The sequence below is a fragment of the Anser cygnoides genome, chromosome 1, assembly GCF_040182565.1.
Source record: "Anser cygnoides isolate HZ-2024a breed goose chromosome 1, Taihu_goose_T2T_genome, whole genome shotgun sequence".
Lineage (NCBI taxonomy): Eukaryota > Metazoa > Chordata > Aves > Anseriformes > Anatidae > Anser > Anser cygnoides.
The window spans coordinates 100,737,769-101,026,126 of NC_089873.1; the positions used below are offsets into that span (position 1 = coordinate 100,737,769).

Consider the following 288,358-nt stretch of genomic DNA (forward strand, 5'->3'; position numbering starts at 1 on the left):
TGTCATCATCCCTGATGATGTTTGACAAGGGAGCTTTCTCCCTCTTCTCTCAGTATTCTATTGTCAGGCTGAAAGACAACCTCCACTTCCGTAAGTATCACTGTTGAGCTCTCGCATGCACACTGTCTGTCAAAATCAACAGGTGCCATACAGAATATTGTGTCATACGGTACACCAGAAAATAAAAGGGACACTGATATCCCTAACACAACCACTTTGGTTGCCACTCTTGGTTGGAGTTGGAGCCACTTCCACCTCCCCACCACTTCAGACAGACGATATTTGCTTATCGTAGAAACACGTCTGTCCATTTCAAAGCGTAACAATTATAGAAGAGTATAAAGAAACTTTAAATGCTTTTCAACTTTATTCTTACTGGGAGGGTAGTGGCATCCTGACATGTCACATCATCCAATGAAAACTGGCAGGGACTGTATCAGGCTCCTATCTCACCCAGCATTTATCGTATTAAGTGTTGCAGTAATCTTTGCTTGGCTGTAGTGCTTTCTTCAGCCTGCAGACATGGTATTCCCAATTCCAGGTACTTTTGCTGGGGCAAGACCAGAGTAATCAGCACTAACAGAAAGGGAAAGTAACCAGATGTGAAGCACAGCAACCATATGATGAGCAACATGTCAGGCTGGTACTGCACAGTATTTGTACAAACCAGTCAAAAACAGGTATTGCAAATGGATGTGGAAAATTATAATAGTTACAAATATGATCAGGTGCTTTGGATGGACTTCCCTGAAGAGAGAACATCTGTTCAGGAATAAATGTAACTGCTTCAAAAAAGAAGAAAATAAAATGTACCTAGCGATCCTGAAATCAACTTCTCCATTGGATAAATATATTTGAAATAGTTGTACAGTTCACAGTGGCATAAAGTTCTCTGATTGCTTGAGTGCTTGAAAATATCTCATCAGTAAAAAAATACCAGAGCTGGGGGAGGAAAACCCTCTCTCTGAATTCTGTACATGGGCAAATGTACAGGTTTTGGCAGACATCAGGTCATTGAATCCATGGGAAACCAGCAGCATTGCAGGACTGCAGATCACAAGTCTGGGGATGGAGGATAAGAGGAATAGTAAGGCCCATTTTCCTGCAATGAGAACAGAATAAATAGTTGAATAAAAGCCTTCTCCAACACACCTTGGTACAATGGATGATAATACAGAAGCAGATGTAAATAGGTACTCCTAACTACTTTTTCCATGAACACAGTGACCACCACAATTCAGCCAGAACAGGACTGTACTGGTAATCAGGCAAAAAACAGGCAAAAAAAGGCCCTGTTTTTGCCTTTGTTTTAAACACAAAATACAGGTTAAAATTCAGCTAAAACCGTGATGCAAGGAAACCGCAAATGCTAGGATAGCCAGTCATTCCCTTCAAGACGAAGTTGCCTACGCAGACATGCAGCTTTGTCTGCTACTTTGTAGTTAAGAGTACATCTTCATTTGCTTGATTTGAATGGTGCAAGCCATATGCATTCCACCATTTGTATAGAGACCTGAGAGGAGGATGAACCCACACGATGAATGGCAAGGCATCCTACTACAGTTCCATTTTCTGTTGCCTTTTTTTTCCTTGATACGTGAGAAAGGAAAAGACAAGACAGCTTTTTTTTTCAGTAGGTGTAAAGTATACAGCACATATATGACATGAATTTTATCTTCTGCACAGGCTCTTAGCATGTTATCTTACAGTTCTTGGCTGAAGAAAGCTAGTCTGCCTCCTATGCACATAGGAGGCTGCACTGCTGAGAATGGAGTCTGCTTCTTGTCCCCTCCTTGGACAAATATTGAAAAAAAAAATCTAAGAAAATTGTTAGTCACAGAAGAAAAACTAGACTCTCTAGGAAGTCTCCCCTCTTTCTTCTCCACATTCTTAATACACGGAGGTCAACCCCTTTACAGGTTTTGCAGAGCAGAATGGGAGATACACAGTAACTACACTTGGGAACACAGATACTTGCCGCATGAAATCACTTACCCTGGCATCATACTCAAGGACAAAAGGGGGAAGATCAATCTGTTCTGGGGGTATGGCTGTGAATAACTGCTGAAGGCTTTCCACATAGTGGATTTTGTCCTTTAGCCCTGAGACTGTAAAGGTTGTGAAAAACCATGCCGAGACCTGAAAATAAACCCCAACAAAAACTAATTAAGATGGTGTTGTTTCAAAACCTTCAAGTTGAACATAATATTCCAAATCAGGCTTGAATTACACTTGAAGCATTGATACCATTGCAATAACACAACGAGGTCAGGAAGTACACACCAATGAGTGCTAGCAAGCTTTAGAGCTTTAAAGCTAGCGCATCTGACTCCATGCTAGCTTCTTCTCCTCCCCAGCTGCCAGTTTAAGGTCCCCTCTTTCTACTGTAGAATAGTGACAGCTATTCTGCTACTTTTGTCTTAAAAAACAAAAAAAGTCTACGTAGCAACATGTTTTCACTTCAGGTTTAGCCAGCTCAGAATATGATCTATCTGACTTGATAACTGACAGAAGCAATTTCAACCCCTTGCCTTTAAATTTTCAAAGAAAAGGGCAGTTCTAGGGAAAGAGACTTCCAACAGTTCTGCTGAAAACTCCTCTCTGCTTTGGGTTGGTGGAAAGCAAGTGTGTCCCCTTCTATTTTATCACATTCCTTAAATAACAAAGTCTTATCAACTTATTCTACAAGATTTTACTGGAAGTACATGTACCTCTGTGTTTGAGTGTAAATGGGATAAGTAATTTTTGTTTTGCAAAGGCCAGTAAGACACCATCCATACCTTGGAAAGCTGTTAAATACTGCTGTTTAGATTGATGGTGCAAACTTTTAAAGCTTTTAAACCCACCTTCTCCAAAATTGAGCACTATATTACTTATTTCTTATCTAGGCTGATAGCATGAAGGGAAAGGAAAAAAACTTCCAAGAAGCAGAGGCTGCTGTTCTGCAGGTCACATATGCTCATATTGGGGAGGGGAGGGTCAAGGGCCCATGATAGGTGGCACGCAGGTCACTGAATTTTTCCAAACTTTGGATAAAATTCAGTTGGGTTTCTGCTAATAGAAGCTGAACTTCTGGAAAGTAAAAATCAAGTAAAATACCTTTTGCTGACAGACTATATATTAACATGGTAGCTGGGAGGGAAAGAATTCATTTTTTTTCCAGCTTCAGATATTAATATCGTTACACAAAAGTTACTGAAATGCACACAGAAACCTGGCTGAAAGGATGTTGCTACTGGATGAAGAAATTCTTGAGACATTCCAAGCTGGGAGACCATACAGAAGAGTAACAGTGGTCAGGAAAAGAGCATCAATCTAAACTCCATATAATCAGAGACAAGGATGACTTAGTCATCCTCCAGAGGAGGAGACTGAGTCAGATACAGTGTTGCTCTGAAAGTTCTGGAAAGTAAAGCTCTGGCTGAGCAGGGCAATGAGAAAGAAAGATTGCATGTTTATCTGCCAACACCCAAAATGTTCTTTTCTTTTCTTTTCTTTTCTTTTCTTTTCTTTTCTTTTCTTTTCTTTTCTTTTCTTTTCTACTATATACCTCACCTTTGAACGAAATGTTGGATGGACAAAATACAGTGCCTTCAAATTCCTCTTGTACCTGATTTAAAGAAAGAAAAAAACTCTTAAAAGTGACTTCTAATCAAGCTTACCTAGACAACAGAACTGTCAAAATATAGATCATTTTCTTTAACTGCCTGTGATGCAATTTTACAAAGCTAGATCTCATATAAGGGCAGATACCAGGAGAGTAAATGTAAAGAGAAAAAAATAGCAGAATGATTATCTTTCTGGCAAAGATATAGCCTGCCATCTTTTATGTGGACAGTGAATATTATAGACAACTTAAGACTGCCAGGGTTACCCAAGCCTCTTCCGTCACAACCAGCAACAGACCTCTCACAACATCAGGTTCCAGAAGCTCTACATCTGGACAGTCAGACCATACACCCAGTATGTTTCTCTAACAGCTAACAAAAGGGAGACTGCAGAGGACAACACTTCCTGATTTCGTAGATGGTTTTGAGTAGAGAGTAGTTTTTGGAGAAGAGAAGGCTTTGTGGACACTGTACAGTGGCCCTCCAGTACCTAAAGGGGGCCTACAGGAAAGCTGGGGAAGGACTATCAGGAAGTGCAGTAATAGACAAGGGAATGGCTTTAAACTAAAATTGGACAGATTTAGATTAGGTATTTGGAAGAAATTCTTTCCTATGAGGGTGGTGAGGCACTGGAACAGGTTGCCAAGAGAAGCTGTGGATGTCCCATCCCTGGAAGTGTTCAAAGGCCAGGCTGGATGGAGCTTGGAGCAACCTGATCTAGTGGTAGGTGTCCCTGCCCACGGCAGGGGGAGCGGAACTGGATGAGCTTTAAGGTCCCTTCCAACCCAAACCATTCTATGATTCTATGAGTAGGAAAGATGACAGATTTCACTTCTTTTTGCCTTTGTTACTTACTTAGGTCTTTGTCCTAGCACAATGAATAAATGGGAAACCGGATAAAAGGAATGACAAACATTTGCACAGCACAGAAGGGTTCTTCTCCTATTGACACTCACTTGGCATCAACAACATCATAGAGTTTCTTCAAGAAATTAGAGTCTAGTTGATTGTAATCATTTGTGAGCGTATGGAAATACACTAGGACATATTCCTTCACTGCAATATGATCCATGACGTGGATGAAATACAGAAGAGCCTGAGATGGAAAGAAGTGAAATTTATATATGCAAAGAACTCTTTCACAGTTGCATTATATTTTAATATGCTTTCTTCAATTCATTCAAATATCAGGAATCATGAAGCTGGGTGGCATTCTGTTTGAGCTACAAAAGCAAGGTGAACACTCCAAGTCTTGAACTTGACTGTAATCACTTGGATGTCTTTTTTTGTCTAACTGACTTCACAGAGAAAGTTTTGCTGTTTACATGAAAAACTCATTTAACTTGTTACATTTCACTTTCCACATCTTCCAGTTACAGAAGCAGAGCAAGTCTTACTTTCTGAGAAGAAAACCAACGATTTTCTCTGAAAACAGTCCAGTTCCTCCTCCAGAAAAGCCACCCCAAGACATACAAAGCGTATAGGGGAATAAGTTTTGATCTGTCTATGAAAATATTTTTTATTTAATCTCTTAAGTCTTCTACAGATAACACTTTTAGAATTAACACTAAAGTACTCCTATAATCTGACTTTCACAACCTGAACATTCACATTCAACCTACACAACTCTAATATTGCAAAGTCTTACCTTTTCCATGTCTATCAATGTTACAGGGATATTCCTTCCAACCACTACCATTACTGTGCGACCAAAGTTATCCACACCTACAAGAGAAAGAAAAATATGACTCAGAACTCCTCCCAGTCATGTCAGGTTTCAGAATTGGTCCTTTTTAAACTAGGGAGAACCAGGGAGAACCAACTCAGGATTTTTGCAATGCTTCTGGTTTCCATCTCAAAAATGGAGGAAATATGCTAGAGTTATTTACTATGCCAGTGGCTATTCTGGTCCAGAAAAGAAGGTAGCATCACATCCTAGAAACTTAAGTTTCAAGGACTGTTATGTTACATTGACTGTGTATTCTACATTTACCTAAATTTCAAGAAGTAAGTCTATAACATGCCTTGTCTAAAACAAAATAATCTAATATTTAAGTTTCAGAGTAGAAGGTATCACACAGTCTTGATATTTGCACAAAAATCATTGTAAGTGTCTGGATTTTCAGAAGGCCAAAGTGCTGAACAGACTCTCTCTGCAGAACCATGAGCTACATAAATACAGCTATACTTTTGAAAGCTTGAGCACTTGTCTCTTTCTGTCATGGCGCAAAGCAGCAACAAGCCACTTGGGACTCTGGCAAGTTTTACCTCCAAATGTGGCATTACCTAAAGAGGAAAAAGGAATGAAAAAGGACATATTCCCTGCCTCTGGTTCCCATGCTGCAAGGGTCTAGCAGCCAGTATCTCCCACCAAACTCATCTGGATGTTGATTCTCTCCCTAGTTTCCTTATCTACCAAACTCAAAGTTGCAAGGTGTTCCTCTCGTGGTACTATGTCACTAGTCCTATGAGAGAGATACAGAGGAGATCAACACAAACCCAAGCTGAGGGTAAAGGAAGAAAGCCATTTTCTTCAGGAAAGCTCTATTAACAGTTGCTTTGGTAACTGCTTATTCTCTGCACTGATCACCTGAAAGCAACATTAATTCCTTTGCAACCAAAGGGTGGACGTTATTCAGACTGAACAACAAATTCTCACACAGAGCTTCTTATACATTGGCTAAATCTAACAGTACTGATTTACATCTAAAGTTGCTAGCAAGAAGGCTCTTGCACATCAGAAAGCATAACTGCACCTCCCTGCTACTGTTGCTAAACTAACCACAGAATATTACTTTTTCTTTGTTTAAACTGCCATTCACACTAAGTTCATTCTTCCTCTGAGACTATTGATGGTTGCATTCTACAGACAAATTCAGAATATGCATATATCCTCAGACTGTTAAAGAGGAGCTGTTGGGGAGCTTACCACACAGTCTTTCAAAGTCAGTCAAGAAAGAACATGAAAATACCAGATTTACTACAGAGGTGCTGCCTAGTTCCTGACCAGGTTTCTAACTTGATGATATGATGTATTGTACTCAAATTCCAAAGAAAATATCATATTTTTATTTTGTATTTTTACTTTAAGACAGGGTCATCACCATAGCGAGAGTCATCAGTACCCTGAACTTACCTGTCTGGTACAAGGCTTTGAGGGAAGCAATATCAGAGAGGTCTTCAGCTCTTGCTTGACATAGCCAGCGATTATAACTAGAAAGTGAAAAACATCTGGTCAGATCTAATCCTCTTTGGGTCAGCATTAGACACCTAAATAAGTATACGGGGAAGGAAGGATAAAACTAGCACTTCATGACCGACCTCTCTTTAATGTGGGTTTCTGATCAATAGAGCTACTTTCAAATTGATAAAGAAGTGTTAAAATAAACAAGTGTCAGTGACTTCCCTAGTGATTTTTACTGGGGCACTGAATATGCACCACCTAGTAACTATCGGTGGCGTTGCATTTGGGTTGAAAACATCTCAAAGATTTTTCCATTGAAACACCTCCGTCTCAGCTTTTAAAAAACAGAAGATTTCTTAAAAAAGTCTGTAGGTTGAACCTTACTACTCAGCAACCAGCATCACATATGTATTTTATTTCTTAAATGATGAAGAATTTAGTGCCTCATTGGAGTAAACAAGGCAAATATCACACCTCAAAGAGTCCCTAGCATGGGACTGGCTTCTTGGAAAGTGGTTATACACATTAAGGCTAATGACAAAAAAGAAAGAAAAAAAAAGAGGGAAGAAGCGTCACCATCCATTTTTTTTTAAATCTTTCTATTTTGAGACAAAGAAAAAACTACTTGCTAGTTACCCAGAGCCTGAGGAGCAAGCAGGCAGTACTAAAGCCAGTATGACCCCACCACAGAAAGTGATGATTAAACAGTGACACCTTGTGGCAAAGAGATAAACCAGCTGGTCCGATGCACTGGGCGTGCTAGGATTCATCAATGGCTTCCCTTTTACTGCCCATTTGCTTCAGGCTAGAGAAGCTACCACTGAGATTCAAGGTGACATCAGACCTTACAGATAACAAAGTCATCATGAGTTGGCCCTCTGGACTGCTAGCTAACCCAAAACATTCATACAGGCAAGGAAATTCTCACTTCCTCTGATGCTGTTTTTGCAGTGCTGCCTCTGACAACTGTCCCTGAAGGATGAGGCGTCTCTGTTTGTCAACATCTCCCTCCATGCGGGCAAAAGCATGGGAACCAATGAAAGACAAGTCTGCCTCCAACCCCTCTTCATCTGAAGCATCTGCAGTAGAAACAAAGGTAGCATAAAATGTCCAAGCTGTGTACGAAACAGCAGTGCTGCTGATGAACTGCTAAACATCTCTGTGAGCCAACTCATTCATCATGCTACACACACAAAAACCACAGTGTACCATGATTATAGCATGCAACTGAGAAACACAGACTCTCTTAAAGTGTTGGTTTGTCTGGAAAATAACTGGGCAAGTCCTAGTTATCACCTTGTAACACACAGAAAATGGTTAATTCTCCCAGGTGGATTCCACAATAAGGTCTGGAGAGAGTGACTTGGGGTTTCCAATTGTCCTAGTTGTTGTAAGAGGAAAAGTTAGCATGCAGAGGGACATGTGCTGCAGTTTTATTCAGCTTGAAAACTGTACTGTAGAAAGGGCTCACTTCTTCCTTTTACGTTGACTCTGCTGAAACAGATGCTGTAGAAGAGTGATAACCTGAGTTTGGGTATCTACTACACGGCTGTGCAATGAAGTATAGAGAGCACAGGCTTACTTGCTGGCAACCATAACAGAATGCTTCACTGAACTTTTTACCATCAAGGAATATTGTCAAGGCTTCTGGTACTGCATCTTTGGGCAATTTGGATGATAGGAATTGAGTTTCCCAACTTTAGTATGAAATGCTATAGCAACAATGGAACAAGAGTGTAGGATTCCACTACACACATTTGCTCCTATATATGCAAAACCCCAATATTTCAGAAACTGTTAGCCAGTGGCTAAGCGCCTCACACTGATCAGCCACTCTATACTACTCTAGCCAGAGGTTTAGGCAGGGAAAAGAAAAAAAAAAAAAGAGAGTAGTCTGAACAGCAAGAGTTGGGACATCATATATCACACCATGAACAAGAAAATTGTATGCATCTTTGTTGCGTATTCAGCCTTATCGCTACCAGTCATGCAAAAGCAGAAAACCTTTGCAAACCATTCCAGATTCTCTGTTTTTGATGCTTTAAGGCCTGGCTTGAAGTGCAAACTTTTCACAGGACTGCTTAATGAAGAAGGCAGAATGTACCATCTATGCCCATTTACACGCTGTATTGTTTTGCCATCCACCTCTCACCGTTTCAACCCTGAAAACTTAGGCAACCTCTTTATAATCTGTCTTCTTTCACTGAGCTTTTGACAGCCATTTCCCAAACACTGATTTCTGGATTGATCTAGTTCCTCTACTTTTTAGGGGAGTTCCTCTACTCCCTTTAGGGGAGTTTCTGCTAATTTTCATTAAGCACCTACTAGTTTGATAAATGTACTGGATCAACAGAATCTGACCTGGCTAGAAACAACATTTTAATATGTAACCTATGACAGTCCAGTAACAATAATACCTTTTTCAGTCAAGCGCTGGTATGATTCTGAATGGGAAAAGAAGTTCCTAATCAGCTCAGGAGAAAATTTGCTAAGGGAATGAACTCCCTCACCCTCCCCCCAAAAAATAAAAAGACAGAACAACGGCTTTACCACATCCTCTAACCACTCTCCACGTCGAGACAGAAAGCAGAAGTTACTGCTGTCAAACACACAAAGCTAATGAGGCAACTTGACAATTCTTTTCATTACAGCCTGCCTTCCCACACCACCTCACCCAAGATAACTCTTTGCTCACCATGTATTTTTTTCTGTTTTTTGCTTACTTTCACAAAGAGATCCTTATTCCAAAATTGAGTTAAGAACTCACCATCTGGAACACCTGGCTTCTCAGTAATTCTGATCTGCCGCTCTGGTACTACAGGCTCCCCTTCCGCATTACCAATATCTGCAGGGAGGTAAGGCAAGGATTGTATCTCTTCTTCCAATGATCTTGGAAAATACAGAGGCAGCAACTTCTGGTAAGTGGCCTATAAATAAGAAAAATGCGTGAAGGTCTATCACGCATCCTTGCTCTTCAGATACGTAACACCTACCCTTGTAGCAGGTATCTTCTCTGAGGTTTGGAGGCAAAGTGCTACTTTCCTTGATGGCTTACATTGGGCTGCTATTTGGCAATAAAAGCAGATAGCCTTTATCAAGGTTAACTTTTTTTTTTTTTGGTGCCACACTGGCAAGTAACCCAGAGAAGATTCTGCTTTAAAATGCATGAACTCAGGTGGACTGAAGATACTTCAGCTTTATAATGAAGTTACAATACATGTAGATGACAAACTTCAGCAAAGGTTGCTTAGATTAAAACGGATCACTACACAGATCACCTTGAGTGATCTGACTGGAAAAAGAATAAACAAGAAACAACCAAGAGAAACCCTCCCCACATGTAGGAAAACAGTGAAAATCAACATTGTAATACTTCACCGCTTGTTCCCTCCAACAGATTAGCAGTTTTAGAACCCCTATTAAGTAATTTCCTTTTGTCGTCCAGATGTGAGAGAATCTGAACTGTGTGTGTATTCTGCACAGGAGCAGCTATTATTAAGTCCGATATGTAAGAGATGTTGTCCAAGTTTTGGCTAGGATAAAATAATTTTTCTTCCTAGTAGCTGGTATGGTGCCATGTTTTGGATTTAGGATGAGAACAGTGTTGATAACACACTGATGTTTTAATTGTTGCAGAGCAGTGCTTGCACTGAGTCGAGGACTTTTCAGCTCCTCCTGCTGCCCTGCCAGTGAGGAGGCTGGGGGTGCACAAGGAGCTAGGAGGGGGCAAAACCAGAGCAGCTGACCCCAGCTGACCAAAGGGATATCCCTTAGCACATAGCATTGTGCTCAACAATAAAACTGAGAGGAGTTGGCTGGCGGAGTAGGGCTGCTGCTCAGGGTCTGGCTGGGCATCCACCAGCTAGTGTTGAGCAATTGCATTGTGCATCGCTTGGCTTTGTGTATTTTTATCATCATTTTCTCTTCCTTTTCTGTCCTATTAAGCTGTCTGCATCTCAACCCACGACATTTTACCTTTCTCCCCTCCATCCCCCCCATGCCTCCATGTCACTAGGGGCAGGGGAGGAGTGAGTGAATGGCTGTCTGGTGCTTAGCTGCCTGCTGGGTTAAACCACAACAGTCCTTTACATGGCTTATGTGTACACCTTGAGCACTGTGTTCGATGCCATTGATCAGCAACTATTAAACTGGTACAGTGTTCATAACAATTGTGTTTTAACATGCTCTGGGCAGATCTGTCATTATCTCAACCCTTTGTGCCCCATATTGGGTGCCAAAAGGACTGTTGTGGTTTAACCTGACAGGCAGCTAAGCACCACACAGACGTCTGCTCACTCCCCCTCAGTGGAATGGGGGAGAGAATCAGAAAAAAAAAATAATAAAAGAAGTAAAAACTCACGGGTTGAGATAAAGACAGTGGAGTAGGAAAGAAAGGAAGGAAAAATAATAACAATGATAAAAGAACATGCAAACCAAGTGGTGCACGATGCAGTTTCTCACCATCCATCCACTGACTGATACCCAGCCATGCCTGGAGCAGCAGCGCACACCACCCACCCCCATTTTATCAGGGAGCACAACACCATATAGTATGGGACATCCCTTTGACCAGTTTGAGTCAGCTGTCCTGGCTCTGTCCCCTCCCAGCTTCTTGTGCACCCCAAGCCTCCTTGCTCGCAGGGCAGCATGAGAAGCTGAGAAGTCCTTGACTCAGTGCAAGCACTGCTCTGCAACAACTAGAATATGGGTGCATTATCAGCATTATTCCCAGCCTAAATCCAAAACACAGAACCGTAACAGCTACTAGGAAGAAAATTAACTCTATTCCAGCCTAAAACAGGACTGAAACTGTTAGCACTTATCTGAAAACAAATCATTAAACATCAAGCTTGTTACTTCAGCAAGCAATGTTTAAGGTCTTCATATGTGAATGGAAATCAGGGCAATCTTTTAAAAGAAGAAGACCAAACCTTGTGTAAAGAGCAAGTCTTGCATGAGAAATTCGTGTCTAGCTGGTAGAATGCATCCAGCACAACTGTGTGCTCTAACCTCTAACATTGACTCCTGTTTACGGCTCAGGAACATGGAAGCCAGAAATGGAAAGACTGTAAACAAATCTCTGGTGACTGCTCAAAGTGTACTGGGAAAAAGTACTGGAAAAGATACTGTGCTGATAAGAGACAGAAATAAGCTGTGCAACCAAAAGTCTAAGTGAGACAAGATGATTCGTTAGGGAGAATCCGAGTCCCAGTCTACAGTGCAGGGGTTAATACTGCTGCTGAGATCAAACGCGTCCATGACTTTTGATAGAAGGAACATCAAAGAGATACCTCTTCGAGCTCAGAGACTGCAAACACAACCTTCTCCAGAGTCTCCCCGTGAATCTCCAGGAACCTTCTAACTGTGCCTGCAAGGAAGAAGAGTAAATGTAGTTAGCAAAATAGGAGAAGAAATTTACACACGACTACAAGCATAGAAATCAACCGAGTGCAGAACAGAGAAAGACATCCCTCTCCTTGTACAAAATAGCTCCACAGGCAGTACACAAGCATGGATTAAGTGGTGGTTTAACATAAAATGGGTTCTCAGGCATACTGGAAATTCCATCTCCATTCTCTCCTGCTTCTCTCTTTACAGATGGATAAAAAATGAAGAAGTCTCTCTGTGATTTTAGCTTACTAGGCACACCTCAATTTATGGAATGTGATCTTAGTGCCTTGTGAAAAAAACAAACCAAAGCCCTCCTTTACCAAGTCTCTGCAAGTTGTCAAAAATGGATATTCCTAGAACAAGTTGCGGTTCCCCCAATTATCAGGAAAGCAACTTGATAAGCAAGCCGTAGCAGAAGCTGGCATAAGGCAGGGTTAGCCACACAAAAACTCAACGGTCAGCTATGCAAAAGCAGCATATAGAAATCATAAATGTAAGTCATGAGAGAATTTATTCCCTCTACTAATTTTTGGACTCCACAAAACTGTAGCATAATACAAGAACACTGTCAAGTTCCTGAGCATTTGCAGTTTAGGGAGAAATGCTTTGTAACTAAACTCCCAGTCAGATATGTCCTTATATTGCAGCTCAAGGCCCTCATCTGTAATCTTGACAGGTGTCAGGGTCTTCAAGTGCTTTTCTATCAAGATTGCTAAGAGAGAAAATGTCCAAACAAATACATTGGCCTAGCAACATTTTTATCAAGTAGCATATAGCCCTACACAGACAACAACAAAGCAATAAAGGAAAGAAGTAACAACTGGTCAATAGAAAAAAAATCTCTTTTCAAAAACTTCCTGTACAGAAATTCATGTGTAACTGGGTTGACCCGCAACACTACTTTATAGGACAAACACAGATCTGCAGTTCCACAGCAAGCATTGTTCTGAACCTGTGTGAGCAGGTATTTTCAGAAGTCTTACTCAGGCAGGTGGCAGAGAAACCAGAGAAACAGACAAATTGGTTTCTTCAAGTGCCAGCACTTCTGCTAAGCAAAGGGTGAGATTTCTCCAGTCAGCTTGCACAGCAAGAGGAAAAGCCTATTGTTCCACCTGCAACAACATTCCTATTGTGTAGGAGTATCATACAGGGAGGTCCAGGGAATGGGTGGTGGTGGAAAGCAGACAGGAAGAGCAGGACAATGAGAATGAAAAGTTAAGAGGAAAAGGAAAAAAACAAGGCAAACACATAATATTCTTCTCTGTGCATGTTTCCATTCTTTATGTCTTTTCAACCCAGGAAGTTTTTTGGTTTGTTTCCAGTAACCTTCATTTTTTTCTTTGATATAGTTTCCTCTTGCACCCAAACAAACCCCAAAATTTATCATCTACAATACCATTTTTGCAGTAAGTTCCATTCAACAAGTGATGGAATTATAAGAACCATTTTTTTTTTTCTGAACCTGCATCATACTAGCATTGTTTGATAGTTCCTTTAGTTCTTAGCTTGGAAGGCAGCGAACAGCTGATTGCTATTCACCATTTCCATGCCTCTCATGATTTTACAGACATCTATCACACGCCTTTCAAGTTCAACGTATTGCAGTTTAAAGAAGACTTTAGCCTACTTAGCTGTTCCTTGCCTTTGCCTGTTCTTGTTGACTTTCTCTGAACTTCTAGTTTTTCCTTGGATGTGCAACTTGAGGGGTTGACAATCTACAGGTTTACAGCATAACATTCTTCATTTTTTTCAGTCTTATTTAGCTTGCTCCTTCGAACTCTGTTGAGCTGTTGTTTTCACGGAACCATTATAATCTCAAGGTCGTGCTTCCTAGCATTAGCCCATTATTTTGCATGTGAATGCAGAACCATATAGGGGTGGGGCAGTGGGGCAAGAATATCACTTTACATTTGGATATGCTGACAACACTGAAATAGCAGATGAAATTCACTCTGTTGCTTGAGGTCTATCTACAGTTATTCACAGTTAAGGCCTCATCCTCATTATCCTGAACAGTTTTGTATTATCAACAAACTCTCACCTCACTCTTCAGTATCTTTTCCATATCACTTAAAAATGTATCAAACACTAAGTTCCAAGACAGCATCCAACCCATGGATGCTTACTGATGACCTCTCAGAGAAAGGTCATTTGTTTTTATCCTCCATTTCCTATTCACCCATTCAAAGCCTGCCTCTTTATGGCCTCCTGTAACACATTACAACCCCCTAAAAAAAAGTTTCCCCATATCAATAGCAGTCTGTCAGAGGTAAGCAATCTGTTGAATATTGCCATCCAGTTTACTCCACTTTCCAACATAAACTTACGCAGTGCTATGTGGGTTGCATCCTCCAAGGGGTAGCATCTTTTCAGAGAGTTAATGACACAAAATCCTACAGAGCACATTGCCTGTTCCCTGAAATCCAGAAATAGAGAAGTAAATGAACAGAAACATAACTTGAGGTCAGGTGGGAACAAACTTTTGCCAGTACAGCAGGTAACACCAGTACTTTTCTCCTGCTTCTGTGTAAGCAGTAACCCTCTTTCAGGTTTGTGCAGAATGATGCTTTCCTGGCAAGATGCATGCGTACTATTACTAAGCAGGGAAGGAAAGAACCATTAATGATTCCATGTTGTTTTTTTCTTGTGTTTGTTCTCAGTTTTCTCCTTCTACCTCAGCTACCTTCTTTCTGCAATTTCTCATATCCTGAATGAAGTTCTTACCTCGAGCTCCCTGTAATCCTTCCAAAATACTTTCCTTCCTGTATAGGATTGCCAACATGGGAAAGGAGGGGAAGAAAAGGTGCTCTTTATTGTAAGTATTTTGTTCCTTCACTTGTCCTGCCATTTGTTTTGTCATTGGTCCAGACACTGACTGAAGTGGCTTACTTGATCCTACGTACGATTAGACAGCCACTGGCAAGGAGTGATATATACAGTATATATACAGATATATACAGTAAGAACAGGAGCATGCCACATTATTAGAAAAGTAAAGTAAAGGTGGTGTTAACAGTCAAAGGAGTTTGAACAAGCTCAGAGCTGGTAGACAGTAATTTCACAGGTGTCAAAAATCACTCTAGAGAATAGGAGGACTAAAAACCACTCATAAATCAGCAAGCAGAATTACCAACTTTTCTTTCATTATTAGAGGTTCCAATCCAGACCTGACTTTGCCACTTCTGAGGCAGAAAACAAAAACAGAAACCAAGAACTGGTATATACTAGAAGACTTAGCTATAATCTGGATTGTGAAACAGTTACTACTGCACTACAACACAGAGATCAGACTTGAAAGAATTATCTTCCCTACCCTGTGTAATTGTGAAGTAAGTTTTCTGACACTGTTCTTGTTCAACTATTTTTTGCTGACTACTATTACAACAGCCCTCATGGGAGAACAGAATTCAGGAAAGAACACAGAAAAACAGAAACCATAAAGATGTAAAAAATGTTAGCTAAGAGGAAGTAGAAGACACTACGGATGAAAGAGGAAAAACTACAGACCCATCTGCAGTAACTGTTGATTTAGAAATAATCTTGCACCCTGACTCAGAATTGTGGCTACTGTATGAGAGCTGAGAAGCCAAATATATGAACTGATACAGCAGTCTGATCTGGCTGGGTAGGTCCGTGTGGCTGTATAGAAACACATGAAACTGCTGCTTGACCAAGCTCTTTTAAAGATTTTTGCAGCATGGAGTCTGGCAGAATTATTAACGATGCTTCTCAGAATGTCTGACTGCTGCACAGCTCTAGCTACGCTGTTTCAAGACTTGCTCAGATCTCCCACCACATTTTATTTAAACCTCAACACAGATCGGAAAACATGAGGTATACTGTAAATACAGCAACATTCTTATGTTCTGATCCAAATCCAACTGATGCGAGAAGATATTCACAGCCATTCGGCCTCCTGTAGGAGAACGGATGTGCCATGCAAGCCTTACGTAAGTCGCTGGATGCTTACTTTGCGAGCTGCAGGACATTGCGGTAACAGCTGTACAGAGAACTCTCAGCTGCTGTGCGATACCGGCTCTTGTATTTGGGTCCAACTGTGTGAATGATGAAGCGTGCAGCCAAATTAAATCCTTTGGTGAGTTTAGCCTCCCCTGTCCTGCACCCTGAAAAAAAAATAAACACCAGGATTTGCACAAATGCCATAGGGTCAAAAGTATTCAAGACCTCGACTTCCTATTGAGTCAGTTAATTTCACTTCATCCATAAAGGTCAGTATTTTAGGTATCAAATATTAAGGATAGCACTTTCTCTCTCATAGCAACTGCTTAATACCACCTAGTCATGTTGAAGAGGTGAAGGCTGTGCTAATTCCTCTCAATTTTAAAAACTACACATACGAAGACAAACCATAAATTGTTAGAAATGCTGTCTTAATTGCAGTGCTTACTATGTTACAGGCAGAGCCAAAGGGAGAAATGTATTAACAACATGCAGAACACTGATATACCAATATGATATACAACCACCAATAAAAAGTCCTTCTGAATTTAACAGCTTGGTTTTGGGAAACTGCTTTCTGGATAAAAAGACTGCAAAGCTCCTTAATCAAACTCACAATTGCTGGCAAACTTATATGAAATAAAAAGACTGAGCACATGTTTCACCTACACTCCCAGAGCAAAGTAACATTAATTGTTTTGCATATTTCTTAGTGTCCGTAAGGCATAAGTATAATTTTCAAGGAGATTATACCTTTCTTGACAGACCAGATGTCTAGTCCGAAGGCAATGAAGTTTGAACACCACATTGAATTGTTCCATTCCCAGCACCCTCCAGTTACATACTCTAGGATCATTTACTGCATGCTAGCATAGTCTTTAACTCACTTTGATTAGCACTGTTCTTTGGCTCTCCCCTGCAAGTTACTCCTATTTAATTTCTGCATTTCTTTGCAAGTTTTTTGCATTTTGTCAGAACCCTCTGCGACATCTGTAAGCCTCTCTACTGCCTTCCATTTGTCAATATATTTTGGATTTAAAAAAAAATAATCCAACAACAGCTATTGTGTTTGAAGTCTGTTTTTTCCTCAGGAAAGGTACCTGGAAAAAAAAGTCTGCTAACACTCCCCTTCTTCACCTAAATCATTTCACAAGAAATCAAGTCCACTGCAGTTCTGAACAACTGAAGAAGTACTTTTAGTCTCTCTCTTTCCCAGCCCTCAAGGAGTAGTATTTCTCATCGTCTTCCTTCTGCTTGTACAGCTGCAGAGAGCCACTTAAGCTTTCTAATCTAGCTGAAAACTAATCTTTTCACCAGATCAGCTTTCAACCTGATCTTACAGGTTGCTATTGCCCATGAAAAGAAATGCTATGTGAACAAGTGGCTGGGACCACCCTTCTGGCAGCAGCACTGCTGCAGCTTGGTTCAAGTTGATTATGAACCTTCACACTGAATAGAAATGTTCACTTTCTCTCCTACTCCACTGAATTTGTTGTGGTGCTCAGACAGGCTGTTACACAGCATGCATGAAAGCATATTTTATGGCAGGAAATATTCCAGGTTGAGAATCTTACTCAAGACTTAAGGCATGCCATTTAAACGGCATCAACATATTGCCTTTAAGCCAACACCTTGTAAACTTTTTGATCCCACAAATCACGTTATTTTCTATAGAAGTCGACCTTGTTTATTCTGAATTAAGCAGAAAGAACACAACGGCATACTAAAACTAAGCATACAGATTGAACTACTGTACATGCTCTAAAATGCCTCAACTCCAAAGAACATATCTAGGTAAGCTAAAGATAGGAAAATGAGAAGCGAATGCCAAAACATTTAATATATCAGATATCCAGCTATTATTTTCTCCTATGAAGACCGGCTGAGAGAGCTGGGCTTGTTCACCCTGGAGAAGAGAAGGCTCCCTGGAGACTTTATGGCAGCCTTCCAGTACCTAAAGCGGGCCTACAGGAATGCTGGAGAGGGACTCTTTGTCAGGGGGTGTAGTGATAGGACAACGGGGAATGGCTTTAAACTAAAAGAGGGTAGATTTAGATTAGATATAAGGAAGAAATTCTTTACTGTGCGTGTGGTGAGGCCCCGGAACCAGTTGCCCAGAGAAGCTGTGGATGCCCCATCCCTGGAGGTGTTCAAGGCTAGGCTGGATGGGGCTTTGGGCAACCTGGTCTGGTGGGAGGTGTCCCTGCCCATGGCAGGGGGGTTGGAACTGGATGAGCTTTAAGGTTTCTTCCAAGTCAAACCATCTATGATTCTGTGATCTGAATGGATCAAGGAGGAACAATAAAGTCACACAAACTCAAAAGAGCAAGCAAAGACCTGTAATAAAAATTATCCGAAGTATTTTCTCTTGTGGAAAACAATTAAGAGAGTTTGACTGAGGTATAACTGTGAACTCAGTAGGGAACCTAATAAATTCAGACAATCACATGCATAATCAGTAATTTCTAACTACACGTGCATCACACTTTGTACTTCCCAATGCCTTCTGTGTAAAGATCTCTACAAAATTTGCAAAACTAAATTAAGCAGCAAGTATTATTCCCATTTTAAGACACAGAGTCAGATGGTCTAGTACAGCAACTTGTACAAGGTGAAGGTCTGTGGCAAAACTGGAACTGAAGTTGAGATCTTATTATTTTAATCTGGTGATAAAAAATCCCTCCCTTTACTCCCTGTGGTATTTCTGTGTTAATCAAAACGACACTGTTCCCAGGAACACAGATGTTAGCTGAGCCTTAAAGAAAGCACAATTCTTCTAAAGATCAGCATGTCACATGCTTTAAGATCATGTTTTTTCTTTGAGTCTATGAAACATGGAAATATATGGAGCTGTAGAAGTAACTTGACCGAAAATCACCACTGCACCCGATCTACAGGTTTAGACCCAAGATCATACATTTTTAATTCTCACCAAGGACTTTCTCCTGCATAAAGAAAAATTAAAAATTAAATAGGAAAAAGCACAAAAAGGAGGCTGAGGCGACAAAAAGTGTGATAAACTAGTTTCTTAACAAAGCTTTGTTTCTGCTATTGTGAAACTCATTAATAGTGCACAAAAGCCGAAGCTGTAATCCAGTTTCTTCCCCCACATAACACGCCAGTAGAGCATCAGAGAAGTATTGATTTCTGAAAAGATCCTGTCACAAGACTAAAGGGAAACTATCACAAGGAGTCACGCATCTGCAGAATACATTAAAGACATCAGTGTCACCACAGGGGTGGAGGATGTAAACTGCATATAGCTCAGGATGGTAAAAGAGAATTTAAGAAGCTCAGCCCAACTTTTATAGAGAACTTCCTACAAGCTGACAGATGTTGAATGTTAAGGACTCCTTGAAATGTCCCTTTTCCCACCCCACAATGCACTGAAAGAACCCCTCAGTTTATTTTTAGAAAAGTGAGTATACATACCAGGGTCCTAGTTATTCTATAACATTTGCTGTATTTTAACAGTTGTTTCCATTCTAAGGATGCACACGGACTTTTCCCTCTACTATGCAATGGTTACTCTTCCTTCTCTCTTACTTCCAGCTTACTCACAAAAGGCAAGCTGAATGAGTTGAATGGGATTTTATAAAACTAAACATGCCTGTTCTATTGCAGTTTAAGCCACTGAGAGCCTGCATTGGAAATATAATGCTTCTTCTATCCATTTTGTTACTGCATGATAAAGGAGATAGAGCTGTTACCAGAGAGAGTGACCAGTACTACTCAGGAATCAGTTTGGTCTCAAAATTCAGCTCAGTGCCGTGTGGGAAATCTTAATTTTAACTGCAAGCTGTATCAGACGTTTGTATGACCTTGGTAACTATAAACTCATGGTTCCTGACGCAAAATAAAAAAGACACTTATTTTCATCTAACAGGCATTGAGAATAAAGCTGAATGTTTAGAAGTCTCATTATCAGCAATATGACACGTTAACAAAGAATCTAGCAAACCTCACCAAAAGTGGAGGAAATGTATGTCAATCTAGCCTCCCCTCTTTATTTCACCTTAACGCCAGACATGGGAGGGGAAAAAAAGAAAAAGCTACATCTTGATTTTAGCTCACGCTGTGTACTGTGCAAGGACAGCAGATTTCAGTATGAAAAATGTCTCCAGCTACATACCCTTGAGCTTCTGGAGTTCATCCCTCAGGTCAGGCCCAGCATGCATGAAGACACTTTCAGATACTGGATTCTTATCGGTGAGAGACTCATTACTGGTATTTACTATGGCTGTGCAGTTCAGTAATGCTACATCTCCTTTCCTGAGGAAACAAGAAAAGTTTATTGCAGGTTAAACGTCAGATTAAGCAGGATATTCTCAAATAAACGCTGACAAGCAAGGAAATGATAAATTAAAGCATTAACAATATTCCAGTTCCCACATAGTGTGGTGTACCCTGACATGCTCACCATGCAGAATCATCCTCTGCCTCCAACTGATTAAGAGAGATTGCATGCAACCCCTCATTTCCTTGAAAACTCTCATCCTCAACAGTAACTTAGGGGTGTATGTAGATAACGCAGTGTTTTTGTTTTATGTAGGGTGGTTCAGTTCGCAGAACATGTGAAGCAGCACGGTATAAAGCATTAAAAAAATATGTATTCTCTCATATCTTAGAGATAAGACGACACTCCTTATGACATGCTATTTCCAAAACTTCAAACATGTCAATTTCCCCGCCCTTATCTGCAGGAGTACCATCTAGGGCACCTTAAGGCTGCTGTTCCTCAGACCACCAAAGATCTCAAGTGACATTGTGGCCAGTCAAGTTTTCATTACTTTTGTTCTGGAACTGTGAACCCACAATTTGATCATGTTCAGTCTGCTGCTCAAGGATTAGACATGCAGAAGATAAACACAGCAGAGATACATCAAAGAAGATGGAACAGCAGAACTCTGACCTGCTTTTTGTCACAGCAGCTGTCATTAGGGATTTTGGAATCAAACAGCATAGGAAGGGAAATAACAATCCCCAAGCACAGGGAGAGATTCAAGTGACAGTTCAAATCGCTCACATTTATTTTACCCAAACACAGCTCACAGAAGATGTTTAACCTTTTACTTTTCTTTTTTTCTTTCATCAGGTTCAGAAAATCCATGAACAGTCCTATTTCCCACACGTATGAATCAGCAAAGATGTTCAGGCTGATCCCTTAATTTGCCCCCCAAATAAATCTGTTGATTCTAGGACTCTGTAACAGCATTTCATCATTCTAAATCCTCCTCTCTTCATACTGATTAACAGAGTTACTCACCTAGAGAGTAGGTTTGAATATCTGAGATACAGGAAAGAAAAACTGATGGAGTAAGTTCACCTGAGCACACTGTACTTATCAATAGATTTTGGTAGAAAAACATGGAGACAGGAAGACAGAATGGAAAGAGGAGGGAAGGAAAAAAAAAAAGAGAACAAATCAAGCCACAAGAAACATATAAAAGAAATAAATACTGGTAAAGACAGCAAAGAAAGGAAAAAAAAACCAAACAAGTAGACAGCAAGTATATATTTGTTCTAAATTAAAAAAGTATCAAAGTGCCTGACTAGGTTTTAACATTAAATACGCAGTATGACAGCAGGAGTTACTGCTGTAGTCTGCTGCATCAAGGAATGTCTATGAACTTGTAATTTATAACCTACAATGGAGCAAACCTCAGACTTGCAGATTTCCCATGAACAAAAATATTATTTTTTTCCCAGATCTGTAGTGCTCAATTCAAGAAAAGAGGGTTTGAAGGCTTTACCCTGTAGCAGTGGTTGTTGTTTGAGGCAGTCAGATCCTGCAGGAAATGGACAGGTGATGACAAAGGCATTGGAACCATGTTGAACTTACCATAATATTATTTTTGCATTGATGTCCTTCCTGTATGGAAAAGGTGATCTAACATCAACTTGAGCTTTTTCAACAGGGTTTGTGTGAGAATCCAGCTGCTTAGCCTCATAGACATCAGTCCAGCCTGGTAGACTGTCGATATCCACAAATTTGGAAGGTGCACCCAAGGGATCCATGGAATGGAAAGAACGGCTTCTTTTTTCCTCGTTAACTTGTCACACTCCAGTTCTCAATGGAGTCTTCTAGGTGCTTTAAAGGAAGAAAATCAAACCAGGTCACAGCTGTTTACAGAACATAATTCCCATGGAGCCATCAGACCTTTCACAAGGCTACAATGCAATCACAGGTAACAGAAAAACAGATTTATTTCCAACTCAACCTCTTTCCCTTTCTCTAGTTTTGTTGTCTGTATGACAAAGGATGATGAAAATACAGAATACTGGTAGTAAGACAAGATTTCTCTGATAGTGCAAGAAAAAAACACCTTCTCTAGTAACTTGGTCCAACTGACTTGTAGACTTATTTTGAAAGTGCTGAAAGCAAACTCTCAAGTGCAGAAGGGACCTTAGCCTTTCTGAAAAGCACTATTTCTTTCTATAAAGGAAAAGCAAGTTTGCAGTAGGCTGCGTACAATCTATTCCTTCAGATATTTTGGTCTAGCCCTGGGTCATGCTTAAAAACAAACAACACAAAAGAAAACAAGCGTCTGTTCTCCCCCACCCAACCATCACCACCAGAAAAACACAAACCGAAATCCTTTAACAAGCAAAAGAAAATCCAGCATCACACCTTTAAAAAAAAAAGCCCCCATCCCAGTGGTGCAACTCAGTTGTACAACTGTATCGCAGCCCAATACACTGAACCGCAAGTCCAATGAGTTCTGAGGCACTGCAAATACGGCTCAGTTTTTACAGTCATGCGCTTACAAAACCTTTTCTCCCAAATAGATTTAGGGGAAAAAACAAGCAGAGGTAAATTTGAATGCTTGCCAATGAACTTCAAACACTGAAGCAGACTGAACTCTGCCATCTGACCCTTTTTTCAAAAGGCCAAAATAACACTGGTGTTAGATCGAGATTGGAGCTTCCCAAAACGTGCATTTCACTTGCCAGTACAGACCACCACACAGGCAACTACATCTCCCTTCCTACTGCTGAACCAGACTAGGGAATTAAACTAGCACCAATAGGCTCACATATGTAACTTTGGTTTGCCACATGCACCCTTGTTATTTTAACCTTTTTCACAGGATCATCATCGGTAACGGTTTTGACAAAACAGCATCTACAAATGGTAATTCCAAAACATGACATATATTTACTAGCTAGGAAACAAACCAACCCTGCCAAAAACCCCAACTGATGGTTAACGAAGGCAGATACTACAACAACAGTGGCCACAAGAGCATATAGATAAGATTTTTGGCCTGATGACTGGGGGAAAGGAGATGGACAAGAACAGTACGATTCATTAGCTAATGATTCTGCGATACATCAGAGCCCACTCTTGTGAGGTGCAGACAAAGGTAGGGGCCTAGGCAGGGCGGCAAGAAGAGGCAGCAGGAAAGGAGGTGCGTTATAGCTCCTCCTGGATATTTCCACCCAAATTTTGTAGCCTGGGGACCTCCTGCGACAGAGGCGGTGCTCCCGCACGGGTTACAGGGCTGGCATGCAGAACGACGAGCCGCAAACCCAGCCAAGACGCCCTCACGGGCGGACATCTTACAGAGCGCCGTCCCCCCCCACCGGGTCTGCAGCCCCGCACCCCGGGACGCGGGCACAGCACCCGCTGCGGATCGACCGCCCCGACCGCACACGGGCGGCTCTCCCTCCCTCCCTCCCTCCCTCCCTCCCGTGACACGTTTCAGCACACTTCTGGCCGCAAAATAACAGCCACGACCCCCCACGCCCGAAACCCCTCTCCCCACGCCTCCTCCGGGCGAGCACCGTCGGCGGCGCCCCCACTCACAGGCCCGAGGGTCCCGCTGGGCGCCGCTGCGGCGGCATCACCCCGGAACGGGGCGGGCATTACCACCCCTGCACACTCTTCCGTTTCCTCCAGCTCCACCCCGGCGGCTTCCCGGCCCTCTGTGACGCGCCTCCGGTTCCACCGGCAGCGTGCCGGTGCGGGCCGCCATGGGGCTGAGCCGGCAGTACCTGCGCTACGTGCCCGCCGCCCTCTTCGGGCTGGTGGGCAGCGCCGGGGGCAACGCCGCCATGGTGGCGGTGGGCGGCGAGCGGGGCCGCGGCGTGGCGGTGGCGGCCTGCGAGCACGTCTTCGTGTGGGACGCGAGGAAGGGGGAGAAGGTGAGGTGGGAAAGCCGCTCTGTCCTCCCTCCATCCGAGGAAGGCCGAGCACGGGAGGATGGGTCAGTGCGCCTACAGGCAGCCCCTCAGCCCTCGGGCAAAGCCCCTTGCTCTCTGGTGGTTAAAATGCAGGGGCAGGAATTTGGGTTTCTGTGTCCCGGTTCTTGTTTGATTGGGAGGAATTGCTGCTAGTTGCCGTGTGCCTTGTAAAATGGGGTTAATTATGCTCTATTCAGCATAGAAAGCTGAAAACCGAACTTCTAAAGATGCAGAAGCGCTTAGTTGGAAGTGCAGTAGAAGTACAAAATATATTCTGGGTTCCAGGCCTCGTTCCTATTTGATTGTGAGGAATTACTTCTAGTTCCTGTGTGCTATGTAAAATGGGGTTAATTACACTCTATTTAGCACAGGAACCTGAAAAATTAACTTCTAAAGATGCAGAAATGCTTTGTTGGAAGTTCAGTAGAAGTGCAAAATATATTCTGCTAAGTGTCTGGGTCTGACATAACATTTATCATCACTTTTCGTTTTGGCTCTGACGTATCATTTATCATCACTTTACATGTTTTGTCTCCTAAAAATTGCAGGTTCTTATCCTTAAGGGTCTCAAGCAGGAGGTCAGGTTCCTCTGCCCCTCTCCAGATGGGCTGCACTTGGCTGTTGGCTATGAAGATGGATCGATCCGTATCTTCAACCTCCTGAGCGGGGAAGCGAATGTCACCTTCAATGGACACAAGGCTGCAGTTACAGCCATGCAGTACGACCAGCTCGGCGGCCGGCTGGTATCTGGCTCAAAGGTGAGGCTTGCACATCTTGGGGGCATTCCTTTCACAGTAGGGAAAAAGAGAGACTCTGTGGAGAAGGTTGATCTGAGCTAAAATGTTTGGTATTTTAGGTGGGTTATGTGCCTTGAGGAGTTAGATGAGTCAGGGCTGCAAGACAGTAGCAGGGTTGGGGAGCCCAGGGCTGGAAGAATGCTGAGGGGCAGCAGAGAGGTATTAGCAGATCTGTTGAAGGTGAAGAAGTTTGTGAGGTCAAAAATAACAAAAGGGACTCAAGCCAGAAGAGAGGTGTGTTTATTGGTCTGAATGCACATCAAGGGAAGGATCATCATCTGCATCAATCATCCTTAACATTCAAATTCTGGGTGAGAAAGCATGCTCTTGGGTAGTCTTTTCAGTCATAGAATGGTTTGGGTTGGAAGAAACCTTAAGCTCATTCAGTTCCAACCCCCCTGCAATGGGCAGGGACACCTCTGTATAGACCAGGTTACCCAAAGCCTCATCCACCCTGGCCTTGAACACTTCCAGGGATGAGGCATCCACAGCTTCTCTGGGCAACCTGTTCCAGTGCCTCACCACCCTCACACTAAAGAATTTCTTCCAAATACCTAATCTAAATCTGCCCCTTTTTAAGTTTAAAGCCATTACTTCTTGTCCTAACACTACACTCCCTGATAATAGAGTATCATAGAAGAGGTAGACATTTTGCAGAGACAAATGCTTGTCCCTTGGAGACACACTCTCTGTTCCAGGATACAGATGTCATTGTGTGGGATGTCATCAACGAGAGCGGTCTGTACCGGCTGAAAGGACACAAGGATGCTGTCACTCAAGTCCTTTTCTTGAAGGAGAAGAACTTGCTGGTCACCAGGTGAGCCAAGCTTAGTGTAGTGGTAAATCAGGAGAGAAGTAGCCATGGTTTTACTTGCTATTTATATACCCTGCGTGCTATAGCCATTTGTGTTTTTATTCTGTGCTCTCAGGCCTCACTGTACTTTTACTGCCTAAAGGATTGATCTTTTTCTATATCATAGAATCACAGAATGGATTGGCTTGGAAGGGACCTTAAAGATAATCTAGTTCCAACCCCCCTGTCATGGGCCGGGACACCTTCCAGTAGATCAGGTTGCCCAAAGCCCCATCCATACATATGAGACCTATAGGATGTTGTGATGGAGTAATGAGGTCTCAAACCTGCTAGCGTCTTAAAATACGTGTTTGTCATGTCCACACATTTTATAAATCTGTTGCCTGAATTCCGATGTGGTAAGCAGAAGGGAAATAGCTCTTCTGAATAGTAGCGTTTGTGAAAGGCTTTAACTTATAGGTGAATACAGCAACTTAAAATTACCGTAACAATGAATAGTTATATGTTTATTATGTATGTAACTAGTTTTGCTATTTATCTTGAAGAATTAAGTTGACATACCTTCTATATGTGTAATTCATGCAGCAGTGTGACAGAAAGATTGCTTCCTAGTAGGTAGTAATTAAATCAATTAATTAGGTGATAGATGTTTTGTTGTTTTTTACTTATTAACCCCAGCACGTTGACTGTATCCCTTCAATAATAATCAATTAACAGAAGATACTCAAATATCTATCAACAGTGTTTTTATTTACTAATGTCATCTAATAGGTTAATAGAAAAGTGTACTCAATCAGTTCAGTATGAAATTAGTACAAGTTTCTCATGCTTTTTTTTCTGTTTTAAATAGAAAAGAATATATTTTGTTAGTTTGGTAGATGATGCCTCTTTCCTAATGGAATTTCACATCTTTGCACATCAGTTTTAGAAATGCTTCTTAATTCTCTCAGTAGCTAAATTGAAATAAAGAATCTCAGTTCTTTTATTAACAGAGTAGAGATGTTACCATATTATTCTGGAGATTCAAAGTTTTTCTTCCCTACTTTAGCTCATTTTTTTCAGCAGATAGACCTCTCTCTGCTGTGAAGAAGACTTTTTTTTTCCCCCAAGAAGCTTATTGCAGTCCTTTGTGTGCAGAATTTTTTGTCAGATTTTCATCTGTATAATTTACAAGTACCGTTGGCTCCTGCGTAACAAAAGAGATAGATTAACAATAAATATAACTTGTAATCACTTTTTTTTAAGTAAGCTTAGTAATGGAACAACAAATTTTATATTTTTATTTGTTTGCATCTTATTGAGGAAAATAGTCTCTAACAAAGTTACCAAAAATAAAAAAGTATTATTGTTGTAGGGTGAACAGAAGGAATCTTAATGAATGTTCAAATTAGTAATGCTCTTGGAGCATTAGGTTAGCATAATATAGCCAGAAACATGTGTTTTCAAGAAAGTCTAACCCTACAGGGACTTTGAGGGACTGTGTTCAGCTGTAATTCTCCACTGGGAGGAGCAGCTCCAAATCACTGTTCAAAGTGAAGGTGATTGCTTTCGTTCTAGCCTGGTTAATGCACAGGTTGAGAACGTGGAGGCAAGTTTGAAAAGCACCTTTAGAATTTGATCAGCACTTTGCACTTACTGGTCTCACCCTAAAGAATATTGTTCTTGCCCTAAATAAGCTAAAAAGGGGGCTGTGTGACACTGGGGTTTGCAGCTGAATCTGGAGAAGGAAGTACTTTCATGAATTCCTAGATACCTTTTTGCAGCATCTTTGTGTTGCTGTACTCTTGTCCTTGCATAGCTTGTGAAATTCAGTGTGTTCCTACTCTGAGCAGCTGATCTGTGATATGTTGCAGCACGTTTTAGATTTTATGACATTGTATTAGATTTAGATTGTATTTCTTCAGCTTTCTAAGCTCATGGTATTACATGAGCTCTAGGAATCTTTCCTCACGTCTTGAGGTTTTCTTTTTTGTTATAGTGGCAAAGACACATTGGTGAAATGGTGGGACCTGGACACCCAGCACTGCTTCAAAACTCTGGTTGGACACCGCACTGAGGTAAAGAAAATGAATGTGCAGAGAGCTGTAGAGATGGAGGGGCTTTGGATTATATGTCACATCTCCCCTTGTGCTTTTTCTGTTTTCAGGGGTTGTAAACTAGAACTCTGATGTATTCTTGGTTGTTATTAAGCTTTAGGGATGAGCAAATGAGAGGCTTTCAAACTTTCTAGGAACTGTCATCAATATACAGTGGGTGACAATTCCAATACAGATGTCCCTGGAGGAAATTCCAGTTAGATCCAATTTCTTCTTGATTCCCATTTAAATAAATCAATTAAAGATGCTCTCCTATTGCTACGATAGTCAAAGGAGCCGTAAACCAATTCCTCACGTTGTGCCTTTGGACAGGTTTGGGGGATGGCTTTGATATCAGAAGAGAAACGTCTGATCACTGGGACTGCTGACAGTGAGCTGAGAGTGTGGGATATCAGTTACATCCAAGAAGAGGTAGGATATTCTCTCTGTAACCCCCCCAGTCTTGCCCATCCATCTGCTTGTCTTTGGACTAAAATGGGACTAGAACATATTAAATCCAACTGCTGTTCTGGGAAACAGAGCCAAAGCAGCATCTTTGCTGTCTGAGGGGTCCAGAAGCTGCTCTTGGGATAGACTTTTTGATGTTTTCTGTATTTTGAGCTTGCATGTGAAGCTGCAAGAACATCCAGAACAAACTTTCCGGAATATGCCAGATCTTCCAGCTGACTGGCTTACAGCTGGAGAAGACAATTTTGTGGGATAAGCAGGGGAGGACATGGAGCATTTGGTGCCTACAGGCATGCTGTAGTCCACTGTTTTTGCTGTGTACACTAACTGTTCCTTCAGGGACACGAAGTGCAAGTGAAACAGGAACCAGAACACCTTAGGTTTTGTGGTTTAAGTTACTCCTTATGGATTTTTGTCCATGAACAGGTAAAAGACCCTGATGAGCCAGAATCCAAGAAAAGCAAAGGGTCTTCACCTGTAGCAGAAAAAAACACTGAAGAGGATGAGACCCTAGAGTTAGATGAGGGCCCTGAAGAGGTAAGCTCACTTTTCCATGCTGTCTGTGGGATGGTGTGTATGTAATTCATTTGCATGGTGCCGCTTGCAGAGTCAATGGGAGTTTGAGGGCTGTTCACACATTGCTTTTCTGTATTGAGTTTATACAGCAAGTGTGATATTTAGCCTGCTAGGGAAAATGTGGTAATTCTTGTCTTGCTTCGTAACATCATCCTCAGCAACAGTTGCTGCCCCATTTATCTGCAGAACATCAGCAGAAGTGTTTGTGCCAAAGCATGTACACGTGTTGCTTTGCCCTCTGGGAGAGGGGTGGTTCAGGAAGTGTTTAATGTTTGGCAGAGCTCTTTCATTAAACAACGTTGGAATGATGTAGTTACTAGCTGTTTGGCAGCTGGTGAGTTCAGTACTGATGCTCACTTTTGCAGGTCGGTAGTAGAAGCATAGATCCATGGGGTCAGGGTGGCACCATGTGGTATGAGATTGGATTGTGTAAAGCCATTCCCACTTGTGCTGCTGGTGGAGGCTTCACCCAGTCTGTTTTTCTGGGGAAAGTTTCTGAGGTCTTTCTCTGACTCCAAACTGCTTGTAGCTGTGGTAGGTAACTGACCTTGTTAAAGATTTTTCCCAACTTCCTTTCAGAGGATTTCTCTCCCTTTAATCATTGGTTTTAGAGTCTCCATTCTCTACCTGCTCTGCCTCTTGTGACAGGGGAGCTGAACTCTCCTGCCTTTACAGCATAGAAATTAGCTTTTTTTCTTAAATGGCTATGATTTGCCAAGGGAATTAAGTTATTTTTCCACTGAGGCTGTCAATGGTATGTTTCTTGCATTTTAGATATAAAGAAAGGAGATAGCATCTGTGTAAGCTATATATTGTTTTGTCCCTAGATTATCCTTGCTATTTGTTCTACCAGGACCCTGTAGGTTCATTTTCCCCCTCTTCTCCTGAATTCCCTTTGAAGAAAGTTTCTCAGTTTGCTTGAGAATATCACTTGACCTTCCAGACAAAGGTTCTTCTTTTTTTCCTGTAGCGCCTCCTAAAGTGCAGTAAAGTTGGATCCATCATGCGGGAAGGGAGAGACCGAGTAGTTACTCTTGCCACAGACCGAACAGGCAAGATTTTGGCCTGCCATGTAAGTAATGGGGGGCTCTGCTATTGAGTTGCAGAAGAGGCTCTCAGAGACCTTGGATAATATTTGTAAGTGCCAGCCAAGGCTTTGCATGCCTATGACGGTTTGCTCTGTCTCTAGGGAACTGATGCTGTTCTGGAAGTGTTCTCCATCCTTTCTCAAGAGGAAGTCCAAAAGAAGTTGGAAAAGAAAATGAAGAAGGCAAAGAAAAAAGCCAAGTAAGAATTTACGAGGATGCTATCTGTGTCCAGAAAACTGTTAGCCCCTCAAGCAGCATGACACAGTGGTTGAACTCAAAGCTGCTGGTCATTCTGACTCTGCTAGCTGTGATGTTTTGCGGGCACTGTTCTTGTGAATCCTTGGCATATGTCTAAGCAACGCTTACTTTCTCCCAGAGACTAAGGAATTTCCTTAGAACACAAGAAACATTCCTTCTGAGTACTTTGCCTGCAGAAAGAGCTAATGTGTGGAAGGGACTGGGCAGAAAATGTCCCCCCCCCCCCCCCCCCCCCGAGCTTTCAGTTCTACCTGACATTCATATTTACACTGCTTGCTGTATCAAATAGTCTCTGGTAGGACATACTGGAATGAGTTTCATCTGAGAAGTCAGAGTGACTGATACCTCATCTCTTGTTTTACAGCAGGCAGAGATACAGGTCAGAGCTTTATTAATGGGTACTTCGTGTTAAATGGCTCTCTGGGTAGCCTGGTACTTAATGGATGCCTCACAATAGCCCACAGAGAGAGGTCTGGCTCCAGGGTAGAAACTGAAGCATAGGGCAGATAAAACTGGATTCACTTTGGCAATGAATGAGGACTTCTGGTGAGTGGTAGGAGATGAGCAGAAGCTGATGTTCCCGTCAAACACAATGCTGTTGTCTGTTTCGTATCCACCGTTCTAATGTGCCTTGTTCAAGTGCTTTGGCTCCCTTCCAGAGGAGGTTGCCTTCCTTGAGACAGTTTGTCTCTGTAGTAGCTCGCATACCGGCATGAATTTAACTGTCTAACCCTGTTCTTAAAAAGTGTTAGCACTGCTGGATAACAAGGCAATTGTTTTCGGCAGGCTATGTGGTTTCCTTATTCTCTGACCCTGTCTTAGTCTGTGTTGGCTGTGCTGAGTTATTTGACTCCCCTCCATTATCTGACATTTGTAGACAAAAGTCTGAGGAAGAGGAGCCTGAAGGGAATGTGGAGCTGAGCCTGCAGGAGGAGATTCAGCGGGTCACTAACATCAAAGCTTCCGCTAAAATCAAGTAAGTGGAAATGCTGTTACACAGGCTGAGCTGTGGTTATGCAGCTGCTTGGGAAGAGCTCTGCACAGCTCATTATGGGGGAGGTGGAAGACATTTCCCCCTCAATGTCTGTTCAACTTGGAGCTGAGCAGAAGCCTACCATAATCTGCCAGTCCATTCACACTGTCCCAAGTGGTGCTCTTCTCGCAGTCCTCTGTGGCTTAGCATGCACTTGCTTGTAGCATGCGCTCTATTTTCCCCTTTTCCAGTTGTTCTTGATACTTGATCCCTCCTGCGTTTTGTCTTATGGCCCATGTGTACAGTTCTAATTTTTTGTCTAATCAAACAGGTCGTTTGACATGATTCTCTCTCCAAAAGGAGAGCTGAAGGTTGTGTTGCTGCTCCAGAACAACATCATTGAGTCATACGTGCTGAACCTGTCAGCGCAAGTCCCACAGGCTGTCCGTGCATCCAAGATAAGCATTGGAGGCCACCGCAGTGACGTTAGGACGTTGGCTTTTAGCTCTGACAACATTGCCATTCTCTCAGCATCTGCAGAGTCCGTAAAGATTTGGAACAGGTATGCCGTGTAGTTGTGTCAGTCCCCTCTGCCCTGTGCATGTCAGTCTCTCAGAACTCAGAGATGCTGTGTTTGGGGAGACGGTGATAAGGAAGAGGGTATGATGGAGAAATATAAAATAGTGTGTTCCTTAAGTAAAGAAATAAACAGAACTGTATGGTGATACAGTATCTTGAGCGTGTCTCACTTGGGCCAGATCTTGTGTGATAAGAAGTTTTGGACTCTGCCTTTGTCCACAGGTCAACCTTGCAGTGCATCCGGACAATGGACTGTGAGTACGCGCTTTGCTCATTCTTTGTCCCAGGAGATCGGCAGGTCATCGTTGGCACCAAGGTAAATAGTGTCCCTTCTGCACTCCTGACTGCCCAGGCCCGGGAGTATGTTCCGAAAACGTCATTAAGGCAGCCTTAATGAAAATGCATTGCATTTCCTGACCTGGAACACTCAGTTTTAGGTGCAAAACCCTCAGTGACAGTGCCTGTTCTATTCCCAGAGTCTTTATGTAGCTCCTATGGCTTGAGCTGGACAGCCGGGGAGGGCTTTGGGAAGTCCCAGGTAGAGACCAGGAGTCTGGCCATCTGTGTGTGACAGCCATCTAATGAAGCTGGCTGTTCAGGAGACAGATGACAGGGTGTGCTCCCCTCTGAGGAGCTATGGAAGCCTTGACAGCTGAGCCCACAAATGGAGCAAGAGCTCCTCTACTGTCAGTAGGGCCCTGCCCTGACTCCTCCTATGGATTGTGTAACCTGGGAGTATTTCCTCTGAGCTCTCCTCTACCTTTGGAGCTTTGTTTCTCCATTAATGCGTGGCTGCTTTGTCACTGCTGGAGTCTCACCCATTTTTTTTTTTGTCATTTCTGGGAGACCTCTCTAGCACCTAAGGTCTGTTTGCAGATCTGATTAATGCTCCATAAGCTGTTCCTGGAGTGTTCTGTGAATGTGGAGGGGCTGTTTTGTCCTCTTTGTTGTGTCTTTCTCCCCAGACAGGGAAGCTGCAGCTGTATGACCTGGCTTCTGGGAGTCTGATGGAGACACTTAATGCTCATGACGGGGCAGTGTGGTCCATTGCCCTTTCACCAGACCAGGTATCTCAGCCACTCTTCTAAGCATCGTATGTTGCACGTGTGTTTGTGTAGCTCCTTCCTATCGTGCTGTGTTTGTGCTACTGGTGGGAGCATGGGAACCCCCTAATCACGGGAGGTGGAGGATGCAGCTGGTAGCATCAAAGAACTTGGGCTGTGGATATATGCACAATTTGATGAAATATCTCTCTGCGTTTGCGTGGCACATCACAGTGAGTCTTTGGGCTGGCTGGGGCCATCCTTGTTGTCTCATCTGGCTTCTGTATGACTGAGAACTCACGCTTCCCCACACATTGTGTGTGCAGCAGTATGTGTCTTGTGGGTGTGTTCCGGCTATGGAGAACTTCAGCCACCTGTAACCTGCTGCAGCGGCTGATTATCCTCCTTGTTAAATTTTCTGCTGCTTTGTAATTACAACTTGCTGAGCTTTAACTCCCAGCTGCTGGACTTGCTGGTACCTTTGTTTGCTGTATTAAAGATCCTGTTAACATGGTGTTTCTTTGTGTTGCACTCTTGCTGAGTGACCATATCACCCTCCCCATCCATCTGATGATGCTTAGGCTAGACTTCTCCTATCTGTTCCTGCAGGATGTGTTTTCCAGGCTCTTAATCGTTCTTGTGGTACCTTTTACATTACTACATTTTTTTTTTTTTTTTTTTTTTGCTGGTGGCAGGGGGTTTGGACCAGATGGCCTCCAGAGGGCTCTGCCAACCTCCATGATGCTGTGATTCTGTGAACTGCAGCTTTAGTTTTAAGGAAAAGGATAATTTTCATTACATTAATTTTCCCTAAGCTTGTTTTAATTGATATTAAGTTTACTTTGGTTGAACTGCGATCACCTGTCACTTCTGTTGCCCATGCTCACAATAAATAGGCCTGCCTGTTTACTCTACCTGAATTCTGGTGTTACAATAGTTTCTTCCTGGATCTCCCATTGTATTTCCAAAGTTATTGAGAACGTACATTGACAGTTTAGAGAGTACCTAATTCTGCTCTGTAAAGCCTTAGGTTTGGGGAATCTGAAACCATTGATTTATAAATGTCTGACACAGGTAGCTGCTTTTTGACAGTCTTGTGAGTTTTTGGAGCAGTGTTTCATCAGTCTTGTAATGTGATTAGGGTACACGGCTTTTCCCTAAGCATAACAGATGAGAAATGTTTACTGAACCCACATGCTTTCTGAGCCATGATGCTTAATAGTTATTGCATTTCTCTCTAGAAATGGTCAATGCTACTGAAATTATATTTTTATTTTCCCATTTTACATTCACAGACTCACTGAGTTTGTCCTGGCTATCCCGGCTGAAGAAATCTACTTCTGTCTCTTTATTCCTATACTGTTTTTTCCTCTGTTGTCAGAATTCAGATTCATGTTGGTTTCTGTCAACTTTTCACTTTCTTCTCTTTTTTCTGTGTGCTTTTCTTCATTTTCCGAAGTGGTCAGCTTGTGCTAGAAGGTACAGTGTTGCTTTTAGTGGAATCAAAGCCATAACAAGTAATGACCTGCCTGGATTCATTTACTCTGCAGATTAAAACATATGGGGGAGTTTTTACCCTTGTTCTTCACATAAAAGTGTTCATTCAACCCTTTAGAAGGATGTACTTGTGGTTTGATGGTGAGGTGTTTGTGATCCAGAAACGAGAGCATCAGCTTGCCCACACACAAAACACGTGCACTTCATTACCTACATCTGAGATGACTACTTTCAGTCCCAGAATTTCAGTCCATGTCCAGATTTACATTTGCAGTCTTAGACCTGACTGCCAGAGCTTTTGAAATTGTTGTTGCTGAGCCAATAAGTAATGCGTGTTCCAACCACAGCAAGTGTTCCTCACAGTGTCCTCTTAATCATTAATGCTGTGGGAATGTGAGGCATTTCAAAAACCTCCTTGTAGTTGACAGTTCCTTGTCTGAAGAATTTCTGTGTTACGGTGGAACTGATTTCACATTAACTTTGTTCTTCCCCTGCAGCGTGGTTTTGTGACAGGAGGTGCTGATAAATGCGTCAAGTTCTGGGAGTTTGAGCTTGTGAAGGACGAGAGCAGCGTTCAGAAAAGGTGAGAAAAGAAACTGTTCTAGACTGCATTCAGCTGCAGTATTCATTCTTACTGATGGATGCTTTGGCTTTTGCTTTGCACCACAAGAATTGCCAATGACGTGCATGGAATGCAGGGAGAAGAGTGTCAGAGCTCAGAGCAGTTTTGTGGAGGTCTGAGCCTAGCTGAGGAAGGGAACTTGTTATGTCGTGGTCCCTTGCTTGTGTCTGATTTAGCCGCTAATCACAGGATGGGTCTGCAGCTCGTTAAGTGGTAAATTTAGCAGTGGAGTCTGTCACCCTGCAGTGCTGTGCTCATTTCCAATACTGTCTTCCTCAAGTCCTGATGAGAAACAAGATGCTGCATGTTAGGATTAACTGTTGTAGAGGTTGTATTCATGCTTCTTCCCAGTTTGTTCCTTTGGGATAACAACTGTGTTTTTTCTCTCTTCGTGTTGCCAGGCTGTCCATGAAGGAGGTGCGCATCTTGCAGCTGGACGAAGATGTTCTGTGTGTGCGTTACAGCCCCAACCAGAAACTGCTGGCTGTCTCCTTGCTGGATTGCACTGTGAAGATTTTCTACACTGACACACTCAAGGTGCATGACCATATGGGCTGTGAGGCTGTGCAGGGCAGGGATATGTTGGACGAGTGCCTGTTTATTGCAGGGCACTAGTGAAAATCAAAGAGAGACCATGTGTTCCATGTCAGGTACTTGCCTGCCAACAAAACTGACAGAGCCTTGGCTTGCCCACACTGGGGAGAAAATGTTTGATCTGGAAAGGGTTGTGAAACCTGCAGGTTTAGATTCACTCTAACCCGGCAGGTGTGATGGTGTGCCAGAGCTGCGTGGCACTGTAAGGGTGGAGATGGATCAGTGTTACACGTGGCACTTAAATAGGGCATAGCACAGGCAAATCCTGGAGGAGGAGAATCTTGCTCATACAGTTTGAGGCAGTATGTGGTGGTTTTGTGATTTGTGTATTAGCACATGAATGTTAGGGAAATGACGAAAGGAAGACCAACAGTGACAGCTATGCAAAGTGAAACAGAGAGAAACTCTATACGCAGTGATAGAACCAGTTAGCTCAGTTTGCTTGTCTCCTTACGCCCCATCGCAGTTCTGCAAAAACATCCTGCTGCTACTTGTGCTCAGAGCAAGAGCGAAGGCAGGGTGGTGCTAGAAAGACAGGCGTCCTGAGGCAGAGCAGAGCTAGCCAGGAGCTTGACATTTTCACAAAGCCATTCCCAGCATGTCTAACTAAGACATCTTTCTTCTCCTTCAGTTTTTCCTCTCTCTGTACGGACACAAGCTGCCAGTGTTGTGCATGGACATCTCCTATGTAAGTATCATTAGGGGTGTGCATCTGTTGCAGGTGGGACTGTGGTGATGTTGATGACTGTGAGAACCTCTGCTGGCAGCAGGGCTGCCGGGATAACGCTCTCATCACCTTGCTCCTGACCTAGTCAGCAGTTTCTTGATGGGACACAGCAAGCCCCTCCTGATCTCTGCGCACTCTCTGCTGCAGTTACTAACTTGAGTGGAGTCTGAATTCTTTGTTAGCGGGAGCACAGAGCAGGTGCTGAGTTGGAGCAGCCTCTTCGTGCCTGTTCCTTCTTGGGCTGTGTCTTGCTCTGGGATGGTCTTGAAATGAGGCCCATTGGAAGCCAAAAACGTCAAGAGTTAGCTAAGGTCTTAAATGCCTGCAGAGGTTCAGAAAAGTCTGGGTACTGTCCATGAGCTGTGCCAGTACAACAAGGATGTGCCACCCTAAGGCGAGAGATGGAAGGATCAGGAGGGGATGTTTCAGGAGCCAGTGCCTTGGCACTGCTTAGTCACTGGTTCACTGGTGATTCCTCACAGGGCTGCCAGCCAGCTGCCCACACCTTTTTTCTCTGTATTTCTCTGTAGGATGGGGCTCTAATTGCTACCGGCTCTGCTGATAGGAATGTGAAGATTTGGGGCTTGGATTTTGGGGACTGTCACCGCTCTCTCTTTGCCCATGATGACAGGTCAGTCAAATCCCACAGCATCTCTGGGTTGTGGGCTGCTTTGTCTTCAAGGGGTTGTGATCCAGCATTGACCTTTTTGCCCGGCATATTGGGGAAAAGTCATCAATAGTGTTCCCCAAATGGGTGAATTTGAGCCTTTGGCTACCTTTCCTACAAGGTCCCTTGTATTAGCACCAAGCCCGTGAGCTGGGCTTTCCATGGATAGTCCCAGTCAGTGGGCCACAACAAGCACAAGTGTGGCTAGAGCTGTCTGGTAGCAGCTGGGCTCACAGCGTTCTTGTTGCAAACCTCACTGGCTCCATGGGGTGCTCCTGCCCTCCGGCAGCAGCTGGTGCTGTTTGTCCCAGGCCAGACTCTGCCTTGGAGAACATGGTGGCTACAGTGGGGGCTGGTGTCGGAAGGCATTTCTCCAGAGACAGGTGGTGATGAGGGCTACAGGGGTTTGGAATACTCTGCTGTACACACATGTATTTTGAGATTCCTTTCTCCCCTATTTTTTTCCCTCCCAGTGTGATGTATCTCCAGTTTGTGGCCAAATCTCATCTCTTCTTCACAGCTGGGAAGGACAACAAGATTAAACAGTGGGATGCAGATAAATTTGAGCACATCCAGACGCTGGAGGTAGGAAGTCTGGGAGGCTGTTGAAAGGAAGTGTTATCCCTGTGTGAGCAGCACTTTCCTCAGGAGTGGGAGCTGTGTGGTGTTCATGTCTTGCCTCCTTTCTCTACTCTGTAGGGGCATCACCAGGAGGTATGGTGTTTGGCACTCAGTCCCAATGGAGACTACGTGGTGTCAGCATCCCATGACAAGTCCCTGCGCCTCTGGGAAAGGACAAGGGAGCCACTTGTTTTGGAAGAGGAGAGGGAGATGGTGAGAGTTGCATTTTTTCCTGCCAAAAACAACTTCCAGAACTGTTTTCTCCCCAGCAGGCGGATTCCTCATTTTTCACTGCGGAAGAGTCTGGCTCCACGCTTGGCAGACTTGCTTCTCACTAACCACAGCCTGGTGTTGAGGTGCCAAGGTTGATTTCCATCTTCTGCACGCTTGGACTGTTGCCTTGAGCTGTCTGGAGACAGCACTGCAAATGTTGCTGGTGCTCTCTTGTCTGTACTGCATTGCAGATGCCTGGCTAACTTGCCCTCTGCTTTGCTTCTGTCCTGCTTCCCAGGTTTTCCTCTGTAGTTGTGGTTTTCTCCAGTTTTGCTGGCTTCATCCTTCAAGCTCCTTTTCAAGCATCTCTTATTCTCTTGTGCTGTCTTCCACTCAAATGTGTTTTGGAGGCAGTTGAGCAGGTGGCTGCTGTGGGGTGATGGAGAGTGCTGCTCCTGTTAAATGCCTTCTGCTTTGTTTTCCCCTTTTCCAAGCGCGAGAAGCCCGTTCTGTTTAGTGTCAGGCCCCAGAGCTCAGGGATGCTACAAGAAGCCCCTTCTACTCCTTCTGAACCTGTATTGTGAGGAGTTGTACTCACAGAAGGACTCTGGTGTGAGGGAAGCTCCGGGGGTCTGTAGTCCAACCCCCTGCTCACAGCAGGCTGACACTAAAGCCCTGTTATGTTGCTGAAAGACTTGCCTTGGTTATTCCTGAGCGTCTCCAATGAAGGACATTTTTTCAGGCTGAGCACCTGTTTCAGTGCTGAACCACCCTTGGAGTGGGGGTAGCATTTTTTCACACCTCCCATGGGAAATTACTCTGGGACAAACTGTAACTCTTGTGTTTTGCTATTTCCCTCTGTCTCCCATTCCTAAAGAAGTTCTCAAACCACAGTGGGGAAAGGCTGTAGCAGCATGTGCAGAAGCAAGAGTGGTTGAGAAACCCACAAGAAATGGTTTTATCCCAGCCTGTTTGCAGAGAGCTGAGGTGACCCATAGGCAGCATCGTGATGCCCAGTAGCTGGTGTGCTGGGAAAGCTGATGGTAACAGGAGAAACAGAGTTCCTTTTCCATATGTGAAAAGTGTCTTTTGGGGCAAATTTGAGTAACAAGGTGGGCATGAATACACCAGTAGTGTATTACACACTGATGGAGCCCTATAAACGTGGGAGATGGTGGGCAGGAGACTCTTCTTGCAGGCTAGAACAGTCCTAGAACTTGACTAGGCTTATTTCTTCTGGCATGAAGCATGTGCTTCATGCCACATGCTGTTCAGTCTGGTGCTGAATTGCTGTTGTCTCTGTCTCAGCCTGATGGGCTGTCTGTGGGCTGCCTGTTCCAGCATCCAGAGTGCAGACCCTGATTTCTTTCTGTCTGGGAGACGTCAAAGTTCTCTATGGGAAGGGGACCAGTGACAAGCGGGCATTTTGCACTGACGTTGATCTCCGCTGATGAGTCCTGGTTTCTGCACTGGGCTGTGAGAAGCTGCAGGCTCTGTTGCTCAACCAGCCTGGAAGGGACTTGTCCCCTTGCTTGCCACCTGTTCACCAGTGTTAATGCATTGTGTCCTCATTCACTGCAGCAACGAGAAGCTGAGTATGAAGAAAGTGTGGCGAAGGAAGATCAGCCTGTGGTGAGTTGTGCCATCTGAGTGTGTGTCAGTCTGACTGTACAGAGCTCCTTCGTAAGTCAGTATTTCTGTAAGAGACACAGAAGAGGTGTCAGAGAAGACTGGTGATTTTATTGCTTCAAGGAGGTGTGTGGGAGAAGGTGCTGCTAAAGCTGTGGTGATAGAGTTGACTCTGGTACTTGCTACAGACAATTTCAGGAGTGTGTGTGGAGCTCACCAAACTGCCACACAGTAGCTGTGGATGCAAAATACCTCCACTGTTCACATGCCCAGAAGCTCCTCAGCGAGATTGTGCTGCCTTGTGCCAGCTGCTTCCAGGTCCTGGATGGGTGGGGAAGCCTGATCCCTCTTGCACAGATTCTGGGGTTGTGTTGCTGGTGGTTTTGACACTGGGCGGATCACTTGGCCTCGTTTAGTGGAGCAAGGACCATGTTTACTGGCCTCCCAGAGCTCAGTGTTAACACGATGCCACTGTTCCCGTGCAAGTGCTGTGCACTTGGGAAGTCCTTTAACACCTCAGACAAATGACAAGTTTAGGGAACGGCCCTGATTAGATGCAGGGGGTGCCTGCGTGTATCAGCTTCTCGGCTGCTGCAGGAGGGAACTGCAAACTCTGTGTTTTGTAGGTGGCTGGAGAGACACAAGGAGAGACGGGGCTGGCAGGGAAGAAGACCATTGAAACCATCAAAGCGGTAAGATTGCATGGATCCCCCAGCAATGCCTTGTGCCTTATTGATCTCTCAAAGAACAGGGGTTTCACACAGTCAGAACAGGAGTTTGAAGAGGAGAAATCTGTGCTGTTATGTACATGCAGCAACTCAAGAGGAGTTGATCTGAGAGATACAAAGGTGCAGGTGCTTCTGCCTGCAGGAGCAGTCTGTCTTGCTCTGTGGCCAACAGAGAGGGATGTGACCTTCTTCAAGGCTCTGGAGGGGTCACCCACAAGGAACGACCTCCTCCCAAGATCTCTCTGCAGAACGAGGGGTGAGATTCCTGTAGATACTCAAGCTTCACGTTTCTTTGCCTGTCGTGTGGGACAGACAGGGGTGTTCTTGCCCTTTGGGGGTTGTAGCTAAAAGAAGCACAAGGCAGCTGGAGTAATCTGTAGGTATCAGCATCTCCTCAAAGGGCTGAGGAGTCCTGTGAGCACCTGAGCAAGGTGGAAATTTATTGCAGTGCTTGAGGTGGGGGTGTGGAATTTCACGGCCACAGGTTTGAACAGTCTGGTGCTCTTGTAAATACAGAGAAAATTCTTAGTCTGAATAATAAAAATGGCCCGACCCTAGCTTGTGCCTCAAAGGGGTAGCGCTTGCTGGGTCTCTCTGACATTGAACTATGCAGTTCCAACATCAAGGCGGTAATTGAAGCTGCACCCTGGGCAGCTGGGGGAATGTGGATGGTGTTTGACTCCTTCAGGACACGATTGGTGTGCTCAGAGTAGCAGTGTGGTCTGTAATAGGCGTTACCTTTCTGAGAAAGATGTCCTGTGATGCTCCAAGTCAGCCCCGCTGCATCCCCCTCCGTTTGTCCAGTGGGACATGAGCTTTGCTGTGCCTCATGTGATGTGACTGACAGTGCTGTTCCTGTGCTGCGCAGGCTGAGCGGATCATGGAGGCTATCGAGCTGTACAGAGAAGAGATGGCAAAACTGAAGGAGCACAAGGCCATATGCAAAGCTGCAGGAAAAGAGGTAAAAGACTGAGGAAAGTCCCAGTCCCAGGGTGTGTGGGTGTATCTTCCCAGCTGTCACCTTGGTGGAAAGGCTCAGCGTGCAGATAAAATCAGGGCAGCTGGGAACAGGAGAGATTTGCTGAAGTCTTTCAGAGAACAGGATGGCACTGTGCTCTGGAGCACAGTTAGTGGTGTGTTCTTTCCAAGGATTTTTGTATTTAAAGTCATAGTAGGATGTAGGTTTTGTCTCTGGCAGTCTATACTGCTGCAAATTCATCCCATCACTTAGCCTGTTCCTTGCCTTCATATCAACGCTTCTTGCTAAATAAATGGCTGCCATATAAGTGGGTAAAAGTGAAGTGGCAATAAGCAGTGGAGGAAAATTCATATGTATTTGAGTTAGTCATGCATGTCTGAGAATAGGTTGCCTTGCAGCTACAAATGAGGCCTTCAGTGAGGTTCTGAGGAGGGTGGAAGTGTGGGAATTGCACAAAGACATTTGATAAAAGCTGTGTTGTACTGTGGGTTAGTTTTCTCTGGGAACATGCATTTGTAGACACACACCTGCTTCATTCTAACCCATTCTGTGTCTCCAGGTTCCCTATCCTGTCAATCCCATTCTCCGTGCCTACGGAAACATTACAGTAAGTGGAGTGCCCAGGCCACAGGCTGTGTGCCTTCCTCAATGGCAATGAGGCTGTTTGGTTTTCTGTCTGAGCCAAAGCATCGGGTTGTTGTGGGGAGGGAAGATTTTTTGGTTCAACTTGAAATGAAAATGCAGAACTTCTGCTTCGTGTGCAAAGTGAACAGATTTTTTTTTTTTTTGTACAAGTATAATAAAAGTAAAGCAGCTGGCCATAACCCTGATGGTAGCCTTGACCTTATGTACAGGTTGAGTCAGTCATTTTGGTATTCTCCAAGATATTCTTTCCCTGCTATTTCAAATCTTTCCTGAGCCAGCACATCTTCCTGCTATAGCATATTCTGGTGGAGCTGTGCCATCTGATATAAATACCTGAGCATCCACTGGAATTGGTAATTGAAAACCTGTGCTGCCCTGGCAATGTGGCATCTGTAAGCACTTAACCAGAACCATTCTCCCCCTTACTCTGTAAATACAGGCATGTTTAAGCGTGAGTTAAATAGTTTGAATAGGGGTGAATGAAATCCTGTGGCTTAATAAGTAGCAATTTATTTCATTCAGTTTCATTGTACAGTGAAGGTCCTGGAAGAGTGCCTGAGTGCTAGGTTGCTGGGTAAAAACACAGTGGCAAGTTACAACATGTTATGTGGTGAGCTGACCATGATGAGCATTTACTGTGTCAACCCATGAACAAAAATACCTTATGTGTTGACGGTCTGTTATCCTCTTTCTTGGGAGAGACTTTGATTGTGGAACACTTGTCCCAGCATATCTTCTGTGTTGCTTTGACTTGAGAAGCAGGAGCTAGAAGCACTTGGATGCTTTCTGACCTAAATCAGCTGGGCAGGGCAGCACCTAGCAAGGCAGGGCTGTGTTGTAGCCGCCCAGGTTTATTTTTATGGTATTGGTGCAGCTCTTAGTGATTCTGATTCTTTTTGTAAAGAATCTACGTTGAGAGAATTCCATATGGTAGTTAAATGCGCAGGTAATGCAGGGCTAGAGGTAGTGCCTTTACCTGCTTATGTCATACTTAGCACATGACAGTTTTCATTATATTCTGGAAGTTTCTGACTGTACAAAATACACATGCACAGATGCATGGATTTAATTGATTAATAAAAATCCAGTACTCTGAGTAGATTCATTTTTAGTTTTCATGGTTTATTCTGATACATACTTACAGTATGCATTTTGAAATACCCTCATAAAGACCCTTGTTTTTTCATTCTCCCCTTTCTGAAGTGTGCCATGTCAAGTGAAACTGCCTTTTGTCTTCCTTCTAACCACCTTACCAGAGCCATTCTGTTCCTTCCTCTGTGATTATAGGTGTAGTTAATTATAAGGTTCATAGACTGAACAGAAGTGAATTAAATCCTATGACTTGGTATTTAGGCACTTCTCTTTGGCACTTGGCAGCTCTGCTCTTCGTGTGCCAAACTTAAAGCAGATAAACAGGAGTAGCATGAATCATTAAGTCTTTGGGAGATGAGTTTGCATAAGGTTTTATATGTGTAATTTGTCTGTTCCACCAAGTCTTTATTTAGCTACTTGATAGCTGGTTTTATTTAGCTGGCAGATAATTTAGCTAGTTGAATATAAATTAGTTTTCTTAAAGTATTCTTCACCAGTTTAATGTATCCTGAGAAGGTTGGGTTTATGTTTTGTGGAGGGAGAATTTTCAGACTGGTAGCTGACTGGTGCTGCAGGGGTGTTTTTCTTTGTTATATTCGTGTTGATTTGTCCATCTCACAAGATGTGACTGCATTTTTTTTAACTGGGTGAAATGTACTGTAAGGCACATGTTTGTCTTGGAGTGTTTCTTGCTATGCAGAGCTGGTGTCTTTCCTCTGTTACAGCCTTCCGAATACGTGCTAGAAGTTTTCAAGAAGGTCAAGTCAAGGTGAGTTCTGAGTCTTATTGCTGAACAGGTTTGTGTTCGATTGGGTTTCTGGGTCCAGGGTTGTTTGGTGTCTTGGGATGGACCTTGTGCTAGAGTGGGCAGTGCTTTAAAGCAGGGAGGTTACTGTCTCTGACGGTCTTTTTTGAGCATGCGTGGAACTGGGAAATGGAAATTGTTCTTCCATGGGGAGTGTTGGATGAAGCTTGTGTATGCGGGTTGGGTTGGCTGCCTGGAGATGCACATGTATGTGAAGAGCAGCCTGGGGATGCTGAGGAGGGAAGGCTGTGTGCCTGCTCTATGCCAGAAGGTGTCTACTAGCCCTGGATCTGGTCTGTGCGGATGCACTGTGCTTTGTGGGCAGGCATGGATCAGCAGTGGGGAACACTTAGTACAGCTTTTGTGCCATAACCTTCCCATGTTCCTTGCTCATCTGTAGCAGTGCAGTGGCTGAGACTACTCTTTCCATACCTTTGTTTCCTCCTCAGTGAGCTGGAAGAGTCTCTCCTGGTGCTGCCCTTCTCCTACGTCCCTGACCTGCTCAGACTCTTCAATGAATATATTCGCTTGGGTGCAGAAGTTGAACTCCTGTGCCGTGCTCTCCTCTTCCTGCTCAAGTGAGTCTTGCATCTGCCTAGACAGGCCTGCTGGTCTTAGTTCAGCTGCCATTGCTGTCCAGATCCTGGACCCCAGGAAGCCCTAACAAGGCTTTGGTCATGTTCCTTCACCTGTTCCTTTGGGCTCCTCTTGAACTCACTTTGTGCCAGTTCATGTGAACAGAGAGGTGCTCCTTGCTCCTGTGCTGTAAGCCAGTACAGAAATACACCCTTTCTCTCTGGAGCACCTCTCCTACGAAGAAAGGCTGAGAGAGCTGGGGATGTTCAGCCTGAAGACGAGTAGGCTCCAGGAAGGTCTCACTGTGACCTTTCAGTACTTAAAGAGGTCTTACAAAAAAGATGGAGAGTTCTCTACTCGGGTAGATAATGATAGGACAAGGGGGAATGGTCTTAAACTAAAGAGGATAGATTTAGACTAGACATTAGGAGATCCTTCACTGTAAGGGTAGTGAGGCACTGGAACAGGTTGCCCAGAGAGGTTGTGGATGCCCCATCCCTGGAGGTGTTCAAGGCCAGGTTGGATGGGGCCTTGGCCAACCTGATCTAGTGGGTGGCATCCCTGCCTAGGGCAGGGGGGTTGGAACTAGATGATCTTTAAGGTCCCTTCCAACCTGAGCCATTCTGTGATTCTCCCGGAGCTGTAAAGACTACCTTGCTTGCTGTGAATGCAGCATAAGTGTGTGGGGAAAATTTGGACTTTGTAATGTATTTATGGCTCTGAAGCTTTTGGGAAGCCACCGTGGGAATAAATCCCTCTCTGTGGGAGATGAGGAATTGCTGCAGCTCCCAGCTGCACCAAATGGTGTGTGGGAAACAGACTAATCAGGATGCTGAGTGCTGATGTGCCCATGTTGATGTGGGTTGCTTATCCTGCCTCAGTTGTATGAAAGATTCTACATCAAGGTTGAAATGGCACCCACCAGTCGCTGGCACAGAGTCATTGTCCACATGCACGCACGTCTTCAAGTGGTGCCCCAGAGAGACCTTTCCCTTGAACTATTCATATGTTAAAAAGAAGCTTCAGAAAGCAGTTTCTTCCAGATAAATTTGTCCATGCCTGTTATATAAATCTGGTCTAGGCAGGCATAAATAATAATAATAATAATAAAATCCAATATACAGAAAATATAGAGGTTTGGGAGAGGGCCTAAATGATGTTTTTAAGAACAATGCTGCATCTGTACATCAGAGCTCTCTGCCTGCTTTGTTCCCAGGATACATTTTGGTCAGATAACAACCAACCAGATGCTGGTGACAGTGATAGAAAACCTGAAGAAAACCACCATCTCCAGAGTCAGTGAGGCCCGGGTGAGTGTTGCAGCCTCTCGTTTTCCAGGATCTGGAATAACAGGATTGGCCAATGGCTGGGAGCATGTGGTATCCAGTGGGAAAGCTGGTTGGAGGTCTTGAGCCCATTTGATATTCTTCCTGTGCAAATTGGCTGGATTTTCCTTATGTTCTAACTGATGTGAGAATATCCAGTGATGCGCGTTCTCTCTCCCTCTTCTTTTTCCCCTCCCCTTCACTTACTCTTGGTTTTCTTTGATATGTGTAATTGGGCTTTGGCTCTCTAGTAGAGGTAAATGAACTCTTAACTTCTCTTTGGCTTTTTGTGGCCTACTGATCTCTCAAATACAGACTGCCGGTGTCTTTCCAAAGACAACTTCAGATGACTGTCAACAACTGTCTTTCAGAGGGTAGTGGATTATAGCTCTTATTAACAAAGAAATGTGGGGAACGGAGTGCAGGTCTGGTTGTTCTCCTATTCAGTTGAAGTTTATTTAAATCTGAGGGATTGTCTTGCTTTCATCAGCTCTCAGTAAAGGGTGGCCAGAGTGTCACCCTGTTCCAGGCAGCAGGACCTTCTGCCACCTAACAAGCTTGAGATACGCCAAACAGTGTGGTGCTTGTCTGTCTCTACAGGATGTGCTGGGATTTAACATGGCAGGGCTCCAGCATCTGAAGAGGGAGATTGAGGCCAAGGATGAGGTCATGTTTTTTGCTGATGCTACTGACCGTTTTGAGGAGAAGAAGAGGAAGAGGAAGAAGAAAGAAAAGATGATTCTTGCAGTGGTTTAGCATTTGCTGCCCAAGACCCAGAACACCTGGATGAGGCCATGTAACCTCAGTGCTGGCCTTGGAACTTTCTAGTGGCTGAACATCTCTGATGATGTCGAGTGACTGGGATGAAGTCTGTGCCCTCTGGGGACGATGCCAACACAGAAAGATTCTCTCTGCCTAGTGAGATGAACTCTCTTGTGTTCTGCTGTATACTTATGTGTTTGAACCACTTCTGGGGTGGCTGTGACAGGTGCATGCCTTTCCTCAATCAGAATGCCTGTTAGAATTTGAGTTGATTTCATTCCGGAGAAAAGATCAGCTCACTGGCAGCATGTTAACTGAATGCAGTGAGTCAGCACGTGGACTGACAGTGAGACCATGCCCTATCCCTGGAAGGCAGCTGGCAAGAGTTTGTTCTGTTTTGACACCTGCTGGTGACTTGTGGAAGTGCTTAAAAGCTGTGTGCAAGGCTATGAGACTTCAGCAGTGTGACAACTTGGTCTACAGCCACTCACTTTTTAGTGGAACACGGAGAAAACTCTGCTCTGTTCAAGACATGATTATATATGCTTTATAAAACAACTTTGTTCATGGAGTTTTGTCCTGATATTTTTATAGTAAAGCCTCAACTGCTTCACCATCTTTTATCAATTCTCAAAGGATTTTTTTTTCCACAGAATAAAATCTGTGGGAGCAAATGAAAGCTGCCGTAAAGCATTGTGCTCTTCTACAGAGTTGGCAGATGGAGGATGAGAAGTGTGGGTTATTTGTATCGTTCTTGCTCCCATTTATTAGAAATTGCACAGAACTGTTGCAATGTTGTAGTTGTCCTGTATCAGATAAAATAATTTATATTCACAGCGGGGGGCAGAGTAAAGTGAGCAGGTCTCTGCTGCTGTTGGTCTGTTACTAGTTTTTAGCATATATATATATATATATATTTATTTTTTTTTTACCCAGTAATCATGGATTTTGTTAATGTGGTGGGAGCTGGTTCTGGATATTTCACTGAAAATAATAATACTGTTGGACTTACAGGTCTGACTCAGGTACTCAAAGCAGGGCTTCTTTTTAACTTGAACTTCATCTGAATTTTTAATTGCATCCCAGTTGTTACTGACTCTACTGTCTTTGACTTATGTTCTATTAATAGCAATTGTACATAAGGTAAACGGTTCTGTTAGTTAATCTTTTAGCAGCACTTCAGGTGCTCAGAGAATAACTGCTGTTAGTAAGTAACTCTGTTGGGGGCTGATGGTTCATTTGTTTCTTCAGAATGGGTAATTTAAATTTAGAGCACAACTTCGTACTCCAGTTCCAGGAGAGAGGTCTCAGACTCTTTGGAAATAGCAATCTTCATACAGCTCTGCCAGTTGTTTCTGAGAGCCTCTATAATTTTATATTTATGTAGGTATAGATGAAACATGAGATCAAACAGCTCCATTCAGACATCTCCGTCCTGGCTGTTCTATTCCTTTACGTCTAAAGGAGACCCCCATAAGAGAGAGGGAGAGGAAGCACTGTGCAACAGTAGGATGATGAACTGTATTGGTAATAATATTTGAAGTCTTGTATCCTTGTCAACTGCTGCTGAAAAAGGCTGGTACACCAGGAAAACAAAGGATGAAAAGCGTTACAAATGGAGGGGTGGCTCATGACACTACAGTGCACCTTCACAGTGATGACTGAGGAAAGAGATACCAAAAGGGGGAGGCTGACTCTGTGCTTCAGTGTGATGTGCTCTGTCTTTAACCCTTATGCCAGGGAGATAAATATTTGGGAACCTCAGCAATGAGCTGCTGTTTGATGATCCTCTGGGAGCCCTGGGAGAAAAGTCCTGGTCATGGGTGCACATAGACTTGGGGAGTGATGACAAGCACGTACATTATGGTATAGAAGAGTGATGCACTCTGATCTTGTCATGATGATGACAGGTGACTCCTTTGAGGTAAGTTGGAGGAGGTGGAATTCCTTCACCTTCATCTCTGTTTGTTGTCACTGGGATTCAGGAAGAATCTTGGAAGAAAAGGTGTTTGAGGTGGTGGGAAGTCCCCTCCATAGGTGCTAACATGGGCTTCCACTTGAACTTTCCCTCCATTTCTCTGATTTGTATATCATGACCAGTCTGTACCTGCAACTGGTATACCAGAGTTCTGGTAGATGGGTACCTCAGCTAGCTGTTCCTTTGGTGAAATCTCCTGGATTTACAAACCTGAGCAGGAGATCACTTGCAAATGCGGGGTCAAATTATAATCGGAATATGTATGTCACAGACCCTTGTGGATGGGTGAGTTTGAAACTGATGCTTATGTTTCACACTGGTGAAAGCTATTGTTCAATCCCCAGTTGTGAGATTCTCAGTCACTGCGAAGTGTTGAGAGAACAAGTCATCTGTGTTATCAAGGAAAATTCCCCATCTCTCAATCACATAGTGAAAAAGGATGAAGCACAGGAAAACAATTCATTGGAAATAAATTCATAAAAAGAAAGCAGAACTACACTTGGCTGTGTGAATAGGGTATCTCTTAAAGAGATTAAGACATTTCCTTTAGTCACTACTACTTAAGTAGGAACAAAAGTGGGAAAATGCCACCACTAAGCATTTCAGTCTTTCATGATGGAAAAAATGAGCATTTGAAGATAATCATATCTGACGGTGAACAAGAGGATATAAAGAGAACTCTGTCAAGTGCAACTTTGTACTCAAAATCCCCATCTACTGTCTGAAGATAATTAAAGGTAGGTGAATGGTCTGTGCACAGAAAGCTAAGTTCTGATTGTGAAAGCAAGGAGAAATGTTGGAATTAGAAGACCAGAGCAGATCAGCTGTTCCTGCTACAGCTTCTTTCTCAGAGTCACTGTTGACTTCAGTGAAACCTGCTGCTCAGTACTTAAAAAATTTCAGGTGCTTCAGCATGGGCTGTAGAAACGTAATTGCTTTTAAAAACAAAATAAGCCTATCAGGATGCACTCAGCACTCTTCTGAAGTGCAGATTATGAAGTATTGGGACTGAAATATAAGAATCATTCTGCTGTTCACAATTCAGACAGAAGGCAGTGCAACTTTCAGACTACCCTTCCCATTAATAGGAGACAGAAAACAAAATTTATTTGTGTTATTTTGATTAAATAAATGAAAAAGTCTACATTGGGAATATTTCCATAACATTGGACTAAAATTCGGGTAATTCACTATTGCTGATTTTTTACATCATTCTTCCAGGGCTCTGACCTGTGGTGAAAGAGGAGAGAAAGTTAACATGAGAAGAAATAAAAGAAAAACAAAAAACCCTACTTTTGTACAGTTATTGAAACACAGTAATGATGTCAGACCGCCTTCAGTAGAACTGGTCTATGCTGTTGCTGTTGGAGGGCAATAACATGAAAAAGTGTTCTTGCATAGGCTTAAACTGGATTAAGGGTTTGTTTTTATTGCATAAATTGCACGGAATAAAAATGACCAGGAATTCAGGCTGGCAGTCTACTAGGAAATACTGAAGGCATTCACCGGCAGCTTCCTATGCAGTATTTCATTTTGAGTATATGAAGAGAATCCTTGTGAAATCCTTTAAATATGAGAAATAACTAAGAAAATATAGTAGATTACTAAATTTGAGCAGGTTACGCTGCTTCAGTGATTTTTGCTTTTTGGCCTCTGCTAGGAGGTGTGGCTAGTTTGTGATCAGTTCTAATATTGCAGGGAAGTTTTGAGGTCTCATTGGAGAGAATCATATTGGCTCTGGTGATAATCACCTGGGAAATATGATGGAAATTTAGAAAGTTATGTGCCTCTGCAAAGAAAAACTTAAATACATCTATTCTGGGTGACTGAATAGGACTATTTAACGGAGTACAAGACTTAACCTAGGAGTGTCAGTGTTCTGTGACTCCAACCAATCCATTTTTTGACATGTTGGAGCTGGACATGGTTTTGAGTTCAGGGTTTTTTTTTGGGGGGAAGAATGTTCAAAGAGGCATTTGGTTCAGTTGCTTGGGTATCATGGTGTAGCTAATAATTGATAATTCAGTAGGAATTATCCATCAACTCTCACAAAGACTTTCTTAGAACAGAAAGGAGATCTGGCTATGGCAATGGCAACTAAAAAAACCAGTCCTCACGATTAGCTGGATTAGCCACATGGGAAGAGGATACTGTGATGTTAATTTCTCTCCACCTGGAAATTTTAATGCGAGATGACACTGATCAGAATTTTCAGGGCTTAGACTTGGTAGGAAAAGGTGTATACCTGGTGTACAGAGATGATCCAACAGCTGTATTTTAGTGCAGGACTGTAGTGGGCTGAGTTGGGACAGCGAGGTGTCTCGCTGAAATATGAACTGACTGGGTTGAATATTCTCTTCCATTTCAAAGCAAAGTGAGAGAGGTTTGTCTAAAATGCCTTCACTGATGAACTACAGCTTGTAAGCTGCTAAGATGGAAAACATTAAATTCACTGCTCTTCCTAGATTACAGTTGTCTGTTACTCTGGGAGTAAAATTCCACATTGAAAGGGTAAGAAGATACTTAAACAGGAAAAAAAGCTATGTTTGAAGTACTCTGGGCAGTCTTTGAGCAGATGCAGCAGTCAGAGGTGCATGTCTCTGTGAAGTTTCTTTTGAGAACTGACCGATATGGTCTTTTTTTTCTCTAGAGAGGAAATGAGATACATCTGGGATTTCTTTACTGACTCGTTAGATAATATGACAGACTTACAGATGTTCAAGTTGAAAGAAAAAGTTGATGTCAGTGTTACAGATATGAGACAAATGGGAACTCTAAGCAAAGCAGAGGAGAAACATCCATAGAAATCCTGTTTATGAACTGTCACCACTGGTTGTATTGTAGAGCACCTGAGTTGATGTGGGTTAGATGAAACACCAGCCTAATGTTAAACACGTTGGTTGGCGGTTTGAAGAGAAATTCCCCAATAAGGCTGTGTTGTTGGCAGGGAAGACGTCTACTCTCTGTATACAGAGTCTGATTCTTTAAGGGTACAGAAATGTGCTGTGTGAAATGTGTGCAGGGGGTTGTGTGTGCTGGAGGATGTCATATTATGTCTGTGTAAAGCTGCTGTCCCTTATTAGGCTTGCTGTCAGTGTCAAAGGGTCAGCAGTAAGACGTGGTTTTAGAAAGCGAAGAGTGTTAAAAAGAGGCTGATTTATTAGGGCTTAACTGCAATAAATCTAGCCTCCTGCTGCCAGGAGGCTCAATGAGTTGTTTAATGTGGAGGCAGTTAAGTGAAGGACATGACTAGGGAGGCTCTGCTGTGAGTGCACCTCCACTGAGCAGAACAGCTGCAATAATCTGTAAATCTCTTGCAGTGAGTCTTTTTGTTAACGATGCCATCCAGTGCTTCCCTTTTCTCACGTCATGTGTGGTGTGTGCATGACAGCTTTGCTGTCAGTACCATGAGGTTTGTTGATGATGTGAATAAGAAGCCTGGAGGAGGTACAACTACTGTAATTTAATTTACAGCTGGCATCACTGCATGAAGTACTTACATTAGCTAGGAAGTTTTCGGGGTAGTGTGATCCGGAACCGTGGCTTACGCTTTGTAGAAACTGTCCAGACTGCTGCTGCTATCCCACCCTGGGGGTATCCTTGAGGGCGGCGCTCATAGATGTCAGTGGCTAACACAGGTGGGATATTACGTTAAGGATCTAGCCATTTCTGTACATTTATATAACTGAAAGAATTTGGGTGGAGGCCTGAAGGAATTCTGGAAATAAGACTGTGAAACAAGTTGAATCTGAACTACTGACCTCAGCTCAAAGATTAAAGACCAAGTAAAATAGCAGGGAAGGGTGCTTGTTTTGGAGGTCTGTAAGTGCGTGACTGAGGACTGTGTGAGTGGGAGTGGAGCAGAAACTGTTTTTGCTGCTATGCCATCAATCCTGTCTAGCTCAGTTCCACAATAATGGACACAAAAGACTTCTTCATATCACTACAAAGTAAATTTGCAGAGTTACATTGAAACTTCCAGAGCATATAAAGCCTCAATGCAGTTGCCATTACCTTAGTACTCTGGTCAGCCTCAAAGGATCCTGATTTCTGCCTTTCTTTGGTAAGGGTGTTCCTTACTAAGACTGAGAGTTTCTGTCATGATAATTAAGTGTTTGGGTGCATCTTACCTTACTATTTATTTTAAAGCCTTCAAGAAGACCTCCTCCTCTTAGGAGAGGTCTGGAGCATAAGGGAAAGAGAAATAATAGTTCTTGACTTTGGTACTTTTTTTACTCTACCTCTGCCCTCAATCAAACAACTAAAAAGTCTACTGAACACACACTGGGCTCATTTCAGGCAGCATTCATGCAGTTCTGTGCTCGTGCATTTGCTGACATGGGTATTGTCTCATTTATCTGTTTAGTATGTGAGGCTGTACCATCAGATGCTACCATACATTCAAAACTGTTATAAAAGATTTCTATCAGTGAGGGATGGGAAAGAGTTCTTATACTTTGTTTATTATTTAAAAGCCACATCTTTCTGGTCTTAATATTTTTCCTTTCTCTGCTTTTCAAAACCTTGTTACTTTATCTAAATTACTTTTGGGGCCAGAATCCTAAATTCTTCATTTATTTTGCCTTGGAAAACACCCATCTGGTGTTTCCAAAAAGGACACTACAGCTTGCACTGGAAATGATGCTTAAAGTTCCTGACAGGTGGACAGTCCTCAAGGTTGATTCTAGTTGTGCATGTGGAGGGTGAGAAGTAAGACAACAAAGGATATTTGCTCTCACAGGCAGGAGAACGGTCTCTGTTTCTGTTAATATTTCAATATCATGGGAAACTTCTTCACGACCGTCAGTACCTTCCCCTGCAATTACCATGGCGAATATTTCTATCTCCAGTTCAACCTGCAATCCTGCTGCCACCTAGGAGAGACAGAGGATTGCTCACAGGTAAGGTGCATGTTTCATTCATAGCCCCCTCCAGCAATGCTTACGGTTGGTTCATGTTCTGTGTTTTCTGATGAAATCAAAGACTTCTGTGTCTTTGAATCATCTTCAGTTGTGCCCAGCACAAATGCTTGTGCTTGCCAGTTACTGAGTACCTGTTTCACTAAAAAGGTCTGTACAAAACAGTGGTTCTTCACATTGCAGATTGAAAGGAAATAGTCAGGTGTTCTTTTCACCTCTTTGCAATTTTTTCCCCTTAAATTTTCTTTTATGTTCCAGAGGGAAAAGGGGAATTGAGGGCAGCTGAGAGAGAATGAAAAAGAACATAGATATCAGGGAGAAAGGGGAGATGACAAATGAATGGACGTGTGGAGAGGAAAAGAGAATGGAAATTCTTTTAGCCCTTTTAAGTGTCGGTTTGTGGCTGGGCTTCTGGACTAGAAAATTTAACTTGCATTCTGGCACTGACTCCTTGCACAAGGTTTTGCTTCTTTATTCCATGCCTTTAAAAGCATGGGCAAGGATATTGACGCGTATTTACCTGGGTGCTGTGTGGATACTGGCCCAAGTATCTGAACAAGATTTGTTCACATATAACATGCAGGGGAAGAGAGAGACTAAAGTAAAACAGAAAGTAAGAAAGCTTTTTACTTAATGGGACAACTTCACGTGCTGTGGTGCTTTGCTAGATAAAAGAGTTAAGGTGGAGGATAGTTGCAAGCAAGAGGCGAAATGGCTAAGGCAACAGTTCACTAGATTCAACTCCTGCAGGTAACAGGAGAACAGATAAAAGACCAGGCATAAGGTGGAGCAGCTATAACAAATACCCTAAGCCATGGAAAACCTTGGAGGTAGAGGCAGAGTATCCTGTCTGTATCAAAAAATCCCTCTCTAACCTCAGTGCTTGACCTGCTGCTTTCCACTGAAATTAGCATGTTTATCCCTCTGCATTCTGGGGCAGGATTTGAGACTTGGAGTCTCAGGCCAAAATAGGGCACTTGGTAGGAGGCAACAGAGAGACAGCAGAAGGTAGCATCACTTCAAATATTTTTAAAGTTATTTGAATATATAACTGCATGTATAACTATAATAAAATAACTGCCCTCTCTATTCCCAGACAGCTGGTATAGGAGGATCTCTAGATGGCCTGAGGGCCATGTGAGTCTAGCATAAAACAAAAGATCTTTGTGTAACCTACAGGTCCTGGTGTGTACATCACGCTCAATCCAGTGTGCGGAGGTGGTTGCTTCACCCGAAACCTGTCAGAATAGGAAGAGAATCAGTTTGCTAGAATCTGTTTCAAGCAAGCAGAGTGCACAGCTGGGAAGCAGGCCATCTGCTTTTCCTGTGTTTGTGTAAATGACAGCAGAATTTTTTAGATCATCCTTCCCATCACAATGTACAACTTTGGCTACAGCAATATTCCTGGGCTTTTAGCCAAGGCTCAGGTTTCTACCAAAAAACCAAAGCAGCAGTTTAATGGGCCAAAGTAAGTCTCCAAAGAGCTCACCACTCTGCCTTGTCCTTAAAACAGGATGTGAAACATCTGCAGCCTAAGCCTGCATACACACAGGAAGCTGAACTTACATCTTTTTCACAAACACCTGTGTGTTGCACACCCAGAAGTCCTTACTGATCTTCGTTTGATGTGGTTTGATATGATTATATTGCAAAGCACGATCCTGGTATAAATTTCACGTAAATGAGCCTCTTTAATTTCATGGTATCCATTAAGGCAGTAGTTTCATTTCATTTCTCATTAATCGTTTCATATCTGTGCAGTCCTTTTGCCACGCGCGTGCAACTTCCCTTGCTCCAGATCATTGTGATGGGACATTCCCCCTGTCCCTTTGCTTAATCAATACTATGCAGATAGTTATGTTCTGTTGTGGCTTTGGCTTGTAAAAACAAAACAAACAAAAAAAAGAGACGCTGTTCAGATCTCTAAAGATCTTAGAGCAGATATGACCTCTACTTTTTTTTACTTTACCCTGTGATTTTCATTTCCACCTGAACAATAGTTACTAGTTCTTACAGAAGTAGGTGATAAAAGGAAAGGTAGTAGAAGAGGCATACTCAGTACATGTCTTCTTTTTAGGGAAAGCTCTGACAGAATTATAAACTGGCTGTCAGAATTCCTGGAGTGCTGGCTGTTAAGAGAAACTGGACTTGATCTTTGTCAGGACATTCTAACTAGTTCAGGCAACAGTATAGACAGTTTGGAAGACATGTAAACTATGGACTCTGTCCTGGAAAATGCTTCAGCACGTGGTGGGCATGGGCCAGAACTGCTAACCCATCAGTGTGTACTGCTGTCATGCAGCACCTACTCACTTAGTTCACTTCTCAAAGCAGCTAGTAAAAGACTTAAAGGTTAAGCTGGATTTATCAGAATGAGGGTGGTATTTTCCATGACTGTCTCCATATAGTGTTCTGGCATGAATCTAAAGAATATAACATGCACATCTTGAGCCGCAGGCTGTTGATCTATGACCTACTGATTTATCATTGGCATGCACCATGATGCTGAAATGTGCATGAAAGAAGAAATGTCCCTTTGATACCACATGTAATTTGGTTTATTTTATTTTAGACTCCTCCATTCTGATGGAAGGAGTTGTACAAGAGTCTCTCAGTTGGTCTTGAACAGGTTTCTGAAGTGCTTAGTTGACTGACTTAGTTGACAACAGACCATGATGATTCCAGCTGGCTGTATTTCCTTTGAGTTTCTGTTTTGATGATAGTTTGCTACTCAAAGAGGAAGAACAAATGTCAGAGGTAAATGCTGTATGTTTATATTATTCTGGCACTGTGGTACCATAGTAAAGGGGTACTGTGACTGCTAAGATAACGTCACTGTTACAGTTGTCTTGATTGTCTTTTCAAAGAAGACATCAGACTGCATGTAGAAAGGGAATGTTTGGCAGGTGCTTTCTCATGTTTCCAAAGAAACATACAAGAAGGTACAGCCATCAGGGATGTGACAGTTGCACACTCAAGACTAAGGCTATTTAATTCTTTCCTTTTTACTTTCCTTAATCAGTGCTGATGTTGAATTGAAAGCTATAGCATCAGTGCTAAAAAGACAAATCACGTTTTGAATGACCCAGGCTAACATGACAGTAGGAAGTTTATTTCCGTGCCTTCAGTTAGCCTCCCTCTCCTGTGATCTGTTGGTCTAGTACAAAAAAGGTCCCTACAACAGGAATGGTCCAAGTCTGGTTTACTCCATGATTCAGAGAGAACAGTCTATAACTGTCCATTAGGACAAATGGCTGAGATATGCCTGAATCATAGAATCATCAACATTGGAAAAGACCTCCAAGATCCTCTGGCTCAACCATAAATAGCAGCAGCCTTCATTTAACTGCTGAGTCATAGAATTGTTTGGGTTGGAAATGACTTTGAAGATCACCTGGTTCCAACCCCCATGCCATGGGCAGGGACACCTTCCACTAGGCCAGGTTGCTCCAAGCCCCACCCAACATGGCCTTGAATGCTTCCAGGGATGGAGCATCCACAGCTTCCCTGGGCAACCTGTTCCAGTCCCTCATTACCCTCTGAGTAAAGAATTTCTTCCTTATATCTAATCTAAATCTACCCTCTTTTAGATTAAAGCCATTACCCTTTGTCCCATTATTACACTCCCTGACAAAGAATATAAACGGAATACTTCCAGTTGCAGGGTGTAATTGAGGATAGGTGGGAGTAAGAAAGTGACATTGGCATACTTTGGCAAGAACAGCTATCTCAGAATGGAGGAATTTATAAACGAAATATTCTTGGGTTTTAGCTTTGGGGATTTGGGGCCACCTGAAATGAAAAATCTTACTAAGTCCTGCAATTCATGAAACCAGCCAGTGGGAGTCTACCCATTCAATTGAAGCTATACTGAAGCTACAAATCCTAGGTGGAAGCTCAAAAACTGTAGAACTCAAAGACAATTATTGCAGGCTCTCCCTTAAGCTGAAAAGCAAGGTGTGTAAAACACAGCTAAGACAAGTGCAGGGGAGAGAACTGAGTGGGAGGAACATGTTTGACCCTCTTTTCTGTCACATGTATGGCAGCTGGGAGGACAGGGGTCATAAGCACGCTTGCCTGAATGCTGATCAAGTAAAAACTGGAACAGTGCTTATGCAAGAGTGATTGAATTGAACATATGTGCAGTCACCCCAAAGGGGCATTCTAGCACAGAAGAAAGCAGTCATAAGCATTTTCTTACTGTATTTGTATATTTTCTAAACCGCAGCTGGGTAAATCTGGTAACTTCCTGTACTTTGTCAGGCAGTGCTGACTACACTGCTGGACTGCAGACCTAAAAATGGATTTATCCTCACCATGCTGGAACATAATGCAGTACTATTTTCTCTCACTCACTGATAGGGGTGATACTGAGTGAAGGAAACATGCACAAATAAAGGTTTTATACCATCCTTATCCTCTGAATCTCACTGCTGAATCTGGTTCTCAATGCAGCTCAAGACATGGCTGCCTGAATACAAATCAGACCATTTAGATTGGCAGATAGGCAGCATTCAGCAGCAACTCTAGCAAAGCCAAACATAATACCGGCTACCACAAAAGAGTTTGGTCCCCGAACCTCAGAACTTCAGTAAGAACCAGTATATCATCTGCTGTGGGCTAGGGCTATGCATACAGGACCTGTTGTTCATTACTGATTTGCACCTTCCTAGTAACAATAATATGCAAATAATGCTGAAGTATTTCTAATATTATCTTGTCTCAACCCAGTCAGCCATTATCAAATGATTCTAAATACAAAAATAACATTTGTTATTTCATATTACTCATATGAAAAGGTTGACAATTAACAAGCAGTGCAAATTATGACAGTTAAAAAACAAGTTACTAAGAATTAGAACAAACCTTGAAAAGTTTATGCCAACATTCTTCAGAATCACAGTGGTTGCATAGGTGCAGCCTTCCTTTAGTACTCCAAATGTCACTCTAGGTGGAATGAGATGGAAGCCACAATGATGCCATTTTGTTGTTGCAAGAGAAGATATGTTGACCTTTCCTGCAACAGGATCTTCTATCTTTGTAAACAGAATTAAAATATTAGACAACAGAGAAAGTTGGTGGCCAACATCCTAGGTTCAGAGTTACTACACCTAAATTAACCTATATTTAACCTCTGCCCACTCATTCTGAAGAATTACAAAAAGTCACCCTAACTGAAGAAGCAAAGCTAAGTACTTCTAATATTGTCTGCAAATTTATAGTGGTTTGCGTTTTCAGACATACTAAGAAGCTATTGAGATATCTCAGGGGAACTGAGTGTACTCTTTTGACAACCAGTGCTTTCATGTGGGTGCCTAGGTACAGAACTATGCTTTTGGCATGAGTTAGTCCCTAGTAGTTGAGAGGAAAGCTACTTTTAGAATTGCTAGTAAATTTATGTATAAACTGCAAGCTCTATTGTTTCAGTAGACAGATTCAAAACATTGTCCAGTATTGCTCCATAATGAAGATTTTATGCAAAAGAGATGACTGAGAGAATATTAGTATTAACAAAAAAGACGCTATTTTACCTTTTTGTGTGGTATGGAGTTTGGTTTTCTTCCCTGAAGTGACGATGGTAATCTCACTTTCTCTTTTCTTGGCTGTCCTGCAGTGTTCACCAGCAGACTCTGAACTTTAAGTTGAAATGGCATCTCTTGTGACCGTGCAGCCTTGCTTAGATCTGGAAAGAAAAGATTTCCAAAAGCACAAAAAACTAAGCACCAAATTCTGCCCAATCCCAAAGTTCTTCTTCAGATAAAACTTTAATTTTCTATGAAAGCATTTGATTAGCACAAGGACAGCAGAATTGGCTTCATTGATATTTAAGAGGTCAACAAGTACTTTTAAAAAAATGCTAGCAAGTAATTAAAATTTAATAATAGTCAAAGATATACTATAATTAGTAAAACCCTCATTGGAAACATCACAGTGGAAACATGCAGTGAAGGTATAAACACCTATGGAAGTGATTAAAAACAAAAGAGGAGGTACAAAAACCCCAAGCACTAAAATCAAATTTAAGGACATTACTATTCCAAAGGCAAGCCTAGACTGCACAATGATCACCCAGGTTGGTCAAGCCAAATCTGTATGTCCACGTAGCAACAAATTCTAGTCTAGGTCCCAAAGCAGTACAAGTCTGTATGCATAACTAGCTAGTAATCCCTGTCTCTTAGCAGGATTTATCTTGAATGCAACAATTCATTTGTGCATTACCTGTACAGTTCTGATTCTGGGGCTAAGATGGTCTACCACATCATCTACCAAGCCCCTACCTTGTCATCTTTGAACTGTGCTCCACTGTATAATAAGGACAGACTGAACACAGCAACGGCCAATGGAAATGTTTTAGAGGAGGAATTATAGCTTGCTTGTGTCTGAAGTTCTGCCACCTCCATCATGCCCATATTATTATAGCAGTCTGCTAGGGTAAGGGAGGGAATTTCTCCCATTATTTTTAAAGCGTTCTCCCTTTCTGCCAGTCATGTGTTCAGATGTATTTTCAGAATACTGAACAGAAATAGCTGTATTTAAATTTCTACTGTACATATTTTTGTCAGAAGTTATAAAAAGATAGAAATTAACCTGCTCCAAACAACACTCTGGAAGGCAACCTTACCTGTTGCACTGCTGGAACCTTTACTTTGCTTTGAATGAGTCTTTGGCAGAAGACCTGGAGATGGTGAAGAATCACTTGTGCTGTTGAGACATTCAGATGCTAAAGAGAAAAATAGTGGGATACTGTGACAAGTGTTTTTCACAATCATCAACATTTTAATAAACCCATGAAAAAAATACCAACGTATTTGGCACCTTAATTTAGACAATCTTTGAAAACTGTTTACATGACCATGAGATGCTATGAAAATCCTGCATGTAACGTTTTGCTCCACAAGGCAACAAGGATCATTTAAATATGTGTATCCTATGATTCTTTATTTGTTGTTCTCTGGATAACTGAGAAATAAGTCAGGAAGATCTAATGAACAATCCAGCACAGGCCTTCTGGTAACTGCAAAAGGAGAAAATATGGGAACTAGCAGGGGTCTGACAAAACTCCATGGAGGACTGCTTTCCTAATATGATTCTTTGTTATGTACAACTTTTTATCTCACTACATCATCTTAGTACTTGCTAGAGCTGCCGTTCAAACAGAGTTGAAGTATTTCTCTCAGTGCTGTAAAGCTTATACCTCAGATGATGGTCCACTCTTATGCTGCTTACCCTCAATCACTGCTTTGTCCAGCTTCAAGTGCTTTCCCCCATATTTTCCAAACTATACTTACCTTACATGTTTCCTATTGCACATCCTTTCTGCTCCAGTCCCCAAGCTTCCCCTCTTCCCCTTTCATTTCACAATTTGTACCATCTCTCAGCTTTTTCCTACACTCATACTAGTCTTTGTCCAAGCGTGGCCTCCCCATCATCCACTCATCCACTTCTGATTATTGTTTATTTCACTTAAGATTTTCTTGAGCATCCTGAGCATCCAGTTGATGGATTTCTTTGCATCCATCAACTCCCACATTCATAGCACAATTCTTCAGCTTTGCATCCAAAGCCTATGGTGCTTTCATATTCAGTGATGTCTGTAAATGCTCCTTTAACACATGAAACATAGAAGTCTCATAGACTGCATTGATATCAGTGGATTAAACAGGAACATTCCCAGATATTTAAACATGGTAATCTATACGGTTAAATTGCTAAACATTGGAATGATATTGACTGTGCCATTGAGCAGTCTCCCCAGAAATATTGTTGGGTAAATGAGTTTTGGCTAAGGAAAAGATCACCTTTTTTGAGGAGACTGAATTTACTAGCACAGACACAGCCTTGTCCATACTGGTGTACCTCAGTGTCAGGGAATGCTGCTGTGTGCGTTTCATGTATTAGAATAGATATGGTTATTGTGGTCCAAGCACTTAATGTATCAAAATGCCAGAATACATATGGGTAGATAATTTATTCTTAAATTTAACTGCAGTATGAAATGAGACAACTGAATAATACAATAAAGAAGATATTAAAATGTTACCAGACAGTAGAGCTCAAATTACCTCTCCTAGGGTTTTTGATTGTCTCTAAAAGTAGATTTTCACTTTCTATTTTTGGAACTGGAGGAAGTTCATTTGACAGTGCTTCCACATCAGGAAACTAGAGAAAAGGAAGAAAAGGAGCTTAGGTATTCTAACCAGAAACACTAAAAAACAAAACAAAACAATAACAACAACAAATAGCATCCTTCCCCTCTCCTCCTCCTCCCCCCCCCCCAAAAAAAAAAAAAAAGAGGATGCAATGGAAATAAATAAGGACAACCAAAGTAGTCAAAAGAGAACTTATAAGTATAGCACAAATTTCAAAGTGCATTTTTGAGGATACTTTATACTGAAAGCATTGATCAGGTGAGAATATAACAGGAAAGTTCCCAAGGCCACCTCCAGTTAACATGGGTTGGTTTACTCTTACTTTCCTTTCCAGTTAACAGAGAGAGGTTGTCAAGGGGTGAATGAAAAGACCCAAGGTTCAGCATCTGTTTTGAATCAGACTGTCCCCAGACATTAAATAAGGAATCTACATGGTTTGGCCTCACTACATATATATGCCATCTCCAAGATATGTTTCCTTTGACAAGGGCATATAATTTCCGGTATTAATTCTGCAACAATTGTCCTCTGTAACAGTGTCTTGAGATAATTTGAGGCTGAGATGTAAAACCATAACTGTATTTGTGGGATGATGACTGACACTACCTGGCCTCACATAAACATACCTGGTTTACAGCTTCATTACCTTTTTTGAGAGAAATGCCTTGCCCCATTCTGATTCAAAATATGGAGGAATTATTTTGTTTCTTATTGCCATTAAGGTTTCCTTTTCTTCATCAAGTTCTTTCCTAAGAAATTTTTGCCATTGTTAGTAAGGAAAAGAAAGAAAAAAGCATTATAACTGAGTTCACCCTGTTTTTCAGTATTATGTCCGAAACACTGAGAAATAGAAGAGTTGCAAGTGGCATTTTGTTCTCTGGTTAATCACGTTGAACAATATTCTTGCAGTTTTCTCAGTAGAAACTGAGAAGAGGCTGGCCTGGCATGCAGACACAAACTCCTCTGCAGATACTGATTTATGGAGGGACTGATCAAAATGCATATGGACTGTGGGTTTGCTGCTCCAAAGAGCTCCCCCTCAAAACATGCTCCAGTTCTCTAAACCTTGTGGAACATGTCCGAGACTGCCAATATAGTGCTTTCTGAACCTTCCAACAAATATTTAAACCTGAGGATTGGTGTTTCAGATGCATTGTGATTGCCAAAATTTATAAAACAAAATTAATCCAATTTCCTTATTTTATGACAGAAAAACTTGATGGCTCTGTGGATACTCAGAAAAAGCTGTCCAGACTTCTGAAGGTAAAACTCACCTGAATAAAGACCACTTATGTTTTCAGCTTGAGTTAGTCCAGTTTTACACTATTAGTAGCGTAAAACTGTTTTACACTACTAGTAGAGCGGGACAATCACTTCCTGGGACAACCACAACCCCCAGATCCCTCTCTGTGGGGCTGCTCTCTGTGGTTGACAGCAAGTTGAATATGAGCCAGCAGTGTGCCCTGGCAGCCAGGAGGGCCAACCGTATCCTGGGATGCATCAAGCATGGCATCGCTAGTCGGTCGAGGGAAGGGATTGTCCCACTCTACTCTGCGCTGGTGCGGCCTCACCTCGAGCACTGTGTGCAGTTCTGGGCACCGCAGTACAAGGACATTAAACTGTTGGAGAGTGTCCAGAGGAGGGCGACGAAGATGGTGAAGGGCCTAGAGGGGAAGACATATGAGGAGCGGCTGAGGTCACTGGGCCTGTTCAGCCTGGAGAAGAGGAGGCTGAGGGGGGACCTCATCGCGGTCTACAACTTCCTCGCGAGGGGGAGTGGAGGGGCAGGTGACCTATTCTCTGTAATCACCAGTGATAGGACCCGCGGGAACGGTGTGAAGCTGAGGCAGGGGAAGTTTAGGCTGGACATCAGGAGGGGGTTCTTCACCGAGAGGGTGGTTGCACACTGGAACAGGCTCCCCAGTGAAGTAGTCACTGCACCAAGCCTGTCTGAATTTAAGAAGAGATTGGACTGTGCACTTAGTCACATGGTCTAAACTTTTGGGCAGACCTGTGCAGTGCCAGGAGTTGGACTTGATGATCCTCATGGGTCCCTTCCAACTCGGGATATTCTATGATTCTATACTATTGTTTCAACAACTTGCAGAAATCCTCACCCTTTTAATCTTATTGAGAGTTTTGACGCTGACTTTAGAGCCAGAACTGCACATGATAATCCTCGGTGCTGGCTATGCAGATATGTATATATTTATTCTTTAAATTGTATGCAAAATAGTGGAAAATGTTATATTAAAGTATAAATTTGGAATTATATGTATAAAAGATTTATATCTCATGCAAGTCAGTTAGAAAGTAATTAAGAAGTAATAGGGAAGAACACTGTTTTCAATTGCTATTTAACCTCTTACAAAATCAAGAAAGAAAAACCAAGTGTCTGATCATAATACTAGTTCATCACCATTTCAGGTTATTCGGTATAATCTGAGAAACAGTGAATGGCCTAAATAGCTGTCAAAATATTTTAAGTTCGTTGTGAATGAATGTGTAAAAACATTGCTGTGTTTTTCATGTGGAATAATGGTGAAAACAATAACAATCTTTCCAAATGTAGACTTAAGGTGGCTCTTAAAACAATTAACTTTCTGTCCTACTAATACTATTACCTGTACTCTTGTAGTTTGCTCTGCCATTTGGACACTGGTGTTTGTCCCTTTGCGCTGAATGATCAGGAAGGAAAAAAAGAAGTGAAAATGAGAAAACTAGCATAATGTTTTATAAGCACAAACACATTTATAAGATAACCCTGGAAAGAAATGCTCTTTATGAAGTATGTTATATTAATTTTAACTAGAGACTCATGACTTGAATTTGTATAGTTTGCAGCAAAATTTTTCACACAAATCCTAATTTTTATTGTATTATTCAACCAAGATAACCCACAAAATCCTTTTCCGACAAACTTTCAAGCATTTTTCAGATAAGGAAAGAGAGGCACAGAGGGACAAAATAATCATAGGAAAAGCTATTGTGTTATGTATCTAGAGATCTAGTTCCTGGTTCTTAATGACAGTCAGCTTGGTTCCATCCTTCGTGTTATTTACATGAGTTCTCACTGGTCTGTCCTACCTGAAACTCTGCTCCTGCTCCTGCTCCTCTGTTTGCTTAGCGACTGTCTTCTCTGTGTGATGCTGGCATTGGGAAGCAACTGCACGTTCATACAGCTCAGTTATGTGAGCTGCAGAGTAAAGAATATTATTGAATGTAAGTGTTATCCTAAACATTTGTAACTGTTATGAATAACAAACGTAGAAGGATATATTTTTAATGCATCTTTCTAACATTTGATGAAAAGCTATGGTTTAAAAGCTGTGAAGATAAAATTTGTCCTTATTAATTACATCCCTGTACTTTTAATCAAATTAAAGATTTATTGCTGGGATAATACTGTAGAGCCAGTTGAAGAGAAGCCTGGATTATTCTGTCTTTTATCATCAAGAAGCAATTTTATGAGAAAGGCCAATTACAGATTCTTTATTATTGTGGAATAAGAGGCAAAATTCAGTTCAATGTAGAAAAAAACAGAAGCATATTAAGCTCAAACCTCCACACTGTATTTCCTGAAATATATTTATGTTCTTTCAAGACACAAACCAAATACCTGTGAATAGGAAAAGTTGCTGGCATTCAGTCAGTTTGAGTGGGGACCAACATTCCAGGTCTCTGTCTCCAGGTGAAAAAAATAATTTGGGCTTTCAGGTACCTTTATTACTTTCAGCACTCTAACACTGTACTTAATTTTGGCTGCCTTCACAGTCACAATCAACATTCTCATGGAAGGAACTACCGCTTCAACATGTACAATGCAGAAAAGCCAAACTTTCCATATTTGACTCAGAAAAGTTTGGGGGCTTTAATAAAGAATTTCCCTGTCCACTTACATCTTCTATAAAATGTGCTGCTTACTTCATGCTTTGCACCTAGACTGTGAATTCAAAGAAATTTTCTTGGTTCAAACAAAATTTTTGTGGCAAAACTTAGGATATATGAGTATTTGAGAGATATGATCCTATTTGATCATGACAACATCTGTTAGTGTTTTAGGAATTAAGTAATAGCAAATTTCAAAAAAAAAATTGATCACCTTTTTCACAATAAAATAACATGTATTTTCCTTTTATTTTTTTCTTTCTATTTTTGCCTCTTTTAAAGAGCTTCTCTTTCACTCTGTCTTCCTTGTCAATAATATTATACTACAAGCACATTTTAATTATACTTTCAAAATCAGAAAACTGTAGCAAGCCTTTGCAGCAGTTTCCATTTACATTGCATATTGTGCTTTGGTATTTTTTAACAAACAGAAATACTCTTAGCAAGGCACGAGGGGCAGAAAAATAACATTTTGAAGACTAGCATCACTATGGGATTGAATACTATGGATTTTTCTACTGAAAAGGTCCATGGAGTTTTAAAGGAAAGAAATATTTTTTTTGTATCTATTTAGAACATTAATAAATGCTAACAAGTCTATTATGAAAACTTAGTAGAAATTCACAAAGGAAAACTAATACCAACCATATGAAGTTAAACAAGAGCAAGTGTCAGATTCTGCACTTGAGATGGAGCATCTCTGAATATACATACAGACATGGGGATGAAAGGCTGGAGAGCAGCCCTATGGAAAGGGATGTGGGGGTTCTGGTTGACAGCAAGTTGCATGAGTCAACAGTATGCCCTGGCAGCCAAAAGAGCCAACTGTACGCTGATGTGCATCAAGCACAGCGTTGATAGCCAACTGAGGGAAGGGACTGTCCCGCTGTACGCTGTGCTGGTGTGGCCTCATCTTGAGTACTTAGGGCAGTTTTGGTGCCACAGTATAAGAATGATATAAAGCTATAAGAGAGTGTCCAAAGGAGGTCAACGAACATGGTGAAAGGTCTAGAGGGGAAGATGTATGAGGAGTGGCTGAAATCAGTTGGTTTGTTCAGCCCAGAGCAGAGCAGACTGAGGGGAGACCTCATGGCAGTCTACAGCTTCTGCTCTCTGGTGACAGTACCAGGACCAGAGGGAATGGCATGACACTGCGCCAAGGACTGGATATTAGGAAAGTATCCAATCACTATTAGGAAAAGGTTCTTCACTGACATGATGGTACTAGAACAGGCTCCTTAGGGCAGTGGTCACAGCAGCAAGCCTACTGGAGTTCAAGAAGTGTTTGGTCAACGCTCTCAGTCATGTTTAATTTTTAGGTAGTCCATTGTGGAGTCAGGAATTCAACTTAATAGTCCTTGTGGCCCCCTTCTAACTCTGGATATTCTATGATTCTAGTACATTGGTCCTACTTTTCCCTCAGACAAGGCTAATAGAACCGAGAGATGACTGTTTGAGACATGATTTTCAAATGTAATGAACAGCCAGGACTTACCCAGTTGCTTTGAAAAACCTATCTGAAATATTAATATAAAATTAACCAAGTAGAGCTGTGTCATAGTTCTCATACCTGAGAAAACTGTACACACATGGAAATGTAGATCAAAATGACAAATACACATGCCTAAACACAGGAAGTGTTTTTTTAGAGGTACTGAATCATTGATGCTAACAAGCTCTAACCACCTGTGAATATCATATAATCATAGAATGGTTTGGGTTGGAAGGGACCTTAAAGATCATCTAGTTCCAACCCCTGAGCAAATCATGCTCAAAATGAAAGAGATGGAAGCATGTACGTAGCATACAGATTAATTCACTTTTGTGTTACTTCTTTCAAAATACTACTACTGTACTTTAATATTTACTATGGTATTCAATCATTTTAAAAGATAGATATTCAATTTTTATTACCTCTGGCACTGATATCTTCAGATGACTTCTCCCAGATAGGGAAGGACTGCAATGAAGAACGAATAACTGTGACTAGGCGAGAAACAGATCTCACGATAGCATCCTCTTCAAATGATTTCTAATCCAAACAAGTGTTATTCTGTTACCTGAGAATGTGACTACAGGAATGAAGGTATTTCAGTGTGTTAGAAAACAACAGCTGGGACAAAAGGAAACGAGGTACAATTTCCCTGGTCTAAACAGATACTTTTTTCTTTCTTGATGATGCACTTCACAGGTGGCTTCATATTTTACGTGGTTGCTGTTTATTAAACCAATTAAGCCAGTTCATATTCAAACTCAAATCCTCCTGCAAAGGATTTGAACCAGTTTTAAAACTCATGGACACAAGAAATCAAATAGGAATTGTGTTCAGGAATTTGCAGGTTTCATTAATGAGGACCTCTCTTGAGGCTGGTTGACAGTAAAGTGTTTGAGCTGTGCGAGATACTTTTAGTAAGATATTTCCTTTATTTTCATGCTGGCCCCGAAACAGTTAACTGGAAGCCAGAGTTCTTATGACCAGGCAACCTAGGTTGTAACAGAGCTAGGGAACAGTGGAGACTTGGGAGGAGTGTGGCACTGATTCCTGGGTCACAGAAGGTCCACAGTGGGACCCTACTGGTAAGAGAATAGTTGTCTAATGTGAAATCTGTACCTGGAAATGTGTTCATGGCAGCCAGGACAAACAAAAATGATTAGTCACTAGAAAAGGCCATTGGAACTGAGTAGCATGTTAGATTCAGCACCTGACTATCATCAAAGCACATGAATGTCTGCCTAGAGGACTGAAGCTGACTGAGTTACTGAAAGATTATTTCTCCATATTCTTCCTTTCAGAAAGGTTGTGAGTTCCCGCCTACTTTTTTGCTAGGTGTCTCTTTTCTCTACTCTCTTTTTAAACTTGCATGTCACTTGAAAAGTGCTGAGCAAAAATATATATGGAAGATTGTAATATCAAAAAATAGCCTTTTTGTTTCAGCAAATTAAGGTTACTTGCCTAAAAGGTTCAGGGATGAATTACAGAATTACATGTTTGTTTTAAGCTTGTAAGGAAAAATAGAGTAAAATCCAGAGAGCTAGGAAAAGGACTTTAACAGCATTTAACACTGGAAATATTTCATATTTACTGTTTTTGCACATTAAGACAAGTTTTAAAACTCAGACTCTAAGCCTAAGACAATGTTCGTTTGCTAGAATATACTCACTTTTGAGAGGTGGATATATCATTTAGTAGTGAATATTTACACTAATATGACTAAATCAAGTGCCAGATTTTTAAATTCAGTATGTTTGAATTCACTATATGCTTATTATTTGACTAAATAGAAATAAAAACATTTCCTAAATGAGACTAAAAAAGAAAACACTTTAGTAACTATTAAAAATCTAGCATGTGAATTAACATAACACAAAGTAACAAATTTCAAAGAAAGCTGTAGGAAACAAATGATTTAAAGAACTGAAATAGAGCAAACTGACCACTACATATATGATCATTCTTAACATAAGATATAAACAGCGTCTCTTTCATTCATTCTAATGCCCAACCACTTCTGCTGCGTGAACTTCTCTAGTTTATTTTCACCACACATCTCCCACTAACCTCACCATTTCCTGACTCCTACTCCAAGTCCCTCTTCTCCTTTTTCCCACCTTTCCTATTCCTCTCCCTTTTCTTTTCATAGTCTAATTTGCTGTGCAAATTAACAGAGCATGTGCGCCCAAAATACAGGCAGAGGCAAGTAGTAATGATCCAGATTGTTTTTGGATTACCCCAAAAGCAGGTTTTAACTCTTTGTATGGAGGTCGCAGTGACTGAAAGACAAGTTTCTTAGCTGCAGTGACAACAGCCTGGAAACATTCTCATCCTAATTCTGGGAGACACAAGCACTTCAGTCATTTTTGGCCTATGTGTTTGGGAATGTATCATTCTGAGGAGGCTAAACTCATAAGCTGTTTTTGGCATTGCTTAACAAGAATGGCAGCAGTGACGTTCAGTAGTCCAGATGAATGCTCAGCGTGGCCCTGCTTCACCACTAAACTACAGCAGAGGTGGCATTGTGCTATCCAAACATTTGTTATTCTATTAATAGATTATGATGTGTTTTAAGGATGACACTTGCAACACAATACAATGTATTTGTTGGAAAGAAGTGGTTTAAAATTGTATTTTTTCTCACCGTAACCAGATCAAGGAGATTTGCAGCATTCTCTTTTTCATCTTCTGTTCTTGGTTCTTTTACATTCATCTCTTGCAGCTCACTTTCCTGCTTTAAAATGTTTTCTATGTATTCCTTGTGGAACAATGGAAAAAGAACAAGAAAGAGGCAGATGTATGCTTTGCAGAAGTAGACTTAATGGACACATACATAGAGAAAAACGTTTGTAGAAGGAATGGATGCATGTACTTCTCAGTGTCATAAAGACCCTTTCTGTGTGAATCTGTGTGACTGGTTATCTAGAGGTTTACATGGAGAAATAGTTACAAAAACCTAACAGGTCTAAGAGAGATGTATGTGCTAAGAAGGCAACAGGTAACATCTTGCCAAAGTCTAATCAACGCTCATGACTAGGAATACTGTTGAATCTGCAAGAACTGATAAACTGATAGCACCATGCATCTGCTGAATCTGTAGCAGGCCGCTAGCACACATTAGCATCCACAATAAGCTGTGTGACTTGGAGCATATCCAAGAGGGTGGTGATGAGCTACCTAGAATCTCCTGGTGCACCACTGTGACCCCCTGCTTCTCAGTATGCAGTCAGGCATGGCCTCCCAGCTGCTGTACAAGCCAGGCAAGTATGAGTGAGTGACAAGTGCCTGAGTAAACTATGTGATTGAATAAAAGAATGTATTGAGTAAATATCTATCTGCTATTAATAATAACAATTTGATTATATTATTAAGATCAGCTTAATGAATAAAAGATGATCTAACAAACACCGGTTGTGGTTTTTCTCTCCTTTTCATTTGATCTCTATTAGGGAAAAGGAAATTTACAACATCATAGTTGAAAAAGTATCTCAGAAAGTGTCTGAAACTCTGCTTCTACACACAAGTTTACTTTGTCAAAATCACACTGAGTGCTAAAGAAAAGGACGCTTTTCTTTGTCCACATTTCTTTATGCTATAGAAGATTAGTTGGAGGGAAAAAAGGGTCCTTACAGAGGGTTGCACTAACACACCACCCTGCTAAAAAGCTACATGCAATACTGAGTTTTATGAATGGAGAAGGTTGGCAGAAGTAATCTGGTTCCAGTTCTTTTTCGTTCCTTCATGCCTCTCCAAGTAGATGGAAGAAGGAAGAATACATTTTCTTTAGATATTGATTTGGTTCTGCCAAAGTGAGTATTTGGCTAAAAATTTAAGATACCCGTTTCTGGAGAAATGCATTAATTGGACATTGATACATAAGCAATGAGGATTTCTCCTTTTCAGATTAATGCAGTTATTTACAAATGTCTCTTCAGTGCCAATAACTGCAATTCTTCCTTCCTGACATAACAAAGTATTCTTTCTCTATAAGCCAAAACAGATCTGGTCGATGGAGAGACTTAAGTTGGGATTTTGGTCTGGAACTTTTTTCTCTAGAGTGTTGCCTTCGAAAAATCAGCATGCAAATTAAAGAATCGTTTTAATGTATGTATAGACTGTAAAAGGATAAAATTTAATGCTGCTAGATTGGTATGTTCCAAACCATGCCAGGGCTGAAAAGCTGTCAATGATATTCTATTACCTTGTAATGTGAAAAAAATAGTCTAACAAGCTACAATGTGCTACTACCTTCATGGATTTCACACGCCATTAATTTTGAAATTCAGTCTGCAATACCATCATCAAAATATGTTAAATAATTAAGTTATAGAACGTGTAAATTTGTTACTCCCTAGTTGGTAAATAATAATGTGTTTTTAACTCTAAAATCTGTTTTAAGAGCATTTTCACAGTGCAAATTAAATAAATCGGTGTTTTATACCAAAACAGAGAAGTGAAGTATGGAACTGCTGGCAAGGATCAACAGCAGAATTTTCAGATCCTATCTCAGAATGCTTAAACAGGAGGTGCAACTTTTACCTTTTTATGAACCAGTCACTAAAGAGGGATGTGCAGACACTTTATCAGAAGACTACACAGCTATTTGCTAGACATGAACAGTGATGGAATTCGGACTTGAACCTAGAAATATCCAGTACTGATCCACGAAAACTAACTGGTAAAAAGGACTACTGTTTCTGTGACTTAGTCACTAAGCTAACTAGATTTATGGTGGGTTAGAAATACTTGTACAACATTATAAATATAAGTTTTCAAGGCTTTGTGCAGGAAAATAAACCCTAAGCAAAGTTAAAGTAACAGATAACAATACTGACAGAAAAGACACTATTTGTTAGTATACTATCTATGATGTGTACTGGATTGGACCCCATGTATTTGCATAGAAGAGTAAGCTCCAAAAGGGATGGGAGAGGAGAGTTGAGCTGCTTCAGAAATAGATTCTTCTTAGAGCACCTATGTATGAAATGTTGTTTGTTTTTCAAAAGTATTAGAATTCTTGTCTCAGATATGTATAAATTCACATCACCTTCTTTGTCTGTTCTCTGTTGCTCATTGGAAGAATGAAGCAAATATGATTGTACTACCTTGAGAGAAAGCTGTAGCTTTTCTCTCAGTTCGTCACTGAGTGGCTCATACTGGAACAGCTGACGGATTTGCAGTTTATTAGGACATTTTCGCACAGGTACTGGCAAGCACGGCTGCTTTTTAGATTCGATGTGGAGACCCTTCCAAATATGTGTTCTGACTGGAGGATCTGTGATCTTCCTCTGAACATAGGCAAAAACAAGGAAAAAGAGCAAGAGGCTATTTATATTACTGGCTAAATGCAGGTATCAGTAATGACTATCTCGGCTGAAAAGCACATGTTCTGCTTATAACATCATAGATCTAGACAACCAAGTCTGTAGATTATTAGGCACAATTTATCTATCTTACAAACTCTTCATCTGGAAAAACGAACTCTCCTTAAAACTGCTGTAGCACCTCACTGAGTATAAATGAAACACAAGTTGCCTAGATTTTCCCCGACACAGCCTACCCTCTGCTTTGTTTGCTTAATAAACTGAACTTAATGTCACATTGTTTAGAGTTCCACTTCTCCCTCTGTAACAAACATCTGATATTGCTTAAGCAGCAAAAGACAGTTTTGAAAAAGTTATACCTCATGAGGAGAAAATGTATTCCAAGTCCTTGTCTGGAGATTTGGAGGAACAATACTCTCTGGTTCTTTCTTCATTACCCAGGGAGAGGCTTCAAGCAAAGGGCGGAGGACAGTAATACTTAAAACACCTGGTTCAATGACACATTTTAGTAAGAATCAGTTTGAATCCAAAAATGATGGACAAATGTTTCAGACCTCCAGAAAAAATATACTTTCGTAAGTATAAAGAAACTTATTATCAGGTGTAAAAGTCAATGTGAAAATACGATACACATGGCTATAGATAATATTGGATCACTTGAGGTGATCGTAGAATAGCCGACAGCTTTGGATTACTCAGACCACGTTTAACAACTGACTGCCAACACTAGTTGCTTTTAGTCTTGGGTAACAGCTCAGTTGTATAGTGTGTGCAATATCCCGAACAAAGAAGAACAGACCATTGGTCCAAGTTTACTGAATACTAATCTCAGAAGATGTACATCATATTCAGAATAAACATAATTCTTTACTGTGTTTTATACATCACAGTCTGGTCACTGGATGAATTCCATTAGAGATAAATTATTAACTCTTTTTATTATTTTGATTAATTTTGAAGTTTTTCAAAATATTTTTTCTTACCCAAAGTCTCCCTACCCTAATCTTATCTATCCCATTGTTGGACTTCTGATATTGCCACTGGAGGTACTTTGTTACAATGATGCAAAATTGTAAAGCCTCATTATCAGTGCAAATAGTGTACATGGAAAGGCAGAGTATGAAATCTGGAACAGCATCCTAACAGCTGGACCCAAAGAAAACATCAAACCTGGAACTCTTTCTCTGTCTTTCTCTTAACCTGTGATTGTAATACTTTAATGAGAGTCCTTGGAGGTAATACTGAAATGCCACCATTACGAATGACTGCTGGTTGCAAGCAGGTTTTCTTGGCTGGGATCTTCACTGGTATGCATCTTCTCCATCTTCCTGAGATTTCCACTTTCCCTATCTTTTTTGGCTCTCTCAGTGCCCTTTCTCTTTCCTTTTTCCCATGACAAAATTATTCCAGTCAGTTTATACAGTCGGGAGGAACTGATCACAGTTCCATACAGTGGGGAGGAACTGGAGGAACTGGATGATAGTAATATCATCCCCCATATCTACGGGAACCATATATTTCTGTCTTTTTCAAGATATGTTTACTGTAAGTATCTACCTGTTATGCCACAGTATATTTATAGAAACACAGTATCTCTAACTAACTTCACAATTACAATCAGCCATTTCAGGTTGTAAATTCTTGCACTGCTGTAATGGGGTGCTTGGTGCCAAGTACCAACCCTGTATTGGCTTCTCCTACTTCAGTCATATTTTTTCAGCTTCTTAATAACATATTCTTTCCAACAGCTAGACTAATGGTCAACAACAGAGCATCATTGTCTTCATTGATAAACACAACTATATCATTAAATGAAAACTGTAATATATTCAATATTTTTGATGGAAACACACAGAGAATCTATGTATTTGGTAAATGCTTTTGTGTGCATATCTGAGAGTGGAAAAAGATACACCAGTTGTTCCTTCACTGACCCCTTCAAAATGTCATTCATTTAATCTCTGTTTCCCAGAGTTTTTGCACAAGCTCCTTCCCTTTGCTTCACTGCCAGAAGTTTGGATGCCTGTCTGTGCGGGGAAAAACATTTCAAATTTCCTCTCCAAATAAGAGTTTTGAAACTTCTGATCCCACCTTTGTAATTTTTTCTGTTACTAGTTTGTCAGAAAATAAATTAAGTTTTCCTACCTGGATGTTCTTGTACAGGTTCCTGCAAGACCACAGCAGCTGAATCTCTAGAAGCCTCAGCAAGATACTCTTCTACATCCCTGCTCCGTAGGAGTTCAGTTCCTGAACCGTCCGTTTGGATGACGAAGAACCTGGAGAGTCATCCACACAAGTCCGATTGTATTGAACATAGGAGGCAAAGTATTGGCACTGGGGGAGATTGCAGGGCTGGCCTCTGTGAGGAGAGGCTGGGGCTGCCCCATGCTGGACACAGATGGTTCCAGCTGGCTGCAATGGCCCCAGCTGCTGGGTACAGCTGAGCCCAGAAGCCAAGCTGGATCCTCTTCTGGGAAAGCATGTTTAAGACAGGGTCGAATGCTGTGCAGGTAGTGAGGAGTCAGGAAAAAAGTGTGGGAAACAACCTTGCAAACACTACTGTCAGAGAAGGAGGAGGGAGAGGAGGTGCTCCAGGTACCAGAGCAGAAGTTCCCCTGTAGCCCATGGAGGAGACCATGGTGGAGCAGGTGGATATTACCTTAAGGAACTGCAGCCTGTGGACAGCCCACACTGGAGCAGACTTGTCCTGAAGGACTGCAGCATATGGAGAGGACCCATGCTGTAGCAGGGGAGAAGTGTGAGGAGGAAGAAGAGGCAGAGAGGAACTGTTATGGACTGACCACCACCCTCCATTCCCCATACACCTGGTACCACTCAGGGTGTGTGAGGGAGAGGAAGTAGAGGAGTCATGCTGAGCTGGGGAAAAATAAGGGGTTGGGCTGGAAGGTGTTTTAGTTTGTCTTTGTTTCTCACCATCCAATTCTATTTTAATTGGCAATAAATTATGTTACTCTTCCCTAAGTTGAATCTGTTTTGCCCATGACAGTAATTGTTATGCAATTTGTCTTCATCCCACATGATTTTCCATTTTATTTTCTGCCCCTGTCTTGTCAAGGAGGGGAAACGAGCAAGCAGCTGAGTGGGTGTCTGTCAGCTGGCCAATGTCAACCCACCACACCGATCAAATCCAATGGCTTTCAAACTACATTTGGCAAAAATGTAAAAGCATTTTGATGACAAAACAAGAAAATGGAACTTCAAGAAGTTGACATCAAGTGCGTAGATACACAGTACTGAACAAAGAAAGTACCAGTCTACAAAACCTGAACTGGTGCTGTTTACCTGGGGACATGCTCATCATAAATGATAGGTTTCTTATCTTCTGGGAGTACTGATGCTGAACTTTTGTTCTCCTTGTTGTCAGAGCCAATGCTAAGAACAACCACAGATGTGCTGCCATCAGCCATGACCTATAATTGAAATTATATAAAATTATTTGAGTTTCTTGATTTATTTAAAACAGTAACTTACTGCTGCTGGACTGTAATATGATCTAGCCCAGTGAAAGAGACAAAAAAAAAATCATATTTCAGGTGGAGTGATGTGAAATTCACAGGAAAAAAAAAAAGTGAAGACAGAGAAAAAAGAAAAGCATAGTAACAAGCACTGGGTATGTTGTGAAACTGTAGTACTCAGCCAATGAGGAAACAGGGAAGGAAACAAGCATCAGGTAATAGTGGACATAGGGCTATGATACACTTCTGCTGCATGCCCCTGCTTGCAGGATGCCTACCATTGCAATTGTGAATAAATTAGCTTCACAAGAGACCCTGTCTTAGAAAATCAGTGGGATATTTCTCACATAATGCCAATGTATATCCAAGAGAGTCTAAGTGCCAAACTGTGTAAGTTTGAAACCCCTCTATATCCTCTTTAGTGTACTTTATATCAGATTTATCAAGGCATGTGATTATAAACACACATAATCTATAGGAATGGTAATGATTACAATTGATGTCACAACCTTTAAGTAGAATCTTTAACTGGAAAACAGTATGTGGATCACAGACACTTAAATGAACTCAAAGATAAGTACTAACCTAGCTCAGAAGCATGTCTTAGGTGTGCAAGGATCACAGCACAAACAGTGTGACTTTAAAGACTGAATTTTACAACAATATTCACCTTACCAGGCAGATTAGAGTGTTTCTATGGATCTTCTGAAAAGCGAATAGCCTCTCTCATTTTTAATCCTCATTTGCAGAGCTGATTTTTTTGCTATGAGTCAATAATTAAGGTAGCTTTACAGGTGAGGTAAACTGTAGACCATGTGTTTTATTTTAACCTTTCTAAAATGGGGAAATAACAAAAAAGTGAAACCTGAGAACTGTCATGTTCTCAAGAACATTTCAGAGATCTGATTCAGGAACTGCTCTTTTGGCTAGCTAGGCTACTTTAAGAATTAGTACTAGAAGGCTACAAACTAACTGAAAAATGTTTATGAGATAAAATTACCTAAAATGCAGAAACTCATTTCCTTCCATGTATTTTACCTTGAAAAGATTTCCTTCAGGATCCATCACCTCACAAATAGTGCTGGAAGTGTGTTTCATAACATATCTCCCTGTTTGTTTTACTTCCTTCTTGCTGATGAAATTGTAAACTTCATGGGTATAAACTGCTGTGCAATCTTCATCAATGAAAAGGGAGCCTGTCTTGATGGGTAAAACCTATCACAGTAAAAAAGTGATGAGGTTCAGTCCTCAAAGGTGAAATATTCAGCTTAGATGTAGCATAAAAATAAAGAAGAGGTGCAAATCAAGAGGAGAGCTCTCAGATCTTTACTACTGAAACATACAGTTTTGAGGGAATGGAGGGTGAGGAAGAAGGAAGATGATAAGAGTAAGCTGATGCTAGTCTTTGTAAAATCTTTGACTTTAGAAAATTTAAGATTGTGAAATAAGTTTACTATACAGCTGTGAGTAACTATCTAAACATTGGCAGAGTAAAATAGAGAGACTCATAAGATTCATGAAGGCTACAGAGAAGGGAGTTAAAATAGTCAAGGTGAGAAAAGCTGATGGTGTGGAACTCTGGACACAGATAAATATCACCGTCACGAAATATAGTAACTCCCACCTGATATGTTCCCTGTGGCTTTGCTATAACAGATGTCCCATCTCCAAAGATGGTACAACAAGAACCATCCTCACAATTTGTTGTAACGGTAGCAAACTTGGGATTTTCTACTCGTACATATTTCACTTTCTTTGTGATGGCTTCTGAGAGTTCACCTAAGAATTAATACAGAAAAACTAGACTGGAGTAAATGAACCATAGAACAGTCTCAGGATTCAATTTGCGTTTTCTCTCAAAAGGCTGATCAGTAAAAGACCCTCAAACTTTTGATAACATCCTTTATCATATAATTTTGTTGTGTAAACATTATGCAACCTCAGAATTTTTGAACTCTCTACTGAATATAGGAAGATTCATAGAATCATAGAATGGTAGGGGTTGGAAGGGACATTAAAGATCATCTAATTTCAACTCCCCCCCATCAGCAGGGACATCTTCCACCAGATCAGGTTGCTCTAAGCCCTACCCAACCTGGCCTTAAACACTTCCATGGAGGGGGCATCCACAACTTCTCTGGGCAACCGTTCCAGTCCCTCACCACCCTCACAGTAAAGAATTTCTAACCTATTACCTAATCTAAATCTACCCTCTTTTAATTTAAAAACCATTACTCCTTGTCCCATCACTACACTCCCTGACAAAAAGTCCCACCCAAGCTTTCTTGTTAGGTCCTCTTTTAGGTACTGGAAAGCCACTATAAGGTCTCACTGGAGCCTTCTCTTCTTGAGGCTGAACAACCCCAACTCCCTCAGCCTGTCTTCATAGGAGAGGGGCTCCAGCCCTTTGATCATCCTCGTGGCCCTACTTTGGTCATGTTCTAATAGGTCCATGTCCTCGTTGTGCTTGGTGCCCCAGAGCTGAACACAGTACTCTGGGTAGTCATCACTCCAGCTGCTCATTGACATAGAGGGTAGTAACCAAATCCCTGTCTGTGGCACCAATCCTGGAACCATCTTTTTATTTGCCAGATTTGACTGGCCTTTTCAATCCCCCTTCCCTTTAACCGGCAGAACTGTTGAAAAAAACTACCTCTGCTCCTGAGTCCTTTACTGCTGCTCCCAATGCTCTGTAATCCCTTTTGATGCTCCACAGACTGCTCCTGGCTGCATCAGTGGCGTCCAGTTTAACACCATCACTGGTGTTAAACAGCAGCAGCAGATCATAGTCCTTAGGCTGTACAAGGCTTGGCATTCTCTTGGTGATATCCCTGATATGAGCCCCTGGTAAGCAGCAGACTTTTCTCAAGAGCGGATCAGGTCAGCAGATGGGTGCCTCTGCACCACTCAGAAAAGAGTCTCCTGCTACTATCACTTGTAACCTTTTCCTAGTTAGACTAATTGATATGAAGGGAGCAGACCAAAGCTGTCTTACTCAGCTCCACCCTCCCTGCAATGGGTCTTCTCTTTTCGGTCAGCAGAGGGGTGAAGTGGTTCCGTAAGGGCACCTCAGGCTTTGGGGGAAGTCTCTTTCTCCTGTTGGTCCCTGTTGTTGCCAGCTTCCACTCTGCTGTGTTATTGCCGCCCCTCTCTTCTGTGAGTGCCAGTGAGGGAATTTCAGGCTGTTTGGTCTTCTGCAGACTATGCTAGGATCTAGCTGTCTAACTCCTCCTCAGCTTCCTTGATGCTATGCAGCCTTGTCATTGCCCCCTGCAGCTCGACCACCTGGTGCAGGAGGTCCTCCACCTGGGCACACTTTTTGCAGGCAGGTCTGCCACCTGTCCCTACCCCAAGGAAAGATCTAGGCACTTCCAGCAGTCAGAGGTCTGCACTGCAGCCTCACCCCTCAGTAGCTCTGTCTGGGTAGAGGCATTAGCCACCACTGGGGTAGATGGTGCAGCCACAGTCTTTGCCCACCATTCTGCCTTGAGGATCAGGTAGGGTGAGTGCCCTTGGACTGTGCAGATCTGGGTGCAGGGTTAAGGTGTACTTGTCGCCTCCCTCTTGGCCAGTGGGATGGCCCTTCCTCAAAGGGATGCCCTCCCACCCAAACTGCCATGCCAACTGCCACACCATGCCCTTTTTGCCCACTCTGTTTGCCGTGCTCCCTAGGGGCTGCTTATGTGGCAGGGGGGTGGTGGCTGCCATTACTGCTGGCTGTGCCCACACCTTGTCAGCTGCTCTTGTGTGAGTTGTTGGCCCCTGGTGGGTCTCTGTGCTCCCCTGGGGCTTCCCCGGCTCAGGAAACCCCCCTGTACACCACCATCCCCAGCTCCACTGTGGAACCCACCTCCACCAGAGCTGATCGCCTCAGCAAGTTCATTTATCTAAGGATGGCCAGGAGACTACATTCTAATTTATCAAGTATGTAACTAAACATAATGATCTGGATATTTGTAACATACAAGTTGGATAACTCAAATTCTTAATGCCTATGATACATGCTCTAGGATGCGAAGGAATTCCTATTCAGCAGCACAAGTGATGGAAAGCAAATTGAACTGGTGTGTTAATTTGGCCACCGCTTTCCCATTGAACAGACAGGTCACTGTTTTGATTTTTAAAATTCCACACTGTTAACTGAATAATTATCTTTCCCTGTACAACCAGACTTCCTACTTTGTTTGAACAGTTTGTCGGCTTGAGACCGACACAGTCAATATACACTTCATATTAATTACAGAAGACAGAACTTGTCCAGCAACTGAATGAAGCATACAGAATACCCTGCCAGCCAGAAGAAACATGGATGACCATTAGCCTCATTTGTTTCAGGCAAATGTATCTACATGGGGCATTTTCCAAGGTCATATTCAATGCAATTTTGAATATCTCCAAGGTTGTGGAGTCCATGGTTTCTCTGGGGATTGTAAGGATGCCCTGGCTCTTATATATGTATTCAGTTAAGACTCAAATCAGCTCACATGCTATATCAGGATAGGTGTAGAGAGGGCAATGAAGATAACAAAACTCTCAGGCACTGTGTTCTCATGGTGAGGTGGGTCATACAAATATATAAGTGGAAAGAAGGAAATTTGCTTGTTGCTGCAGTGTAAATTTTGCACTGAATACTGATGGAAAAAAAAAGACCAGGCAGGCAAACCTAGTCTAGACTGCATCATTGGATTTGTTATCTAGGCTACTAACATGAGCCTTCTTAAGTATATTTTGACAATTATCTGGTTCACAAGATAAAGAAGAGATAAGTGTGCCCCTTTTGATTTTACCTGTTTCCTCACTATCCTCAGGCATAAAAAGTTCTTTGCAGTCTTGATAAAAAGTTGTGATCCTAGTACCATCAGCATGGTCTACTACTCTGCTACCATCTAGCTTCTCAACGATTATCACTTCATCATCTCGTACAGTCATAACCTGAAAGAATGAAGGAATATGGATATATATTAGCACTGAGATACCTCTAACAGCAACAACAGTAATACAAGATGATATGTATTGAAACTCTGAACAAGCTGGACTACTACAACTTTATCTAGTTCAGACACTGAGGATTTACATTTTCTTCAAAATCTGCAGCTTTTATATTAGTAACAGTGTAATAACAAAGTCTTTGAAAACTGTATTGAAAGAACAGTAAAATCAAGCAAATCAACAGATGGTTAAGGACCGGTGCCACAGACAGGGATTTGGTTACTACCCTCTATGTCAATGAGCAGCTGGAGTGATGACTACCCAGAGTACTGTGTTCAGCTCTGGGGTCCCCAGCACAAGACGGATGTATTAGAACATGACCAGAGGAGGGCCATGTAGGATGATCAAAGGGCTGGAGCCCCTCTCTTATGAAGACAGGCTGAGGGAGTTGGGGTTGTTCAGCCTCAAGAAGAGAAGGCTCCAGTGAGACCTTATAGTGGCTTTCCAGTACCTAAAAGAGGACCTACAGGAAAGCTGGGGCGGGACTTTTTGTCAGGGAGTGTAGTGATGGGACAAGGAGTAATGGCTTTAAATTAAAAGAGGGTAGATTTAGATTAGGTAATAGGTTAGAAATTCTTTACTGTGAGGGTGGTGAGGGACTGGAACCAGTTGCCCAGAGAAGTTGTGGATGCCCCCTCCGTGGAAGTATTCAAAGCCAGGCTGGATGGGGCCTGGAGCAACCTGGTATAGTGGGAGGGGTCCCCGCGCATGGCAGGGAGTTCGGGACTAGATGATCTTTAATGTTCCTTCCAACCCAAACTGTTCTATGGTTCTCTGATTCCATGATTCTATGAACACATCCTACAACAGATGATGGCATCTCTGTCTCTTAGCTTAGTAGAGAGTGCTATAATAACACAAAAAATAGTAGTACCGTTCCATCAGCTGGGTCAGTTGCCTGATAGATTAAGATTGGCTCCAGATCCATTCGTTTTGCTCCTTCAGTGCCCACTTGAATGCCTAATGGGGTTGTTGTTATCCAGGTTCCTGCCTGATTCTCCTTAGGTTGGTCAGATTCAGCTAGACCCTGAATGGTATTTTCAGACACTTCATCCTTGTTTGGGTGTGATACACCATTTCTGTCACTTCCTTTTACTGCAGAAACAAAAATGTCTGTATTAGATTTTGTATTCTCTAAGGCAAAAGACAAAATCAATCAACTGAAGAATTTCTGTGAATACTGTCTTTGACAGAATTGAAAGAATGATTTACCAGACTAGATGGAAATTACAAGAGCTGTTACTCAAAGCTGTGCTCTTTAATATGTTTATTAATGACACATAAAACCAAACAGCATGCTAATGATATCTGATTATGACATGACTTTGGAATGCACTATCAATGCAGAACAGAATCTTATAGGAAAAAAAGACATCCCAAACTATCCCATGAGCTTGAGGACTAAAGTAATAGGAATTTGATAAAACCTAACAGAAAGAAGTTTATGAAAAAAGGACTAATAAAAATGATTTCTGCTTCAGACAAGTTTGCAGCAGTTGAATAAGATATAATAAGACCTGGATATACCATCCATATAGAATGAGTGTAAGTTATCAGTGTGAAAGTACAGTGACAAAAAAGGCAAATCCAAACATACGGCACATCAGAAGAAAAGAGATGCAGATTACATTGTGAAAGGTAATGGAGAGATCTTATCAAAAATATGATGGAGAATTCTGGCCTCCCATATTCAAGAAAAGGAACTAGACAAAGTGTAGGCAAAAGACAACAGCATGGTCTGGACAGGACTCTGAAAGTTTACAGCATACAAATCCTAGCAAACAAAATGCAAAAAAGATACAAATATTCACTGTAAGTTTGTCAAGACTAAACAGTAGAGAGGAAAGGTGGGGGGAAAAAGTGATTATAAAAAAAGGATAAGTAATAAATTATATACACTGGCCACAGATACTGAGACAAAAAAATAGAAGACGATTTGTCAGAGTAGTTCTCAATCATCCTTCCAGATATCCTAAGGAATATCCTAACAACAGGGGGCTGGACTTGATGAATCAGAAAATCTCTTTTTGAAAGACTTCTCTTTAGCAGCAATTTTTATTCACATGCTTCCAATAAATTATAAGTTAATGTTAAGATAGTTCATAATTATTCTTTGTACTATGTAGCACTGACAGTGATATGGGACCACACTCTGAGGTATGAAGCAAGTTGAGGGAGTTGGCAGAAGCACTCACCAAGCCACCTTCCATCATTTATCAGCAGTCCTGGCTATCAGGGGATGTCCCAGCTGACTGGTGGCTAGCAAATGTGATGTCTATCTACAAGAAAGGCAGGAAGGAGGATCTGGGAATCTACAGATCTGTCAGCCTGGATTCAGTGCCAGGGAAGCTCATGGAGCAGATTATCTTGAGTCCCATCATGAGGCACTTACAGGACAACCAGGTGATCAGGCCCAGTCAGCATGGATTTATGAAAGGCAGGTCCTACTTGACAAACCTGATGTTCTTCTACGACAACGTGACGCACTCAGTGGGTGAGGGAAAGGCTGTAGATGTGGTCTACCTAGACTTCTGTATGGCTTTTGACACCATTTCCCACAGCTTTCTCCTGGAGAAACTGTCTGCTCATGGCTTGGATGGGTGTACGCTTTGTTGGGTTAAAAAGTGGATGGGTAGCTGTGCCCAAAGAGTCATGGTGAACGGCGTTAAATCCAGTTGGAGGCTGGTCACTAGTGGTGTCCCTCAGACCTCAGTAATGCGGCCTGTTCTCTTCAATATCTTTATCAATGATCTGGATGAGGGGATCAAGTGCACCCTCAGTAAGTCTGCAGACAACACCAGGTTAGGTGTGAGTGTTGATCTGCTTGGGGGCAGAAAGGCTCTACAAACGGATCTGGATAGGCTGGACTGATGGGCCGAGGCCAAGCATATGAGGTTCAACAAGGCTAAGGGCTGGGTCCTGCACTTGGGGCACAGCAACCTCTACGAGCACTACACGGTGGAGGAAAAGTGGCTTGAAAGTTCCACAGCAGAACGGGACCTGGGGGTTGACAGCTGATTGAATATGAGCCAGCAGTGTGCTCAGCTGGCCAAGAAGGCCAACAGCAACCTGGCTTGTATCAGAAATAGTGTGACCAGCAGGACTAGGGAAATGATTGTTCCTCTGTACTCGACTCCGGTGAGGCTGCACCTTGAATACTGTGTTCAGTTTTGGGCCCCTCACCACAAGAAGGACATCAAGGTGCTGGAGCATGTCCAAAGAAAGGCAGTGAAGGTGGTGAAGGGTTTAGAGCACAAGTCATACGAAGAGTAGCTGAGGGAGCTGAAGTTGTTTTGACTGGAGAAAAGGAAGCTCAGGGGAGACCTTATCATGCTCTACAATTACCTTAAAGGAGGCTATAGCGAAGTGGGGATTGGTCTCTTCTCCCATGCACCAAGTGATAAGACAAGAAAATCTTAAGTTGTGCAAGGAGAGGTTTAGGTTGGATATTAGGAAAGAATTCTTCACTGAAAGGGTTGCAAAGTATTGGAACAGGCTGCTCAGGGAACTAGTTGAGTCACCATCCCTGTAGGTCTTCAAAAAACATGTAGATGTAGAACTTAGATACATGGTTTAATGGTGGACTTGTCAGTACTAGGTTAAAGGTTGGACTAGATGATCTTAGAGGTCTTTTCCAAATTAAATGATTCTATGATAAGCAAACATTTGTTTCTTTCTCTGCCACACACAGTAACATGAGAATACTGTGACAGACCACAAGTCCATACAACCAATTGATTATGACCAATATTAGGTGCCTTGAAATACATGCAATGAGAAAGAAAAATGTTGCAAGTCCTCTGTGAAAAGAGCATTTCTCAACACCAGGACTAAAAACTGTGTAACACATAAGTAAGGATTTCACACTACCATAGTTGCAAGGATTTCTTTGAAATTACTGTTAAGTCACTCTTCTAGCTAGGTAGTTCTTATATAACCTTTTACTTCTTAGAGTTCTTGCAGTTTAGAAAAAAAAAGAAAACTGGAGTAGGAGAGAAATGATCTGCTGTGAAGATAACAAATTAGCAGTGTACAGCAGCTGAGTACAGATAAAAAATCATTTTTATACTGGCAGAATTTTCAGACTAAAGAAAAATGCCTTTTATTTAGTATTATCAACCCTTCTATCTTTAAATCTGTCTGAAACACTCAAAATGTTACCTTTCTTAGTGCTGGTCTCCGGTAAGGGCTCTGATTCTGGTAACAGTTCTGTGTTATCTGGAATTGCAGGCGGTGGAAGGACAGGGCCAGAATCAGGACTCCTACTCACTGTGCCATTAGCAAACAGAATCTACAAAAAGCAAAGACATATTAGAGGCTAAAATAATTTCAAACACTAATAAAAAATCTCAAAAGTATGTGTCACTAGTATAATAGTCACTAGAATAGGGACTAGAATATTGGGTTACTAGAATAGTGGGTGATAGAACTAAAAAAGTAAGACTGTCAGAATAAATACAAAAAATAAAGAAGCTATCTTAAAAAGAAAGGACCGCTAATTACTGTAGTTCACATATGTAATCAATGGGGATTATATTTAGTAACAAATAGGCATTGTAAAAGCAAAAGCTATTCTTTGTGGTCAAAAGTTGATGTCTTTTTATGAATACCACTCTTTCTAGCAATGGTAATGCATCCGTATCACCATATTGATCTGGTATTCAGTTATTCCACGTCTAGGATTTCTGTTAGTTTTTTTATCCATCAAGGCAGCTAATAAAAAGTAGTCATGGTTATTTATCTTATCATAGCTGGTTTCTGAAATCTACTGTCCATAACGCTTAACTCTTGATATGCATATTCCCTGTGTGGCAGATAAAGCCTAGAATTACCCATATCATCTCTGAATTCATTTACAAATACAGCACAGATATTTGGGGGAGAAGATGGTACAAAGTGGAAAACAAATGGACAACATATAGTCACATCTTCAGAGTTACAGTTACTGTAAGATAATTAACCATTTCTTCTTTTTTGAGTACTTGTCTGTATGCATTCCATTTTTGATGACTCATGGACATTAAGTTAATGTAAAGAAGGTGGCAATTAATCTGCATATGCAGGCGTTGTGTTACAATCATGCTAGGCACGACCTATTTTCTCCTCTCAGGAGACTGTACCTTGAGAATATACAAACAGCAGCCAGCTCCTTTGTATATTTCTGAAATGCGTATGTTTCTCAGAAATCCTGGGTAAATGGTTTAAGATCTAATGTAATGAATGAATCTAATGCATTTGTACTAGGATTTGTGGTCTACTTAGACTGTAACAAACTTGAGGAAATAATAAGGAATAATTTTGATAGTTTCTGAGTACAATCAGACAACTCTTTTCATCTGTTTGCTTACTATACACAGAGTTTTAGACTTTGAAAAGATAATTATTGCTTGTAGATTGATTACAGTATCTGCAAAAGTGGTATCTAACTTATAGCACCTAAAAATTCACTCCAACCTACTATGTGTAAACAAAGGAGGAATATAGAAATACAGGAATATAGGAATATAGAGTCTTTTTGATGAAAATTTAGGATACCTGAAGGTGTCTGCAGGACTGAAGATCAGGTCTTTTTTGGTTCCTGTATGACCATTAAAATGACTGAAAAAACATATGGATGCTTTTGTGTTGCCAAAATACCCAAAGACTAACTAATCCGCACTTTAGATGTTTAATTCCAGGAATGTAGTTCTCAAAACTTTATTCAGCTGTTTCCTAAACCCAAAGTTGTCTAAATGTTCATGTGCCTAAAATTTTCATCATTAAAGCTCCACATGCACCCTAAGTTCTGATTCTGAACAAAGCCAAGAACATTTTAATCTTGACATAGCTGCAAAGCTCAGTTGTTACTTAACTCCTGCATCTGTAAGCTGGATACTTCTCTATGTCAGCTGACAAGCACAAGTTAAACGGTAATCACATACACAGGCTGCTTCCAATTAATTCTACTGAACATACCCAGGTAGATCCATCCATCATGTACTTTACGACAGTTCCTTGTCCAGTAATGACTCTTGACACCTCTTGTTCTACATGACTTGCCACTGATGTATATAGTTGAGAGTTCTTTATCTTTTGGGGATAACTTTGCCTTACAAGAATTTCCAGAGCAGGCTGTTTTGCCTTTTTTCTTTTGGTGTCTTCTTGCCTTACTTCACCTTCTGTAACCTCATGTTCCTTCTCTCCACTTTCCACAACCTCCTCCTCCATTGCTTCATTTGCTTTGGTTAAAGCTTTCTCAATCTCCTCTTCCTTGGCTTCATCTGATTTAGTCTCACCTTTCTCAGGCTCCTCTTCCTTGGCTTCACCTGCTTTGGTCTCACCTTTCTCAGGCTCCTCTTCCTTGGCTTCATCTGCTTTGGTCTCACCTTTCAAATCTGAAAACATATTCACAGTTACTTAATACTGTGCAACACACACTCAAACAGTGCAAAACCCCCAGCACCATGTTGTCTAGAGAAGGTATTCAACTTAAGCTATTAAAAGTAACTCTCCTCAGTTTCCTCTGTAATCCATGGAGTTAGGGACAGTCTCTATCAGAGAACAATTCAAAGCAGTTATCTAATTAGAAACTCCTGTGGAGGTGTCTGTCTTTTCCACATGAAAACAAAATAAATTTGAAGAAGGATTTATTACGGATGATGAACTTTTGGAAGACTGACATTTGGTGAGAGGAATCTCCTAACTTCCCCTAATAGAGAAAAAGTTACTGAGTTTCACCAAATTTAAGACTAAATGGAAAATGAACTTAGACATTTTGTCTACTTGAACAAATAAAGTTTTTAGATTAAATTATGGCAGTGTGTTGACAGTGCTAATGAGTATAATAGGCAGTTGTGTCAAGACACTACATGTATGTGTCCATAACTGTTCCATTCACCTTAACTATTTAGTATTTCAACTTATGCTCCTTGCCAAATTGTATATTTGAAAACCATCTGCATCCTCTTTACTGTACTTTATATCAGATTGATCAGAGCACATTTACTCTAAACTGCCAAAATATTTTGATATGAAGAGGGAAGGGATATCTGAGAAGAAAAATGAGGGAAGATTTTACTATTAATTCAGGCCTGTATGGCAAAAAAATAAAAATAAAAAAATCAAGATATTTCTCAACCATGTGATTATAAACCTGTGCTGTATCCTGGTGGACGATATGACATTTCTAATGCTATTTAATAACAATAACTTTTTTTTTTCTTAATTTATATATATTGGACTTGCTACTTGGCTAGCTTCTAAGAGGTATGGATGACATTTACTGTTGTTTCATCAGTTGCCAGCAAAATGAACAATTCTGCTGTTTTTTATGCAATAGCTCACGTATAGGATATGTTGGAATTACTGATAGCAAGATTTCGCATGTGTGATAAATCCTGGATATACAGGCACTTCTGCAGTTGTTCTGGTCTATTTTCACCCACTCAGTAGCTCTAACACACTCTGGGCTGCATGGATCTATTCTACATAGGCATTAAATGACATCTGTATGTGGCCATTTTAAAAACTGACCAGGTGACAAAAGAAAACTAAAACACACTTGTCTGCTTCAAAACCCAAAACTTATGAAAACTGAGGATTACAACAGTTTATGGTATGCAAAGATGAACCTCATGCTGATTTTCAAAAATGCAGGGAAATCGAATCATTGCAGAAGAATATGTCTAGCACAGAAACTTAGAAGTATCTATATACCTGATCATTCTTTGAAAGGAAATTCAAAGATAAATGCATAAAGGGTTATTACAAACACCTTGTCTGTACAGTCTGGGTGGCATAAAGCAAAGGACTTACTTGAAGTGGTTCCTTTTTCAACATGATCATATCTTTTAGAAAAGCAACTAAACCCGATTATAAAATATCCAGTAGAAGACAGTATATCACAGCATGGGTTAGTTTTGTTAGTCACTCTTAGCATTAAAAAATGAGAGTATCTTAAATCTAGTATAAAAGCACTATTCTTGACTTTCAAGTTCCTAAAATTTGTAATACATTTGTATACTGTGTTTACAAGCTCTGTATTTACAAGCTGTCACCAAAATTCTGATTTCTTTGTACTTCCAGAATGGCACCAGTCACTCATTTGATCTTTATTTTGGTAATCATATAGAGTTCTCCTGACATGAGCTCACAGTAAGATAAACCTTCTGATCCACTAATCATTCTTGTTACTCTATCCTGAATATTCCAAACTATGAAAAACTTGCCTTGTAGGCTTAACAACAATACATAATATTCCAAAGAAACGCAGATATAGGCAATCTTACTGTTATCACTTCAGATTCCTCTGTATATATGTATTCAGTAACTAAATGTGCTCCTTTTCACCTGTATTCCTATACATATGCATATTCAACAGATTATTCAACATGACTCCCACATTATTTTTAGGGTTCCTGCTTTTCTCCCCCCCAGTCTATGTCTAAATCCTTGCACTTTTAGATTTTATATTTGAATTGAAACACATTATTTATGTTGCAATTGCCATTAAATAGACACTATGAAAGAATCAGCCATCTGAGATGTTAATACTTCATATTGCTATATCTACACCCATCAAAGCAGAAATAATTTCCTTCTGTAATTTTAACTTCTTTAAAAACTCCTTATTCTACAGTGGCTGAAAAACTAACCTTCAAAACTTTCACCAAGGAAAGTTAATACTAGTCCATTAGGACAGGAGACATTCAAGCTTCGGAAAGCAAGAGCATCTGAAATGACTTGTGTTTGGGAAGCTGGTTCTTTTATCTCCACCTACGGAGTGAAACATGAATTAGTTTTATTCCATTTTAAAAGACTTAAGAAAAAAAATAGATTATATAGGTATCAGTTTTACCAAAACATTTCAAAAAAGTACTTTCTATCGGTCATTCATAGCACTTTGAGAATGTATGGATTCTGAAGTGGAAATATTACTCTGTTTTTTTGATTATGCTATCTTATTTCATTTCTCTTCATTAACCCTTTAAGAAAAACTCTTCCTAACTTTATTAATTTTGCTGAGTCGTCACGCTACCTTGTGCATGGTATCAGGATGAGATGACAATAAATGGATAACATGAAGTGGAAGACCATAACAGAACAGCATTGAGATTGCATCAGCTACTTTACCTATAATTACTAAAAGAGCACAAAAGATAAGTAGAACAGTACTTCCAGTCTGCTGGAAATATGACAGATGAGAAGAGGACAAGAAGGAACAGTTGACAATCAAAAGGTGTAATTCTCTTTGTACTGCTCTGTAGTGGAAACCGTCCTGATAAATAGAAAAGATGAGGATGACCTAAGGAATGTCTGAAGACAATAGAACATTTGGGAAAAATACAACAGTGGATCCTTTGATGTCATCTCCTCAGAAACGTATGTGACAATAAGCTACACTACGCCAGTCCTAAGATGAAAGCAGTTTTTTGCAGACAGGTAACAGAGAGAACTAGTCCTGGTATTATCCCGTATTCTTGATTTATAGGAAAAGAAATATAGAGGAAAAATAGAAAAAAATGGCAGATGTTTTGCCTGATATTTTTAGAAAAAGGATACTGTATATTTTATAGCTACTTTACATATTACTGGGTAATTAAGGCTATCCTCATTACCCTAAGATCACAGGCACAGGAGTCATAAGGAAGACAACAAAGGAAAGGATAGAAGTAAACCTCAGTTGTCATCTACTTCTCCCTTTCTAATAGTAAAAAAAAAAAATTTAAAAAAAAATCAAGTATAACTATATCAAAATATCAAGTATAACTATACAGTTTGAGAAAACCTACCTATTGTAAAAATTTCCAGGGCTAGACATTTCCTGGTTTCCCTAGGCAATATATTCCAAGTGCTTTACCTTGTTTAACCTTACTGAGACTTTCCTATTGGTTAGCCTGAATCTCTCTTGCAAAAAATAAGTTTACTTCTGATAATTTCTTCTGGTTATATGGGCTAACATAAGACATGATGTTGTCCATTTAGCTCTTTAGAGCAGGCTGTTCTGTCTCTAAGCTCTGGATCAAACAAACCCAAACCAACTCTTTCAACCTTTCCTCACTGGTCAAGTTTTCTAGACCTCTTACTGTTCCTGGTGCTTTCCTTAGAATTCTCCAGCATGGCCCATATTTTTCTTGCAGTGCGTTATCCATAACTGGAAACAGCACTGCAACTGAGGCCTTCCCAGCCCTGAATGGAAGAATAATTTCACTTTAGCAGGCTATTCTCCTGTTTATTCTCTTCAATATGGTGTTTGCCCTTCTCACAGCAAGATGGCATTGTTGACTTATGTATAGCTTGTGATCCTTTTCAACTCTCAGACCTTTTTTTGCGTAACTGTTATTGATGGAATGGTCATCCATTCTGTTGATATATTATTTATACGCAATTGTAGAACCTAGTACATTTTCTTACTGAATTGCATTCTATTTTCTGGACGATGTCCATGTAAATCTGTCAACTTCACCTCAGATCTTGTCCTCTAAAATACCTGCAGACTCACATAGCCAGGTGCTGTATGCACTAGCAAATGAATATTGATTTTTTTTTAATTTTTTTTATTAAAACACAAAAAATTACTGAAGACATTCTAAGTGAAATCATAAATAGCCTCTTGGAAGAAGAGGAGGAACTTAAAGATGTCCTCATGACAGAATTTTAGTGGTATAGGAATTTATGCAGGTTTTCTTTTGTACCATACAATTGCTGTATGTTATGCTGAGTGCTGTTTGGCAAATCCCTGCACCACTTTCAATGCTCATACTCTACAAATACCTAGTTAAACTTGTGAAAATTGGCTCAGTAGCATTTTTTGTGGATATGGACAGAATCCATGTTGAAACAAGAGACATAGTATCAGCTCATTCACTGGGTACCACAGAGCAGCATAGCTATGTCATGTCAAAGAGTCTTCCAAGGATGTTCTCAGTACCTGTCTATTCTTGTCTTTCTTACTATCCTCTCCTCTCATTTACTGTTCACTGGAAGCTATTTCCTGTTTCAAATGTATCTGTATTGCATTTAACCCTTCATTTCCATGTTACCTATTCTACCTCTTTGAACAGCTTAGCCTAGCTCAGTTAACATAATTATGATAAGCTGGCAACTCTTTAAGGATGTTTTTCTTAGAGCATAAGAACTCTCCATCTCCGTGTGTGAGAAAGCGAGCAGGGAGGGAAGAAAACCAGGATGGCTGAACAAGGACCTGCTGGTCAAACTGAGGAGCAAGAAGGAAATGCACAGGCAGTGGAAGCAGGGACGTGTGGCCTGGGAAGAGTACAGGGATGCTGTCTGGACGTGCAGGGATGGGATCAGGAAAGCCAAGGCATGGATGGAACTGAGCTTGGTAAGTGACGCAAAGAATAACAAGAAGGGATTCTATAGGTATGTTGGCCAGAAAGGAAAGGCCAAGGAGAGTGTGCCCCCTCTGATAAACAAGAAGGGAGAACTGGTAACAACAGATGTGGAGAAGGCTGAGGTACTCAACAAGTTCTTTGCCTCAGCCTTCACTGCCAGTCAGGCTGCCCATGTCTCTCGAGTCCCTGACCCTGTAGATGAGGGCTGGGGGAGCAAAGTCCCTCCCACTGTAAACAAAGAGCGAGTTCAAGACCACCTGATGAAACTAAACACGTACAAGTCTGTGGGGCCCGATGGCAGGCATCCCAGGGTCCTGAGGGAACTGGCTGATGGAGTTGCCAAGCCTCTCTCCATCATATTTGAAAAGTCCTGGCAGTCAGGTGAGGTCCCTGGTGACTGGAAAAAGGGAAACATCACTCCTGGTTTTAAAAAGGATAGAAAGGAGGACCCAGGGAACTACAGACCAGTGAGCCTCACCTCTATGCCTGGAAAGATCATGGAACAGATCCTCCTGGAAGCAATGGCAAGGCACATGCAGGACAAGGAGGTGATCCGAGACAGCCAACACGCCTTCACCAAGGGCAAATTGTGCCTGGTCGGTCTGGTGGCCTTCTGAGATGGAGTGACTGCATCAGTTGACAAGGGAAGACCGACCGACGTCATCTACCTGGACTTCTGTAAGGCCTTTGACACAATGACATCCTGATCTCCAAACCAGAAAAGAGATGGATTTGAAGGGTGGACCATTCAATGGATAAGGAATGGGTTTGAAGGCTACACCCAGAGAGTGGTAGTCAATGACTCTATGTCCAGGTGGAGGCCGGTGACAAGTGGTGTACCTCAGGGGTCTGTCTTGTGACCGGTACTGCTGAATATCTTTAACAACATAGAAAATGGGATTGAGTGCACCCTCAGCAAGTTTTCAGATGACACCAAGCTGAGTGGTGCAGTTGATACAACAGAAGGAAGGGATGCCATCCAAAGGGACCTGGACAAGCTTGAGAATTGGGCCCATGTGAACCTAACGAGGTTCAACAAGTCCAAGAGCAAGGTGCTGCACCTGGGTTGGGGCAATCCCAGACATGAGAACAGACTGGGTGGAGAACACATTGAGAGCAGCCCTGCAGAGAAGGATTTGGAGGTTCTGGAGCAGTGCATGCTTGCAGCCCAGAAGGCAAACTGTATCCTGGGTTGCATCAACAGAGGAGTGGCCAGCAGGTTGAGGGAGTTGCTTGTCCCCCTTCTACTCTGCTCTTGGGAGGCTTCACTTGGAGTACTGTGTTCAGCTCTTGGGCGTCAAGCACAACAAAGACATGGACCTATTAGAACATGTCCAGATGAAGGCCATGAGGATGATGAAAGGGCTGGAATCCCTCTCCTATGAAGAGGGGCTGAGGGAGTTGGGAGTTCAGCCTCAAGAAGAGAAGGCTCCAGTGAGACCTTATTGTGACCTTACAGTATCTAAAGGTGGCCTACAGGAAAGCTGGGGCGGGACTTTTTGTCAGGGAGTGTAGTGATGGTTTTAAACTAAAGGAGGGGAGGTTTAGATCTGATGTTAGGAGGAAATTCTTCACTATGAGGGTGGTGAGACACTGGAACAGGTTGCCCAGAGAAGTTACGGATGCCCCATCCCTGAAGGTGTTCAAGACCAGGCTGGATGGGGCATGGAGCAACCTGGTATAGTGGGAGGTGTCCCTGCCCATGGCAGGGGGTTTAGGACTAGATGATCTTTAAGGTCCCTTCCAACCCAAGTCGTTCTATGATATGCTTCTATGATTCAGTTAGCAGTTCTCTCTTTTTTGTTTCAGCCATCCTTGATTAAAGATAGAATCAAATTGGGGGAAAATCAAAATGTAAAATATATACTTTAAATATTTTTGCAGTTAATTGGGAAAGATATTAAGAACCACATTTAGCAAGCACAAGCAAGTTACCTAGAAATGCTACTCTCTTTTGTAACTTGATCACTCAGGTTAGAAGGGATAGCTTTTTATAATAATTAGTATTAAAGAATTATCCCAGAATGTATATTTTAGAGCATCAATGTTAAATGAAACTGTTTATGGACCTCATTGCTTTATGTACCAATAATACCTCTTGTCAGAAAACACTGCTTTCCTAAACTGAAGGTGGTGACTAAACTGGTTCTTAATAGCGTTCACGTTCATTTCTCTCCTTCTCTCTGAGCTTGTTTGGTGTTTTAAAACATGCATTTCTAGGACTAGTTGTTGGAGAAAACAGTGTCAAAAAAGAAAAGAAATTAAATCATCTCAAATAGAAAACTTTTGCATCCTCTTCCAGCATGCTGCTATATCTTCTTTATTTCTGTAAGAACTTTTGATGTAACTGATACTCTGGCAGGTCTGTGAGATCACAGGATCAAACAAACCTCCTGTGGTTGCCTAAAATACTCTGCCATTAATTAGCTAATGACCGGAAATAATCTAGGTTAGTTATATTGCAGAGGGGAATTGTGAACCATTTGTCCCCCACTCACATGTTTTAATGCCCCAAAATTTCTCACAGAACTCTATGGAAGGTGTTCAAGATCAAATGTTATGCTCTTCTGATGCACATGGCCATGTAATTCCTGTATTACTCTGTGATAAGTATTCCATAACAGAAATTCAGAATCTGTTTTTGAAATGCCATCCATCCTTTCCAAAGGCCTGTCCTGGGACAGAAATACCTTCAGCCATAGACAAAAGCAGCTTCCTCAAGTTGCTGGTCCCTGGCTAATGACCAACTGGAAAGACCAAATTGCAAAGAAGGCTTTTGCAAAACTCTCCACTAATTAGGCTAAACGCTGGGTGCTGTGCTTGGGTCATAACAACCCCATGGAGCTGAACACGCTTGCGGAAGAGCAGCTATAAAATTGCCCAGCAAAAAAGAACCTGAGGTTTTGGCTGACAATTGGCTGAAAATGAGACAGCAGTGTGCCCACGTGGCCCAGAAGGCCAATAGTATCCTGGCATATATCAGAAATATTGTGAACAGTGGGACTAGGGAAGTAATTGTTCCTCTGTACTTGGCACTGGTGAGACCACACTTTGAGTACCATGTTCAGTTTTGGAACCCTTACTACAAGAATGGTACTGAGTTGCTGAAATGCATTCAGAGAAAAGCAAAAAAGCTGGTGAAGGGACTAGAAAACAAGATATATGAGGAATGGCCAAGGGAACTAGGGTTGTTTAGTCTAGAGAAAAGGAGGCTCAGGGGAGACCTCATTGTTTTCTAACAACTACATGAAAGGAGGTTGTAGTGAGGCAGGTATCAGTCTCTTTTCTTAGGTGACAAGTAATAGGATGTGAGGAAATAGCCTCAAGTTGCCTGAGGGGAGGGTTAGATTGGGTATCAGTAAGAATTTGTTCACAGAAAGAGTGGTTAGGCATTGGAACAGGCTGCCTGGGGAAGTGGTGGAGTCACTATCCCTAGAGATATTTAAGAGATGTGTGGACATGGTGTTTAGGGACATGGTTTAGTGGTAGACTTGCTAATGTTATGCTGATGGTTGGTCTTGATGATATTAAGGGTCTAAATGATTCTATGATTCCAATTTGGTTGGTTAAAGACTTTCCAATACAGGTTTTGGAAAGCACAGAGAAGTTTTCTTATTTGGTTAAACTAAAAATTAATTTATAGAGCAGTTCTAGTCAGTGAGAATGTAACAGGTTTAACTGTAAAGCCAAAGTCAACAAAACGTGGATTACGGAAGACTCACTGTTCTACGTCATGGAGTCTTAAAGAGTATCTTCATTAACAACTGCCAATATTTATACCCAAGAGCAATTGGAAGAGTAAAACATATCCTTAGAAGCACCATAAATTACTAGGAATTTGTTAAGGCACATCTCAAAGCCCTCTGAGACAAATATATTTGTCTAGTACATAAGCTTATGTATTTAAATTTTTGTTTGTTTCTTTTCTGTGTTAATTGGATAATGCCTATTCTCTCACCTTTCCTTCTTCTTGTTTTATGTGGGTGTCTGGTGGTGGAGAGCTTACTCTGCTATGGCTTGCTTTTGTAGATGGCAGAGGTTTTCCTGGTTTTTGTTTGACTGACTTATCTTTTTTTCCTGAAGCTGATGTAGTAGAAGGAAACACAGTTGGAATATGAACAGAAGGGATGTTCAGAACTGTTGCTAAGACAGGATCTGTTTCATCATCTAAAAAAGGGAAAAGAAATATTTTAATGCAATTAAGTTTCATAAATGTAGTTTACCACATTCTATTTTTGACAATATTTTATACACTAAATTTTATCTTTGAAATAATAAACTCAGTGGAATAAGACAGAGGGACTGAATATATGAAATTATTTGGAAAATTTCTCCACAGTGGACTACTTGTCAATCTAAAAGAAATCTTGAAACTTGTTTCCCATAGCTTGTCATTGGTCTCAAAAATAGAAATTACAGCTTTGTTTTTCTCTTTTACCTCTGGAATACTTATATACGTGGAGACATTTTGAGTCTAGCATCTAGGATAAGGTCGCTGTTATTATGCTTTATCACAGGCTGATGGAGCATGGACTGACTCCAGCAGTTTTGGACTCCATAGCTCTATTTTGCTAAAATGATTCAGAAAGATTCTGTTGCTGAGTCTCTCTCACTTCTTAAAAGTCAGTCATTAGGGCAGCCTGCTAAGCACGCTGGCAGGAAGTACTCATGTTGCCTTCCAAAACACTGACTTGAAAATAATATTAATATAAAATCAGATTTTATGTAACACATTTTTTGTTTCAATGAACAAATATTTCTCCTTAATCTGAAAAACCCAGTCAGCTGTAACCCTAATCCTTTTTTTTTTGACACATTTTTTTTAATCACTTCCTCTTGCTTGAAGGCAACTTAAGTCCCAAGACTACAATTCATGGAATAGCACCTTGTTTTCCATCCAGATAATTCAGGCAATTGAATTCCTGTCTGCTTTGGAAAATTTGTTATCCCAGATGGAGCTATTTATTATCCATATCTTAACCACATCCGTATAGATAAAGGACTGAAAACGCGAGTGAGCAAAACATGATGCTCAGAAAACAGCTTTTTTAAAATTTAAATAAATACAGCAAGCTTGATTTGCTTAGTAGTTTCTGAAAGTATGAAGTTTAATGACAAGTCAGTCATTGCAAGAGTGTCTTCAAGAAAACTTCCAAAAATCCTTTTTTATAAAATCCTTTTGATTAAATTACTTTTTAATTTTGCTTATTCCAATGTTTTTTAATGTGAAAACTAATAAATTAGACAAAGAAAAGTTAACTAACTCATTGACAAATTGCACGCCAAATTGCATTCAGATAAAGGGGGAAGAAATGCTTACAGAAGTGTGCTAATAAAACCATTCCAGTATGAGCTCACTGTATTTTCTGTAATGCAAATGAAGTGTTAATATATCTTCAGCTGAACAAGACTGTATTTATGGTTTCCAGAAATGTTTTGGCTTAGATGCTTTTAGCATTGCAGGTAAGAAAATGCAGAGCCCACATCAAAAATAAAATTCTAAACTACTAGAAAGACTGTCTGTGTGTTCTGGAACAGTTGTCTTATAAATGATTCTGGATTTATGGGAACTGCAAAGGTGACACAAAAATCAACAATCTAAGGCTAGAAGAAACTATCATCAGGTGATAAAGTCATAATTAGAAGCCCTTGGAAAACAAGCCTTCCACCTCGGGTTTTAAGCTAAGCCTTTAACCTCAGTTTTTGTGTTGGTGCCAGCATTAGGGAAATGCACCATTATTTCAATACATTTATGACCTTTAGCTGATAGGAAAATTTAGATCAGCATAAGGATTTTTGCAGTCCTCATTTTCATTAGCTGATACGTGGCTGACACATGCATCTGATACTTTGTTAGGTGGCTCTGTTTTCAGGTGCTGACATTTATGCTGCGTGACTTTTATGGTTCACTGGAAGTCTGAGGAAAGATGAACAAATCTGTTTTATTTGTAATATGCCAGAAATAAGTTCTCAAATAATTATATAAAATTGGAAAGTTTAAAATTCTCCATGGCAGCCATTGTGATGCACATTTATTAGACAGCCCGACTGTTTAATAAAAAAGCAGTAGTATTGATCTACAGGTGGCTAATGAGTAGAAACAGCTGACCAGTAAACTAGGACAGAAGTAATTCTCTACCAAGAAGCAGGATAGTTGACATGAAGGGCTCTGAGGCAACTGACCTTTAAAAACATTAGTGAACATGATCTATCCTTTCAGGTTAGTCTAAATATCCATGTGAACACTGCAAATTAGGTATAAGCAACCTCTTACATTTAAGATGGCACTATCAAGCTCCCATGCCGTGAAGTGGAGCACTATCGGTTTCAGATGACACTTTCCAGAGTGCTGAATTTAGGAATAAAAGCTGTTATAGGCTCTCAACCCCTAAGGAAATTTCACCTACTCTTTTACTATGGTTGCCCTGAAAAATAAGAACTCTTTGTTTGAGGGTAACAAAGACAGAATAGATTGTTGTGACTGAGGGAAAGTGTCTTTAGAAGTCTTGAGAATGATGGGAAATTCCAGAACACTGTCAGAGTAAGGAAGGTTTCTTTCCTGCTGAAAACAAAATCAGATCTCCAGCACTCGGAGTTGTGCTCTCAGGATTTCATCCAGGCACAAAGACAGGTGCAAAGGTTATATAATACCCTGATGTGAAAGTCCCACAAGTGCTCAAGCAGTGCATCACAAAGTGATGAGAAGCTTACTCCTAAGTCAAAAGTTAGATTTTGGTCATGCTAGAGAAAACAATTCAGAACTTAAAAGTTTGTTTAACTTAAACATTATCAAAATTCAACCAAGAAATAAAAAAGATGTGTAAAGCTGACAAACAATCTGGGGATTTTTGTCATCTTAACTTCAAAAAGGAATATGGAAGATATAAAATGAGAAAAACAAGAAGAACAGAGAGAATTACAGAGGTTCCAGAAAATAATTCAGTAACACAACTTAACCAATCCATGGGGAGAAACTACAGATTACGTGGCATACCATTCTACATTAGGGATGGATGGATGGATGGTGTATATGAATAGCCTAAGCCAGAGTTTTTCTGGTTAGAATTTTTCTAAGCACTTATAATACAAATGCCCACAGGGGAATGTAGGCATAAGCAAGTGATTGTAGGAGAACTGCAAACAGTCAAAGCATACCAACCAGTCAGAAGTGCTGCAGTAAAGCTCAACATGGCAAGGATATTCTAATGTAGAACAGGTTGCTTATGGTATATGTGAAAAAAAAAACTGAACATCACCAGCTAACAAGTAGGTGTTTAGACACGTCTCATGCCAAAATACATGAGTTTTCACAGTCAACTACATTGTGGATGCTATCTTTGCTCAAGTTTAAGAAGTCCTTTTTTAGTAATTCATTTGAAAAATGTATTGGAATAATTAAAACTGAGTGTATAGTTGAATGGTTTACCATGGTCCACACAAAGATGCATTCAATTAAATGTTTTCATATTTTAAGAGCTGAAAAAAGCTGGGATTATTTTCTGATCAGAGGAGGGTTTCACTTTTATTCATATGATGGTTTCAGTGGCCTTTCAAATGTAATGGAAACAAAAAGCTCTTGGTAAAAGCAGACGCTATTTTCACTGTGGTTTTTTGAAGCAATTGCTTCCAGTTGGTGAATGTGTTTATTGAAAGGCTGAGAGAAATCCCTCATTATGACTGCACAACTGTAGCCTAGAGTCCAACTCCTAACATAAAATGAAAGTTCCATAATCACCTATGAGTTAACAAAAATATTATTTCTTGGAAAACCAAGAAGACTCCTCAGCAAATCAAATTTTCTTTGGCTCAAATTAACTGGCTGATTTTGCTGGACTACTTAGTAACAATACTTTCAAGTTTCTCATTGCACTGCTCTATTTTCACAGTAAGTAAAAAATGCATGGAGACCTCCCTCCATTTTGAAATTTGAATCATAGAATATTCTTGACAATGTAATCTCATCTCAAGCCTTGCTGAAAATTCCCCACCATGTAGTAACAGCTGCTAAGAAAGACAAAATTGCATGCAACAAATTATTGAATAAGGGGTGTATGGAAAAAAAAAAAAAAAGAAGAAGAAAAATAATTCCCCCTATGGTTCTCAAATATCCTCTTCTATTTGCTTACTTTACCTGCTGTCTTCCCTGTAGGTCCATAATAGCTCAGGGACAGCTGGATTCCATTTTCTAAGGTGGCTGAAAAAGATCCAAACTTGCTCACAGCTTTCTTTTGATTCTTCATTTTTCCTTTAAAAAAAAAAAATAATTAATTTTACAGATAGCAACACATACTAGAACCACCTGACCTGCAAACCAATGACTGGTGTGAACAGTGGCACCTTAAGGTGGATGACTAAGCTGTAAAATAAATAAATACAGGGTGGGAAAAACTTTATAAGGGTGATAGCTGTGGTGCATTGCCTGTCATGCCACTCATACGGTAGTGTATAATAGTCAGTTTTGTATAATGTACCTGTGGCCTTTCATCTACAAATTGCATTCTAATTAGCTATGTCTGTAAGAACATGTTTAACAGCAACAATGAGTGAAAAGTCTTTTTTAATTTAAACAGCAAAAGAGCCAAGTTCTAGAGTCAAGTATCCTGTTTCTCTCCCGTATTGGCTGACAAGAATGTTAAACTGCTCATTTCTATCACACAGGGGACTCCTGTTTACACAGAAATAAAGCCTCCCACTGGTGCCAAATGACTACACGTTGCTTCAGATGTTAACACATTGTGATTGAAAGTACCATCTGACAGACCCCAGAATGATACAGGACCACTTTCAGAAGGGCAGACAAGAAATATCTCATCTGTGGAAGGGATGCAAATTTTCTATTCATCCAACCTACTAGTATTTCAATGGTGGCAGCTGCTGCCAAAGAGAGGAGCAGGAATAGGATGCTTTCTAACACTGAAGAGTAAAAGAACTAACATACCTACCAAAAGTTATACTTTTCCAACACTCTTCAGTTCTGCATGAGCAATCCCAAAGTGCTTTTAACAAATATATGCACATATTGTTACAAAACACTTTCCTTCCTGGAACCACCCTCGGCTGGGTTCAGAAAGGATTTGGATTCAATACTTGTGTCAGTTAGCAACATGGCAACCAGCAACAGATATTGCTGAACTGCAGAAAGGATCTGTTTCCACACCAAATGTCTTGAGGAGGCAATAATGCTACAGCCATATGATCCGCAAAAGGAGATCCAGTTCAAAGGGGAAACTCTTCCCTTTCCAGGGAAATTTATTCTGGGCATAGTATACAAAATTCAGTTTGCATTCTCTTAGGCTTTCCCAGGCCACATTAAGATCAGGAGTCCACTACTAAAGAAGAGAATTCTCTTAAGGAATAGTGAATCTGTTCAGTGATTTCCCTGCCTCAGAAAAAGAGTGGTTTGCACCTGTTGTCCTGCACTGTGCTTAAGGTCTCTTCATGATGCTTAAGTCAGAAAACTGGATTATTATTTAGTCCTGTGTCTTTTAATGACTGGGTCCTCCTCTGATCTCAGATACAAAGAGCTGTCTCCCTACGTAAGTTAACATTCCACACAACACAGTCCACAAGGGTGAGGACAGAGGCTGAAGTGCCCAGTCTTTGCCATCTCCTGACTCAGAGGGTACAAAGACCAAAGACTCTTTCAACTCCAACTTGTTGGAGCTGTTCTTCATCTGCAAGTTTCCAAGATTCCCTGACAGATTATTTCAATTGTAAGTCTGTCTACTGAAAAAAATATTTCTACCTTCTTTGGACTTCTGATCTGGACAGTGAATTGTAAAAGAGATGGTAGTGGCCAGAAAAATGCACATTCAAATTTTTTTTTTTGATGAATGTTACTAATAGCTAAACATTTCACTTCCACCTTATGGTGGAAAAAACCTTACATTCACAGAGATTCTGATATATTTGTAATTTTGAATGATGTCTAATAACATAAATTCCTGCCCACATTCTTCATTTGAAATTATGTATCTATTTGGAGCAACACTGATCTTATTCACCCTCTGTAATTAGGAATCCTCTGTAATCTTATTCACCCTCTGTAATTTTATGTTAGCTGATAAGGTTTGCATCCAACTACTAAATGTGTCAAACTATTAATTCTTTATATCAGTGATGTCAAACCACTAACCTGATGTAATTTTATGTTCATCATCACTTTCTTGCACTTCAATTTCTGTTAAGTTTTTCTTGGGATCTGTGATATGAATGAAGAAATTATGGTTGTCCTTTATCACTTTCAACTTAACCAAAGTTAGACCTGCAAGGCAATGGAATACTATTATTTCTCCCACCAGGCTTCAGAACTGACCTCTGTCCCCAAAAACCTTGCACCTGCAACTACAAGGTACGCAAAAAAGAAAATTGCTCAGAACTGGATTCAATTGCTTACTATTGGGCAAAGATGACAAAATTAAGGTTATCTGAGTTTAGATTGTCTGACTAAAAATTCAGAAGACTTCCTGACAATGAGGTCTGAAAGGCTGCAAAATAACCCTGTTACTTAGAAATGTTGCATTTGACTGGACAAATTATTGGGACACGCATTCTTGGAATATCTTGCACTGGTTGCCATTGAAGAAACAAATATGAACAGATTTTTCACCATTTCTAATTTTTGATACTTTATCAATTGCTAACCTACTATAGCAAAATGTAAACTTTAGTGGTAATAGAGTCTAATATGGAATTATACGGTATGCTCACAATGTCTTTAACAGAATTTCTACTGCTGAGATGCGAAAAAGCATTTACGGATAAAGAAACTATGTCATCAGTTATTAACAGAGTTAAAGCAAAGCATAAAGAGTAGAAGACTCACCTTTTACAAACTCTATCTTCTCTACTTGAATCTGTCCTCCATCAGATGGGAAAAGATAGTGATTGATTCCAGACACTTGAATGAGACTCTCCCCCATGTTGTAGCCAAGAAACTGGAAAAACAAGTTTTAGACTATGGGTAAATGAGAAAGGCAGAAGCTGTGAAAGAGGTAAATGAAGGACAGATCATTACAACAGTATTTTTCTGAACATTTTTTTTTAGACATTTAACTACTGTAATTATTGCTTTAGCAAATATATTGCATGTTATTCTTATATCCAAATAGTACCTCAGCTACTAACTGAAGTAACTTGTTCCACAAGAGTGCAGAATCTGGTCATTCAGTGGCACGGAGCCACCAGTGGAAATGAACAGTAGCAGTCTGGTGGCTTAACATATAATGAGAGGGATAGAAAAATTCTGGACAAGTGCAAAGAGACAAAGTCCAATGCCATGAGATCTGTACATCATGAACAGGACAGGTAAAGATTCAGATTTTCAGCCTCTAGATTTTGGATTTCAGACACTGTAAACCTGATTCTTAGATTGCTCTGCCTTCTAACCAGCCACAAATTGGCAAAACTTAGTTTAGCGTACTCTGGCAAGTTCAGACTAGGAAGTTACATCTCTCTGAGTTTGAAGCTCATACTCAAGCAAGTTTAGACTAAAATATATTGACACAGGAAAGTCACTTCATTTGCAGTGCACAACCATCGTCTACATCTATAAAATGAGATTTCGTGTCACAAAGGAACTCTGTTGTACCTAATTTATATTCCTTAATTTGAAAGAGATGTGGATAGTGAAAGTAGGAGCTGGGTACAGAAGTACTTCCATGAATATGGATCTGCTGTTTTCATAGCTTTAGCCCCAGAAAACTTCAAGGAGAAGTAGGATATTATCCATAACTGTCATTTCCTGGTACTGAAATAATGACTAGCTTTTGGGACACCTAGTCTAGTACCTATGAAGATTTGCTTTGCAAGTCTATAGTTTCATGGTGTGTAGTGAGAAGGAAACCACAGGATGATGGTCTTGGATGCAAGGTTTAATATAAAAAGCAAATATAAATCAGTGCAAACTGCCTAAAAATTGTTTGGATACAATAGTGAAGAGTTCCCCTGGTAAGGAGTATCCCTCTGTTAGTGTAACAGGCAGAACGTCTTGAATTAACTCACTCCAAGAACATGAAATTCGAAACAGGAAATGGAAGAAACAGTGAATTCCTTTCACTTGATTTCCAATGTGGACAGCCAAAACTTCAGTTAGGTCTAGCAATGCCCAAGTAAGTGAATCGTAACAGGTCTCTATGTTCCTTTTTCCTACCCTCTCCCATGAAAGCCACATCTTCAGGCAAAATTTATCCCATGAATATATTATCCATGGTCACAAAACCACGATCAACTTATCTTTGTGTTATTGTTTGTCATATACATTAAAGAACATCCAAGTTAATTTAATAGTCTTGTGTAGGACAGTCTTAAATATCAGAAACTGGTTTTCAAAACTTTTAGGAAATGATCTGCTGTTAAAATGATGGAATTAAACAGGATGTAGTTAGGCTTAATTTGCCCTGAACTCTAGTTTCACAACAGATAATAGCTTTGCTGTAATCTTGACTATATGTAAATAGCTGACACTCTCCTAAAGTGGTGCAACAATATGATTCCTTACCTTATACACTTTCTCAGAATGTGTTTCTGGAATGCTGGGATCCTCCTCAGGTTCAAGGGCTTTTGCTGTCTCATCTTCAAGTTTCTCTTTGGAAGATTTCTTATTGGAACCTTCACTTTCTACACATATTGCTGTCTCCTGTCTTTTATTTTTACCACCCAAATTTTCTTTTTCCACTTTTTTTTCTTCCTTAAGTCGTTCTTCCTCTTGTAATCGATTCTGTTCCTCCTTCCAAGCCTAAATTAAATTTTAGAGTTCAAATTACTGTGGTTCTCTTTCTATTTCACAGTATTTCACACGTGCATGCTGAAAAGAGCATCAGTAAACAATCTCAAAAGAACATTGGTTCTTTTGGTCTTTTACTCACATTTTTCAAACTTGTCTATAGTTTTACAATATTACATACTTTATTTTGCATAAAATGACTCATTCAACTCACAGGATCAGTCATTCTTGACAATAGGAGACATATAGGATTACTATTTGTATCTTACACATTCAGTCATAAGTGAATTATTCATTTTGTTTTTCACTTGTCCACAATGTTTATGACTATATCAGAATGCATCACTGCATTAATTTATTCCCAAAGTGTAACTGTAAGATAAACTGATTTCATTCCTTTACAGAAAGAAGAATGAGGTATCAAGACCAGAAATACCAATCTGTATCAGAAAGACAACATGAGATATCTGATATTTTCCAGTATACTAAAGCACTGAAATCACTGTGGAAGAAATGGTAAGCATTCACAACTACAAGATAGGCATTAGCCTAACCTGAGCTACATCAGCTCAAGTTGAGTATCCAGGATCTGGCTAACACCATTTCACATCTACATTCCGGTGTTAGTACTTAAAGTGCAGAGCACTACACATTGTAAGAAAGATCAGATATACTATGGCTGTGAGAAGTCAAAATAAAATTAAAAAAAATCAGGGGAGTATATTAGTTAAGCTAGATCTGTGTAGTGTAATGGATAGGGCCAAGTCTATATAAGTCTACAAGAACAAAAGCGTATCTTTCTGGCAAATCAGTGTTATGTAATCCATTTCAGAAACATACATATTTTTGTCTCACCTTAAGAGAACCTTCTCTGATAAAAGGACTTTCTTCATTGCTGGATTGAGATTCTGGAATGGTCTCCATTATGCTCTCAGGTCTTGATGTGCTGTCTTTGAGACAAGAAAGGGGATTAAGTGCAGTCATAAATACGTAAAAATTGAATAATTTAAAAAAAGAATGGAAAAATAAATAAAAAGTAGTGTGAGTAAAACATATTAGTAAATAGTATAATACATAAGTATAAAAGTAGAATAAAGCAAATGTTAAATAATTTTAGAGATAAAATAGAAAGGCTATTCAGATTAGAAGAAATTTATCTCACAACTAGTATTAATTGGTATTCATAACTGGGGACCATATATTCCTTTGGTCAGTTTGGGTGAGCTGTCCTGGTTGTAACCTCCAGACTCCTTGTTAGCAGGGTAGTATGAGAAGCGGACAAGCATACTATGCAAGCCCTGCTCAGCAACAACTAAAACATCAGTATGTTATCAACATTATTTTCCTCCTAAATTCAAAGCACAGCACCATACTAGCCACTATGAAAAAAATTAACTCTATCATAGCCAAAGCCAGCACAGATAGCTAGATGGGTACAAGTTATGATTTAAAAGTCAAAACTGTTCTTTTGGTTTCCAAACCATATACAGAAGCATTAAGTAGGTTAAGAAATGACAATCCTATTTTTGGAAATGGTAATTTTTAGTGCTAGAAGGTTTCAAGTATATTCTCAAAGCAGGTGAATAAAGCAAAGACTAACAAATCATTGTTAATTCCATTTAAATACACAAATAGAGAATTTGGACAAGAGCTCTCTTTTGTGAAAATGTGTTTTCAGATTCTGTTGCCTGCTCAAAATTCATTGTATGAATGGCTTACAATTTTCACTATCCAAAATGTTGCTTGTAACTAAAGCTTGCTCTGCAGTCTAGTCAAATCCAGTTTTAGCTTCTAGTTCACAGCTTCTCACTTTCATGCTGCCCTTTTAAAAATGTTTTTTTCTGAACAGTGATGCCAACTTCAACTACTGATCATCTTTACATATGGTCAGTCATCTAAACAGGGATTCATATTTGTTTGTAATCCTTAGAGTAATTCCATTAAATAAACACAGGTATTGTAAATATAAATTTACATTAAGAGCCTCAGTTTGCAGAATGAAGGATGATGCAGAATATTTAAATATATGTATTTAATTCATTTTGAAACGTGTTTATGTCTATACAGATGACAAGGTTAACTTATGAAAAATATATTGGATTCTACTCTGAACAGCTTTGAGTCTCAACACTTAACACGAAGAATGATTTTTCTACAATAAAACAGAAAGATACCCACTTGTGGCTTTCTTAGGGAAGCCAGTTTTTTTGACAGCACATTCAGAAAATTCAGAAGATCCTTCTGCAATGCCTTCTGCCAGTTTAAGAGCCTCTATTTCCCTAGCTAGCTTCTCTTCTTGGTATTTGACTTCTTCTTCTTTCACCCAGTCTTCAACTGAGTTGGCTACCAGCTCAAGATAGTTCCTGAAAAACACAATATTTATCTACGTACCGTAACACAATTTCCACTCATATGATTTCAGGTCAAACAAAATCACTTCGCTTCTCAGTTTCTTATACAAATATTATTCAGTAACTGTTGAGAGAAGGATTGTGTTTGACAGGGTTTCTCTCATTTTTCTTTTTTTCTGTTTAAAAGAAGGTGGTATTTTTGCCCAGATGATATATGCTTAATCTCTTTCACGTTCGGGATTTTGGTTCTCCTTTCTGCAAAGTGATACTAGAAACCTGTTTTCTAAAGAATGCCTGCCATCAAAGAAAATCCAGAAAGTCAGAAAACATATAGACATTCAGTTTAAGAAATGTTGAGACCAATTTTGCTCTTCACTATTCAGTCAATATTGAACAGTCACTTGGATGACTTATTTTCTTGGTAGCTCTTGATTTATATTATCTTTTAGCATACACTTCATTTGTTTGTTCAGCAACAAAGGAGGTGGTATTCTATTTAATTCCTAGCTCTTCTCTATCAGTATGACTGGAAAGGCATTTAGAAATTGTCACCCAAATCCATATTAGTGAATCAATGCACTGTAGCCTGGCATAAATTAAGAATATTGATAATTAACAGCCGAAGTCAGCACTGAATGATAAACTGATCCAGAGTTTGCAGCTGGCATCTGTACTTGCATTATCTCATCTTCCAGTGGTATCTGAAACAACTACTAAAATAGTTCATTGTGGACAACTGCTTTCAAGGTAGGATGAAGTCTGAAAGTCATATATGCAGTTGCCGCTCTACCCCTTATTTGGAGGACTACCATAATTCTTTAATGTAAGATTCTTCATATGTGCAGAAGTAAAAGGGGCTAGTATAGAGTGCATGAGATTCAGCTGTTACATCTTCATAATGTTTCTCATTCATAAATTCAAGACAATTCAACTGTGTTCAAATGCTCTGTATGTATCTGCAGTTTTTGTTTGTGAACATGTAGGCAGCACAAGCAGTTCTTGACCTCATGACAGTTTCAAATTTCTTACTGTAGGATTACACTGTATGTTCAAGAGATTTAATATGTATGCTACCTACACAGGCTGGAGATGTACAAAGTTTATGCACAGCTTAAAGATACCCTAGTCTCTCCTGCCTCCTGCAATGTGTGTGGAGCCTGCTTTGAGGTACCTGCATGGAGGAACTGTTTATCAAGTATTCAGTAGAGACAAGACAACTCTGCTTTTATCCAAAGAAAAGTGAACGAGGTAGAAAAACAAAGATGTTGAAAACAAAAGGCAAAACTAGTCTGGACCTAGAGTTGCCAGTACTGGAATAACTTGAAGATGAATATATGTTATAAATAAAAATGAGATTATTCGTGTGGAAAATATTCTAGGGCAATGAAACAGTCATTCAAAGTCAAAAATACACATTCTATTATTATGTATTCTGATGTCACTACTGCCAATGTCTGACTCAGAATCACTTCTCAGAAAGGATTATTTTTTCCAGTAACTTGTGTAATGTGTTTACTATGAAACAGTAAACAAATGTCATTAAGATTGAATTTGAGAAAAAGAATAGTAGTGATAATGTTGGAATTCAATTGGCTTCCTGATAAAGTGGTCACTTCTATCCAAAATCAAAATGTTTTGTACATATGTATCACTGTAGGCATAAGCACCCATGCCTTTGGACCCTGCTTGTAAGTAGCATCCATTGGATGTCACAGGTAGCCTCCTGCTGCCTACCCTTTGAAGGGCACAATTCCTACACTTTTGGATGTTCTATATGAACTACAGGACTTGATATCCATAGGGAAGAAGGAAAAGTTAACCGGAATATCCAGGACCAAAACCAACTCCAAATCAAGTTGCTGCAACGTAAGAAGTTAAACTTCTGTCTTGCGTGAGAATTTAGCATAACAGGACCCACTTGTAACAAACTGGTAGTCATTTCTCAAGTATGCAGGTAACAGAAGTATATTCTGGAGAGCAGCTATGAAAAAACCCTGCAAAGTGGGAATCTGATCTGTAAGATGTCACAATAAAAAAGTATCAAGTGAACACACACCATAACAAAGAGATAGTCAAGTATCCCTCTGTGGTGAAAGTGTGACTCTTAAACATAACCCAAAATTTAGAATAATAGTAATTTTAATAAAATGTAAATTAATGAATAGTTATTAAACTCATCAGGATCCAATACTTAAGTCTAAGTATAATGTATAATTGTTAATATAATTAGATATATGAATATAAGTATAATATGATAATTAGTATAATTAAACTATAAATATAAATTAAAAATATATTTACAATATAAGCATAAAGGTAAAATACCACTAACACTGAAACTACATTAATAAGTAGGGTTTATGACCGTGTGTGGCAACTCAACAAGATCTGGAAGCTAATGCAGGCAACAGCTTGAAGCACTCCAGGTATTTAAAGGCTCTCTTTCACAGAAGTGTTATGTTGCTTGGAAACATACACTAGCAAATATTTATGATGCTTTGTCTGGAAATCTGAAATGATCTTTAGAAAAAGGTTGAATAAGGTCAGAAAACATGCTCATTATTTTGCAGAGAAAAGGCAGGTATAGATGCCACATAACTGGATGAAATGAGAGCCTATAGCTCCTCATTGATACTAAGTAGCAGATAGAGAGCACTCATGGTGAATATTTCTCCAAAAGAACAGTAAAACCAAACCTTCTGGTTAGCTCTTACGCCAGTTTCTTTAGGAATGCCTTTCTGCTTTGAAACAGAACGCTGTGAGCAAAGCTGGCATGCCCCATGCAGAAGCTATATTTAATGTCTAAGCCTTGTTTTCAGTATATCTGGAAGAATAATAACAAGAAAATATATAGCTAGACAAGCCTCAACAGAATTATAATTCATCTGCCAGAGAGCATGCGTCATTCCTTCTTTGGATGCAAAATCATTTAACTTTTGTTTTGCAGGATTCAAGAGCTCTTCCCATCTTGCAACTAGCCTTGAATTGACTATTTCAATGCCCTTTCAACATGAGCTACCAAATTGTTTTAGGACCCCATAGATGAAGAATTATTTTTTCAAGGATAATTGCTTCCTGAGGAGGTCTTGGTCATCATTATCTGCTTCTACAGATAATACAACAGTAGGTCATTAGGATGAGGTTATTCATGTAAACACCAAGTGACGTTAGATATACTAGGGGATGTGACCTGGTCTCCAGTGTCATTTCAGAAAAGCATGGGTCTCTGATGGTCTCAGATCTGCTCACCCTGTGCAGACATCTCAGACACAGCTGCTAAACTGGCACCAGGTGTTTATGTTCAGGAACTTGAACCAGTGCGTAGGGTATAGGAAAGATATCTAAAGAAGGGTGGGAATAATTGGAAAAGTGAACAGGTCAGGGATCCACCAGTATTATTTTGTACAATGGACTTCATTTGACACTACTGACTGTCTGCGTCTATCTGAATGCAAGACCTGCATTTACTTTAACAGATGATCTTTCACTATCTTTGGGGTACATTGCAACTGTTAAATACATGGGAGAAAAAAAAAAGATTATCCAGACAGACCAGACATTTACTGGATTTAATGGAACAACCACAAAACAGCCATCATTTTCTCCAAGAACCTCCAGTTTCTGCTGGTAAATCTCTCCTGACTCTGGTCTCAGTCAGTGCTAATCACAACAGCCTCTTTTCACAGCAAATAATTTAAGTGCAAATGACTAGAAAGCTGAGACTGACACATGGAGATCCTTGACTGAGAGCAAATATATGACACGCAATACAAAATACATCTTGAGGAAGACATATTTTGCCTATTTAGCATTCAAGCCTATTAAAATATATAGGTACGCACAAAAAATTATTTTAAGATTCCAGTATTCTGATAAATAGGACACCTCACTCAGAAAGTGATGCTTGCTGACAGATTTGTGAAAAAAAATTTGTCCATTGGATAAGTTGCTTGCAACTCTATTTGATAAATCAAATCTAATTAAATCACAGTGCACCACTGTGATGAGGTTAAAGCTAGCTCAGGTATCTCTCCATGACATCATAGCCTTTTTACACATCGGTACATGGACACATGTGGACACATGTTCTACCTGTGATCAATAAGTTGGAATAGCAGCTGGATATACATCATCGTGTATACTGCTGCTTCAGTGAAAAAATGCATTCCAAAATACACAGGTCCACTGGCAAAAGCTCGAATAATAGCACACCAAGCACTTTCATACTTCTTACTGGTGAGCAGATAGTGGCAAACAATTAAGAAGAATCTGATGTTGTTAGAAAAAAATATTCTAATATTGACAAAGGGCCTCTAGCTTTTCTTGAAAAACTTTCCATGACAATGCATGATTTATGTAAACATAGTTGAAAAAAGATAATTAAATTTTTAGACAGTTTTCTTTTTGACATCCTCCACCTCAGCATCATTTTCTTGATGTGCATATCCATAAAATAACTGTGTGTGTACGTATTATCATATTTTTATAGTATGTGATAAGCAGTTACATACACAGTTACTGCATGGTTCTCCTCTGAAAAGCTTTGTCTCATCAAAAATACTTTGATATAGTACTGCTCTCCACCTGCATGACTTGCTTTCTCATAAATATAGTTACATCATGGTATCCTTTCATTTCAAAGCTTTGTTCCAAGCATGGCCATGCAGACAGACTTTAATTGAAAATGACTGTGAATGAGATATGAATAATAAAATTAATTACCTGAATCCAACATTAGAGTGTAATGCAACATCCCAAGTCTCTTGGCATGAACGATACTGATTCATAGGATTGTGAAGAACCATTAGTAAAGAGTTATCTTGGGTATGATAAAAGCAATCAACACATCTATACTCTTGGGTTGCAGTATACAGAACCTGAAAAGCAAAGAAACAAAGGTACGTCCTCCCTATATACAGTAGTATGTGCAGATGGTATGCAGCAGAGCTTTTAGCTGGTACTTCTGAGGTACATTGGAACTTCACTCTTCCTTCAGGATGTACGCAAAGCACTTGGATTCTAGCAATCTGAAGTGTTCGGGTATGTGGAAACTGAACTCCATTACTATCCATATTGAGAATAGGTACTCACTATCCTCCACTTTTGAGACTGACCATGAATGAAAAATATCAGCTAAAGAATAAAATCATTGTTTATATCTATTTAAGATTTAAAACCAAGTGTTTAAATACATAATGAATAAAAGCAGAACTATTGTGTAGCAGGTAGAGAAAAACTAACTTCTGTTAAGTTAGTTTGGTATCCAATTTGCTACTCTATGACCTGTACACCTCTGAGATTTACTGTGTCCTATATTATTCCACTCTCTTCTGGACATTCCCTCACTTTTCAGTGTTCACATTGTCTGCAGGCTGTAACTTATTTTTTAGTTATAGACAGAAGAAAGTTTTTTTACAGAACTATTGAACTGAAGTAAAACTGAAGTAATACTATGACAACAAGTATGATTTAAATATGAAAATCTCATTACCAGCTGGTTGTAAGAATTGTGCTTAGATGTGACATTTAGTATAGGAAATAAAGAAATATTATTACCAAAATATTGTTGTTTTCTGTTGCAGTTATTTTATATCAGTATCTTTTGGCTAGATTCATTAATTATTGACAGTTCAGTTAGTATTAGCTATTTACCTTGCATAAGAAGGAATTCCCCATGTACTGAAATCTGTGACCAGACATGCAGTGATGCTAAAGTGGTGCTGAAATAGCAGCCTTTCCTCAATGCTTGTATAGCATGTGTGAGGATCAAAAACAAATTGAAGCATGTTAAGCTCAAGGCAGCACAGAGCTTACACCTCTCCCAAGAGAATGCCTATCACCTTATGCCATCTATACCTGAACTTATCTTTCATATTTGTTTTTCTGTCTCACCACAATAAGAATTTTGGTCTTTAGCTTGCAAGATTTCTATAAATGAACCTTGTAGCCCTGAGAGGGTAAAGCATGATTATGACAAAATTTTCTATTTGCCCATAAAACATATGCTGAATATGTACTTGTACAGTATGCTGCTACATACAGTGGACTAACAAATCCCATAACTGTCATGGAAGATCACCTCTAAGAGTAAGATCATTTTTTTTTCCATCACGCATTTAGTTAAAAGACTCATACAAAAAAGAACAGCTGCATTGCCGCCAAACCACAAAATAAAAAACAAGTACAAACTTCAGTTTCTTGTTTGAAATTTAAAGCAGCTGAAGAACAACGTGTTTTGGTGAAAATGTATCAGGGATAAAACTGAACCAATTCCACTACTAATTCTTTGTGAAGCATTCTGATGCATGACTGTATCTATAACATTGTCAGTTCACAGATACCTGAAGAAGAACATGGGGTTGAAAATACTCAGCAAAACTCCAGTCTGTCAGACAACGCTTCTGAATCTTTTTTATTTCTTCTAAGTTTGTTTCTAGGCCATTATTTTCCAGACTCACCTCAAAATACAGCAAAACAAAATAATGAATATCAACATTTCAGTGCCAGTTGTATCAAGTTAACTGTAACCTGTTGTCTTAGTAGACAGCATCCCATGTTGCATCACAGTTAATTGCATAATGCTGCACATGTGTAGAGCCGTATGGCAATATTTAATAAAAAACACAACTGCTCCCAAAGGTTTTTGCTTTTGTCTTTTCTTTATGGCAAACATAATTCATCTATTTTTATTATTAGGTTATATGTTTTTGAATGCTGTAAGTAATTATGAATATTTTGACAGGTCCTATGAAGTAATCTTAAAATTGCTATATTTATCCAGGGCTGTATGGCAGGCAGGTGTTTTTAAAGAAGCCAAACTACACAGTCTATTAGTTTGACAGTTTGGCAATTTCTCTCAAACTCTCATCCAAGTATATGAACCCTCGTATTCAATGAAACCAGTGTTGCCAGTAGTAGCTTCACCAAACCCCATCACCTTAGAATTCAAAGAAAGTGATTGCATAGTGCTTAAAAGATATGTCACTATTTCCCAAACATCACAAAATTGACATTCTCATGCAGCATTGCAAAGGAATCCACATCAACATTTCCCAGCATTGAACAATATTTTCTGTTGTCTCATACTATAGAGCACAGTTTAGTCCGCTCAATCACACTTGCCAGATCAGAATAAAAAAGATGCAATTCTTTGTTCAAAACAGGATCAGCCAACCAATTTCTTCCATCCTTATCATCTGTTTCTGCTTGTCCTGAAAATTGAAAGCAGAATTTTAAAATTGCTCCAGAAATTCCAGTCCTCAATGCTAAGATCAGAGTTCTGCAATTTCTTTAGCCTCCTCAATGAAATTGCCATCAAGTTGAAGCTTTCTTTTATGACACTAGTAAGCTAAATACATGATACACCTCTCCCACACTTTGAAATCCATGTACAACAACAAGCACCAAACTATTCAGTGAAAAAAAAAAAAAGAAAAAAGAAGTCTTAAGTTCCACTCAAATTTTCCTCTTGATCTGTCCTGTGATGGCCCTGCATGATCAAAAAGATTACAAATATTCTAAGTGTCCTCAAGACTCAAACGTGAAGAACCATTTTTCTGCTTACTACCTGAGAAATGACAGTTATTCCTTTGCACAGATTACACAAATAAGAGGTAAAATAAATTATTTTTATATTAGAATTTTTGAAAAAATGTGTATTTTAAACTTTACAGAATCATTGGATTTATAGAGTTCTATTTGCTACTGACAGATTACATCTGTCAAGGATCTAACTAGTAATTCTGATGAACTAGTTTGACTGATAAACTACCAGTATTACAATGGGCACCTGATATGAATAGAATCATACGGAGATTTTTACTTCTATATTCTCATTTTGTCTCTTTCTGAAATAATTTCATTTTAATAGAATTCTTTATGCCCTGGGTTAGGGCAGAAGTCACTAATATTTGATCAAAATTCATACATCAAGAAAAATTCTATTCTTAAGAGAAAATACTCCTGAAAGTATTTGTTCATAAATGGTTCATGAACAGCTCAGCTTCCAGACTGTTTCTCTGTACCTTTAGGCTATGATTCTCTGGAAAATTACATCTGTTTACTGACTGCCTTTAGAAGACTAAAGAAATCCAATAGCAATAGTTTTCTCTTCTTGGTATCTGTTTTTGTGCTGCAGAAGTGTTGAAATGTTGACAGCTGTGTTTGTAACTACAATATTTAGTGTTGTGTTTAGCAAAAAAGTAAAATAAACACCAAAAAATGTTCTGAAACTTCAGAAAAGAGGCAGATAAGAGGGATTCATTTTGTCCGCTCCAACATTGTAAGGAAAGGATCCCATCTAAGCTAATTGCTTATATAACCCTTCTCTTTCCCCTGGTCACAAAAAGGGCCTAGATAATTAGCCTTGGCTAGACGCTTACTCTTAGACAGATAAAGTTAGGCCAGATATAACACATCCATTCTGTATATACAGTTTTTGTAGAATTTCTCTTTTGCAGAACTCTCAGCTTCATTCTTTCCTGTATCTTTGCTGCAAAAGCAAGTTTTAACATAAACCTGAACATACACTTCATTTTAAATAAGTTGCAAGCTCCACTGGTTTGGAACTTGGAACCGTCAGTTCTACCATATGTTAGCCTTATTTGCTGGTCTCACTTTCTTTGACACAAAATAAATATGGTTCTTCTTTACTTCTAAATTGGGCCTAAAATTTTGAATATCAAAACTCCATGCTGAATTTACTTGCATGTGAAAGAAGAGGGACACCTGGAAGATAAAAATGCAGTAAAAGATATGTATGCATGTGTAATTACCAAGAATAGCACTTTTTTTTTTTTTACCTCTCAACTTTTTATATCATCTTCTGGAGTCCTCATGTGTAAGGTATATATATTTTCCACTCCTCTTACTTGTTCAGTGGTAATCATCGAATTAACCTTATATACCACTTTTGATTTTACTCTGTGGATGCTACTAAGGTAGTAGAAATTCAGCTGCCATTATAACTCACAAGAACTTGCATTCAGAAAGGTATTTAAGCATGTTTTCAGTTAGTTTATGTCTCTAAAATGTATTTGATGTCACTAGCAACTAAACAGTTTTATAGTACACATTTTTCTACACATACCGTTTTAAAGAGTTGCTTAAATCAACTGTTTAATGTTGTCATACAAAAATAGCTAGTTTTTGTCTTTATGTAGTATTCCTATGTAGATAGTCAATGTGCAGACTATGCAATACTTAAAATTTGGTGATTTGTACAAGGAAGAAAAATCACTGCCTTGTAACAGCAAACGATATGGTAAAATAAATAGCAGATTCAAATTCTTCAGGAGTAACATAAATAGAGAGGTTTTTACCAGAGCCTCTTGGTGATTTCTCATTAAGCTTCGTTTCCATAAGGAAGAGTTGTCTCAGCTGTCTTGCAAACCTGGCTGGATTATCCCAAGGGATATAAGACACTTCAGAATCACCTCCAACCATAGATCCAGAGCTCTCCAGGAGACCAGAGTCACTCAGCCCAGTCAGCCTCAGGCTTTCAAAAGTAAACACTCTGAAGGCTCTTTCTACTTCAGCCCAACTCAGAAGTTCTATAAAAGAATTACAATCATTAACTGAAAACGTTCTTATGGCTCAGCAGAAGATAAATAGAAGACTATGCAAGCATATTGTTCTTGGCAACTCTGCAAAAGCCAAGAACAATTTCCTTAATGGTATTGGATCAAATTATGTCAGCTACTTTTTACATTGCATTCAAAGTTGAATGTTTCCAAATTGCAAAATGATATGCCTAACTATTAATCCATCTTAAATGAAGTGCTTCCTACATCTGAATACGTACTGGCTCATTAACTTTATACAAATTATGTTGATTTTAAAGTACTGAGTAAACTTTACCAAACCAGTTAACAACTAGTTATTTTCAGCTTTAGCTCATGAAAAAGCTTCTATTATCTTTTTTCTTTTTTAAATCTGTAGCTTTTCAAACAAAGAACCAAGTGTTTTTTTCCTCTTCAGACAACATTTTACACAAAATTTGCACAGAAGCATGCAAGGTGCAAAGGCAATAACAAATGCTATTTATGGTTATTTGCATTGGTGTCCATACATTGATAATTATTAGAAGGACTGAACTTTAAGACAGGTAGTTCTGTCCCCAAATCATACACAGTGTATCTTCAGTTTGAAACATTTTCTCTTTGGAGTAGTTAAACATTGAACACCTGAAAATGTTGGCTATCTAGAGCAAAGTTAACAGTTGGGAGAGTTTGGTAATATAGTATGGTCTAGTGAAGACCATCAAGTTTGATATCCACCAGCTGGCAAGCTACAGCAATACAGAATACCTTAATAGCTAAGACACACCTTCTAAAAAAAAAAAAAACACCATACCAACAACTAGAAACAATGCAGCTAGTGTAAACTAATCCAACACATGGGATTTTGGGAATGAATAGCTGGGAAAGTAACTTCAAATACTGTGCCTTGTATGATGACATAACTGTAACAAAACGGATTTGAATGTTTATATTTCTTAGTAGTCATAGAATAAACTTTCAAAACTACCTAAGGGTATTTATGCAGTCTTTGGGATTGTTTCACAGTGTATGTCACAGTGGTATGCACATTACAAGAAAAGGTAACAGCATAAGTGATTATAGTTGAAGTAGTGAAGGTATTCTGCTGGTTTGATAGAGATTATCGCAGAAGCCATTTCATTATTAATTCCAGCAGGTTACAGAGAATACATTTTTAAGACCAGTTATTGTTCAATAAAAATTTTCTAAGATACATGTGCTCTTCCACCACAACAATGTTGGTAAATAAACCACGTCATTGTCTCCCAAAATGCATTGTGTCCTAAGATCAAAATAGCCATTTATACATTTTTTTTTTCTTTCTCAGACATAACTGTTTCTCTCTTATTAAACATGAATAAGTAATAAGATAGTTCTGAGATGCTGCCAGCTCTTAGTTATGCAATATCTAATACACATATTGCCTTGCCCAAGAACCATGAACCAGAAGTCTGAAGTTAGCCTAACTTGAATGGTAGGCCAAGGCATGATCAAGAATACAAAAAATGGGAAATTCTTCAAAGGTTTTAGGTAGCTGACAAAACTCATCACCAAATTCCATTTATTCAACAGAATCATCAACCAGATGAAAAAAGAGGAAATTATATCAATGAAAAAAGAAAATCAGTTCACCACTAGTGAAATAATGCATGAGCTCATGAACACTGGCCAAGCGTTTAGTGTTGTTTACAGTCGAAGGAAGGATGAAATGGATAAGTTCCCTAAGAGGCAATTTATCCATCATTTCATGTTCAATCTTTTCTGGATTTAAGTTGTCTTGGACCTGGAACAAAAACCAAAGTACAAGAGTTAAAGTAAACTTTAACACCAGTGGATTTCTAAAAATTGTTAGAATAAATACATCCTTTTATAGGAAAAGATGTTAACTGTGCTTAAGTCAGTCGGATATATACTTAAATTTTGAGCATGTGCTCACAGTGCGTTATTGAATCATGGTGTCAGATATTTTGGGCAGGAAGATGCAGAAGAAAAGAACTGACAGAAGACATAAAAACAGATGTTAGAAGATATTTGTCTGTGCCAGATAGTCTCAAAAATTCTGGAATACTAGAGTAAATCAACAGAGTTCTGTATCTCTCATCTACACCAAAAACTAAACATTCTTGTTATTAATGCAAACACTGAAATCAATATAATGCTCTGTGTTTGTGATGTGTCCTCTGTCAGCAGCAGTAACCCATTGCTTCTTAAGCAGACTAAAGATGTATTAGTGTGTCTATCTCAGTAGGAAAAATCTAGGCTATGCTGTTCTCCTTTGTAAAAACACCACTCTACCCTTTCTAGTGCATGAGTATTCGCTGTCTGCGGACTTTAGAACTGATCATATATGATAGATATCACTATACCTTCAGCAGGTGTAATCGCTGAGCCAGTGTATCACGGTAATTAAATAAGAGAGGGTACTTGGGGGTTACAGTTTCTTCACTGTACTTAGGAGAAAAGTAGTCATAGAGATTCTGTTAAAAAAGAAAGATGCATTAAAAACCAATAATAAGACTTAATTATCATTTTAGGTAACAAATAAAAGACAACACAAACCTTTTTTTCACTCTCAGAAAGTGGAAGAGAAGGAAGGACAGAGGCTATATGATCTGCAATGCTATGATGTAGCCCATCTGCCCGGCGCTCTGGCAACACCAGACTAGGTGGTGTAAGGTCTTCTTCACTTGCAATAACCTAGTAAACATGGTATATGATAGCTTCACTACAGTATGACTGCTGCATAACATCCTTAAAACTAGCAAACAGATCCTGAGATAAGCTACATATAAGCTAAACACATATCCATACATTTTGTAAGGAAAGAAAAAAATTTTTTTTTTTTACAAGTAACAAAAATGCAATTCTGCATGTTAGTTTCTGCCCCAAACAGATTATAGAAAACAGAATTAAATGTGTTCTTTTATTACTCACTTTTCGAAGGATGAGAAGAAAAATATATCCAACTTGAAATGTTAAGAATTGTAATGATGAACAGAGATTTTGACTGCATTTCAGATGTTGGACCTTATCTTGAGGTTTTTTGCCTGAGTCTATTTTTGAAGTAAATAAACTAATTGAACTGAAATATTATTTTGAAAAGGAAGATTTTCAAATAATACTACAGAGCTTTACTAACTTGTAAATTGTGTCTGAACTCAACAGGAATCAGACCTGTCCAGCGTTAGCAGAGATACACACCAATTCTAGTGTTAAGTTTGCCGTAAGACCTTTGTACTGAGTAAACCAGTAAAAGTTTAGTATCACTGTTGCAAGATGTGAAAAAACTGTTACTGACTTAGCTACAAAATGACAAACTTTTCCTTATTTGATTATTTTGGATCTGTAGTCTTGGAAACACGATTTTGGGATAACACTGTATGTACAGAGTAAGCGTGCACAATATGAAAGGAAAACAAGGAAGCCACTTTTGAGTTATGATTCCTTTACATTTAACCTCCATGGTCAGTGCCTCTATGCATAGTCTCTTAGCTCCGTATGAAAGAGATGGATTTATTAATCTTTGATCAGTTCATTATAACAGGTCTAAGCTGAATTAACCACAGGAATTAAAAAAAATAATATTCGCACCTGTTCCAGCATGCAGTTCAGCATTAAGGGCACAGAAAAGTATTCCTCAGGAATCTGATTCAGCAAGTCGTTGTAATATCTCATATCCATAGAAGCAGCCAAAACCGAAAATTCTTCCTCTGTTGTAAAAAAGAAAAAAAAAAGAATGTATTAGGATGGATTTATTAAAAAATGTCAATTTTTGTTACTGACCAGTTCAACTCCTCAACAATTTTTCTAAAAAAGACTAAAAGTCTAGGACTGTATAGCTCTCATATCCAAGTGTGACTAGGAACAGTTAGGAAAAGTGATTCTCTGAAGAACTTATTTATCACCATTGCAGTTTCCAGAGACTTTCACAATGTTTTCACTAAGAAACTACTCTCACAACATCAAACCAGATTTGGCTTACTGAACAAATAGTTTCAGAGATTTGTGCTGTCAGATGAAGGAACAGTAAGATTAATAGTGAACAGCTACAGGGCAAGTGTTTTAATCCTTTAATCATACCCTGTGACAAAATTACTGTTGGCAGATTTTCTTCTGCTTGCCCTTTTTTCTTTGAAGGTGTAACCTGTGGTGCTGGTTGTATCTAAAAGAACAAAGATAAAGACAAGAAAATCAGAAACAAATGAGGATTGCCGAATGTAAATAGGTGGGAAAAAACAATTTCATTTATCTTTTGCTATTTACCCTCTATCAGATGCTAAGCTTTTAAATGGTTCTTCCTAGGGGAGTCAAATCCTACCTGACTCTGAAAGGAACAAGCAATGTTGTTTTATGAATGCTTTAAATGAACATTCAGTAGCACTGCTATGGATGGAGTAATCCAATTTTTCCCCCAGCACTAGTACACATCCTACAAGCTGCTTTCTTGTGCCCACTTAAGCTTTTGTCCACCATGAACAAAGTAAAGGAACTGATCTGGAATAGAACTAATCATCTTTTTTGGATAGTTCACTGATCTGTAGCAAGACACAGTACCTCTGCAAGCATAGTGATTTTTCTAGGCACATGAAGGTGTCACCAGAAGTTATTTAAGTCATTTTTACACCCATGATACTTTATGCCAGTATCTGTATGATCCTTTAAATTTTCTTTTTTTTTCCTCTTTCTCCAGTGTTTTGCCTTTTTTTTTTTTCTCTTCAATTTTTGAAGTTTTAAATGCTGAAGACAAAAATCCCGATTTCATTCACAAAAAATTACACATGGAGTGATGGTCCAAGCTGAATTTTTTAGTGCAGAATTAAAGGCAGATAATTCTATCCTATAGCTAATTATTTTCTACAGAAAGTGTGGTAAAGCAAAAAGGATCCTTGCCTCAGTTGCAGGTGGTTGTGTTGATTTGCTCTCTGATAATTCAGGCACATTAATAAACTTGGTGTTTTCCAAGTAGTTACAATGCTGTCTTCTCCAATCCAGGCAGTCATACATTAAACAAGCAATACTTTCAAACACTGCAGTGCCAAGTGCAAGCTATAACAGAAAATAAGGTAAAAAGGATGAAGTTTGCGTGCAAAAGTGTCATGTAACTTAAGACACAAGAGTCATTAGTTCTCTAACAAGCAGATACACAGCTGTTTACAAATTTTCCAAGGGTATTTTTGTTTACTAATTCAAAATGTTTTATAGAGTAAGTCTAAGAAAACAAGGCATCCTCATCTCTATTTGCCTAAACGCTGCCATACCACAGTATGGACTGAGTGTTATCCAGCTGCTTCAGTTGTATACAGCTTAACTAATCTTAACAGTAACCATTCAAGGTCTGTTGTCTTGCAATTGAAATGTAGGTTATTTTTTGGATGGGAAGGAAAAGGCAAGGGAACATAAAATACTTCTTTTCTATCATCTGTGTACGTTTCTACTGGTGATCAACCTGCAGCGTATTTGCAATGCCAGCCATTCTCCTGCCCTAGGAAGGATAAAAAAAATAAAAATAATCCAACTAATCAATGTAATCTCATACTACTTCCTCTCTTTCTTTCTATTCCTCTGTTAGAGCAAAGAAGGCCTCAAGAACAGAAGAAAATCCATAGCTGTGCAAACAAAGGAATGTCATCATATCACCCAAACATCCAAAGGGAGAAAACTGTATCTACTGAAATCTGACATAGGAAGAGACAAGTTTACAGAGGTGGTGTACTGTGGTTTTCACCAAGGTTTTGGAGGAAAAAAAAAGTTGACACCAACAACTATTTTAAAATTAAAATGCTTTTATACTGATACCAAACCCTGTTTCAGACCACGTGCCACACTCAGGTTTAAGTGGCTTTAGTGGCCATATTCTTCTTTTGTACAGCCTAAACATGTAATGATGGTGTCTAGTAAAACATCAGATGTCTCAATTTTAAGTTTCCTAAAATGAAGCATGGTGAAGAAACACAACTGTCATTAAGTTCTTAACTCACACTAAAAGCATTAAGTGACCCTTAAGAAGTATCAAGCATTTGCTTTCTCTAGATCTGGCCCTCCTTATAGCGCTTCAAAACAAGCACCCAAATCACTGATCAGATATGGAATACTTGTTGCAGTTTTCATAACGTTTGAAGCTTAGAGGAGGTGTTTGGGAGAGGAGCCATATTTGTGAAAACAGAATTTTCAGAGTTAATATTTGTGCACCTTTGTTCTTCTAATTCAATGCTCTTTTGCAAAACTTTCCATTCATATATTACAAGAAATCATTGGAGCATATGAAAATTTCAATTTTAAAGTCTTGGAGTGTTTTTCATGCACAGTCTTTTAAACAAAACAAGAATGAAGTGTGACCAGCAGGTCAAGGGAGGAGATTCTCCCCCTTTACTGCTCTTGTGAGACCCTACCCAGACGAGTATGTCCAACTCTGGGGTCACCAAAATAAGGACACAGACCTATTGGAGCAAGTCCATAAGAGGGCCACAAGGATGATCAGAGGGCTGGAGCACGTCTCCTATGAAGACAGGCTATGAGAATTGGGGATGTTAAGTCTAGAGAAGAGAAGGCTCCAGGCAGACTTTATAGTGGCCTTCCAGTACTTAAAGAGGGCCTACAGGAATGCTGGAGAGGAACTCTTTATCACCAACTGTAGTGATAGGACAAGGGGTAGTGACTTTAATCTAAGAGAGGTTTGACTTAGATTCGATATTAGGAAGAAATTCTTCACTGTAAGAGTGGTGGGGCACTGGAACAGGTTGCCCAGAGAAGCTGTGCATGCCCCATCGCTGGAAGTGTTCAAGGCCAGGTTGTGTGGGGCTTTGGGCAACCTGGTCTAGTGGAAGGTGTCCCTGCCCATGGCAGCAGGGTTGGGACTGGATGATCTTTAAGGTTCCTTCCAAATCAAGCCATTCTATGATTATATGATTCTAATTTTTACAGAGTTACAAATAATGCAACCTGACACTGCTTAATAGGACAGATACAAAGGTTAGTATAATTACAGTTTTATGAATTTACTTCCTTGCTTTCTCCTCATCTCAGAACAGAATCAGATTCTTGTTGAAAGTTCTGAGTCTAGCCACCAGTGACTCTTGAACGAAGGAAAATATTTTTGAGAGCATTTTCCTTTATAAATATCTAAAATATCTTAAATAGAAATGACCTTCTGTATATAACAATATCATTTTTTGTAACAATGCCTAACAATTTGTCAAAAAAGTTCTCCTTCTGTATCTCTTGATCTTTCCATATGCAGCAAGATAGGACTCAAAGACTCGCCTGGAAGCCCACCAGAACAGATTTACTCTATCCACCTATGATTTCTTGACTTGCATTCTTCCCATCTGCTTCTTTAAAGACTTACAAATGTTCCTACTTCTTTAGAGCTCTGCTGAATTCTGATAAAGAAGAATGTGAAATTACAACTACAATCTGCTGGAACAATTTCAGTGACAGATAATTATTCTTTTATTTCAGTAAAGATACATGCTTGCGGGATATTTAAGGGCTGCAACAGGCCCCTAGAAGAGGTGATTACTGGATTTTTAAGATACACAGGATTAAAGAACTTCTTTCTCAAAATTGGCTTCATATTTTAAGATTAGATCAAGAATATAATGGTGAATAATGTTGTAAGTAGCAAGTCTACACCTTTCCACAATTGAGGCATTTTTAGTGAATGCCTTAAAAACCACTATGGATTTAGCCCAATTCAGTTCTGATCCCTTCAGGATCAAGGGTACTTCCTAGCTCACCAAATTGTTTATATACAGGATTTAATGTACTATAAAAAAGTGTTAGGAGAATGTAGTTTGTCCTTTAACCCTAATAATATAGACCACAAATACAGTAGGATAAATCATGGAATATTGCTTTAGCACGTTCTATTTTTCACTGCCACCACTGTGGATTGGAAGATTCTGGACCCTTTTACCTTGCCATACTTGAGATCCTAGGTTGGAAAAAATTTCTAACAGTTTACTTTGCTTTCTAATGCTCCTGACTCAGCAGGCTATAAAGAGTAACACATCAGAGACATGTTTTGGGTAGGACAACAAGAAGCAGTACAAGGTGTGCTAAAATAACAGCTTATGGTCAAAAAGCCCTCTTGCATTCATTTTCATTTGTTCTTGTGACTTTTCTGATATATATAGTAAGTAGACCTGGTGTCAGGAGGACAAAAACATATTTTTAATTTTATTTAGCACTGACATTTGACTCTCTAATGAAATTTAAATTGAACCTTTGTGAAGCCAATGAATAAATTTAGTATTTCGAACTGTTTTCAACTCTGCTGCTGTGGCCTACAACTTTAAGAAACTCCAGGGTAGGTACTTTTATTCAAAGGATTCCTCGTGAATACATGCTGAATATGCTTGTTGGATATATAGAAAATATTTTTTGTTGAAGATAACAAACATACTAACTATTTTGTTTCTGTTTCATGGAAGAGTAAGCTAAAATTCCTTCCAGTTCTAAATTGGTGCTAAATGTTACAAACCTCAAAGCATGCCACATGTTGTGAAAGCATTAACTACTCACCAGCATTTCTTTGTCAGACCAGTCAGAGGGAAAGGCATTCTCCTTAACCAGGTGATGAAGTCTGGCAACATCAAAGAGACTTGATCCATGCTTTCCACTGTTCAGAACTGGCTCTAGATATTTCCAAAACATTTCCAGATCTTTGACAGCTTCATCTTTCTTTCTTTTCTCTGCTTCAACATCTAAAATTTTAAAGTATTAGATAAATCACAGTACACTATCTCCATTCTACAGAAAGCACAAATTGTATAATAGTCTTCTGTAAGTACTGTTAGAATATTCCCATTCTCATGGTCTCAGAAAAAATCTGACACCAAACTTTGGGTTTAAAAAACTCCACGAAGATAAAGCCTAAGTATGGCTAACATGGCATTTCTTTTAGAAAAACAAACACACAGAAATAAAACAAAAGAAAAACTTCACCAAAATAACAGCAATTAATGTTTGAAACCTAGGAAATATAAAAATATTTGCACTGTTCCAAAGCTGCCAGCACAAATTTAGACCAAACAGTTCATTAAGTATAGGATAAGCAAGCTTTACTATCAACATTTTGTTGAAGTGGAAAGTGGGGTTAAAAGGAGTTTAAGGTATAGCATGACTACGAATAGTGAGTCTAGAAGTTGTATAGCTCTCATTTTTATTGCATGGTGATGATCAATTTTCAAAGGTGCTCCAGGTACAGAGAAAAAACTTTCTCTCTTAATGCCAAACTTACAATCACACTCTGGAATCCAAGATCAACCACACTTATTATAGCCTAATTTTAAGAGATATAAGAACATGAAACCTGCAATGACTTGCTTTCATTTGGACGTGTGGGTGCTCAGCACTTCTAAAACATAAGCATTGAGGCCAAATACCACACTTGTATTTTTCCAGTGGCCCTATGGATTTAAACCAAAACAACCCCGTGAGGCTGTGAACTCTTCAAAAAATGCTGACCTTCTTAAAGAACTCAAAGATATATATTCCTTGTGTAGTAGCCATCAGAAGTGATGGCCAATTAACTTATAAAATGGCCCTATCATAATTTTGAAGGTATGTACCGTAAGTAACTCCAAGCACTGGGTAGAAGATCTGGGAACTCTCTGCCAAAAGATTTTGTAGGTATAAGAAATTTTCAAGAGTTCAAGGAAAACTGAACAAGTCCTTAAAAAATAAACAGAATAAATACATTGAGGTTTACTACAAAGACAAGACACATCAGGATCAGGAAAATCCCTTGACTTGAAAATAAGTGGATGCTAAGTGAGGTGCACATTGAGAAGTTTCTTATGTGCTTTTCCTATTATGCTTCTTTTCTTATTACTTCTATTCCTTTCCTTTACTCTCTTCATATTCTTCTTCTCCTCTTCCTTAGGCATCAGTTCATGACCACTTCTGGAGATAGAATACTGGCCCAGATGGTCCTTTGATTTAAACTGTTCCATGCTCCTAACAGCTCATCTCAGTCACAGGACCATCTTTCTTCTTCCTTCTTTTTTCATCTGCTCATGAAAGATAAACTCTAATTCAGTGGCAATGTTCTCCTAACACACTCAGCTTTGAATGCATATCTTGGCAGTATAATCGTATTTAGACTGCTAGGTCATGGGTCATCCACTTCACGTTGTTGAATGGAAGTTGAGTGGCACTGTACTAACAATATTGCAGCCAAAAATTTCAGTTTTACAACAGAAGAATAATAATATTTTACTAACTCTACCCCATAGTTTAATACTAAAACACATAAGTGTATGATGCTTAGGTTTCCCCTTGCACAGAAACATCGTGGCTCTCTAGGATCAATCATTAGACGCTCTGTCCTTGAATACTGGCTCTCTTCTTCATTCTTGTGCCTATAGTACTAAAGCCTTTTCTTGCTCAAGTATATTTTCATCATGTAAACCCTCACAGAATAAATTAAAAGTTTCCATGAGTAACCCCAGAAGAAGATGCAGGAGTTGGGAGAAACTGTCAATGCAGAAGAAATGTGGCACAACCCCACAGAAGAACTGAATTCTCATTTCTATTACTAAAGAATTTGAAGTGAAGACGGTATTCAGCAGTACACTATATAATTTTGGAACAACAACAGCAATCTGTTATAATCATGTAACAATGAAATAATAGCATCTAGTGTATACTAATACATTGCATAGTGATTTTGAACCATCACTGTGGAAACAGAAGTCCTAGAATCACTAGGATGTGTCAGGTCACACATTTCCAGCAGAAACTGTCAGGCTGAGAGACTGGTCGAAGTTCTGAATATTAACTCTTAGAAAAGAGGAGATAAAAGTAGAGCTACTAGAGTGATTAGAAGAACAAAAACCTAACCATATGAAAGGTACTAGTAGTGCTTGACTTGGTAACATCACAAAATGAAAGCCAATAGGGCATGTAGGCACCTGAGAAGGAAAAGAACATGAAAGCTATGGTGCATAATCCATGGTTTAGGAGTACTAATGCCATGAACAACAGAAACGTTATAACACTATTGGATTTACAGGTTAATGTCTTCCTTCCTAGAAGTATATCTTTGTACATTACTGAAATGATCAGTTGTGATCTATTTCAAAAGCCATTCAACTAGGAAATAGTTTAACCTCTGCTCCAAGGCACAATTAACTATATCACTGGTGACAAATGTTTGCCTAATATAACCTTAAAAGCCTCAATATTCCTACTCAATCTACTTTAGTACTTCACCAACCTCTCCTGTAGAAAGTTTCTTCCTGCTATATTGTATTTTTATTTTTTTGTAATTTATACTCTTTATTTTCTATTCTAGACTTTTATAAACTTGAAAACTTTTATCGTATCCTCCTTTATGCCCTTTATCCTTAAGTTTAAAAAGATAAGGCCGACTATTTATTTTTTTTATTTTCCTCACAGGTCAAGTTTTACAGATCCCTAATAATTTTCTTTGTGATCATTTGGAATTTTCTGATTGACACAAATTTCTTATGAAATTTTAACTCACTGTTGAGTTGTATGATAGAGTTACTTCAGGTATTTTTTAGGACATATTCTCATTTATAATCTGGAGATTTTTTTTTAGTGGCATAATGATACTGATGACATGCTCATTTGCGAAGTCAGCATGATAGCTTGACTCACAATGTGTCTTTTAGTTAGGTGCTTCCTAGCTTGTATTTGTACACACATTATTTTTGCATAAATACACTATACTATAGTTGTCCACATTAAACATAATATGCTTTTTTCCAAATTGTTATTCTCTATTCTGTCAAGAACATTTCGCATTTGAATCACGCCCCCTTTTTCCAATATTGATGATATTACTTTATAATACCAGAAAAAGCACAAATTCTCTTGACTCGACTCCATGCATCCTTCTGTTTTATAAGCCTTTAATAGCTACTCTACAGAAGCTAAGGTTTTCCAAGGAGGTTGCACCTACTATACATACACTTTCCTCTAGACCTATCTTGCTTACTGAGGGCCATGAGAAATAGCATTATTAAAATTCAAATATACAACACTAACTATTCCTCTGCTTAAAAGGTCAGTACTTAATTTTGTGAGGAAATTAAACTTGTCTGATATGATTTGTTCTTGAACAACATATAGAATCATAGAATTATTAAGGTTAGAAAATACCTCCAAGATCATCTGGTCCAACCATCCCCCTACCACCAATATTACCAACCCACTAAACCATGTCCCTAAATACCACATCTAATCTTTCCCTAAACACCCCAAGCGATGGTGACTCCACCACCTCCCTGGGAAACCCATTCCAATGCCTAGCCACTCTTTCTGAGAATAAATTTCTCCTGATTTCCAACCTGAACCTCCCCTGGCTCTACTTGAGGACATTCCCTCTTGTTCTGTTGCTAGTTATCTGTGAGAAGAGGCCAGCCCCCAGCTCTCCACGTCTTTCTTTCAGGTAGTTGCAGAGAGCAATAAGGTCTGCCCTAAGCCTCCTCTTTTCCAGAATAAACAACCCCAGTTCCCTCAGCTGCTCCTCATAAGACTTGTGTTCCAAGCCCTTCCCCAGTTTTGTAGCCCTTCTTGGGACATGCTCCAGGGCCTTGATGTCTTTCTTTGTAGTGAGGGGCCCAAAACTGAACACAGTACACGAGGTGAGGCCTTACTGGAGCTGAGTACAGGGATATACTAGCTGTTACTCATATATTCATTTCTTCTAACTGGTTGTAAATTCTTTGTTCCAGTATTTTCCCAGAAACAGAAATTAAGCAGATTTCAGTGCCCTGGCTATTTGTATTCCTTTCCCTCTTCCTCCCAGATCTTTTTCCACTATCTCACTTGTTCTTCATGAGTCTCAAGTATAAATGAGAATGGCAGGCAGATCTTTAAACTGAATGCAGTTTCAGTTAAACTGAATCAGCTGATCTGAAAACTTCTCTAACTTACCTCAGTACTACTCAGTTATTTTACCTATTTCTTTGCAATATGAAGTTGAATCTTTCTGCTGTCAGCATTAATTGTAGGTAGTTGTAACCATCACCTGTCTGCAATGGTATCTGTAGTGAAAACAGATTAACCCTCCACAACACACACGCCAACAAGAAGTACTTGCATTACTACTTATAACACTACTTAAATGAAGAACTACCAGGTATATTTACTTCTTTTTCACTTTATAAAGTTTCCTTATAAATAAGCAAATAATCATAGTTGTTTCATCATCTTCCCGCTGACTGAGGCTGAGTGGCTTGTAGTTCTCTGGGTCTTCCATCTTACCCTTTTTGAAGATGGAAGCGACATTTGCTTTCCTCCAGTCCTCAAGCACCTCTCCCAGTTGCCATGGTCATTCAAAGGTTGCTTAAGTATTCCCTGACCTGATTCTCTTCTACCAAGGGTGTATGTCCTGTGCTCCAGACCTTCCCTCTATCTCTGGGGTCTGTGATTTCTGAAGGTTATTCATGAACACCATCTGTTTTCCTTTGGCCATGTACCTCAGTAAAGTCTTACTCTGTGTTCTTGGTAACACCCCTCAAAGGTATTGGAAGGGTGCTATTAGGTGCTCTGTAAGCCTTCTCTTCTCCCCACTAAGCTAGCCCAGGTCCTTTAGCCACTCCTTACAGGGTGGCTGTCAGCTAGACTCATTCAAATTTATCAGTATCTTTCTTGTACTGCAGAGCCTAAAACTCTGGTCTCATGAGTGCCAAGTAACAGGGATAACCACTTCCATTGACCTACTGGCTCTGTTAATAGAGCTGAGTATGGTCAGCCATCATTGATGACTCACATTTAGCTTGCCGTCCACCAGAACCCCACATCCTTTTCAACAGAGGTGCTACGCAGTTGTCCTCAGGCTGTATGACTACAGGGTGTTATTCTGTAACACATTCTTTTCTGGCTGGGCACACAGTCACAACCTAGCCAGCTGTGCACTTCCTTTGAAATTACCAAATGTACAATTTTTCTTAGAAACAGACCTTCCTGGCTAATGACACATACAGGTATGCATTTGATAAAATGTTCTGGTGGCTGTTGCACAGAACTGTGGCTGCAACACTGACTGCTTAGTCAGTCCTTCTTTCCACTGGCCAGCTAAGGCAAGCTTTTGCTTTAGCAAACCATTTGGTTTGGTGACCAAACCAATGGCAAAAGCATTTTTGCACTAGGAAAGAAAGCTGCTCACAGATAGTATACATACACACAAGGCACAGAGGAGAAAAGCACAACAGGAACGGTCTACTTGAATATAAACCAGTACTCTTTCTACACAAATTTTGTTCTTACGACCAAATTACCTTCAGGTGAAAGTAAAGATTCTTCTTGAAGTTTAGCTGCTTCCAAATATGTCTGTAATGGATCATAATTCTCAGAAGAAATCCTGATTACACTTGAAACATTAACTCCAAGCTCAGACATCACAGGCAGTAGCTGAGGGTTGTGGAAACCCAAGATTATAAAGTAATAATGGGCACCATCATCTGGTTCATCATCTGTTCAAAGCACAATAAAACAGACCAGAGTAAGGAATTCAACAACTAAACAATTTTTTTTTTCCTTGCGTATACAGTGATACTGCAAATTAAGGCCACAGAAGCAAACTATTACAAACAATTAACAAAAATGCAGCAATCAGAAGGAACCAGTAGGTAGCTTCGGATATTCCTACAGTCTCTGGGATGTTTGTTTTTTATTCTTCTATCATCTTTGCAAGCACAAATTACCTAGACAAATTCTCCTTTGAGATAATCTGCAATCATTGCGTTCACTGTTTTGTAAATACCCTTGGGACTAATGAGATGATCTCAGTTAATAAAATTTAATGGCAATGCTAGCAGTTCGTAACACAAAGCTATTAAGCATACTAAACAAAGACACTTTTCACGGTGGTTAGCTTTTGGAGGCAATTATTATTTTTCTTACTTTTTCTTCTTATTAGCTGTGACTAACAAGGCAGCAAAGTATGGATATGGGGTAAAAAAAATCTCTTATCTTATACAGGTACCTGATGTTTTCTGCCCACTCCTCAGACGCCCCTCAGATCGGAATCAAAAACGTTGGATCTGGTAAAATTGTTTCTATAGGGCCTAGCAGAACCACATTAATAGCTACTCAAAGCCATTCTGTACAGTACATTCTATACTTACATAAGTAAGATAACATGAGTTCTCTACATTACTTTAGCTTTGATTCTTACAGGCACAAACGTTTCTTCAAACACTTCTCTTTTAAGTCCCTGAAAAATCTTAAAATTATCAAAATGATATTTTTGCCATGTCTTATCTAAGAAAATAAGCTAATGCACAGAAAGCCACTGTTCTGTTCCTATGTAATTTTGTCAGCTTGACTAAGATTCAGATTTGTTCTAAACATCTAGACCAATGCTTTTTAGATGCTTGAGGAGTATCATTGATCTCAAAAGAGATATAGACAGAAGTCTGATGAAATAGGAAGGAATGCCTGCAGGGGTTCAACTGGGGAATAATGGATACACATTCAAGACCAGCAAGTGCTTCTCTAGCAGGAGAGATCCTGTTTTTTCTGACGTAGTTAAAGCTCCCTGTGGTCCAAATTAAATATAACTATGATCTAATGAGCAGAGGTATGCACATTCTCCAATATTTTTTGTTCCAGTGACATTTGTAACCACGGGTGCTATGTATTGAGAATAACGATTTTCTCAACACTGGTTAGTATATTATTCCTTACCTTGTATAGCTCACTTCTGGACTAGCTTTCTTCAGGTCTCAGCACTACCCACATGTTTTTACAGCAAATGAAATCATATTGCCCTTTATACAGAACCTGGCTTCACCCCTAAACAATGGTGGACAGCTCAGTTTTACTTTATTAATACAAGGAGAAAGATGCCTTTGGATACTGACACATGCATTTAGTTATTCTGAAATCTTTGTGTAAGGACATGTAGGATTTATTTAGCCACTTTAGTCTTACACATGCTAAAACATTTTTGATGTTAACGTGCTACATATCTCATCTCTATTTTATTTCTTGGACTGTACAATATATCTTACTTCGAAGCAAAGCACAGTGCCCTCTTCAAATGCAAAGTGGCAGTGTTTTAATATTGCCAAATACATCTTTCAACATGAAACAAAAAATGTACTGAATATGAAGCTAGGTTTGACGATTTTTGCAAGTTTATCAGGAGCACATCTGCATTTTTTACATACCAATGTATTTGTATTCCTCTTCCTCTTCTCCTCGTCGCTTCAACTGGGTGTTCTTTTTAATAGTAGCTGGCACTGCAGGGGCTACTTCTGTCTTCCTTCCTTTCCTTTCTTTCTCAACTGTCTTGGCACTAGGGGGTTTCTCCTTCTTGCCAAGAGGTTTACCTTTCTCTTTTCCTCCATCTTTTTCCTTTTTTAGCTTTTCTTCTGCCTGACAAGATGAAGAAACTAAGGTTTCATTGTAGCCTTTGTGAAGAACAAAGGGCAGATTGCTATAAAATTATAGTGGATCAATGAATAACTTGAATACTTTTGAGTACTTTTCCCTCTCACAGTTGTAAAATTGTTGTGTTAAAGATGTCTTAAACACTGCTTTTTCCTTCTCAAACGCACCATTCAGTTTATTATATTCTTACTAAATCATAGCGTTAAGACTTGACATTAAAGAGGAACTATGAGGGGAAAGTATATGTTATACCTACAGAATTGATTAAATGAATACTGATAGAAAGACAAGTAAAGAACCAATGACCTTCAGCAATTACCACTACAGTACTTGCATCAGCCAGAAACCTTCCCTGGACTAAAGGAAAATACGACTAAAAATTCAATTTCTGTTAAGTCTTCAGCATCTCTGTTAACACTTTTGAGTATGGCATAAAACAGTACCAGCACTATTTTGTCTTTGATGTAAATATATGTCTACTATAAACTACAACCAAGAGCCTTGTGCTCATTTCACACAGGATATTACTCAGCCATTCTCATTATTTCCAAGCAAACCCTCTATGTTAAATTCTACTTGGTAATTTAAGAGTAAAGAATGAAAAAAGATGGTGATAGTATCCCAAAGGCTCACATTATAATTCCAAGAAGCTCACAACAAGTCTAAAATTAAAATAATCCAAAATATATTAAGATAAAGAGAAATGCTGTAAGAACAAAAATCTTACTTTTTCCCAGCAGCATGACTATGCTCTAACCACATGAGAATGTTTTTTTTTTTTTTTTTTTAAAGCTAAATTAAATACATTGGAAAGATATTAACTTAACTACTTACTGCTAGCATCCTGCAGGTGTCACTTTAAAGGCTATTAAATAAATAAATAATAATAATAAAATAATAATAATAAAAAGCTCTCCATGCAAATGAGATAGGTCAGATGACTCCACACAGTTGTTTTCCTTACACCCAGCTGGAAAAGCAGACTTCCCAGCTGTAGAAATTGTGTTTAGCTCAAATTCAAAACCAAAGCTGAAAATCGTTTCCTTCCTTCCCTTCTTCATGCATTCCCTTTCTGTACCATTTAGAAATACCTTCAATAGATTCTTAAAACTGTTTGTGCTGTGGTACTGGGGATTTTGACCAGTATTAATTATTTGCTTTCAGATTTATTCAACTTTGGACATTTCAAGCATAAGATTTTGATAGTATCAATTTGAATTCTAAGTTGATGAACACACCAAAACAGATGATGCAATCATCAGGCCACAGTGTTTACAATCTGTTTTTTTAATTGCACCTGAATCATTTAATGTAATTAAGCCTCAAATAAGCAGAGACATATCTGAATTTGTCACAATTCCAATAAAGAGCACTACTTGTCCTTAGAACGTCAGGAACTAAAAGCCTCTCCTTTTGAGGACTCTTTCCTTTTTGATGTCACATTTCTTGTTCCCTACTAGGTGCGGATTTCTGTGGAGTTTTCAGTGTTCCATTAGCTTTGCATCTGTCATTTTAAACTTTGTATTACATAATTACATAAATCTTACTACCTCACACGCTTTTCTAATTATGCGGAAGTGTCTCTGAATAATTCAAATGGATACGCTTGGCAGTCAATGACAAGCTTCTGCTCCTACTGAAAAACAGAAATTTCATAATGGAATTATGGTTTATTTTTGCCTTTCACTTTCTGCTTTTCTTCTGCTATTCCATATATCGGTGTTTACTCCGAAGAAAAATGGACAGTTACGTTAGTTTTCTGAGAATTAATCTGCCAGTGCAGTCCTGGTTTCAACACCTGAGCTGTCAGTGGACCTTGTACTGTATGAGCTAGTTGGAAAGGACTGAAATTTTATGGCAGGCAATTTAGAGTTAAAATTCTAAATTAAAAGCCCATTTTTGCCCATTCTGTACTGCAGAGTATGTTTATAGTGAAGAGGCCTCCCAAACTGACAAGTTTTTCCTTCAGCTGCTTCTCTCATATTTGTCTGTCACACTTCGATAGAGATATAATCCAGTGGAGCAGACAACTGTCCAGATTGCTTGGCTAAAACCAAGAAGAAACTGTAATTCCAGAGATTCTTCTACCTTCAAAACCAACTATCCTCAGATTCTCCAGGGAAATAAATTCATACATAGAAGAGTAACCTTGCCAAAACAAAGCCTAAGGCTCCATTTTAATATTAAAGTGACTAATCTTTAAACTTCAAATTTTTGTTTACACAGAATCACAGAATTGTAGGGGTTGGAAGGGACCTCAGGAGATCATCGGGTCCAACCCCCCTGCCAAAGCAGGTTCCCGAGAGCAGGTTGCCCAGGTAGGCATCCGGGCAGGCCTTGAGTATCTCCAGAGAAGGAGACTCCACAGCCTCCCTGGGCAGCCTGTTCCAGTACTCTGTCACCCTCACCGTGAAGAAGTTCTTTTGCATGTTGGTGCAGAACTTCCTGTGCTCCATTTTTTGGCCATTGCCTCATGTCCTAATCCCCACAAACCACTGAAAAGAGGTTGGCCAAATCCCTCTGTCTCCCACACTTAAGATATTTGTAAGTATTGGTAAGATCCCCTCTCAGTCTTCTTTTCTCAAGGCTGAACAGACCCAGGCCTCTCAGTCTTTCCTCATAGATGCTCTAGGCCCTGTATCATCTTTGTTGCCCCCCGCTGGACTTTTCCAGAAGACCCCTCTCTTTTTTGCACCAGGGAACCCAGAACTGGACACAGTACTCCAGGTGAGACCTGACCAGGGCAAAGTAGAGGGGGAGAATCACCTCCCTTGACCTGCTGGCCATGCCCATTTTTATGCACGCCAGGATCCATTGGCCTTCTTGGCCACCCAGGTCCTTCTCCACAGAGCTCCTCTCCAACAGGTCATCCCTCTGCCTGTACTGATACATGCAGTTGTTCCTTCCCAGGTACAGCACTCTATACTTGCTCTTGTTAAGCCTCATTTGGTTACTTCCTGCCCAGCTCTCCAGCCTGCCCAGGTCTCGCTGAATGACAGCACAGCCTTCTGGCGTGTCAGCCACTCCTCCCAGCTTTGTATCATCGGCATACTTGCTGAGGGTGGACACTATTCCCTCATCAACGTTTTACAGTTTACTTTCCAGCACTAATTAATATCTAAGAGAAAAGTCATTTCTCCTCCATTTGTTATAAACAATTTGCACTTTAGCTTTACCCTGTGAATTCCTCTTCATCTTGAGATTTTTTTTTTTCTCTCAGATTCTTTACACATTAATTTGGCTAACATTATCTGTCTTATAAGGAAAGACTAAGTGAGCTGGGCCTGTTTAGCCTAGAAAAGAGGAGATTGAGGGAGATCTTATCAAACTTTACAAATACCTGAGTGGACAATGTAAAGAAGATGGGGACAAATTCTTCTCAGTGGTGACCAGTGATAGGACAAGGGGTAATGGGTATAAATTGAACCACAGCAGGTTTCATTGCCATATGAGGAAGAGCTTCTTTACAGTTTGGGTGACAGAGCATTGGAACAGGCTGCCCAGAGGGGCTGTGGAGTCTTCTTTGGAGATACTCAAAACCTGCCTGGATGTGATCCTGTGTAACATGCTCTAGGTGACCCTGCTTGAGCAGGGGGTTTGGACTAGATGATCTCTGGAGGTCCCTTCCAACATCAACCGTTCTGTGATTCTGTGATTATAATTTGTAAAAGTTTTGCAATTGACTTCAGTGAGACCAATACACTAATTCATCAACTAGCTTTTAATGTTATTGAGTCTGTATTATACCTCCTCCGCCAATTATTCCCACAAATATAATTATTTATAAAAAACATTTACAGACTTTTCAACTACACATAATCCTTGAAACCATTTTCTTCTTTAACTTTTTACATGCACAGACTGCTTAGGTCTCCATATCATCTAATTTTACAGGTTTTATATCATGTCTTGTAATACCTGTAATTTTTGATCAACAAACAGTAACTTTTTGCAGCAAGTATTTGATTTTTTGTTAATGAAGGTCTTCAGTTCAATGAATATTTGGTGGAAAAGGACTATAACAAAAAATAATTGTTCAGTAAGTTTTTGAGATGTAGCACTGACAACTTTTTTTTTTTAATAATTACAGCAGTTAGAAAGTAATTAGAGGTCTGATATGATTGTGATTCTGTGCAATCTTGCTGAAATTCCTCCTAGAACACACAAGTAACCTGATTAAGGCAGTCTTGGAGCTAGAAGTAATGATTTTGGAGAATATGTGGAAGTGAGGTTTTTTTTGATCATCCTCATGGCCCTCCTCTGGACTTGCTCTAATAGGTCCATGTCTTTCTTATGCTGTGGACCCCAGAGCTGAAGGCAGTACTACAGGTGGAGTCTCACAAGAGCAGAGTAGAGGGGGAGAATCACCTCCCTCGACCTGCTGGCTACACTTCTTTTGATGCAGCCCAGGACATGGTTGGCTTTCTGGACTGCAAGCACACATTGCTGGCTCATGTCGAGCTTTTCACCCACCAGTACCCCCAAGTCCTTCTCTGCAGGGCTTCTCTCAGTCCACTCATCAGGTCTGGACCTTGCACTTGGCCTTGTTGAACTTCATGAGGTTTGCATGAGCCCACCTCTCAAGCCTGTCAAGGTCCCTCTGGATGGCAACCCTTCCCTCCAGCATGTGGAATGCACCACTCAGCTTGGTGTTATCTGCAAACTTGCTGAGTGTGCTCTCAATTCCACTGTCCATATCACCAACACAGATATTAAATAATACTGGTAACAATACTGACCCCTGAAGGACACCATTTATCCCTGCTCTCCACTTGGACCTTGAGCCATTGTCCCCATACACAGTGAGAAATGAAGCAGCAATGGATTTAAATTAGAACAGGGTTGATGAAGTTAAAAACCTTTTACAAATATCTATGTTACAAAGATATTTGAACAGTAATACCGACTGCCGTAGAAAGGTGAAAACACAGTAGTGCAAGGTTTATAAGAACAGGTTCAATAAACATTTACCAAGAATAGTTTATGTATATTTTATCCTGCCTTAATACCAGAGGATGGAACAGACAACTTCTCCAAATTTCTTCCAGAGAAGTGATTCATGATAGTAATTTCTTCACAATGCTACTCTGCACATATCCTTGATACCTCTCAAGTAATATAACCTCTCCTACCTTAACTTCAGCAGAGATATATTCAGCTGAAGCAAGTTTCTACCACTGTTTTCTAGTGGTTCTATGCTTTAGCTAAGACATTACTACTTTTTACTCAAGAGTTCTCAGGCAATACTTTTTCTTTTCTAATTTTTTTCCCTGTCTCACCTGCATTTGAGTAATTGGGAGCTTCTTCCCAAAAATCTAATTAACTTAAAACATAAATTTCAATTTACATTTATCTTCAATTACGGATACAGGAAGTGAAGCATGAGGAGAAAGCTGAATTTATGCAAATAGCTCTTGAATAGAAGTGGCTTCTTAAAGTTAATTAAGCATCCTCTCTGTGGCATACTGTACTACCTTCTTTTCAGTTTCCCTTCTCTGAAGGTCCTTCTGTTTAAGACAAAGCAGTTGAAATTTCAATAGCTTTCCAGTTAGTGTTACAGGAATCTCTTCTCCACTATCAAGAATGGCTTTGGCTGCTTCTACTACCTGCAGAGAAAAAAACAAAAACAGCTATTACTTGTATGGTTTTAATATTGCATTTGACATAGTTTGTATGCAGAAATGATGGGGTGTTATTTCACATTGTACAATATGTGGCTCAGAATGGCCACACGTTCTGAAAAACAACAGATCAGTAAGATGCATTGCTATTCTTTGGTCCAAAGACCTCAAATGCTATAGTATGAGATAAAACTAGAAGAGAGAAAACTATGCAAGTGTGAACAGATACACAGTTTTTAGTGTAAACTGCATATATATATTTATATATTTTATTTATATATATATATATTGGTTTTAAACTGGCAACTTTAAGCAACTACTTATAAACTAATAAAATAAAATAAAATAAAATAAAGTAAAAACATTTAGCAGGTACAAAATCAATAGGAATACTTTGGAGTACTACTTTACAAAGTGACTAGTGTCTGAGGCACCAGCCTTGAATGAAAGATACAAACTTCTTGAAGGGAATTTGAGAGTGTCTGTCTGGGTGAAAATACACCCCTCCCTGTGTAATGCTGATTCTGTTGGTATGCAGCCTAATTGGGGTGAAATAAGGCTATTGAGTTTTCTTAGGGTGATGACAGCAGCGGGAACATACAGCTGCATTGTCCAGATGTGTGGCATTGACAGGCTGTTTTATGACTATGTTTTTTACAGCTTGTTTCCACTAAATTTCGTACAACACAGTAACATCTGGGCCATTTTCCTTGGAGCCTCATAACCACTTTATTTACTGCGAAAAAAATAAAATAACATAAAAATACCATAAAAAGTTGTTATATGTTTCTTTTCACTTGTGTTGTCTCTGTAATAAAGTTCACCTATGTAGGAAGCGCTGTTGAGGAATAATATAACCATAATATTTTCCTACTTTTGTTTTTAAGCAACCATCAGCTTTATTTATAACCATGGGCTGAATTAGGTGTTACTCAAATGTTCTGACATGTTTCTCTTTTCCCTTCTTGGAGCAATTACAGTTGGGCACATATGGTGTCAATTTTGCTTGCTAACATTCAGACAATGAAGGTGCACACTGCATCTCACTGAACTGTGTCTTGTCTAATGCAAACACCACCATTAGCTTTGAGCTTTCATAGTTTCTTGCCCAGCTTAGAAATTTTCACTTATCAAGTAAAACCCGGGTAAGTAAATATAGCCACTACAAATGCTTCTCTGAATTATCAATGCCAGAATGGAATCCAGAATATTATAAGCCAAATTAGTATTTCATGTACATGGGAACAAAACATGGGAAAAAAAATACGTTAAATTTCAGATTTTTCTGGATCACATAACAGGGAGACAAAGCAAACAAAATATTTGTATTTATAACCCCCCATCTCCAAACAATCCTGTTCCTCCAACACTAATAAATCTGATAATCTCCTTAACATACACTTAAGAAAATACATCATGGTTAAGATGAGTTTTCCTTTACATCTTTTGTATTCTGAGTAATACTACTGGTCACTATCTCAACAAGCCAACCATAGGAGGCTTCTGGAAAGAATCCCAGTAACTTCAGAGTCATGGCAGAAAATCAATGGCATATTAAGGACTGTCTTAAAAAATCCCACAGACTATACGCACCCTAAAAGCTACTAGCCATTCCAACAAAGAAGAGTCACCCAGAGCTAACTACAGAAAATCTGAGCTCTGAAAGAGACTTCGGTAGAAATATCATAGTAATTTCCCTTAGAGAAAAAAATTCTCATACTGTTTTTTCGCAGAAATGGTGTTAACAGCCTATGGAAAGAGATACTTCCCAAATGCCTAATCTAGACGAGATGCACATTTCTTGACGCGCAATAGAGGGGAAAGGGAGAGATTCTGGAAGGATTCCTGAAAAGTATATATAGTAACCCAGAGCTTGATGGCAGTTGCTGATTTATTATTCATGGAAGAAGGAAGGAATTCTTAGATTCTTACAACCTATTCCTCCTGAGAAATTCAAAGTGCTTTACCAGTTAAATGCAATGCATTGTGATTATTCCTACTTTGTAGATAGAGAATACAGAAATTAAGGGACTTGTCCCAGGTCTATAGTAAACTGGACAACTCTGTGAGTGGAGAAGAAGGACATTTATTTTTTATTTTTTTTTAAATGTGAGGTGTCAGAGAGGTATAAACCAAACTCTATTTAACAGGAATACATTCTACTACTCGGGAGAGAGTTCAGACAAAAATAAAATGAGCACCCTACATTTGGTAATACCATGAAAACAGTTTTCCACACAGCAATGTAAAGTCTGCTCCATGCATAAGCAAATAATAACAAAAAAAAATCCTTCATCACTGCTTGTTTAAAGATAGAACATAGATCAATTCATGCAGAGCAGATAAAAGAATTTATTACACTCATGCAAGTTTTCTTCATTTGTGGCCCTGTGAGTTATGCAGGCACCTGGCATAAACAGCTAAAAATCCACAGAGCCTCAGTAAAAAAAAAAAGCTGAAGACAAAGACTTGGTAGGAGTACAGAAGGATTTTTTTGGGATACTATGAGGTGGATTCATTTCAGATTGGCTATACTTTATCCTGCCAATGATGACCTTTTCCTTATGTGAGAAACCATAGAAACTTGGACAGACAAACTCTGTTAGGTAGGGCCTCTTTTCCTTTAAAGGAATAGGAAACTTAGCATTCCTCACACAGCAGGGGTCACATTTGTGAAGTGCAGAAAGGCTGCAGTGATGCAGTATTTGATCTCATATGGTGGCAGTATGAACCATGCAGAGACTTAGCTGCCTGGTGCAAAGGGCATGTATTTCAAGCCATCCAAAAACTGCATGAGTGCTTGTAGATGATACTATACCACTGGCATATGCTGATATCATTGAGATTGGAGACAGGTTTTAAAAGTTTGGAAAACCTTTAAAGCCAGTCTTCCTAGTATCTTTCTTTGAAATGCTTCCTTTTCTTTACACAGAACCATTCTGTGGCTGCTAAATCATAATGAGAAAAGCATTTGAAGTGATAAATTGAATTACCAACTTTCACAGCATTATCATTAATTGGAAGTGGCTAGCATCACTTGCTATGAACAGTGGTCAGCCCTAGTTATTCTATATCCATGATAAGCTTTGTAAAGCTCCATCTTCCCTCCTGTACTTGAAACTGTAAGAAATTCAAGACTCACATACATAATGGTTCCTAGAAGAACTCCTTAGTAAGACATATCCCTTGATCCCTGACACAGATCAAGTCAGTTTGAAACAGGTAATCTATCTTTAACAGAAGAGCCATCAGTCAGTAGGTTATATGGACTACTTATACCAATGAAGCTAATATTTACTGTTCAAATATAATTTGTTAAGCAAGCTAATAAAAGCTAATAAAATAAGCCAAATCTTAAACCAATCTGCCATCAGTGTTGTCAATCCCTCACAAGAAGCTTTCAAGCCAGACTATGGAATGAAAGCTGCATGTCATACTGAAAAATTACTTCTGGCCAAAGAAGCGAGTCCAGAGCAAGCGAGCGAGTCCAGAGAAGGGCGACCAAGCTGGTGAGGGGTCTGGAGAACAAGTCTTATGAGGAGCGGCTGAGGGAGCTGGGCTTGTTCAGCCTGGAGAAGAGGAGGCTCAGGGGCGACATTATCGCTCTCTACAGGTACCTTAAAGGAGGCTGTAAAGAGGTGGGGGTTGGTCTGTTCTCCTACGTGCCTGGTGACAGGACGAGGGGGAATGGGCGAAAGTTGCGACAGGGGAGTTTTAGGTTGGATGTTAGGAAGTACTTCTTTACCGAAAGGGTTATTAAGCATTGGAACGGGCTGCCCAGGGTGGTGGTGGAGTCACCATCCCTGGAGGTCTTTAAAAGACGTTTAGATGTAGAGCTTAGCGATATGGTTTAGTGGAGTACTTAGTGTTAGGTCGGAGGTTGGACTCGATGATCGTGAGGTCTCTTCCAACCTAGAAATCTGTGATACTGTGTGATACTGAAAAATTACTTCTGGCCAAAGAAGGCTTCTGTATGCACAGCATTAAATATTTCTGAATCTGGTGATGCCATTTCATTGACTAGAGCATATGATATCACTTTGAAAGAATACCAGGAAGGCCCTGAGCGGACTGAAACAACTTCTTTCAGATCACACCTGCAGTTTGTTGAAAGGTAATTTAGTTTGTATTGTCTGACCATTCCCCTCATTTCATTTTTGCTTCTCAGAACCTCTTCCCAAATATGATGTCAAAAGATCCCTTGTATAATCATCCTCCTCCACTGCTGAATTAAGGTCTCGCAATTCAAACCGAGCTAAATCAGTAAATCAACTGCATATCTGAAAAGAGCTCCATATAGAGCTTATGTATCCACAAGGTAGACTGCAAAACTTAAGGCAAACCAGAAAATCATCTTCATTAATCAATAAAGACTCTACCAACATGTATTTCAGATAATTTTAAAAAATTATAAAAGTAGATTTGATGTCTCCCTTCTTCCCCTCAGTGTCCATGTCCTTCTTATGCTGTGGGCCCCAGAGCTGAAGGCAGTACTCCAGGTAGAGTCTCACAAGAGCAGAGCAGAGGGGGAGAATCACCTCCCTCGACCTGCTGGCCACGCTTCTTTTGATGCAGCCCAGGATATGGCTGGCTTCCTGGGCTGCAAGTGCACACTGCTGGCTCATGTCGAGCTTTTCACCCACCAGTAGCCCTGAGTCCTTCTCTGCAGGATATCTTAACTGGTTTAATCTCAGCAATGCAGAAGGAGAACTTCCTAAGACACATATGTACAGTGTATGTGTCTTACTGTTAGAAGTACTCAAATAATGTTTTAAGGGAAACACAAACAGTTGAATAACCTCATTTAAGTAAAAAAGAGAAAACGTTACATATAAATTAAGATGACTTTTAACCTTGGCTTTATTAAGTATCTCATACAACAGCTCTAACCATCTGTGGTATATATCTCCTATGCCTTCCTGACCTGCTACCAAACCCACCTTCTTTAAGGGAAAATATGAAATGAATGTCCAGTTATTCAAAAGAATAATCATTAGCATTGCTATCTTAGGAAACAGGAGTGTCATGCAAAGGAAAGATTCTCTCACGTGGCTCTTTAGATACCTGTTCATTTTTAACACCCTAACTGGGGAGAGAAAATTGAAATGGTGATTCAAGTGATTCCTGAAGAACTCCTAAAGACCCCAGAGCTTTAAAATGAGAAGATACGCCAGTCTGCTGTGATCTGTTCCCAGAAGAAAAGATATATTGCTGTGATGAAATCTTGAAACATTTACATTTCAGTAGTATAAATGTGCCCAGCTTGTCTTTTCATTGTGGAGCAGAATATTTTGTGCTTCTGAGAAGTAAATTCTTTCCAGTAATCCCAGCCAATTGGATTTGCACAATGAACATTACAGAGCTAAAGTCATGCTTCTCTGATATTACATCTGGCTACAGACAGAAACCAATAAGACGTGGAACAAAAAGATTTAAGAAGTAAAGCTGTCTCATCAACGCTTGTGCTGGCAGAACCTGCCCAGCTACACATTGCCAGAATTTTGTTAAGAACCCTCAGAACCTGTGGGACAGGAGGGCCCAATGACCTCATGGGCTTGGCACCGCTCCTCAGCAGGACCTTTCCACTTACGCCCATGTTTGCAACAGGGCCTTGGGCATTTTTTTTTCCTTTGGTGATAAAGGATTCTTTAGTTAATTATTCTATTTGAGAAACATGTCTTACACTCCACGGCCCATAATTAACCACTTATAATCACCTGAAACTTTGAAGGCAACAAAACAGCTATCAGTATTTGCTTTTCCAGAGGGTCCGTCTACCAGTTTAAGAATGACATTGTTACAGACATACTTGCTTAACACAGAGATTGCAACAAAACTTGCATGGAAAAAAAAAAAAAAACAAAATTTTATACCAAGTTGCACATATGCAGGAAACCTTGTAATGCGGAAAGCAAAAACAAGGTGTCACCAGCGTTCTAAGCAAGTTTAAAGTCTAAGTTTTAAATAGATAGATGAATTTCAAATGGTATCAAGTTTCTTTCCTAGACAATAAATTGTCAGCAATTTGGGGTTTTATAAATGGCCTCAAGCAAGATAATTACAATTAACAGTAATAAAATAATAATACAGGCAGAGGGTGTTGCCTGAAGAATACTAGAGCTAGGATTATGAAGAGTCATTATTCTGAAATGGAAATAAAATATGTTCAGTTGTCTCATGTAAACAATAGAACCAGATTTCTCAGTTTCTATGAAACACAAAATTAGAAGACACAGATTGTTTTCCTGCAGGAGCTCAAGATTTTTTACCCCAGTTGTAGCATTTACAAATCCTGGAACTTCCTAATGTGACATACTGTCCTTAGATGGGCCCCTGGAAAGGGATGCAGAACTACAGAAGCTTTAGAAATTGATTGTAAGCAACTAGAATTTCTAGGACCAACCAGTTTATAGCAACAGCAGTACAGTCTAAAGGAACAAACAAATCCCAAGCCAAAGGCACATCATTTGATAACCTGACACACGCCACTCTTGAGAAGTTACGTGACAATGACATTCTACTCTCCTGGGTATTAGCTCTAGTGAGACAACTGTCTGCCAAAGCAATGCAGAAGCTCAAAGTCCACTAGTGAAAGGCTTTATGAAGTATCCATCTCTTAAGGTAAGCACAACAGGTAGAAGCTTGTGTAGCTGAAAGCACTAGTTCTAGTAAAATTTTCAAGGTATCTGTGGTGATTTAACAACTGATGGGCAGCTAAATTACACTCTTCTGCTCTCTCACTCTCCCTCCTCAGAAGTACGGGGGAGAAAATATGGTGAAGAAAGGAAAGATCATGAGTTGAGACAAGGAGCAGTTTAAAGGAAAGTAAATAGTAAGCTAAGGTTGGGCAGAAGCAAACAGAGAAAATAATTATTCTCTACTTCCCATCAGGAAGCAGTGTTCAGCCTCATCTTGGGAAGCAGGGCTTCAATAAATTCACGTAGTAGTTGCTCGGGAAGACAGATGCTTTCATAACAAGAGACCTTCCCCCTCCTTTCACTTCCCCAGTTTTTATTGCTGAGTGTGACGGTGTATGGTATGGAATATCCGTTTGGTTACTTTAGGTCAGCTACCCTGGCTGTGTCCTCTCCCCACCTCCCTCTTGCTCACCCCTGCCCTCTGGCCTATTAGGGGGCAAGAGTTGGAGAGACAGCCCTGATGCAGTGCCAGCACTGCTCAGCAATACTCAAAACATTGGTGTGATACCAATACTGTTCTAGCTACAAGTGCAGAGCAAAGCACTATATAGGTTGCTCTGTAGAAAGTTACCTCCAACCCAGCCAGAGCCAGCAGAGTATCAAAAATCCTGGAATACTTTAAAATTATCTAGGAGGGATATGGATAACCCCATATTTGCAGTTCATCTGGAGATGCCAAAGATTTGTGTCTTGGGGTGGGATAGTCTCTGTTTGGAATAGTTCAGCACGGCCATAAATTGTCCCTATTCAGTTGTCAGCAGAGAAAACTGAATTGTTTGTAAAGGTCTCCTGTGAGATAAAGAGGGGGAAATCTAACTTCAGCCGATATGCAGACATTGGTCTCAATTTGTGAATATCAATATGAATGATTCTTATGGAAGTCGACCAATCTGAATTATGAAACTTGCTAAACCCAAGCTAACTTTTTTTCCCCCTTAACTTCTTTTTAAGTAAACTGACCTAGATTCTTGGACCCAAGAGGAAGAGTAGTTAAACTCTCCTAAGAAGACAAGACAATAAACAGCTCTAAGGTAAATATAACACTTCATGCAGTAGGATCATTTACAAAACAAGTTACGTTCCGTACAATTATTTACCTGGTAGGTGTTTGGTACTACAGACATGAAAAGCAAGGAGTAGATGGTGCCCACAGCAGGATTTAATGTTCCCTACCCTTCCCTAGAGCCAGTACCTCGCTAAAAGGCATCCTCATTTAATGACAGTTCTTAGCCATTTTGTGAGCATCTGCATACCCATACAGAGTGAAGGCCAAGTGCTCCTGCAATAAAATTCTCTTAACTCACGTCCACACAATTGCACTTGACGATGGCTGACTAGAGAACTGTTCCATTCTATTACAACATTTAAGACTGCGGTGTTTGTTTTGCTCGGTACTGGAACTGGAAATAATATGAAATCTTTCTATCCTTTTGACCATTCAGCAAGGCTGCCAAAGTTTTTTTTTACTGTCAAACCCACTCAACGAAACAATGACACCTGACAAGTTTTGGCCCCTGAACTGTTCCACTTTACAACCACTTTTCCAACTAATTTTTGTTCTACAGTGGAAAGAAAACAAAATTTTGCTAACTTTTACTACAAAATAGAATTCTATTGACACATCTTTCGACTGGAAAGACTGCATCTTAGAATGACTATCTCTACTTTTGAGAAACGCTACTCTTGATCCCAACCATTCTGATGGTGCTTTGTAAAAATCTATATGCTTCCTCAAAAACTATACACTTTTAATTATATGTTTCCACAAGAAATCAAAAGGCTTCCCTAAAAATACTCTTAACTAGCATTATTTCTGAAACTTGTTTCTTCAGTGACACATATTCTGGCTACTAACCACTCTTTGATCTCCTCCAGATGCCACTGCACAACTCATAACAGCTTGTACCTTCTTGGGTAAAAATATCCCTAGCCACAAGCAGTACGTCTGCAGCATTAAGAATTTTGTTTCACTTTTTTTGCTGAAGATATCATTACCTATATCACTTTAAAAAAACAAACACAAAACAACACAATAAAACCAAACCTTTTGCTTTTTCTATGCTAGAAATTTACTGTAATATCCTTAAGGCAACATAAATGCATACCCCTTGTCCCATTTTTTTTTCCATGAAAGTACTGTTAGAGACAAATGGCAGCATCCAAAAAAAAAAAAAAAAAAAGGACACAATCAGAAAGATAACAGAAAGGCATGAATTATTTAAGACCAACTGAAGAGAGACATAAAAAAATATTCAGAACTCCTTAATGAAATTCATGCCATTGAGGTGAGGACTTATTAGAATAACATAGCTTTGAATACTTATGTGCCTGCACACACACACACGTGTATGTGTATATATAAACTTCTATACTACATTAATAACACCTATACCCAAGAACTACATACTGAGTTCCAATATAAAGTGGACCTCCTCTTTACATTGTGATACCACCAAAAAAAACACTTCAAACAGTCTTACCAGCAACAACCTTTACTTCACAAATCTACATTCTACATAATTCCAGAAAACAAGCAAACAAACAATTCACAGAAATGCTTGAAGTAAGACTGCTTTAAATTCCTTGTTTTCTGCCAGAATTCATTCAGTTTACTCTACTTCAGCTTGTTCATTGCTATGTGTCACTACCCTATATGAAGTCTTAATATCTTAGGTAATGTATTTTGTGTTGGAAGTGACAGGAGAGGAATATGTTTCACTTACACCTAGAAAACCCAGGGATCCTTCTGACCCTGCTACAGCTTATTATTAATGCAAAAAGTGCTGTGAACATTGCACAATTTCCCAAGGACTCTGAGAGCGCAAACTTAGGAAGGAAAAAAAAAGTAAAAGAAGAAAAAAAAAAAGCACCCTATAAATAATTTTAAAACAATGCAAGATTCTGTTTCTAATCCATAACCTTTTAGTCCTCAAAAATGAGCTGTACAAAGCATGAACTAATTAAGATTTACGTGCAAACAGTCAACTGAACTGCGTTTTGATGGCAAAGTGTACATACTATGCTTAACAGTAGAAGGATTTAATTTGGGGAGTCTTTTTGGTTTGCTTTTTGAAATTGCACAACTAGGTTGCTATTTCTATATCCCTGTCAGTACAGGTTGGCTGTTATGGATCTTCAATGAGACAATAAAACTGGCACTTTTTCTGCTTTTGCCAGTCCTGAAGTTTGAAGTATCTGAGTTGATACTTCTTCCCTGTAAAAAAGAAGGTAGAATAGAAATGAGGTTTTGAATGACAATCAATTGCTGTGCATATCTAGAAGCAAGCCAACAGAAGAATCAAATAGGTTCCGTGTTCAGCCAAATATGACAATTTGTAGTCAATATCCTATACGTTCTTCTGTTTAAATCTTAACAGTTCCTGCATGTGACATGCAAGCTAATGATTATGATGGAGAAAAATGATTTTCTGGGTTGCAGAATCAGAGACAATTCAATGTAATCAGATGGGTAACAAGATCTTGGACAGCCTGATTTACAAGTCCTCATTATTTCAGATTTAAGGAAGAAAGGAGTTAGTCATGAAAGATACATAGAGAGACAGAAGAAATCAGAGGAAAAAGCTGGGCAATTTCTATATGGGGAACATGAAAAGGGGTCATGGTTATAGAGATATAAGGGCGAGCTGGCTGTGAATAGCAGAAAAGATACAACCAAGAGACTCTCCACATAACTGAACTGCTTGCAGCCATAACTAAGTCTTCTTTATGAAAACTGTGGAAGATACTTTAATGATCATGCTCATAAAAAAAAAAAAATGGTTTGAATGATATGGTTGTGGCTTATACTAGTCTTAAGAAAACGAACAGTGCTGAACAAAGATGAATCTTGCTGAGAATTTTACAATGAAAAGAATGAAAGGAACATTTCATAACTGGTAGGCAGACAGTGGAGTTTTATACAATCTTCCCACACTCAAAATGTGAGAAACTACTCTAAGATCAGAGTCTACTCTAGGTCTATAAAGTTGGTATGCAGAATGTGCATTTCAACATTAAAATATTTTGCAAGATACCTCACAAATTACAGGCAACTTCAGAAAAATTAGAAAGATACTGTAACAGAAAAGTTTTGAGTATTTCCTATACCAAATAGAAAGATGCAAAGCAGAGGACTCTAAAGTGAACATCTGCCAAAGCACACACTACAACAATCAACTTTGATTCCGTGAAACCTGGACCACCTTCCAAAATAGTTATTATCAATTTAATTCTGTTCTTTTTGAAGAAAAGGTCTTTTCACAAACAAAATAGCTTTCCCTGGTAAGGCTGCAATTCTAGTTGAAACATATTAACAATGATATAGTGAAAAACAGAATTCCCTCTGTGTTATTTAACTATTGATTTAGAAATAAGCATTCTACAGTTAAGAAAGCAGTGACAAAGACTGAAACTCATTAACTGACAGACCTAAAAATGCAGAGATAAACAAAGAAGCACCATCAAACAGGTGAGTTTCTTATGGGGTCTGAAACATACAAGATGTTGAAACTACTCTATTAAAAAACTGTAAGTGAGCTAGGAGATGACACAAAATCTTCAATTACTCAATTTCCAGAAGACACAATAACCATAGCAGTTATAAAGAATATAGCATAAAACTCATTCATACAAAGCAGTTTGGCTAACTTAGTCAGCATAGCGTGAGAAGCAATATGATTTATTTTGTTAAATTACAAGATATGTATCTTAGAACAAAGTAAGCAGACCAAATTTAAAGGATAGAGAACCTGTGAAGTGGTAACTTTGGGAAGGACTCACTGGTCAACAGTGAACAACTCAGTCTAAAATTCACTCTCAGAGCAAGGCAGTAGCCAAGGTAACTTAGTCAATCTTCAGACTTGCATACAATGAGCCATCAAATAGAGTATGTGCATTATGTTACCCTTGTATTTGATGCATATTCAACAAAACTACTAAGTTCCTTCTAGTGTCCACAATTAAATAGTGAATTGTAAATGTTTCTTAAAGAAGACTCACAGAAATTACTAAAGAATTGAAAAATACGAAGAAGTCTATTACACATTGCTGAAGAAAGAGAAAAAAATAGGAGCAATCTGAACACAAAGTTTTTACACTGAGAAGATTAATTGCAAGATTTTCTTTGATCTAGTAAACATGTCCATATATTGAAACGTGTATTTACACTGAAACTATAGGTAACTTTTATCAGGAAAGGTCCTTCCTGTAAAGTAATTAAGCTGTAACATATTCTCGGGCATTTGTAATCATTTAGAAAAAAGCATCCAATCATGATTTTCGAAGTTTCACAGCTGATTATTTTTGGAAAAAACACCACTGTGACCTGTGGCACAGGTTACGATAATCTCTTCTACCAACCATATCTATCCATTTACTAATTTCACACAACATAAAACAAATTGGTGATAGCTGCTCTAATAAGAAATCCAACTCTTGGCCTACAGTGCTGACATTTTTTTCTTATCAGTAGCCTTTCTTAGTGAAAAAGAAGAATTGAAACAACTTAGTTATTGAGAATTGAACTTAGTTATTAAGAATTGAATCAACTTAGTTAACCATCTTCTCCTACCACCCCCTGCAATTTATGGGATTTGTTGCTATCACAGACTTTACTTCACTTGTTTAATGGACTCTTCCCACAGGTTTTGCCCATCTTTTCTACTTCAAACACGCTTGCAGAAAAGTCTTTAAAATCTACTTTTCCATAGCATACTAAACAGAGTCTAGCAGAAGATGAAGTTACTCTTGGCTTAAGTTGTCGTTGTTGATGTTGTTTTTATTAGTTCTACCATGCCTGAGAGATTTTCCATCTTGCATTCACCTATACCTGTCCTCAAGGAATAACAAGTCTAGCGAGGAGTTGTGGAGTGCAGTGCACGCTGTTCATGCTGTGTCCCATCACCAAAATGCAGCAGACATCAGTCGAGTTTGCTGTCTACCCAGTGATTAACAGTTGAAAAACTCTTATTTACGGCTGATTTAATCTGTTCCAGTGTCATGGAATTCTAGCATGAGAATGCAAGCGCATTCTCTCCCAATTGCAAGATCCTGCATCTGGGCCGGGCCAATCCCAAATACAGGCTGGGCAGAGAATGAACTGAGAGCAGCCCTGAGGAGAAGGACCTGGAGATGTTGGTTGGTGAGAAGCTCAACATGAGCCAGCAATGTGCGCTTGCAGCCCAGAAGGCCAACTGTATCCTGGGCTGCATCAAAAGAAGTGTGGCCAGCAGGTTGAGGGAGGTGATTCTCCCCCTTTGTTCTGTTCTTGTGAGACCCAACTTGGAGTACTGCCTTCAGCTCCGGAACCCCCAGCACAAGAAGGACATGGACCTGTAAGAACAAGTCTGGAGGAGAGCCACAAAGATCATCAAGGGGCTGGAGCACCTCTCCTACAAAGACAGGCTGAGAGAGATGGGGACGTTCAGCCTGGAGAAGAAAAGGCTCCGGGGAGACCGTACAGCAGCCTTCCAGTACCTCAAGGGGGCCTACATGAAAGCTGGGGAGGGACTCTTTGTCAGGGAGTGTAATGATGGGACAAGGAGTCATGGCTTTAAACTAAAAGAAGGTAGGTTTAGATTAGATATAAGGAAGAAATTCTTTCCTATGAGAGTGGTGAAGCACTGGAACAGGTTGCCCAGAGAAGTTGTGGATGCCCCATCACTGGAACTGTTTGAGGCCGTGTTAGATGGGACTTTGAGCAACCTGGTCTGGTGGGAGGTGTCCCTGCCCATGTCAGGGGATTTGGAACTAGATGATCTCTAAGGTCCCTTACAATCCAAACCATTCTATGATCCTACGAATGGGTCAGGATTTGTGTTTGTCCCCCTATTTGACAGTATTTCTCAGTTTGACAACTAACAATTCTGTTGCAAGAAAGCAGAATTAATATAATATTTTTTTCACATGTAGTGGAATAAAGATTAATATTTTTAATTGGAATCAACCTTTTTGGTTACACAGGATTCACAGTCTGGCTTGTCCTGGAGATGAGTCGGAGCAGTGTGCAAAAGGATGCTGTTGTTACGAGACTTCAATTTTGCTGGCTTCACAAGCACAGGCGCTCATTCTGAAGATAGCATTCTGAGATTCACATCCAAACAAAACTGCTCTGGTCTCTACCACTTGTGCCTATTTCATCTTTCCATAACCCTTTGTCTCAAGCATCTCAGCTTGCCTGAGAGAACCACAAAATTGTTCCACGTTTCTCTCCTTTCCACGCCCCTCTCTCTCATGGCCACATCCATTACTTAATTGTTTATTTGCAGCAAACCTGGCTATCTACTTCCAGTCTTCTCACATGAAAGGGCAGCATGAGGTTCCATCTTCTTTCACAATCTTTTCTCACCATGGTACTGCTCCACAGCTCCAGCTTATTCCCTTCTGAGTATGTGACAAGAATCCTTCTCAAAATTTCCTGAGTAACGTCAAGACAACTTTCCTAACCCAGTATTGATGAGTTCAACAAAACTGGAAAAGAAACTGCTGCAAGGAAAAAAAAATCTTTCCATCTACACAGCCCCCGAACTCGATCTCAACAGAATTTTCAAGAAAAACAAAACAAAATAAAACATCTTGATGAATAAACTAGTGTGGAAATTTTAGGCTTGAATAGATTTTCGAAGTTCAGAGTATGGTAACTGACAAACTGCTTCATATTTAGTAGTGGTAAAGCACCTTAATTACACATAACATGACCAACTCTAATAGAAAATGGACACAAAAACCAGGTACATAAACAACAGAATATATGTGTACATATATATAGAAGTATGCATATACATATATATATTTATGCAAGGTATATGTAATAATATATAATAATATAATATGCATATATTCTCTTTTGCCCAGAGAAGCTGTGGATGCCCCATCCCTGGAGGTGTTCAAGGCCAGGTTGGATGGGGCCTTGGCCAACCTGATCTAGTGGGTGGCATCTCTGCCTATGGCAGGGGGGTTGGAACTAGGTGATCTTTAAGGTCCCTTCCAATCCAAGCCATTCTATGATTCTGTGATATATAATACACATAATTTACTCAAACACACTGCAGCCTTAGGTCTTGTCTGTTAGAAAAACTGTACGTGATAAATCAACCTGATTCACTATTAAATTTGTTGCTGTTTTTCAGGAAACTTAACATTTTCCTTTGCATATACAAGAAAAAAAAACATTTCCATGGTGTCTTTATGAGAAACTCAACTTAACATGATTTAATTAAGTGTTGGAATTAGCACAAAATTACAGATCAGGACTCCTACTCCTCATCAAGTCACTTAAGAGACAGAAAAACAGTTAGACACCAAATTGTCCCAGATACGGAAACCTTTTAACTATACATTCATAAACCCTGCCATTATCCTCTTCAATTTGTACAATAAGAGTGATGTGAAATTGAACACAGCAAGACGTTAAAAGCCCTGAATGAAAATAATTTATAATAGACAAAAGGCATTACTTTAATATAATACATAACTAGCCTGCAATATAGTTTGTTAATGTTTCCTGACTTACAGCAGGCACTGCAGACTGCTGCACTGAAATTTATTAAAATACCCCACATTTGAGTAAATCCAATGTGCAAGAGCAATAGCATGGGTAATAATGTTACTACTAATACCACTAATAACCACATTGCTATCCATGTCATTAGTCCCAAATTCATACACACGTATACTTCATATGTTCAAAGATCATTATAGGTTCGATAATCTTATTTACTGTCTCACTAGAAACAAATATGCACTTGTGAAAATCCCGGTGTGTCAAGTTCCAAAACAGAGAACTGTATGCAAAAAGGACAAAAATGTTCCTCTTGGAAGAACATTTCCCACTCTATGTTCTGTGCTAGCCTCTTATTTGTTTATCCTTACTGCAGCAAAAGTTTTGAATGCACAAACTGCACTTGGACTTTAAATGAACGCTCAGGAGCAAATTTCTACCCAGAGAGACAGAATCTTAATGCTTGTAGCGACATGATCAATCTTTTAATTTGCTACAGCCAGAACGGAAACTGAGTCCAAGCAAAAGGTCAGAACAGGCATTTTATATTCTCTGTTAAAGGAGAGGAGGAAAAAAAATGTCTTTGAGGAGTAAAGTAAGTAGCTAATGAGACACAGCACTGACAGCTGGAATTTAATAAGTATCCACTTCACAAGGAAAATTGCTCTTAGTAATTAAATACAGGTATCACGCAAAGCTTCTGCTTAGAACCAGACTTCAAAATCTTTCTGTCAGTAGGATTGAAGGGGTTTTACATCCCAGGTAATATAAGGGTGAGTTTGCCTGGGAGGCTAGTCCTAAATGAAGAGGGTTAATTGCATAAAATTCACAGTCATGTCAGTGGTAAATAATTCCAAAGGGACTTGTTCAGATAGTAGTCTGGCAATACTGAAAAACAGACTGCAACTAAAAAGACCTGTTATAAAGTCCGCCAAAACCTGAGACATATTAAAAGTTTATTAGTCATTTCAGAACTAAAATGCAAACACAATCTTTTTAGAGGTATCCAAAATTCTTTATTTTCCAGGTCTGTAGGGCCATAAAGCTTTACCTGAGAAAATTTTAAACAATCTTCTAATTAATCACAGAATTTTATAACCTCTCACAAGCTGTACGTAAAATGTTAACAAGGTAGGGAGAAGGAAGTCCTATTTGTACTAAGCATGATTCTCAATCCAGCTGACATACCCCACTAGATGAACCACGTTAGAATTTAACATCAGTCTGAGATTGTAATGGATACTAGCACATGGAGATGGTATTTCATTTATGGGACTGCATGCCTGTAAACGAAGGAAGGTACAAGTCTCTAAATAACAGTGAACATCTGGGAGGGCAGAGTTTAATTATTTTTCTGTAATTTGTAACAACGCCATGTATGACCATGTAACATATTCTCAACTTAATACAACTCAGATCCATAGAAAGACATCTTGATTCTCACATAATTAGTAGTCCAATGGAACTGCGTTGTTATGAGAAAAAAGAATTTTAGGTATCTACATGGGTCAGTGCTTTTACCAGGTAGAATTGCATTTACTCTGGTATGCGTAACATAATTACACAGCTGTAATTACCAAAATATAAAAGAGCTCTGACTCTGAAATATGTCTCAACCTACCTCATAGAACATAGGGACATCCTTAACCTTTTTTCCCTTTTGATTTCCAGATTCTGTGATCTGTAAGGAAATAAGGTATTATACCATGAGTAAATTTTGAAATTAAACAGATTATTTTACTAGTTATTCTTTTTCACTAAATACTACAATCACACTCCAAATTGGTAAGGAATCATCTTAAAGTACCTATGTACCTTAGGGAGAGAGCTTTGATGACCAGCATCTTGAAGAAAAGTCTGTAAAAAAACCCACTGTTTTCAAGGGGCAGACCAGCTTATGCAGTAAGCTTTTCTTCTTCCATTTTCTAATGAATTAGTGTAATTTTTAAAACTTCCACAGAGAATTTAAATAGGGTTTGGTTTGTTATTAAAAGTTCCTTTCTTGGAATACCTGTCTGAAGATATCTTCACGCGTCACCACGCTGAAGAGCTTCCGTTGTGGCACCTGCACAGCAAGAGACAAGGCCGTTGTGTGGATTTCATCTTCAATTTTGGTCCCAACCACAAAAGCGATGCTAGGCTTCCAGTCATCCTATTTCCAAAATAAAATATTTAATGCATTAGAACACGAGCACACAAAACGCTTCTCTGCAGTTTCAAGGAGTAAGCCTGTAGAGATAATTACTCCCTTTAAGACATATTCAACATTAACTATGAATCACACTGAAATTAACTATACAATCGAAACAATCATGTACAGCTTTGTCCCTCTTCTTTCTTCCATCAGGTGGCAGCATTATGCTGTAGAAAACACAAATGCCTAGAAACACTCTACAAAACCTCCTCACGGGCAAAGGTTGCATTAGCATCACACAAAGATAAAATAACTTTAAAAGGTTTTCACATTTTGGTAAACAAACAAGAAATAGAATTTTAAACGTATGTATTTATACTGTTGTCATTCTTTGCTCTAGAAAAAAAAACTTTCAGCCCAGAACTATTTTCTAATTTCTAATTGTAGCATTGTTTGTACTATGTTTTATGAGGTTATATTTACTCATGCTATCATTCTTACATGCTTTCAGTAAGTGTTCTGAAACAAGAAAAAATTTGTATCAATGGCAAGTTATATTTCATGACAATATCAACAAATAAAAAACACTGGCAGCTTGCAAACATCTGCAGGAAAATACACATGCATTTTTAAGAAGAAAAATTTCTTTTCAGCATAAAAGAAATGCACAGCAAGAGAAGATTGTAACAAGTTACTTATGGATATACATCCACAAAAGCTTTAAAATGATGTAATTTAAGCGACTGGTTACTCTTCTTTTCCACTTCTTTAACCTACTGGAATCCCTTTGAAAGTGGCAATCTTCAGCACATCCACATCTTCTCTCTCCAGTTTTCTCTATCAGCATCAGTGACACCTGAACCAGAAGCACTTCTAAGGGTTGCACTTTCCACTCTTCAGAATGCACCATATTCTTTTTTTTTTTTTTTTTACTATGAAATTCAATGTGTGCATATGTAAACTGCAAGGATATCAATAAAACTTAACAAAGGTCAACATGGAAAGAGCTTCAGTAAGACCCAGTTGGTCCCAGGGCATTGTCACACTAACCAGGACCAGCCTAAGCAGACTCACATGCCAATCAGTGCACATCATGGCAGGGAAAGATTTTAAAGACAAATTTAAGAAAGGTTGGTAACTTTAGGATTTTGATGGAAACAATTTCATATGCATATATCATGTAAAATGTATATGCGCATGCTTGCAGAAAAGAGGAAAAAAGCTTGAGTTTATGGTAAAGTGCGGGAAAGGACCCTTGAAAAACAAGTTAGATGGAAGTGGTGAGAGGAGAAATTTATCTTTTTCCAGTTTTAAAACATCCTTCCTCATTTGTTCCTTTTCATATCTGGAAAAAAAAAATCCTACCCTAAATGTTTGCAATTTGACAAACTGATGACTTGAGATGGGAGAAAGTGACAGTTGACATGACATAAGTTTCAAACTAGTAAATGCTTGCAATGTTTTATCATACTCTTCAGGTAACAAAACATGTCACTTAAACATGGCATAACATGATTATACAAAAGTGCCCCTCTTTTTAATCACAGTATATTCAGAGAAACAAAAAAGTGGGAAAGACCACCTGCCTCCTCCATGTTCTATAATAGCACAAGATAGACCTTCAGGATTTAATGTTGCAAAATACAGGAGAGTGCAAGCACACCATTGACATGCTAAGACCACGCAAACACTATGGAAGCCAGAAGAGTGTCTGGCTGCTCTGAGGCAGAGGACACTGCTCACAGGAGAAACGGCAGCAGCAGCATTGGTGGCAATGCTCTGACAACAGCCCACATGGGGACTGTACCAGGTAAACTGAATTTCTTTTTTCCCTTTTCTACAAAGTTGGGGAATAAGGATAGCTCACCCTGCCTAAAGTTGCCAAGATAGCTGCTGGTGCAGAGTATTCTGAAAGAGCTTGGTATTCCAACATCTCCATCAAAACACGTGTACAGGAGCTACAGTTAATCTGAATTCAAGTTAAAGTTGTCATCGTATAGCTGCCAAGAGTTTGACTCAAAATTTACTATTCTTTGAACAAGGCATTTGGATGTCCATACTTGTGTGCAAATGTATTATTTTTTAGGCTTTCGGAATTGCAAAATGTTGAGATCAAAAGGCCCCCATGTGGTGGCATCCTGGTGTTCCCATAGCTCATGACAAAAGCTAGAGCTTTCATAACATCCACATACCAGGTGAATTAATGGAGCAACAGGTACACCAGAATGTTCTCTTCAGTGTGAACCACCAAAAGAGAAGCATGGGGCCCAGTAAGTGTCACAGACACACAGTGACAGCACAGAAAGTGCGCCATACTCAGGAACGTTAGGCTTTAGCCCAGATTTGTGGTGAGGCATGGTACAGCAGCAACAGAGCCTGTTCCTACAACTTCCTCCAGTTCTTTGGATATGTGAAGAAATCTCCGTCAGAGTCCTAAAACCTCTACCTTATGACTTCTTTAGTTCCTCCTTAGAACATGCTGGTGTCTTTGTGCCCACAAATTACACCTGCTTAGGACTGGTTAACAACCTGCAACAACGATGTCTGTGAAACCTGTCTTCCTCAGAGACCTGTCTCTTCTTGACCTTTCCACCCCCTGCTCACAATGGTTGCTAGCTCATTTATCCTTCCATTTCCACTCCCTGCTCCTTGTCAGAGTGCCATAACTTCTCCGAATCCTTCACACATCCTTTACTTGCACCCCTAGCATCATCTTTTCCTCAGTTCCTTGTCCAGCTAGTCCCTAAGTTTCATTATCTGACCCCATTTCCACCTTTCTCAACCCTTACATTTCTTGTTAAATTCCTAGCACCTGTAATATTTCCCCATGAACTTTCAGAATTATGTTTGAGTAATGAGACTTTCTCTTTTGCAACACTTCTACATTCCCAGGGAAGGCACCAGAAGCAACGGAGTGAATTTTCCAGGTTTCCACTGTATTGGCCACCTTCACAGCACCCTGTAACACCGAAGCAAAACATCAGGGTAAGTCCTGCTTGTGAAAAATTGATTTTTCAAAACACTTAGGATTTATCCAACTAACATTCTCGGGATTCAGCAAAAGATATGCCCTTGACACCAGCGTGGCACCTCTTTTTCCTTCTGCTAATTCTCTGCTTCAAATAAACAACCTGCTAGAGCTTCTCCACACAACAGCTATGAGAGTACTTACAGCATTGGCCAAATGTTGGCTAATACATTAAAATAAAATACAGGAATCAACATCTAAAAGATAACTGGTAGTGAAAATCCACCTAACAATTCTGAAGAAGTATATGCAACATGATACAAAGTCTTTTGTGTAAAAATTTAAACAGTATTAAGCAATGTTATCCTATCCCTCTATGAATCAAATATATATGCCTTTTATGCAAAAGGTACAATACCTGGAAATTGGAGCTAGATAAATGCCAGAAATAGCTACACACGCTTTGGCGGGGAATAATGATCTGTAATTCCCAGTCACTAACAGCATGTCATCCATTTCTACTCTGACTGTTTTTGAAGCTCATTTTTCAGAAAAGCTGAACATTCAGATCAGTAACCGGAGTCAATGAGGATAGAGAACATGCAGCATGAGTATATAGTTTAAGGTATTTAAGTGACTGCTTTTTTTTCTGACTTTAAAATCTATTATTTTTGCAACATCGTCCTTATGTTATCAATACTGTAACAGTATCCTTAATGTTCAAGGCACTGAAAGGATAGAGAAGAAACAGACCCTGCTTCTACAGCTCACCACCTAAAATCACAACATAAAAATGAGAAGGAAAAGTAGTAAAATGTATATGGTTACTTTAAAAACATTTTCTCCCTCAATATACAACTGTTCCTCTACTTAGTTTAATTCTTTCAAATGTTTTTGTAGAAGTGAGACCTAAGAAAGGATCTGATGGGGGATAGATTAGTGACCCTAAGGCTACCTTAAATGAGGTTCCCAGCTTAAAGAACAGGACAGAGGAAACCATGCAAGTAACTAGAGGAAAAGCACGTAAACAGTCTAGGGAGGCTGCCACTGGGAGAACAGCAGAAGCACTACCTGCTCTGAGTCTCAAGCCTCAACTGTGTTCCTCTGTAACCTGATTTTTTTTTCAACCTGTTAAAAATCAGTACACACAGTATACATATCTTATTTGTCACGGTACTATTGGAATAATAAAGCTATGTCAAAAAATCTCTAACTTCCATCCATGCTGAAGAAGAAAGAAGATGTAGCTCACAGAATTTTCTTTCCTTTTTAAATCTGTCTTGTACTTTCTGCTTCATTTCCTAGACACAGAAGAGCAGCTGTTCTAGAGAAGACATTTTAACAAATCAGATATATTGACTACATTTGCAGTACTAGTTTCTAGATCTCTTTTGCTAGGAAAAGCATCACACAGTCATCTCATTCCCATTTCCAGGAAATCTGAGTATCTGTCATTTTTTATTGTCACTTATTCTTCTGGTATTTTATTTTTTTTCCAAGGGCCATAACTAGTAGGCTCATTTCTTTACACCTTATTTTCAAATATAAGTGTAATGGCTGAAGAGAAACATTTGAAAACTTAAACTCCAAACACTTCAGCATCAAAAGGCAAGAGTTCTTTAACCTCCCGATTTTTAAGTAAAGCCTTAGAAATAGTGAGATTTATTAAAGATTTATGAACACCTAGGAAAACATCCCCTCTAGCATTCTTTGCTTTCAACAATGAGGGAGCTTGTAAATCAGCAAGTCCAGCAGGCTTTACTGGAAAAGGTTGCTCATCAGCCATTTTGCAGCCCTCATGTAGTGACTGTGTAGAGCACCAGCATTAAGAAATCTCCAAGTCCACTTTCATTACCTCTTGACTGACACATGACCATATTACTACTGGCTTCTGGTTTTGGGGGGCCTGAACTTTTGCTGTATTGCCCCTGCAGGTTACAGAGTATTACAATTCAATTGAATACCTAATTCCTCTCCAAAGAGGAAGCAGTATGAAGAGTAATCAAAGTGGAGTCATCCAATTCAGAACATTTTGAATGGTTTTATACAAGGTTTACTTTCAGTTCAATCTTCAGGCCCTAAAATGCACATAAAGTGACAGAAACAGCATATATGGGAAACCAGAGCAGAACGTGGCTTCCAATTGCCATGCTTAATTACAGTTGCTAATAAGGACATATAATAGATAACAATTACTCCAATTGTCAGGGCTGTATTTGCCCAGAATTTCACTTAGCAAGTATATTTAGTGGCTTAAAGCACACAAAGATTCAAACTAAGCATCTTAGTTTATATTTTGTAATTTAATTTTGCAGTGAACCCAATCAAAATACCTTTATAAATATCTGAAAACAAACACATCTTGCAGCTGTATGTTCTTCTGCACAGCACGTTAGACACAAAAGGTGCATATAGACTATAATGTGAGGCTCTCCAAAATCCGTATTTCCTCTGTACATGTTTTTATGTTGTCTGTTTGCCAGTTTTCACAGTGTGTTTAAGTAAAAGCCATTATTTGGTTAGTAAATACCATTTAAATCATATTTTAGTTAGCATACCCTTCCATAAAATGTTAACACCACTGGTAAAATGACTCCTTTTCATAGATCAGACTAATAAAATATGGTAAGTCATAAACACACATTAAAATGGGAAATTTCATTGCTCAGCCTATCTGGTACAACATAAAACCAGTTCCAGTAAATTCCCTTTGACTCCACTAATAGGAAGAAATATTATCTAAACTGATAAAAGTAAAAGATTTTAAAATTCATTAAACATGATTTACCAGGAGAGAAATGTCTTTAATTGATAGGAGTTCCTGTCATCTCCCAAATAAATTCATATTCATATGGTATATCACACACAATGTAAGAAATAATTTTGTACAGTGCGGCTGGTGACACGTATAATTAAAGTAGCTCAACACTCGGTGTTACAGGCTGCTTTCAGTTTACATATTCAAACTTAAATTATGTATGCTATATATTTACTGAGGAGGGCGGAGGAAGAAGATAATGTGGTTAGACTATTTGCAGAATGAGGTTTGATTTGAAAGATCATTTTTATCCTTTGATTAAAAACCCTATAAGAGTAAGAACTTAAGAAATTCAGTTTTCTCCGTGTTCAAGAGGAAGGAACTAAAATTTGGCAGCATAGACATACTGTTGCAAAGGTGTGCTTTTACACAGCATGTTTATTTATATTAAGTATTGCCACGTTTGGCCATACTTGATGAACCATGATGCCCGGAAGAGATCTGCAGGTATTTGACAGTTTTGCACCATGTATGCCCCTGCCCATGACTATCAGAGCTGAACATGAATTCTTCCTGCAGTAAGAATTTTTAGCAGTTGCCCAGCATCACAGAAGCCTGAGCTCAAACTGACCCCGAGGCTCTGCCTGCTAGCAGCAAGACAGAGAAAGTGGAATTACTTTAACTGGAACATAAAACAGATCGACAATACCAGAATTAAGGAGCCAAAGAACCTTAATTAAGCCCTGCTGGGTATAGGCATTATGATAAACTTTAATTAGGCGATCACAAACTTTTTTTCCTACAGTATTCTTGCCCCATTCAGTGAACATATTCAACATTTTCTTTCCATCTGCCTCAATGTGTGGTCTTGAATAATCCTAATTCTGGCATTTCCTATATTTCGAACATTTATTTCTTACCTTTTAAAATACTTCAATATAATGGTTTGCGTTTAACAAATGTAATACATTACATATAGAAGCAGCAGAGTAAACAAAGCACTTTGTTCAGTGAATTCACTGGACAATATCCACAGCCTTAATAAACACCACCATAAAAACAAAATATCACTAATTGGCACCTTGCTAGCAAGCCCAGGAAAAAGGCCAGGAACTGAGTAGGTGATGGAGATTGGACCTCCACTCACCCCCATGCTTCAGGGAGGTTCTCCTAGGGCAGGGAAGGGATTCACTAGCAAGAAAGGACTCGAGCGCTTTTGAACTCTACTGAAAAAGCAGATTCTGGGGGAAAAATGGGAAATAACAGCCTTAGCTGAGCAGCACTCACTGCAAATTGTGATTTTGTTTGGCTAAACTTGTACGATATTGTGACTACCAAACAAAAAATAAATCCAAGGAAGTACTTTTGGACATCTGTGGCGTTTTTGGAAAGATGATTAGTCAAGTGAAAAACTGCCTCCTGCATACAGAAATCTTCATAATTACTAGAACTAGTGCGTTAAAAACAAACAAACCAAAAAACCCACCACAACAGGAAAAAATACCCTTGGTTTTCGAGTAAGGCACAACAGGCACCCAACAAACAAGGGAGCCATGGAAGTCATTTGTCTCACTTACAGAAGTGGTGCTAGGTAAACACATGCTAGATAAATATTATTGTTTGCGAAACTGCTACGCTATTTTGAAATCAAATTCTTTCTCGTGAGTCAAGATTTATTAGAATTACATTGCTTACATAGAACCTGGAAACCCAAATATGCCTTCAGATCCTCACACGCTGTTAAAAAGAAGGGGGGGGGGGGGGGGGGGGGGGGGAAGCGCCTTTAAGCTGCACACACCGAGGCAGGAAAATTACAGCCTCGCATTTTCAACGCTGGAGTTAATGCTGTGTCAGCACCTCCATCAAACCCCGTTGTTCAGCAGTTTATAAAAAGCTCGCTCCCAGCCGAAACTTGGCACCCACCCCGCCGAGGGGAGGGCGAGGGCGGCGGCTGCTGCTCCTTGGGGCACCGGTGTGGGGGGAGAGCCCCTCCATGACCCCCAGCCCGCCCCAGCGCCCCTCGCCCCGGCAGGGCTGCCCCGGGTCCCCCTCGGCGCCTCCTTCACCTCCTCCAGGGCGGCGGCCACCAGCGCGGCCTCCCAGCTCTTCGCCGCGGGCCCCGCAGAGGCGGCAGCGGCGGCGGCCTTCGGCCGCTTGGGGCCCATGGCGGTGCCGGCAGCGGGCGCAGGCCTCACGCGTCGCCCTGGCGACCGGCACCCGCCCGCCCCGCGCCCGGGCCGCGGCCCGGGCCTTCGGGGGTTCCCGGGTTGGAAGCGGGGCCGTGGCGGGTTGGGGACACGGGGCTGGCCCCGGCAGCGGTGCTGGAGCCTGCAGGTGTGGGCGGCGAGGCAGCCCCCGGCCCCACATCACACCCCGAGCGCTGCCAGATGTGCCTGCGCCGGGACCAGAAGGGGAGAGCGGGAGGCACAGTTGGGAGAAAGCAGGAGGGCTGCCAAGATAAAGAATTCATTACAGAGGAGTCATGTCGTGATCTCACACTGGAGACGAGTGAAATATTCTGTGTGATTTAACATTTGGTGAAAATACCCCAAACCACATGGTGCCCTTCCCCCACCCGGTTGTACCGACCAGCATTGCTCGGAGCCTCCAAATCTTTTAACTTCGCAGGAGTCTTTCAGCCACGCTGTGCAGTCCATTACTGCTTTAGTCTGAATTTTATTCTGGGATGATACTGACCTCATGTATGTGCTTTATAAAACACCTTTAATTACATGCTTTTAGTGGAGAAATAGGAATTCGAGTTTATAAGGAACATAAGATACAAGTCTTGTATCATCCTTAGTTTGCAGAAGTGTATCTTGCCCGGGTTTGTAGACAATGATGTAGTTTATAATATGGGAAAGCTGCACAGTAGATTTGCCAACATCCATAAACATTTTCCCCACCCCATTTCTTGGCTGATGTCCATTTTTCTCTTTTTGAAGTTTTCTTTTGTTGTCCAGGAAAAAAAAAAAATCAGACTGCAATTGTTCACAGAAACAGGGATTGTGACATTTCCACCATACCCTTGTTCTTCATTAAGGTCTTGGATATGCAGACTGTGCCTGCTGAGGTGTATTGAGAGAGTATGGGGAAGGAGGATCAGGCTAGGAACTGCTGTTAATACAGCAGGACAGGACAGAGGTGTGGGGCAGAACACACAGATAACGTTGCCAAATGCCTTTACTATTAACTGTCCTGCCTTTTTATGGCTCGGTTTTCAGGGTTGGATGTGAGATTCAGGATGACTGACTGGAGGGTTCTGCACCCAGCTCCTGATGGTACGGCTGGAAATACACACCACCATGACGTCAGTGAGAGATGAGGACTGCTTAGAAGCACTGTCTGCTGTGCCCACACCTGGATCTGTAAGCTCAGGGTTGTTGGAAGGCTAAAAGACAGAAAAGTCATAAACAGCTCGGAGAACATGAACAATAGCTGTGAGAATCATGAATTGGCCTGGTTTTATCTATTGTGTGTTTGCTTGTATGAATAAGGATTAGTTAAAGGAAATTGTTTTGTTTTGCTGCTTATCGTCTTACTAAACACATCTAGCTAACTTGCTGTTTATTGTTGTTGGATGCTGTAGCAAATAGCGAGTCAAGCTGAAGCAGGACAGCTGATCACTGGGAGCTTACGAGGTCATTTAAAATGACCTCCACCACTCTCCCGAACAAAGGAGAGAAGGAAATCATATTTATTCCTTGTTACAAAGGGCCCTAGTGTATTGTTCTAAAATAGGTTCTCCACTAATGAAGTCAGCTAAAGATGTCTCCTGTTTGGCTGCTTGTCCCTGTCCATTAAGTTGTGCTGCCAAAGATGCTTGTAGGCCAAGCTATAAACCAGATCATTGAAACCCTCATGGTTAAATCCTCCAACAGACAAAAACAACAAATCAAAAATATTGGGAAACTATGGCTTTTGTTCCCTCCAAGTCATGCAGACTGCAAAACGCCCAGTTGTCGCCGAGCCATCTGAAAACCTTCAGCTTCCTTCTGATAACAGAGATGAAGTTACTGAAATCTTAAATCTTGTATTAGCAAAACTGAATGTAATTCAGCTATACTTATAAACCAAGAATGAAAGTAGTACGCAAAATAAGGATCCAGAGTGACTATACGTGGTTTGGTATACTTGCTAAAAAGGAATGCACAGATGTAAAACTGCCATTTCTACATAAAGAAATTGGTTCTGCCATTAGTGCAAGAGTTAATGGGCAAGTCTGTAATGACTTCTTGTATGACAGGAATATTTATGATGAAATTTTCAGTGGCAACCTTAACATTTTCAAGTCATCTTTTCATTTTCTGTCTTACTAAAAAAACAAATATAAATACATGAACAAATGACAGTGGAGTAACCAAAGCTGTGACTTTACAATAAACATGCAATTCTAAATAATGCTGTGTGTAAATACAAGGCAACTTGCATTTTCCTGGGAGAGGAGTTAACTACTTCCTATATTCTCAATTTGCACAATAGGGTAAGAAAATGTGCAGGTTAATACTGCAGTGTACCTAGACACATACCTAGTGATACCTAGTAACATTCCTGTGCCCACATATTTAATAATAATATAGAAGAGATCTTTCCTTCTAATAATATAGAAGGGAAGTAGGTATAGTACTTACATCCTTCAGGAGGAAGAAACACTATTGCCTTTTACTGTAGTGTGATTTAAAGAACATTTGCTCTAACTTGCCCTCCAGTAAAGGGTGAAGAGTGAAAAGATACTACTAGTTGTAAAAATCATGTCTTCTCTACTTGATATTTCCTGAAAGACTACAATTGACTGAAGAACTAGTAGAGGTTTTGGATCTTAAATACTTAAAGCCTGATCAACTGAGAGGGGAATTAATTTTAAACATGCATCTTTCTTTTTTTTTTTTTGTTTACATGTATGTATGTTTTTAAGTGCTTATTTTAAATGCTTGACCAATATTTTGCAAAAATGATCTTTTCAGTAAGAACCATCAACTTCTTTCCTTCAGCTGACAAGTCAGCAAAGAATGTTCTTTGCTCAAGTTGTTAAGAACACACTTAATTACTTTATATTGCTTTACTTCGATTTAAATGTTTCTTAAACAGCAAGGCTTCCTGAATTACGGCTTCAGAAAACCGTTTCCGTTTTGGAAAACTTTCCAGAAGGCGGTATAGAACAGCTAACATGGCCTTCAGCACTGCTAAGGAAAACAGTCCTTCATATTCCTTACATTTCTAAAAGAAGAAAGGTATTATTATTTTTTTTTTTGAGAACACTTCGTGTTTTTTTTTTTTTTTTTTTCCCCTCAGAAATGAAGAGGGGGAAGAACATAAAACTCATTTCGCTTTCCTTTTCAGTTTCATAGGGCTGTAGCACCCAGGCTGGGAACAGTTTTTCTTGAAGTTTGCAACCCCCCAGGACACAACCGTCTCACAAATTACACAGATTTGGCAGCTATGGCATGTGTTTCCCCAGCCTCCCTGAAATTTCACGTATCAAGTTGGATGTAGGAGGTCTTTGCCTACAGTTGCTGCTCTGGCCACCAAATGTTTCCTTGCAATTTGTTTCTCAGTCTCTAAATTTGTTTATACAATTTGCATAAAGCTTCCCACATGGACTACATTGGCCTTGTGGATGCAGACCAAGTAATATGTTTCGGCGTCAGGACCTATAAAGCTTATTTCTACATCAGTGAATTATCAGTGCAGTTTAGTTAACAATGTGCCCTGAAAGGGACAAAAGTTGAGCATAAATATATTAGCACAGTCCCCTTCTGAGTGTGGCATAGCAGGCTTATGATATTTCTGGCAACAAAAGTCACTCATTTCTTAATGGATGAGTTCTAACCATAATGAAACAATAAAATAAACCCTGTAAAATAAACAATAAACAATAAAACCTTCCTCAGACTGTAACAGGCCTTCGTAATACAACCACGTAGGAGGTGCTAGATGATGCTGAACTGTAAGATCATGCAGGAGTGGTTAGAGAGAAAGGAGGCACTTAAATGTAGAGACAGTACAATTCAGCCCGGAGTCGAATCTATTGGCCAAGTGGCAAGGTCTCCCCTCTGAATTGAAGCCACTGCATGTGCTTATCAAGACATAACCTGTAAATATGCTGCTTAAGCCTGTCCATCTAATAATGTGGCCAAAATCAAAGGAAGCTGTTTATGTTCTCCTCTCCCCCAGGCTCTAGCATTTGGTGTTGGTGGCCAGCCATTGTTTTTTCTTCACTCATATTTTCCGTCAAGCTGAGTTACAAATGTATGTAGCCTCTGTTGTTTATCAATAATATAACATGCAGAACAAATCAAACTTCCTTTATATATACAAATAAGCTTACATTTAAGAGCTTCCACCAACTTTGTTTTACTGAAAAGAAAAAACAAAAAAAAACACCACCAACAAACCAAACCTTACAAGGCCCTGCATTTAATTTCAGAAAAGATGCTTTCATAGCCTAGTCTCTCCCACGTGTATGCATGTGCAAGGAGAATGCTTTTTCCTCTCTGTAGCCAATGATATAGGGATTCCTGGCAAAGCTCAAAATGAAATCCATTATCATCTGTCTGTAAAATGACTTCCAAATTCCAGCTGGATGCTGTGCAACAGTCTCTTTAAAGAAAGACTCTCCCTGCATTTGGTATTGTAGTTCTACTGTCTCTCAGTAACTGGATTTTGGAATCAATTCAGTGTTGCCAGTCAGCAAAAAAAGTCCAATTTCTGATATCTCAGGCCTTATTCTTGCATCTTCCAAAACAAATCATGAGGTTTTTATTTTTCTCCTTGAAGAAGTAAATTCAAAGAAAACATTTGCCCACTCTTGGAGAAAGCCAAAGTCCCCGTGCCCTCTACAACCCCATCTTTCTGCACTTTCAAATCCTTTATCATTGCATACTTTCTTCTGGCATAAAAGCAGTATTTTCCCTAAGGTTAGAGAGTCGTCCATTCTGATCTGCTTCTGTAGCACTCCTACCACTGTCAAGAAAGGGAATCTTACACAGTAGTGCTGAGCACAAACCACTAACCTTTCTCAACAGCCAAACAAAGCAAAGTCTAAATAAATGGAATTTGAAACATTATAGTCTTACTGGTGCAAAAATAAAACTGTTTCTAATCCACTGAAAACAAACATTAACACCATGGAGGGTAAACAGACCTAAGATCCATGCCAGAGCTTGCACTGAAAGTATTGATAATAAGTGGTGGAAAGACATGGTGGGTTTGTTTGTTTATTTTTTAAAGGAGAAGACATTAGTTCTAACAATCTATGCAGTCTGAACTGGAATTGCAGTAATTAAATAGCTAGGATCATAATTCTTTGACTTTGATGTCCTAATTCTGTGAATTCATATTTGGATGATTTTTAACTGTGAATTTTCTGAGGGTAATGTCCAACTGTAGAATAATTAAATTACATCAGTGTGATTTATTCTGAAACTGTTCCTTCAATTTTAATTCCCCCTCCTTTCTTTCCAACCCTTTTCCCTGAGCACATGCATGCCTAAGTGGATCTAGTTCAATGATTAGATTTTGGAAAGAAATACACAAAATAATATCTATTTCCTGCCCTATTTTGGCACCTTTCTCTCTCTGTCACACTTGTGCCTAAAATCTGCTTTATAGAACAGTAATGATTAAACTTGCCAGTCCTATGACTGTATTCCAAAATACTATCGTGTCTTAATTTATCATCCACTAAATCCTTTACTCTTCCTTAAACCTGAAGCATACCTATATTCTCCTTACCTCAGACCACAACTGCGTCCTGTGCTTCTCTTTTTCCCTCCTGCACCATTTCTGCTTCACAAGTTTTCCTCCTTCTGCATCTCCAAAAATCAAGCAGTACCCTGATCCCCTGAAATTTCCCCCCACTTCCAGCCCAGACCTCTGCCTGCGTCAGCAGACTGTGGCACCACCAAGACTCAAAGCCAGCACCTGCCAGCAAAGGCAGGAACATCACTTTGATGTTCAAAGCACCATCACCTCTCTCCTGCCAATCCTTGGTTCTAGATGTGGCTGGTCTGTGTGATCTGTTACCCATCTGCCAAGCACCGTAGTGCAAGAGAGCTTGGCACAGTGTTCCAACAAAAGTATTTATGTAGATGTGGTTGTCTCCCTCATCACCTGCCCTGGAATGCCTCCTCCCTAGCACATTCTTAAGTGACTGATCACCACCATCTCCTGGGTGATATGAAATAAAAGAATATGAAAGACATGGGCCTGTTAGAGGGGTTTCAGAGGAGGGCCACGAGGACAATCAGAGGTTTGGAGCACCTCTCCTACAAAGACAGAATGAGAGAGCCGGGGATGTTCAGCTCCAGGGAGACCCTCTAGTGGCCTTCCAGTGCCTGAAGGTGGCCAGCAGGAAAGCTGGGGAGGGACTCTTCATCACAGAGTGTAGTGATAGGACAAGGGATAATGGTTTTAAAGCAAAAGAGGGTAGATTTAGATTAGACATTAGGAAGAAATCATTTATTATTGGGGTGGTAGAATGGGTTGCCTAGAGAGCTGTGGATGCCTAATGCCTGGAAGTGTTCAAGGCTAGATCGGATGGGGCTTTGGGCAACCTGGCCTAGTGAAAGATGTCCCTGCCCAAGGCAGGGGTGTTGGAACTATCTTTAAGGTCACTTCCAGACCACTGGTTCTGTGATTCTGTTTGAAATAAAAGACTATTGGAAGGCTAGATGTTGCTGTACATAGTGAGTTGGCAATCTAGAATTTGGCCAGCCATCCTGTAGGAAATCAAATAATATGGGCATCCTGAGGGCATCAGAATCTAGCTCTGAACCTATGTAGTGTCCCTTACAAGTGCTGTAGCCCTAGGTATTACTCAGAAAAACTCAGTGAAAAACAGGTGTCAGAGATGACCAGGCTAAAAGCAGTATCTGCATGCCAGAGCCTCACCTTACATCCCTCCAGCTGAGTTAAGTGAAAGATGAAAATTACTATGAAAGGTGGTTTACCTTTGTGGAATTACCTGTAATAGAATATTATTCTTCACCTTCACTGGATTAATGCAGTGCAATTTTGCAAAGTAACCCCCAAAAGACAATTTCCTGCTCTCCTCCAAGTCTTCTTATTTATCCTATGTGGAAGATTTTAGTGAGTCTCAACAGTAGAGTAAGTAGAAAGAATTTGTTCTTTATTTCTGTAAATGACTGCAAAAACAACATTCTGTCAGAATTTCTGTATTTCTTTTAGCTATTTGAAGGAGAGCAGATTTAGTTAAATATTCTCAGAAAACTAATTCTTTATTCAAAGAGTAAATTATGTAATTTTAAGGAAGCTAAGTAACAAAATATTGTTTAAACAATAAAATAGTTTAACTTCCCTGAAAGCCTCTCAGATACCTTTTAATGACTGATTTAATGTAAAAACTCCACTCACTACTGACAGGTATTTTCTAATAAATAACAGTTTCAAAGAACAAACAGTAACACCTTATCATTAACATAATGCAGCTTCTGCCATGACCACCTACATATATGGGTTCAGTAAGCTTTAAACAAATAGAACACAGCAGGACTTTACAGAGATCAAGTCAAAAAGGATTTCTAATTAGCACTTTTCTTAGTTAACAAATAGCATAAGCATTAATTCCCATCAGCCAAATTCATTAATTCACACTAACATCAGTCAGAATGTAAAATGAGGCCTTTTCCCATCTTTCTTGATCTCATGACGTCAGGCAAAGCAAAACATTTACTGTGCCAGGGATGCAAGATGCTAAGCGCCGTCAGTTGAGCAGGTACAATATTTAGATAAAACCTGGCCATATTCCCAACGTAATGACCCACCTGAGCCAGTGTTCATGAGATCTGTGGTGTTTATTTTGTATCTAGTGATTTCTGAGAGAGGGACTAGTCAGCATTTGAGAATAATATGGAGAGATTTGACATAACCAGCTGAGCTCAGCAGTTTGGCCCAATGTGCCGGCTGTGGTGTCTAAACTCTAAATCTGTCTAGCGCTGATGTATTCAGAGTACATGCAAATCTACGCAAACATCCGAAAGTCATTTTGACTGCCTGTCATCAGTAACTACAAAGTAAGACTGTGAGTAAAATGAAACAAAGCAGAATTTCTTAGCTTTCTTTAAAATGTATGTTAAATGCCAACAGAAAGTTTTTTTGGTGAATGTATCTTCTTCCATTTGCCTTGAATTATCTTTGCTTTTCTTCATCATCCCACAAAATCCTACAAAAACTAAGCAATAGCATCTTAAAGAAAGCCGTGATGAATTAGTTACTTTTAACTGCAAACTCCTGTCAGTAAACCTTGAGTGCCATTACTACCAGCATGCATCAATGAAGTACAACTTGTCTGGTTTCCTCTTATACAAAAGTCTAACATTCGCAAGATTTATATGAATATATATATATATAGATATGATTTTGCAACCCAACTATTGCTTTCTAGGACAGAAAATTAATGAAATGATATTGAAAGTCTGTCTTCTGGTCTAATGATGTTTAGACTGCATTAGAAAAAGACAGAGCTATACCACCAAGAAGTGCGAGAATTTGTGTGTAATAAAAGGCTACACTGAAAATGAACCACTTCTAGAGCTGTTTTCATTATATTTTTCAGAGGTGATAGAATTTGATTTCAGCAATCATAATTTAGCTTTTGCACAAAAGCTTCAACCAACACTTGAAGTTGGTTTTTAGAGCTTGGTTCATGGGATTCAAAGCTGGTGCAAATATATCACTGTTATTTGGGGGCATTAAGCTAGCTGTGGGAACAGCTGATCAGTTTAGAAGCTATGAAAATATTGACTACTAAAGCTCAACACTTACCTCATTCAGACCTTGCCATCAGAGTTTGAGTAATTCTAGATGTTTTGAGTAGCAGGCTGAGGCCCAGATCTGAGGCAGTTTGCTCCCCAGGTACCTTTGAAGATCTAAGTTGATGCACATAGCTCACACACCTTCTGCCACACATCCTGGATCACTGGAGGTATAATCACATCCAATCAGAGGTCTGTCTAACGGGGCAAAACAGGGCAGACTGAACTGTCTTACCCTTCTCTTCTGTCCAGAATGAGGGCATTAGCATTACATAGCAGATATGATTGGCAGCACTTCTCATCCAATCGTTCTAATGGATTTCAATGAAGCATTAGGAAGTTCATCCACCACACATAAGAGGGTGCTGTTTAAATCAGAGACTTGGAGATCTTTACTGCTAAGCACTGTAGAAAGTGCTATCGTTTTTACTTTTCAGAAAGATGGGAAAATGATAGAAAGCTTTATCCTGCCATAAACCAAATTCTTGCCTAAATCTTCATAAGAAAGGACTATTGATGATGCCGCTTGGCTTTGGGAGGCACTCCTCAAGGCTGCATTTATGCCATCATTGATTATTTCATCAACTAGCCAGGAACAGTGTGGTTTTCTGAAAGAATGAGTACATTCCTATTCCTGATTTTATCTATGGACGGGATTTGAAGGCATGAAGAAAACAAAGGAGGGATGGAGCTCTAAATGAGAAGCCTGAGGCACACTGTATCACTGCTGCTACACACAGACAACAGCCCGTGCAGCTGAAAGTGTGTGAAGGGCGAGAAGGCCAAGTACTGAAAGGCAGGCACTTGAGGCTGTGAGGAAACAATTCTAGTTCTACCCATGCAAATATGCTGATGGTGGGGCATGGTACTAGTGGAACATGGCAATATTACTGTTAGGGGCTGCCCTATGTTTTTAATGTCTTATTAAACTGAGGTACCTTGACCTGCCTTAACCCATTTGTTTGCCCATCCTCCAGTGTTGGGCTCTAGATGTCCACTTATGTATTTGGAATTTAAAGAATTGGCAAAGGAAGGAAACATTATGCACTGACTTTCATCTATTTGTTTTCCTCAGGTCAGTGGGGAAATACTTTTTTTTTAACTGGGTTTTGAAAGGCTGCTGACCTAGAAGAAAGCCCTGGAAATCATTTGCATTAGACTTTTTAAAAGAACAGCTAATTAGTCTGATAAAGATCAAGTTGGGACAGTCTTGCCCAGCTGCTTGATGGGATATTTATGAGGATTTGATGATATGTACTTCAAAAAGCCTTTTTTTTTTTTTTTTTTCCTGGAAAGCATAAGACACTTCTGTACAATAGTATGTATAAAACATATTTTGAAGAAAGAGAGATGTAATAAGATGACACAAAGCTTGTTTTAGCATTAAATATGCATATTTTCAGTATGGTTTTGATTTATTTATTTATTTATTTGTAAAGCTGGAGCTACAAAACTCAGGCTAATTTCTTTATGGCTGTTTTCTTCACACCATGAAGTAGAAAGACTGTTCTTTATGTCAGTAGATACTCGTTACTTTCCATCTACAAGAATAAAAGTGCAAGCATAGAGATGCAAATATCAACATGGAACACCATGCTTTACCCAGGTAGAATAGTTTAGATAACTTAGCTCCTTCATGAAACAGAATTATATGTATCGTAGCGTTATCCCCTGTGATATCCCTCCAACTACCCTTGGCTACCCACCCCGACCAGAGACAGAAGGATGAGAGTGTAAGTGTTGAATCATGACACTGTTTTGTTCTCAGTGATCATTTGGTTATTTAAAAATCAAACTTATGACCTAGAGTTCTGAAAAGCAATCATAATTATTGTAATATTCTGTCAAATCTGGTGAAAGTAAGACTTGTTACCTTGAGATGGGGTTTGTGGTAATGTTAGCTACCTTGGTTACTGGCTAGGTGGCAGTAGAGTTTATTTATGTATTAAAACACAGTGTGCTATTTTCTATACCAGTTTGAAATTCAGCTCACTGTACTGGTGAGAGAGTTCCTGTTGTCACACATCCTGCTCATATATTACAGCTGCTGTCCATTCTCCTACATCCAGTTAAAAGTAATTTTCATAACCACAGCTCACTCTTGTCTGTTTGCTTCTTTTGTTTTCATAGGATATGAAACCAAATCCCAGTAGTTTGGGCCTTTCAAGAATAAAATTGTAATAAGCATTACGGAAATCAAACAGATGCCTACTTCTCCTGGACAAAGCTTGTTTTCTCTCATTTTCCTAGGAGGCTCACAGATCATATATTTCTAGTGCCTACTTTTCTTGCTTTCTAGAATAGCAGATTTGGGCAGGATTTGGGCTTCAGCTTGCTGTCATAGTTATATGGGCTCATGGTATGATAATTAATCCTCTTCATGGTGACACTGGTGAGCAGGAAATAATCCTGGGAGCAAAAGCAGCTGTGCCAGCACCAGGGCTCTTATGTCCACTCAGGGAATATTGTTCAAGGTGGTGGTTTAACTTTCCCAGAAGGTCTACTCAGGGTCATTCAAGATGGTGGTTTAACTTACCTGTCAGGCTTCCTGTCCTTTCTAGATAGTCACACTGGCAAATCAGCTGTAACTGGAAGGAGATGTACAGCTTGGAATCAGAGTGTGTAGGAGAAGCTCATCTGTGTGATTCCCAATAATGTCAAGAAAACTGGTGGTCTGGAGGCCACGTGAAGTGGCAGACATCATGGCAGAACACCTGCAGACCAAGGTTGTGCAACCGCTGCAATGTAGCACCAGCCTGGACCCTGATGGACATTAACAGAATAGAGGTAACTGTCTTGGGTTTACATGGTGTGGGCTTGGTAGCAGGTGGGTTGCAGGGGTGGCCTCTGTGAGAAGAGTCCAGGAGCTGCCTCATGTCAGATCGGAGCAAGCTCCAGCCAACTCCAAAAGAGACCCGGTGCTGGTCAGGGCCAAGTCAATAAGCAATATTGTTTGCACCTCTGTGAGAGCATATTTAAGAAAAGGAAAAAAACTGCAGTGCAACAGCAGCTGGGAGAGAGAGGAGTGACAAACAGCCCTGCAGCCACCAAGGTCAGTGAAGAAGGAGAGGGAGGAGGTGCTTCAGGCACCGGAGCAGAAGTTCCCTTGCGGCCTGTGGAGAGGCCCCTGGTGGAGCAGGCTGTCCCCCTGCAGCCCATGGGTCCCACACGGAGCAGATCTCCACGCTGCAGCCCGTGGAGGAGCCCCCGGTGGAGCAGGTGGATGTGGCCTGGAGGAGGCTGCAGCCCATGGAGAGCCCCTGCAGGAGCAGGCCCCGGGCCGGAGCTGCAGCCCGTGGAGAGGAGCCCACGCAGGAGCAGGGGGTCTGGGGGGAGCTGCTGTCCGTGGGGGACCCGTGCTGGAGCAGTTTGCTCCTGATGGATGGACCCCATGGTACGGAGCCATGTGGGAGCAGTTCTTGAAGAGCTGCTGCCTGTGGAAAGCCCCCGCAGGCTCAGTTTGGGAAGGATGGCATCCTGTGGGAGGGACCCCATGTTGGAGCAGAAGAAGAGAGTGACTGTGAAGGAGTGGCAGAAATGAAGTGTTAGGGACAGTCTGTAGCCTCCATTGCTCGTTCCGCTGCTCCACTCGGAGAGGAGAACATACAATAGGGTGGATGGGGGGGAAGGTGTTTTTAGTTTGCTTTTAGTTTCTCACTGTTTTAGTGCTGTAGTGATGGGCAATAAATTACATTAATCTCCCTATGCTGAGTCTGTTTTGCCTGTGATGATGACTGATGAGTGATCTCCTTGTCCTTATCTCAACCCTTGAGCCCTTTTCATTGTATTTTCTCCCCTTTTTCCTTTGAGGAGGGGGAGTGAGAGAATGGTTGTGGTGGATTTCAGTTGTGTAGCAGGGTAAAACCACAACAGTAACACAACCCAGCCTAGGCCAAGCATCTTCTGGAGAATCAGGAAATGTGCTGATCCTACCATCAAGCCAGAGATCACCAGAGTATTTTTGAGCCATACTGATTCTAGTTTTGGACCTCTAAACAGGAATTTGTGCATCTTGACAAGAACACACAACTCCCATCTCCTCCAGATGAGGAAACTGTGTTGCAGGCTGCAGCTGCCTTCAGCCCTGCTGCTCTTCCTGGCCACCTGTTGGTAGTCGCACTCTCACATGCAGCCTCAAACCCTGGGAGATTAGACCCATTCATATCTGAAATGACTGAGAAAAGAGTGGATGAAGGCAAAACTGTTAAAATTGCTCAGCCCCCTCCATGCTGCTCCACCATGGACCCCTGGCCCTGCTGAGCAGCTGCCCCCCCATCCCAAAACCCCTTGGAGCAGCTGCTGTCCATCTGGTTGCCCTGGCCTCCTTGTCAGCTGTTTGATGTCACACATCAATCTTCCATCTTTCCTGCAAATCTCTGATGATCGAGTTTCGCATTTCCAGGACTCTGGCTGTAAAGCCCCTTTCACTGGTATAATTAGTAATTAGAGGAAAAATGTTAGCAAACTCCTCTGGCATAAACAGACACTCAATCCCCATCTGTCAGGTCAGGAAATTCACATTAGGGTGAAGGACCAATACAGATTTTTCTATCATCTGAGGTAAGTGACCGCACACGCTCTGCACTACTTAATTAAGTCGCCCACATGACAATGAGGTGGATCTATTTTTAAGTGACTGTTTCAATTATAAACTCTTTTCAGTGTTTTGGAAGTCATCGTGTCTTTACCACTAGAGACCCCCATTGACTTTAAAGAAATGAGTTCTCTCAATGGTGCTCTGCAGTCCTTGGTGAGGAGAAGCGGGGATCATTCATGACTTGTGTTCAAGTGCTTTGTTTTCCACAGAGCTATGTTGCAGAGATGACCCCATTCAATAAATGCTCAGGCATGATAGGTAAGGCAGATGGAGAATGGGACCATTTTAGCATAGCAGACAATGCATGGTAATATGCAGTGGGTGAAGGTGAAGACAGACTAGTTCAGCCTGGAAACAAGGCCCCACATATTTAGTGTGGAATGCAGCTAATGGCTGGAGAAAATTAGCAAACGTTATGATGAACGGCCCTTCTCTGGAAAGCTTCCAGACAAGATTGGATGTTTTTTCCTCCTGTAACGAATGCTATAGTTTGAAGATAAGCTAATTTAGGAAAGTCCTATGCCTTGTGTTATGCTGGAGGCCAGCACAGATGTGCAGAATGGTTTCTTCTGGATTTGTCATCCACAGTGGGAGTGAAAAATGCCAGCAAGGCCCTACTTAAGCCATAACTGGGGCTCCATGCATTGTTTCCTACAGCACTTCCTCTGGCCTTGTGGAGCTCATTTTGAGAACTATTTTTTCCCCTTCTGCAGGGGAGAAAATTCATACATGACTGAGGATCAAGCCTTCCATAATTATCTGAGGAAAAGCTAGGGGCTGTATAGCTGGGGAAAAACTCAACAGCAGTTAAGCTCAGAAATCCTTTTCTGGGGTTTCTGTTTCATTTATAGGTTTTTGGTGCAACCAAAACAAAGATAAACAAGTCGAGTCCGTGGCTGTATTCCACTCCTAGAGTTAAACAGCCTTTGAATACAAAACCCCAGCAACCACAAACAAGGCAATTCTTATGTGACTGAAGTTTCATATTGTTCTGTAACCCCGTCCTGCCCAGTTTCTCCAGAAGGAAAGTGATCTCTTTCAAAACTTCAGAGGCAAATTACACATAGTGGCACACAGTTATTTCAGGGATGGGCAGAAAAGCTAGGCTTGCTTGAAACACACTCAGATAAGGAGCCATTACTAAATGGACGTTAAAAAATGTGATCTGATTCTTCAAACAGTATTTAGTATTTAAGTCCTCAGGTCAGTGTTCATCTCAGAGCTTGGAGAGGGACAGGGTGAACCACGGCTGCCGGAGCAGGGAAAGGAGAAGTTTCCAGAGAAAGAGAGAATCCCCAAAGGTTATATGAGATGTTTCTTGACATTTTCTTTGCAGGATGTGTGGCTGAAGAAGGGCTCAGACAATTTTTTTTTTTAAATGTTGGATCCATTTCCAGACACACTGAATACTGTGTCTCAGGGTACTAAAAATCAGGCTGACATTGAGTTCACTGTTAGATACAAAATGGAAACTAATATAACATCACAGGAGAGATTGTAAGAAAAATAAAGTTAAATTCTTACAGTAGCATAACCTCATACTTTTGACATGATGCATACCTCACTATGCTGACCTTATTTTCAACAACTTGGAAGTCTTTGACCTTAACAGCTTAATAGTATTCTCTTAAAATATTTTTTTCAGAGTTTGTGTTCCTAGGCCTCAAAGAGGAAAGGTGAACTTGAAGAAAAATAAACCAGTTATGTAGGCTGACATCCTTAACTTAACAACTGATAACTTAAGATCACTTTCAGCAGCCCCTGTCACTTGAGCTAGCTGGAATAACTGGTAATGGCAGAAGTTTGTTATTTGGTAGATGGGTGAGCATTAGAAAGGGATGAAGTCATTCTATTCATACTATCACATACTATTGGCTTTTGGAGAGACTCCATGGCAGGGGAGATCTGGACTCTGCTCCAACGGGGACTGTGATCAAGGGGGATCCCCCCTGTCTGCACCAAAAAAGCCATGTTCCTTTTACCCCACCTCTATTCTCTGGTCCTTGCTGCAGCTCTCTCTTTTCTCCATCCTTAGACACATGTAGTTCATTCCCTTTTCCCCATCCCTGCCTTGCTCAGCTTGTCACAGATTCCCTTCCCTGATGTGTGTCACCAACATTGCCCGGTTCCCTTACCAAACTGTTTCTTGTGTCACTCTGAGTTTACACTAATTTCTCCCCACCTGTGGCTCTCAAACTCTCTGTCTCCTCACACCACACCAGGTTCTCAGGCTCTTCATCCAGCCTTGGCTTTCACTCTCTTTTCTGCCTTCCATATTTGCTGCTCCCTCTCTGGCCTCTGGGTTTCTCTAGTCCAGCTCCTTTAACCGGACAGAGCCCCCACTAGCTCTGATCTCTTTCCTGCCACACCTCTTCATCCAACAGGTTTGCAATACAGACTGTTGCTTCAGCCTTCTCTTGAAACTGAGTATTTCCTCCTTACATGCCTCATCCTCAATGTAGCTTCCACTTTTCCTCAGATCCCTGTCCTGAACATTATCTGCAGAACTCAAGTTTGCAGTTTCTATACTAAAGTCAATTTCCTGCTCAGTATATCAATTTGTTTTTATTTCTTCCCTCTCTGCTCCACATCCAGTTCCATTCAGTACGTCCTCTTCACCACGTTTTCTGAGTTGCACATTATAGCAGTCCTGAGAGAATCCCTCCTACCACTCTGTTCATTCCAGGAGCAGTGTCTATCAGTAACATCCTACTTGACTTCTTATGCATGCAGAGCATTCACAAAATCCTTGGTGACTTCAGCCGCACAGCTTTGACCTGTGCATGTCAAAATGAAATCTTTCCAACTTGGCCAAGCTCTGATAGCTTTCACAAGGAGAGAAAAGGAACACTCCTGATTCAAAAGGTATTCCCTCTAATAGGGCCACATTTTCCTTTCAAACTTTAGTACCTCTAGAGATTCTAAAATAAATAAATTTAGCAGAACATATTAAATATTAGCAAAATAAAAAGTTCATTATTTCATTTTTTCAATTATTATTATTTTTTGTTGATTTTTTTTTCCCAAACAAGTGTTTTATCATGAGTATCACATGATCAGGGCAGACTAGGGACAGAGAAGGGAAGGGAGACCCAGAAAAGAAGAAATCTATAACAAAGATGTCAATATCTTTCTTTCTGTATCAGCATTTGCAGTAAGTCATTGACAACATAGTTATGGTCTGGTACTCTCTTCAACCCTCTGCTTGCCTAGTTTCTTCCTCCATTCAATCCCTTCCCCAATTCCTTGTCCCCACCATTTTAATTCTTCAGTTCTCTATCTGTTTCATCTCTCACTCTTATACTCTTATATCTCCTTATGCTCTTTCCACATCTCATTGTAGTTTTCTTTCTTAGTCTACCTCTTAATTATCTCCTAAATCTCTTCTCTTGGTGCTTTTTCCCTCAAGTCGTATTTTTTTTCCCTCCTCAATCTCCTTATTGGAATAACTTTTGCTATGAGGAAAAAAAAAAGACCACAAGAACAATAGCTGTAAGGCCAGATGTCTGAACATCAGCATTCATTTGTACTCTTATTTTTGGTCATACGCAAAATGTGCCCAGCTGTTGCACTAAGCCCTTTAAACAGTCAACAAATCCCTGCTGGAACCCCATCTGGAATTGCTCATCTCTTCTCAGGTCCTCTTATACTACTTTGTAATTGTGTGTCTGATTGAAGAAAGGATTTTCTAAAGAGTATTTTGAGAAAATATGAGCAAATTCCATTATCTTAGTTGGAAGTCTCTTCATGTGACACTATATTTTCTTTTGTGAAAGCAGAACATATTTCCCCTTTGTTATTCTCAGTCCTCTCTATCTGTCCCTCCTCTCCCTTGCCACGTCTCCATGTCTCCATGTATCACTGCTGTCTTGCTGTCCTGGCTTGTATATGTTTGAAAGCCCCAGGCTGCTTAGTGATAACACCTGTCCAACAAGTTAAAGAGGGTGCAGATCTTATGGGGACTGTGAAGGGAGGCAGAGGCTGCTCTCTCAATTCAGCATGAGACTGAGGGTTAATAGAAGGAAAATATTGATGTTTTATTAAATTACTCCTATAGGTTGGATCATGTAACATGTCCAAGATCTAAACAATGATCCTGTTCTGGAGGAATGTGAGGTTCAGACTGATGAGATAAACCATTTGCTGGAATATCTCTCTGACTTCACTAAATTGCTTCCCTTATTTAATTACAAATTAATTGAAAACACTCCTTGCCCAGCAGAACAATACTTAGAACCTGATTTGTTGATAGTATCCTAATCCTCCTTAATATTCCCATTGACTCTCCCACGATTATGTCATCAATTTTACACTTTTTAGACTTTGGCAAAACCTTTTATGCAGGACCTATTAACAGAAATAAGAGAAATAACTGCAGACCTAGGGTACACAAAGTCTTACTAATCCTAACCAGCATGATGCTGACATAAATAATAAAGTGGCACATTTGCAAATGCTGTAAATTTGGTAGCAGTCACTAGCAGAGCTCAGAAGAGATGGATGTACCTCTGTCAGTAGAGAGAGGAGACCAGCATTTGGACAAGAAGCAGGTGAAATCTATATAGAAAGAGGACAGATGATGGAATTACTCAAATTTGAATCACCTAGCACATAATGTGTCCTCTGCCTGTTGTATTTCTAATCTTTAATCAGTACAAGTTACTAACCTTGCTGCACTTTTCAGTGTTTAGCATGATCTTTCTCTTGATATTCCAACGGAGGCAGAGCTTGTCTGAAGCAGCCAGCTCCACTCTGTGCTAGGAAAAACATGGTCTACAAAGAGAAAAAGAGTTTACTTTAAGTCCCCAAGAACAAAGGTGCTAACTTTTCAGCTGAGCCATTGGCTTCTCAGTTTTGGATGATACCTATTTGCCTGCTGTGAAAGGCTTTGTAAAGATAATAGAAATACAAATACAGAACAGCAGTGATAAAGAGCTTAGCAATATCAAATTCTTATAAAATATCTGTCAGCCAGCATCACTAAGTATTCTTACTGCAGACAGCTCAACACTATAAATATGAACCATTGTCCCCTTTCCTTCTCCCACATAAAAGTTCCTTCTTTCCCTTCTATCCTATAGCCATCTCTCTTCCTGAAACACTAATCATATAAACAATTTATATTGTGTACCAAAAAGGCTGACAGATCTGTGTAATTTTGGACCCCAGGATGGGGAAAGGACAAATAAGATCTGGAGATTCGTGGTCTGGATTTGTCAAAACACCTTCACTAGCATCAGTGGGGACAGGACACAGGAAGGAGGGAATCTTTTGTGCAGGTTGGTCCTGGCTATTCTGGGTCACAAGCAACAAAGTTGTAGTGTAAATGTCAGCTGACAAAAATCTCAGGACCCTGGGGATGTGCAGTCTCAGGAAGATACTCTTTAAGAAGGAAAGTACTGACTTCATACTTCCATCTCTGTAGATTTTTTTTCCCAAGTATAGCTCCCTCCCTAGCACATAACAGCAATATGCTTCACAAATAATGAAAGTATGAAACATTACAGCATAATGGCCGTGTTCCTGCTAAAGTCACACCCTGATGTAGATGGTAAAGGCTGAGTTACTACCATTGTATGAATGTCAAACAGCTACAGAAGACATTTAATTAGCTCCCAGACGGGCATAATATATATGTACAGGATGGGGGACAAAAGGCTGAAGAACAGCCCCACAGTAAGGGATCTGGGGTTTTGGACAATGGCAAGTTGCATATGAGTCAACAGTGTGCCCTGGCAGCCAAAAGGGCCAAATGTACCCTGGGGTGCATCAAGCACGACATGGCCAGCTGATTGAGGGAAGTGATTGTCCCATTCTACTCTGTGCTGGTGTAGCCTCACCTTGAGTACTCTGTGTAGTTTGGGGCACCACAATACAAGAAAGATGTAGAATGATCAGAGAGTGTCCAAAGGAGAGCTATGAAAATGGTAAAGGGTCTAAGAGGGGAAGATGTATGAGGAGCAGCTGAGGTCCCTTGGTTTGTTCAGTTCAGAGAAGAGGAGACTGAGGGGAGGCTTCATGGCGGCCTGCAGCTCCCTCACGAGGGGAGCGGAGGGGCAGGCACTGAGCTCTGCTCTCTGGGGACAGCGACAGGACCCGAGGGAACGGCATGGGGCTGGGACAGGGGAGGGTCAGGCTGGGTGTTAGGAAAAGGGTCTGCACCCAGAGGGTGGTCAGGCACTGGAACAGACTCCCCGGGGAAGTGGTCATGGCACCAAGCCTGCCAGAGTTCAAGAAGCATTTGGACAATGCTTACATTTGTACATGTGGTCTGATTTTTTGGAGTGGTCCTGTGTGAAGCCAAGAGTTGAACTTGATGATCCTTGTAGGTCCCTTCCAACTTTCCTATGATTCTGTGATTCTGTAATTCAGAGAAGCCTCCGTGTTGTAGGCAGGGAAGGCTGAGACTACATGCTGAGAGATTTTCAGGTAACTGGGGCTCTTATCAGGGAGGAACTGGAAGTTATGGCCCAAAACTCTGGATTTGGCTGGGATATTTAGCCAGGTTCCTGGCAAAATAAGATGGTAAATATAGCCTGGGATGCTATATAAGGGAGCAGCTCCATTTTTAATCAGCTAGAGCTTGTTTCAAGCAGGCAGTTTCCATCCTAGATAGAGGTGAGTTTTTTGGTAGTGGGTCCAGGACCTGTCTTGGTCCACACATGTGAGCACACAAACCTTCACTAGCCCAAGGAAGCAAAAGGCCAGAGCAGCTGATGAGAAGCAACTATCGAATGAGTGAAAAAAAGAATGGGGTTGCTGCTAGTTCCACCCTTCCATGCTATCAGTGGGGCCTCCTTCCTCTCAGCAGCAAGGGTGATGATAGTGGGGAGGTGTACTTCCTCTGCAGTTGGGCTCTCTTAGTTACCTGTTCTATAATTCCAACAAGTCTATGTCCCCGTATGCTGTGCTATTAACAGCATCACACCATTTGTACTTCCCCCCCATCTACCAGAAAGCTTCTAAGAGTGCCTTTTCCTGAGGAAGATTGCTCATTGCAACTCGATTTGATTCAGCTCCCCCAAAAAACTCTGTGGGCTATGTATCCAAGAAATAAGGACCAAGAGTTGGGGATTGCAAAAAATGTCTGAGCATGTTTAGTTAATCAATTAACAGAAGCATTAATGTGTCTGTGGATACAGTGACAAAAGGCTGCATAAATGAATATAACTAATGGCCTCGAAGATTTCAAGATAAAGGAAAATACAGTCTTGGGTGTTTGCAGTGTCTCTGGGGATTTCAAGATAAGGAAAACGCAGCAGAGCTTCCAACCAGTGGCTATGGATCAATGGAAAAAGTGCAGTGTCAAATGGCCCAGGACTTTCAAAGGTCCTCTGAACCTGTAATGGCTAGATATCTATAATATCACACGTTTTTCTAAAAGTCAATTTACAGCTTGCCTGAATTCACTCTTCCTAGGGATAAAGTAGTCCCTTTATTACCATTTTGACGTGGTTGGAGTCACTTTAACAGAAATCAGAAAGATTAATTTATCTTTAATTACAGTGGGAGGTGGGGATGGAAGGGAGCAAGAGACCCAAAAGTCATAAATTAGTTAGGGCAGAGAGGGAGGAAAATGCTCACAAACTGCTGACAAGATTAATATGCAGTTGATGGGAAGCGCTTTCACACCAGGGTGCCAACAAATAAACACAATTCAAAAATATCATCCCCGCTGTAGTGGGTAAGGGTGGATTCTCAGTGACAGAGAGAGGGAGGGAGGGAGGGAGAGACATTTAGGGAGGGCAGGAGACCTGTTTGCCCTGTGAAGCTTCGTGCCCAAAATTCCCAGTGGAATCTGATAGCTGGGGCCTAGCCAGGCCAGAGGGTTAGTGCTTTCTGCATTAAAAAAAAAGGGGGGGGGGGGGGGGGGGGGGGGGAGGGGGAAGGAGCTTTGGGCAGGGAGGTTGAGGACTGTGTGTGAAAACCTGAAGATCAAGGCTGTGCACAGCTGTTCTGGGGCTGGGAACTTCCACCTGCTGTGAGTACTGAGCTAACTTCACGAACACTGCAAGATTTCCAAATCCCGGAGACAAAAAAAACAGTATAGTCCTGTCTGTGCACAGAGCTCAGTGGGAGGTTGTCCCAGACATAAGTAACACGAAAAATGTCTTACTAATGTAGGTTTCCTCAAAAGACAGAAAAAAGGTGTGTGTGTGATGGCTAAGTTAGTAGAGCAAGAGGGCATGCGCTTCTACAAGCTGAACAACATTCTGCCAGATGACCACTTCACAATCAGTTTAGAAGAAATGTAGAACCTGATAGTTTTTTCCTTTCCTTTAAACTTTTCCAACCTTTCTGCTTCCTCTGTCTCTCATCTCCCTTCCATGCTAACATATTCAAATACTGAGAGAAATACTGCTGTCCCGCTGTCAATCACCCCTTTGAAAATGCAACTTAGATAATATTTCAGCTAAACTGGGTTGTAATTGCCAGGCCTGGCAATTGAACAGCTCTGGATTATAGGCCAATATATATATCAGCAGAGGAGGTTTAATGAAAGTTTTCTGTAATGAAATCTTAGCTTTAAGACTTCACATCCTTTCAGAGACACGTGACAGTAAGAGCCCCCTATCTGTAGTATGACTGACAAGTTGTCACTGTGACTGCACTGCAAACAAAATGGCAAAAAATATTGCTGAATTTTATGAGAATACCACCAGTTACTTTGGAAAACGACATCTTTGTGCTTGTCTTCCCTGTGGTTAAAAGTACGGGCTTCTTCATCTTGTCCTGCAGCTCTTCACTGCTGCAGTCCTACAACCCCTGTCCAGCTGTGCCACCCATGTACCCCCACCCCAAACCTGCTTCCATTTAATGTCTGGTGCAGGCTTTGCACCCACAAATGACATGCCAGCCTTGTGTGTAACAGTAACTATGAATGGCAATAACTCGAGATAACTCTTGTCTGTTTGAAAGGGAGTGTTTAAACTGAGTTTTCCAGAGGGAAGAGGAGCTGGAACAGCTTCATCGCACTGCACTCCACCTGTGTCTCTATGGGATGAGGAGGGATGGTTGAACTTCTCCAGCTGATTCAATTGGTCTTCTAACCTTTCTGCTCCCACAGGAGCATGACGGCTCTGTCTGTGTAACAGCTAATGCTTCTCCATTGACCTCCAGGGTCAAGGACATTGTGCTGATCTGGGGATGACAGTAATAGTTCTGTTGACAGATGCATTTCACCAGCTGTACAGCCGCTTAGTGGGACTTGAAGTTAACCCTTCCTGTGCCACCTGACACCAATGGCTCAAATGTAACTTGCATAAGAAAGACTGTCTACAGCTTCTTTACTCTCCACAAAGTATAAATCTCTCCAAATAAATTGCCTCACTGTTTCATGGAAGAAATATGCAAGTTCTAAATACCAGGCTCTACTTTCACCCTCTCCTCCTTGTTGAAGTCTGTTTAGCTTTATGCTTCTTACCTCTTCTGTCCATTTGCTACCTCTCAAATACCTGCTTGATAGTTAAAATGCATATTTAGACCTTGAAGTCTCTCCTTGTTCCTGTTCCCTGCCACTGTGACCAAGTCATCTTCTGATGGCAAGGCTGTCAGATTCTGAACTGATGATCCTGGCTGATTGTTGCTGATGGACCCCTTGCTTGCTTTTATTCCAGTCTCTCAGATTTCTCCCCTGGTGGTACCCAGTCCATATATTGAATGACTTTACTGTTTGCATCAGTTTTGATCTGAGCAAAGACTTCTCTTTGCTTCTCTCCTCTTCAACTCTGGCCCAATGCCCTTATTCAACCACTCAGCTGCTCTTATGGCACATGTTCCGTGAAGCACTGCTTCTTGCAGTTCTCTCTCTGAGTTTCTTTCTCTTCATTTCCATTTGTCCATTTCCACACTTGTCCTTCAGCCCTTTTATAGGATCTTAATGGGGTCTTCTTCCCTGACAACATCTCTAGCATCTTTGCTCACAGTTACTCTTCTTTGCTTAACTTTGATATATATATATATATATATATTTTTTTTTTCCTTCTTCCCGTTATCTCATTATTGCCCCAAATAAGTGTCTCTCCAGCTCTGTTCTCTGAGTTTCCCTTAGGACTTGTGTGGTTCACTCAGGGAAGGAAGGCTTTCCACAAGCCCTCGTCACCCATGAAGCAGTGGCAGCAGCTGTTGTACCCGTGGTGACTTATGGGAGGCTGCATAGAGACCACAGACCAGACTCAGCTTCCTTATCTCCCAGCTTCTAGGAAGACTTCTGAGACTGCCATGATGGCTACACCTGAGTCCAGACCTATTTGCCCCACATCCACTCCATTTGTGTACATGAACAAGAAGATTGGAAATTGTCCCCTTAGAAAAGGGCTGTTGTCTTTGGATCTACAAGTCTAACAATCCCAAATTGAAACGATATAGGTAGCAAGTATGCCTTTTGTGTTTCAGGATTAGCCTATAAAAATCAAAACAGACGTCAATTCTGCATCTGGAAAAACACAGTCTGGTGCTTTCTGGCATTTCTCGGCCCTTGGACCCTTTCCCTTTCCCCTCTCTCTGTCCTATATTTTAAAGTTTGAATATTATGACAGAATTAAAATCTCCTCCTTGGAGCATACAAACACACTTGGAATCCAGTCCAGTGTAGCAAGATAGAAAATGGTGAAAAAATATACAGTTGAGGAAAGAGAAATAAAGGTAAAATGTGTATGGTTCTATGTTTTAAGAACAATTGCAATACATACAGAATCAGGTCAAAAAGTTCTTTTGCTTTTAGTTCTACCACTAACATTTTAGTTCCATTTTATATATACTTTTTTATTTTTATTTTTGTTTCGCCCCCCCCCCCCTTTGTTTTTCTTTATGCTTGATTTTCCACTGACTTTACAGAACTGCTTTGACTGCTCAGAATTCTTTACAGAATAAAATGGCACATCTTTGTCCAGATCATAATACATATATATTGCTATGATCTGGAAAAAATCATATGCCTACAATCACCAACACAGCCTCCGTCAGCACAAACTACTCTTCCTGTCCTAATCATAAGAACAATCCACAACTTAATTTCCCACTGAGTCTTCAACATGGCTTAGCACCCATTCTGACAGAGGATTTGTGAGGAGCTTGAACTAGCAAAATAGTATGGATTAGTACAGGCACCCTCATGCCACCCCTCAGCTTCATAAAATTAAGGATAACTGATCTATTTCCAAAGCTACTCTCTAGGCTTACTATTGTGTACAGCCTTCCCCTGCCCTCGATTTAATGAAACAGTGCATATCTCTCCACTGTCCTCTCTCAGCCACAGTCAAATCGTCAAGTCAAGTTTGAAAGAAATGTCAAAAAGTAATGAGAAATTTTGAGAGACTTGTATTCATATGTATTTGGCTTAAGCAGAGTACGCATTTTTAGAGAGTAGTGGTGAAGGGGCAACCTTTTCAAACCAGTGGTTTTCTATTTCATCCTAAGAGTGGCATAGCTGAACAAACACTTTTGTTTCACCAGGTAGCAAAATTCTGCATCCTGGCCCTGGACCGGGTCAGGCTTCTGCTTCTCATGGTCAGAAGCCTCCCTCTATCGACCAACAATTTCACTGTTCAAGAGAAGGAAGCTCTTGTTAGAATCAAGAGGAGCCGCCAACCTACCAGGTATCTGGGGCCACTTGCAAAATGGCTTTGAAAATACAGTCAAAATCAAACATTTTAATAAATTTATCTGCATGGTTTTGAATTGTTTCTGCATTGTCTTCTTCTTCTTCTTCCTTTTTTTTTTTTTTTTAATTAAATCTACACTTAATACTACTGAAGGACATACAGCAAGGCTAGGAGATGCCTCTTTTTTTTTTTTTAATAGGGAATCAGCTGTCTTCCAGTCATTGTGTCTCTGTTCCTAACCATACAGAGAAAGTCGGTGACTTTGGCCTACATATTTCTCACCTGAAGGGCGTATGAATAAGGGCTATGGAGAACTGAATTGGTCAGGTCTAGCATTCAGGGAGGAATGAACAGTCTTTTTTGTACAAACACAGTTGTCATTTAAAGTCACTCAGAAGTACTAGGATAAATTTGCTGACCTGGTATTTTATAGGTACTCAGGAAATTCACTCAGTGTACACTAATATGTGTAGTCATTGTGATGCCTACACAAATAAAAGGAAAAAACCCTCAAACAAGTAAACTTAATAAACGTATGTTCTGTATTTATCTTTCAAACAAGGTCATCAGGGGAAAATATGAATTTTCAGGATTGTATTTCTTTAAAAACTCCAGTGTACTAGACAACAGAGAAGCAAATGCAGGCCAGAAGCTAAGAAGGACACTTTCTCAAAGGTGCATTGACTTGAGTTATCATGAAAATAGAACAGATTTTCACCCCATGTAAATCAAGACAGTGCCATTAACTTTTGTGGTACAAAGATGAGGTACAAGTGGATGCCTGACTTGTCTGGGAGGAACTCTCTCAAAGTTCTGGGCTTTATCATGTGTATTGACATGATGATTTATTATTAAACTTAGGGGTGCTCTGGAGAACTGGACGAAGTACACTACGTTGCTATTTTGAGTTGCTTAGGAAGGCTGCAATGTGCACCCAGAGACTTACTTTAACAGGGCTGCTTAGAAAGAGCAACTGGGGAGCATGAATTAAGAAAATGTAGAGAGTGAGCAAGCTGAGGAAAAGAGGCGTTTTTGAACATATTTCTAGACTTGCAAGACTACAGCTGTGGGAATAATTAAAAGGAACACTTTTTGGATAATTTATTTTTGAAACTCTGCAAAATTTGTCAAATCATTTATTTGATGAGCATTATTTAACCAGCTGTACAGGGAGCCACACTGGAGTGCTGTAATGAGTGCTCTGGAATGCGACCAGCATTAATGTGCCTGTGATAGCTGGATATTTCTTTTACCCTGCTCACTTCTGTGGTTTGCCTGTAACTATGGTCCTGCTTGATTGCTGTTGTGATGTGAGCTTTGAATTCTCTCTCTCCTTTGGCCTTTCCCTCTTGGCAGCTCCAGTAGAGCAGAGCCCTGATTAGAACCACAGTGTGTCATTTGATCTTCAGATGGCTATAAAAGGGCTGTGCAAGTGACCATCTTGCTTCTGTCCCAAACGGATGATCATGCATACCACACATTGCCACGCTCCTGGCATGACTTCAGCAAAACTGGCAAGTGTTCCTTCCAGAGCTAGAACATAACCCAAGGTACGGGAGCAATTCCATTAAATGCTCCTTTAAACCGTCAAAGTTAGCAGGAACTTTAAAACAGAGCAGACTTTAAAGTGATGAGGGAGAAGTACCGTTCCCCTGCTTGAAACTGCAGCTGGGTTTGTTACCATCAGGTGTGATATGAAGTCAGCATTTTCCTTGATGACTTTTTCCTTTGCCATTGTTGCAATCTGGCACTGCAGACTGGAGCCTCACTCCAGGTTTTTAAAGGGAACTGTTATTTTCCTCAAGGATTTTATTCCTTGTCTCTTGCTAAATGGATTTTGTTATTTTTGTAATTTCTCAAAAATAGGTGAATTTGACAAGATCCAGATATTTGGAACCAAGATGGAGAGTTCAGATAATAACAGTTTTACTGCAGGAAAAACAGAGGTTTAAATACTCATGCTATTAAGTAAAGTCTACAGTTATGTGCTGCCTCCTTTCATTCATGGGATATTTCAGAATATTGATGCCCTTTTTTCAGACACTTGCTCTATTCAGGTGCTGGTGGCCTTTCCATGAGAAATGGAAAGAGATATCTGGGCTATGGAAACACCCGTAACAGCAATTTTGGTGTCTCAGTACCTAAATGGACTTTCCTTTGTTCACAAAACACACGTTCTTGAACACTATCAAGCACTGGAGACATAATTGTTTCTTCAGTCATCAGAGATGGAGGTAGAGGGTGAATTTTTCTGCTGCTTGTACAGCTGCTGTCTTCAGACACTGATGCTATCAAGGGCTGAAATCCATAATGCAGAAAATCTTCATATAATTAAATGTCTACTATTTTGCTAAGTACAAGTATCATCTGAAGATGCCTGGCATAGGAACTGCACTATTCATTACTCTATTATTTGTATTCATTATTTTAATAGTGTTCAAATGGTGGATGGCAAGCCAGAAGCCTGAAGTTTCATTCCCAGTTCTAAGATCCACTCACTATGAATACTTTGGACTCAGTCATTTTGTGGTTAAGTGTCCCAGTAGGAACGAAATATTACTTTGCTCTTCTGTGGTACTGTTCTTTAAGATATCTCAATACACTTCACATTAGCTCTCGTAAGTCTGATCTTAAATTGGGAAATGTTAATAGCAAAAAGTTTGAGACTTTAAACTAGCCCATTTGAGAATTTTTCCCTAAATGGTATTTTTGTGAAATCAGTTACTTTTACAAAAGATAGTTCTTTAAAAATATAATGGAACCAAAATATGAAATATGCAGCTTGGAAGATATTATCTCATAATTGGTTTTGGCAGTTTTGATAGATCAGCTGATGTGACTACTTTTCAAGTCAAGATTTTTCATTTTCTTCTTTAAAAAATCACAGGAAAATTTGTTCAAAAAGGTGAACAGCTAAGGAAAAGAGACATAGTTTAAAAGGTTCTATACAGAAAACTCATTCAGCACTGATATAAACTGACCGGTTAATTTTATATGCAGATAATCTAGTTACATTATCATTAACATTAACACTTCCATGTGTCAGCATAGTTTATAAATATCAAGAGGCCATTCTTACTGTCAGTGAATTATTTAGAATTTTTTAGGTACATTTTATTCTTATATTGCAAGAACCCTGCCTCAGCTCAGTCCAAGCATTTGTGCAGAAATTAAATGCTAAGTACTGGAATGTCCACACATACACAAAAACGAATTCCTCTTTTATTAGTGTTTGATTGCACTTATATTACACAAAGTCATATCCAAGAGTTCTGCCAGATGTCAGGGAACAAAAAGGCACACACTGCAAGGTTAGCAAAGGGTAAGACATCTGTGTTGCAAAGCCAAAGGACAACCACAGGAATATCTTGGCAATGATATTCACCTGAGGTGATCAGATGTCTCTCCTGGAATGCAAATCCAGCAGTACAGCAAGCACAAGGGCTTCATTTGATGAAGTATGCTGAATCTCTGCTGAGAAGGCCAAAGATACTGCTTTTCTCTGGCATTTCTGCCTCATTCCTTTTCTGGAGACACCATCTTAGAAGAAGTGGAAGGACTGGAGGTACCTCTATGCCCAGATGGTGCATTTCGCATACTGGTGTTTCAGCTTGACTCAAAAGCTTCAAAGCCAGGTTATGATGGTTGGTGGGAACAGATATGATGACTGCTCTTCCACTTCAGAAAAATTCAGCAGAACTCATCAGTTTCTTACAAGCAATCAGTTAACATCAGAAGAAATTGAAATGGACTCTGTAGGGCACAGAAAAGTTATCTACATTGCACAATATTCTGGGAGATCACAATACTTCAACATTCATTTTTGTTCCCAGATCAAAACACAAAAATTTAAACATCAAAAATTCTTGCAACACAATAGAGACAGAGTGATTCAGAAATACTTACTGTTTATTTATTTAATTGACATATTGACCAAGGAAAAACTTTTACGCATGTCCTCAAATTGATGTAGTTGGTTTGCTGAGGTGGCATGTTTTTTTTGGTGAAAATACCCATATTATGCTGAATACACTAGAGCACATGTTGTCTGGGGAGTTCCTCGGTTGATGCCCCTCTCTCTTGCATCCCTCAGTGCAAATCTGTGGCTGAATGGCAAGTGTCAATCAGAACCCATCATGATGATGAATTTTTCATCAGGAACTGTGTGACATGAAGAGGAGGGCAGCTCACAAAGAACTTGATTCACAGGACAGAAAATTGCAACTTTGAAGAAGCAATGATCTGAGAGGGAAATGAAATTCAAAAATTTAGTAAAATGAGGTAGCAAAAAACATATAGGTATCAGGGCTCCAAAGTGGTCATCCTTGCATGACTATCTGATAAAGAAGCAGCTCCCAAACTTCCTCCATTGTCCAATGGCCTGCAAAGAAAATGGGATCAGAACAATAGATTTCATTCAATATATATCACTTTCATGATTGTACTTACTATCTCAGGGACCTCTGTAATGGGACAAAGGTATCTCTATGAAAAGCATTATACAAAGAATACAAAATAGCCCCCTTCCAGATAAGATTATGATGAATTCAAGAGTAATGAGGGTAGCTGGAGGGAGGAGAAGGGTCTTATCTAAGGCTAAGACTTGTAGCCTGGAAGCTACATGTGCTTAGGCTTCTCCCTTGGACCTCATGTTTTCTTATGTGAGATTCATTCCATATGAATTTTCAAATATGTAAAGTTTCCTATCTATTCCCTAGTTAGGTTAAGCTTGAGGTCACTGCATGATCTGAGACTGGATGGGCCATTTCAGGAGCAGATTTACTGAGGTGCAGCCCCCCCTTGCTAGCATCATCCGTACCACATAACTTGGGAGAAATGTATTACTTCCGTGGCTCCTTGCACCTCATTCAGATAGGACCTGTAACTACCACAACCAATGTAAATGCAGAGATTGTCTTTTCTGGCGCAGAGAGGATGGGAATCCAAGGATGATGCAATAGTGAGGATCAGAGATGGCTCAGAGTGCATGGGTGAAGGAAGGGGACCAGAATTATGAAGATAGAAGTGGAAGAAGCTGCTGCTGGAAGAGCAAAGTTTGCTTCATGGGGAGAAACATATTTTTTGTCATTTTTGTTCAGTCAAAAAAACCTAAAAGAACATGTTGCAATACGTTTATATTGTGAGAAACTAAGTTGTGTTTTTGCAGTAGAGAACTAATTTTCTGTATTCAAAGGTAGTTGAGTAGTCATAACAAGGAGAAATGCTAAGTAGATAAATGGACAGTAGAAGGCCTCACTGTTCCAAAACAAGGTTGAGAAAAACAGGATGAGCAGTGTGAGAACAGTAAAACAAAGATCACAAGTTCTCAAAACATAAGAAAGGAGAATAAAAAAGGAAAAAGGAGAAATTAAAGGGTTGAAGAAAAAAATTCTACATATATGGTACAGAGGAGCATTGAGTAGCTTATGAACCTGTAGTACTCAGCCAATGGGGAAACAGGGGAGGTGATCAGGTAACAGGGAATAGAAGGTTATGATATGTATACTAAAATGCGCTCCTAATTGGCAGGATACCCACCATTGCAATCATGAATAAAATAGCTTCACAGAAGATCCTGTCTGAAGAAAATTATTTGAGATTTTTCTCACAATATTATAGAAAAGACTACACCAAAAAGCATGACAGGCATTTGGAGGAGCAGATGGCAAAGAAGATACTGATATAATTTCCTATATCCTGTTTCTGATTTTGTACCTCTTTAGAGAACACACCCAGAGCACAGGGAGGTCAGGCATCATGTCTCACAAATCTGCATGGATGAAAGGACAGCCTGTTCCCCTCTGTATTTAGCTGGAGTTTCATATGGTCTATTGGTTTCTTCTCAAAGTGTGTGACATTGCTACAGACCAGCCGTGTGCTGGCAAAGACATGGCCAAGACACTGTCTGCTAGGACAGCCTTCCATCAACTGGAGAAAGCATCACCTGAAGGTGTTTTTCCTGATGGCTGGAGAAGGACAGAGTTGTGAGCTGGATTAAGGTTTCTGTTAGTTTCTTCTTTGCTGTCCTCTTTTCCAAAGCCCTACAGCCCTTCCTTCCATCAAGTGACAAGGAGTGAGCTGATCACATGGCTGAATGTTATCCCCCCCTTATGCGAGTGCATGTGTGCCCCTCACATGATGTGGGATGCTGGCACTTTTGGCATGTGGTGGCTCCACCTCTGATCATATGATAGGGAAAGAGGAAAGGGAGGGCTGTTCTCCCATATGAGGCCATGTAGCTCTCCTCATGCTTCCCCTATTTAAAACTTCACCTTGGTTATCTGATAGGGAATGGAGAGTGGAGAAAGATGCTCTGGGGGGACAGGGCAAGAGGCTATTTAATTATCCAGATTTTGAAAACTTATTTATCCAATGGTCAAGAACCCAATGTAAATACAAAAAGTGCAAACTAAACCCCAGTCAACTGTTCTTTGTTTCTTTTGAAACATGGACTCTTGGTTTTCTCAGAACATGTAAGAGAACTAGTACTCCTTGTATGAGAAGCTGAGAGCAAAACCAGGTCCTTGGATGCTTGTAGTGTTCCCACTGTGAACAGAAATTCTGCTTGATACAGTAGGCCTTACTAAAACTGCTTCCACCTTATCTTGCTTGAGGCATCATTTTACCAGTCTGCTGTCTAAAGAAAGGAACAATCTCTAGCTCACAAAGACACTTGCACATCAGATTTCTATTTTGATTACTTGTGTCACAGGATCTGATTTACTACTGGACAGAGGCTTGATTGAGATCAGCACAGATCAGTTGAGCGTTGTCCTGGTGAGCATCATCCCCCAACACTTACGCAAGCCTTTAGGACAAGTGTGACCTGCTTAGCATGACAGTGAGTCATCAACATTGGCTCATATTGGCTCCCCATACCTTTGAGATGGATGATGAAGATCCAATTGCAGGCCAGTTGAAAACTTAACTACAGCAGGGCCAGTAAAGCATCTCAGTTGAAACTGAAATGAATTAATCAGTGAAGCATCTGAGGACTCTATCAGGGAGCATACACAAGTGTTCACTGCTGTATCAATTTTCCACCCAGACACATTTATTTAAGTCGTGACTACCTGTCAGAAGGAAATAGCATTAACGTTTCCTAAGGCATCGCCTGGTAAAGCTTTGGTTATTCTGAAATAGTGTTGTTTCTCTCTCTCTCGCTCTCTCTCTCTCTCTCTCTCTTTCTCTTTTTCTTTTTTTTTTTTTTTTTTTTTTTCCGCAGAACAGCCCTGAACAGAACTATACGCTACCTAGATTTTACAGAAGACTATGTACCAGGAGTGAAATACTAATGAAAAGTCATCAGCATCTGGTATTCAAAATCAGAAGATGGGAGGAAAGATACCGGGCATTTGTGCTTATCTCTGAGTCAGTATGATGTAATTCCAAGGAAACTGTGCCCCTGACTTTTTCTATGAAAATGAGTAAAATAATGCCTCTTTATTTCGCATTTGTTATATATTTTCTTGCTAGTCTTCATCCTGCCATTCTACCTACTGCTCATCATTGTTCTAAAAGACTATGGATGTCTTACTACAATCCTTCCCCTCAGCATTCTCACAAAATTATTGATTACACTTATACTACTGTGTACCAGGAATGTGAAAATACTGACTCTGTCCCCCTTCACAGAAATGTCAGAATTTCCTACTTGAATTCAATTTATATTATGCATATAGAATTAATTGCATTCAAACACCCAAAAATATAGAACTCTTTCCTACTTTATCTGATGGCGATAGAAATGTGAAGGAAGCATATGGTAGAAGATGAAAACATACTGGAATGATCTTACAAAAACGTTGGGCTGTTATTCAGAGAACCTCTGTCTCTCCTTTGGAAGCTTGGTCTTAAGGTGGAAAAAAAATCTGACATTTTCAGGGCAGATTCTTCAAATTACTTTTATATCATCACAGTTATATGTCATTTGAATAGAGATGTGTAAACCTGAACACTTTTCATTTATTATGAGAACTACTTACACAAGTAAGAGAGAGCTCTAGGACCAGTATATATTACTGTGAGTATCTGGATCAAGAGCAGTTGGAGACTCGTAGACCAAGTAGGCTGCATGTTTAGCAGCTTCCTGAGGATTTAGCTAAATCTAATCTTGACACTGGAATACAGTGAAGATGTTCCTCAAAAGTGCTGTGAGGTGAGGGATTTTGATCTGTGACTGAATTATGAAACTGACTTTTTGGGTCCAAGGACATATGAGATGCACAAACTTAGAAAAGAACTGAACGATGAGAAAGCTCTTGCAGTTGGATGGTGAAACTTGCTTAAATTTCTGTGTGGTATAATGGGAAAGTTTTCTTTGGCCATCACTGATGCTTTGAGAGTTTCTTGAAGGGCTTCTTTATAGGAACATCTGGGTTCACTGTAGAAATTTCATCATTAGCTCTCTAGCAATATTTGCAAAGCTGGTTGTCTCCATGGTTCCAGAACGAGTCCTGTAAAAAAGTGTTGAGCTTGTCCTGTGTCAGAGCCTCCCATGTGTGACTGATCCCCTTCTGCTAGCTCACACACCAGACCCCATTTCATGGCTTTTCCTCATCTTTCATGGTTTAGTCACATCACAATATTCCTTTACTTGCATGGCAAAAATAACATCTGCAGGAGCTTTCCAATGTCCTGTGATTGAAAATAAGATACAGCAGGGATTCTGTGTGGGTCTAACATGCATGTGAGGATAACACAAAAGAGTGCCTTCTCACAGCTTTCACAGCAGGTCATTTTGATTGACGTATTTGTAGAGGCTACAGGGTGGATTGTAGATTCAGCTAGCATGTCAAACCAGATGGGAGAATTTCACTGAGTATACAATGAAATGAAGAGTGCACTTCTATGGCTTTCTCGTCTTTTAACAGATGGATGGGAAAGTAAAATATTTCTCCATGATATTGTTTTCTTTCTCAGGGACATCTCTATTCCTCTTATCACCTTCCTCCCCTCTTCACCATTCCCTGCATTTTCCTTATTTAATCTATTTGTGTATCACTTCAGCTTCTCTTGTCTTCTGGCTTTTCAACATAACTATCACTTTCTCTGTCTTGCCCTTCTGTGCTCCATATTCATTGCTCTTATTCTCTGACCATAGGTGTTCCCAGTGCACGAAGAATAGACAATACATGATAGACATGGCTTGATAGCACATGCAGGAGAAGGGGCTAGTGAAATTTTCTATCTCAGTGTGGAATGAAAAACACAAGATCAGGTCATGGATTGAGTGAACCTTTTGGCATTAGAGGTTTGGCTGATTTCTCTTGCTATTTTGAGAGCTTGAAGAGCTAGATGGTGTTGATAGAGCTTTTTTCTTGTAATTTTACCCTGTTTCTTTTCCTTTTGGTGATTCAGTTAAAGAACCTAAACATGTTTTCTTAGCTCAAAGGAAGCTTTTGTAAGTGTCAGAGACAAAAGATGTGCCCCAAAAGCTTGGCTGGTACAAGTAGTTGCCCTATATTATAGCTTTCAAAACAGCAAAACCTTTCATTAAGATTATGTTTGGACTTCTATTATAATCTCCTGTTTCAGTGCTTGGTCTCAGCTCTGGAGGTAAAATTTTTTAGAAAGTTTGACCACAATCCTGTTGTATGTTTCTTAGCTATGCAAGTGAAAGAAGTTTCCCATTCTGTGATGTGTTTAGATGCTTTGTGTTCAAGAAATACAGCAGAAATAAAATATAAAGAGGAATTTTGAAATGTGAAACTAATCCTAAATCATTCTAAAATAATTCCCCACAGCAAAAGCAATTATTGTGTTTTAAAACTTAGCCTTCTACCTAGTTGGTGTAGTTCCTTTCTCCAACAGCACTGTCAATATAAAGAAAGCAGCTAAGCAGTAAAAATATTCTTCTCTTTTTACAGAGCTATAGAAGTCTTCTCCATGAGGCACCAACATTGTTGCAAGCCTGTTAGCATATCCAGAACACTTTGCTTTTGAACTCAAATGCCCCTAAATGTAGTAGTTCAGTCCTTTGAGACATACTTCAGAGTCTGACCCCAGACTGGTAAAAGTAAGACTGTGCATAAATACAGGAGAACACCACCTACAAGCCATTAAATACACACACACACACGCACACACATGCACAAAGAAATAAAAGGAAAAAAAAAAGTATGTTCAAAAAACCCTGAACATGAGGGCCAGGGTTGTTCAAAATATACAGAGATTTTCTTGGCTGCAGACTAAACAGAAGGACCTTGTTTACATTATTTTTGGCAGGGTGGCAGGTGTATGGTAGAGCTGACTGCAGATCTCCTGGGAGAAATAAAGTGCACAAAGACCTTCTTTGCCTCTGGGAAGCCTAAATGGTCAGCCTTGGATCAGGAAGGAGTTAAAGAGGCTGGCTCCTCCGGGCTGCTGAAATGCACTTGCTACTGGTCTTGAACTGCCCTCCAGCACATCCCCGCTGTACCACTTGGTACACTTGGGACTTCCCACCGTCACCAACTGATGATAGACAGCATAGCAGCCATTGCTCTTTGTTCTGAAAATGATTTAGAGGTACACAGACACCTCGCTGTACCTGCCCACTGATGTAGGCAGAAGCAGAGTCTGTTTTTCAGGGTCACAAATTTGGACATAAACACCATCAACTCAAACTGACTGCCCAAATATCTGTGTGGATTTGTCCCCAAATCTAATGACTGTCCCAACGCTGTGTTGTGCTAACAACTTCCCTTGCAGAGCAGTTTCAAAACTTGGCAGGGTTTTGCAGAGTTCACAAGCTCCACAGGAGGGAGTCTTTACCTATATTTAAGTATTACACCTACCTACTGGAGGTATTTGTCACCTACAGCAAAGATCAGGAATGATATACTTTTTCTGCAAAAGAGTGAAGGATCAAATGGGGTTACCTACTCCTCACTGAAAGCGTCCAAGACTTGGGACTCAGGTCTGGAAAGCTCTGGAAAGTTTGTGAAAAAAGTTGTGCACACACACACATGCACACACACAGACAGAGTAACTTTGATTTTTTTTTACAGTGAAGTGGCAAGATCAGTTTTCTGCTAGAAATTAGAAAGTTATTGCTGTCCCTTTTTTCTCCCCATGACTTTATGAAAGGAATTTAACTTTACCATATTGTAAATAAAAGAGAGTAAGTAGAAATGTGACCCAAAGTCTGGCTAAAAGAAAGGATTCCAGTAAATAAAAAAGAACTGGAACAGGAGAAGAAAGCTCCTAACCATGGACAGCCCAGGGTATTTCTGAGAAGAAGACAAGCATAGGAAAATATCTAACATCACAAGGGTAGAAAAGCATTTGTTCATGGCAACTTTTGGCAGTGTAGGCCTGATCCAAATTGTGAGGCTGAGCAGTGATAATCTCTTTAGATGAGGCTGGGGCATATGCAGCAACAGGCAGCTCTGATGGAAGGATGCACAGCTTCTTTATCTACCCAGCAAAGCAGTAACACTGAGGCTTTCCTAATCATAGATGAGATAGAATTAAGAACAGAGTTATGAAGCTGAAATCAGAGTGCATAGCTTTACTGTGTGATGAGAAGGTGAAAGATACGAGTTAAAAGACTTAAGCCAGAAAGGCCATTGCAAACGAAGGACCTGGAGTGCAGGAACACAGAATGACAATTGCAGCCTGCAGTGCAGCTCAGGAAGGAAATGGGGGGTAGATTTGAAGGACTTTTAAAGCAGCCAACAGAGACTGATTGAGAGCCTCCAAGTAGGTTCAGCTGGGGAACGGGTCCAGAGAAAACAGGGAACTTATGGAACTTTCATATCTGCCACATTTAAAATGTAATGTTCCTGGTAAAGAACACTTTGATGCTACTGCCTCCAGAAGATTTGAGAAAAGTTATAAACCTGCTTGTTTTGAGAGCAAAGTTCAAGTCCCATTTCTTCATTTGATTTTTTTCTTGTATGCATTTATCGACACAATATTAATGGAAAATTCATTTGTATGCACATTGTTGCTGTGGAAAAAAGAACGGCAATAACCTTACTGTCTCATAAATTCATTAGTTGGTGCAAAGATTTTTTTAAAGGGGACTTATAAAGTGTTTTTCCATTTCTAGTTCCTCTAAATCTTGATTTTCTTTACAGATGATCCAAAGTTCCTTTTCTACTTGGCAAATATATACAGTATATAAAAATACTCCATTCCTATTTTAAGTGCAATTAACAATGGAGCTTTCCATACAGAAAAGCTATAGTGGCTTGACAGTACAAGACAGGTTTCTCAGACTCTCTTTGGAATAGAATAAAACACGGAAAGCCCAGATGTACAGTCTGATGGTCACTGAAATAATCAAGCATAGCTCCTATCTTATCTGCCTACTCTGACAGCCAAGATCTTGCTTCCCCAGGCATCCTATTGCATGCTCTGATAACTAAGCAGAACAGAAATGGTATTTCTCTCTCCTCTTTCCTCTCTCATTTCTCCACCTGCAGCTACTCTTCTGATAGCCAATTCTCCTTCAGCAGTGCTCTCTATCAGATCAGGTTTTGCTGGATGCCCCTGAGAGTAGTGTAACCCCTGCCTTATGGTGATGGATTGAATAAAGCCTCTAATCGTTAAGTGAAAGTTATACCAGACATTGTATGGAGTGAAAGGAGGGGGCACAGTTTTCTGCCTCTAGGGCTTGGCAGATTTCACAACAAAACAGCTGGCTGTGAGACATGGGTGCTGATGGAATACATTAATTACTGTCGTCAAGGTTTTAGACACACTTGTGTGCTGCTGGTAATACCAGCATGCAGGATTATCAGAGAAATCGCCTGTAAAAAAAAAAAAAAAAAAAAAAAAGGAGAAAGAGAGAAAGGATATTGGAAAGAAGGTCATCTGGTTCAGGTCCATTCTGCATTTGCATGGGCAATCTCGTCCACATGGACCAGTACATTCCTTGGCCTCCCCATGGTTTCCACAACAGATGCATAGAGTTTTTCTGAACATGCTGAAATCACTCAGGGCCTTTTCTGTCCCTATCATTATAAGTATTTTTATAATAGCAGGAGTCTACTGGATGATTCATAGTGACATAAATTAGAGCCAGCCTTCCCTAACAGACTTACATACAGCTTAATGGCAGCTTGGCTGTGGTCCATAAAATCAACAAACAGTGGGGAAGGTACTTGTGGACTTTGTTGCATAATGAAGAGATCATAAATTGAATTTGGCTTCCTGTTGGCTCCTTCTAGTAAAATCTGACATGTCTATTTGGTACACTGTACAAAGATTCCAGAAACATTATCAGACTAAGTCACAAGGAAGTCAATATTGGCATTCAGTTTACTCCTTATAAATCACCAATCATTACTAGCTTACAGTGATGTTCACTTGAGCCTAGTTCTGTTCAGCTGCTCACAATGTCTGACCATCTCACTGTCTGCCGTGCATGTTTTCTCTCCCTTGAGGCTGGTCAGGAGGGCCCAAAGATATGGCCCCGTGCACAGTCTGGAATAGATGGGAATCAGTGTTCAAAAACAGCTCCAAAAGCAGTATAGCTAAGTCAGTAATATTGACCAAGCTAGTATTTTGTGTTTCTTGGCAGCACAATAATGATCTTTGTGAAGTGTTGCTTTGAGATAGTTACGCTGTTTCATATGTCTGTGGGGCTTGTGTGATGTGTCACCTTCACTTATCTTGGAGGTTTTGTCTGCATTTACATTGTCTTTTTTTTTTTTCTCATGCAGTAGAATGAACTGTTTTTTCTGGCCAAGTGGTACAAGTTGGCCTTTATCTATTACCATTCCAGGCCCAGACTTTCTGAATGGGACTGTTCGCACAAAAAAGATTTCACAGCAGCACTGTAGGAGGGGTAGTGTATGGCATTCATATCCTGGCACATTACCCCGTGGTAATTCTTGTGATCATGTTAATCATAAGGAATATACCGCTCCTATTTTGGAGGCCTGTCTGAATTTTTTTTGGAGACCCATGGCCCCTGGAGCCAGTTACAGCAGTTCAGTTTTTGACATCTATTCTTACGCAAGCTGGGACAGACATGGCCAGATCAGCACCCTATCATTCCAAAGAGACATCAGTCATCATGGCTTCCAGGTACCTGCCTATGCTGTAAGGGAAGTTGCTTATGACTTGCTGCCCTGAATCACGCAGCTGTCTCCAGAACACAGAGCTTTGGCCCTGAGTTCCTACAGATCAGAGGTGGAGTATATTTTCAGATGCAGAGACATGCTGGAGCACACTCTAGAACAAACTCAATCAACACAAGGATGGTGACAGTTTTTGACACCAGGCATAGTCAGTGTGAGAAACTTGGCACCAGTTTTCCAAGCAGAGGTCATCAGGACAGGGCCACTAGTCCAATTATACACAACTTGGTTTTGCTACTGACTTGGCTTATGTAGGCAGATAGTGAGTACACACTGCTGTGATGATGTGGCCTATGCACATGATAAACAAGTTTGGCATCAAAACGAGAACTCGACATTTGGGCTCTTTTGGACAAAAAACTGAGATACACTTGGAAGTGGTCACAACCATTCCACCTCTTGCCCATTCAGACAGCTTTGCTGTTGGCTTCTTCAGGATAACTGGGCTGGACGGTTGTGCTGTCTGAGGGTCTGAAAACTCCTCTTGGATGCAAGCAGGTTGTCTCTCCTCAGGGAAGGACCACAAGCTCTTTGCCTCTGCCAGGGATTACTTTCACAGGCAGTGTTTCTTTGCAGCTCTCTTTATCACTCACTGCCTCTAAGCACATTGGTGTTGGGTTCTGGAATAGGGAGGAGATTGTAGGTGTAGTTGTATATAGCTTTCCTTAGACCTTGTGTCACTCTTGCTGGCACATCAGACCTAGAGATAAAGCTGGAGGCTATGAGGTCTATTTGTGGGAGGTCCTTGCTGTTGTGAGCCATTGCCCTGTCATGGTCTGCAATGAGTTTCCCAAATCTAGCTACCTGAGGGTCAAGTTCTTGAGTATTGCAGACAAGCTGAATTGCAGTTGGTTCAGTAGTCAAAGGAGGTTCCAGGCTCCCTTCTCTAGTATGATAGAACTTCATAATCCTGCCTCATTTCTCCTGGGATCTTGAAATAATGTGGGAAAGTATTTTTAACCTCAGTCTATACAGGAGGAAACGGAGGCAAGGTTACATTTGCAAAGTCATTGAATCAGCCAAAGGAAGAACTGGGAATAAATGTCACAAATCCCTGGCATTCAGTTCACTACTTTGTTAAACACCATGCTTATCTCTAAGTTTAGAGGTGGGTGAAGAGTCTTACTGTTTTGGTGCAATGCACTGGTGCTCGGTGAGGCTGAAGGGAGCTGTTCACTTTGTAGTTCAGGGCAAGGGCACCTCTGTGGCCCTATGGATGAGTTCATTGCTAAGCAGAGCTGCCTCCTTCCAGGCCCCACCTGCCTCTTCATGTGCACGAGGGTAGAGGTCAGGCCACAACACTCCAACCAGTCATTAACAGAAAAAGCAATTGACCTTTTCTTTCTTTCTTTTTTTTTTTTTTTTTTTTGCTTGCGTTAACTTTGCTGATCACCCGTCCTGAAGTGTTTATTTTGAAAAAGATTCTGTCATTGCTACTGCACCAAGGAGACAGAATAATGCCATTAGTATTGTTTGTTTTGGTTGGAAGAAAAGCACTCTGAACCTCTAAAAAATATCCTCTTGTTAGCAATTGGAAACATATAATTAGGACAGACTTTCCAGTTATTTTAATGAGATTTCAGTTTCCTCTCTCTCTCTCTGTCGCTCTCTTTCCCATTTTTAATGAGATACCAATTTCCTCCCTTCTCATTTGCAGATGCCTTTCCAATAAAACAGACAGCTTTGATTTTCATCTTAGTGTGCATTCTTAGCCTTAATTTATTCGTCTACATAAGTTGCCCACCTCACTCTCCATGTGCTAAACGGCTGTTAATCGCTGAAAAATTAACAAGGTGTTTAACGCCAAAAAAAAAAAAAAGGGTAAAAAAGTCTTTTTCTTGTTAGGTGGAAAGACTTGTATTTTTCTCACATGGCCAAAGCTCAACTAATTCTAGGCACCAAGGACAACACAGGACAGCTTTTTGCAGCTATACCCTATCCTTCCTCTACTACTCTGCAACTACTACTTTATCTTCTCCCAAGCCTCTCCCCCAGCATTCTCCCCTATAATCCAGAAAGAAATTCTGCACTTTCCCTTCGTACAATTGACTCTTGGCCAGTTTATTTTAATTGCAGAAATGCTGTCAGTCTGTGGACAGCCAGGAAGATTTGTAGTTGTTGAAGGCATGAAGAGAGGGACTTTTCTCAATGTAGCTGATTCAGTACAGCCAATTCCTCCCTAGAGGTTTTAGGAGATGCAGCCTTGGCAAGTTTGGTCAGTAAACTGTTTATTTATGAAAGGTTATTTTTATTTCACTTAAATAGCTCTTTAAGACTTGCAGAAATCCTGAAACTTAGCATGGAGTAGAGATTACCTTGTGGCAAAGAATCTAGGCTTTATGTTTTATTCAGCCTGGCTACCAGAAGAGGTTTCTGTAGGTTTGATATGTCATGTCTATTACCTGAGATGTGCCATCACAGAGTGCTAACACACTTATTTTTTGCAGAACTGAGATGGTTTCAAGTTTGGATTCTGTCTCATGACCAAGAAAGATGGTAGGGTAGATGTTGCAGTCAGCAGTGGGCAGTGGGCTGTGCGCAGATCCTGATGATGCATGATGCTGAAAACACTGCTCCACACAAGACAGTCCTGTTGACTTGTCCCAGAACATTTTCCCTCACTTATTCTATTACATAGGGAGAAACAGTTTATTCTCATTGTGTAATCTCAGTTTTTCTGATGTCACACTATTGTGACATCAGGAAAACTTTATCTCTCTTTGCTTCAAAACAAGTAATATGTTATAACTCTCCTCTTCTTGGCTGATATGCTTCACTCCTCTCAGATAGAAGTCGCTGTATTCTGCAAAAGATTACCAAGGTCATATTCTGAAACCTTCCAAATTTCTTTGGACAAGATGGGGCAAAATGGCCAAATGGCTTTCTGATCTCAGTTCTGTGAATTTGTACCAATGATCCAATGACTCCTCCTTAAAACGGAGTGTGAATCAGCCTGGGAGATGAGCTACCAGCAATTTACACATCGACCAGTTCCCAGAACAGACAGTACTTGGAATTTGGACTTAGGGTCTGCAAGTCTTTAATCCTAAGGGCCATCCTAAGGGCTAGGAGCTATCTAATGAACTTGTGGTATCTAATTGTTGTCATGTTGTCATGTTGTCATGTTTCATGCCAGGGTGCCTAATGTCTGCTTGTGTCCAAAAGGCCCTTTGTGAACAGTGGACTGATTATTCAAGCCCCCTATTGAGACATAGCTGTTCTGCTGGCTTAGTTAAAGTTTTATCAAGTTCCTCACTTGTATTCGTGCTGTTAGGCTCAAGAGAGGGTGCTAATAGTTGGGAAGGATGGATGGGGAAGGCAGCTGTGCAACTACATGGCCATTAATGCACAGTGTGATCCAAGCAAGCACAGACTGCAGGTGGTGCTGCTGGGGAAACACAGACGCATATGGTGAATCTGCACCTGTTTTTACTGGTGTAGCTTAGTCCTTTACTGGAGAAGGATAATCTATACCAGGATAAGCATAAAGTGTGACTATATCCACAGCTGAGGCTATAATTCAAAGGTAAAAATAAAGTCAAGCCTCTAACCAAAACAGTTTGTACTGGTACAGAAATGTATGCCCAACAAGGTCAAATCTGTAAACTGCAGTGAAAGATTATTATTATAGTCAATATTTTTTAGGTGCATAGGATGAATTCCCTTCTGTTCAGTGTGTGAAAAGGCTTCTGGGAGGAATCATTAAAAGTCAATCATTATTCAGAGTGGTCATTATTCTGAAACAGGCCTATATGTTTCTATAGTAACAAATTCACTTAATAACAATAGCATTCTGGAGAAAACTGCTGGCCTCTATTCCTTGCTGTCCTGGTGCATATATTCCTCAGAGCCAACCCTTCCAGTTCCATATATATATGCATATAACGGTCTCTGTAGCACAGATAATCTTGATCTTCTGGGTGAAAAATACCACAAGGACAGAACGGAAAAAGTGGTAATAATTACTCACTCGAAACTCATTTTCCTTTGTTTGGCTTTTTATTTTATGTATTTTTTTTTCTTTCTTGGAGAAAGAGAAAGCATAAAGATTAAGATATGGGGAGAGGGAGATCTCTGTCAAACATTACGAGGGACATTAGCTGGGTAGTTCTGAGTGATCTTGAGACCTGAGTTACCTTGAAGTCTGGAATACCATAGTCAGAGAGTTTTAAACACTCCCAGTGAGTATAAGCTACATGAAAACTAAGGGGTTACTCAAGCATAGTTGAAAACAGAACATTCTTTAATAGCAAAAGCTATAACAAGAGTAGGTGGTACAGAGTTCAGGTCACTAAAATTCAGAATTAAAATTGTATCTGTAAGAATAATGGACATCTGAAGCTAGTCACTCAGGGATATCAGAAGTGTGCTGCCACTTGAATGGAGACTCATTGTCTTTTTATAAAGGACACTTTGATTCTACCACAAACTAATGGCTGAAATAAAGCAATCACTTGACAGAATTTTTGTAGTACGTTATGTAGAATTCAGACTAAGTCATCACAATGTTCCCTTCTAGACTCTATAAATTTATGTGAGCCATCTACATGTACTTCCAGTATGAAAACACCAAAAAAGGTAAAATATTACCGTTTGAATAATGAGATAAATACGAAGAAACCAAAACATAGGTGCACCACTAAGAAAGAAAATGTTTTGGTGACATTTATTAACTGTGGAACTCTGTCTACAAGAAATGTTGAAAGATAGTTCTTGAGTCATTTGAAACAGTCCTGTGTTTAAAAGAAGTACAAAATTGCTAAATATTTCAAAAGGAGTGTGCCTTCATTGGTCCCAACATACTATGAAAACAATGGGCTTTTCCACTTCTACTCCCATGATTTTTATGACAATGTACAAGATCTGAAGAAGATTAATGCAGAACTAGCTCAGAGAAAAATTACTGCTGATGTCTGAATGTCCATGGGTATGTTCACATTTTGGATCACTGTAGTGAACAATTGTCAAGGGCTTGTTTTTTCAATCCTTCTTCATCTCAATTTGACACAGTAAGTCAGTGAATGCTGGTGATCACAAATTTCTTGACCAGTGTGGAAAGATGGATAAACTGACTCCTCAGCAGATCAACAGGTCCCCATTTGAGCCTGCCAGGCAGAAGGCTTTCAGCTGAGGCCCTGACAACATCTAACAATTGCTTGGATCCAGGAATTATCTGTCTGGTTTAATTGAGGCCATCACTCAAGACATTCAAAAGATAGACTTTGACTTTTGTACTTTGTATATTTTACAGGAGATGATAATTTCTGTGTCAAAATACACTATAAGCATGACTAGTACATTGATGTAGGGACGGTGGATGGTGGGGTAAGATAAGAGAGTAATTGGTTAACGGTCTGCTGGAATTATACCTTATATCTTGTATTACAGAGGCTTGCTGGACAAGCCCAAAACTGTAAAAGGCAGAGAAATATCATTTCTGGAAAGAGGGCTGCAGCTTTCTGTTTTTCCAGCAGTGATCCCCAGCTGGTTGTGTTACTTTAAGTTGCCCTTCTGCACTAGTATTGGAAAGGCCCAGGCTCTTCATTAACAGTTAATTAAGCCACAGTGGCCCTTCCTTCCCATCAGGGGTTGCCTTCATTTGCAGATTTAGTTAAAGGGATTCTGTCAAGTTGTTGAGGCTTATAAGGTGACTGATCTTTACAGCTGCATATTCCAGCAGGAAATGCCCAGAACCCACCCCCAGGGCTCTGACTGTCTCTCTAAACTAAAACCCATCCTTCAAAAAGCATAGAACTGCTATTTTTTTCAGGTCACATTTTATAGCCCTGGTTGTGAGTCAGGATGTGATGGATGCTTACAGGCTGCACTCTTGTGCTCTGAGTGCAGGCACGAGTCCATATTTACATGCGTGTCATAGACAGGCTGAGCATATTTTTACCTCTCTTGTAAGCACGATTAAAAAGTTAGAATTGGATGGGACAATCTGAAAAATAATCCTGCAAATGGATGCAAGAGATGCAATAGACACAATTTTACTACTGGGAGAGCAAGTGGCTTCTCAGACAGGTAGTCAGGTGCAGACGTCACTCAGGTTGGGGTGAGAAGTGCAAAGGTTCAGGAGATGTGTCACTCTGGTGGGGTATCCACTGAGCGTGCTGACTACAGTGGAACAGCAGGCAGGAATCACTCTCTTCCAGTTAATGCTGACAGGAGAAATGGCCAAATAGCTGCCTCTTCTGCGGAAGTTTGTACTGGTTATGCCTCTGTATACCCAACTGTATGAAAATATGAAAAGAAAAAAATAAAAGAATTTTATACAGAAGTTAATGACTCGTGGAAGCTGACTCCACAATCAGTAAGATTGTAAAGTAGGTATGTTCATTCAGCGCTGGGCGGCACTGGGGGGGGGTAGTCCCACCAAAGTCGTGCACGCCCTAATGTGGCAACTTGCTTTGTTTATATATAGTAAAGAGTTACATATGCATGAAGTTTCCCAGTACGCCTATACATATGCATGACCTGTCCCCGCTTAGTATTAAAATTAGCTCCAAGAAGTCATTTCCGTAAACTCCTCCCATCTGCACTTGCACAGTGCCTTCTGGTGGTGGGCGCTGAGGGTCATGAGGATGAAGTAAGATGTCTTCATCAGGGTTAAACTTTTCACCTCATCTCCTTGCGCATGCTCTCTGAGGCCTTGGTCACAATCTGGGCCATAAGGTTGGTTTGGTCCGGTTCTCGGGGTCCGAGGGACTCCTGTTATCTTGAGGCCTTGCATGTTTGACATTCTTTATCTTGTCTTTTTGTGAACAGTCCTCCTCATCTCTGAGCCCTTGGTCAAAGTCCGAACCATAAGGTTGGTTTGATCTGGTTCTTGGGGTCCTAGGGGCTCCTGTTATCTGGAGGCCTAAGCGCAGCACAGGCACAGTACATCGCAAATATAGCACATGTTAAGCAATGAGTGTTGCCTACATATTCATTCTTAATTAATCACTCTCTAATTTCTAATCCCATGTTTCAGTAAGACATCCCAGGATTAAAGCTGACCACCCAAGCTTAACTCACTCAGCCTTTCTTGGAAGCGTGCTATGGTGTTAGCTTTGTTAACTTAATTGTATTCTACTTTTATTTATTTATTTATTTATTTATTTATTTATTTATTTATTTATTTATTTTTCTCCCAGATAACCTGCTTCCCAGATAACCCTGCTTAGTAGGGTCTAGATCAGGGATATGTTGTAAGGAGGTACAAGTTGGGCCTCAATTCTTGTAGATGGTGGAAGGTGGATGAGAGAATTCATGCTTTGCTGGGTCAAGCAGTTGAATGCTGCTCAAAATGGGAAAAGTGGTGTGGGGAGACAAGATTAATGAAGCCCTGTGGTAGTAAAACCAGGAGATTGTCTCAAGTTTTGGGCCAGGATTGATGTCTTTGTGCTTTTCTGAAATTCTGATAAGTGGTTTCTACTTTCTTCCCTGTGCTAGTAGAAGCTTCTTTCTTCTTCTGTGCAGCACAATCAGCACAGCAAATGATTTTTTTTCCAGTTATAGCCAGTATTCTCCCAGTGTCTGAGCAAACATTTTAAATCATTAGCTGTTTTAAATCGTGTGCAGTTTTAAGTCTGTAGTTCATCACAACACTCTCTGCCAGCACTTTCTACAGAACAGCACAGAAGACTGCTGGTGGTTCTCTGAGCTTATCATGGAAACAGTGGCTTCTTGGGAGGGAATTAGTTCATGGATGGTCTTCAGTACTGGCCAGTTAATGTCCTTATTCTCCTGTGGGGGAGAAGATAGCCACATCCACCACACAAATATTACAATGCAGTCAAAAACTGCAAAAGGCAGTATTGGGTGCCCATAGGACATCCTCCTGCTACAGTGTCAACCTTCCCTGACATTTTTAGGTTACCTTCTTCTTGGTCCAGTTGGCCTTTGACTTTATTTAGGTTGCACCTTTTACATTGATCTTAGAGGACTGACAATTTTTCTAAGAATCACTCTTTTAGTGTGTGCACCACAAAGTTTCTAGGTTGACTCTGCTGCAAATCCATCTGATGTCATCAGTTATCCTAACCCCGAGCAATCCAGCAGCATAGTACTGTTGTTTTCCTGGCAGTGTGACAGCAGATTAGCTCAGAATGGCCCAGAAAAAATATTTAATAACATAACAGTGGCCAATATGCAATTCTGGACATTTCTTCTTTAGTCTATAAATCAAACAAATAATTTATCAACCCCCCCTAGCCTTAATATTATTTTTGCGTATAGGCAGCATGCACATATAGGAAAGCTTCTAAGAGGCTTAGCATTGTCCTGATGGCTTGCATGAAGTTATGGCTGTTGACCAAGAAGGACATACATGCTATCATATGACAACATGACAAGCTTGAAAGAATTTTTCCTCATTATAAAATAGCATACATCATACAAAATCTGTGAATGTTATTTCAAGAGAGAGAGAGAAGTGAACTTATTAAAGCTGATACAGTGTGTCACTGAAAATAAATAAAAGACCTACACTCTCCCTTACCTTTGAGGTGTTGCAATGAATAGCTTATTGTCTTACATGGTGACATGTAATACCTCTTTCCCAGTAGAAATAACTATAGGTTTAAAGACAGTGTAATTGCTGGTTTTCCAACAACTGTAAGAAATCCCGACACACACAGTTCCTGAAATGTGCAGGTATTTCACTGTAAATGATAACATCTCATGTTCACAACTTGTCTTCTGTGTGGGACTCTCTCTTAACCATCCAGAAACTTTCATGTAGATCAATACCACTTAGAATTAAGAGACGTACTAACATCTTGTGATTTTTGTCAGGTGGGATATTAGAAACTCGGAGGTCATACAACACAGAATTAATCCTTAGCATTAGGACTCCTGGGGTGACATAAAGGGTTTGGATATAGGCCATCATTGCAGTTGGTAGCCCTGTACTGGCGTATGGCTTCTCCTCCTTCCTACCCCAAGGTGCCCTCCTCAACTTCAGAGGAAGACCTGCTACAGTGGTACAGTGATTTACAAAAAAACAGCAAGGATGGACCTTTTTAGAACTGTTTTCTTTAGTGTCAATTGTGGCAAAAATAACTTTTTTTTTTTTTACTTTTTTTTTTCCCCTCTATGGAATGTATATCCAAATGATTCAATATTTTGTACTCGAATTTAATTTCCTCTTTTGGGCCAAATGGCTTACCACATCATCAGCATGTTTATTCTCTGTACACATAGTATTTTGAGATGGAAGCATATCTAGGGAAACTGTTAGAGGCTGAAGTTCTCTTTCAATCAATTTTTTCCTTGTTTGTTCAGCGGCACACTTTTAGGGGATTTAAATTCCTCTCATCCTTCTGTTCATATCAATCAGTGTTTGGAAAAAAATGTGTTGGAAATTATGAGTGATAGGTAAAAGTTAGCAAAAAAGAGATCTCATACCTGGTGACATCCATTGTTGAATACTCCTTAAAGAGTGTGAATGCTGGGACAGCCCAATAGCTTTGGTTCATAGACATTAAAATGAGATAATGAATGACCTAATCACTGGAGCACAATTCTCTCATGACTTCACCCTCCTTCTTGACTTCTGACTTCAATAAATTAGTACCATCTAATGATTTGCCAAAAGTTCATTACAGACTGACATGACATCTATATTCAGTCTCCAGGTTTACTAGAAATTAATCCTTTATTCAAAATTATTCTGCTGTGTGGGTGTGTGTGCATGTACTTAGCTAGCTGATCTCAGTGATTCTTTTTGAACTAAATGATACTGTAAGACAGTGAAAAGAAAGAGTGTCTGTCAGGTTTTACTGCTTTTATATGGTTATTATTTAAGAGGCAGGATGCCTCTGAAAATATTTGTTGCTTTCTTAGTCTATTTAATTTAAAACAAATCAGTTGTATTTGCCTATAAATGTTTATTTCAAACTTCTTATTTCCAGAAACACATTATTTTAAGGAACAATTGGAGATTTTCATCAGTGCAAAAAAGGATTATATATGCTGCCACTTTTTTAATAAGATCTGTGATTGAACAGACTGCCTTATGAAAACATGAATGCTACAAATAAGCACCCTGTAGCCTGTCTGGGAGAGCTGCTGTGAGTCTGACTGTAAAGGGATTTTTTTATTTCCCCAGGCAGAAAGAGATGAGGCACTCTGAGGTGAAAAGATATTTCCTGTTTTATTATTCCCTCTTTATTCTGAAAACGTTACTTCTTTCACAGTATTTTATGTTTTTGAGTTTATTTATGTCCCTGCAAATGTTGCTTGGCAGTAGCTGAGGCTAGGCAATCTGTAATCACACAAAAGCTCACATTTGGTTTTGCCTGTTTCTGTGAATTTGTGTTGTACAAGTGTGACTTTATTCAACCATCTCTGTTTATGTTTCTTATTTGCAAAATGGCTTATTCACACTTTTGACAATGCAATCCCTTGTGTTTATTTTAAGCTGTACTCCCACTGATCTTTACAGCAGAATCAATTGTTTTTAGATGGGAACATTTGTTCAAAAATGTGTGAACTGAAATGTATGAATGTATGTGTTCCATATATGTCTGTGTATTCTTCATGTTACTACCAGCTTTATTCACTTTAGCAGTTGAGTTAATTGTAACAGTCTCTCTCTCTCTATATATTATTTTTGTAAAGTTACTGAGCAAAACTTAATGTTAAACCAAGTTTTGATCTGGGTATTTACCTTTAGTGTAGTAGCTGAAGAATTCTTAAGAAACATCACAGCCTGAGTCCTCTGAGTGAGTAAGCTCTGGATTTGAAAATTAATATAGAGTCTTGCATCATTTTAGAGGACTACAGGCCAGGAGCCTGTGGACCTGAGAACAAACAAGTTGTCCTCATGGGCTAAACCCCAAAGTCTGCAGTGCATTTCCTTTCCTCTCTTCCTTACTGCTTGCTTGGCTGTTTGGAGCTGCCACCGCTGTGATTAACAGGAGCCATGAATAGATGCAGTCAAGGTGGAAAGGATGCTGGCAAGTCTCATTGTTTCTCACAGGAGAATGCTCTGTTGGGTGGAGTGGAGGAAGAAGGAAGCAGACCACATAATTTTTATCACAACACAGAACTGACTGGTAAGGTCTGATAAAAGGAAACCAAGGCACTTTGTTTACCTGATGCTCCCTCTTACCATCATAGCAGATTTGGTTGTATCATTTACCATTTAAACATGTTCCAAACACTTACTTATGCAAACCCTGCAGAAGCCCAGTTGTCCTGGGGCTGCCAGCTCCAGGGCAGGCTGAATGCCTGTGGAGACCCGTGGTTCAGGGAGCTCTGACTGGTGTCTGTGGTGTGAACTGCCCTTGCATGGGTATTTATCATTCCAACCAAAGTGAGAGGAGCTTCAATGGGAAATCTCTGGCACCTGCTTTCTCCCATTTTTTCACCCATCTTATCTTTGCTGTAAAACTGCGAATCTGAGTGAGACAGATTTCTCTATGACACCTTTAATTTATTTGGTCTGTTGCTAGGAATATGTTTCTTCATACATAAGCAGAATGGTTACAGGGCTGCTCACTCTCCTGAAGCTCAAGTGCTGTTCTCAAGAGACACATAGGTATGATCAAGACCCTCTTACCCCATCCTGCAGCATATATAGCACTTGCTGATTGCCTGTTTTGGAAAATTATCCTTTTCAATGAAGAAGCAGGAACACATGAATGCTTCCTCCATTGTCCTTCCTTTTGTTTAGTTCTTTCCCACCCCCTAGATGTTTCGTATTCTGTAGTTCACACATAGCCAAATAACACTCGTTTCTACACAGCAGGAAAGAATGGGATTTTGAAAACGGACACGTAACAGTTCCTTAGATCTGCTGCTTATCAAATATTTTCTGGCAGCTCGCCTTATCACTCATCCTTCTCTCAGATTGTCTCTCTGAAACAATTGAAGCCTGGTGTTTGGTACTCACCTCTCCTACCATTTGATAGAATTCAAAACACTCTTTGGTGAAAATAATTTGATTTCGTAATACCAACTATGATATGGACTTTGCAAATAACACCCAGCCCTATTAATCAAACATGCAATATAAATGAACTCCCACAGTTCACTCATCATTAAGCATCTTCCACTCACCCCTACAAGATGTAAAAGCCAGGCAATTTTACATTTTTTTTTCCCAGCCATTTTGTCACTCTGTGCTCCTTTAATGAAAAAGTCTTATAGGGAAGTCACAATATGACTACTTTTCTTTATATTTCAGATGAGCACAGGGACAGATTTCTAAAGTCAGTAGATGTCTAAATAGCACTGTATCTGTAGCCCATAATCTCCTGACCCTAGCTATGGTGATGAAAGATTTTCCATTTGTCTCCACTCTTAGAAGGTTTTTAGAGTATTTCATTAAGTGTATTTTTTTCTACTAGTTATCTCTATTCCCTTGTAGTTCATGTTATTCAAATATAGCAACTTCATATTATTGCAGTGTAAAGCTGAGAACTTTCTCTGATGACCTAAAGAAGTTTCTGCTTGTTAGCTTTCAACTTTGCCTGGGTACCTCTTTGATTTCACAGATTATATTTCATTTGAAGCTTTTCAAATGTTTGGTGACACAATAGTTAAAATCCCCTACATGTACTATAGTTTAAAACTTTAAAATTTAGGAGATCTGGCTAAGAGTTTTTTCTCTTTTCAGTGTCTCCTTGCTTCTACCCTGACAGCAAAGATTATCTTCATTTTCTCATTGGAGCATGCCGAGAAGCACCACGAGTCCTTACATTCCCAGGCAAGCTTGAGACCACCAGCAGACGACTGTTAGTTTTCCTTCTTTATCCAGTGACACCAAAGTCATTCTTCATCCTCTCAAGGTATTTGACTGGCACTGCCTGCACTTCTGGTACGTGTTGTGACTCTGTGTAATATCATTGATACTGCAGTGTTCAGTATTTTTTTTGTCACGCCTGCATAACTTTCAGTATTGCCACCTGGAATTGGAGTGAAAATTTTTATATAAATGGTCCCAATATGGAACTATTTATTGTCCTGTCTCTTTTGTCTTTATTTAGAATAAAATGAAACACAAGAAGGATAATCTGTTTGCATATTTAGCATTGTGTAATGCTCCCATAAAGCTTTCATTGGCAGACTTATGGCATAATGTAGATTTTTTAAAGTCAGAAACCTGTAAAATTGCTTGACAAGGAATTTTTTGTTTGGCTAAGAAGGCTCATTTTTTCATGCCTTTAAAACGTGTGGAATTTTGTGTCTAGTTTGTGAGTGCTTTGATAAGGTGCAAATATAACTCTTGTAACTGAAGTGTACCACCTTGCCCTCAGTTGTTTTGGTGGTGTGGGAGTTTGGACAGTGTGTTTTCATCCAGCCAGTTGGCCAGGCTAAATTCCTCTTGTTTCTCACTGGTAAGTGAAATGGTCTTTTTTCTTCTGCTTTTGTGTCTTGCTTGTGTGTTAGAGGTAGACAGGTTTATCTGTGCTCCCAGAGAAAAGGTCCATACACTATCATACTTTTGAATAAAGTTTTATCTATTTGACACCTGTGACTTTTCTGTCAGGAACAGATTTCTTCCAAGAAAAAAGTTTAATCTGAGACAGTTCTTGTTCAGATATTATACCTCTGGGACTGCATTCTAGCCATCATTTTACTTGTCTCTTCGTTCCCTTTTTTTTTTTTCTTTTCTTTTTTTTTTTTCTTTTTCCTATTACTCTTCTCACTGCACCTGGCTTTGTTACTGCTGAAGCTCTAAACAACAAAAAATCTCACTTGTGCCTTTCCAGGGCATTTGGGGCATTTGTCTGGCCAGGAATGGTGCAGTGAGTAACTTCTATGACTTTGACAGAGTTTTAACAATTTTAACTGCTGGGTCAGTGTCACCATTTAGTTGGTTGTGTGATGGAAATGATGTCTTCCTTTTCATGGATAGTTGCCACAAACTTTCTGAAAGAAAATGGAAGTCTTATACTTTTTAAGTAGGCCATGCCTGCTGAAATACATCTCTGTTTGGTCTCTAATAGCTACTGTTGCAATGCCTGGCAGTCAATTTAGCTGTCACAAGTCTCAATAGTGATTAGAAGTAGCGATGTATTTTATATGGATCCCCCCCTGGGAAAATAAAATAAAAAAATCAATTTCTGCTTTAGCCCAGTGCTCAGGAGCATTTTTTTTTCCAGTTCACATATGTTTCCTTAAGCTGACTGCAGTTCCTCAACAGATCTCTGGTAGCTTCAGTAGTATTCATCCAATGGTACTGAACAGTGGTACTGCATTTGTGATCAACTTGCTTCTGTTCCTGAATGCTTTGCTCTCAGCCATGCTGCTCTTTCCATAGCACACTTCCCAAAAAAAGAGATTTCCAAAGCAATATCTGTCCCAGACCATGTCTTTCCACATAGTGGATGCCTCTGTGTCCAGCACTGTGCTCATACAGAAACTGGTTTGCTACCTCCTCATTGCACCGTCTGCTGTGTGCATACCCTAAAATTCTGTATGTTTTCATATTGTAGTGACCCCTCCTGGAGACCCGCCAACTGCCACACTACTGTGGCCACTTCATTTCTCCTGTGGAGATTAGATTTATAATTCAGCACACAGAAATACTGAATTACGTAGAACTCCAGTTTTACTTAATATTAGTAGGTCTCAATTTTGATAATCTGATGGTAATGTTGGCTCACCTTGTGTTTAGCTGCCACCATCCTTGGTTTATTTTGTGGGTAAATACTTAAATAGTCTTGTTTTCTTACTCATAAGTGCATGGCAATTGTCATTACTTGACATTCAGCAGCTATAAAGGCTGTAGTTAAACCAATTGCCTGCTTAACTGTGTTTAGGGCACTTAATCTCCACTGGAGAATTTGGGGATTTTCTCAAGTTCTTCTAACACCTCTGTGTGTGTGCAAATGCCCATTACAGGCAAAGCCTACTGCATCAGCCCCGTGTTGTCTCAGCTCCTCGCAAACTCCCTCCAGATGTCAGCGCAGCCTCCTGCTCCATAAAACTAATCAGAGCCTACAGCAAGCCACGTCCCACTGCACAGACCCCAACTGTTGCTTTTTGTGTTTTAATGGCCAATCCCCTCCCTCTCCATGCCTCTGGTGTGCTGCCCGGCACAGGTAACAAATGCTTTGCCACTGACCTGTACGGGTGTGAAGGCCCCTGGGTTCAATTAAAAGGAACAAGAGGCAGTAAATAAACCGCACGGACCAGGGCATTAAATTGCTTGGCTCGGGGAAGAATCAAATGCCGAGGAGGTTTGGGTTGGAGGTGGGCCGCATGCACTTGCACCCATGCTGCACTTTAATACCCATGCTGCAAGTTAATGACAATTGCAATCAGGCAGGATGATGTCCCCTTTCTTCCTTCCACTCCTGCTTTTTTTACATTCCCAGCACTCTCCCCAATAAATTAAAACCTTCCCCCACTCCTCCTTTTCCTATTTTGTTTTACTGCCTTCATGCCGTTCCCCTTTATTTCCAGTATTTTATTTCAAGGAGTCAGTTTGAAGTGCTCTCAGCCCATCTGCTGGCTTGGGTTAGAACAAGGGCTGGAACGAGACAAGGGGGTTTGGAAGCCATGAACTATTTATAGTGTATTTGTTCTTTCACATTGGCACTAAACTTTGTTTATAGAATCACCTGCAGTAGAAGCCGAGCCAGGGGACCACAGCTCACTTGATCTAAAATTGGCTTTACTTCGTCGGTTGCTTAACAGAGTCCACATGTGTGTGCCTGCTGCCTGCCAATGTGTGTTTGATGCTTGTACACATGTAGAAAGCACAAACACAAAGTGCCCACGAGCGTGCGTGTGAAGTGCCTGGAGAGTGCCTGGACTACATACTTTTGCAGATGATGCACGTACCTGGAAGAAGAAGGGAGTTGTGTGTATGCTTTACCACTGTCTAGAAAGTAAAGGTTCCCAAGAGAAATCTTGAATGAAGATTTTTCATTGCAATTTCTCCAGTCGGTTTTCATTTTCTCCAAGTAGTATTTTTGTCTTGGGTTGGCCTGTTGAAACACAATGCTCGTTTTTGTTTTCCTTCTGTGTTAAATGTTTTTTCTTCTTTTCAAAACAAAACAACAATTTAGATTGAAACCCAAGGAAATCTGTCATTTAAAATTGCTATTTTGACATAAAAGCATTTCATTTATTTTTCTAACCAAAAATTGACATTTTAATTTGAACTAAAACAAAATTTTTCATTTACTTTCAAAGTATCAATTACAAATGAAAATATTTTCATTTCATCTCCTCAGAAAGTCAGACTATTCCATGCTTCCAAAACTGCAGGTATGTGGGTTTGCAATATTTGTGTGTGCATAATTGTGGTAGTGTGACCGTATTGTGCAGGATGCGTGTTGAGTATTTGCAGGTGTTATATACATTTTGCAGAACGTACCCTCATCTGTATAGTTTGGATATCCACATTTGCACAGTAGCAGTAAGATATGCACACATATGTTGAGTTTATGCCAGTAATATCTACATGTATTTACGTTTTTAGGTTTTGCTTCTGAATATGTTTTTAGTGTGTATGAGCTTGTTGCAGTGTTGCCAACAGTATTAAAAATAACGGAGCAAGACAAAGTAAGTCATAAGATTGGGGAAAATAATAGATTTTTATTTCTTTTTTCTCATTCTCTCTCTCTCTCTCTTTTTTTTTCCCTTAGCTTGTCAGATTCATGTTTTCAATCTGATCTTTAGAACTTTGATGACAGAAGAGCAACATTTTCATTGTAAAAGTAGACTTCTGATTCTAGAGTGATCATTTGGCTATAAGAGCTGAGGTTTGAATAAAGGCATGGAGAAAACAGCAGGACTTGCATTAAATTTTGGGAGCTGCTTTAAAGGGTCCCTGTTTCTGTTTGCAGGTTAGGTATCAGGGTATGTGTTTCTATTAGCAATATTTTCTACTCATATTTTGTACTTGCATTCATCTGTAGTAGAATAACTAAATGCTTATGTGCTTCTACAATGCTGTTGTGCAGAATGTATATTTTAGCCACACAAAACTTTAGTTTCTAGTCTAAATCAACTATTTAAGCATGTCATAGAAAGTAGAGAGAAACTTCAAAGCAAGCAACTCATACTGTCCTAAGATTCATCTCCTCTAGATGAGGAGGCTCTTTGAACAAGACATCTATTTAGAATAGCCATCTAAAATTTAGGTTTTCTGACTGCACGCATTCAGAATATGTGTGTTTTTACTTGTGATTTATATATGTAGGGGTCCATATGTCAGTTTTGTTTGTACACGCAATATGTATGTAGATACTTGTGAAACCTTTGTATTGTCATGTTTATTCAACATTCTGTCATTTTTAAGATAAAAATATATTTTTTTCTTAAAAAAAATGTATCTCATCTATTGAGCTGGTATAAAATAAGAAGCTCAAATGTCAGAATTTTCTATTAGATAACTATATTGAGTTTTGCTTAATTTTGCATTTACAGGTATCCTGTGAGTTTGAGTAGGTATATGAATATGCTATATTTAATGAGAGTGCAGGCAGTCAACACTATGAATACTTTCTGTGACCAGAATAAAAGGTATGTAACTCTAGTACACACTCTAGTTACATACCTAGACACATTCTAGTTTGTAAATATTAATGTTGGCGTTTGAGGGGTCAGATCCCAAGTGGGTGAGTACTGCTGTAGCTCCACTGACTTCAGTTGACTCTTGACTCCTGCCATGATGGTTTGTGGCCTGGAAAACATGCTTACTATGAGAGATTAGAAGGGATCAATTTGTTTCACTTGTAAAAGAGCTTAAGAAATGATTCAATCATGTTCTATAATTACTGTTGTGAGGAGAAGGTGGCTGATATTACAGGGTTATTTGGTCTAGCAGACAAAGGTATATAACAAGGTTTGAGAGCTGAACAATTCAAATCTAATATAAGACAAATTTAATTATTATTATTATTTTTTTAATTTTTAATACTTGACCTTTGGGACACATAAGTAGTAGATAAGGTAAATCCTGCATCACTCTGACCATTTAAAATAAGACTGTATAGTTCCCTAGAGCATGTGCTGTGGATTGGCTTTGAACTGTGGTGTCAGGAACTGTATCACTGGGAGGAGGATTCATAGCATGTGCCAGGCCAGTGAGAGCCAAAAAGATCAGGCCAAGATTATCAGATGCAAGAGTATAGTAAGAACCAAGTGGTCTCAATGGTTGGTCGAAGATTATCAGATCTAGATCATCAGATTACATCAAATGAAGAACTGTCCATTGCTCCTCCGTGCGTGCACACACATATGATGCCTGTAATGATTTTTTATTTTATTTTGGATTGTGATGTGCACTTGCTGCTGGCAGCCTGGGGGATACTTCTCAGGCTACTCCCATCCATGTTGTGAGCCTCAGCTGACGGGAGGAGGGAAGCAGAGATTTATATAGCGCGTGTGGGAATCCCCCACAGGGCCCCTCTGGTGAACTTTGGCTCCTAGGCCTGCAGCCAAGCATTAACTACAATACTTGCACTTGTTTTTGACAACAGCACGCAGGTTGTATTTCACCAATTGCTATTTTGGTTTCAAAGTTATGGCAGAAATGTCTTTGGATACTGGCCTGGTATAAGCAGAGTGGGAGATTTACTCTTATTGTGTAATGTCACCTTTCATTTGGTGCTTGGAGTGAAAATTATGGAGTGTCATTCACTCTTTTTATTAAATTTCAAGGGTATGCACCTCTTGTGTGATAAGTGTAACTAACTCTGTCCACTTTTGCCTAGAGTGGTAGCCTCAGTTATTGGTCAGCTTTTAAAATGTGAAGAGATTTTTTTTTCTCTTCTTTTTGTCAGTAAGTTAGGACCAGCAGCAGCAGTGCCATGCTCCAAACTGCTGCCTGTGATGATAGATGAGTTTGGCCCTGAAGGCACAGAGAGATACTGGACACAGCACAACACAGATGTTGCAATGCAGCCAAATTAAGCTGTAGCGGGAATGTGCAAGTTGGGCCTTAATCAGAGTATCTCATGCCTCCCTGCTTCACTGAAAAGCAAGAGCAAAATATTAGCAGCTGACTTGGTGGGATATACACTTGCCCAAAATATTCTGCTGCTGGCTGCAAATGAACTAGCATCTGATCTGCTGTGTGACTGCCCAGGATTTCACAGCTGTGGGGTGGAGAGGTAGTGGCAAAGGAGGGCTCCAAAAGAAGTTTTGATGTCTGCAATCTTCCTATCACAGGTCTCCATAAATCACAGCATAGGAGATAGTCTGGAGATGTTAGGTCATGCTTATTCCTTGAACGCAGCTCAGTATGCTACAGGAAACAAACCTCAACATTACACACCACAGGAAACACTCCTGGGAGGTTCTGTGATAAAGTGTAATCAACTAGTAGGTGGAGGTTGTAACAACGGTTATGAATTAAATTGCTAGTCTACACAAACAGCAAGATCAACTGGCTAACACTATTCTTTAAGCAGATATATCAATAAAACTGAATAAGGAAGCATTTAGAGATTGCCCCCACCCCCAAAACAAAAGAAAACATACCAAAAAAACAACAGTCTCTGGGTGAAGGTACTTGTACAACATTTTCAGCTTAATAGAGGGAAAGAGGAAAAATGGTAAAAAAGTGATGGAAAAGAGTGGAATCTGTACACAGTGAAAATAGCATCAGGAAAAAGAAATAAATTTTGGTAAAATGATTTCATGTTGCAGAATGATAAATGTGAAATGTAGTGAAGGTGGCAAGCAGATAAGGGAAGAAGGTATTAATATTTTTTCTATATGTTATCAGGCTCTTTATAAACTTGAGATCCTAATCCACGCATTCTTGATCTTAACGTAACAAGGTAACGTAGAAGAAAACATGTCTTGCAGTATTTCTTAAAAATCATGTTATTTTTTCCTCTGGCTGATTATAAAGGGAAGGGAAGATCAAATCCTGACATTTCCCCTGCTAGAGGAGCCCAGTCCCAGAGATGTCAGACAGGAGCTCCTGTTAAGATATAACTAAATTGCAGCAGGAGGATAGAGGGGATCTAAAAATTGCCTGAAAAGCAATTCTTCCTTGTGACCAGCAAGAGGTACAGACCGTAGACAAATATAGTTTCAGGAGGGTGAAAGTTAAAACTAGATCCAATTGCCAAACACAAAACTCTGCAAGAGACTGTGTAAATAAAAAAATACAAATGAGAATGTGCTAGCAGATATATATTCTTTTTTTTATATAACTTGTCGGTTGCACGGCTTTGCCTCTCAGCGTATGTGAAAACAAAACTGAAGGGGAATTAATTCTTATATACTCCTAACGTTACTATGGATATTCCTCATTTTAAAATTCCTCCAAATTTAAAGTGCGTGTGTGTGTGTGGGGGGGAGGTTGGGGGAAAATAGATATGTTTTCTGTTTGTACAATAAAAAAATATATATGCTATAGGCACTGAAACGGACAATTTCCACTTTCACACTGCAGAAAAACAGAGTAGTTCTGAATGCACCCTTTTTTCCTTTTCTTTTTTTTTTTTTTCACTGCACAAATGTATGTGTGGACTGAAGCTGTAAGAAAAACATCAGAACTATTTCACACAAAAGCACCAAATTCAGAATTGTTTCTCCTTCCTATGAATAAAGGTAGAATATTTTTCAGCGTTTGTTTGTAGACCTTTTTATATTTTTTCCAGATACAATTTTATTTTTACTATTTTACTTTTTATTATTTTTGTTTTATTTTGGTCACCGAGAGCAAATACTATTGAGAATGTTAGTGTTTATATTTCAACTTAGAAAAGTGTGTGTCAGAAGAAAAAAATTGAAACTGAAACTGCTAACACGAAACTTCAAGAGCTTTTTTTAAAAAGAGCGGCAGAGTTGTAGGAGTTTTTCCCCTGTAACCTTTCCAGTGCTGTGAACAATTTCAAAAGAAATAACTATATAAGAGGGAGAAAAAAAAGAATGAAATAAACATCAACCAAGCTCTAAATATCATCCAGTCTATTGTAATTCACATTCCAAGATTTTGAAATATTTGCCTTGATGGAGACAAAAAACTGTTTTTAAAAGACATTTTTGAAGTTCTGCTTTTATGAAAGATTTTTTTTAAGCAATGCAAATTTCCAATGGATTTTTTTATCAGCAAGGATTTGTTGTCCTGTTTACAAACATTTCAATGCGAAGGTTTAAAGGCAAAGACTATTTTATTCCAAAATTTGCTTTTTAAAACCGATCCCTGCTTAGACTCCGCAAAGCAGATGGAATGCATGAAAATGTATTTTGATTGCTTGGTAAAGGTTTTTTCACAGGGCCACATGGCACCTCTGACCACGCAGCAGTGCAATGTTGTCTGACGTGACGGTGCTCTCGTACAGTCTCTGGTCCCTCTGAGCCTGCTCGGGTGTTTTTCTTCTTTCTTCACGTTGTTCTTTCTCACTCTCCATGCTGAGTTTTTCCCTTTGGTCTTTCTTCTTGTGAGGCGGGTATAAAAAGCTCAGTGAACACAAACTTCCATAATAACACTCTGAGGGCAAATTATGTCCTTGCTCCCCTAGGCAGCTCGGAGTTGCCTGGAATATAGGAAAACAGTGCCGATTTAGGCTCTAACAGTAATTTTTATTGCTGCTATTTAGGAAATGGTTCCGGAGCCTCTTCTTGGCAGCCCTCTGCTACATCCATCAGCAAGGCAGCACAACCCCACATGAACACTAAGCACAAATTCTTACACCCTGCTGGGGACTCAGGACAAGCCTCCCGCAAATAGCTTTCCATTTCCATCCTGAATTCAGCATTAGCCAATTTAGAGGCAATATATGGATCTAGGAATAGGTTGTCATGTACAGTATGCACAAGACAGCTCTCCCCTAACCTCATCTAATTGGCAACAGGAGTCCTTGTCGTTAGGCACAGGGCAGGGAATCATTAATGCCGTTTTCACCTGTGCAGGCTTTCAGGGGGAGGTCAGGTATTTGGTGAGGTTCAGGTGCATTCCTTATGAAGATATGGCACCCTTATATCCCTGGTGCCACAAAATGTATTCCCCAGGAGGATTTCTTATTTGCCAGAGTGCTATGCTTGTGGAGAAGAAAGAAAAAATCAATATTTTTAGCTCAGACTTATCGTGGCTTTGAGAGTTGTAGAAGACGGAATATCTTTTACAAATTTTATGCTTAAATTTAATCAATAGATGATCATTGTGAAATAATATTTGGGAAAGTGTACATTCCAGATGGATCAAACATCTCATTTTGATATCTTTTTAAAATGTCAAATCAAAATATGCATGACAAAGATAAACATTACAACAAGTAATTTCAAGGTCACAGCCCACAGCTTCATTTGAAGAGACCCGAGCCTTTTGACAGTGTCAGACCATCTCTTCCAGCTTTACCTCTGAAATAAAACCTCTGTGAAACCACTGCAGACCTGTGAACCAACTCTTCTTCAATGAAATTGATTCCCTGATGACAAGCAGCTCTGCTAGACGTCTCCAACAAGCAACAGTGCAATTTGACCATAGTTCTGGTACCCAGACCATCACAAAGTGCTGACTTGGCTTTCGAGAGGGGCCCCGGGACTGCAGAAAGCAGATTCCAGCTGTTCTAGTATGGTTTCTATGTACTTAGCTGGAGAGGTTTTGTTTTCTCTCATCTGGCAGAGCTCCTGCCCACAGGTCGTGGGGAGCGTGGGGTTGTCTCCTGTGGCAGCACCAGGGACCCGCTCCCTGGCTCTGACCACGGGCTGGGAGGTGCAATGGTCAGCCCAAGCTCTGCTCCATGGCTATTCTCATCTCTATGATGCTGGCCGCAGCACTGGACATTTTTCAGCTACCGCTCCTGCTCCCTCAGCATCCCGTGCTGCGCGATCTGCCCCCAGTCACCCCAATCTCCCTGTCCTTGCCCCACAAGCTTTCTCTTCGCCAGGCCCGCGGAAAGCTCCTCGCCGCTTCGGGTTCAGTTCAGTGGAGACTGTCTCACCACAAACACCTCATTTGTGCCTTTTCATTCTCCGGGTAATTTGGGATTGATGCAGCCTTGTGGTTCAAGGAAAATCCAGGTCCAGCCGGAGTGCTCGGTCAGACAGTGGTGCAGACGGCCGGGCGGCGGGGCGGTCTTCATCCTCCAGTGTTTTTCTGTGATCGTTTACAGGCAGTGAGAGCTGCATTTCTCCCCCATGTGTTTTGTTTGCACTGAGCTTTTTCATTTCTCAGGTTGTGAACTGAAATGTCTGGGTAGTTCAGCTTGCCACTGGTAAAGGCCTGCACCTGGCCCACCCTACTGCCTGGAGTCTCTTCAGGGCTCTGTGCAGTGCAGATGATATAGCAATAAATGAAAAGCCACCAAAGGTAACAAGTTTCTGTCGGAGGTATAAGTCATAAAACTGTCCCTGCTAATGCAGAGAAGCAAGCAAGAGTGCTAGAGCAGACGATGCGAGCTGGAGCTGCCACGGGTGATAGCTCCACTCTTGTCAGTGTTGCAATACTGAAGTCTGCACAGCCAGTTGTGATGACAATAATAACAACAGCAGCTGCTGTTGTGAGAGGTAACGTCAGAAAAATGCTGTCGTGCTGTAACTGTAGGATGCTGTGGTGCCTTATCACAGGGAAAAGCAATACTATATGATAAGAAAACAGTGAATCCACAGCTGGTGTCTTTGCAGTGCGGGACCTCTGAGACCAGTGGGCAATGTGGAGCTGGGGTTATTTCTCAATGCTCTTAACATGGAAGTATCAGAGACAAATTACCACGAAGTACCTTGTCCCTGGTCAGTTTGCCTCCAGAAATCCTTCCCATGAAAGCCCAGGCCTGTCAGGCAATGATGACTTTAGCATATCAGCTTCTAGGTCTTCTCCCTACATTCTTTGCCTCATTTTAAATGAATTAAAAAATAAAAATAAAAATCACAGTGTGAGACTTTAGCCGGAACAAGGGGGTGGTTTAGCTAGGCCATCAGCCATCTGTATTAATACCACAGGTGATGAGAGCACTCAGTTCCATAGTGAAGATAAAATAGATGGGTGTTTTCCCTGGTGCTGGCTAACAAATCATTTTCCTATGGCTCCTCATTAAAATCTCATATTAGAGATGCTTAAAGAGACATATGAATGGTCAGGTAAATAAGGCACAATTGCTGTTGGTTGGAAAGGAAGCTATCTAATTATCAGTGCTCCCATGAGGGACTATGGTTGCACTGGGAGGTGCAACAGGTGCACATGACCCTGATGTGGGCGTCCTTTAAGCAAGTCTATCCCAGCTTGGGGCACAGTTTCCACACTGTCTTTACAAGCAGGCAGTGAGCCAGCCCTGCTCCATCCTGGCAGTACAGGTTCTGCCTTGCCCTTTTTCTCACTCCCTTTGCTCTGTTATTTTTATTTATATATTTATTCGCCTGGTTCCTGTGTGGGTGCACAATTATATGAGGTAGCACAAGGAGGGGTGCAGGACAGAGGAATAGTTTTGTTTCTAGTGATAGGGGTAATGTACGTCCTCCCAAAGTGTCAGCAGCAGGTAGATCATGCTAACCCTAAGCCACAGCAGGTGAGGAAGGTATTTGTGGGGTCTGCTTCCTCCTCCACACTATAAACATCTTCCCATTCGTGTGATGGTCTGATGCCGCAGGGGTGTAGGGAGTTTAAACAGAGTAATACCAACTTTATTGCTGGCTGAGTTAGGTGAATCAGACTCCAATAGGATCAGGTATATACAAGGATTGGGGTAGGAGACAAAATGTCAGTACTAGTGCAACTGGTGAACTGAACCACAACCCAAGAGCTGCCTTTCCATAGCAGCTATATAGACCAACTTGTCCATAGCATGAATTTGTTGACTAAACCTCTAATCTCCTGTGTTTTGCAGCTTGTTGTATTGCCTATCTCTCTAATTCTGTTGGCTCTAGAAGAATTGAATGCAGTATTCCTTTTCAGTGCTATGTTTGTGCAGACAAAAATGGCTGCTGAGGATGCCTTAGGTGGAGCTGCTGTTTTGAGTAGGAGGAACAGAGAAGATGATTCCTGACATCTTTTTCAGCATTAACTTTTCTGGAGTTCTCTAGGTGGGTTGGTAAAATGATGATCTGAGAACAGAAGACCTTTATTCTATCCTGGCATTTGATATCTGTGATTCTACAATTAGTTTTCATTTGTGGGAAGTGACTTACTGACTTTGGTGCATTGTTTAACCTAAAGCATATGGCAGAAAGAATTTAAACAAACATCCTACTTCAAGTATTGCTTTAAACAACCAAAAAAGGTATATTCTAATCCTGAAAAACAATTAAAAGTAGCTGAAGTAACACGTAAGTGGAAAAAAAATAGTTCTCCTTTTAAAGAAAATTGTTCCTTTATGTATTTTTTTTCTTAAATGACACACATGATAGTACACGTTGTTGCATTGTACAGTGTACCTTCCAAGTTGGTGGCAGTATGTCTTCTCTGTTGTTAAGAGATCATCCAGTTGCTCCAGTGCAGAACAGTCTTGCTGCCATACCAGATGAACAAAGTCTGTTTGACTGTTTCTAATTGCTTGCTATGGTTATAGCACACAGGTGGAGGGGTTGGAGGAGGGAGAATCAAGGCAGCAAGTGTCAGACTTGGTGCTGACCCAAGCCTGCTCTGTAACCAGCAAAATATCCTGAATAGCAATAATTCCTGCATGTTGACTGTCCTGCTGGTCTAAGATGGCCATTTATAATGGATATCAAGGTAGACATGGAACTGGAGGCAAGGCCTTCCTCTGAAGCTGCTTCAGGGTTGAAGGAAACAGGCAAATCCCTGCTTATGGCTAGGATTTCTAGGGACACATCGGAGTGTGATGTTGATATTCATTTAATGATTTCAGCATGGTTAAATTGGTAGAGCACTCCCCAGCTGTGAATACAAATATCCCAGTACAAACAAATCATACTGCTACTTATTGTCCTTGTATGAGATATACAGACTATCAGTGGTGTAAGGCATTGGTGAGTCTCTGCACTCATTATGGACTATAGCTTGGTTGTGATAGAATCTGCTTGAAGGAGCGGAGACTGGCAGGAGGCAGGATGCTGTGCTGGACCTTATTGTTGCTGCTAGAGAAATCAGCCAGCCCACATGCACAGGTCAGTTATATGAGGGCACAGAGATGGGGAAACTACAAGGTAACTGAGGAATAGCCATCCTGTAGGTTACTGAATTATATTATTCCTGTAGATTCTGCTGGTACTTGGCAGCTGGTAAATGATCAAGAGAATGTATGCTGCTGATATAAATCAAAATAGAAAAGATCCCCAGGACTCCACTAGAATATGCTGCATGTTCCTATGGGAATCTGTCCCAGCATTGCTTTCATTTGAGCCCTCCTTTGTTTATTTTGCAAAACAGAAAAATTATTCTGAAGGACTTTTGGCTCCTCCAAGTCCTGCTTTGGATATTCCAGCTTCCAACGAAAATCAGACACCCTCTGGCTCCAGACTAGTAACTCCCCACTGTTTTCCCTAACCACTAAGAGGTCTAGCACGTACAATTTTGAACTGAGTATCTAAACACAAAGAAATTTAAAATACTGTGACAGACTATGAGTTGTGCTTTTTTAATCACAGTTATAACTTTTATATCCCATTATTCATTAGAGGCGTGGAAACTTCCATTTAAGCTTTGAAGAAAAGAGTTAAAAATGAATAATTGTAATGGGTCTCCACATTTGATGTCAACTGGCAAGAAAAATTAAGATGAAGTACTTTTTTAGTGTGGTAACTATTGTCATTATGGGCCAAAAAACAAATGAGACACTGAATTGCTAACAAGAATAAAAATCTGGGTGAGTAAAATAGCTCTCCTGCTGACCTCCAAAGTCACATAGGTTAAAATGATACCAATAGACAACACCTTCACAGAGAATATCTGATTTGCTTGATAAAAAAAGAACAGGATTAGGGGCTTAGAAAAAAAAAACAACATACAAACTGTGATCACTGCCTTGATTTCTCAGGTAAACATCTGTCTGTCACTAGAAGAGATATGAGCCTGACTTTCTGATTCATTTGTACATCTGACGCAAACCTGCCTGCCCATGTTAGGGTATAGAGCCTCTTAGTACTGCTTTTCAGGACTGAAATTTATAAAAGAGGACAGATATCTCAGAGGAAAGGACATCGAATAACAGCAAATGTTGCGGAGCCAAGCAGTCTCATCATCTGTCAGGGTGTTTTGGGGTCAGCCTCCTTTCACCCAAGGGAAAGAGGAGCTTTCAGAGAAGAGAAAGTGTCCTAGCCGTTTTAGTGTGGTGGTGGTGGCCAACCATTCTTCTGTGATATTTTTAACATTCTAGGATGAAGATATCCTGCAGATGACTGAATTCAGAGGTAACTTTTCTTTCATCTGTCCAGAACCCAATCAGACTTAAGCTTTCTTGTGAACTTGATCCTTTCTGACACCTCTTTCAATGTAAAATCCCTCAAGCTTCTACTCAGGCCCAGGCACATCCATCCAGTGTCGTCACACAGACTACTCCATGTTGGCAATTCACATCACTGCTATAGAAGAATCCCTTTCTCTTCCAAATTAAAATTTCATTTGTGGTAGCTGCATTTCTTTATGCACAGCTAATCAACAATTTAAATTCAGGTTGATGAAAGCTCCCTGTCTCTGTTCTAGAGGATCACCATTCTGCTCATCATTCACAGTCTGTGTGGTCATAGCCTGGGAGCTCAGAGACTCATGAATCCCATCCAGACCATATAGAGTTTGCACAGTGTGACTGGGACATGAGCTTCCATGTGCACAGCTAAATCTCTTGTCCAAGTTCTCTGCATTTTGTGTTTGTAGCTTTCCACTGTGGTTGTTACCTTCCATTTGCAACATTTCCTTGGTTCTTCTGTACCTCCTGCATCAAATGCAAGGAGTTTGTTTTTCTTTTTTTAGCAGTCTGGGGTCATTTCTTCTATTTTTTATAATCTCTCATTCACCTGGAAGATACTTTGGCCTGCCTGTGATGCCATACTGTAGTGACTGCTTGCTACATTTTCAGACCTGGGGACCATGCTTTCTCCTTTTCTGCCCCTCATTCCTGGAGCAATTCCCTGTAAACATACACATAAGCTGCTCCACTGGCCTCTTTCAGGCTTGGCTGGCTGGAAAAATTATGATGGAAGTGTTCGTGGTTGCTGGCATGTGCCGGTTTGCTGCACATGGAAGGTTGTGCAAGTCCCATGAGGGGCCAGCCTGCCAGCAGAGCGTCCCCAGTGGGGGCTCCATCCTCTCTCACCAAAAGTTGCAACATTTCCGGTTTTTGTTCTGGCTGGAGTGTCATCAAGTGCTGAGACGCAAATTCCTCCGCAAATAAAATGCCTCTCTTGGCTCTGTTCTCTTTCCAATTGTTTTCTTTCCAGTGATGCCTACAGTGACAATGGTTAGGTCACAGCCCATTGCACTGACCAGTGTTGTCTCTCTGTGTCTGTGTGCTCATTCATCCATCTGTAGCTGCCCAATGTGTTTTGTCTTATAATCACTTTGAGGGGCAGATCTATGTTTTCCTTTTGTCCTTAGACCTATGGGACTTTGGTTTAAGACCAGGCATCTTATGCCCTACAGTAAAATAAGAAAGAACAATAAGATGTGTTGCTTCAGTAGGAGGACAAATGCTAAGTTCTTGCTCAGGCAACATCTCATTATCTATAGTGCAGCTAAACGCTCCTGGAGTAGAAACACAGAAAGAAACTAAAAACTTGGTTCAAGAGAAAATATAGAAAATACACACTATTCTTAGTGTTCAGTGTAATAGAAAATGTGCTATCTTCATAATGGCATAAGAAAGAGACTATTCCTAGCACTTTGTAAGCAGCAGTTAACAAAAAGGTGATCAGCTTATAGGGAGTAATTGGGAAAGAAACTATAATTTCAGTCATGTTTTGTGCAAGAGGTATACTAGGGCTACATGTCCTAATGCATCTCCCATGCGGCCACTTGGTGGACCTGCTTATACCAATTCTCTGTTCTTAGGAATAGGAAATGGTAGTTATAGATTATCTCTATGCTAAAAAAATAAAATGAGTTCATTTGGAGCAGTGTAGGAGAGTGAGATACCTACAATTGTTCGCAATACCTATGGGAAATACTCACTAGCCTGCACCATCCCTTAGTTTAGTGCCTTGGCTTTCTCCATGAGGGTCTAATTGGCTTGGAGAAACTGTGTCAGGGGGCGTGCAAGAAGTCAACATTACAGATGATTGTTGAGTAGTTCTTGAGCCTGTGTTACAGCCCTGTTTAGTTTATGAGTAGAGATTTAGCTATATATATATACATAAATATAAAAAGGGAGGATGTAAAAGAAAACTTCAAATTCAAAGGTAGCAGTGTGCATAAAAAAACCCCACATATATAAGAGCTTGGAGTAATGATTCATGCTTATCTTTGTTAAGAACCTGTGGAAGGATGAATGGAAGTTGTACAGTTTGTGCAGTGGGAGCAGTGAGATCTCTAAGAGACACTTCAAGTACCTCATTTGCACATTTTTGTTCTGGAACAGCTAAGATTAAAAGGTCTGTGGAAGTACAGGTCTGAGAAAGCCATTCCACAATTTTGGAGCCCAGGAGTTATTCATTAAGAGATGTCAAGAATCAGAAACTTCAGTGTCTTGAGTATGCATATGATCTCCCTTACTGCTTACTCTAAAAGTCCTGCATTTATTCCACATATCCCCGAAACAGACAATGGAGTACAGATTCAGTGATTGACATGGTTAATACAGGTCAGTAAATTCATTCTTATATGTTGAGCAGTACCATAGCAAAGAATTCGCTTTCAGCGATTGCAAGTAGAAAGAAACTTAAAAAGTTAGATTTAATACAAGTTTACCAGAAGGTGGAGCTGGATAGTAAATCTAAACAATAACTTGCAATTAATACATTCCAGGGATTATTGCAGTACCAAAGAATGAATGTGGTTGATGTGCCAGTAGTTTCTGTCCGCTGCAATTCAGATACTACAGCTATGCTACAGCTGGCATCTGTAACCTAGACGGTACTATAATGATCAGAGTAACCACAAAAATGTTCTTGCATAATATAGTAGTAATACAAAGAAGACTGCAAAAGTATAGTTTGAAAATAAAGAAAATGAAATGCTAATTTTAGCTCCATTAGTCCAAACAGTTTAAGCATATGCATGTCTTTGGACCTGTAACAGAGTTATTCTGCCATGTGCATGGAAGTTACCCTTCTTCAGGAATCTTTAACCTTTAACCTGCACTGAATGCAAGGGTTACTAAAAACAAACAAGCAAACAAACAAACAAAAGACAAACAAAAAACAATCCAGCAACTGAACTTGCAACCAAAATCAAACCCAGAAGTTTTTTATCTATTAGAAGGGTACATTTAATTAGTATCACTCTTCTGCGAGCCATTATTTTTTTCTAGATTACAATGGAAATATATAAAATCATCTCCCCCCCCCCCCCCCCCCCGTAAACCTCTGCATATTCTAGTATTAACTGGGAAAAATTGGAGCATTGAAAAAAACTAGTAGAGCAAAGGCAGTGTTATTCTCTGTTAAGGTTTTAGTACATATGTCCTGGCATTAACTATAACCTTAGTTTTGGAAATTCTTTGCATTTCTGTCTTGTGAACGGTACAAATTGAACATATACAAGTAGAGAGTACAACTAAAGTTGAAGGGGAAAGTAACCTTCAGACAGTAAACCACATAGATAAATATCAATAGCCCTCTTAGAGTGACCATGGGATACCTCTAAAATTATATCACAGTATATTCCATATAGCCATATCCCCACTCCTTGGAGGTTGTCATGTTTCCATACAAATATTTCTTTGGGCAGATGAGGCAGACATTTAACTTCATCTCTTTTTTTTTTTTTTTTTTTGTTCTGATTCATGCAAAATCCCCTTGAAAGAACACCCTTCACTTTGTGGCAGGGCAGACTGCCTGAGCTGGTCCAAGACTTCATTAAGTCTTATAAACTGTCCTTGACTGCAGCCCATTTAGCAGAGTCTGAAGCTGAGACTGAGGTGATGTCAAAACCCCAGATTCTTTATGAAGTTGAAAGTCCTTGACAGAAAGCTTCTTCTGCCTGCCTGACCTTCCAGTCTTTTGCAATTTTTTGGTATCATACTCAGCCTGGTAGTGGTCAGCTGGCACATCTGACACAGAAACCTTTGCTATCTTCCCAATACAACAATGTCTAAAAGCAAAGGATTACAAGTAACCTAGCTGCCATACTGTTTGTGAATCCATCCTCTCAGGGAAGGCCAGGGCTAGAAACAGACTGGTAAATGGAAAGTCTCACCTGGCAGTGGTATTCATAACCTATGGTCAATCCGCCAAGCATGCAGAGGCTCTCCAGCTGATCCCACGGCTTCTGCAGGGTTTGGTGGTAGAGCTGAGACCTCAGCCTTCTGTATCATGTGATTTCTAACTGTAAAGGTCAGGAACAAATGTATTGAAGTATTGGGTTTATTGGTGAAGCATAATTTGAGAAGACTTGAGGGACAGGTGCATTCTCTGGCTTCCTCCTTCTGGAAAGATTTCATTAACCATCCATTGTTGCCTGGTAGTGCTGGGCATCAGAGCAGCCTGATGCACCTCTTCCTTGGTGATATTCGCAGTGATGATTATTATTATGCCAAAAGAGCCCCCCAGAATAGCAGATAAATGTCAAGATCAACTACAGATGCAATCCAAAGTGAGGAGGTCTACAGTTGTCCTATGATATCTATTCTTTTTCAGCCCATCTGCAGATCATGATGGAAGCTAGTTTTGGTCAGGAGTTATCTAACAAGCAACAGAGAATTGGCACCGGGTTCAGGGCCCACTTTCACTCCATTTCAACTGCTGAGAATCTCAGAATTAAGGACTGTGAAAACTTGGTAAAGACTTGTTTGAAGAGCTTGTTCATCAAAATGATTTCGCATAGGCAGAAAGAATATCGTAAACATTTTCAATGAAAGAAGTAATAAATACAGAGATCCAGTGTGTTATATCAGAACTGACACAAGACTAGTATGATTAATGCCACTCCAGTAAAACCATCCCAAATACGCATCCCAAATAAGAAGGCAGAGGGTTTAAGTCTTCTGTTGAGGTACCTGAATTAATTTAAATATGATTGTATCTCACATGCTTGGTCTTAATTGTCTCCTCCTGAAAATTCAATACCTGCATTCATGCTCCTGGTCTCCAGGGATTCCAGAGCACCACACTGTCCCCACTGAAAGGAAATGAAAAATCGGCTGATGTTAACCAGACCCCTTCAGCAACTTTACCCATTTAAGTGCTGTATCCTGCAGAGTGATTAATGATTTTTTTCCTTTTACATCTAACAGCAAAGAAAGAAGGAAAGAAAGAACATGTACTGTTGTTCACCTTCTAGCCAATAGACTACAAAGGCATAGTTTGCCAGAATATGCACTTTCCTATTCTGTTTGCTTGTGTGATTTGTTTTATTTACGTGTCTGACATTGCCTCCTCCTTGTATACGTTTGGAGCCTGCAGCATCTTATCAGCAAACAGTTTGGATTCTTATATATTGCTAGCATTTTGCTTTCTTTGGGCCCTTTTAAAACTGCAACCTGAACCTGTTCACCAGCCTTTTATTAACATGTGTTTTATGGTACAGGTGTAATAATTAATCCAAATGGTTAGCAGATGTGGCTGTCTATCTCTGGGCATGTCTGTTTCTGCACACCACCCCTTAATCAAGCAGTGCCCAAGCAATGCCAAAGTAAATGAAAGAAAATAAATTCCAATGAGATATTTATGAGGGCCACCTGGACAGGGAAATACCTTGGCCTTTGCCTGTCCCCTGCTCCAGGTGGCTACAAAAGTCTGAAGTTTCTCACTAAATACAGGTCAAATCAATCTTGCAGGGAGCTGAAAATGAAAAGCTGTGCTTGGCTCCCTCATTTAATGATAATGAAATTTTGTACATGTGTTTTAAGGAAGCCTGCCCACTTCACCTTATTTATATAATATTTCCCTTCTTTTTACGGATGCCAGCACCTGCTGAACTTCACATAATTCAAGTTGCTGGTTCCTGGATCTTCTTCTTCTTCATGTTGTCAGCTGCCCTATGGGTGTTGCTTTGCAAATCATGGAGGGAAACACCAGGTTTCTGCAAGCCTGCCATTTCCACATCTCTTTTTCCAATTATTTATAATGTTCACATGGGTAATTTCTGGCAGATTTTCAACAAGTTCATCTTCTGCTGGGATGAAAGGCTGTGCCTGTGAAGGTGTGGTTGTTCCAGCCTGCCACAGAGGGAACCTATCCCTGGTAAAAGCTACAACCTCAGACTGCCTACAGCATCATGGCACCTCCCACCACCCAAGAAGCTTCCAGCATCTGTGTCGTCACATCCAGCTACACCTCCCAGGGGAACGACCACTCTGAGGACGCAGTGGATTGAAACCTGTGCATTCCCTGGGGTGAGCATGATTTCTTGCAAGAAGGGGTTGGAAGAATGAAACTTCTGAAGAATGGGCATCAAAGTTTGGCAACATTCACAGCCACTAAACTCTCAGTGAATGAAAAACATTCGATACTGGATGAATGCTGTGCATGACAGTAGAAATCAGCTGCCATTCTTATAGCTGTAAATCCATCTTAACCACATGAAAAATATGCGGGTATCCGTGTAGGTAGTTCTGTCTTTAGCACTGCTTAGTGCATAACCACCATGATGCCAGGATAGTTAGGAAAAACAGTGTGCCAAAAATAATATTTTATTCTCAGTGATATACAAATAAATTTAAACTGATAACAGGTGTGTACATTGGTTGTTTTGTTGTTGTTTTTTAAATGTAAGCTCATCTCCTAACCAAACAAAGATAGGAAAAAGTTTTCCTTATGTTGTTGTTTATCTATTTGGCATATTTTGCCTAATAAACCCGTATATTGACTGCTACTACAGATGAAAAAGTAAAACAGATGGACCATTGGATTCAAATGATTATGTAGATATAGTTGAAATTTTTATTGAAAACTGTCATGCAAACACAAAGGGAATCAAAATCTTTTTTGATTTGAACTATTAATGCTTAAATTTCCCCACAATTCAGACATGCTAGAGAGAAATTACTGAACAAAACCAAATATATGATTCATGATTAGATCCGTGAGACCTATTAGCTATCAGCTTTCCATTAACCAGTCTGAAATTCCATGCCAAGAAGTGTCACAGTCTGCTTAGAACAGCAGTGGGGCCAACCTCAACCAAATGGTAGCAGCAGCTAAAAAAACTCCTGCACAATGCTGATTTTATAACATATCTCCCCCTATTTTTATTCCCCCTGTGCAAGGTCTGAATGTTGGAATGAATTGCCATTGATAACATGGAGGTGTATAGTAACCCTTTGAATCTAAAGTCTTCTCTTTTTCTATGTGCACAGAAGTATATTAAATGGATTATTCTTCCATAATTTTAACTTGCTTATTTGCAATGTGAAAACAGCATAAAGTAAACACCTGGGAAGTTTCAAGTGTCAAAGTTCAGATGTTCTTCAGTTACGAAGCACAAAAATAGCATCTTCTTAGAACAAATGCATTAAAAAAAAAGTTCAGAAAAGTTATACATTGTGTAACTTGAAAACTGACATTTTTCTTGTGGCTTCCAAAAATATCCACTTCTGCACCGAGACTAATGCCCGTTACAGTTCAGCCAATACATTTCAGCCAAAACAAGGTCAAAGCAGGTGGTTTAAGATTAAGGTCCCACATCAAATTAACTGTGATATTTGATATCTGGTAAATATTATCCAGGGCAAGTTGAATAAGAAATGCTGTTATACACAACAGATTGGAGTAAATAAAAAATGTGAGACAAACAAAACCTCAACACTCTGTAATGAAGTATTCCCTCCACAGCCAGCCTCAAGGGAAGAAAAAGAAAAGGAAGACCAGCGGTCAGAAATAAATACTTTAGATATGAAGGAAGCATGTGTCTGGCAGCTTCAGACATACACATGAAAAGTAGACTGTTGGAACCAAAGGGTTTCTCCATATGTTGAACTCTCAGTCTCCCATTTCTTCCAGAAATGATTAGCTAAGGATATTTTCCACTTTTCAGTCAAAGAGAAGAGAAGAGGAAATACAACAGGGAGACGTTAGATGTACCACTGGGAAATGTACATCTTCTTATCTCTCTCTACATGTATCTCTTACAATCTTTCCTCTCCACCTTCCCAAGACCCTGGCCTTCTAAGTCAAGTTTCTAGGGGATTATAGTTTCCTGAGGCTTCCTGTTGGTCATTTATAATTACTGGCATGAGATTGGCTTATTATATTTTTTCCCCCTCCAGCTCTGCAGAACATCCTCAGGAATCTGAGATTTATTTAAAAGCTGCGTCAGTGGCTCAGAAAACTCCTTAGCCAATTCTATTAAAACTCTTGGCTGCAATGGATATTTGTTCTTTTGTATCCTAAGAACAAAGCTTATTTATTGGAGGTGAGAGATGGCACAAAAGTAGTGTTTGCAGCTCAGAGTCTAACTATTCTGTATCAATGGTAGAAGAAACATAAGTTAACCACTTAACCAAAATGAAGATCTTCATTTCATTCACAGACCTGTTGGTTCTATCTATCTCCCTTGCTGTTGCACATCTGAGGAAAGAAGGACTGCTACAGATGTACTTGAACACTGTGTGGGTTGCTGTGTGCTCATATTTCCACCCATTAAGTTATTTTCTAGCCTCTGCCTTTGCTGTTTTAGCTCCCCATTCATTCACATATGTGCACATCAGAGATACATACAGAGGAAGGGTTGTCTGTCTGGTCACTGCACTCCCTCAAAATGCTGTTAGTTAAATGCCAGTGCAGATGTTCCAGATTACTGAAGCTTTTTGCTCTGCACAGAAAATGGAAATTATGCAAAAAGCCGTCCTTGGCCAAGTGACCACAGTAAAGAGCCTTATAGACAAAAGGGAGAATTTTGGACTTCAAGAATAGGGCTGTGAACTCTGGCAGTCCTTAAAATATAGAATGCATACATATACATGTAAAAGCTTTATGCCAGCACTGGTTATAAAATGAATGTAGGGTGACTGAAATAATCGGATGCCTCTCTGAAACTGGTAGGCAAAATAGTGGTGGCTGAATCATCATCAACAATTAGTATGTTCAAAGTGGATTTATGTAAAATCAGTCTTGACCAAGTAGCTTCAGATATTTGGGAGCTCAAGTCCTAAATGCAATTCGTAAAGTGTATGTCCATAAAATAGCCTTCAGTATGGAATTCTAATAGATGTCACTATGTATTTTCATTCCAAATCTGGCATAATAAAAATTAACGTGGCATAAGTTAAATGTTTTAAAAATCAATTGATAAATTGGAAAGTAATACTATAAATTTGGAATCTCTATTAAAAAAGTGTGTTTTATGTGAGACCCTGCATGGGTCAGTTTTCAGAATTAAAAACTCAGTATTAGAATCAATGAGCAGGATAAAGATATGCAGTTATCACTGACGTAGACAAAAGTGAATATGACGGAAAGATTATAACGTGAAAAAAAGAAAAAAAAAGAAGATAAAACAGTGAAGCAAACCAGATTGCCTGGTAAAACAGATGCAAGCAACACATTAGGAAGTAATGGCATTTGTTTGGAAAAAAGAACCCGGGTCATACTTAGAGAATATATAACTCGATTGTATATTGTGTAATGGCTCTGGAGAGAGTGTGGAACCAAAGTGAGTATGCTGTCAAACAGGAGTTCCCCAAGGAACTCCAGAAGGGTTTTTAGGGTTGAATAGACAGGAGAATAGTGAATAGTGAATACCGGTATGGTGTTTGGTGATGATGAGGCCATAAGTGCTATATTCACTGGCGTCCACAACACAAGCTGGATGGTTAACAGCAGGAAAAGGCTCATACAAGAATCCAGAGGGTAAATAAAAGGCTGGAAAACTTATACTAGAGCAAAGACGCAGAAAGATCTCAGAAGGCTGAAAAAATGAATGTCCACATCTACCTACACTGATATTATTTATTTATTTATTTATTTTTTAGTCTAGTAGACGAAGGCATCCCAAGATCCAGTGGCTGGAAATAAAAACATGGTACCTTCAGACCAAAAATAAGACACATATGTTTTTACCAGAGGACAGCTAATCATCAAAGAACAGATCTGGTGCATCTATGCAGGGCTCTCTATCACTTAATCTGAAAATTAAGATTGACTGTTTCTCTTAAAGATGTGCCTTCTTTCCAAAAGGAAGTAATTCAGGGAAGAAATACTCTGGCCTATGCTATCCTGGAGGTCAGGACAGATATGCAAGCTGCTCCCCTCTGGCTTTATAAGTCATGAATCAGTTCCTTAATTCTTTTATGGGGAGGTCTATGCTTTTGGGGTTTGTTTTTCCTTTTGAATTGAAATTAGACAATATTGCATTTGTAGCATTAATTCTCCCAGACAACCAATAAATCAGACACATATTTTGTTTGGGATGTTTAGTTCACTTTAGCCACAAAAAGGCTAAGGAGGAACTTGGACTGGAACATATGTATTACAAAGGGAGGAAGAGGTAGCTTTATGGGCTGTGATGAGATGACCTCATCCAACATTGGCTTTTTTAGATGTCAAAACCCTAATTGTTTGGGATTGTTTTTCTCTATTTGTTGTTTTCTTTTAATTGAGGCTAAACTTACAAACAGAGGGAAAAATCATGAGGGAGCCAAAGCAGGACAAACAGTTGTTTTCTTCCCAGAATTAGCCCAAGATTTTAACTTGAAGTGGGTTTAATCTCAAGATTCCAGCCTCCCTGTAGCCACATGTTGAATCAATTGGAAAGCAACCAACAGGTAAATATCTCTAGCACGGCACTGCTAATAATGTAGCAGACCTTTAGCAGAAGAGGAAACCCTTTTGACCCCTCTTGTGAAAGCTTTTCTGTGGCCTCAGGTTTGGTTGATTTTTTTTTGTTAAACTGTCATTACAAATGCAAGAAGCAGACACCTGCAAGAAGTTGATAACTTTACATACATCAACAAGGGGGGAAAAGCAGAGGCAAATAGATTTTATTTGGCTTTAACAGAATACCAGGGAGAAATACAGAGAGAGACTGACTGACACGGGCTTCAGTAGAAACCTGTCAGCTCGTAATGTGAGAAAGTGCTTGTAAATGTACAAAAAGCCCGTGGCCCTTTCCAAAACTAGGACACTTCGCCTGAAATATTCTACTCTTTTTTTCCCCCATTGTTTTCTATCCTCCTGTGTTGAGGTCTAACCACAGAACAAGGCACCACTGACCCACACTGCCGTTCTCTATATCCATCTGGATTATGTCAAATGTTGGCAGGCTGCCCCTATGCAAAACTCTGACAGGGGAAAGAGGTAACCAGTATGTATTTTTAAAACAAATAAATTATCTCGTGCAATATGATCCTGTCTGATTTTGCATCCTAAAAAGAGATAGGCTAGGGTCACCCCATATATAGGAAATTTCCAAGAAACCATAAGGTATTAGAACATGAGTATCACAAGCTGAGAAGATAACATGCTCCTCTTAAAGTGATGAATCAATGCAGTAGGGCTACTGGAGACATCCTCTCTCAATTCAGACATAAACCAAATCTCCTGCCTAATTCTTGGCAAATAGTTTTCATGAATGATGTCAGTTTTTTCACAGACAATTAAAGAAATTATGAAGAATTTTGTTCCCATTATTTGAAAATGTCTGGTCCTAAACAAGTGAGACCATGGAAGATTTTACATGGGTATTATCTAAAATTAAAATACTAAGCTAAATTCTTAGTCAAATTTTACCTCTGATAATTTCACATCATCTTCTAATTTTAAACCTGGATTGGGAATTTTTCACTCTTTTCCATATACTATTGTAAAGAGATACAGTGTTTCATAAAATACAATAGAGAAGCATGTCCTTCAGAAGATGCAGGTAACAACTGTTCTGATGTGTACATTGTCATTCTATTTGTGCATAGAATAAAATGTAGGTGGTTGCTGCTGTGTGTTCATTATATTCATTATAGTGCATATGTTCTGTAACTTCTGCTTTCCTTGAAATTTTCTGTTTTACACGTTTGAAAGTTATCATATTTCAGTGTTTTTAAATGCTAACATTTTATTTATGTTTTTATACTGTCATAGAATCATAGAATCATTAACGTTAGAAAAGACCTTCAAGATCATCCAGTCCAACCATCCCTCTACCACCAATGCTACCCACTAAACCATGCCCCTAAGCACCATGTCCAACCTTTCCTTGAACACCCCCAGGCATAGTGACTCCACGAGCTCCCTAGGAAACCTGTTAAAAATAATGAAAAATAGTATCAACAGTGTTCCTAAATGTGCCATTCAGTCTTTTCACCCTAGGTCTTGGCTTCCATTAGTCCTGCACAGCAGAGAAAAAAGCTAGGGAGGGATATATGAGCCTGCTGTTGAATTGGATAGGAGAATGGTAAAAGCACAAGAACATCAGAATAAATTAGGACCCTATGAGCCAAATACAGTTCACAGATACTCTGTATCTGGAGGAAATTCTCAGGAAAAAATACAGAGATCTTAGCATTTCTGTAGAGTTACACACATTAAAAAATGTCTATTTTAAAGAGGGTGAGGTAATATTCTCATGTTTTATTCTAATACCATTTTTTAAAGAAATTAGAAAACTCTTTGAGTTTGTAAGAAAGCACTTTGAGATTCACAGGACCATGGTGGACTTTGAGCCTTAAATATCTCCCTCCCTCCTTTCCTTCCTCCCTCCTTTCCCCCCCTCCCCCCCTCCCTTTCCTCCATCCCTCCACCTCCCCCCCTCTCTTCTTTCCCCCAAACAAAAAAAGGTATGGAAATTGTCATTATTCTAGCAAAAGCAGTGACATTATGACAATTTAAAACAGTTGAGATTTTGCTTCACAGTGTTTTTGGTTATTTAACTCCAGGGCAGGTGATGCGATGCATTGTACCTGGTTATTATGACTATTTGTCTGTTTCTATGAAGAAACTCCAAGGTTTAACTTACAGTTTAATATACGGGTTCATTACATTGAGTTGCATTTGTTCTCCAAATGACACCATTCTTACCCTTAGGGAATTAATTCATGATTGAAATCTGTATCTGAATAGCAACCTGATGTATTTTTATTATTATTATTTCGTGTTATTTTCCCTTGCTCAGCACTCCATAAAATCATGAACATCGTAGATAAGTTGAACCGAGAACTGTTACACTAAAAACTGCAAAGGCACTAGATGAGACAAATAGCAGACAGGCTTAAAACAGATAAAGTACTTTTTTACATGATGGATGTAAACTTCTGGCATTTGTTGCCACAGGCAGTTGCAGACACAGAGAGAAGTCAGGATTTAGGCAAATCTGTGGATAGCAGGTCCATCAAATGGACCAAAATGGTTACTAAGGGATGTACTGTCTAGCATCCTTAATGCAATGGTTGTGGATCTTGAGTACCACAGGTTTGTGTGCTACCTCAAAACTACATTTCTTGTTGCCACTGCTGGAGACAGATACAGGGTGAGATGGACCACTGCTCTGACCATGAATGGCATTTATTATGTTTACAAGAATTCTCTCCATCCAGTCTGTGGTCTGGATTTATTTCATCCAACCTTTAACAAGAAAAACTTACATTTCTTCTTGGCTTTTCTTTGGTGTTACTGTGAATAGTTCAATATTTTGTGTTTCCATTGAAAAGTGAGGGGATCCTTCCTGTCCCAACCACCTTCTCTTGGGGATGGAGAAGGCATAAAGAAGTCAGATACAGGGCTTCCAAAGATGCCCACTGGCTGTGGAAGTTCAGCTTTGGATGCATGGATGCATGTTTTTCAGAATGCTCTAACATTTCTGCTCACTTTGTATGTTCAAATCACAGCTTGCCATATTCTTCTACTTTTGATTGAAGAAGTTCTCCCATTCTTCGTCTAAACCTGCTGGGCTTCAGCAAAAGAAATGCAGAGAGAGAAAGCAGACAGCATCTTCCATTCCTGGTCTGGCAGATGTTACCTGAGCGGCTTCTGGCAGCAGGGAGAAGCAGCTGCACCAGCAGCTAGTCACAGCCTCTGCAGACCCAGGTTCAGGTGTACCAACAGACTTGATCATTTCTGAGAAACAGCCAGCGTGTTGCTCGCTAGCATAGAAATGGCAAATTGCTCAGATGGGAAGTGTTGGGCACTGCAGCAGGATCCTGAGAGAAGGTATAGCAGCATTACCTTCTGCCAGGGGAGGGCAGTTAGTCCAAGCAGTGCAGTCAAGGATATGTCAAGAATATGTCAGACAGTCAAGAATATGTCAGACACAAGCAAAGAGGAGCAGCACAGGCTCAGCTGCTGCTTGCAGAGTTCTCTGAGGCATTGGTTGTGTTGGTATACATATCTTTGTCTTTGTAATGGAGGAATCTATTCATTTTGGATTTCATTTTATTTTGTTCAGAATTAAATTTCGAATGTGATTTGTTATTTTCTCTTCTATTTCTAGTCTATTTCAAATTTTCTATTTGCTATCTGACATGTCAAAGCTGTGAGGTAGGCCAGAGAAGAAGGATCATAAATAGCTTCATACTGCCCTTTTATGTCCATGGAGACATTTGCTCTTTTTCACTGTTATCATTCTCATAACTGAAAGCCAAGGCTGAAAGTCTAACAGACTGGGTAATATTACAAACCTGAGATTAAAATAATTTTTGTCTTTTTTTATGGCCTTGCACCTTTTTGTTTGGCAGTTAGTGGGAATAGATCAACTTTCCTGCAATTCTGAAATGTGATTATCTCCCTTCCTCTTTAAGATAATCAAAACCAATTATATTTTCTTGGATAACCCAACCATGGGGTCTAGTGTTTCTATAAGGCTCTTCTTAAGTGTTTGTGCCTATGTGCTGCACACCCTTTTGCTCAACAGTCTAAATGTTAGTTCTTCAACCCCAGCATAATGCACTGAGTAAAATCCATGATTTCAAGGCCAGGATCTTTTGCATTGGTAAGAAAGTTACTAATACGCACCTTCTGTGCATGGAAAGGACGAGGGCAGGGGGAGGCTTTGGGGCTGTACAGTATGCTGCTTGGAGGGCTTTGGCAGCCCTCACTTTCTCTTTTAACAATATGAATTAGTAGTTGCTATTAGCATAAAATCACCAGTTAAAACACTCTCAGCTCATTTTTTAACAGTGGAGCTAATTGCCCTTAAGTGCCTGAGCTCCAGCAAAACGAAATGGCACCTTTGTGCAGAAACCCCCAGTGTTTCCCCTGTACATCCATAACGACCTCTAAAATAAGCCGTTACAATCCTGACATGGTACCAGCCTGACACCTTGGGCTGGGATTTAATTTTGAGTTATGGCAGCGTTAGGAAAACATATGATGTGGCCGTTTGTTTGCAGAAAGAAGGGGGAAAAAATCATAAAACCCTCTTTTTTTATGAGCTGTCGCTTGATTCGTTCCTGGAGCCCCAAGTAGCAAGCGTCTAAATCAATGCACACAGCTGTTCTTGCTTCTCGGAGCCCAGCAGGTGTACTACCCAATGTGCCTGCCATCTCCCCCCACTCACATAACAAATAATAACGTCTTACACACACCAGCCATCTATCACAGTTACGGCCAGCCCCGGTGAGGCCGCTGTTCTCAGGGTAGCATGGAGATTTTTTTTTTTTTTTTTTAATCCCATGCCTTTTTACTGTAGAAATACGCTGCCCGTGGATTATTAGTCACACTTTCTGGACTCCTTTAATTGAATAACCTTTGGCTTCTGTGGCAAAGGAAAAAAAAAAAAAAGAAAGAAAAAAACAAACCCACACACCACAGTGTTTATTTGTGTTAAAAAACAATAGGCATATTGTGACTGGCGAAATCAATTAGTCTTCCTCTGCAGTAAGGGCCCACATCTGGTGTGGTTTAAGTTAATGTAAGGGAAGGGCCGCAGAGGCCCGAAGACCCTGAGTTCTCATTTCAACAGGTGACAGAGAAGGCATAAAAGGCTAATATATACTACAAGTGTGGAGGAAAGGCTATAAATACTGGAAGGTTTACTTAGGAGGTAAAACAAAGCTAAGCAATAATGCAAAATAAATACCTTCCTGAGATAGCCTGTCACCTGGCATGAGCAGAGGCAGCAGGAGGGGAGGACAGCCTGGGAGGTGCAGGAGGCTGGTGAGGTTGTAGGACAGCATGAAATAAAATGGTCTCTCGTAGCTATTTTTGCTGTTTGGATTTGCACGCCTGCCTTCCACAGAGTAGTTGGAAGTGGGAAAAGAAACCCTGGCTTTTCCTGCATGCCAATCATCAACCCCTGTGTCTGTGTCCAATGGGAACCTGGGTGATCCCAGCCAGCCCGAACTCCACCTCCTTCCTCTGGGGTTTTCCTGCTCGTTTTTCCTCCCTTGTGCTACAGTGACTGGGCGCATTTCAAAAATGGCCCTGTGTGTACTGAGAGTTGGTTTTACTTCTCTGAGAGGTAAGGAGGGGCAGGTGAGGCAGACTTTTTTAGCAAATGGATTTTGCAGAGTTCTGGTAGGATCAATAAGCCATTGGAATGATGAAGCCTGGTTTCTGGAGCCTCGTGTTTGCCTGGCAAGAAGGGAGGGCAGAGAACCTGGGAAGCCCTGATGCTGAGTGGTGGCTCTTCGCAGCACTATCATGCTCTGTATGTCATAAAACAGCACAACGGGTCAGCTGGTTTGGATGTATGAGGGGAGATCTGCTTTCAACAAAAAGATGCTGTTAGTATAACTGTTGTTCCTGAGCTTTTGATATCCCCTTATTAGCAGCTACTCCAAAAGGGGAAATATGTGTTGTGTGGTCCCTGATTATAAAACCCTACTTTGCAAATGCATCCCCAGTCTGATTCACTGTTGCTTTGCCGTGGGATTCCTAGGGGTTATGTTTTGCTTTGCTAACTCCAGTGATTTGTCCCACTGAGAAATGTGATAATTTCATTTGATTTTTTTTCTCAAACCTGTGAAGAAGTTAGCCTGCAGACAGTCCCCATTGCCTTCCTTGCAGAGACTGCAGGCAGGTACTGTGACTTGAAATAATATCACAACGATAATAAAGTTTTGGTGTTTTTTTTAAATCAGTTTCCAACAGCTGGTTGCCAGTTGCCCTCTGACACAGACACATAAAAGGGAAGTAGTGAGCCCTGTACCAGCAGGGATCACTGGAAGAAATGCAGCCTTCATAAATCAAGACGGCACTGTTACATAGCTTTAGTACAATGAAGTGCATATGTGCAAGGGTGACTGAAGAGGGACCCAACTCACCGGCTGGGAGCAAACAAACCTGTCTCTCAGCTCCTGCCACCGTGGCAGGCAGTGGGGAGGACCCTAGGCACGCTTGTTCTAGGATCTTTGATAAGAAGCTGGCAAGGCTTTGGATGGAGTGAGAGTCGTCCTTGCAGTACTCGCTCTGAGGGGCACATTCTCAGCTTGTGTTTTGCCCAGTTATTAAGTCCACAGCAGTGGAGTTCCTACTCTCTCCAGAGAAGACCAGATCACTACTTGATATATCTTCGTGGTGGGATGGGAAATATCTACTTTAATTTGCTTCAGTATATCCTTTTATTTCACACGTATCCATTTAAGCCATCTTTATCAGAGCTACTTTCTCCCTATGGTTTTGGAAGGCTTAGAGGGACTAACAGTGGCACGTCATTACTGCAGCTGAATCAAGCCAGACTTGTTTCTTTTAATCTTTCTTCTTTTGTTTCATTAGCATTAAATCTAGAGGGTGCCAACCGTGGACATGATGCTGCATAACACTGGCCACAGAATTTCAGCAGTAACTCTTGTACTGTGCTATCCTTTTCTGAAGCAAGAGGCCACAAAGCTTCTTCCAGGAGCAGGGAATCACACAGATCTGGGCTGGGCAGGTCTGTAGGTATGGGATTTCCTATAGTTCAGCTGTCCAGCTTATGCATTCCTTACCTGTTCCCTGAGTTTAAAGAGCCCCTGGCAAAGGTGCAGGCTGGGAACATGCCACAGGAGGAAATTACTCAGGCTTTTCCTTGGTGACTTCTTTCCTGAGGATCATTGGATTTTTCCACATCAACCTCTCAGTGAGACAGAAATTTTCGTCACGAGGTTCACGGTGGGCAGAACACAGGTCTGCCTGCCATGAGATGGAGGGGCCACCTGGAGTAGGCAGCTACCACCAGTTCACTTCATACTCAGGAGAGGGGACCATGCAAGGCAGTCCACGAGCAGGTTGAACCGTTTTGGTGATCTATCACCTCTAACTGTGCTAATAAATGTAGCATTAACTTAAAAACTTTGGGAGCTGACAATTTTGTGCATCCCATGCTTGTTCCAAAGGTTAAATATTGCACGTTCCCCCCAGCTTAAACTGAAATTGCAGTCACTGGATTTTGTTTTGCTTGCTGGACTAAATAATATCAGATATCTCCTATGCACACATTGTGTTTGAAGCCCTTGAATGATTTATTCCTCCCTGTCAGGGAGATGGGTAGAGTTTAGCAGAGGTTAACAGGTTTTTAAGTGTATGGATCAGTTCTACAGTAAACTCTCGAGTGGTCCAGTAGATGCAATTAATAGGGATGATATAATGGAGTTTATCAGAATGTTGTTATGGAGACCTCAGTTTGGGACATGTTCTTAAAGTTTCTCACAGCCAGCAGTTGTTTATAAATAGCATTTAAAAAGTATGTGGAGGCTAATATTTTTTTAATCACAAATGTATTATATCTAATATTGTTATGGGTTGACCACACATCCAACATCAGCACCCACACAGCTGCTCTCTCGTTCCCCACACCTCAGAGGGACAGGGAAGGGAATAGGAAGAACAAAAATGGGAAAATCCGTGAGTTGAGATTACAGACAGTGTAATACATGAAAGAAAGAAGAAAAAATCCATGTGATGCAAAGGCAGTCACTCACCACCTGCCAGTCTACAAGCACCAACTACATCAGAATATAACAACCCTCCAACACTTCTTCGTTTATCCCAGTTTTTATTTGCCTGAACATGATGTTATATGATAAGGAATATCTATTCTGGTCAGCTGTCCTGGCTCTGCCCCCCCCTACTTGCTGGGGTGGTGCAGGGTGAGATACAGAGAAAGCCTTAACGAGGTTGAGCAATAGCCAGAGTATTTGTGTGTTATCAACAGTTTTAGGTACAACTTGAAAACAAAGCACCATAGAAGCTGCGATAAAGAAAGTTAAGCCTATCCCAGTGAGACCCAGTACAAATATGAAGTTACATCTTCAAGACAGAAATTAGTCTATGTCTGTGCCAGAAGTTCTCTGAAGTCTAGTGGTCACAGAAGAAGAAACGATACAGACTGGAAATGATGAGAGTGGAAATGAATCAGTGGGAAGCTGAGGTAATATGTCAAATCGGGACCATTCTTTTAAAATCAATATACAACCAAATTCAGTGTTACAGTTAGAAAAATAAGCCATGCTTTGAAAGAAAGACTGTATCCTAACACACTGAGCAGGTTAAGAAGTTTTAGCAAACATTCAGCATGACTTCCCCATCTGGTGCCACCAGCATAGAGAACTAAAACCATCATTAGGTAGGTGTGAAACTATCTGGAGGAGAGGAGGCTTTACATCCTTGTAGAGTACTGGTGGAAACAGAATGGTGATAATTCATTCAATTCTAGGTTTTCTATTTTTAAATATTTTCCTAATTGACAAGGGAATAGAGGAGAGACATAACTATTGTTTGGGTGCTCTAAAAACTTCACTTAGAGAAAACAGAAATTTTGAAACTTCATTGCTCTTTTCCCTTAAATAGAATATTCAGAGTTGACTATTACTCTGTGTAAAACACTTGCATGGTAAGCAAGCACTAAAAGGTGTAGGGGTTTCAGGAAGCCATGATAAATACTGATGACACTAGCTAAAGCCAGACAAATCCCAATTGAAAATACATGCATTTTGATAATGAAGATAATAAAGATAGTCATTATCAGTTACCAGTTACTAGGAAAAAAGTTGTGAGTCTCTGTCTCTTCTTGTCTTTAGCCATACTAATGAGCAGTATGTGGGGGTGAATTACAAAGCCTTGTGATAACCAAGAGGTCTGATTAGATGTCTGAGTATTCTTTAGCTCTCTGTGGTTGTGAATTGAGTCATCTCTTAACTTTATTTTGGAGAAAATACATTGATTTTGGAGAAAATACGTTGATTACAGTAAGACATACTGTCCAGACCTCTAATTACTGTTGCTACTCCTTTCTTGAGTTCTATAACATTAGTGAGTCCAGTCAGATTGGTTATATTAGTACAGAAACGATGTAGATGCTCTTAGGTTTTCAATCAGTCCTTCTGAAGTGGGGGCACCAGGAACTGCACTCTCTCCTGCATAATGCAGTAGTTTATTTTGGTTGCATCAAGTCTTGCAGCCCAGCTCCTTTTGTCAAATAAATACTTCCTGCAGATACATTAGGTGCTGATTTAACATGCTCATCGACTTTAATTTTCTGTCCAGTTATGCAGGTTCACTAGTGTTTTGGACTCTTACCTCAATGTCGTTGTATTTTTTTTTGTTTGTTTGTTTTTGTTTTTCCTACTGAAATCAATGTCATCCTTTAAAAATCAAAATTTCACTCACTGGGAAGCTCTCAAAAATCTGAAATTATTGGGCTGTATATTTTCTCCTCATGACTTACAGCTCCTAAAGATTTTCTCTTATTTGTTTCATGCTCAGGCATATTCATGGTTTTATTTTTTCCCCAAAGTTACAGGTTGTGGATTCCTGTTTATTTCCTTTGCCATCTCTGTATTGTCTCCTTTTCATGATGAGATGAACTGTGATTAATTTCTTTGTGCAAGCATATGAAGCAGAGTTTAAGTAGGTGCTAAGTACTTTCAAACAAAATCTGTAACAAATGCCTGCGTGCCTGTGTGCCCTGGGTTAAGCAGTTGAAGAAAGGAAAAGCTGGCATAATACTAGATGATGGAAAACGAGTGGAAAGATTGGACAGACCATGGGACTGGATCATGGGTGGGAAGGGGTGGGGTCACTAGCATGTTTGCAGATTTTTTTTTTTCCAATTCAGCCAGCTGTAACATATAAACTGCTGAATTATGTTTCATACTGTTTCATGATTTTTTTAGTGTTGATGTTTGTCTTAGAGCTATACTTGTGAACAAATATGAAATAGTTTTCTAAATCATTTGAAATAAAAAAAAAATAAAAGCAGAAAACAAATACTAAATAACACTCTTACCTAGTTAGAAAAAAGAGAAGTCACTGAAGTTAATTTTGAAAAACAGCTTTCTCCACAAAAACACAGGTAGCAAATATACTTCAGTAAGCTATCCTTGTGATCTTTGCCTTTTGGTTGGACATAAAATAGCGCTACTTTAAAAACTAAACCCAGGTAAGGGAATGAGCAATGATCCCATGCTTTTTTTTTGTCAGCTTATGTGACAGAGATGAATGTGAAGCTGTGTTGACTCTGAGAATAATCACACTTCACAGAGGATGGAGTGTAGATGTGAGGGTAAATCTAGCAGATGCATTTTACAATTTTTAGGGGGGAGTGAACTCGAGCTACAGACATTCTTTTACTGTGACTATTTTCCCACCTTCCCAAAAGATGCCAACAGCTGTGGTCTGGAAGCTCCCTGCATAAAGCTGCCTGTGCTGGGAGTGCTTAGCTGTAAGTACCATGCTGTGACCTCAGGCTTGGCACAGGCACGAGCCTGCAGGGTTGCAGAGCACAGGCTTCAGTTCTTTTTCTGCTGTACCTTCTCCAGCACAGGAGGGATACAGTATGGTTAAAGCAGAATGCTGGTAGAGCACCTCCACCACGGTGCTATTGCCAGCTGCGCTGTGCAATATTGCACAAGGCTGAGCAGGCTGTCCACCTTCACTTGCTGCCACCCATGGCACATGAGGCTGTTCCCTCCAAAACTGCCCGAATCGGTTTAGCAATGTTTCAGTGATGGACTAAGTGCAAGCATAGTCAAAGTGTTTTGCAGGCATTAATCATCTGACCGTGATTTGTAGCACTTAAGATGGACTATGGCCATAACAAATGCTCCCATTTACTTATCTATAAATTGCCCATGGCTATTCCCTGTCTTTCTGCATCACGGTGACGATGTGCAGTTAATTGATTCACGTCACTAGAGAACCCTGAGATCGTGCACTGAAAGATGCTACCGAAGCAAGTGGCAAGAAATGGCAGTGGCAGTGTGGCAGGGCGGCCACACTCACCTTGCACTGTGTTGAGGGTGCAAGTGAGGCATTTCTTTCACAGGCTCTCCCCTGCTCAGTGTGTGGAGAGTGTGGGCACCCCCTGAAAGCAGGCTTTGTGTTGCGTGACATAAATGCTGGAGACTGCTCTACGTGTATTGGGATGCTCAATACAGCTGAATTGTGGGCAAAATAATATATCCCACACCTCTCTGCCACGTTGGGATAAATCCCAGGGTGCACCTCTCAGGACAAGCGTATCCTGTCGCGAAATGTTGAGCAATCAACGTCAATAAATAACGAGTTGAAAACAGCAAGGTGGCATAAAACTGCACAGCCCCGCTTGGGAAGGTAGGGCAGCTGATTAAGTGTTATTTCCTGATCTGTAAATCATCAATTCCAAACCTCTTTGTGTGTCGTCTATAAAATATTGGCTGTGGGCCTTTTGTTATAAAAAGGTAACTAATTTTTATAGCAGCCCCGTAAATAGTAATTAACGTGCCACAAACCAAACAACATCCTGCTGTAAAAAATGGGGAAATGCTGTGCCTATTTTTAAGAGAGCTGCATTTGTGCCTGGGTAGGGATGGATATTTGTCACCCACGTTTACATGGGTAGATGCATACATGCCCCTGTGCTGGAAAGGTCTGGTCACTTGCATTTGTCCGTAGGAGTAGCCCTGAAATGACCGAGGAAGGACCAGAGGTCTGAAGCCCACAGCCTCCTCTCAGTGCCTGGTGTACCAGAGCAGGCAGAAAGAAATGATGAAGCAGATGATTACTGTGTATGGCATTTTTCTGTCCAGCCTCTATTACTTAATGTTTGGCTTATGCTCTGAAACATGAGAAGGACTTAGATCTCTTCTCAAAGCATTTTTTCCAAGTCTGTCTAATAAAACTGTGTATGTTCCCATTATCCATATAAATCCCTAATCCCTTTCTGAACAGCAACAAACTGTTGACCTCAGTAATACAGTGAATCCCACAGGTTCCAAATTTGTGCTTAAAAAAAAAAAAGAAAAAAAAAAAAAGAAAACCAAGTAACTCCTGACTTTCAACCCTCCACTTCCTCAGTTTTAAACTAATAATCTTTTGTGTGTAGTCAGTGGACATACCCACTGGGAGAAGGTTCCCTAGGGAGAGGGTAGATGGGCATGTCAAATTTATGGGATGTGTTACACACATTACATGGGAGGGAGCGGGACTGGGAGGAGAGGGAGGTCTGCAGCCTGGCTGGACCTACGCTACATGACCTTGAATAGGTATGCAGCCTCAGGAGGTGTTAATGGCCTGCAGCAGCAGCAGCCCTCCTTTTTTTGCCCCCCACTGCCTTCCTTTAGGAAATTTGCACCTGGCCACATAAATGCTGAGAACAGAGACCTTTAGGTGCTTCCACTGGCAGCTACATCTTTGTGTCAGAGTGACTGGTGCTGCAGACAGAGCAGACACTGCAGTTTTTCCTGCTTTATGCTGGCCCTCTTCAAGAGGGAAAAGGGGAAGATGCCAGTATCACGGCTTCTTGATGTGCATGCAGATAGTGGCTGAATTCGCTGGTGTTACACTTCAGAATTACGTCTGAATCAAACGTATCTATTCTGTAATTCAGGCGCTGGAAGAGCCCTGTGAATTAGGGGTCATTACAAGCTTGCACTCTTGTATGTTGCCTTATCTGTTGTATTTCATTCAGTGAAGATAAAAAAGGACAAAATAGATTAAAAATAATTATGTGATCTTTCTCATTTTGGCTGTATCCCTCTGGGTAAGAAAGACTCCAGGCAAAACAGAGCTGTATCACACTGCCGTTGCTCCACATCTGTGATGGACTCAGTTCAGCCAGCACTCCTGCCTGTGCCTTCCAGCTCCTTTGTGTTACCAGTAGTCTTTGTTGGTCTCATGCAGCTTCTTCTCTCTTCACATGATCCTCAACAAGCACTATTTATCTCCTGCTCTGCCCCGTCTTTTGATGCCCATGTACAGGCATAATATCATTCATGCTCCATGCATACCAATGCAGTATTTCCCTATAAATCTTTATGTTGACATTAGCAAGAAGTGTGGAACAAGAGGAGCACATCAGTAGATCAAAAAATCTTGTGCTAAGGCTGCTGCATCAGTGCTGTACATGTTCCAGGGGTTGGCTTTGTACTGGAGCTGCTGCAGTCAGCCAGACCGAGTGTCCCTTCTACTCATGTGGCTTGTAGCTGTCGGAAGGGAAGTCATCCCATAAACATCTTCTTCAAAGGTTGTGGGCCCCACAGTGGGCCTTGCCTGGAAACCTCACGCTGTCTTTTTGGCAGCTCCACAGAGATGATGATTGCACACCCTCTTTCCTGCTGCTGTTGCCCACAGGATCGCGGGTAGGTAAGCAAGCCCCAATTCTGTTCCTGGTCCTGTTGTTGCCTGGTGGCTCTTCCTGTCTTGTTTCTGTTCCTGTGAGTCACATTGTGAGTCATATTGAGAGGCTTACCCCCTGGCAAGGGGCACACAAGCATATCCTCCTGAATGTCCTGTTGTCAGAGGAGAAAGCCATGGACAATGACGTTCTGGAAGTCTTAGCTTTTGCATCAGCTTTACCTGGTTTGACTGAAGACTCAGGTCCCAGGAGAGGGGCTCTGATGGGAGCAGGCAGCATTTTTTCTCAGTACATAGGCAGACAGCAATGGGTGCAAAACTCTCAGATGTAGTGAGTGAGCGTGGAAAAACAAATAAATTTTAAAAAGAGTAGCAGAAGAAACAAAGGTTTCAGCAAGGCAGGGAATCACAAGAGAAAGTAAACCAGGTAAAGGAGGGAAAGGATGCTGAGGAATGACAGGCAAGATTGTAACGCTCCCGTGACAGAGGAGCACTTGTCTTGTAAGTGTTTGTGTTCTTTCTGTCTTCCTCCATGCCATGCTTGTGTTCAAGAGTACCCCTTGTGCTCACTCTTACTCACACAAATATTATCTTCACTGTCAACTTGTGTCAGTCTCAGCATCTATGGGAGAGGTTGTGCTGCAGACACCCAGACAACAAACATGGTGCAGGCTGATTTGTCTCCTACAAGGATGCTGCAACTGCTCAGGAACTTTGCCTTGAGTTACTTAACATGTTCCTGCTATTGTGGTAACTGGTGTTTATGGATTCACAAGGCAACGGCAAAAAAAGTATGATTTTATATATTTAAAATATCTTTATGCAAGAGGCTGTGTATTGCTACAGGATGTCATATCTTTTTGATTGTTTTGTAGGGCCCAGGCTACTGTAACTCAAATCATTAGTCTGTAAACCCGATTTTTAAAGTAGAAAACTGTATAATGTTCTCAATTAAAATACAATAAAGACACATAGTGATTTCACACCCCCACACCCACACAAAAGTGTGGGACCACTGCTCCACAAACACTGAATTACTATTGAAGTTAACAGGCAGCATAAAAAATGCAATATAAAAATCTTAATAGGCAGAAAATGTACTTTGGCTACTAAGACCCAGAGTTCCAAAGAACTTACTGTATACTGCTATTGATTGCAGTGGGAGCAGGAGTCGGATTACTGAGTTCCTATCAGAAAGTTAGTCCAAGTGACAAGATAATGTCTCTTTGTAGCTCTCCAGCCTGATTTATCCACTCCTGACAGAGTTCTGTGAACGGAGCCTGGTGAAGAAATATGAACTTGTTAAACCTTGCTGAAAGGTTTTGAGAAAGGCTGCGATCTCCAATGAGCAGCATGTGCATCTCCCAGAGCAGGCTGCCTGCTGGGGCCATTCATCACCAGCCACGGGGAGGGGTCTGGCAGGGAAAAATTGATCGGGCTTTGCCACTGAAGAGACAGTTTCCCTTTGCAACATATGGAAGACAGATTACACTGGCCTGTCCTAAAGTGAGTGGAGTTCAAATGGAAGGAGTACACAGGTGAAAGAGGGATATCTAGTAATTAATATTATTTGAAACCCATTTTCTGTTTCCAGTAGGCAGACCTGGGCTGCCTCTGCTTGAATTTCAGTCATCCTCTACCCATACACCCATGTGTCCTAACCCCCAGGGTCTTTCCTCTTGCTTGACCCATGGCAGAAACCAATGAGAGGTTGGCTCTCCCCATCACACCTCCACTTTTCTGTCTGTCCCTAGCAGGTTTGTCAAAGTGACAAGTTTGAACAGCAGTTTGTCAGGATGTCACAAGAAAGGAGTACACCACAGTGAAGATAGTGGGAAAATGCTTCTCTTGCCGCAGATCCCATTCTTCACCTTTATTGTCCCCTTTTCTAGACTACATAAACCAGCTCAAATCAAGCTTAACAAAGCTCTGACAGTTCAGGTTTTCATGAGAAACACAATGCTATAAGCAAGGCATCTAAAGAAAGGGCAATAAGAATTTCACTTAAAATGAACTCATCCTTGGAGAAGTAAAGCAAGTTGCAAAGGTACAGAATGAAAAGATAAATTACAATGATGAAGTAGAAAAAGAAAAAGAAAAAGAAAAAGAAAAAGAAAAAGAAAAAGAAAAAGAAAAAGAAAAAGAAAAAGAAAAAGAAAAAATGCAACCTATATCAGTAAGTTCCTTAGAGGAAAGACAAAACATGTAATAAATGCTTCTTAAGAACACTGGCTTTCCTAGGGACATTTTCATCAGGTTTTGCAAAAGAGACAGTGTTGGACTGATGAGGACTGTATGGAAGATAAAAAGATACAGCAAAGGTATGTGTCTGAGCAAAATCAGCAGGAGAGAAACCAATCAAATATATGTTTCCTAGGATTTCTGTGCAAAAAAGTAATGTCAACATGCAGTGCCACCAGCCTGCCTTGTGCAGGGTAATGCCTTGGCCTGCAGCCCCTTCAGTGTGACATTCAGGTGAAAGATTTGTGTCTTCTTCAGACTAAGGGTGAACTGAGTGGGAACGCAGATTAAGGGCTGTATGAGACCACAGAGAGGTTCATCTAGGGCAGGAGTGAAAGTAAGTTGGAGTTAGAAAAGCAGGAGTGTAAGAATACCCTGCCTTTCTCTTTAAATTTAACTGTAGAGAGGAAGAGAGGCAGAAAAAAGGGTCAGGGAAATTTCTTAGAGAACCCAGTGAGAGAGTAAATGAAAGAATAAACATTCCTCTTACTGTAGAACAATTCCCTGTTTGGTGAGAGAAGAGACTGGTCCTTTAGAGTCCGGATGTTTTGCAGTGATTGCATGTCAAAATAAAGATGCTGCGCTAGAGCTCTGTAGAATACCATACTCAAGAGGTAGAAAATGCCACAGGTTAATATATCTGCAAAGTATCAGGTGCATTAAAGGCTCAGAAAATTACGGTAAATTGACAGAGCTAATTGCAGGGAAAGGAAGAGTTCAGCTCAGAGATATAGTAACAATTAAAAAACAAACAAACAAACAAAAAATATACAGAAAAGATTTCTTTGTGGTGCCCCACTATTGCACAGGATCGTCCCTCCCATCCTCTGGCACCACTCTCCTCTCCATTGGTCAGCACGCCCTGCTGAGAAGTCCCGAGCCATGACCGCCTCTTTCAGTCCAGCACACAGAGACTCTACATCGTCTTTGTTCACATCATCCTCATTATTACTGACGTGGTGTGCTGAGTCTCCAATAATTCATGGATGCTTTTTGTGGGAGGTACAAAAACTGTAGCCTAGAGTCCACTTCTGGTAAACTTCTCCAGAGACTTCTTTTCAAAAGTTATTCTCTTTTCCACAAATTACCAAGATATATCTGCCAGGGCCCTTAATGCACTTATAGGCCTTAAAGGCCGATTTGTCCAGGGTCACTTGGGACCTCTAACCACACGCACTGCCTATGGGCCCTGGACTTCATTTCAGCTCAGGAACCTATGGACCTATGTTGTAGTCTCCTTTCCAGTCCTGTCTCTGCCCCCCTTCTCCAGCCATTCCTCACTGAACTCCCCAGATTGACCCTAGACATGATCCATCACTTTGCCCTGGTTGTGGCTGTCATTAGAAATGGCTATCAGCTCTCTGGTGCTGCCTTTCTTCTCTAGATCCCACAGGTAACAGCACTTGGCTCCCCTCTTGTCTTGTCTTGTGGGACAGCCACACTCTTGCTGCTTCCTAATAATGTCACTTCTTTATGTGACCTTAATGTGAATTTGCAGGGGCAAATGCCTGTCTCTACAGGCATATGTCTCTCTTGTCACCACGTAGTGACTGTAGGAAAACGTAAGGAAGAGAGAAGTGAAATGTTTATGGCAGAAGGAAGCATGTTGTTAAAGACAATGTCCCTGTAAAACTGCTGAAGGGCTGACACTGCTCAAGGGCTATTCTCTACCTGCTTCCTAGGACCACAAAGTATTCATTGAAGAAAGGTTGCATGAGAGAGAAATTAAACTTTCTTTTTCTCCCCCCCCAGTTTGGTTTTACACTAGGCTTTGATTCTTTGAGGCTCAATCTGACAGACTTTCATAAGGGGTAATAAACATCTGTAAATCTAGGCAGGAATGCCAAGACCATTTACTTTAAGATCAGCAAAAAATTATAAAATGAGGGAAGGAAAGTCTGACTGCATTGAGGAGGGCATCTTCTAAGAGATATGATTTAATAGCAGAGTGGGTAGTATTGGAGGGCTAGATGATCTTGTAGGTCCTTTCCAAGCTTTTGTTTCTATCTTGCATTTTAGGGATGAGCAGACACTGGGGAAATGTGGGAACATACTGAGGTACAAGAGGAGTGGGGACTCTTGTCTCTGGGTGGCCACAACGTTACAGGAAAAGAAGGCTGTGTAATTACTTCTTGTAACAGGCTTTTTGTATTTGACTTTTTGTCCTGTAAGTTGAGCACACAGGCCCTTAAGCATTTGCATTGGCTGTGCTTGTCCCTCAGCATGGGCATACTACAAATATGCTGGTGCTGGCTTTTCTTACAGACAAGAAATAGATGCTGGGAGTGGGAGATTTGTAGTTTCTGTGAGAGTCACAAGGGATTAGAAATGACTTGCTTAGTGGAGTGAGGCTCATGAGTTGGGATTATCCAGTATGTCGCATATCCCCATCTGAAATGGAGAACACTTGGCATGAGTGGGGGGGGCTGTTCATAAGACTTAGGCAGCATGTCATTAGTTAGGAGCCAAAACTACGGACTTAAAACTTATCTTTAATGACATTGTTTTTAGTAAGAAGAAGTTTGTGGGAGACTAGGCCCGAAAAAAAGGAGATTGCTGTGGTTGCAATTCAAGATGAGAATGTGGTATGGAAAAAGAAGACATTTGGGATATCCATTTCCCCCCTGCTCCCTCTCCCTCCCCCCAACTATTTATACAGATATATTACAAGGGACAGAGGCCTGAAAAGAAACAGAAAGTGGCTACAGAAGATGGAAGATAAGGCAGAGCTTTGATAATTTCTTTTTCTTTCTTTCTTTCTCTTCCTTCCTTCTTTCCTTCCTTCCTTCCTTCCTTCCTTCCTTCCTTCCTTCCTTCCTTCCTTCCTTCCTTCCTTCCTTCCTTCCTTCCTTCCTTCCTTCCTTCCTTCCTTCCTTCCTTCCCTTCCTTCCTTCCTTCCTTCCTTCCTTCCTTCCTTCCTTCCTTCCTTCCTTCCTTCCTTCCTTCCTTCCTTCCTTCCTTCCTTCCTTCCTTCCTTCCTTCATTTCTTTCTCTTCCTTTTCATTCTTTTCTTTCTTTTCTCTTATTTTCTTGTTCAGCCACAGTGCTTCTTTATACATAAAAAGATGTGATGCCACAAGTCGATATCAAACTAATTCTCAAATATGGCTTTTGTGGCTATCATATCTCATGAGCTTATGCAGTGATGCTTAAAATTTTTGATAAATCATAATATATTAGACATTAATCACTCCTGCTGTGTATACACATCTTAACCTTCCATTGCCCTTGAAGTTATGCAACTTTATTGGTTTGTTTTTTATCTCAGCATCTGACAGATATATGGATATAACTATAGTACACCATCTTTCCTTTGCTTATGTGTGTGTGTAGCTGTATTACAGACTTCATATCATGGAGTTCATTGACATAAATAGAAAACCAATCACATTTATCTAAATGATCCGCTAGTTGAATTTTAAGGTCATCATCCAATTTAATTCTTTAACTTTGTCCCTGCTGTTTAGCAAGCATTTTTTATTCAATAATTTTAGTTTTGTTTTAGGCTTTTTAGTTTTAGTTTTAGTTTTTACTTTAAAACTTTAGTTTTAGTTTTTAGTTTAGTTTTAGTTTTAGTTTTTAGGCTTAAAATTATGGCTTGGCATAATGCTTGTTCCTCCTGTGAAGTCACCATCAGGTAACAGTTTTTGATGTTGTGCAATACAGTCTGCTTACCAATACAGTATGATTTGTTGTCATTGGAAACTCCTGTAATGAAGTTCCCAGGAATGTAGGTCATTTCAAAAGGAAAGGATCCTTTTTTTCCCACTCTTTCATTTGACAGCAAATTTTTACAATGCCTTTTAAAAAGTCATTTAACATTAAATATTCAAAAAAAATCTAATTTCAGAATTTAGAAGATGTAATGGTTTCCAGTTTTGCTTCATCATACTCTACTTGATTGTTTCCTTGAGCCTGAAAGTCTCTGTCTACTGCTTCGTTGTACATTTTTGCATTTCTTCTCCAGAGCCACAGTGTAAATATGTCAGTGACTGCTTGTGCATGCAGAAGGGCTTGGGTATGTTTATGCAACATGTTAGATCACATAATAAGTACTGTAAACATTCCTGCATACATCCCTTGCAGTTTTACTCTTTCAGCCTTTAAATAACATCCCACTATATGTATCAAGCTTGGTTTTGAGGATCAGTGCCCATAAAACACAGAGACAGTATTGCATAGAGTTGTAAAGCCATGTTTGCAGTAATGTAGATGAGGAACATTTATGGTTTCTATTCTCAGAGCCTGTATATGATGAAGCTATGCATTTTTGTATTACAACAGGGATAAACCTCTGATAAAAAAAAATGCTCTGCAATTGATCACCCCCAGTGTGATGCCAAACATCTGCTGGTTCCAGTGGTTTGCCATCAACAGTTTCATTCTTTTCCTTCTTCACCTTTATTCTTCTTTGCTCTACCCCCACCTAGAAATCTGTTTTCCTCCCCACCTTACTCGTCTCACCTCCCTACAGACTATGCATCCCCAAGTCCCTAGTGATCCTTTCTTACTTGCCTGGTCTCTTTGCCCTGCCCTCCAGCTTCTCTGTCACCCTGTTTCAGGTCCATCAGTGAATGTTCATTCTGCTAATTTTCCTTCCCCAGTCTCTTCCCACAACTACCTTGCAGCCTGGGCGGCTGCATGTCTCTTCAGTGCATCACAACTACTTTGGGGGCAACAGATACTGACTGGCCAGCTTTCAGCTGATGTACTTGGCTGCTTTTAGACAAGGCAGCCTGTGGAGTAGACAAGCTTTCAAAATCCTAGCTTGTGTTTTACATCTGATATTAAATACTTGTCGCAGTTTGATTGGTACTTTTACCTGTCTTAGGTAGCTGAAAGTCAGCTTGGATGTGTCCTCAGCATGTGGAAAATGCCCAAAGCCCCAGGGAACAAAAAGGAATAAGAGAGCTTTAAGTGCTGCTGCTTGAAACCAGGAGCTGATCCCTGACAGCCCTCTGTATCTCCCACCTGTATCCCAGTGCTGCAGGAGGTTGAGCACTGGCACAGGTTGCCCAGAGAGGTTGTGGAGTCTCTCTCCTTAGAGATCTTCAGAAGCCACCTGGACATGATCCTGAGCAACCTGCTCTGGGTGGCTCTCCTTAAACAGGGGGGTTAGACCAGATGACTTGCAGAGGTCCCTGCCAACCTCAGTCAACCACTGTGTGTTTCTGAGATTCTGTGATCTGTGTGCATCTGTGTGTGAACCCTTTCGTGGGGTCACAACAGAGCCAAAAGCATATGGAAAAGACATGATGGTGAGGAGGCAGGAAGGGACAGTTGCTGGAAAATGATTTCCCTTCCATCTCTTCTGTTATGCAGAGGTTTGTATATGATGCAAAGGGTTTCTGGGCTTTCCTGGGTTGCTCAAGTTTCACATATCCCAGGAGAGCCCAAGGCTCTGCTGAGTTCAGTTCTTTATTGAGAAATGAGAAATATGAGGAGTCATGTCCTCTGCCTGCCCATATGTGGCAGTGGAGTGATGTGCTGTACGTAATAAGTTCATAGATCATAGAATCATGGCAGGAATTGGAAAGAACCTTAAAGATTATCTAATTCCAATCTGCCTGCCATGGGCGTGGATGCCACCCGCTAGATCAAGTTGCCCAGGGCCCCATCCAACCAAGTTACAGAAACCTGTGAGCAGGATTGAAAAGGTTAATGCTAGTGATATTTAAGCTGTTATCTACAGGCATTGGAGGGCTTATGTGTACCCAAACTGAAACCAAAATAGCAACTTGGGTTTAAATCTGAACTTACCAGTAAATCTTGGTGTGACAATGCTGTGCTTTTACCTTCAGTGGCCTTTTCCTGCTCAGCATGTGGACAGCCTCCACTAAATTTGTACTCTGGAGCTGATACAGTGTTTTGTCTATCCTCTCTCCTGGCATTGATTTAACCAAATCAGACTAGTGTGTAGATGAGCCCCCAAAATATTCAGGTATACAATTGGGCTACAGGTATGATTTATAGGGCTAGTCTTTTTTTAGTTCCAGTCTATGTATAGATGAACACTGAATTAACACTTGCTGAGATGAGTGGTATGGTTCATGCCTCTTATAGCTATTGTTCCAGTAAGCATGCAGATAAAATTACATCTGTTCATTGCAGAGCTTGAAAAACTGTAAATGAAAAGGGGGTCTTCTCTGTACTGATACATGAATGTTGTGAATGTTCTCTTGTAGATAAACAGACTTCAAGAAAACAAACAAACAAACAAACAAAAGAAGCAGGAAAGAGAATGGCTCAATTTAAAGAACAAAAATGCCCAAGGGTTGTTAAAGGTAAATGGCAGAACGATAAACTTTCAACAGCCTCACTTCCAGGCCATAGCCAAAACTGATATCATGCAGGAAGGCTGAAAAGATATGGGGTGGTAGTGGACAGAGAAACTCTGTTAATGAGGTGGAATCAAGTAAAAAAATGTGGAAAGATGGACTTCCTCTGCAGTATCTGCAAGACGAACAGAAGAAGATGGTGCAACAGACAGGTGTGACACCTCTGCTTTAAAAACCTCATCCTTTAAAAGTCTCATTTCTTAAAGTAAACTGTTTAAAGTTGGTTTTAACATGGCTGTGGCCTCACTATGTTTGAAAAACAGTCTTCTAATGATATCTATAGTGATAGGTGAGAACCCTGCCTAGAAAAATAAGTATTTTGATGTTTCATACTTGGATGAAAGACTGAGAGCTGAAGGACCCAAAAGGAGACCAACCCCATGAATTGGACAGTTATAGCTATACTGTTTCCAACAAACGGATCAAGCCATAACTCTTATTTTTTTTTTTTTTTTAATGAAAGTTAAAGCTGATTCTGGCAAAAAAGTGGTACCTTTTTCAGAGAGATATGCCATACTACTGCTACCTACAAGTCTCATCTTGCCCCAACTTGTTTTCTTTATTTATATATATATCAGGTAAAGTTTGTGTGATCTACTCCTCTCCTGTTTCTTCTGCCTTCTGATAGCTATTTTTTCCTGTGATTTGCGTCCCAACCTTTGCAGTCCCAACCTGCAGTCTTTTACTAGTGTGTTGAAGCCAAAGCACAGAAAAGCAGATGATTTTGGTGTAGATTTATTGAGTGTGTGCTGGGAGATAATTTGAGTGCACGAAAACTGCTTTATGGAATGATTCTTTGGTACTCAATGAGGAGTGTTTCGAGCAAGACCAGAGACTGAAGCAATATTGTCAGAGCTGATGTATCTGGAAAAGAGCTGCTTATGAAAATAGCATTTGCATTAAACCTATAGCAAGACACTTAGGATGAAGGAATAAACTGTACTTGTAATGGTCATTAGCTCTCAGAGAATAATTTCTGGTGTTATTTGGATTCTGACTGGTCCTTCCAGGTATGCAGCAATGCTGTGAGATTTCATTTGCCATTCTGCTTTCTCAGCCCAGGGAGAAGGGAACTGCACTCTATTAAAGGATTTTTTTTTCTCTCTTTTACAAGGTTGTTTGTTATCTCGGAATGCAGGCCTGCACTGGAGCGTGTAATTACAACACCATGTCCTGGGTTAGAAAGAACTCAGACACTAAATTGTCCATGTCATCACCTGAATTTGACCATGAAATATGGCACAGAGGGACTGGGAAGGCAGCCTGTAAAGAGGTGAGGGCTGAATGGGCATTTTGGTGCATTGGGCAAATCCAGTCTGCTCAATCCATTGCTGCAGTCCCACCGTGGCCATTTAATATTATTACCTGCTCCTTGCCCTTGAAATTGTGCTTCCACCTCTCTTTCCATGAGGTGTGTCTGAGTAGAGGAGGTCAGGGTTAGAGAAGAGTGTAATAAAACACGACTCATTTTACATGGGTGATCAGAGTCCTATTAAGTTGCAAAGGAGTTAATTTTTTCAAGAATGTCTTTTTTTTTTTCATCATTCATTTTTTTTTCTGTGTGCAGACACCAGAAAACAGAGGTCAACTCTACTGATCAGAGTGTTCAGGGATACCCCCAAAGCTAGAATAAAACCACTTACACTCCTGTTTGTTGAAATTCTTAATTTTATTCACTTGAGCATCTTACTGTTATTCCAGGTTTTGAGGTTAAGGCTTTTCCTGTGCTTCCACAATGTGTTAGAGCAGAAAAATTGTCAAGTCACCTATTTCCAGGAACAGGAATCAGTTTTTGCAGAGACCTTCTCTGTGCTCAGGAAAGAAAGGCTGTGTGAAGCAGCTGTGTCAGTTTGGTGACTGGTTTGTGTTCTGAGAGAGAAGACAGCTGTACCCTGTATTTCTTTTCTAAGAAATGTAGATAGATAGCCCTATTCTTTCAGGATGTGTTGAAAAATATCTCTTGGTCATTTTTGCAGTGTCCCAAGTAACTAATGCTGATGACTGTGTTACTACTACCACTGAACATGTGGAGCAATGTAGACTGTGTAAAACAGTCACTCAGACAAAGCTCTGGTAGCCCCATTGGTAAAGTTTAAAGGGTTTATCAAAAGTTCTAAGTTTGCTAGTTAGTGAAATAATGATACAAAATTGCATATAAAAAACTTTTATACTTGCTTCTTATTTTATTAGTATCTGTGTGAATTTTCTAACTGCAGGGAGAAAGAGCTTTCTAAGTCCTGCACAATGAAAATGCACAATAGAAAAAGAAGAAAAAGGGTGCCAACACACTTGCTCTGCTGGGAATCTTCTGACCCCTTCTTGGATGTTGTGTGAAAGACTGAAAGGTACTCTGCATCTGATGCTGAAACACAAACTCTAATTGTGGCTTTCTGGTTAACAAGGTGACAGCTATTATAAGAAAAGGACTGTATGCCTTTGTTGTGCAAAAGGTCTATCTGGAGGAGCTGTAATTATCTAGCTGCCCCAAAAAAACATCTTTCTCAGTGCAGCACTCTAACAGTGCCAGAAGCCCCAGTAACACGTGCAAAATAAAGCAGTTCAAAGTTTTGCTAATCTGCCTGCAATAGCCAAACCTGAAATGCTGTGTCCCTGAAGGGAGGAGCTGGCTGGCAGAAGCTCATGCACAGACACCATTGGCCAGTTTTGGGTCATTGATCTTGTAGAGCACTCCAGTGACACAGTACTCTGGAGAATGGCCACCAGGTGATGAGGACTTGTCTTGCCAGGGAGCTGGCTCAGAGCAGAGCATCAGGAAAATATGCAGATGGGAGTTAGATGTGTAAGATCTGGCTGGTACACTTTGACCCTTACCCACATGAGAAGGCTTCGTTAAATTTCAGGGACCTTAAGGGCTACATAAACTGAAGTGTCGTAGCAAACTACATGCTTTTTGCTAATGGTCACAATACAGAGTGTAGCTAGAGTTCTCCATGCAGAATAATTCAGATACTGTCATTTTAATTAAGAAGGTCTCACTTGCCCTTTCTGTCTAGTATTCATGGGGATGTTATGTACTGAAATAGGTTTTGCATTCTGGGATCTTTGTTGTGGTTACTTTTAATTTTTACTTTGGCTGAGTCCTGCAAACTCATTTCCAATTCCTTCTAGAGAAGGTTTCTTAAGAAATCAGGCTATGGAAATATCAGTCTCACTGTTCTCTGTTTTCACAGAGAATTACGTGGTCTGTATGCATTCCTTCACTTTCCAGTCTGTATTACCAGAACTGTCTTAAAACACCCGGAACCAAAGGAGTTTTATAGGCACTGGGGAAATTTTCAAAATTATTTTAATTTCATCTGTTCTATGCAGCAAATAATTATTTGATTTTGAGAATGGTTACCAGAGTAATAATTCTCATTGCAACGTTTTCATTTGTTCACTTTTCCATAGAAAAAATGTTTCAAAACTTTTTTTTTTCCCTTCTAAAAATATCCCAACACGTGGCCCTACTGATTAATCAACACTGTCATTACAAAACCTCTTTCCCTGCCCACACAAAAGTGAAACAGCAACTGGCCACAAAAAAGGAGAAAATTGCAATAATTGAGGATAAAACAGAGTAAGAGAATTCTGATAGATGTGGAAGGGAGGTACAGCAACTGGGATTCAAAACTATTTTAAGAAAAATTAGTACAGTAATCAAAAACAAACCAAGGCTGTCGTAAGCAATCAAAAAAAACTTGGGTGCAGTACTTACTCAATGCAGTACTTACTCATGTGCAGAAAGCACCACATGTATGGTTGGTACCACATCTTCCAAGCATTTGCTGTGGGGTGTATTTCAAATGGAGACATTCTGTTCAGGGCCATTATAAATCATGTGACACGTACCAAAGACTTAGCAGAGAAGACTGTGATGCTGACTACAGATCAAACCAAAAATATCTGGAGTAAGGAAAAAAAATAAAAATAAAAACAAAAACCACCACCACCAACAACAAAAAAACAACTTACGAAAATTGAAATGCAAAAACTGGTTATGTCCTTTAGTGTATCCTCAACAACAACCTCCCCCCCCCCCCAAAAAAAAAAAAAAAAAAAGTAAGCAGGGAGACCAGTTCATCCATTACTTTCATAAACACAGTATTGGAATGTTCAGTGCCTGCCAGGCTGGCCAGTCAAACACACCACTATGCTCAAATGAACTGTAGAGTGAAAAGATAATTAAAGGAAAAAAAGAAAGGAAATATTGAACTTAAAAATAAATATCAAGTGGAAAAAAGTTTAAAGGAATAAAATGAAAAAAAAAATACACTAAAAGTGAGGCAATATAGCTTTCTTATACAGGGGAACATTAACTGAATTTAAAATAAAATAAAAGGTTGCCCAGCATTTTCAGCTTGAAAATACCTAGCTTTCCATTACAACAACTTTTCTTATCTGGTGATTTCCATGCTTGCTGGTTGTTCTGTCTGTTAGCCTGATGTTTGTCCTGTTGTGCTCTCCTCACTGCATGTAGCTTTCTATGCGGTTTGATGTAACAAGCCATTGCAGTTCCAATGGTCAGGAAAGGTGAATAAAATATTGATGGGGTACAACAGTGTAGTATTTGACTACCCCCTTTTTTCTGACGTTGTTTTTGAGAGGTGTTATGTGCTTGTGAGGATTACTAACTGCTCTCCACATTGTGCACTAATTTTTTTTACAGATTTGCTAACAATCTTTAGGCAGCAGGCACTGCAGTCCTGTCCTCCAAGCAAGATGTTTTCCCTAGGATGGGAAACTTTATTTTTACAACTTTCCTAAATGCACACTGAAACAATGAGGCCTTCCCTAGAGAGAATGCTTGACTTTGGTAGTCTACTGCCATGAAAAATTTGTCTCAGCTGCTCACAGCCAGGTTGACTTCTGACTCTCCTGAATGTCAGAAGGAAACTCAGTTCAAAACTTTATTGCTGCTGCCAGAAGACGATACAGTATTTTCAAAGAACTCCTGTAACAAATCCATAGAGTACTTTGAATTCCTTTAGTTTATAATATACAGAACCATAAGGAAAAAACTACCTCCTCATTCTGTCTCTTCCAAGGAGGACATTAAAGTGACAGATTTAAAGGACATTTACAACTCCATTGAGCCAGAAGGACTTGATTGCATTTTTCCACATAGGAAGGAGGTGTTGGGTATGTGTGTGTTCTCAAATGATATGTAGCTGCTGCCTTCCTTTCCAGATGGCCTGTGATGTCATTGCTAAAGATCTTGAAATTTGTTTCATGAGGAAAATCATTTCATGGCCCTCAAGCAAGTTTTAAAATGGTCTTTGCATAAATGTAAGAGACCAAGGAGACAGTAGAGCAAATGGAAGGTGACAGAAAGGGACAAAGATGAGGCTATTCACATCCCTGAATTGGTAAGGCAGGGACAAATACTTTCTGCATGGTAAGCACAATTAGCTTATCTGTATCATGATTCTTAAAATTTCTATCTAGTGGCTGATTACTATTGGACCAGTTCCAAAGAAGGAATCCTCTCTTTTGTTTTTGAGATTAGTCACATTTCTTAATGAACATGGGACCAGAACCTCTGAGGATGAAGTGTGTCACTTGGGACAATGTGGTTTGCACCTGGAGGATGTCAGGAGTGCACATAGTCCTACTGCTCAAGGAGAGAAGAAGGGGCCTTAACAGGTTTGTAGTTCTCTGCTCATCCTCCCACAGAGGTGAGCTCTACCTGTAAACAGTAGATACAGCCAGTGAAAGATATGGCAGATATGGCACCTGTTCCTGGAAACAGGCTGGACAACTCATCTGGAAGAGTAAAACAGCTAGCAGAGTGCTCCTGTGCTTCTGCATGAGCTGAAGGAACAGGCTTTCTTTAAGACAGTCTCCTAGAAGAGGGAAAAGTGGGACATCTATCAGCTGTTTGTAGAGCAATGGGAGAAACCTTGGCAGTATCTGATATTCCTGTACCATGGATGAAGAGAAACCTCCATCATGTGGGGCTCTGACTCCAAACCCACCCCATAGAGCTGAACCCGCTGCTTCTGGAACAAGCAATGCTCGCAGGAAGTACACCAGGATGCAGTAAATACTCATCCTGCCTTGCTTCTCTCCTTGCTCTTCACATCCACTTGGGCAGTAAGGACTCTGAGGAGAACCTTTGCAGCTTCCTGTCAGCCTGGTGACCGCCATATACCCTTCATAGCACAGAAACACCAGGGGTGTTGGACAGAGATCTGGATTATACATTTTATCAGCAGGGTCTCATTTTTGTTCCTTAAAGTCATCTGAAAAATAAAATAATTTAGCGTGCAGATACAAGGGACTTATGTTTTCCCATGAAACCTGCCCATTATCTATGAGGACAACACACTCAGCACAGCTAATGAGCCTAGGTAGACTGAAACTGTATCCTGAACTGAGGTTTGAGTTTTGTGAAATCCTGGTACAATTTTCAATAGGATTTTTTGCTATGTATGTTTGGAACAGGAACAGAGGCACTGATTTGTGCCAATAAATTTTTGCTTGAAAATATTTTTAATTGAAAAGTAACTCTTGTTTTTACTGTTGATGATGCAAATGTCCTACATATCTTCAGTTACAATCTAGATTTTACTCACAGCTGCACAGAAATTGATAGGATTATTGCACAAACTGAAAACTATTGTGTCCACGAGAAGAATAAAAAAATCATTTTCTCATGACAATCTAACAGGTGCAAGAAAGCATTAAAGAATATGCTACAGACATGCAGTTCTGGACAAGATATGTGAGGCTTTACTGGGAGCATGGGAGTTAAATTTATAAACTCCCAAAGTAATAAGCAAAGCTGTCAAACAAACAAAAAAATATGACAAGACTTTTCAGTGAAAAGAAGAAAAAAAAAGTACCCAAAACGGTGCAAAACTCCTCCTCCTCCTCCCCCTCCCCCTCCTCCTCCTCCTCCTCCTCCTCCTCCTCCTCCTCCTCCTCCTTCTTCCTTCTTCTTCTTCTTCTTCTTCTTCTTCTTCTTCTTCTTCTTTTTCTTCTTCTCCTTCTCGTTATTATTATTATCATTATTTGTACAACAGAACTTTGGAATATAAATAAATGGAATTGCATAAGATGGCATTTAATAAAACAGGTTCAACACATGATATAAGCATGTGGGAATGAGACAGTGAGAAGTGAACAGAAGTTACTGCAGTGTTATGTATCAACAGTTGCAAAGAGAAGGACTGTCTGGAAGAAAATTTCTTTATATAGAATCAAAAGAAATGAATGTCAGTATTAGAAGGAAGGATTATCCAGTATCTGAAGATGCTGAATCAAAAGGACCATTGCCTGTGCCTGTTAATGCAGAATTCTTCAGTGATATAGTCACAATATTTGCCTTCAAAGTATTTGTCTTCGGAAAGTACCAGGCATAAGACATTCCACTGTTCTCTACAGGAGACTCCAGAATATCAGAGAATTCACAAATCTTATTTTTGTTTTGGGCAGGGAAAATCAGGACTTAAACTTCAGGCTTCAGGGCTCAGGTCTGTCATCCCCTAAGTTTAGAATATTGTCCTCTAAGCGAAGAATATAGGTTTCTTCAACTGTGATAGTTGTCTGGACTCCCTTCTTAGTCCAAGCAAGAAAAATATTCTTCTGTTCATCTCATTTATCTTGTCCAAAATAAGTCATGAACTTCTCCAGAGAGATGCCTTTTTCTTGGCGTAGACTCTGAAGGGAGTTGCTTGTAACCAGCTCATGTGGAGAGAACTGTATTGTATTATTTGAGATGGATAAAGTTTGGTGAAATGAATCCTATTCCAGCTTTCTACTCCTAAGAGACTGAAACTAAGAAGAGCAGAGAGACACTTCCAAACCAAGCCCAAGATCTTTTACTGATGCCTGTTCCTCAAATAAAGAAATAAAATTTAGGAATGGTGACCTCATTAGACCTATTCATTGATAGGGTTGCTTAAACAAGCTTATAAGGAAACTGCTGGACGGGTCCATGGAATAGATTCACAACTCTGGGCAGGTATGGTAATATCACATAAACATCTGTGCTCCTGTTCCTCCACATTGTTATCCTTCCTGGTACATTTCTATAGGTGCTTTAAAAGACTGACTGGAGTCAGTGTCATCCAAGACACACTGCAGTGGAGCATCAATTGAGAAGGAAGTTCTTGGAGCTGCTTTCTGCTGTGAAGTTTTTCATGATTATGACTTTAACTGCTATGTTTCACACTGCTCAAAAATCCTCACTGAACAGTTTCACACAGGAGCTGGGGCAGGCATTCCTCTTTAAATTCCAGTTTAAAAGAACCTTGAAGTATCAACAGCACTTCATCAAGGACTTCATGACAGAAAAAAAGCCATCTGACTCTTGGCATTTTGCCAATGATTTCCATGGCTAAGAAAATCCATCTGACATACCTGCAAAACCAAGTACAAGATAATCATGCAACTTTTTGCCTCACAGGTGAATTTGTTTTGTACATTGAACAAAAAATGTTGCACTCCTTGTTCATTTATTTTCTTCTTAATACTATGCAATGTGATTCTGCTTGAGCAGTATATTCAATAAATGCTTGACCATTTATATGAAATCTTTAATGCATCATCCTTAAAATCTTAACAGACATCTTTGATATAATCTTTAATGTGGTCTCAGAATGTAAGATGTTCTATTTCTTATATTATAAAGACAAAATTTGTCTTTAAATCAAGGTAAAAGTGTAAGCACAAAACATGTATGAAATACATCGATACTGCACCAATACTGAGAATTTTTGGTTTGTTTTGAACTCATGCAAAGTGAAGGACCACTTCACTGCTCTCTGACAATGTTTCTAACACCAGAATACACTATTCAAAGACAGTGTGATGTTTTCTGCTATGGGTGGCTGGAAAAGAAGGAAAAAACAGCACCTAAAATCCCGTTCTATCATAAGTTTGGATGCAGTTGGTGGTGCGGTGCTGATAAGGAATTGCTCAAATGAGAGTCTGTTTCAAATTAGAGAACTTTGCTCCTCAGGAGGTCCTATAGGAGTGGAAAGGAAGAATTGCAGATGGACTCAGTGCGGTCATCGCTGTGTAGATAATGAATGAGAAACCTGCATGGTTGTATATACAGAAAGAAAAACACTTAAGACTGATGAAAGGCCAGATGAAAAAGGAAAGTGTTATAATTCAAAATAATATAAAAGACAGCAGTAGACCATCTTTTCTTCTAGGGAGATAAGTTACTATATCACTTCCCTCAAATCACAGCAGGAATGATGGATTAGTTGGAAGGGAAAATTGGTGCCTGAGGCATTTCTGACTTCAGTGCTTTAAGTTGTCCATAATCCTTCGTAGCCTTCACCCAAACATGAAACCCTGTGATGATCATAGGGAATTACTAAGGGCAAGAAATGCTCTCCATAGTTATTTCCTGAAATCCAAGCCTGAAAGAAAGTACCAGTTTTCAGGTGCATGCCAGACCTTTTGTACTCATTGCACCTTCAAAAGGGGGATGCCTCTGGGCTGGACCTGTGCCCAGCTAAAGAGGCGGTCTTTGTTTTAAACTGCAAGTGAGCCTGGTGAAATGAAGGTTTTATTTTGGGTTCTATGAAAAATGTTTTGTGTTCGTTTTATAATCTCCTTGGTTGAACAAACCTTAAAGTAAGCCTGAACTAACTTCTACTTCCAAGCTGAGCATACAGAAGTTACTTTGCCCGTGGCTTTACCAGGATGGTGAAAGAATCATTCAGGCCAGTAAATCCTGTTTCCTATTATTTTAGGAAACTTATTTTATTTTATTTTTATTTTATTTTATTATTATTTTATTTTCCTTTTTTATTTTCCTTTTTTATTTTCCTTTCCTTTCCTTTCCTTTCCTTTCCTTTCCTTTCCTTTCCTTTCCTTTCCTTTCCTTTCCTTTCCTTTCCTTTCCTTTCCTTTCCTTTCCTTTCCTTTCCTTTCCTTTCCTTTCCTTTCCTTTCCTTTCCTTTCCTTTCCTTTCCTTTCCTTTCCTTTCCTTTCCTTTCCTTTCCTTTCCTTTCCTTTCCTTTCCTTTTCCCTTTCCCTTCCCTTCCCTTCCCTTCCCTTCCCTTCTTCCCCCTTCCCTTCCCTTCCCTTCCCTTCCCTTCCCTTCCCTTCCCTTCCCTTCCCTTCCCTTCCCTTCCCTTCCCTTCCCTTCCCTTCCCTTCCCTTCCCTTCCCTTCCCTTCCCTTCCCTTCCCTTCCCTTCCCTTCCCTTCCCTTCCCTTCCCTTCCCTTCCCCCTTCCCTTCCCTTCCCTTCCCTTCCCTTCCCTTCCCTTCCCTCCCCTCCCCTCCCCTCCCCTCCCCTCCCCTCCCCCTCCCCTCCCCTCCCCTCCCCTCCCCTCCCCTCCCTCCCCTCCCCTCCCCTCCCCTCCCCTCCCCTCCCCTCCCCTCCCCTCTCCCCTCCCCTCCCCTCTCCCCTCCCCCCCCTCCCCTCCCCCCCCTCCCCCCCCTCCCCTCCCCTCCCCTCCCCTCCCCTCCCCTCCCCTCCCCTCCCCTCCCCTCCCCTCCCCTCCCCTCCCCTCCCCTCCCCTCCCCTTTCCCTTCCCTTCCCTTCCCTTCCCTTCCCTTCCCTTCCCTTCCCTTCCCTTCCCTTCCCTTCCCTTCCCTTCCCTTCCCTTCCCTTCCCTTCCCTTCCCTTCCCTTCCCTTCCCTTCCCCCTTCCCTTCCCCCTTCCCTTCCCTTCCCTTCCCTTCCCTTCCCTTCCCTTCCCTTCCCTTCCCTTCCCTTCCCTTCCCTTCCCTTCCCTTCCCTTCCCTTCCCTTCCCTTCCCTTCCCTTCCCCCTTCCCTTCCCTTCCCTTCCCTTCCCTTCCCTTCCCTTCCCTTCTCTCTTCCCCTCTCCCTCTCCCCCTCCCCCCTCTTCCCCTTCCCCTTCCCCTTCTTCCCCTCCCCCTTCCCCTCCCCCCTCCCCTTCCCTGCCCTTCCCTCTCTCTCCCCCCTTCTCCCTCTCCCCTTCCCCTTCCCCTTCCCCTTCCCCTTCCCCTTCCCCTTCCCCTTTCCCCTTCCCCTTCCCCTTCCCCTTCCCCTCCCCCCTTTCCCCTTCCCCTTCCCCTTCCCCTTCCCCTTCCCCTTCCCCTTCCCCTTCCCCTTCCCCTTCCCCTTCCCCTTCCCCTTTCCTTTCCCCTACTGACAGAAACCTTCTAAGACAGGTTTTGACCTTGTTTTCCAGCTTTAGCAAAAATAAGTTTCCCTCTCATATCCTATATTGTGTGTCACATTGCACATACTAAGGTAAAAATGATCTCAAGTTTGAGCTTTGATGCCTGATAGGATTTGGCTCTATCCAGACCCTTTCAGTTCTCCAGCCACTTACTATTTCTTGAGTTGAGGCAGGGTCAGACTGATGGCTGGCATGGAGAGAAGGCAGAACTGGAGAGCAGAGGCAGAACTGGAGAGTAGAGGCAGAACTATCTGCTAAGACATGGGAGTCCAGGTTGCAACATGTGATTGCAGACTGCACTGCTTTTGCTGCATACAGGATGTACAAAGTCAGGCAATGAAGGCAGAAACAAAGGTGAGGGAAGGGTGCTGTAACCTTTTGCAAGCAGCATGCTGCAGTGCACCTGCACCTGTCTTGTTCAGCTCTACACACACACACACTGAAAAAATAGGGAAGCAAAACTCTCCCATTTTCATAATTGCCAAGAAAAACTCACAGAAAGGATCTGACCATGTCTGAGTAGGATGTGCCCATAGAGGTCAGCAGCCATCATGCTTGGAAAGGTAAACTACTACTCTTAGTCCAGCAAAATGATACCTTACATTAAATATGATTATTTAAACTTCATAATAGTCAGTGGGATCATTATTCATTTGACAAAGATGGAGAGTCAGAGGATGGCACAGTTTACTGTGCCATTAATTGGTGACCTTTGGGAGATGCTGCATCTTAGGTTTCTCCCCTTAGTCAAAAAGGAGCCAAGGTCAAGATCCCTTGGGCACAGTCTGTGAAAGCTGAGCTGATGGGATCATAGAGAGCACATATCACACTCTAAATCTCTATAAAATCTGCTATGAGCTGCTCTTGTTTAGGTGAACGCTTGGGATTTATTTCAATAGGTGGAGTTTGGAAGAACACCACATCCTCTTCTCTACTTGGTTCTTGGAACACCAACAGGAATGATCTAAGTTGTGTGGCAAATAAAAGATATAATCTGGCTACCAGCTACTAAGGCTGAACCTGGCTGAATGTGACATCCACTGTGCCTTCAGGTTCATGGATAGGGTGGATTAAAACATCATAAGAAACTGCAAGCTTGTCTGTCTCAGGTCAAGGAAGAAATTAGCAATGAGCCGTGGAAGGATATGTTTTTTGGGGCATGTAATTGAAGACCACATGGCAAGAAATTGTGCAAACTGTTGCAATCATTTCTGGAATATATCCCTTAATTTGGCTTTTTACATGCTTTATGAAGGATAAAGTTCAGGGTTTTAGGTAATAAAACACTGCTTTATGAATAAACAGTTGTAAGAAAAAGGGTCAGGAGAACATACTGAAGCAGGGGGCAGAGGACAATAGCTTTTCTTTGCTACTTCTAACATCCTTTCACTTAAGTATAGTGGATGAAATTCCCATATTCATGATTTCTTACATGAACTTTCATTCTCTTAATTTTCATTCTGAATACCATCACATTTTCAGCAGCAGAAAAGTGAGCTGGCAGCAATTCTCAGTTCATTTTTTATTGTAAAAATTAAATTGGGTATGATGAGCTTTTGTAAAAGAAAGCGAGAACTGAAAATATCCAGAAAGTTACAAACTACCGCCAAAAAGACATTTGGGAAGGGGTGAGGCTGTTTAAACTTACATTCTTCCCACTCTGGGCCAGCTGTGTTTCTCTTCTTCTCTCATACCCATCTTGTAAGCAGATGGAGTATTTTTAAGTGTTAATATAATGGAAAATAAGCCAAAGTGGGTTCTTAAAACAGCTCCTAATTTAGTGCAGTTTAGCTTAAAACAGCCTGGCTCTGCTAAGTAACTGCTGAGTAGCATAGCCAGACTAGGTGAGGAAAAAACTAATTTGGCCTTTTTTCACTTTCAGGGTATTTTGCTGATGAATAGTGAAGGTAGAGCTAGGACAGAAAAAAAAAAGAGAAAAAAAAAGAAAGTGAGTCTCTTCACCTGTGTCTTGCATTTTAGCTTTAAATACTTGCTAATGGAAATTACACAGAAGATGCACTGGATGAAAACAAAAACAAAACAACAAACAAACAAACAACAACAAAAAGACAAAAGGAGGATACACTTAGACTTACAAGTCCACTGATGAGTTCTTTAGTATCTTTCTCCCACTCCTTGCATGGATGAAGATACAGATAATGAAGATTTGCTGAGATCAGTGCTTCACCCTCTTCCTGTAGACAAGTAAAGTGCCACGTGGTCATGGTTCTGTTCTCATTGTATGGGGTGGTAGAGGGCTTTTGTGCCTGGATTGGTACACTTCCAGGACAGAAATCTGAGATGGTGATAAGCAGAAACCTGTCACTGAAACTGATGGGACTTACACCTTGTCATCAGGCTCCTATGAATATTCCCTGAGCCAGAAAGGAAAATTCTCCCCTCTGTCAATCTATCTGTATTTGCTGCTAAGGACACTGGGAGTTGTGCTGGGGCATTCACACTGGCAGATGAGCCAGACAAAAGCAGAGCAATGTTTGTCCAAGAGCATCCATTTGAGCACTAATTAGGCACAGTACCCTGATTCCCTGCTCATTCAGCTGTAAATCAGAAGTAATTTCATTTAAAACAGTACCCAAGGAGACAGAAGATTGTTTAGGAATGTTTATGCATTTGTTGCTAATCCCATGAAAAAAACAACACAAGTCAAACCACATCAGCCCTGCACAGTTCTACTCCACAGACACCTGATGGGCTCCAGGCACTCCATAGATCACTTGCAAAGTAAAGCAGTGTCAATACATCTGCACTAAATACAGCAAATATAAAGAAAACACTGCCAAAGGTGAGTATCAATTGCATTAAAGAGACTTAAATTTGGGTTCCCTGGTCTGGAAGTACTGCTTCCCCACCATGATTTAAGCACTGCCTTCTGAAAAGTGCAAAAAGGAACTTGCAATCTCCCTGACTCTGATTTATTTATTTATTTATTTATTTATTTATTTATTTTTTATTTATTTTTGGAAAAGGGGAATTTCAAGTGCAATGTTATGCTGTTAGATCTATATAATCCTCCCTGTACGCACTGAAAGGAATGAGGGTATCTGCTGTTCAAGCGCCGAGGTGAGAACACAGCAGACACTGGTGTGCAATGCTGGTGACAGAAGGAGAATTATGGCTGTAGACTTGAGGGTGGAAATTCCACAACTTCCCATGTTTGTCACCATTCTTTCTAAAACACCAGTTTTCCGTGCTCATCTTCAGTGAAAAGGAATTGGCAATTGATGCCCCAACAGCCTTGCTGGGTCTTAGGTCCCTCACAAAGGATGCTCCTGCCAACCCCTGCCTCAATTCCAAATGCTGTCCCCAAGACTGAAGCTGCACTGAGGCAATGCCCTGAGGGGCAGCGGAGGCATTTGAAGATTTCTGTGCCTTCACTCATGGCACAAACTTGAAGGTCTTCTCCAAAACTGATGATTCTAGGATGTCTCCACCAACTAGTCCACAACCAACTACTACTCCTACACTGCCTCCTCCTCCTCCACCTCTGCTGACTTCTCCTCCTCCTCTACCGCCTCATCCTTCTCCTCTTCCAGCACCTCCTCCTCCTCTACTGCCTCAAAAGTCTTCTTTGTCACCCAAAACCAAAAAGAGTGAGGGAGATTAAAAGGACATCTATTCTTCCACCCCCTCTTCCTCCTCCACCACCTCTTCCTCTTCTACCACCTCCTACTGTTTCAAAGCCTCCTCCATCTGCAATGCCACTTCCTCCTTCTCCTCTTCCACCGCCTCCTTCTGCATGTCAGAAACTTGCTGGCCATTGCTTCCAAGTCATTCAAGGGATATTAGTCAAGAAATAAGAAAATGAATAAAAGGAGAAATGTGAAGAAGGTGGGAAAGATACAGAAAGTGACGTAAACAAGGCTCAGTAAAAGGAACAATAAAAAACAGAATTTATAGAGAGGAGGGGAGTCATAAATCGAAAAGAGGTAGTGGCTGCAACAACGTAGTAGACATAACAGTATGTTTTACATGAGGCTGCATAGCCAGGCAGAAGAGCTGCACAGATTGCAGACACGAAACTCACATTGAATGAACCATATGCTCCAAAGTTCAAAAACAAACTCACCCACAGTCAGCCATATGCACGCCTCCACATGCACATTTTCCAGAAAAATGACACTCAAGGCTCACAGTTCAGTCTAAGATTTTTAAGCCGTAAAGAAAAATATGAGTACGTATTCATTACATTGACACTATCCGGGCTAAAGAGGGAAAGCTATTCAATCTTTTATGAGGTCTTTTGTTTCTCCTCTCCCCAAAAGTATATTATGACTTGTAGCATGGGTTGTCTCTGCCACAATGGAAAGTATGTACTATGTAGTGATAGACCTTGCCACTTGATGTGCAAGTATGTGAAGCAGCAGATGCTGCAGATGGGGGGGGGAAGGGAAGTTCTAGCCTCTTCAGGCCTCATCTCCAGCTCAGCCTCTTCCGTTCTAACAAAACTGAACAAAGAAGAACCTTTGAAACCCATCTTAATCATTTTTCTTCTCTTGTTGGAACTTCAGCTTTCCTGAGCATGTTCAATGTGTAGCTTCAGGAGATGGTGACTGTAGGTTACATGATTAAAGGCTTATATTCAAAAACACAGAGGCACACAGCAGGAGAACCCCAACAGCCTGATCAGGGAAAGGAGTACCCTGGCCTGGTTCCTGACATGGCTGTCACAGGAGAAGGATCAGCCCTATTACCTGGTGCTGAAATCCATCAAGATTATAGATTCGTAGAATCACAGAATGATTAGAGTTGGAAAGGACCTTTAAGTGCATCTAGTTCCAATCCCCCTCCCATTGGCCGGGACATCTTCCACTGGATCAGGTTGCCCAAAGCCCCAGCTTGGCCTTGAACACTTCCAGATGAGTCATTATGAAAAGCTGTCTGGGGCACCTTTTAGACTGAAGGTGTCATGGCCTATACGGGCATGGTATAGACCAGCTACCAGAGACACTTGTTCACATATTTGTGTCTCTACATGAGGCAACTGGGACACCAGGGGGTCCAGAGCCAGCTACTGGGTAGACAGAACATCTAATGCCAGTTACTGAATGGCTTCACATACTGGAGGGTGTGGGTGTGTGTGAGAGAGAGAGAGAGAGAAAGAGACGGGGTCTAAGTACCAGTATCTGCAGAGGCAATACAGGACTTGTGTGTTCATCTGTGCAGAAGCCAACTGGAAAATCTAGGATGCAGAGTTCAGCAACTGGATTGTGTCTAAGAATATCGAAGACCAGCTGCTGATGGGATCCATATTATATATATGTTATATATTTTTCACTAACTGGCTTTTATCCTGACCAGTCCTAAAGGGGAACAAGATGAAGATTTTAGTGCCATTTTTCATTTGTGTGGGTGTTGTGCTTTATGCCTGTGTTAATCCATACATAGGTTTATACGTATAATATGCATGCATGCCTGGTGGACATATATGCTCAGCGTCAGTAGTGGCAGGACCTGGGGCTATGGAGGTGCAGTTGTCTTGCCACTATCAGATCTGGCAGCTCCTAGATGTTGATGGCACATAACCCACTACAGAGGTTTTCCATAGAGGCTGTGAGTGTAGGACAGAGATGCAAGAAATGTACCATGTTTACCTTGAATGAGATCCCTTTTGTACCACATCTACTCCCATGGTGACAGACTCTCATTGTTAACTTCTGGCATTGCCCACTTTGCAATGACCATGTTTTCCCTAGCTGTCCATACGTCAGTTGCCTCTACTGTCTTCTTGACAGACACACACCAAAGATGTGTTTTGAAGCATCTTGTTGAGAACGATATTAACTCAGCATTGGATCTCTGTACATGGCATGTGGTTCTTCCTAGAGTGCACCACTCCTTCTGCACCAGCACGAAGTCATTGCGTTGCATGGGGCACAGGAGGTGGACGAGTATGTTCTTGATCCAAGATCATGCCATTGTGCTTCTCTCCAGCTGAGGCATACTAGGACCTTCAGGGCCCTGGGGCTGAGGCTTAGGAGGCTGTTGAGATTCATTCTCTAGGACTAGAACTGAAGGTAGTGGCTCTGTCAAGCAGTGATAATTTCATAGTTACTGAAGGAGTTAAGGCTGATGAAGTTCTGACAGTCCAAATCCTGGGTTTCACCTTATTTAAGAAAATGACCTTTCTCTCTTTTACCCTGAAGTTCCTTCCCATAGGGTCAAACTGCTTCCTGCCTTGGACACCTAGATAGCTCTCTCTGTTGATAGCACTGGAGCCTGTGAATGACTCCCCAAACTGTCAGTCATAACTCTGTCCAAAGGAAGAGTTGCCTTCATCAATAATTCATCAAAACAGATGGAAAGCTATACTTGCTATATTGCTGCTTTGAGACTTTCAAAGTGGAGGCCTTCAGGTCATCAGAGCAATCCCAGCCATGACTCAACCTGCATCTGCACACTCATTGAGTACAATACTTACTGATTAACAGCTACCATTAGGAGCTCTGTCTATAACTTCACTGGTCACTATGAAAGATAAGTGGGAATTAGTTCCTTTGTGTGTTACTTTGCAGAACATGAGGAAGGGCAAGGTAATGGTGTCCTTTAATGATACTTGAAGAATAAGAAGTTCTTCATCCTCATGTAACAGATACATATGTGCAGCCAGAAGGTGCACATTTGTGTAGATAACACATCTTGAAGAATGTCACCCATACATGAGCCCACATTTTGTTCCAGGATATGTCAGAAAAGTTTTAAACAGAAAGTTAAAATATTTCAAATATATTGTGCAGCAGGGAGGCATGCAATTAGCATATACTTTTCTAAAAAAATAGATTCAATGAAGAAGAAAAATAAGTTTGGGTTGTTTTAATTCAAAGTAAGGAGTACAAGTTCTGAGTAAATAACTTTTTCAAGAGGCCAGTTCAGTGTGAAGCAACTTTTTTTGACCTTGCTTTTTAAATTCATCTGTAATAGGAATAAGGACTCTGGAAGATCTCTTTCAGTATATGTGCAGGCTTATCTACTTGGGAGACTGAAAAAGACTTCTCTGTTCTGGCACAGAAGACAAATGAAATGCTGGTGCATGGACCACCTCTACACTCAGAAGTTTCATCAGTTAATCTAAGTTAGAGAAAAACTGAAAAAGGCTGAAAAGTAACTTTTTTTGTGTTTAATTTGCCTTGATTCTTCACTGATTACACTAACACTATTCAAGGGCTCCACACGTTTAGATATAGAAGTTTCCAAGCTGATCTGCTGAATCTGTATGACCTCTGTGTGCAGAGATAGCTATAAAAAGAGAAAAGACAAAAGCAGCTAGACTGCTGAGTCTGTTCAATGTAAAAGAGAAGATGAGTGAGACTTTTAATTTCCAGCTTTATACACAGCGCAGACAGGAAATAGTGCATTTTATTTATATGAGTGTGTTAATTTTGGTTCAGAAGTTAATAGCATAATTCCCTTTGTGGGACCTGTCATACATTGAAACTAAATCATCCCCTGCGGTGTAATAGGAAAGGGGGACTATGGACTCAGGAGAGCCATTTCCCTGTCATTAGCAAATTTCATCCTTATGTCTGGATACCCAGTACACTGTCCACAGCACGACTGAATCTTTTTTGCTAGCTTCAGAGAATGTTGTTGCCTTTGAAGAGCACAATAATTTAGCAATTTCAAATTCTGTTTTTAAAAACTCCTTGGAGAGGACAGTCTGAGAATATTTCCATTCCCCTGTGTTTGCAAACCATTCTGCCATTAAGGTATCTGAGTTTTGTTTGTGTCTCACCACTAGTCCACTATACAGCCTGCACTGACTTTCTCTTCCTTGGATTCCCATCTGCAAACTGAGGGTATCTACTGAAGTGCTTTCAGAGCCTAGGATGAACAATATTAGTGGATGATGAGGGATAGTGGCAGTGCACTTTTTTAGGGACTTCTGAACGCTGCAGGGAGAAGTGCTGAAGTTTGTTTCTCTATAAACTCTACCTCTGTCTCTCTTTCCAGATGGCCGGGCTGGGATTGCCAATTAAAAATAAAGAGAATGTTAGGGAAATGAAAGAGAGGAAAAGTAAGATATACAGAGCAGCAATTAGAAAAGAGACAGCTAAAATAGGTTCATGATGGCAGAGATTCCTTCATGTTTGAGAAATGTGTGTAAGGTGAGGCTTTTCTACTGTAAAGCCAATTTTGTATTAATAAATGCCCCCCCACATTCTTTCATCCTGAAGATAATGTGATGAAATGAGTAGATCTGAAGTAGTCTGGGAACAGCTGAGCAATTACAGCTGAGTCTGCTGTGAGCAGAGGAAGCAAGAAAAGGTCAGCCTATTTATGAAACTTGTGTGTTGCTGGTTCGCACAGAGTTAAGTGCTTGAGCTTCTATTTGTGCCTTTGGAAATCTCCCACAAAGCCTCCCAGGAGGCATGTTTGCGAGAAATTTGCATCAGCTTAGAGTAAACTGGTTTAAAACAATAATGAATTGAAACTATTATAAACTCTTGCGTTACTATTTCACTGTTCACCAAAGTGCATAGCCATACGGAATTTAATCCACAGGTCTCTCCCTACATGAAGGCATATGATTTGTCACTGATTCAGCTGAACATGTGGACATTCTTAACATGCTTTAGAAATGAGTTACATTGATTTGCCACTGTAAGCTAAATTGATTATAGAAAATGTTAAAATGTTGTGGACACCAGCACCAAAAGTTAGGAAATACCCCAATTAAGGTGACCAGCATAATATGCACATGTTGCAGTCCTTTGTCATGAGATCACATCACATTCTCTCCAGAGATACCCCCCACTCAGAGCATGGTGTTCAGTTACTGACAAGTTTTTGGTGTTTGCATTTAATCCTCATTGTTCAGTGTGTGGTCCCTGCATTACTGATTGCCGCTCAGCCCTGCGTACAAAGGCAAAACTCTGAGTCTACATGTAGGTTTTGTGTGGAACATGCCCCATGAACACGAGTGCCAAGTGGCAATAAATAAGTGGAAGTGGAATAAATAAGTTCTTGCTTGCTTTTACGGCACCTCCCATCTGCAAAGCACAGCTCCTGCTGGCTCAGCTCACCACTCTGCAGACCAGAGGAGGTGGCAGAAATGCGTGGAGAAGTGTGGCAGAAGTCTTGCTGGACTCCAGTTCTCTCAGGATGGCTTTCAGTCACTTGAGCAATAGCATGATCCTCTCTCATCCTCTCTCTCTTTTTAACACAGTTTCCTATTTATTTTGCAGGTTTTGTCTTCAACGGTTGTGCAAGGTCTGATAGACAACAGTCTTTTTCATCACACAACCCCCTTTCATCACCAAAACAGCATCAGTCTGCGTATTGCATGAGATGGAGATCCTTGACAAAAATGTTGTATGGTCCTGTTTATAATTAATCATAATTGTGTACATGCACAAGAAGACTGAAATTAAGTTTCATGTCTGTCTTTAATATTTGGTTTTACAATGTTAATGATCTTTTAATGTATTCTTTTTAAATAAATTTCCTCGTTTATTAAAACAGTAAACTGAAAACCCAGAAATTCCTTTGCAAGAAGCAGTAACAGCTCCTCCATGGACCATCAGGAGGGCTGATTCTGTCTTTCAAAGGCAGGTCTGAAAATATAGAAGGATCACAGGGGTCAAAAAAGTTGGGGTTGTTTGTTTTTTGTTTTGTTTGTTTGTTTTTGTTGTTCATGCAATATATTAATGATTTTGATTCAAAAATAATTGAATCTTTATATAAAATGTAAATCCATATGGAAACATCAAAATTTCCCCTTTTCAGAGTGTTCGAGTGAAACATTTAGATTGGTCATTTTTAGATTGGTCAGCATACACTGAAGTCTGTGGTGGTGGTTTCTGCTCAGCAAGGCCCACATTTTCAGAGTCCTGGAGAAGATCCACAAATCTTGCCCGGACCTCATCTGAGACAGTTGGAGGGTCCCCCTGCTCAGAGTGGTCAGAGTCTCCCTGCCTTGTCCTGCTCTGCCCTGAGGTGCCACCATCACCCCTCCTACTTCAGGGCTGTGTTGTTCATTTCCAGAATGGTGGTGCAGAGCTGCCCATCCCTGTGCAAAAACAACCTGGGGCTGCCAGGGCTCAGGACTCTACATCCAGCTTGCGGCAAGCACTGTGCAGCTGTACTTCTGCCTCTGCAGCAAATACCATTTTTCTGACGTGGAAGCATTGGCTCAAACAATTTCAGGCACTTATGTTCTTCTCCCCTCCCAGTTTACCCATGACCCTCCAAGCCTGACCTTGTCCTGTTCCTACTTCCCCCTACACTTCAGCTCCCTCATCTCCACCTCGTCTCTCCCTCATCTCAGTTTCCAGACAGTCACCAGCTGCTTCCTTCGGTCCCAGCTTCTCTTTCTATTTCTAGTCCTCTCTTTCAACCTCTCCACATGATGTTCTGCCACAACACATCTCTACCTCTCCATCGAGCACTTGCTGCTGGTGATCCTGGCACCAGCTTCTTGATGAAAATCCTGCCATAAAGTTATGCTAAGGATAAAACTGAATTTTTCTGCCATATTTTTTTCCTGGCTAATAGATGAACTTTTTTTGTTGTTTTGTTTGTTTAAAAAAAAAAAAATACGAACGGCCCCTCCAGCATCTCATTCAACATTTCCAGCAGTGGCTCAAGGTCAGCATAGTATATTAAAACAGAGAGTTGAAACATATGATAGGAAGAGCAGAGCAACATTTACTGTAGGTGTCCTTTCGAGCTTCAGTTGCAATATTCCCATGTGGACTTCATTTCCTGAGATGAGGGAAGTGAAAAGCAAGACAGTACAGTAGATTATAATCTCTATGCCAGGTTATAATGCTGTTCTGTCTTGAGAGACAAAGTGCCATACGCAAAGATATATGGTCATGCCCACCAGTAATCACTAGTTTATTCGCTATGGAATAAATACTAGCATATATGGTCTTCTTCCACAGCAGTTTGGGAAGTTAATAGGTTGCTGCCTGTAAAGCCTGTTCAGAAAGCAGACAGTACAGTTGTTAGCCTCCAGGTCCAGGAAAACATTTTTCTTGATACTCATATGTACTCCTGCATCTTTCAGTGGATTTCCAAAAGCTGTTAATAGTTCTGGAAGCGAATAGCTCTTTCCAACAAGAGAGGAAAGAAAAGCTTTGATTCTGTTCATCCTGTCTAGTTTGTTACCCATACTGGTAGGAAAAGAAAAGTCTCTAGTTGCCCATTTTATGCTGTGCTCATATATCTCTATGCATATGCATGTGTGTGTGTACATGCATATGCACATGAATGTGACTGTGCATGCAAGAGTATGTGTGATAACATCATCCAGATGCCACACCATACTGTTGGATTATGTCAGTCTCACCCAATGAAGCACACTGAGCAAATGCTAATAGTTAAGAGCTAATAAACACTACACTAGAAGGTCAGTGCTGAATCGTTTGGATTGTGCACATGGTTCTCAGATACTTTCCCCCAGTATTTCCCTGTAGCTGTAGATAAGCTGTGTGGCTGCAGATCTCCCTGTAGGAGGGATTTTTAAAGCCCTGCACTTTACTGAGTCAGCTCAATATGTTCAGAAAGAAACAGCCCCAGTACAGTTGGACAGCATTATTGCCAGAAAACAGACTTCAGAGTTTCCAAAGGATGCTCACAATGAGAATTCCCATGTCTTTGATATGGTTGTCTCAAGGCAAAAAATAGGTCATGTGTACAGAGGTCAGAAATAGGAGAACGTACAAATCTTTGACTACTTCATTTTATTTCTCAGTAACTTTTTGCTTGTGCCTTCATATCAGTCCATGTACATGATGTATAATCACAGTAAACTTCAGGTTGTGCTTCTTTATTGACAGTGCAATCTTTATGTAAATCAAAAGATAATATCTTTGTTACTTGCATGATGAAGGACTCTGCTTCACTGTGTGCTATATACTTTTGGCCACCTGTAGCGGTTAATAAACTGGGGCCTTTGTTGCCCAAATCACTGCCCACTTCCTCCCTTCAGCTGACCCTTCTGTGAACTGCAAGGAGTTCCTGCTGAGACAGTAGATGCAGTTAGAAGTTGACCACACAGTCCTGGAGACAACTGTGGGAATAATGAAAATATTGAAAGAGTTCAAAATAAATGTTGAATTAGTAAAATTTTGTATCAGTCTTCAACTATTCATTTAACCCCAGACCCAAACTCCTTCTTCTGCTTTACAATTATTTAACCTTTTACTATTTCTAAAATCTGTGTGAATGCCAACAGACAAAAAAAAAACACTACTGCTTAGGATGGTAGCAGACACTTCTGAAGTCCCAAGACAGATATGCAAAAAATCAATGTCCCTTCAAATATGGTCTGTATTGAGAAATGAGCTAGAGCTATTCCTAAAGTCAAGGCAACTTCCCAGCCATAGAGGCAGTTTGGGACCCCTGTTCAGAACGAGTTCTTCTGTTTTCTTGATGCCCCTCTAGAAGAGGTGCTCTCCCTGCTGCCCACTGTGCACTGCTTGGCAAGTTTGGAGATGACTAGTCAGGACTGAGGTGGACGGAATCTCATACCAGAATGACTCAAAATAAGGTTGGGAGAATAAAAGATTCTTATAGGTAGAGAAGTCTCCCAAGAAGACTGACATAAATTCAGACAGGGGACTCCAAAGACAAGAGAAGAATGAGCAGTTGACAATGGCTACTTCTCTTAAGGTTCATGATGCAGATGTAGGAGGAAGGGTCTACCTTGTCCAATGATCCAAAGGTTAAGATTCTTTCCACCTCTTTCCAAGGGTGAAGAACTCTGTCCCACAGAAGAGCCTTTAGCCTTTATTTTTTAAGCTGAGATGGCCAACAGGAATCTGGCAGTTGAAGTTATGTAACTAGTCCTGAAGGTGTGAAAACACAGCTCAGTGCTAATGCCTGTATGTCAGCAGCCATAAATAACCTGTGAGTGTGTGAAGATGCTGTTTTATCCCATAGAAGTGCCTGACCCCCTCAATACCAGTAAAGATGCTGTGTGCAGCTAGGGAGCAGCAAGTGCAACCTGCATTCCTTAAGGGTAGATGTCCTCACTTAGTCTGAATCCCATACAGCAGGACTTCTACTGATTGTAGGGGGTCTGTCCACATCTTAAGGAGTTATTTCACCCACTAGCAATGTGGTCAAGCTCAAGGGATCAGTTCTCATGTTAGTAATTTCATAGACTGTAAAGCCAGAAAGTACTTTAATGATCATCTGGTCTGGCCTCCCACATAGCACATGTTAAATAATGTCACCAAGTAAATCCTGCCTTAACTCCAACAACTTGCAGCTGAACATTTCTTAAGAGAGAAAGAGAGAAAGAGAGAGAGAGAGAGAGAGAGAGAAAAGAAAGAAAGAAAGAGAGAGAGAGGAAGGAAGGAAGGAAGGAAGGAAAGAAAGAAAGAAAGAAAAAGAAAGAAAGAAAGAAAGAAAGAAAGAAAGAAAGAAAGAAAGAAAGAAAGAGAAAGAAAGAAAGAGAAAGAAAGAAAGAAAGAAAGAAAGAAAGAGAAAGAAAGAAAGAAAGAAAGAAAGAAAGAAAGAAAGAGACAAAGAAAGAGAAAGAGAGAAAGAAAGAAAGAAAGAAAGAAAGAAAAAGAAAGAAAGAGAAAGAAAGAGAGAAAGAAAGAGAAAGAGAGAAAGAGAGAAAGAAAGAAAGAAAGAGAGAAAGAAAGAAAGAGAAAGAAAGAAAGAAAGAAAGAAAGAAAGAAAGAAAGAAAGAAAGAAAGAAAGAAAGAAAGAAAGAAAGAAAGAAAGAGAAGGGAGGAAGGGAGGAAGAGAGGGAGGAAGGAAGGAAGGAAGAAAGAAAAGAAAGAAAGACCTGTTTTTCAGTGCCAAAAGGGAGAGGGAATAAAAAAAAAAAGTTAAAAAAAAAAGTTGGGATGTTGTAATTTTGTTTGGGATAAAAATAAAGTTCTGAATATGTTTCCTTTTCAATGAATCAATATGTTTTGATACATTTGGATCAACATTGATCTGCATGTGTGGGTTCCTGTGGTGCCACACCTGCTTACTGCTGGTCTTGGCAGCCTGTCTCCCAGAAACGGAAGACTTGCAACTGCACAGTGTCCTCAGAGCAGGGTGCCAGAGCCACAGCATAAACCTGAAGGTGCAGGGACTCCTGTAGATCAGACACAAAGTTTTGGAGACCACAATCGCAGCTCCTCAGGCTGCTTAGTATAATTTCCTTTTTGCTAATGCTCAACATGCTCAGTCTGTGTAAAAACAGAGCTGAAAAGCCCATCCATGTCTGACCTTATTTTATAATAAACCATAGTCCTCCTTTGTGCATGGCTTCATGATAGTAGGGTACCATGGAAGATGACAGTGAGACTAAGCTAGCAATATGCTTCTGACACAGTAAATAGCTGAGGGCATTTGTATTATACAAGATGTTCTGTTGGGTGAGACTCTTGGCTGGTAGAAGTAAATTTGGGGTTTAGCTATTAGAAGTTCCTCCATAGTTTCTTAAGGGCAGAGATCATCATTATTTTGTCCTGACAAATGCCAAGTCAAGCAACTTAATTGGCTACCCTATGTTCCCATGCTGTTTCAAATATCTGCTCTTTGCTACATAAGCAGCTGCTGAGTACTGTTCTTTCTGTTCTTGGCAAT

The 288,358-nt window shown here is 40.3% G+C and overlaps 3 protein-coding genes across 12 annotated transcripts; 1 reads left to right on the forward strand and 2 right to left on the reverse strand.

Moving 5' to 3' along the window:
• Positions 1 to 343: 343 nt before the first annotated feature.
• GDAP2 (ganglioside induced differentiation associated protein 2) lies at positions 344 to 24,066 on the reverse strand. Of its 2 annotated transcripts, none has more exons than XM_048047618.2 (14): positions 23,954 to 24,066; positions 21,986 to 22,234; positions 20,276 to 20,415; positions 16,154 to 16,307; positions 14,511 to 14,599; positions 12,084 to 12,160; positions 9,560 to 9,719; positions 7,721 to 7,871; positions 6,745 to 6,821; positions 5,257 to 5,333; positions 4,565 to 4,704; positions 3,556 to 3,610; positions 1,996 to 2,139; positions 344 to 1,102 (listed from the first exon to the last, which is right to left on the reverse strand). In XM_048047618.2, exons 2-14 carry the CDS (start codon positions 22,159 to 22,161, stop codon positions 1,055 to 1,057), a joined length of 1,488 nt encoding a protein of 495 aa, XP_047903575.1. In that variant the 5' UTR covers positions 22,162 to 22,234; positions 23,954 to 24,066; the 3' UTR covers positions 344 to 1,054. The 2 variants fall into 2 exon arrangements, with proteins under 2 accessions (XP_047903575.1, XP_066860285.1); XM_067004184.1 differs by having other exon boundaries at positions 21,986 to 22,314; positions 23,954 to 24,014.
• Positions 24,067 to 24,117: 51 nt separating this feature from the next.
• On the forward strand, positions 24,118 to 47,106 carry WDR3 (WD repeat domain 3). The gene is made up of 26 exons (XM_013196356.3): positions 24,118 to 24,291; positions 24,879 to 25,088; positions 25,826 to 25,944; positions 27,920 to 27,998; positions 28,350 to 28,448; positions 28,911 to 29,021; positions 30,031 to 30,132; positions 30,250 to 30,347; positions 31,284 to 31,382; positions 31,711 to 31,941; positions 32,181 to 32,274; positions 32,924 to 33,025; positions 34,996 to 35,081; positions 35,522 to 35,657; positions 36,346 to 36,402; positions 36,972 to 37,072; positions 37,582 to 37,693; positions 37,808 to 37,942; positions 39,524 to 39,574; positions 40,198 to 40,263; positions 41,168 to 41,260; positions 41,838 to 41,885; positions 43,741 to 43,784; positions 44,270 to 44,398; positions 45,613 to 45,706; positions 46,322 to 47,106. The coding sequence occupies exons 1-26, from the start codon at positions 24,121 to 24,123 to the stop codon at positions 46,475 to 46,477; spliced, it is 2,823 nt and encodes a 940-aa protein (XP_013051810.3). The 5' UTR covers positions 24,118 to 24,120; the 3' UTR covers positions 46,478 to 47,106.
• A 2,430-nt stretch (positions 47,107 to 49,536) lies between these two features.
• On the reverse strand, positions 49,537 to 164,012 carry SPAG17 (sperm associated antigen 17). 9 transcript variants are annotated; one of them, XM_067004154.1, is made up of 48 exons: positions 163,763 to 164,012; positions 155,848 to 155,988; positions 155,454 to 155,517; positions 138,495 to 138,622; positions 132,798 to 133,005; positions 130,902 to 131,096; positions 125,170 to 125,351; positions 121,537 to 121,692; positions 120,727 to 120,808; positions 120,238 to 120,356; positions 119,206 to 119,343; positions 119,013 to 119,123; positions 118,279 to 118,429; positions 116,428 to 116,658; positions 114,230 to 114,318; positions 113,449 to 113,565; positions 111,830 to 111,984; positions 106,935 to 107,119; positions 105,612 to 105,706; positions 104,532 to 104,768; positions 102,858 to 102,969; positions 102,168 to 102,296; positions 100,164 to 100,277; positions 95,991 to 96,199; positions 89,333 to 89,453; positions 86,655 to 87,073; positions 84,861 to 84,990; positions 81,574 to 81,794; positions 80,498 to 80,642; positions 77,335 to 77,489; positions 76,749 to 76,925; positions 75,538 to 75,665; positions 74,380 to 74,510; positions 72,594 to 72,721; positions 72,016 to 72,198; positions 69,555 to 69,668; positions 67,333 to 67,378; positions 64,618 to 64,726; positions 64,155 to 64,208; positions 62,177 to 62,279; positions 61,444 to 61,540; positions 60,003 to 60,101; positions 58,912 to 59,063; positions 58,247 to 58,416; positions 54,558 to 54,618; positions 53,191 to 53,335; positions 51,962 to 52,099; positions 49,537 to 49,691 (listed from the first exon to the last, which is right to left on the reverse strand). In XM_067004154.1, exons 1-47 carry the CDS (start codon positions 163,859 to 163,861, stop codon positions 51,963 to 51,965), a joined length of 6,672 nt encoding a protein of 2,223 aa, XP_066860255.1. In that variant the 5' UTR covers positions 163,862 to 164,012; the 3' UTR covers positions 49,537 to 49,691; position 51,962. The 9 variants fall into 9 exon arrangements, 6 of the variants coding, with proteins under 6 accessions (XP_066860255.1, XP_066860254.1, XP_066860253.1 ...); XM_067004153.1 differs by having other exon boundaries at positions 52,010 to 52,099; positions 114,194 to 114,318; XM_067004152.1 differs by having other exon boundaries at positions 114,194 to 114,318.
• Between the last annotated feature and the right edge of the window lie 124,346 nt (positions 164,013 to 288,358).

Coding starts and splice junctions, on each gene's coding strand:
- GDAP2 (XM_048047618.2), bottom strand. CDS start 22,161: ATGGATCCCTTGGGTGCACCTTCCAAATTTGTGGATATCGACAGTCTA. Junction 7,872..9,559: donor GAAGCCAGGTGTTCCAGATG/GTGAGTTCTTAA, acceptor TTTCTACTGCAG/ATGCTTCAGATGAAGAGGGG. Junction 3,611..4,564: donor TATGATGTTGTTGATGCCAA/GTGAGTGTCAAT, acceptor TCTTTAAATCAG/GTACAAGAGGAATTTGAAGG.
- SPAG17 (XM_067004152.1), bottom strand. CDS start 163,861: ATGGGCCCCAAGCGGCCGAAGGCCGCCGCCGCTGCCGCCTCTGCGGGG. Junction 120,357..120,726: donor AACAGTAATTTTGTCACAGG/GTATGATTAAAG, acceptor TTTTTACAACAG/AGGAAGAATTTTCGGTTTTG. Junction 74,511..75,537: donor TATGATGAGCATGTCCCCAG/GTAAACAGCACC, acceptor ATGACTCTCCAG/GTTCTTCGTCATCCAAACGG.
- WDR3 (XM_013196356.3), top strand. CDS start 24,121: ATGGGGCTGAGCCGGCAGTACCTGCGCTACGTGCCCGCCGCCCTCTTC. Junction 27,999..28,349: donor TGGTTGGACACCGCACTGAG/GTAAAGAAAATG, acceptor GCCTTTGGACAG/GTTTGGGGGATGGCTTTGAT. Junction 41,886..43,740: donor GTGCCTACGGAAACATTACA/GTAAGTGGAGTG, acceptor CCTCTGTTACAG/CCTTCCGAATACGTGCTAGA.